This window comes from Poecilia reticulata, chromosome 5 (assembly GCF_904066995.2).
Source record: "Poecilia reticulata chromosome 5, P_reticulata-male-v2, whole genome shotgun sequence".
Lineage (NCBI taxonomy): Eukaryota > Metazoa > Chordata > Actinopteri > Cyprinodontiformes > Poeciliidae > Poecilia > Poecilia reticulata.
In genome coordinates this window covers 7,040,265-7,248,293 of record NC_088834.1, presented here as the reverse complement: position 1 = coordinate 7,248,293, position 208,029 = coordinate 7,040,265, and the positions used below count along the sequence as shown (strand labels likewise).

General features: G+C 37.0%; 2 protein-coding genes, 3 long non-coding RNA genes and 1 other non-coding gene across 13 annotated transcripts; 3 read left to right on the top strand and 3 right to left on the bottom strand.

Moving 5' to 3' along the window:
• Positions 1–2,318: 2,318 nt before the first annotated feature.
• Positions 2,319–19,924, bottom strand: lrrc38b (leucine rich repeat containing 38b). Its single transcript, XM_008409115.3, has 2 exons — positions 18,375–19,924; positions 2,319–6,515 (listed from the first exon to the last, which is right to left on the bottom strand). Exons 1-2 carry the CDS (start codon positions 19,000–19,002, stop codon positions 6,268–6,270), a joined length of 876 nt encoding a protein of 291 aa, XP_008407337.1. The 5' UTR covers positions 19,003–19,924; the 3' UTR covers positions 2,319–6,267.
• Positions 19,925–27,373: 7,449 nt separating this feature from the next.
• On the top strand, positions 27,374–27,447 carry trnai-aau (transfer RNA isoleucine (anticodon AAU)). Its single transcript has one exon. It is a non-coding gene; the product is annotated as a tRNA-Ile (tRNA).
• A 254-nt stretch (positions 27,448–27,701) lies between these two features.
• On the top strand, positions 27,702–37,039 carry LOC145551645 (uncharacterized). Its single transcript, XR_014087521.1, has 3 exons — positions 27,702–29,083; positions 29,623–29,750; positions 31,740–37,039. It is a non-coding gene; the product is annotated as an uncharacterized LOC145551645 (long non-coding RNA).
• Positions 37,040–45,970: 8,931 nt separating this feature from the next.
• On the bottom strand, positions 45,971–180,976 carry ephb2b (eph receptor B2b). Of its 7 annotated transcripts, none has more exons than XM_008409109.3 (16): positions 180,816–180,972; positions 136,228–136,307; positions 122,456–123,140; positions 90,890–91,045; positions 88,355–88,690; positions 67,632–67,756; positions 66,490–66,652; positions 64,484–64,592; positions 61,997–62,064; positions 60,277–60,390; positions 59,871–60,118; positions 54,913–55,128; positions 54,368–54,517; positions 52,759–52,952; positions 51,790–51,945; positions 45,971–50,428 (listed from the first exon to the last, which is right to left on the bottom strand). In XM_008409109.3, exons 1-16 carry the CDS (start codon positions 180,865–180,867, stop codon positions 50,320–50,322), a joined length of 2,961 nt encoding a protein of 986 aa, XP_008407331.2. In that variant the 5' UTR covers positions 180,868–180,972; the 3' UTR covers positions 45,971–50,319. The 7 variants fall into 7 exon arrangements, with proteins under 7 accessions (XP_008407331.2, XP_008407330.2, XP_017160383.2 ...); XM_008409108.3 differs by having other exon boundaries at positions 60,277–60,399; positions 180,816–180,971; XM_017304894.2 differs by having other exon boundaries at positions 60,277–60,399; positions 61,997–62,061; positions 180,816–180,971.
• Positions 173,480–195,762, top strand: LOC103464765 (uncharacterized). Of its 2 annotated transcripts, none has more exons than XR_533707.2 (3): positions 173,480–173,750; positions 187,549–187,880; positions 195,461–195,762. It is a non-coding gene; the product is annotated as an uncharacterized LOC103464765 (long non-coding RNA). The 2 variants fall into 2 exon arrangements; XR_014087519.1 differs by lacking the exon at positions 173,480–173,750 and adding an exon at positions 181,070–181,476.
• Positions 186,610–187,538, bottom strand: LOC145551644 (uncharacterized). The gene is made up of 2 exons (XR_014087520.1): positions 186,913–187,538; positions 186,610–186,790 (listed from the first exon to the last, which is right to left on the bottom strand). It is a non-coding gene; the product is annotated as an uncharacterized LOC145551644 (long non-coding RNA).
• Positions 195,763–208,029: the final 12,267 nt, after the last annotated feature.

Here is a 208,029-nt window from a genome sequence, read left to right as displayed (position 1 = left end):
ATTCCCACTTCTCTAAACATAATTAAATGTTCTTATTTTGGTTACTTACACACAGGAGGACGTTAGCTGTGGCCCCATTTGATCTTTGAAATCTTTGAAGTGGTACTCACTTCTTCTCAAACTCTAATTCCACAGTAAGATGCCAGATCATTTATCATTCAAAGCTTCCTGTCTAGGTGTTGATTTACTTTCCTTTCTGTCCTGCTTGCTTCCTGCCTTACCAAAAGTAAATAAAAGCACAAATGCTACAGCAGTGACAATATTCAAGGGATTAACTATTTCATTGTTTTATTAATTTATATGTTAGATGACTTGCAATTTTGATTAACATGTGAAACCAGATAGTTGAATATAAATACATTTTGATGTTAAATCAGACCAAACTTCTGTTGTTTCAGGTCAGTTAAAATAACTGCTAAATGGCACAATTCAGTAATTTATATACAGAATGATTACTGTCTCTTTTGGCAATGAGAATCATGATTTTGGAAACCTTTTATAGGTTAACAGATGCATTTGAGTTTCTTGGAGGTACACCCAAGGATATTTTTTAAGGCCACACCTGGGACATATTGCTTACTTGTTTGACACAATTGGGAAGTCAAATGAAATCAGCCAAGATATTGTGAAGCTGCACAACTCTGGTTCATCCGTGGGAACAATTTTTGTTGGAACAATTGTATGCAGGCATGGATGATGAGAATATATATATATATATATATATATATATATATATATATATATATATATATATATATATATATATATATATATATATATATATATATATATATATACATCAGACATCTCAGTCCAGAAATGTGCAGTTCTAGGCACAGCCAAGATACTGTGCAGAACCCTCAAGCTCCCAGGCCTCTGGTAGAGGACCCGAGCTCAGAGGATGAAACAGGCCACCCGCGGAGGGTGAGAAGGGAATTATATATATATATATATATATATATATATATATATATATATATATATATATATATATATATATATATATATATATTCTCATCATCCATGCCTGCATACATGGATGATGTATGCATCCATGTATGTATATATATATATACACACACACATTGTTCACATTGGGTGTGAACAACATTGTGACATGTATGTATTTCATTTAGTTGCCAGGTCTAGTTAGTTGATGACCAGAGTGAGGCACTCTACAGGGTTGTGCCTCCCTGAATCCCTCACTCTTTCTCTTCCTGCCTCAGCGTCCAAGAGCAAAAGCCTCTGGCTGTGTAGCCATGACAACCAAATGAGGTAAATGGTTGCAGGAGAATCCTCATCACGACCACCATCCTCACACATCTCTCTTCAGCGGTGCATGAGCACAGTACGATGATGTCTTTCGTGCATGATAATCCTTATCCACTGTTGTAATTCCTTAGTGGAATTCCAATAAGTGATTCTGTTCTGCCGAGTACTGTCATTTTGCTCAGTGTCAAGCCAACATTGCATCTCCTTAGGGAGAGAGTTATTTTTGTCCTTCAGTCTCTTGACTTTAGACTTCTTTAGAAAAGAAGACTATGATGATGTGTGGCTTTAATTTTTGATGTTGCATTCATCCCTCATCAATAAGATAGGGAACATGCTTGGATAGTATTTCCAAATGCATCCTCTCCGTGACAGAAGAAAAATACACAAACATCTGCCATCATATGTGTGCAGCTTTGCACATGGGTGAATCACGGGCTACTACTGAACAGAAAATAAACACAACCAATTGCAAAGCTCGAATGTAATGGCATTGGGTGACGACTGACATTCATTTGTTACTCTGTATTGCATCAAATCAGACTAAATCAAGAATATTTACATGGAAACTCCAGATACTTGCTGCAATTTCATATGACATTTTTCTTTATTAGTGTAATTTTTTAGCACCTTTTCCAAATATATTACTGCTATTTGCATATTTGCAGTGATAAGATTGCTCTGTGAAATGACACACTGTGCTGTGTTTACAGATGAGGGTTATTTATCTGCTGCCTTGAGAAGCCAAGTCTGTAAACCCAAGGAAACAAGAGGAAGAAATTCACATATATTACAGAGTTCTTTTTCAAATTTTCCAACTGCCACTTTATTAAAATGATCATTTCTACTGTTGTCCAAAACAGGTGAAATGAAACATACTGATGCCTTTTAACTTGCATTGATTCCTGCTGAGGAACATTGTAAACACAACATAAAAATTGTTATAACACAAAGTGCATTTCTCTCTTTCAGTGCTACATCTTGCCAAATGCTACCTAGATTTTTCATGTATCACCGTGTAAGTAAATTTTATTTGGAGCAAACACAGATGAAGACAGGAGAAAGGATTTTATTACTATCAGTTTTTAACCAAACATCAATATACAGCTACACATACAGTCTGTTTGACAGTGTCTGTTTGACATTTGGAAATTTGCATTCAGTAGCAACAGTGTCGTCACTCATTTTTCCGTCAAAATAATTTAGATTTGACCCATTCTGACATTTTGTCTGACAAATCACAACAAGAATTTTGGTATTTTATGCAAGATAAGCCACACAAAAGCAGCCACCACTGTTTCTGCTTCCCAGGGATGTGCAATGCCAGAAAGTTCCAGAGGGGACAAACAATGTAAGTAAATGCTTCATTTTGGAAGCTGTAATAGAAAAATAGACATGAATTTGAAAATTATCCAGTTGGTAACTTAACAGTGCATGCTCTAATGTACTGATATTGGTAGTAAAATAAGTAAGAGAAAGTAAAATGTCATGCTAACATTTTTCATTCTAACAACTAATCTAACATAGTATTTTCAATATACAATAACTACACAGTAGTTGCAAATAATAATGATATGTATAAAAAATCTCCCTGTTATCCCTTCACACCAGTTTGTGCATATGGATATAAAAAAGCAGGTTATAATTTGTAAATAAATTCAATTAACTCACTTAACTTTAACTTTTTTGAGGGTATAAAAGGAATATTTTTTTGCTTGTAATCTTGCTAGGTTTTCCAATTTTCTTCACCTAGGAATTTTTAGTGTTAGAGTGAGGTTATTCAGCTGGAACGACTTAGAGAAACATAGCTCTGGCTATTAGTAACAGTTTGGTTCTGATCAAAATATCACATGTGGTACAATAGACTTGGATTTGACTTTTGTACTATTTGCTTGCAGGGATATACTCATAAGTATTGATATTTGGGGCCACATCTCTTTTTTATTAATCTGGCTTAGCTTTGTGTTTTGGTAAGTAATGTACTCAAAGTTAAAACTGGAAGCACTTTTCTATTTATCTAACTGCCCAAACAATTTAACAGAATGTGACTGCAGAAATGTATGTTCAACCCTGGAAATAAAAAACAAACAAAAAAAAAACATTGGATGTCCTCTTGACAGACAGGAAGTAGAGGGTCAAGGTAAAAACCTTTAATGTAATAAAACAGAGAGGTAATTCAATCTAATTAGCCTTATCCTTCCCTACTTCCAGATGTTTTGAGTTTTAAGGAATATAGCATTATCTCCCAAACCCCTGTAATTCCTTTTCCTGTTTTCTATTATTTGGTTTCCAAAGGAACACTGCTTTTACATCTGATAAATTCCCAAAGCTGACAAGTCTGTTACACTGATGGACATTTCAGAAGCAGGAGTTAGCAGAAGGTCAGTGTCTATTATTTCTATTCAGAATGGGAAATCAGTGTGTACCATGTTTAGGCAATACATAATATCCATAAATTGAAATTTTACCATACAGTGCCATTGTTGTTAGAATGTGGGACATATATGGCGCATATATGAATACATACATCAACACTACAAGTAGATTACAACAATTGTTATATGATTTGAGACATCCTTTGAAAAATTGTACTATGACTCATATGATTTTTGTTAATCCCTATTGGAAAACAACAACAATGAATAAGGCCACATTTATATTTTGTCATTTCTGCAAAATGTGCTATTGACTGCTGCACATCTAGGGTTTGAATTCCTTCTAACGAGAAAAAAAAAGTGTCTCTTTTTCCTCTTGTATTCCCCGCACAGAAATGATCACAATATATGGATGGCTCTTTTTATATCCACTGGTTGACATTCTTTTTGCTACATCTCAGTTTGCTGAATTACAAATGATTACAAGAACATGATAAATAATTACAAATCAGCTTTTGTGCATTTCAAGTCCTTATAACTGAGGATTTGAAAACACTAAATGCAAATTCAAGAAAAAAAAAAAAAGTGTCCAGGACTCTGCTTTATTAGCTATGAGTGTGTCGCACCATCATGACTGCAGGACCAGTGGAGAAAGTGTTTACATGTGACTTTTTCTCTGTGTCAGTTGAGCTGTGTCGTATACTCTTGAGAAAGACAACTTATAAACAGATGTAAAAATAAATAACAAAATGGCAGCTATGTTGAAGATAGAAAGACAAACCATTTCCCAAATGACCAAACTTTTGGCTGTTGTAAAAGAAATAACCATATGTTGCAAATTAAGGAGCGAAGACTGCTGATTTGGTCAAAAGCTCCTTTCAGATCAGACTGTCAGGCTCAAATGTGTTCCACCGGTGTTCTTCATGATCAGCTTAAAGAGCCCAAGTGAAATAAGGTCAAAGGTGACCCACTGCTGTTTTGTCTATGATCCACCTGAGAAGGTATAGTCACAGAGCCAAGATGAGCATAAGATGAAATGGGGCAGCTATAGGACACTGTGATGATCCCCCAGTTTGGATTGAATCTGAGAAATATGTTTAGTATAATCTGGGACAGACACAAATGTGCTAAGCATGACTGCACTGCAATTTTGCTTGTATTTGAAGACCTGACTGTATTATGACAGCTTGTAACTCACAAAAAAGATCCAATTCAGAGATTACTGGGTATAAGAGAAATGTTCAACATACATATGTGCGTTGCTCAAGTAACTGGAGCTGAGTTACACACGTAACCCATGAGCTCACCAAATCAACTTGTAGGACCTGAATGCCAAAGGAAGATATAAGGGGATCTTTGTGTTTATGTGTTTATCACAGAACTCTGATCTGAAAGATGCTAAAGACTGACAGGAAGAAATTGTGAATCTTTGGAGATGTAATTATTTGAGTACAAAGGGTTTCTACAAAGTGCAAGTTGGTTTCTATTATGAAGCTACTTCTGCCTCTCTATGTAGCATGCCATCCACAACAAAGTCCTCCCATGTCTTCTTTCTTCTACTGAAACTTAATCTTTGGCAAAGACAGTATTAGTCTAAATGAGATACCTGCCAAAATTAGGTTTACTGTTTAAAGTGCATCAACAGAGTAACTAAATAGATTCAATTTAATACCATATTTTTGTCATAATTTCCAAGACTATACTGTATATATTTTAGAAATATCTTTCTCTACATAGTTTACAGTCATGAATCTAATGAACATAGTATGCTCTTTGTTTTTATTTTTTGATTACATGCCATTTACTTTTGTACATAAATTTGTAATTATATAATGAATACTGCTGGAAGTTTGAGAAGACCAACTGTCAACCAAACCCTTCTTGTTAAGCTTTCCGCCTATGATTAATTCAGAAGGAGCAACACTATTAACCTTCTTCATATCTTGAGAGCAACCTTTAAATATAAGCAAACGAGGCAATCCAGACAGGACACCTTTAAATGATACGATATGCCAGCATATCACATTACAAGCAGTTAAATATTGAGGTCACTTGTCATTATGACATCCTTTTATAAGATATTTTAGGTCAGTGAAGTGTCCTGCTTTACATAGATTAAGTTCCAGTGAATATGATTTTAAAATTCACAAAAGCCTTGAGCTTTCTTTACAGAATTTCAGATTCCAAAGCTGAATGATCAGCATTAGATTTAGTTTTTTGGTTTTTCTAAGACAAAAATGACAGCACTACAAGAAAAATATTTCCTATGTGTTAGTAGTCCAGTGAAATCTATTTCTCTTTCGATACAAGCCATAGTCTTGGCCTCATTATTTTTCATCAGAATATTTGACACTGAGCCAAAAACTTTGACTTTTCACAGACAAAAATATGATCCCCATAGAATTTTTGAACACATGGAGTGGTATACTTACAAACCTCATTCCGTTGAGATGTATTTTGTTAGATAATATGTATATTCATCTATTGACTGTAACTGTACCAATCCATGATCCAAGGGTTCTGGAGCTTTACCAAGTAGGAAACAGCACTGACCACACACTTTCTTGAGTGTCCTCAACTAGTTTGGAGAACCAGGAAAAACGTCCCTACAAGGAAACCGTTTTTACTCCTCACTCTCTTCTTCATCTCCCTTGGTGCCTTTACTCCAGCGCTGGAAGCAATGAACAGTTGAAGCCAAAAAGAAGCTGGTCATGATGGCCACCACAGACACAGAGATGCCAGAAAAAATGATGATGAGCAGGTCTGTCAGAGTTAGGGTGGCCTGGCACTCACGAAAGCTGTCCTTTGAGAGCTGTGTCAGAGAAACACGTCTGCCATCCATGGGAAGGGAGCACTCCATACCTTCCACCCCTGAAACAGAACAGGAAAAGGAATTGGATTAAATCACCAGATATAATGAATGGCGGTCAGTGTGATTAGGTTTCAGCTCAAGTAGCCAGCAGAAAATAAAAGATCCCTGGTTCAGCTTTCTTGCTTGTACAAAATACTTGGAATTCTAGTTTGACATTATGAGTTAAAGTTGCTTTGGGTTTACAGTATGCCCACCCACAGCAAGGCAGCAGGTACGCACTTACTCTCACTGGAAGAGTGTGATGTGTGGTTGCATACTGTGAAATAAACTGAAAACAGTAATTTATTTAATTTTTAGGTAGTTTTAGATCAGCTCATTTTGGGAGCCTGTAGTGTATTACTAACACACTACTATGTTATTAACAACTAAAATTGCTCAGAAAATATGTTATGTTGGTTAGTACATTCCACAGAAATCCACCTGTTTTGACAGTAGTTTTGGCTGCTTTCATATCCAGCATGAAATCTGAGGATGGATCAATGAATATTTAGTGTTCATTAGACTCAGAATCACAGTTCACCTACTTTGCATCCTTTTTATCCCACAGATTTATGAAAATAAATTGCACAATGATCAAGGTCAGTTTTACAGTGTATATCATTCAATTGGTTGCACCGACAATTCTGTTGGCCTTTGAGCCTAAATTGCTACAAGCGTTAATTAGACATATGTATTTAATGCAGGGCAACAGTCTTTAATTGATGCACTCTTAACATTGCAAACACAATGCTCTATGCAGCACAGAGAAGACTTTTGGCAATGCATTGTACTATAAGAAACACTGCTGTAGTTATGTGGGCAGATACTGTATAAAGGCTTGCAATGTGGGTGGCTACTTTTCACTGTTGCTGGGCATGCAAATAGATAAAATTTCTAAAACAACATATGTTAGCCTTAAAGCATTTCTTTTTTTATGATAATACGAGAAATTCTTTGCATAAGTTTTCATTACAATCCTTAATTTCAGTAACAGTTCCTGTTACTATTTAGCATCAATTGTATAAATGTATAAATGAAGTGAGAACCTTATAAGACAAAAAACATAACAAAAATCAGAGAATGAAATAAGCAGCTTGTGCAATCTGTAAAGCTTAGTAAATGCACATTCAACACCTAAATGTTGTGACAATGGAAAAAAGACATAATGGACATTTGTGATATCATGGAATTGGTTTTCGTGGTCCTCTGATTAACTTGCTGCACTATTAATAAGGTTTGTAACTGAACTCTGTAAGAGCTTGATAAAAGTTGGTGACACTAATCCCCTAATACAAAATAGATTCTTACATCTCATCTAACATTCACTTAGTAGGGAACAGGAACCGTCACGCACCCATGATTGCAGGAAGGGGACATGGTGACACTTTTTGTATATTTCATACACACAGTTAAAATCAGATGTTTACATATGCTGTATAAATACACAACCTTTTGTTTCTGTATCGGATATCAAAGGAGACAAAACTTTTCTGATGTAGCTTGGTTAGATTTAGAGTTATTATTATATATAGATGTTAAGAAAATAATAATGTGTAAGAAATTTTTCTAAACAATATATTTATTGGCTTCCTTCAGATCCACAAGCTTGTATGCATTTCTTTAGTATTTGGTATAATTGCCTTTTAGACTGTGTAACTAGGGATAACCAACTTGTGTATCCTGAGCTGGTGGTGGACTTCCACAAGCTCAGTCCCACCTCACCAACTGCAACAACAATCCAGGAGGTGAACAGAGAGACAGTGGACTCTAACCTGGATGTTCACTTGAACACTAAGCTAGACTGGATCCACAACACTGATACTACAGGAAAACTAACTGCTGAGGAGAGAGACTGTGGTCCTTTGGAGTGTGGGCCCAGTGAAAGTGGTAGAAGACAGAAAAATCTGGCAACATCACTGTTGGACAATATCCCACCCCTCATATATGAAGCTGCTGCTGAAATGGAGAGCTCAGTCAATTACAGACTTCTGCATCCTAAATGCACAAAGGAAAGTTATCATATAAACTTTTCTTCATAAAGTATATGGAATTGGTGGTGGTGTATTTAAATGTTTACATACACCACCGACACTTCAGAGTAAGAGGTAATCGTTTTAAGAAACATCGGCACGGTCTTCTATTTTACACAAAATTATTGCTGTGGAATGTAATGCTTCGATAGGTGTCACTGAATTAACTTGTCATACTATTTATAATTTATCTAAAGCAGGCCAATAATTAAAAAAATGTGAACAACTCTAGTTTAGTTGATAATTAACGAAAAGGCTGGTGGGAAAACACTTTAAAGGTGTACATAGTGGTGTTAAAATTCTTTTCAGTGATTCTGTGATGAAAGAAAAACAACACGGTGAACCATTTCAAATCTTTCCTCTTATATAAAATTGGATTTATTTGATATAGTTCACCTGAGAAAAAAAGGTGTAATAACTTGGTGGGACAAAAGTGCACACTAATTCTCTGTTGAAGCAAATCTTCAATTAGGATGCAAGTTTGGTCTCAATGCAATGTTGAAAAATAAAATGCATCCTCATCTCTAATTTCAAGCAGACATCAAAATTAACATTACACAATACTGAAACAGATTGGACTGACTAACAGATTAGAAAATTACCCAACAGCTGTGGTTCTTTGCAATTGTGACCTTCTGAAGCAAAGACTATAATGACAGTTTCTCATAATTACAAGCTGTCATGAGGATATTCAGATTAGCGCTGTTGTAAACGAATATTTTTGTAATCGCGTGGTCTATCGATTATTCTTATGATTAATCGAGTAATCGGATAACAAACAGATAAAATAAAACGTTAGTAAATCTAACTTAGCAGTATTACTATCGGATATCAACATCAGTCCAATTTTTCACATTTGAGCATCCCTAACAATAACTTCTCTGTAATTTAGAAAATAACAATAATAGCTCATTCTCGAAGTTAACCTGAAGAAAAGTAATACAAAAATCTGAAATTACATCCAATTTAATAATAAAGAAACGACTTTCATCAACAACTCAGGCGGAAGTCAGAGCGCTGCGTGACGCAAATAATGACCCGGCCGGAACACAGTGCATTAAATAATAAAACATAACTCAACAAAGTTTTGAGGCAGATGAATTTTCCTCGAGGAATTTTAATAATTGAGATACCCAAATCACTCGAGGTATTGCTCCAGCCCTAAATTGTAGTGAATTTAGTCTCATTTGAGACACACAGCAAACTGACTACTTTACAAATATTTCCTGACTTCGCAGCATAGATCTAAATCCAAATGTATGCCTGGAGATATTTGTTTTACATAATAAAGGTAGAGTAATTATTTTAACAGAAGCTAAGAAATAGCTACTAAGGTGTTAATTAGCTGGTTTAAAAAAACGTAAAAGTCAATGCAGAAATAAACGTTCGTAATAGTGTAAATAGTGGTGTAAAGGTGTAAATAGTGGTGTTAAAATTCCTTTCAGTGATTCTGTTTTGAAAGAAAAGAAACCAGGATAAACCATTTGGGTGAACTTCTTTTACAAAGGTTCACCCAAATATATGTTAATTAAAGGTTCCTTTACTACAGTCAATTGTAACAGATTCATAAAGATAACTAAAAAGAACACGCAAGCAAATGAATGGATTAGAAAATATTACACTAAGTAAATAAAACTATAATAAATATAAGTCAATAAGACTACAATTGACATTAATGAACAACATAAAAAAACTTTTCCCATTATTTGACATTTCCTTAGAGCAGAATTGACTGACCTGATTTTAACAAGACAAACAGATAAAAATTACTTTTGCTACATTTACGTACATTATTTATTATGAGGAAATTTAATCTTAACTAAATTTCTCTCTGGTTTTCCAGCCTGAGAATGGTTTAAAAACTACCTAGATGTAGTCTGATGTGCGAAATAAAATGAATAAATGGCCCTCAAAATTTCAAAGTAAAGTGAACACAACCATAAATTACCAAGAAGGTCACCTACTTCATTGCTCACTTTATTAGCAAAGGAAAGACATACGACTTATCTCAGAGGCCACCAACACCACATCAGAATTACCCAACACCCCATATTGGGTATTTCAGAATTTTAAGAGGATTTTAGTGTCAAAACAGCTGAAAGACCTTTAGTAGATTATTGCAAAATGTGAGTGCATCTAACAACATGGACTAACAAAAGAACAAAGAAAGAAAAATTAAATAAAAAAAATAATAACCATTCCTACAGTTTAAGGCACTTTCCCGTAGAGCTCATCTTATTTGTTCAACACCTTAGAACATTAGTGGCTGTCACACTAGAGCAGCAAAATCTCAGGGAAAAACAAACGGAGCCAAAGCAGAAAGCGAAACCCAACTTTGAACACCATTAAGCAGCTCATATATCTCTCTATCTCAGGGAAACCAAAACAAAGTTGACATACAACCAATAAAGCTATCGCCATAGGACAGAAGACATTGTGTGGGGGCCTACACACTGAAGGAGATAAATTTATCTGGTGAAAACTGTATTCATCACTGCCTTCAGTATGCAAACACTATAATTAGTTACACAATAAAAAGGGTAAGAATTTTGTGCATTTAGCTGTTTTGTGAGAAAAATGCGTTCATTGATTATAGAGAATGGCACAAATAAGTCTCATCATTGTATGTTTTACTAATATTTGAATTAAAAACTTTTTTTCTCCAACAGATGATGGGTTTGACGTTTTACATTATTTCTGTCTTCTCTCTCTTTATGGTCAGCTATAAACGTTTTCTCCAAAACAATTTAGATTCTATGTGTAGCTTGTTTTTGTCAAAATATGTTAACTTATTTACATTTTAGTCATAAATCATAAATATTTCTATAAAAATAAAAGGTGAATAAGTGAATCAGAGCCAACACTGTTGTTTGTATAGCTTGCCAAGTTATTGTATGTGTTTTCCTTAATTTGCCAAAGTTGAAGCTGAAACAATATGGCTAGAATCTATGCGCTCTGTCTATGTTTGATTTTCTTTTCATGGACCCTACATTACACAAACTTACTAGCTATCATGGTATAGCTATCATGGTCTCAACCACTTTTGATTAAAAGTTTTAATCAAGTCCCACCACTAACTTTGACACACATATATCCTTTTTATTCAGGGGAAATGCACAGGCTGAGTGAACACAAATGTACTTAAAATCTAAATTTACCAAGGATATGAATCATATTACGTTGAATTGAACATGTAAATGCTGTGTCAGCCGTCTTGCTTTTTCTTTCATGTTTATTTTGTGTATATATCCTAACTCTGGTCATGGAAGTCAAAAATAAGTATGATGGGTTTAAGGGCTTATCAAAGTTGAAAGGAAAAAGTTTTCAAATTGATGATATATACACTAAGTTTTTGAACTATGTCATACTCTAGCAGTTTATAAACTACTCCTGAAATATGTGTTATGACAAGTATTAAGACTACAGCAGGCAACTGTTCAGTGATGTAATACAAATCACGCCCTTACACTCTCAGGTTTGTCTGCCCACACAGATATGTTTCAGTCTTGGCACGAACAGTTGATAGATTACATTTAGGATTGCAGCCAGTCAACAGGATAGGCTATCTCCTGTCTCAGCCGTGATTGATCTACCTTGCTGCCTCGTTTCACATCCCTCCCTTTAACGCCACCCTATCTCTCCAGATTAATCTCTGAACAAGTCAATTAACAGTGGTCCTACATTCCTGTTAATGTAGTTGAGCTTACATTTATAACACTTGAAACATAAGTGTATAGCGACCTTTCTAATAATCCAACCATTCAGCTATGATACTTGATTTAACCTCTTGAACATATGGGTAAATGTCAATAGACTTAAATCATTCATACATGATTGGAGTCAAAAGGAAAAGTTCTTCAGTTCTAACAAAAAAAAACAGATCTAATACCTAATTTGAAAAAATGTGAGATTCATTCAAGTTAGAAAAAGAATGGATGGTAACAGAGTGAGTAATATTTGCAAAGTATGCACAAAGAGAGAAGCATTGCTGCGACTCGGGGAAATGAGTGAATTATTCATAAGGGAACTCCGTCTGTGGAGAGATTCAGCAACCTTACACCAAGCATACACACATTTAGTCACCATTAAACCACAAAGCATGCTGACTGCTACAAACAGAAGACATATTTAAAAGATCCAAAAATGACTTTTTTCTTTTATTTTCAAATAACATAATTCATTCTGATCATAAATACAGATGCTAAAAATGCCTTGAATTTTTAACACATGATAAAGAAAACTAAAATAATGTTCAAACAGGTTTCCACAGGCATCCATGGAAATAATGTGTTTTACTTCTGAAAGTGGCAGATTATCCTCCCCTGCTTTTCAACATGTACCACATGATGCTATCACTTTTTGTAAATCTGTCCACCTTTTTCCCACTCAGCTCTCCCTCGCCAGCACCATCTCTCACATCCAAACTTTAAATAAACATTAAATTAGGCCAAGATAAAACAAGCTGTCAGGTTGTGTTAATAGAACAGATATTTTCACATCATATACCCATGGGTGGTAAAGATAGCCAGAGATGTCGCATTGAGCTTTGCAGCTTCATGTTTGTGCTATGTAGAACTGGTCAGTGACACCATATTTTCAGAGCTGTTTGTGCTGTGTGAAAACGGGTCTCAAAGGAGCAACCCAATAGGCTGTGAAGGAAAATTCAGGCTTTGACCCCAGTAGTCATATGAACTGCTACTTTACAGAGAAACTGTTCGGGTCATGACTAGTGTTGATAGCAACACCATGATGGGCCTGAATCCCAATCTGCCATCTCCCAAGAGAGATTGGCCTGCCCTGCCCTGTAGGCAGCTGTAGCTCCAATTACCCTGGCCAATGTGCTGTAGAACTGTGTCAGTCTGAATTATACATGGCCTTTGTTCATCCTTAACCCAAGAGCACCGGAGACAGCAGTGGATCATGTTTACACTCAATCTTCCACTGAAACATTCATGAACCTGATTGGTGGCTAAAAGAAACTTTTACATGGTGACCTAGAAAGAAATACAAAAAAGATTAATTGACTTGTGAGTCAACTTTAAATAAAGAATTAGTTATATCCACTGCTACACAAGAGACTAACTGAAGTTATTTAAAAATGAACTGTGTTTTCAGCTTTTCTTTTTTTGCTCATAATTTGAAATTCAAAAATTTCAACTATCTTTCACCATCCATCATTCTGACCAGCGGTGACACAAACAGAAAAGGATGCTGTGCTGTGAAGTTAAAATCACGAGGGAAATCAAGAAGTGAAAAATGAATTGGGAATTGGATTTACTGCAGAGACTCTGCAGCTGCTATATTATGCAGGCACTTATGAAGAATGCTGCAACTATTTCTGTCCTATAGAGAGGAATGTCTATAGATTAATTTCTGTATACTATATGGGTTCTATAATTTAGAGATTTTCAGCTCAGAGGAAGCTGTTCAATAAGCTCATCAGGAAGGCCAGCGGTGTGCCCGGATGCTCCCTCCAGTGGGAGACCAGTTTATCACCTGAACTGGTCTCCCACCACCAGTTCAGGTGATCTACCACCACCAGTTCAGGTGGTGGGAGACAGAAGGACTCTGGCTAAAATAACATGACCGATGGACAATCTGGAGACCTTCTTCAGTGACATAGTGCTGCACTGTAGGTGCGCAAAGGCTTGTTAGAGAAAATTCTTCCTCCCAGCAGCTGATAGACTGTATATTCTTCACTGCTCCCAACAAAAGCAATATGTGTTTACATCCATTCTGGGATTTGCATAATCATTAGCAATATTTTACTCATTACTAATATTCATTAAAGATCATTAAAGATACTGTAAATGATCTGTTTTCTTTGTAATGCTTAATATGCATGCACGTTATGTACGTTTGAAAAACAAGTCATCCTACTCAGTTGCATATTCCTTGGATCCGAAGACGCCATTTCTGATCTTTATGCAATAATCCTGTACAACTTATTATTGCTCTCATTAATCTATCTGTAATTAATAAACACATAAATAAATAAATAAATAAATAAATAAATAAATAAATAAATAAATAAATAAATAAATAAATAATGGCACACGCGTATGTTCGCTTAGAAGTACTTTGATGCTGCTGTTACACCTGAATGTCCACAGTGTTGGACATTAAAGACTATTTCTATTATGTTCTATGTTTGGTAGTGTCATTTCAACTTTTTGCTTATATCCCAACTTACATACCCAGAAATCACTATGTTGTCCAGAGCTCCTTCCATTTTGTGTCCTTTAATATAACCCCTTCTGCTTATGTTTTGAATAATTTCAGATCAGATTTCTCTTGGTAAGTATGTATTTTTTAATAAATTCTAAAAATAAATATTGATTCAAAATTCTAAAATAAGGGAAAATGTCAGAAAGTGCTGGGGTTTCTTAAAGAGACAGAGACCCAATTTCAAGGTGGGTGGTATCATCAGCTACAGTAAATAACGGGGGTATAATATATTTTCCAGGTATATGGAGCCATTTTGTAGCACAATCAAGTAACTATGCTACCATCAGTTGTTATGAATATGTTGTATATCAAAAAACACTTTGACTTCACATCATAACCATATCTGATGCTTTGAAATTAGCCTGTCTCTTTAAGCACGTCATCACACCAATGCTTCTCCATATTGCCCATTGGCGTCGTGTACAACCATTCACAGGAGCTTTGTAATTTGTATGATAAGCTCAGCAAACTCAGCAGTTTCATCAGGTATTTGCTAATTGCTGCTGCTGTTAGTCCGATGGAGCTGTGTGGAGGAGACGCAGGGGAGGGACGATTTATGGGGTGGGTCCTCAGCTGGGGACAGACACAGGCGTTAAGCAACCCCCTTATAGCTGCCACGTGAGATTAAAGGATTCTTCAAACATGCATGAATGAGTCAAAGCAATGTTCCAGGTGTGTTTTTTATGAAGAAATAAAATTATAACATATTTAGCTCAAAAAGGTTGATGTAGCTCATATCCCCCCCCCCCTTCCTTTAAAAACACCTCTCCTGATTAAAACAGGTAGTACAGGAAAGACTTTGAAATGTTCTAAAAATGCCCTATAACATTAGCCATGACATACGTAGAGATTAAATAAATAGACACAAACTGTAGTGGTTAAAATATTCCCCTATGTCTCCCCTTGAATAAAAGCTGGTGAAACTGAAAGTTGCTGTTTACCCATTTTATTGACCCAAAGTGTTTAAGCATTAGATTGAACTCCTACATGATAACCAGTTATTTGTGTGCACTAGTCAAAGGAGATGAGAATCACCATTTAGTCAAATGCTGTCAAGGTACTGGGTTATTTTTTTCTATTCTTACATGAAGTAATGTTTTTTTTTTCATGAGAGTTGAGTGATAGATTTCAAGTCTGAGTCAAATGTAGACTCCTTAGAGCACAAGTAAGGACTAGATCTCTGTTTTCTGCACTGCAAAATTAAATCTAATCTACAATGTAAAGTGCAAATGGTAAAAAAAGAACCAAGAGTAATAGTCATAACTTTCAGAGCTTATCCTATCATGTTAAATCTTGCCCATATATTAGCTTTTAAGTTCCTGATATAAAGTGTCAGCCTTGAGAAGCTCACTAGTCACTCATACATGTGCACAGCTGTATCATGTTGTTTGGAGTCTTATCAGGTACACACCTGATAATTACACTTAAAAACGTTATTAATTTTGCAACTTCAGACACTTTAAGGAGTCATTTCAAAGACCCATTAATGCTGGAGATAAAATGTTTTAATGTTAGAAAAAATATTCAATGTTAAAATGAGAGTTAATTCTGTCTGCTGGTAAATAACATTTCAGCTGTTGACTTATATAGACCACTTTTTTTAATATGTCATGGTGCAAGAATAAAAAAAAACTCAACTCATACACAGATTTCCATGATTTTGTCCAACTAGATTATATGTTGCTAACTTCCATCAACTGATGAAGTTTGTTAGAGAGGCAACGCATACTGCAAAGCCTATCAAATCAAGCTCACTCACTAATGAGTATCCATCTGTAATTGTATAATCATGTCTCTTATGTTTGTTAGTTTTTTTCAGTGAATAGGTCATACTATTTTCCCAATATTAAGAGCTCAGTCATTATGTTTATTGGGTCTGGCAGCATGAGGACCGAATGTGTGAGCAAATCTTCCTACCCGAGGTGGCAAAGGAAAAAAGATTTGAGTGCAGAGTAAGGGCAGAATCAATAGCACAGAACACCATGGCCTATATGTCTGTAAGTAATTTAATTTAATTTTGTGGGTTGTCAGCAGTTTACAAGACCTGAGAAGTACCAAACCAATTTTCAGATTGAGCACAAAAATATTCAATTAGAATACCGTTAACCTTCAGCCAATTTGATCTTGCAGACAGAAAACAGGTCTTTATGACAGAGTAATATGCTTGATGAAATGATTATATAGTTTTGTGAACTTTTAAAATGCTAATCAATTTAGAAATTCTTCCCATCTTTTACTGTGTAACTTTAACTGATTCCTGCAATTATTTTTCCACATTTAAAACACACACACCTTTAGCACTCCTTAGATTATTTGGCTCATGAATAATCAGACTTCATATGAAAGCAGATCTTTTTCAAACAAAGCTGATAGTTTCCCCAAAATCATCATATATTTTCAAGGTATTTGATCAGAACGGCTTTGTTAAATCATCAAAACGTACATTTAGCTTAAATGGGTCTGGCAGCATGAGGACCCATGTACATTTAAGATAAATATGCATTTAGATTAAGCAAAAACAAAATCTATGTTATCACATTTTTGTAATCTGAAGTGAAAATTATCACCCTTAGTACAAGTCATGTGTTGCTCAGCCGTCAGATCTGTTTATTTTTGCTTCTTTGCTCCCACATCCTACCCTGCTCTCATGAGATAAGTCCTGTCTGTAACAATTGCAAAGAAATAATCTGTGTTCTACAACAGATTTAACTCCCAAATAACATTTGTAACAGAACACATACAATACAATAGTAAATAAATGGATCTACAATTGAAATAATATAAGATGATTTTGTATCATTTTCATCATGGAGAAGACTGGCAGCCCCTTTTTAATACAGGGTGATAACACTCTGGCTGTTAAAACCAGTCAACCTTGTTTAGAGATTTTACCTAAAGAGCTATTAATATTTCATGTTCCTCTGGAACAAGCATGCACACACTGAGGCTGCTTTGTAAAACCACCAAAATGTCCATCCGGTTATGTAACGTAGCTCTCACGGCTAAATTACATTGGTGGATGGAGTCTGCCAGCCTAAAAATCCACAAGGATAAAGCAATATGCACATGATGGGAAAAATTGTCTTTATTCTCTCTGGAGAAAAATAAAATCTTTGCGTTTGCCTACTCCTAAATTCCAGCATGCATGAAAATGAGAGATAATAAAGCATCTTGTTAAAAAAAACAAAAAACAAATTGTTTAATCTCATGAACGTGCAATATTGAGGTCACTGCTTGGTTCACACGAACACTCAAATCCTAAACCACATGAGTTTCTTTTAAGCCATAGAAAATATTAAACAATTTTAAACACTATTACATTTTATAAAGTAAAACATAACTGTCACGGTGAAAAACAAGTGCTTTTGTCTCATGTTAGGCACTGAGTCTCCCACATCAAGGGCTGTGGGGGTGGAGAAAAAAAAGAGACAAAATTAGAACAAGGGAGGGGGAGGGGGAGGGGGTTTCCTCTTCCACTGGGAAAATAAATAAGGAAACAAATAGGCCAGGGAAGTGTGATGGCATCGGATTTACCATGTACCAATGAATGTTTCACTCAGATTTACGTTATCTGACTAATGCACAGTAACGAAGGGCTGTTTCTAAAATGACATTACTTACCATTTGGAAGCTTGTGACGATTTTCCATCAACCATTCAAACAGGTTGGTGAAGTTGCAGTTGCAAACCCAAGGGTTGCCTTCGAGTCTCACCACCCGCAAGGAGGGCAACTGACTCAGGGCTCCCACCTTTAGGGTAGATAGTGCATTACGTTCCAGTTCAAGTTCTCGCAGAGAGGTGAGGCCCAGAAAGGCGTCCTCACTCACCATGCTCAAATATGGGTTGTTTCCCAGTCGCAGTTTGATCAAGCTCCGGGATTCCCCAAAAGTCCCCTTTGGGATTTCAGTCAGATTGTTGCTACCTAGGTCGAGGAAGACCAACCTGGAGGAAGTGCTTAGAGTCCCAGGTTCTATGTAAGAGAGGGAATTGTTCCGGAGGTCCAAGTAGACCAAGTCACTGTACAGAACCAGAAAATCCGAAGGGATGCGGGGTATCCAGTTGTCGGCTAGCAGAAGCCTCCGGACATCCAAAGGGATCTCTTCAGGAAGACGGGTTAACCCCCGGCCACTACAGTCCACAGTGTGAGGATCTGGGCACAGGCAGGTTGCTGGGCAGTTTTCGCCCCAGGTCCAAAAGACAGAGGACAGCAAAACGAGGATAGGTTGAAGCCAGTGGACCCATGGCAACATGGTCGAGAGGGTCAAATGAATTAGGGGAGAGGAGGTTTAGGTTAAGGACAAAAGAGAGAAAATGGATGGGGGTTGAGAACAAAAAGGCGGAGGTCAGAGGGCAAAAGATTGGGAGAAGGGAGGGGAAGGGATGAGTGAAGGGGGTGAGAGAGATCAATTCTCTTGAATGAGCATCTTGATGTTATGGAGAGAGATACCTCACAGAGCTTAGGAATTGTGTGACGGCAGAACAGCAGAGGAAAACTCTTTTCTAGGAGATCACGTAACAAGCTGCTAAGATAGAACAGCAGTCTATCTGTTTTATATGTGCAACGAGAGCCTGACAGTAACCAGTGAGAATAACGGAGGATAACACAAAGGGGAATGTAGCTCAGAAGCGGTAAATTAACACGAGCAAGCTGGGAGAGAAGAGAAGTAAGGGAAACAGACAAGGGAGAGGGGGGTTGAGGAGAAAGCTGTGTCCGCCACACTACCCCACAGTTCGTCTGGCAGCAGTGATAGACAAAGACAATGAGTACTGTGACAAAAAAGGATAAATGGAACAGTAATTCAAGCATGACAAGCAAAGAGTTGCATTCCTGCATTCGTCCATTAGTCCAAAGTCTTTGTGCAGAAAAGCCAAACGGTGTGAAAAAAACAGAGCTCACGGAGCATCGCTCAAATGTGTGGTGATGTTGCCCCCGCTCGCCCTTAATTCTCTCTCTCTATCTCCGAGTGCCCTGCAACATGCTGTAAAAACAAAGCCAGGCTCAGTGCTTTGCTGTCCAGCACCATTTCTAAGCTGTTTGAGAGACAATCCAAATGCCCAGGCAGGAGCCTTGTGGATGCAGAATGAAGTGCTGAGCTGCACACAGCCATGCCAATCCAATGTCTGCCTCCGAATCTACCACGGTTTATCTCATGCCCTCTCCTTTTTCCAGGGGGGCGTGTCTGATTCATCAAGTCACTGTCAACATGTGATGTCACTTCCTATAGTGAGAAGAAATTACAGGTAATAAAAGCTGTTTGTAAAATAGCGTTACATTATAAAATATATTATCAGCTGTTTGTTTAAAAAAATAATATTTACAAATATGTATTATTATTATTATTATTATTATTATTATTATTATTATTATTATTATTATTATTATTATTAAAAAATGAGATCACTCTATTTTCCTAACAAAAACATATCTGTAGGAATAAAGGACTATTATCTGTCATGATGCGTTTGGATTTTTATTATGCATGTGTTTGTTTTGATTTTTTCTGACATTCCATTTTTATCCTATCAGCCATTTCCTCAGTTCTTCCCTTCCCTCACAGCTGCACCCAGTTTTTAATGAACTACCTCTCCGAACTCAATTTGGATTAGATTGCTTTTTTCTTGCATGTAGAAATATGAGATTTCGTTTCTAGCTAAAGTAAGCTTAGTAAGACCCAGGAACATAACTAAATTTAATATTACCGTTCTTGAGTGTCTGTTCCTGTCCTCATTCCATCCATCCATCCATCCATCCATCCATCCATCCATCCATCCATCCATCCATCCATCCATCCATCCATCCATCCATCCATCCATCCATCCATCCATCCATCCATCCATCCATCCATTTTCTTTACACCCTTGTCCCTTAGTGGGATCCGGAGGGTTGCTGGTGCCTATCTGTATCTCCAGCTAATGTTCCGGGCCACAGGCGGGGTTCACCCTGGACTGATCGCCAGTCTGTCACAGTGTCCTCATTCCACTTTTGTTTATATGAAGAAATTGTCTTTATATTTCTCATGATCCTACTTTTACTATTGTACCTTTTACCCAGCAGTTGTCACTTCTTAGTTCAGAAATCAAAATGTGCCCCACATTTTAATTTAAGCGTCACTGGATTATCTGCCAAACTCGTGTAGTTTTAGTTGACTACTAAGGTTGTTCCTCTGAGTTTCAGGTTGTTGTTTTTTTTTTATTTTTTTCTTTACTATGCTCTAGCTTCCTCTCTATATTTGAGACCATACAAATAAACAAATATGATACTAATTATGCCAACTTGTATCAGCAATAATTTTTCATTTTTGGCTAACATATAATTTTGTTATAAAATAGCCCTCACAATGCTAAACTAACAGCTCAAAAAGAGACTTTTTACACAAACAAAAAACCCTGAAGACGTTCTTTACAAATTTCTGTGCTTGCCTTATACTTTTCCCTTCATTTCATGACATTTTGTTATGAAGTCCTTTTTGTACCTTTTATCCAGCAGTTGTAACTTCTTAATTCAGAATCAGATCTATTGGCCAAGTTTGTGTGCACAAACAAAAGTTTGACTTCGGTTTCACACACTCACAGCACACACACATTAGGCATAAGTATATAAACTTCAGAGTAAATAAAAGATAACAAGAAAGAAAATGTATCTATTTATACCTGATATGTGTTTAATACATGACCATGCCTGTTATAATAAAAACAAATGACACGTCTCAATTGTGAACTGAAATGGATAAATATATTTTTCATGATTGCGAACATTTATTAGTATCCGGTCTGTTAGTTATGCAATTGTAATGCATTTTTCACATCATTCAGTGAAAATTAGTTTTCTGAACTCTGCCTTGGAAATCTAAACTAATCCTCCCATGTGGTTTATCCTGCCACCACAGTGCTCTTTCATTTACAACCACTCACACAATCCGATTTTAATCTACATTAGGCATGGGATTAATTTGACTTCATGTACAGCTGCAGTTGGTAAGTCAGTTAATTTAAGCAGAACGCAGTGACTGCTTCAAAGGAAATGCTAACTGTGCAGCAGATCAAGATGTAGCTCTAGAAGGCATTTTTTTCAGGTGTAGATACTGTACAAATTCAAGCATGCTCCTGGTATCTCTATAAATAGAAGCTGAACTTTCACTGAAGCTTCCCTAAATAGATCAAACTAAAAAGCTAAAATATTAGACAAGTGCAGTGTGCATTGATGAAAATAGTTTTATGTGGACAATTTCTAAGTATATTATCATTAAATGTGCAAGAAAAACAACTTAAGTTTTTATTTTTAATCATCAACAGTTTTATGTATTCCCTGTAGTACTTTAAATCCAGTAAAGCTGAACTTTGAATCATTCATCATAATGGTAACCCCATAGAAAACCTGAGGGCACATAAGGAAAATCAAGAATGATGTTGTTTCATTGCTAACAAGGTCGTGGAACCTTGACGCACAGTCTCACTCCTCTTGTACTTCAAATGTTTTCTGCTCTGAACATCTATAGCTGAGAGTCTTTGCTACCGACTGTAAAATCAATGTATGTAAGCGTCTGTAAAAAAACTAAAATAAAAAACCCAAAGCGCACTGCCTATTCCTTATGTAGACACAAATGGTTCCTTTAGGTGTTCAAAGAAATAAGAATACAAAGTAGAAGAATATGGGAAGACTTTAGCACTTATGGAGGGTTTTCTTGTAAAATATGGATTAGAAACATTGATACAGCAAGTCAAATTTTGTCGGTGTAATCCATTATTGAATGTCTGCAACAGAGACATCCAATTCTGACTGGAAGATCTTTTGTATGTTTCACTGTCATCAAATACGACTTGAAAGTCACTTTCAAAATAAATAATAAAACAAATTTAAACAAATAAAACTACTTCTACTGAATAACATTGTAACAGTTTTCTTAGCAATAGCATTATTATTATCTAACATTAGTCACTGCCTGTCACAATTTTACTTCATTAATAGATTATAAAATGTATTAATGTAATAATGTTATCAGTACATTCTAAAACAACTATAATTGTTTCTTAAAGTACTAATGAAGCTACAGAAACATAGTCTATTTCAAATTTAGAATAAGCACAAAATCAGAGTAACAAAGATTAAATCTTACTGACTTTAAGAAATTTAAAGTTAGGTGCAGTAAATTTGAGATGATTTTTAGCTTAAATTCATGACAGCTAAAATTAGGTGTTCAATATCTACACAACATGAGAAATGGATAGAGAGGGTTGATTAATTAAATTGCCCATGCAGCTCTAGAGCACATCACATTAAAAATACTGTATATGTTTTTTAAATCTCAGTTTCTTTAAGCATTAAATCTGCAGTGTGTTTTTTAATAGATCACCAAATGTAATAGACATTGCTGGTGTGAATATTTGGACAGATTTTGCAACCAATAATCAGACCTGAAACTCTGCATTTTATATTCATATGCAGTAGAGATGGCAGTTGTAGGTGACTTGCCTATGTGTACCTTAAACCATCAAACTTTGTTCTACAGGGTGAATGTGGACATCTGCTGGACCGCATAATTCAGCAGCATAATAGTTAATGGATTCATCAGCATATTTGGAACAATTTTTTGCTAACACAAATCAGTTTCTAGTTTCATTAATTATCTCAAGTCCAATCTGGAATGACAAAGGAACAACTCATTAGTTGACAGCAACGGAATACTAACAATGTTTTACATGGCTTTATATGTTTATATGTGCCAACTGTTTATTTTTTTGCCCCCAAGGAAAGTCTACTCTGTAGTTGTGTTCTCGCAGTTGTAAAGTAATATTACAACAATGAATAAAAAAAGCCCTACTACAAGTGGATGACTAATACAGGTTCAAGCATTAGTCACTTAGTGCAATCTACAGTGGCAAAAATGACATGAACAAATGAATCTGAAAGCAGCACAAACTGAATGCCATAAATTGTGCATATTATGTCATTCAGAAGTGGATTCATGTGAAGACAATGCCCTACTTTGATGGCTAGCTCTTGTCAGGGGTGTCTGCATGCAGGTTATGTAGACAAACAGATTAGATACGAATAAGAACCATTATGATGGCAGGTGGATACACAATTTCTAATAAAAACAATTCAAGACTGGAACAAATGCAGTAAAAGTTTAGCAGTGCCCTGCTTTAAAAAAAAAAATAAATAAATAAATAATATATATATATATATATATATATATATATATATATATATATATATATATATATATATATATATATATATATATATGTTTTATATATACATATATATTTAGGTTTGGACCTTTATTTCCTCACTTACAAACTAAAATGATCTTTTACTCATCTGCCAACGTTACACAAATGTTCTCCACAAATAAACTCAAACTGTTTACAGGTCTGAGCCTGAATGGTATTTTTTTTCAGTTGGTATTTTTTTTCAGTGCCTGGTACAACCATTATAAGTCAACAGTACGGCTCTCAGTGTGAGTAAAATCAGTAGGAGGGCTTTCCCTACGGATCAGCCAGTGTGAGAGCAGAACAGCTAAGCTCTTTCCGACTGCAATTAAAGAACAGGCCATCAATAAATGATGAATGTCAAACACAGCGTGATGTTTGGCCTGGTAAGAAGCCTAGTATCCAACAGTATGTAGATTAATGGTCACAGCAGGGCAGGAAACAACTGGTGGCATGGTGGAAACAGAGATGGGAGACGAGAGGAAGTTGAGAAGACCCTGTTGCAAATGTCACTATGTCCCTTTCAACACCTCTCACTATGTGGCGGTGGACATTCAAGATGGAACAGCAGCTGTTATTTCCTAAGCCACTCACTGACATTTGGGATTCTTGGCACCTTGCCTTTTGCCCTGATAGGACGTGAGATAAAGAATTATGTTTCTATAGCCCAAGGACAGAGTAGAAGAGATGGCTCAGGGCAGCCAGTGATCATCTCTGCAGCAATCAGCGAGTAATTCAATACAGTGCAGCAAGGTACAAAGTCCATATCCTAAAAAAGTTACAGGAAAGAGCAGCTTAGCACCATGATCCCTGGTTTTTCATGTCGTTAAATGATACGAGTGCCCAGGATTCCCACACAGCTGGGTCTGTTTACAGTGATGTCCAAATGAGCAAATCTGGGATCACATGGCATATGGGCCTTCTTCATCTCTGTGAGAAGGACTCTTTCTTTTGAAATTTTTGTCACCAGGCTGAGATAGATGAGTCAGACTTATTTTTGTTTTAGAACCTCTCTGCATGTAGTAAAAGCCTGCAGTCATTGACACTCACTAGGAAGAGACATTTGCAGCCCAGATATGAAAACAGTGTGTGCTGTATCTCACAGTCACTGCAGTGCAAAACATTGCTGACGTGCAGCTTTTAAAATCTGTTGGAACATAAATGTTTTGTGGACACAGATTCTCATTTTGTTTTTAAGTATTATTATCCTAGTTAAGGTCTGAGGGCTGAAGTATTTCTTGGGTAAAAGACAAGGTCATGGTTTGGGTAGTAATTTAAAGCAAATCCTGAATTCTTCGCTTTACAACATATTTTTACCACTAAATTCGCAGTAAATGTTTTATTCCTTGTCTTTAGCAGTAAACAATTTTAAGGTGATGCAAACGCTGCAGAATTTAGAACAGTGTGAAAAAAAGCCACCATATAAAAACATGAGAAATGACCTTCAGTGCCAAGGAAGAAAGCAATAATTTACCATGGCCTCCTAACTGTGTCACATCTCAGCAGGAGGGGAAGCAGGTGAGAAGTAAAATGGCACACAGAAAGCTCCAAAGAGTAAATAAAATATTAAGTGTAAAAAATTAAGGATGCTTTTCATACACTAAAAATGAAACCCAATAATTTACAGATTTGCAGCATTTTTTCTCATTTATGTTGTTTTCTACTGGACTGAGATCCCACCTGTCAAATCACAACTCCTCCTCGACTCATTTGCCAACACACACCTCTGTGGCCATGCCAACTGCCAGGGTGAAAGAGGTAGTTAGTTGATCTCACAGAAGGTTTAAATTTCCTTCCAGCAACTAAAAAGCTTTCCTCTCAGCTGTGCTATTTAGGGAAGTGTTTATGTGTCGACTGGGGTTTAGCTGGGCTGTGTCTTGCCTACGTTTGTGTAGTGTAACCCTGCCACCTCTAGATATAGCACTAGTGTCATGTCATCCAAGCCTGTTGTCATGCCTTGAGCACTATCAAACGGAGTTTGTTTAAAACCCTTTGGATCTGTCAGATGTACCCAAAAGAGCCAACACACTGGCAATGGCTGCATTGAAAGATGAAAGCAAGTGCTTACCTACGACCAAGAAACACAACCCACGTTGAACTAATGTAGAGAAAATGACACAGCATCATTATAGCCGAAATGCATTAAAACTATTTTATTAGATTTAGGGTAAAGCTATGTCTGATTTGAAATATCTACCTGAAAACTTAGGATTCAGACACCAAAAGTGCATCCTCATTCTCATTAACCTTTTTTGAAAGAACTAAAAGAGGAGTGATTGGAAAAAATGTATATTCCTAATTTCAATATAAGAAGTTAAGGAAAGAACCAATTGAGGAAGCATATGTATTCATCAGGTTATTAAGTGTGAGACATTGATATTCATTGTTTTTTCTCATTGATTTTGTGTGTAGCAGCACCAATCCAATATTAAATTTTTTTATAAAGCTCTAAACACCTTACAATTGTGAACTTTTCTCTCATATGGGGATAATTGTGATTTGTAGGGTTTCTGAATGTAGGGTTGGGGCAGGAGCAATCAGTAAACTGGGTCTTATTGTGTGGAACAAGCTTCTAACTTTCCCCTATGAGGCAGTCACTCTATTGGTTTTTAAGACTAGGCTAAACATTTTGTTTTGATTGGTTTTTTAGGTTTTCCTGACATGTCTTTAGCTATGCTTTTTAAGAATTTAACTGTTCCAATCAATACCTTTGTGTATTTCTGTTTTTTTTCACAAAAGTACACCTTTCATTGGTCTATAACAGAAAATCAAAATGAAAAATACATTTCAGTACATAGATTTGTGACTACAATGGGAAGGAATGCACAGTGCCTTGCAAAAGCAAGGCACTGTGCAACTCAAAAGAAAATTAATAAGCATGAATTAAGTTTGGGAATAACCCTCCCGACCCCACTGAGGGGCAAGGGTGAAAGAAAATGGATGGATGGATAAGTTTGGGAATGTATTTGGTGTAAAGAGGCACCATGTAAATGAAATAAGAGAATTACATGCAGAATAACTTTCATTAGTTAATAAAAGAAGGCTGGAAAATAAACTATTATGCATGTTGATTTTGAAAAACATTAGAACATGAGCACTTTTCTCAAATATTCATTGCAGTAAGATCATGTACGTTTTTCTTAAATCCATAAAATCTCATCATTACGTATCACCAGTTATCTCAGCTTTTCAGTGTGTGGTGCTAATAACACTGAGGTCATGGGTTCAATTCCCATACTGGCCACTTTAAATCTGAAGTCTGTCAGAACTTCAAAATAGAAAAAGGCTGGAAACTCAAATATTATGCATGTTGATTTTGGAAAAACATTAGAATATGAGCACTTTTGTTAAAGCCTGTTAAGTTCATGCATGTTTTTCTTAAATCCATGGAAACCCAACAGTATGCATGACCGGTTAGCTCAGCTGGTTAGAGCGTGGTGCTAATAACGCCAAGGTCATGGGTTCAATCCCCATACTGCCCAATTCAAATCTAAGGTCCTCAGAAAATTGATGCTTCAAAATAGCAGAAGGCTTTAAATTGAACCATGATGCACATTGACTTTGAAAAAAATACTAGAAGGTGTGCATTTCCCATGAAAATGCAAGTGTCAATGCGGAAAGATTTTGGTGAAAATGGCAAAAGCATTTGAAGCCAACTGCTGAAGACTTGAAGAAAGGTAAGAAATAGTTCATGCAGTGTGAAAAACCCAGGTAGAAGCCAAAATTAGCTAACTAGCTAAAAAAACCAAATGATAGCAAATAGGCTACCACTAGCATGCTGGGTTACAGTAAATTCCATGACATGTAAAAAAAAAAAAAAGAATCCATGCCTTTTAAGGCTCCTGAGATATCAACATTTGTTTGGCGGCATCGTTTAACACGGTGACTATAAAAAACATGCTACATGCAGTATGAAAAAAGCAATGTCAAAAGTTCAAATTATTCCCAGGTGTTAAACAGCATAAAAGCTGTTAAACTGCCCAACATCAAAATCGCCACTGCCTTGTGTCCTCCATGACAGCTCTGAAACTGGATCATTGATTGCAATTAATAGGCAGAACCTGAAACATCCACTGTGAAACACAACGGACATTTTATATTGTAATTCTCAATTCTGCCACAGGATGGAGCGGTTTCCCCCATGGGGAGAAAAATTAATAAAAAGCTGAATATTATAAAAAAGTATGAAGGTTATGAATACCAAGAGATATAGCCGGCATTAGGAGACCAAGCTGAATAGAATAAAAGTTGAATGGTGAAAATAGCACAAAGTATGCAGAAAAAGAGGCGTGGCGAAATTTAAGGAGCAACCAGAGAAGTGGAACCCGCATTTAGTGTGAATGCTGTGGGCATTCACACTAAATATCATTAGACATGGCTGATGCTAAACAGTACCAGGTGGTGGTGTGGAGTTGGACTAACAGGTACTAAAGCTAAATACTAACAAATATTCTGACTGTAGTTTGACCCCACTCACAGGGAGCTTTACGGAAGGACATGGCAGGAATTATCATCATTATATTATTATAATTATATTTGGCACAATGTGATCAAAATGTGTGTTCGGTAACCTTCCGCCCACACACACACGCACACGCACACACACACACACACACACACACACACACACACACACACACACACACACACACAAGCTTTCCATAGACTCGCTTAATCTCTCATCTCTTACTGTATTTATTGCTGGTGCAATCCTTTTAATTTTTGAGTGAAAGTTCGAAGGTCGAGAGTGACATCACTATCAGTCATTCATCATCTCTGTCTCTGTGCTACATACTCACTTTCACTGAGACACATGCACAATGGATTTGGAGAAAGAGCAGAACCCAAGGACAGCCTGTAACACCCAGAAGCCCTCTGGCTGTGCAGGACAGTGTGAGTGAAAAGGGCAATGTGAAAAGCTTTCCAAGGGAAGTCTCTGTCTTTGCCCCCAGTCTGGCTTCTCTTAGTATGTTGTGTATTTAGGTACAGCTCATGACAGACAATACTTCAGGATACACAGATGGTCTGACCCATGACGTTAAGATTAACAAAACATCTGCTTCTCCAGCAAAGCTCAATCAAGAGACACACAAACTATTGGCAAGGCACATGCTTTACGTAAGTATTTGGTAGTAATATTGTGACTAAACAACTATTTTATATGTATTCTCTTTCTCAATTAATAGACCATAACAACATAAGGTCATTTGGTTTAATGTAGCAGACATGACTTTAAATCACAACTGTATTAACATTCTTTATTCTAGTTTGTCACATATTCACATACAAAGTTTTCCAAGAGCATGTGACATCACATCATACATGACAGAAATGTTTAAGTAAAAATGTTAGCTTACATGGCTGATTAGATAATGTACAATGATCTTTGTGGTGTTTCATAGCAACTCAGATGTGGTTTAACTGATGTACAATGATTTGTATTTCTATTAATTGAGTTTCTGCTGTTTTTCTTAGTAAACCAATGGCAAATTCTACAAAGTACATATAACATCATTGTGCCACATGGCCACTTGGTCTTCTCAGTCCTTAAACATTTACAAAGTATTGTTTAGATGAGAGGGAAAGAAACCTCTCAACATTATGGGAAATCTTCATGTTTAATCATTTCTCCTTTTTTTTTTATGTCTTGAGCCCAGAGGCAGTCCTGGCCAGTTTGTCGTCCTCCACAAGATGGTGCCATGCATGAGCGGTTGTCCATGTCGCCCATAAACTGCCACTATTTGAGCCTTATTGGCAGGAAGGAGAAACAAGAAGAGAAATGGAGGTAAGCTTTCAATGATTTACAAAGTGAGAAATAAACTCCTGTTTGTAATCTATGGTTTTGCTGGTTTGCTTTTATCTGTTCAGCAACGTACTTTCACTTGGTATGTGAAAGGCAGCAGGAAGATATTGTTAAATGTGTGCAGACTTAATCTATGTGCAATGACTGATTTGCATTTGCTACAGCATGAAAATAGCTTAGAGCTATATATTTCCAAAGCTGCAACACATTTTAAGAACGCTCCACTGGGTGAGAGCAATGTCTGTCTGTACAATGCGTGATACAATAACCTTTAACATGGATAAAGAGTGGCTAAGGACAAGGTTCAAATGCTCAATCCCACCTAAGGCTCTACTAAAAAGTGGGTCTAAAATTCTCCATATTCCACAAATCTCCAGAGAATCCACTATGAAGATGTCACAGATTTACTGAGCTCAGCTATGGCAGTTGTCCCCAAGGTTCAGGCACAAGCAAAAATAGAACTGTGGTGATTGACAGGCTCAGAACCAAAGACAGATTTTTACGAAGCATTTTTTTTTTCTTCAATTTTGAGTCAAAGGTCATTTTATGGTTTGAACCAGAAATATGCAAGAAACATCTATTATATGAAATAATATTTTCACAACTTTGGACGTCAAATAGAATGAATGTCAAAAAAAGCTACAGCAATAGAAATATTACAATGCTGATAGAGGGTGAAATGGATTCTGACTTTCATGTTGTTTATGCCACATTTTGGCTCTGCAATCTGAATGTAGAGGTCAGCTCCAGATTGGTTACATCTGAGTCCAGGGTGTTTCATTTGCTCTTCACAAACCACAAATCACATTTGGATCACTCTGTTTACAACTCCTTCCCTGATAATGAACCCATCCTTCAATCTTTTCACAAATGATTGCCTTTGGATTCAAACTGTACCTTCTTGCAGTTAAACTGTAGATCTCGTTTACAACTGAAATCATGGAGGCCAAATCTAGGCCCACCATATTTCTGTGGCACTCCAGAGGGGGGCACAGAAATAGAACTTCAAGATAACAGTTGTGTGTTTACATATTGTTTAATCAGTCAAGTCAAATCGGGTTTTATTTGGGCAGGGCCAAATTACATGTTATGAATAATGGTAAATACTATTTAACCTTCAGAAGTACAAATCAAATGCATAGAAAGCGCTATTGTAACAGTTTGTTAATAGGTAATTTTAGCAATAAATTCTGCCCCATCTGGCCCTTTGAGGACATTTATAATCTTGATGTGGACCAAAATGAAAATCACTTTGACACCAATGCTGTAGATCATGAAAACCTCTCAAATTACATTTCTCAGCACTAATGCTTTGTCAAGCTTCTTGACATGTTGCTCTTCTGTCATGTTGGCAGCTGACATCATCATTAATATGTCCCTGGCAGAAGCTCAGGGGTCAGGAAGTCCAGCTATGAGATGGTTTAAAATGATGACCAGGTGCTACTTGGCAGTGTAATTTCAGGCAGTGTATGTTCTATGTGGTGCTGCACGATAGGACAAAAATAACCACAGTGCAATTTCATTCTCTCCTCCCTAAACAGTGGACAAAACTGGCATTCTCCTTCTATCACGCCGAGTTTGGCAGCAGACACTGATCTCACCATATAAATACTGCTCTGTCCACGGGTGGTGTCAAAACCCAAGGTTAAGTCTGTTTGTGCTGGCAGCATCATAAAATATGTGCTTCTGTTTCAAATCAGTCCAGGAGAAGATGAAGTTGTACGGGGCACTCCACGTAGCGGGCACACACATGGAATGCATAATTTCATCCAAAGACACATTAACTTTGAGACAGCTAATGACAGCGATAGAAACACAGACAATTCTGATTGGTACAAGTTGAAGCGGGTGGAGATAGTTGCCAAGGAGAAGTCCTGAGTAAGAGGTGTGACACGTGTGCGTCACTGTTTTTTTTTTCTTTTTAAATATACAACTCTACCCTCCTCTCTTGTGCGTATGTCTGTCCTTCAGTCCTGCCACGTCAGACAGCATGTTCCGGCACCCGCTACCATCACGACCCCCATCACCAAGGATAAGTGGGTGGGGGCCTCCGCCTGTTTTCCTGTTTTGAAGATCACTGTCAAAGTCATGGCTCCACATGTAATGAGAGGAGGAAAATATTTCTGACCGCTACATCTCCCTCTTGTCCACAGCTAGTCAGCAAGTGCAAGGATGTTCTGTCAGCACATGCCAATCTGAATGTGGAGAGATACACACAAACACATGCAAACACATCAATGCAGAGAGGTGTCAAGTGCTTTGAGTGGTACTGTACCCGTCCTCTGAATCAGCTGTGAAAGTAAAATTGTTGTAGTAATAAATAGACTTAAAGTGACATTTAGAGGAGACAATCTCAATCAGTAGAGCGAGCAGAGCATGACTGCACATGCATATAAACTAAACAAACAAAAAACTAAAAAACTTGCTTGCAGAATCAAATTAATAATAAATGTATGGAGGCCTTGCATCCTGTGGTACTGTGTTACATAAAGAAGGAGGCAACTAACTGTTTAAAGACATCATGTCATAAAATTTACTATAAAGCACAATCAAATTTGATGTAATTTATCAAATTAAATCTAGAATATATCCCCTCTCTCACTCCATTTATTTTCGATTGTTGCTTAGTATATTTTTTATATCTTGTCAATCCCAGGTGAGTTTAGTTATGACAAGGCAGGGGGATCAAATATTTATATATTTCAAGTCACATGTAACCTTTCAGAATTTCTTTTAACCTTATTTACATAGATTAACCACTGAGAGACAGTGTTAAGAGACACCTGAACAAACAAGTAAAATGCATAAGTCAACACAAAATACCAAATAAAACATTAAAAATAGAAACAATCATTCATTGATACCATCTCTATTCATCCATTCATTCATCCATGATCTTCCAGGGTCAGCAGCTTAAGCAGAGAGACCCAGACTTCCCTCTCCCCAGCCTCTTGGGCCAGCTCCTCCAAGAGAACCCCAAACCGTTCCCAGGTCATGGGAGAAACAAACTCCCTCCAGTGTGTCTTGGACCTTCTTCGGGGTCTCCTCCTGATGGTACATGCCTGGAATACCTCACCAGAGTTTCCTCTTCATATGGAGAAAACTTGTCTCCGAGTCCCTCCTGGATGACTGATCTTTTCACCCCATCTATAAAGGAGATCCCAGACACCCTGCAGAGAAAACTCATTTTGGTCGTTTGTATCTATGATCTCATTCTTACAGTCACTGGCCAAAGCTTGTGACCATGGATGAGTCTAGGAACGCAAAGCTTCGCTTTGCAGCTCTCATTTCACCATGATAGATCGGTACAGCGCCCACATCACTGCAGATGCAACAACCCCCCTATTGATCTCCCACTCTATTTTTTCCTCATTCACTAACAAGACCCCGAGATACTTAAGCTCCTCCACTTGACGTATGGCCTTTTCCTGACCCTCAGTTGAAATCTTCTGAGATGATTTCACACCCTTAAAATGGACCTCATGAAAATTAAACCTACATGGTACTTCCTAACCTCACACTGCTTTCAGTAAACGCTATAATTAATTTTGCCATAAAATAGACTCAGTAATTGTTAACCCGGTAAGCTGCATATTAATTAATAATATTTACAGTAATTTATAATGGCCCCTCCAACACAGACATAAACTGATGTTTCCACAAGTCAAAGTTTACCAGGTTGAGTTTTATGTTTGTAAAGTTTTGTGCCAGGCATTTAATTTGGAATGTGCTTTTGCAACTTTTACATTGTGCTCACCCCAACCCACATCTGTGATCCCCAGCCCCACTACTTCCTTGGTCATCAGTTTAGATTATATACATGAGTTTTTTGTTATATGCTTTTTTTTTCTTGCTGTTGCTTGCACAATTTTTGTTTGCTTTATTAAAGTTAAGGGAGTTTTCATCATGGGCTCAGCTTCAGAGGGGTCTAGTTGTTTATTGCTGCTTACTTGTGCCACAGGGGCAAAGGGAACAACTGCCAGACTGTGATTAATTGTTTTCAAACTCTGTCCTGCAAGTAGGAAGACGTATTCATTTATTTGACTAAAACCAATAATCACTTGCATTTTTGACTTTCATTAAAACAGAGAATATTTAATTGGCAATTACAGTATTTAATTAAAGCTGTAATTGCCAAGTGTTAACTGAGATCTGCATTTCGCCGTCAGTTACTGTGACAACTGTTTAATTGTCTTTCTCTGCTCAGGGTCCTCAGTTTATTCAACGGCACTCACCGCCCCAAGGAAGCCAGACTAAAAGACAGGTTGTATCAATATGTTTATATTGTCCAAAAAAACCTAAAAGTTCACTTAAGATTTACAGCTTTTAAAATAAGAACTGCAAAATTAAATCACAGAATATCTGCTGTATTTATTGTTAGTGAAACCATATAGACTGTGCTGACCCATTCTTCCCTATCTTAATAGTGGCAGTAAATTATATCACATTATGTAGTGCTGCTGTTATTGAACTTCAACGGCTCTACGTTTTGCTCCAAAATACTTTACAGAAGACATTTGATCACAAATCTAACTGGGCTTTTCACACCACTGTGGCAAATTCTTATGACATAATTTTTATATGGCAAATCCTACTTTAAAATGAGCGAAGCAGTGAAAAGATTACAAGATAAATCTATCACATGAAATATGGTTGGTAGACCCTATTATCACTATTTCATTAATTTCAATAAACATGTTCACTCTGACAAAAATACGAAGTTCAGTCAGTGATGCTATCCACCTTTATTTGTGTATATATTCAGAATTACTCATCAAAAAGGCAACAAATCAGTCGATGTTCAGCTCCAAACTCACCGTTTAGAAAATTACATGGGCTGAAAATGTTAGAACTTGCCACACTGGGTGACTGGAAGAGAAATGGTTCACCAATTCATGAAATACTGACATTAAATTGGAGTTCAAGAGTTCTTCGGACTGTAATTTTTGAAGAATGGTGGCTCAAGCGTCATGATATTGGGATGTTTAGTGATGTATTGTATTGGGTTTTATTCAAGAAATCATGGATGAGTTTGAACACATAGAAACTCTTGGAGAGGTCTTGTTCTCCTGTGCTGACAAAATGGCCTTGGGTGTTTCAGCAAGACAACAATCCCAAACATACCAGAGAGCAAATACCATCTGGTTTAAACCAAGATAATTAAAGTTTTGGAGTGGCACACCACAAATCCCCAATCTTAATTCAACAACTTGTGGACTGACAGCACATATACTGTTTTTGAAGAATATAAGACATGCAAAGTAATTTTGGAATGTACTACAATCCTCCTGGGCTGGAATACATGGTTAATAAGTGCCAGAAGATTCTCTATTCCATACATACAGATGCAAAATTCTGAAGAATTTTTCTATTTAAATGGTAAACGTTTGAATTTGTAAAGAAAAAAATACAGACAGACATTTTCCTTTTTCCTCACTGTCTGTAGTGATAACAAATTGGATACATTTTCTTCATGCCTCAATTTAGAATAGAAGTCAGATTGCCCAGTGTAATAGAAACAAGCACGAGGATTTCTAGCATTTCTCACTTTTTTAAAGGGTCTGCCATTATTTTAAACAAAATGAGTGAATCATTGACAAACTGGTTTATGTGAAAAAACACCAGCAAGTTTTCCCATATTTATTCTTGAATAGTTAAGTGCCCAGAACAAATATTTGAAAGGTACATTTACAAGTTAGACATTTCAGTGTAATTGTTATTGCACTAATCAGCTATTTGACTGAATATTTTAGGTCACACTTCACAGCAGCCACAGTAAATAAAGTGAGATTAGATACAAGAGCATCACTACTAGACACGTTATAGAGGGGCTGAACTGCTGCACCGTAACCAGAAATAAAATGCCTAACCTCTCCTGCTCTCTCCTCTAAAAGTTCCAATTATTTGAACTTAAATGAAGAAAAAGGAGAAATGTCCCCATCAGTTTTACTCCAATCTAATGTATGCTATAGAGGGAGTCACAGCACGGAGTTTTGCCATCACTTACATCTACCTTCCTTATCATTTAACACCTTCCTATTTGGCAAATGCCAGCGTGTCATAGACAAGCCTAACTCCACAATACATGTATGCATTCTAAGGACTTTGTGCCAGCATTACTCAGTAAGGAGCATTAAGACATCTGAGCATGAGATAAATTGAATGGCTGGTGCAGAAGCACTAGGAAAGTGAGTTAAGAGCAAACAGATACCATGAAACATCTCCCATAGCCTGTGTTAGTAAAAGCAGCTCTATCTATCATCCTCCTCTTCTCTCTTCACCCCTTTAGCTCAACTGTCATTCTACCCCAAAAGGGAGCGATGGATTCTCAACCCAGCAAAAGTCACAGTTTTGAAAAAAAGCTATTTTGGAAAATACTAATGTACCATTTTGTCATGTAGTGTCTGATGTTTTGACTTCAGTAAGGATCAGTTTGCAAAATATCAGTTTCCTTGCATATTAAAATAAAGATATTTGAAATTCAGCAGGCTAAAAAAAAACTTTGATACTTGGATAGTTAACTCATTATTTCAAAATATTAAGCACATTATTAAACTTCACAAATGATAGAAAATGTTACACTCCTACAGGAAAATGAATCACAAAGGTATAACAAGAAAATAGAAATAGTTAAGTTGATGCCACCATTATATGAATTATTTGCACTTAACAAAAACTAATAATCATGCATTTTTTATTGCTTTTATAATGAAAACAAGACTTCTTTTTTTAATGTTCACTTTCTTTCACATTTATCCCTCTACTTCTCAAATTATGACTGTGCCAGTGCAAATTTAAATACACATAGTATCCGACGCCTCCGAGGCCCCAGTAAATAATACACTGCACATCATCACATGATGTTTGTTATTCATCTGTAGTCATGAAGAGATGGTGTGGTGTGAGTGCCATGTTAATAATGTCCTCCAATCAGTCATTTGTGGAACTGTAGTTAGAACTGCTCGTATAATGACACATGGGAGGAGATTAAAGGTGAGCTATGACCTTCCTGGGATTACACCCAGGCCTAGTAATCTGTTGAGACTGGAAGACACACTCTGCTGCATCTTAAAATATTCTGTCACTGTCTCCACCTGACCAGAGATCAGCGGAGAAAACATTCCCACACAGCAGCTGACGTTTACTACCGTGCCTTGACTGATGTCCTATTTGCCTCTTATTTCTCCTTGAGGCCCGATTTGAGTCCCATTTCTTCTGTTGACAAATTTCATCAGCTCGGGCAAAACAACAGTGGATAAACTAAATTTCTTTGTATTAAAAATCTCTCTCTCTCTCTCTCTCTCTCTCTTTCTCTCTCTACTCGCTCTCACAAAAGAGGAAAATTGCAAGATGTCTAGACAGGCTGAGACCTTGCGGGGATAAGGGGGGATGGTTGAGGGAGCTGTCCTCCAGAATCTTACGCATTGACAAATTGTCAAACACTGCCACCCTGTGGCAAACTGGATAAATGACAGGGCTTTCTTGTGACATGCAGCTCTCAGACTTGATAAACTGCTTTGAGGAAAAAGATAGGTTATCCAGTGATAAATACAATATGTTTTACAGCGAAACCTGTAATGTGTGTATCATGTGCAAGTGAATTATTCTGCCTTTTAAGGTTGAACAGTTTCCGTTACTCATGATGTTTTTTTAATGTGTAGACAAAATGGAAGACAATAATCTAAATTCAGCCTGATCTTCTTCGCCCTTTTCAACATTGTGAAAACGGTACGAATGTAAAAGCCTGGGGGTTGTGATGTGGCTCCTGAGCATAAATATTTAAGGAGTTGCAGGCAACTGGCTGGCCTAGATGTGAAATAAAAAACAGAATAAAGAATACTTTAATAACTGCCAGGTCAATACTGATAACAGAATCATGAGAGTTGTATTTTTTGATGTACATTTTCAGGATATCAACCAATGTATACTAATCCTCTGTGGCAATCCCAAAATTTAACCATGACAGACATGTTGTCTCTCTTCTGGTTTTGATACGGATTTTAAAAAAATTATAAAATGATTTTTTTTTAACTAGGCAGCAGAGCAGAAAAACCATGAATCATTTCTGGCAAAGAAAAAAAAAAGAACAGACCTAATAGCAAATTTAAAAAAATACTGCAGATATTATTTCCATTTTTTAATTAATTCACAAAATAGACTGCATTTAAAATCAGCAGGAAGACAAAGTTGATAGATCCCAAACACTGGAATTGTTAAATTTGATCATATTTTAGGTAGCATCTCTTGTAAATTCTACATTCATTGAAAAATGTCTATGTAAAAAATGATTACATGTTGTCTTCAAAATTTAACTCAAAGTTTAAAGTTTAATTTTATTACTTCATTCTCAGCTCGTCAAAGGTTTTGACAGATTTGTAACATGAATCAATATTTGAACTTTTTATCAAAGGCTCTCTAGTCTCTGGTCTTCTGCCCATTTCAGCTCGCCAGCTAAAATGTTTTATCTAAATGAAGTGAACCAAAAAAAAATCTCCTTTCTCAAACCATCAAGCTAGTGCCTGAAAAGTAATAAGTCTGACGTTTGGAGCCCTTGCTCTTTATTTAAACGCCATTCTCAGCTGCATTGGATCGTCTGTTATTTGACCAAACAAATGACAGTTAATGTTTTTTTCATGTTAAATTAAAATAATCTGTAATCATTGCAACTATTAATACTAGGCCTGTTGCAAATGATTATTTTAGTAATCAAGTGTTGATTATTTTTTAGATTAATGGAGTAATCAAATAAAAAAATAAGTATTTGTAAACACTGATAAAACAACAGTATTATCATCAGATGTGAATATCCCCAACAATTACTTTTCTGTAGATTGGAAATTAATGTTTTTCTTTTAGTTTTTTTTTCCGCAATGCAATCTTTTAATACATATTTGAGAGCATCCGGATTTAGAAAGTGTGACGTCACGTGGGAATTATCTACAGAGATGGAAAAAGGACTAAATAAATCAAAGAAAGACCAGCACCGACTTAAGAAAAGTCAATTGAAATGTAGATATGGGGGTGGGGAGGTGGATCTGTGATTTTTTTTAATTTTTTTATTTTATTTATTTTAGGGGAGAGGGGGCTGCATTTTATTGATACTGTGAGTTGACTTTTACTGAGGAGACATCACGAGCTTGGACGTAAAAATGTCCATGCTGACAGGCAAGCACACACACATCCGCACTTCAGGAAAAACTTACTTTTTGGCTTCAGCACCACCTGGCGCGGTTCTTTGTGGATGCACACACGGTGTTTCTGTCTCAGTTGTCATGTTCATGCTAGCTTGTAGCTTCCAGCGTCAAACATTTTCCCGGTCCAGATGTTCAAGCCAAGCTGTTTCCGGATTGAAGCGCAGCGGGAGGAAGTCACATGGTTACGTGATAATGGCGTCATGAGGACGTTGTTTTCTATAAACTGAGTAGCGTATTTTGGATACAGGTTTTTCATGGTTACGATTATTTGATTTATTTTGTATACTTTGATACGAGTTTGCTTGAGTTAAAAGTTATTGTATTGTATTTTTTTTAAATTTTTTTTTAATCTCTTTTTTTACCTGCCTGGATGTCCATAACTTTTTTTTTCACCTGAAGATGAGCACATTATTTTTGTCCAAGTCATAACAGAAACCCCCCCTCCCCTCCCCCCCCCCCCCCCCCCCACCACACACACACACACACACTCACCCCACAGTGACTTAAAGAAATCATGTCGTTTTAAAAGTAATATAACACGTTGAACGTTGACATAGTGTGATTCTTTGTTTTTGCCACTGGTGGGCAATGCAGCACTATTCTTAGAGTCACTTTGGACATTTCACAGGAGGACTACTTTCAGAATCTATAATCCATAAAGTCTCAAAAGACAGAAAATCTAAAAAAAGAAAAAAAAAGTAAAATAACAAAAAAATACGCATAAAAAGACAATTTATTTGAAATTGACATAAATCTCATCTCTAAATCATACATTGTATGCTGTCAGCTCTGCTACTGGCATACCTGCATCTGAACCTAAAGAAAAACTCCTCTGAGCAATTTTGCAAGAGGGAAAGACACTGTCTTTAGTTCTACCCCAAATGATGTGGCATCTGCAAGTTGGGTAACTGAGGTGGAAGAGCATTACAAGGAGACGGAGTTGAGAGTCTAAAACAGAGTCACAGAGAGTTCACATGTCTCTCTGCGTTGTAGGGAAAATGCTAAATCTGTGATTTGACAACTGCGCTCTGTAGCCCAGTAACATGGCATTACATAACTGCATGTTTATTTTTGCTCCTGATTTTGAAAAATCATATTTTTACTCATAAGCATTTGTTAATATTTTTCATCAGCCCCATGGAACTATTAATATTCCATCCATCCATCCATCCATTTTCTTGCACCCTTTTTCCCTCAGTGGGGTCGGGAGGGGTGCTGGTGCCCATCTCCAGCCAACGTTTCGGGCGAGAGGCGGGGTACACCGTGGACAGGTCACCAGTCTGTCGCAGGGCAACACAGAGACACACAGGACAAACAACCATGCACACACACACTCATACCTAGGGGCAATCTGGAGAGGCCAATTAACCTGACAGTCATGTTTTTGGACTGTGGGAGGAAACCGGAGTACCCGGAGAAAACCCACGCACGCACAGGGAGAACATGCAATTAATATTCATTAGATGCAATACAAATAAATGAGATGTAATTTACTAGGATGCACTAAAATTTTTAATACATTTTTTTTATTATAGCTGTCAATGACAGCATTAAGTCTAATTTTTGCTTCATTTTTATTGTCATGCCATGGGATCATGCCATAAATGAGGCCATTATTTAAAGTTCCTAGGACTGCATTAGCCTTTCAGTAATATTTACTGAACCTGCTGGGCCATGTCAAGAAACTGCAGGATAGAGGTTGAGCCGGGTGTAATTTTCTGCAGCCCAGGCACAGTTGTTGACATTTGCTTTAATTCATCGGTTCAGGCAAAGGGTATTTTAGCAGTATGCATTACATTAGCCACTATCTCCAAACTCTCATAGTTCAATTCATGGGGTCCTGCTTTTTTCCAATTAAGGTTAGTTGTGCGGTAAACAGATCCATGCTCCCTGCGCTCGGAGGAAGGACTATGTCTTATTTCATTCTGATTCCACTCTCCATCATGTGTTTGGAACGGGAGATGATGTAAATTACTTGTGACAGTTCTGACCCATTTGGAAATCTTTCCACACAACATGAGTTTGTGAACTCTTCCTTTCTTACCCGTGTTGGTCCTAAATGTTCTTGGTGGCCACAAAGAGTTTTCATCTCAGCACAATTATAGCACATTTTCATTGACCTGCTGCCTTTAAAATTGTTTAGCTCACAAGGACTTTTGATCAAATATTTTTATTTTGGCGTGGAGTTTCTTTCTTTTGTAGATATACTCATAGCTCTTAAATATATATGCACATCCTTATAATTTTTATATAATTATAAATCATATGGTACTTGTATAGATTATGTTTTGTTTTTATTTCCATGCTGTCTTAAAAAGTAAACAAAACATTATCCGGAAATATCATTGATTAGGCAAAAAATATTTTCCCCCCCAAAACAGCTTTTTATTTGTACAACTGTATAAATCATAAACATATTCAAGTGTTATTGCTGTTACAACATAAGTAATAAAACACAAAAATTAAATAAAGCCTAACAATGATTCTTGTATAAAACATTTATTTTATATTATTATTAGTAGTTGCTATAATTATTACAAGAAACTGCAGTGTAAATCAGATTTGAGTTCAGATGTGATTTTTTTGCACAAATAATTTGTGATTAAATGTTCATCATTTAATCTTCTTTCTGCAGTCCTCTTGGTTGCATTTAGAAGTTTTGTAATTTCAAGAAAACAAAAACCAAAAAAGCATCTGGAAATGTTTAAACAAAGTAAATGTTGTGTCTATGTATCGTTTTTTTAGAAACCTTATCATAGACACACACACATAAATTCAACTTACAAAAACCGATACGATCCTGGAACCATTTCTGCTTCACCAAATGTACATTCATGCATGACTTGTCTTCTACCAATATTTGTTTTTCTAGTAGAAAATCTAAACATATTTGTTTTCTCAAGTCAACAAAAATGTGCATTAAAATATAGAAAAAAACTACATTAAACATCAACACTGCCCTCCATAAAACTGCACATGAGAAACGAGAATTTACTCCTGGCTAAAATGAACTGATGGATTGGTCCGTTTATGAGTTACCACAAAGGCAACCAGTGAACTTTCTTTGATCTGCAAAATGATCACACATGTTTTCCAGTGTTTTGGTGATGACAGATGTGGTCAACAGAATTTTGTCCATGCTCTTGTCCAATTCCTATGATATCGCAAAGATACTGCGAACGCTTTTTTTTTTTCTTCATGCCATTATTCCTTTGCTCTTAATTTGGTTGTGGAGTAACAGAACGTGGCTTCTGGCAGTACTTAAAAGCACTGGCTTTGGCAGACATCCTTTAGCTTCAACCAATAACTATGTTTCTAGTAGGAAACGACACTGGCACTTTAAAAAGCAATGTAAAATATATTAATTAAAAAATGCATTTATTTTTATATAATACTTTAACGAAAAGTGCAATGTTTTCAATTATTTCTGCACTCAATAAATGAATAGAATTATGCATTATGATACATGTTGGATTAAACAATGAAGTGGTGATGTTTATATAAAAAATAATATAAAAAAGGTGTTTAGCAAAACTGTCTTTATGAACAGTATTCAACAACATACCTCTAGCAGGAAAAATATTGTGTTCAAATGTTCAACGTCTGCTGTGATAAATTTTGTTTTAAAATTTTGATTTTGAACTCGGATTTTTCTGTTTTTTGGAAACATTATTTATGAATGTTTTAACGGATATCACCTTAGAATGGGCCATATTTTATTCTTACACACTATGGTTATACAATGATAATTGTGCTTTACAAAGGAGAGATATTTTATTGAATTATTCTACATTTTACGGGACAGATTCTCCAGCTACTGACTGAAGTTGGAATCTATGCTAGTATTGAATGTAAATTGTATTTTGAGATAGGTAGAATAATTGTACTCCTAATTTGTGTTCCTTATTGGTCTTGTCTCCCTTGAAAAAGAGATGTTGATCTCAAGACATTTCTTAGCTAAGTGAAAGTTAACTACATAAATTATGCCCTTTGTCTCATTAAGTTATAAAGGCTAATGAGTTGCTCACACAGACATTACTAAATTTTCTGTAACTTTCCATCCTCTTTAAATTCTACTTATCATTTGATATAAATTTGACTGAAAGCATCTTTATAGCATCTTTATATTTGTGCCAACAACCCAAACTTACATTTCAATTATAGATTGATGCCTGATTTTATTATTTCTGTTACCTAAATAACAAATACAACATCAGCTGCAGATCACTGCCTAATCCCTGTTTTTCTTCCTGGTCTTACGTTTTTATCCCCTGAGCTCTGACTTTTTAGTCTCTATCGGTTTTCTCTGATTCTCTGATATACTGAGCTTTTAGGGATTCAGGTGTTGGGGTTGGCTGCTTATGGGTGGTCAAAAGGTAGCAGCTCTGAGGGCTCGGCATACCATTGGGGTCCCCATCCCCACTGAACTCTTGAACCTTCTCCTCTCCTGCCCATGGGGTAAACCTCTTAACGCACGCGCCGTTCTCCGCCAGGTCAGGCCAAGGTCTGTAGCCTTTCACGCGTTGGCTGCTAATGAGGTTTCAAAATCTCCAAGCAGGGTGAAGGCAGTCTGACCCACACTTGAGAAACTGAGGCTGTGAGAGACGGCAGTACCCTTGGTCTAAATTGCTTTTGACATACAACCATCAAGCAATCTGCAGTAGTCTGGCTCTGAGGGAAACACCAAGAGAAGTAATGGTAACTCAAATGTTTAATTTGACCTCAAAAATGATCTCTGGATTTGCAGCTGTCTTTGGGTAAGTCCTTTCTGATGAGTATCCAATGTGACATTTGTGGACATGAAAGCAGGCACAAACTTGTTAGCCATGTTCTTATGGTTGTGTATTAGAAGTTTAAACTCCAGGAATTTGGATTATTTCTCAAGGATTTTTCTTTTGCAAATCTTCGTGTGAGCTCAATGAAATGTGAAAAATATTGAATGAAATTGTTCTGTTATTCAGTGTAAGAAAACATATTGCTATGAAAGATAGTAAATTGTTTTAAATCAATGTTCTGTTTGGTCTTTAAGGTTACCCTGAAACAAATAATGATGAAATACCTTGAAATACCGAGATACTAAGCTCTGAACAACTGTCCAAAACTTGGTACAGTATCTTTTTTCTGTTTTAGGTCACTGCAAAATTTTATTTTGTGATTACCCAGCAATTTGTCCCTTAGTGAGATGGAAACTTTTTTTTTTTCTTATTTTTGACAAGGCCACTGGACTACCAGTTTTATAATTTACTGTTGCAGAATCACAAGCCCCTGCCCTCTACTGTTAAGACCGTTCCACATTAAAGACCCCACTGGCTCATCTCACCTTACTAGAGCTCATTTCCACAGCAAAATGGAAACCCGAGGTAATTTTTAAAAAATAAATAAATTTAAGCAGTTACTAAACATAGTAACATTCAGCAAACATATCACAGTGCTAAAGGGGTTTCAAAAATATTTTTTGAAGCATCCATAGACTATTGTTGAAATTTTTTTTTCTCTTTACATAATTCCAACTGTTGATGCATTTAATGTATTCTTTATATATCAGTTATGATCATGCAGTTTAATTCTATTGTCAGTTTAAAATAACCTTCAGTATAATATTCTTTTATGAATTAATTTAGATTATTTTATTTTTGTATTTTAGATTTTGTTTCTTTTTTTGCTGTAATTCCTAATTTGATATGCATTTTAAATTCTTCAAATGTACTCATGAACCAATTTATAGTCCTTTATTTTAATTCTTTTATATTGTGAATGTGACTTCATTCTTCCATTTGTAAAACACTTGATATTTGCTGTTAATTTCTTTTATACTTTTATCTTCTCTTATATGTAATATGCAACAATATTAAATAGACTTTTTGTTACACTGCTTGATTTCATTCCGTAGTATGAACTACTTTTATTGCTCATGTGTAACTCTGTGTTTACCACCAGGGGAGTTCCATACTGTTAGGCGATGTATTAGCTGCAGCTATGCATTAAGCATGATTAATTGCATATAATATTTAATATATTAAATTGTGCACAACAAGAAAAAAGTGAATAATTACCTGCCGATAATTGGTAAGATTAACATTTAAATGTTCATCTATTATAAGGTTTGTTAAGGTAGGTTCTTTATAGATGTTAAATGATATAAAGGATAAATTAACAGGCGTAGGATTTAGCAAATATTAGTTTTTTTCTCTTCCTTTCTGAACTTACAAATATCAGTTGTATTTAGGTCCAAGGTTTCATAATGCCCAATCTTAATTATGAAGCTTTACACACGTTTCTTTCTCACAAGGTTTCATTTATTTATCTGTGCATTCATATTAATAGAAACTATATTCTTATAAATAAATTACATTGTCCCTGGTCCCATTCATATTACATCCATTTCATAAAGAAATCATGAAATACACTTAAAGTGAGAAAGAAATTAGCAAGATTCCACGTTCTTTCACTGTATGTAAATAAATTAACAAATAGAAAAATGTAAAGCACAGTTCTGATTTAATTAGATTTAACATTGTGATAAAAATAATTTTACATTTGGTTAGGGTTTTTACATCACTGCAATATTTTAAATTATAATTTTGTAACACCAGTTACATGCTTCTCTGTCTGTTTTGTTTTGTTATCCTGAAATTACCAATATTGTAGTTGGTTTCAACTCAGATTATGGCAACTAATAGTTTTATACATAAAAATATCAAATTGTATCTGCAATAGTTAAATAAAACAGACAAACAAATGAAGCTTGCTCCAAATTTGTTTGGGGATTTTGATATAAAGATTTATTTACATTATAAAAAATGAAAATAATCCTAATATTTGAATTTGGTATGATTAAATTCAGATTATTGAATAGTTTTTCCACTGCTTAATTGTGTTTTTAATTTTTAATATTTTACAGCTGGTTTAAAATTAATGCCATAACCCACAACCCTGTGGGCTTTCAAAGGTTATTTGTCTAGAGCAGAAAAAAATAGTTGAAATGTGATAAATAAATCAACTACTGGCCACATTTTCCGTTTTTCGTAACAGATCTTATTTTTTTTATTGAGGAGAGTCAATTTGGGCTTTCCATTTTAGAAAATAAAACAATGACAATATTACAAATAATGAAATTGTTACATCATTCACAGGGTTACAGTCAATATACATTTATACAGAAATACAGGATCTCCCACATCAGTCACAGTGGTCTGAACCGGCACTGGTCTATTATGTGGGCATTAACAGATCAGTGGAACAGGGATATCCCCCTGACTGCCAGAGTGGTATTTGGTGGAGGGGGTAGATGTTGGGGGCAGATGGGAGCAACAGAGGGGAACACACAGTCACACAGGAGAACACATGTGCCAGGACGCCGTAATGGTACAAATGTTTGTTCAACAGGGGAAAATACACGGGCCTACTCTTAGCAGCAGCCAGTATTTGTCCATCAGCAGCTTGCTCAAGTCTCCAAAACACTGGAGATTTGCCTGCTGCAGAATTCACAAACTAAATGGGCTTGAAAATGTCAGTCTAAGAACATTTGAAACACATCAGTAGAGGGCGCCATGCTGCTTCCCGCTGCAGCTGTTAAAACTACACAACATGAGGCTGACTTCTTTATAACATGGATCGGCTCATGTTTATCATGTAACTGTAACACTCAGACTTTACCCTTTTCCTCCGTCCTTTAAAAAATGGCACACTGTCTAGGGAAGGCTGAGTAGTTCTGCTTTGCATCGCAGATATAAAAATTAAACAAATTGTTTTGCTACAAAAAATGTAGTTCAAAAATGTGGAAAGCAATCATTGACATCAGAGCCAAAAAGCATATTGAAAAAAAAAAGTAAAAAGCTTTTTTAATGAGTGCAGCAGGAGACTATGTTTGTAAATTAAGCAATGTGCACAATTATCTTATATATATATATATATATATTTACAAATCACCAACTGTCTGAGTAATCATCAAATAATAAAAATGTCCAACTACATCTCTTAATTTTGATATCCATTGCTGCTTGAGGGAATAATTTCACTTACATCAAATATTCTGTCTCATTTCAGAGGAAATAAAAAAATTATTAGTGAAAATTCCTTCAGAGATATTCTTGCTATAAATGTGTGACAGATGAATCAGAAACCTCATTTTTTATACATTTTAACACTCTGTATTCAGTTGCTTAAATTAAACATAAGGGGCCCACTGTTCAACGTGCTCCCTAAACTGCAACAATGTAGAGTTGCAAGAATTAATTACTTTTTTAAATTTTACAATGCAATTTTTTTTTTCTAATTTCATAATGCAAATCTGAAATTTCAATTGCAAAACCAGCAAAAGTACTTGCCTTGCAAAAAAAAAGAAAAAAGAAAAAAGAATAGACAGTAAGTTGAAGGGATTACCCACACCCTTTAAGGTAGTTCCTTAAAGTAAATGTCAAGAATAATTGCTTGATTAATAACTCAAAGTCTTGGCAGCATCCACAGACAAGCCTCTGAATGAGCTATAATGGGGCTGGAGTAAAGAAATACTGTACCTTGCCAGCCTTCCGCATACTGCAAATTAATTTCTTGCACATTAAGTGCTTTTCCTGATGAAGGAATATTTCCCGCACTGTGAGAATACATGCTACATTTTAAAACAAAACTGATGAGCTGGTACATGCTGCAAAATAAAAAAACAGAAGTGGGAAAAGGTCAGAAAAAACACTAAGTATTGGTGGCATCTAGGTCACAGTACTGCCTCTCACTTTGCTTCCCCGTTTTCTGTGGCTCACGATTCTCCCCCTCTACTTTTACAAAGCGTTTCATGAAAAAATTTCAGCGCAATATTTGCTATTATGTATCCCAGGAAAAGAAAAAAAAATTCAATCCCTCTCTGCTTTAAAGTCGGTGGACAGCTGGGGATAGAGTAAGATAGGATGACAGTGGTGGAGTAACTGAGGTTTCTCTCTTTTTTTTTTTTTTTTCAAAGAGAGTGTTTAGTGGCAAAGCTGCCTGTAGTGGGAACATGAAAACTCAGGTCAGCGTCTGAAGGTTTGGTTCAAGTAAACATGAGAAGCATTGTCCAGTCTGGAGGAATCTCAGTGGCACATACCATTAGGACAAGACAAGACACAACTGCTACGCTGTTCAATGTTTATATGCCTGCTGCTCCTGATGCGTTTTAAACACGCCGAGACGGAACCAGACAACTGGCCAAAGCCCACTAAGAGTAGATCAGAGGAAGCCGTTTGACAGGTGGTCGACAGGCATGTGTGTTATCAGGAGGACAGAGAGAAGAAATCGGTGCCTGGGCAGAGAAGCTGTGATCGGGGTGCAGCCGCCCCACTGTGACTAGACACATCTGACCGATGGCTCACAGCTGGACACCCATGTCTGTCTGTCAGCTCTCAGGGCAGAGCCTGGCAGGAGCTCGGCATTACTGCTTATCATTTATTGGTCGTGTGCATAAACCCATGTCTGATTTACCATCTCTGAAGAGTCACGGGGTTTTCTTGAACTCCATCTCCCCCTTTACAAAACTTACAACAGGTTAACAGCAACAACACAAACCAGGACTGGCAGTTCTGTACTCATGTAACAATTAGTCCTCATAAAATAATATACAACGAATGCATACATGTGAAGAACAGAAGCTTTTACAAGGTAAAGCTTTATCTACATGGTTTTGTGCATGATTTGTCCTTCAAAAATAAATGGAAAGCAATGGAGGAAGATCCCGAGAGTTGGTAACAAAAAATAAACTCAAAACTCATGGGAACAATAGAAATTCAAAAATAGTCATGCCAGAATTGCAACAATATAGCACACATTTTAGTTTTTATTCAACAAACGTATGACTGTGACATGACTGTGAATGTAAAACAACTGTGTGGTATCAAAACTTTAATCATTGAAGCATAAACATCCTTTTTTTTTTTAACAGGAAAACTGGAAGAATACTGAATATAGTACTAGACTAATCGCTGCAAATCAAAGCACTGTGAAATTAACCACTCACTCAGCATGCTATCAAACACAAGATTCGACACTGTTAGAGGCTACCTTTTTCTTTGTGTGTGACATGTGAGTGCAACATGTGCAAGTACGCACAGACGGCACTTGAGATAAACACCCTGAAGGAGGATGCTGTAACTGGATTATTTTGTCTTTCTGTAGAGTCTGATGTAAACAGTAGAACCTGTTTTTATTTATTTTTTAAAATCTTTTTCTAAGAATCTCTGCTGGAAGTCAGTTTTGCTATTTATTTATTTTTTTGCACAAGCTAAAATGATGCAGCTAGAGGCAACAACTACTTAAATCCTCCCTGTAGTACCTGTAGTCATTCCTTCAGCTCTTGAACTAATCGCCTAGAATAACCATCTCTGAGTCATCATGTTATGGCAGGTCAAGTGCATCTGATATGTACAGCACAGGATCATGACTAGAGTGTGAAGGGGAAGAGTTCTATTTGGCAGACTGTGAAAAAAATAAACTAGTCTTTAGTTAGAGGAAGCATGGTAAGAGGGATTCTTCAATACAAAATGTCAACATTAAAAATTTCTCTCAGTGAGAGAAAAGTTTTTCCCATTTTCTGTCGAGCTGATTTCACTGCAAGATTTGTCCATTTCACTGATTGTGGTTTTAACATCAGTCTATGCCACAAGTTGTCCATTTCATGGTTTGCATTTCTTTTTTTTTCCTTTTTTATTTACCTGTGGTACCAGTTGGGCGTGCATGTCAAGTTCCCCTTTGTCCTCCAAAAGGCCACAGAGAACTCTGCGTTTCCACATGCGGTCCAAAATGTTAAACAAAAGACAATTTCCACACTTTGTTGAAGATCCTCTCCTCTCCTCTCCTCAACTCTTCGTTTCTTTTGTTGCCCTTTTAAAGGGTAGCTTTCCTACTCAGTTCTCTAGTGTACAACCTCATATCATCTATAAATTTAGATAAATTCCTTTCCTTATCAGTTTTTTTTTCCTTTTCTTAAAAAAAAAATCTTTACAAAATTAGCAGAATAAACAAAAAAAGGGGGTAATAAATGTTGAAACAAATAAAATTGGTGGAAGATTGGACACTGATTTGCTGGTCACTTCTAACCTCCCGTGTTTCTGGCTCTAATGGTGGGTTTGGCTGTGGGCCGCCTGGATTCTTCATCACTTTGACTTGCAGCGTCACAGCTCTCCACAACTTATCCCAAGCATGGAGGGAGAGCCAGGGAGGAGGGAGAGGAGGAGGAGAGAGGGAACAGGAGAGGGGAACGTGGGGCTTGATAGCAGCCTGGTGGGAAGACCAGGAACAATGCTACATAGGAAAAAAGAAAATCCACTGCATTCTCCATGTCCAGAGCCCTGTCTCCCAACACCTTTTGCCCCCCTCTGCTCCTCTCAGGAGGGTCAAACCTCCACTGACTGAATCTGGTTCATCTGTGCACGCATCATCTGGACGCTGTTCAGGATCTTCTTTTGATGGCCTGCTAAAGTCACACCGACCCTCAAGATGTCACTGTGAAGCACAAAAAACAGATGTCGGCCTAATGTTACCAATGGCTATATACAATATTTTATAACCAACCTACATATTATTGATGCATGTATATAAAACAAAACTGTTGAGTGCTTCAAAAAGCAATGCATATTCAATACAACAGACATGTGCTGGGTAAAATCAGATGAGAGAGCAGCAGTAAAAGACCAAGTTTTAAAAGAGTTTCCTGCATCTATTATATAATATAGACATACATTTGTATATGTACGCATATGTGTGTACATATATGTACATATACATACACGTATATGTACGTCTGCATGTGTGTTATTTTGCACCTTTGGATTATGGATCTACAGAAAAAAAAGTTTTTACAATTACCGTAATCATGAACAATTTGTTAGAACTAATGAACATCTGAGAATGAAGGTATAAAATCTGAGGTTCCACAAGACTTTGTTATGAAACCACTATTGTTTGATTTATTAAAAATGTGCTTATCTGCTACTTTAGTTCTTTTCTCTCCTGTAATAATTTGATTTTTTTTTTCATAGAGATGTTTAATGAAAATATTTTCCATTGGTTCAGTCTAAACTTATCTCCAAAAGTACGTACTTATTGTAACCTTTCTTCCATCTTATCAGTACATTTTTCTTTTTGTTGTTCTCCATTGGGTTTGCTATAACTCTGTTGTGACATGCTGTAAAAATTGCTATATTCAATTGACAGAAGTTTTCGCTGATTTGTTGGTGTATCACTTTTTATGGAGCAAAAGTAATCCTTAGATTGACATGCATACATGTTTTTTTTTTTTACTACAGCTTGCTCTATTTAAAGATCTTTCACTGAATAAAGTGGCGGCAATGCAAACATTATTTAGTCACAACGGGGCAGCTATTTATCTACTCCTATGCTGCATCTCAGCAGTAACCACATTTGTTGGATTACACATTACAATCTGTTTGTCTGAAAAACTGAAGCTAAACATCTCTGTGGGCTGATCTCTGACTTGTATTGTTGTACCCTGACAGGAAATGACTTTTTGTTGTTTCTGTACAAGCGGGATGATACTTTTTCCAGCAACTTAACCCCATGTGCTCTTTTTCCCTCTTTAAAGTAGGGATCAATAGGGCCTTGTTTAACACATGAAAAAGGCTTTAAAAACTCCCAAGCTTTAAGTTATTGTGCCCACTGTTTAGCGTCCCAAGTCGAACGTTATTTGAAAATAACATCCAGAAATAGCATAAATTACAACAGGCCGCAGAGTCTTGTTTCTGCTAAGATTTAAACCCCAAACCTCTGAACAACCACTACTTTTCAAAGTTTTCTCTTGCACTTATCAGAACTTCAGTGCAGGCCAAGGTATCATTAACACTTACTCCATGGTCATCTGAGACACCACATCAAATGTAGAAAAGTCAGAATTGGCAAAGTTGTCTTTGTACTGGCCCATTTTGATGGCATCCAGCCACTCATCCACAGTGCTGAAGGTGGAGAAGTCTGGGATGCTGCGGTCCAGGAGAGGGAGATGGACCCTACAGGGGAGATAAGAGGGACGGATCAAGAATAATAATAGTTCAAAGAGGAAGATCCAACATCATGGTCAGTCCAGACCACCTGCAGACGATTCAAACATGAATTATTATGTTACATTTTCAAAATGTTTGACAGCACGTAGAGAATCCCACAAGCCTAATCCATGAAAAAATATTTTCCAAACTGTTTCCTCATAAAGGGTATTTTCCAAATGAGGTGATAGTCTTCAGGGAGCCAGCGTATTCACTGAATGTCTGTGGAAAATCTGGGTTGTGGTTCTGCACTATACCGCAAATGAAAGTACAGGCCGGGATAATGGAAATCAGCAAAGCCCTGGCCCTGACAGCAAACTAACACCCAAAGCAGAGATGCCTGAAAATGTTTTGTTTAAAAAAAAAAAAAACACTGCAGAGCTGCTCCAACCCCAGGGTTGCCTGGAGCATTCGTGGGAAGGTTTGGATCGATCAAACCAAAAGGCTTTAATTTACATAACCGCTAGGCGCCAGGAAAAACAAGAGAAACTGCATTTGGCAAATGTGAAGAGTGCCACAGATGACACTGTCGCAAAAGCACATATATTTTAGTCAAGAATTGAAAGCCTTGGTACTGACAGAAGCTGAGATGAATCATACACTTGAAAATGTTATCCATATCAGTGCGGAAGAAAGCAAAATAAAAAGGCCTGTTTTCTGTGATGCCAAAGGAGACATGAATAAACGCACAACCAAATACCTCACGGGGAGAAGAAGGAATCACAAAAAGGAGAAAAGCGTAGCCTGAAAATACAAAGACTCAGCTTGTGTTTTACTTACCCTGAAGACAAAGGAGTCATAGCTTTCAGTGTGTTCGGATTACGGATCATCTTGTCGAGGTTGTTAACAATCTGGCTAAACTTGGGACGGTTGTTACGGTCCTTCTGCCAGCAGTCCAACATGAGCTGGTGCAGCGCGTTGGGACAGTCCATCGGCGGGGGCAGCCGGTAGTCCTGCTCTATAGCATTAATGACCTGCGGGGGGAGATAAATCACTCTAAAGAACATATCACATATCAAAACATCCAGTTTCCCACAAAAACATAATTAAATCTATTCTAAATTTGGAGTTATTAGTGACAATTAGTTCAGTTATTGTTTTGTTTATTAATTAATTGTCTGACTTATGCACATGTTAATATAACGCATGTGAAATATTTGCAACTAATTTACAGCTTCTTTACTAAATAAAATTATTTAAAAACATATTTTATATTTAGGTTATCTTTGTCCCATATTAAAATTAGAATAAGTATGTTAAAAAATTAAGTTTGATCAAAATAAATTAATTAAACAGAAACTGAACAAATCTATAAGGAAGCAAAACGTTTTTTGACTGCACTGTATGATGTGACACAGATGCCTACTTAACTTACTCACTTTTCAAAATGCTTCAAACAAGAAAACATATTTTAGTAAAAGAAAAAAAAATAGAATGTCAAAATATCATTGATTTCTAAGTGTAATTTCCAAAATACCTCAGGTTTTGAGCAGTTTATTTAAAATTTGTATTGTTGTTTTCAAAAGAACCAATTAAAAAGTGCTGTAGAGTTAACTGTATGTTCCATTTTCCTGACGCACTACTTTGACAGTAGTCAAAGCGTTATATTAACATGTGCATAAGTCAGTGCATATCAAAACCTGTAAAAATACAGACTAGGTGGCTTTTTTTGTCAACAAAATCTGTGCTAAAAATTGAATAATCAAACACCCTTTTTAGTGCATTTAATGTTCAGTTCCCATAAAGCCACTTTACAGGTATGTCTGACACTTGTGTACAGAGGTAGTGCATAGTTAACAGAGAGGAACAACCCCAAGCACACTTGCAGGAAGGGCACACAATCCCCTGCTCATTATCAGGGTCATTAAAGAAACTCCATTCAGACGCAGATTAATCTTATTCACAAGACCTCCAAACGAGGACCCCGATGGAGCAGAAACACTATCTGGAGCTGCTAATATGATAACCGTTGAGGTTCTCGGTCCCTCTTAGCACATTAGTGTTCTCACTTTCAATTTGAAACTATTTTCATTATCTCTCTCCCCATAATTTGCTCTCTCCTTCACTACCCAGAGGGAAACAGAAAATGGAGACTCCAGTCAAGAGCAGAAATTGTCCACTGAACACTGCTGTGCATTTCAAATGATCTGATTATGTCTGTGTGTAAAGTGTGGGGGAATTTTCATATAAAACCCTTGTGTTTAGCCAAGAGAAAGGAGACACCATTGACAAATTTTATCTCAGAGGAATTTGAGGCTTTATTAGAACGCAGCGAACCAAAAATATATATGTGCGCTGAGAGTTGGGGAATAAATGTTTTAGGGTGGCCCCTAGCCTAAAAAAATTAACAGCACCAGCGAAAATGACAAAAACCTTGTTAAATACGTACATCTTGATTGGTCATGTCCCAGTAGGGTCTCTCTCCGTAAGACATAACTTCCCACATGACAATCCCGTAGCTCCACACATCGCTAGCTGAGGTGAACTTCCTGTATTGGATTGCTTCAGGAGCAGTCCATCGGATAGGGATCTTCCCTCCCTGTGAAAATGAGGGGAATGACCCAAGTGAGGCAAGTGACACCGAAACCTGACACTATTCACAGAAACAATACTAATTGTAATCCAAACTGGGAGGTGAATATAACAAAACTGTTAGGAGGGAAAGTGTGGTTCACGGAATTTTCTAGACAGAAGAAGGATGAGGAGAGATGACATTTGTCCTGATAGGGGGGAACAGAGTGGGAGGGCCCTGTGGCATGTACGTCAATCCCTGGTTTAGTCCTTAAAATAACATGAAAAAAAAAAAAACCTTCTGGCAGAACTATGCAAAGAGTTGACAAGAAAGGACTCGTTTGACTTAATTTAGAAGAATGATAATATCCACCAAAATCAGTTGAGTGTGTATACAAGGTAAGAGTTCAAATATTTTATTACCAGAGCGCTTGTGTACGTAGGATCTGATGTATCGTCCTCCAAGAAGCGTGAGAGACCAAAGTCTGACACTTTGCACACAAGGTTGCTGTTGACCAGGATGTTCCGAGCAGCAAGGTCACGATGCACATAATTCATGTCAGCAAGGTACTTCATGCCCGAAGCAATGCCACGCAGCATACCAACAAGCTGGATCACAGTGAACTGCCCATCGTTTTGCTGAGGAAAAGATATATTAGGTCATAAATTATTTATAGATCAAAAAGAAAACAAATCTCTTAATACATGAGGTGCACATGACAATACTGTACTGCAGTAAACTTCAAAAGGATAAATCTCAAGGTGAAATTTTCTCCAGTGACAGATAACTTCTGGGGTTGCTTGAAAAAGTATCTTATTGGGTTTTAATGGCATATCTGAGTATTTATGTTTAGATATTTTTTTTGACACAACGTGTTGTTTTATGTAGGGACAACTATACTATCTAGACCATATACAAAATGCACCTCTTTCATGGTTTCAGTTTAACTCTTCTTTTAAACACATCAAAATTCTAAGCATATGCTGCATTATAGAAAAAAATGATATTTTGTTACAGCATTTTATAAAGCAGCTTTGACAATGTTCCTCCAAGTTATTTGTTTTTTAGATTATGTGTAAAGTCTGCCTGTTTGAATCAGTTTGTTGAGGCTTCAGTATTTATACTGCACTAACAGGAAAGAATTACTAAGCGGTGCCGTTGAGCGCTTACTTCTCTCCTGTTATGCATTCTAGTATATAAAAACACCATATGGATGTGTTAACAAGGTCAAAAGCTTGATTCTCACCGGGGGTGGCCTTTAACCACCAAACTGCCAGCCATATGCCAGTTTTTTAGATTTTTACTTAGGTTGTCTTGTTTAATAATAACCTTGCAATGGGTCGACCTTTTGATCAAAGTTTTATGCAAAATGTCTTTGTTTGAATCACAATTAAGATATGAATTAAGACATACACCAGAAAAATATGCATGTACTGGAGAGAGCTGCAATGATTAGGGTGATGGTAAGTAGGCCTGCCAACATCAAAGATTTCATCACCAAAGACAGACAGGAAAAATACCAGTGGGCATAAAACAGCAACTGTTTTTTATGAAAATAATTAATAATGCACTTAGTGACAATGACATCTATACCAGTTCACCTCACAAGAAGACGTTGAGAAACTTGTTTAAAGTTTGATGCCCATTTAAACATTTCAATTAATAACAGGGGAATTAAATAGATTATTTATCTATTTATGATTAGATAAATGATAGGATTAGATCATTATTTATTTGGTAACACTTTATTTGAAGGGGTGTGCATAAGACTGACATGACATTGTCATAAACATGAAGACGTCTTTATGAATGTCAATGACAGTTGTCATGAAGTGTCATTGGGTAAATAATGAGACTTTTAATGCAAAGTTGCTCTAAAAACTGCATTAAAAGTCAATTAAAAGTGCCAACTTTGCATGATTTTGTAAATAATGACAATTTAATGCAAAGTTGGCATTTTTAATTGACTTTTAGAGCAACTTTGCATTAAAAGTCTCATTATTTACCGAATGAGACTTCATGACAATTGTCATAAACATTCATAAAGACTTCTTTATGGTAATGACAGATGTTATGTCATGTTTATGACAGTGTCATGTCAGTCTTATGCACACCCCTTCAAATAAAGAGTTACCATTTATTTTCCTGAATTTCAGTGCAGGAATGCCACTGAACTTTATCCCAAAATTACCTTCAGTGACAAGATTGAGGAATGAACATGTAGTTGGTACAGATCAAACATAATGAAGTTATTTTCAGCACATGTTTTAAGAGGGAATCCTGTCGGTGCTGCACACCAGCAGGTTTTGGTTGAGCTTAACTTGCCTCTGTGGGACTAGGCAGGACTAAGCTGGGACTGGCTGTCTGCATACAGCTGTCCCCCTTTCCGTTCTGGTGACGGCTTTATACCCCATGCTCGGGTAGTGTCTGGAGCAGTGGTGCAGCTGTGCCTCCAACTGGGCACACCTGCATTACTTCCACCACCCACTATGATGCAAGGAAACCAGAAGACCCCGGATAATGGGGCATGGGAGCATAAGGTTGAGTGTGGACTGACAAAAAAAAAGAAAAAAAAGCTAAAGGTGGAAATAGCACAGCAGGCGATAAAGGCCCAGACCGCAGCAAAAATTCATACAACCTATTTCTCTTTCTAACATTTTACTCCTCATTAGCTGAGTGGATAACTCTCATCATGCCAAGCTGCCCATCCTTGTGTAACACAGCAATTAAACAGGATGTATTATTCATGAAACCTTTCTCACACATACACACTAGCACCTAATCTAAAAGCCATCTTGGCATATACTTTAATTGGACCAAATCCCCATATGTGATTTGGGTCAAGTCAGGGGAAAGACATACCCCTAAATAATGTCAGTAAAGGTCTTGTTTGAGTTTCAAGAAATAACTCATGGAAGTCTGGAGTTCATTCTGTTTATTTTCTAAGCTTATAGGTGGCTCAAGATTCAGTCCCAGCTATGATCTCTCAATCCCCGCTCCATTTCCTTAGCTTGTTTTTTCTACAGCAGTTAAGCCAAACCTTCAGCAGGCAGCTCAGTAGTCTCTACTGCCGCTGTTGCAAACAAACAACCATCAATTGCTCTAAAAGATACAAATCATGTTCAGAGGCTTTGACACTGTCAGCAGCTGTTGGCAAACTGTCACTATTGGGTGCTACAAAGCTTTACTGTTGTTTTCAAAACAAGTGGGCTGTCAAATATGTTTAACATGCATCTACATATACAGAAAAACAGCTTTCACTGCAAGATCAGATTCCCCTTGCACACCAAAAAAAAAAAACAAACTGATCCTTTGCCTCTCTGAGGTCGGAGGCAGAATGCAAATAAAGGCTCTGAGTGTGAACCCAGGCTCAGCGGTGCGCTGACAGGGGTTTTTATGTTGAATTCGGGATGATGGCTTTGATGTAGTCTTGGAGGAGGAAGTTAATACTGACAACTTGGGATGGTTGTCAGTGGTAAAGACAGTGTTTAGGCATCTTAAGCCTACAGTGAAATTGAATTTTAAAGTAAAAAAAAAAAAAAAAAAACTTTTCTAAACGCCTGATTTCTAAATGTGTTGTTTATACACACACAGCTTACTGTTTTATGAAACACATTTAAAAGTATTACGGTATTTCATAGACATACACCTTACAAGCTGGCAACTTTTTCACAGTGGACCCTGATTTTTGCCCACCCAATTTTGGAGATGGGCACTCACTCACCTAATTGGTGAAACCTTTTAGGTATCACCAAATAATAGACTATTATCCACATCTGCTTTTGTCATCACAAATGTCTTCAGTCTACTAAAGTGTATTTATTCTTTTAAAATAATCTTTAACTGAGGATTGCTCTGGCTTTATTCATGAGCATGACTTTCACCTGTTGCTTGGTCATTTTAAACCAGTGTTTTCCAAACATTCCAGTTTCTAACCCAGTATATAACCCACTAATAACTGGCTTAAGATTATAAATTTAGATGATAACATAATTAAAGACGGTGATAATAAAAGCAAACCAGCCTCATAAACCACTACACTATGTTGAATAATTTGTTTCGGCTGTTTTTAACCTTCTGAAAGGATTTTGTCAAAAATATGCATTATTAGAAATATTCTTTGCATTTATTTTTATTGCAGGAAATTATCTAAAGAACCCCATCTTTTGAATATCATAAACCACAGATGAGTCAGAGCCCCAACATTTGGAAACACCTTCTCTTGACATGTTTGGATATAAAATGTAAAGAATCAGCACACAAAATGTGTACAATGTCTTTCTTCACAGTGAATGAACCCATTTATGAATCATGGAGTCCATTCAGGTATTTCTCTGTACATTGTCTTTGCACATTAAAAAAGCCCATTTAAAAGCTGTTGAATATCAGGTATCTCAAATTAACACTCTTTTAGAAAACACCATATATCATGAGCCCCCGTTATTTGTACACTGCTCTGTTCATTCACTTAAAAAGGCGACAGCATCAAATAGAGTAGAAGCAAGCATGCAAAACCATCAGAACAAAAGACTTGATTTGATTCTGCAACTATCCCAACACAGTTAGTGATGGGCTGTGTAATATGTCATCCTATAGTGGTTTCATGTTTAAACATATGACATTTATTTTAAGTCTTGAAAAGTATCAGAATTATTTAACGTGGGACGTAAATGGAGCGTTCCACATAACGTCCCTCGCCGGGGAGATTGTGAAAATTAAAAAATCCAATGAACTCATGAGCACTTTATATTTCATGTCAGGGAGCAGAAGACAAAAAATAATTAGAATTTCATAAGCATCCATGCGTGGTGCTGCATAATAAGCAGCGAGCCCAAGAGTGACAACAATTCTTCGCTCCACCTGACAAGACACTTTATGAAACAGAGCACAGTAAAGACTGACAGAAAATATTATTGAGAGATGGGTTAAAAATGAGCATTTGCAATTGAGTACAATAACTCTCCGCTGGTAATAAGGAGCTACTACGGTAAAATTACCTCCAGCATTTGAATATGATTAATCTTTATTATGCGAGTTGTTGAATTGTTTTCTAGATATTAGTATGCTGTATGCGGAGCAGGACTGATTGCCTCTTGTCAGCTTTTGACAGATAGTTTGAATTTATCTCAAGAGTTGTTTAGTGAAGTAGAATGTGCGAGACAGAGTTGTCATAAACTTATTATGCTGAGATCATTGAATCATCTCTTTTATTCTCGTCAAAGCACAGGCTTTGAACAGAGACCTCCAAGCTTCAAAGGAGGCAGTTTTTGAGGCCAACACTGTTGTTAGAGCTATCATTACTCTGTAGAGCTGTAAAATTGTTAGTAGTAAAAGTAAAAGCATAAAAACTGCTATAGGGGAACATTTTCTGGTTTCTTACTCTCAGGAAGGTATCAAGGGATCCATTCTCCATGAATTCAGTGATGATCATTACAGGACTGCTCTTGGTAACCACTCCTTCAAGATGAATGACGTTAGGATGGTCAAACTGACCCATGATGCTGGCCTCGCTCAGGAAGTCTCTCCGTTGCTTTTCCGTATAGCCAGACTTCAGGGTCTTTATGGCCACAAACATCTCTCTTTTTCCTGGGAGCTTTAAGTTGCCGCTGCACACTTCCCCAAACTCCCCTGTTAAAAAGCAACATGGAAAATAGATCAATTTATAATTCCCCCATAATTAAATGTGCAACTAGAAATATGCAACACCTATATCAACTGCACCCACTGTAAATAGCTTTGGAAAATGCTTCATTCCAATCATGTTTCACTGAGATTTTTTTCCTTACCTGCACCAATGACCTGTTCAATCTTCACGCAGGATATATCAATCTCCTTGGCAAACTCCCTCACTGCCTCATTTGGGTCCTCGTACGTGAATGGATCAATGTAAATCTTCATTCCTGGAGACACTTGGAAGACAGGAAAGAGCCACTATAATATTTAATTGATGTGGTCATGTTAGCAGACCTGTGGGCCAGACAGTCAAATGCAGTGAGATACAGCAATAATTCATTCATGTTCCATTTCCAATGTCCTGTGCAATTATGGGATTTTTTTTTCTAAGACATAAAGGTAATGAAGGCTGGAAGATGGAGGAGGTACTGTAATTACAAACGGTGGTTATGACAAGTACCTTATGGCCACTGTGTGTGGTTGTTCAGTCAGCAAGGACATGGCACCTTCAGTCATCTTATCTGTGATTTAGCGGGTTAATATATATATCATCTCCAGTGAGCCACAGTGCCATTAACACTCAGGAGAGGAACCAGGGTCCTGTATTGGCATCGCTCAACTCCACCTCTAGAAATAAATTGGCTGTCCTAAGCTGAAATGCCAGGTAAATTGGCTTAAGGTGGCCTTTAAGTGTGTGGAGACTTAAGTGTCCTGAGTTTTAAATCCGATTATACTGCACATACCTCCACATCAGACCTGAGGCCATCTGAATGGATGCACAACTCACACATGGTCGGCTGCAGTGCAAGAATAGCATGCACACTGCCTCAAAACCTGGCAGACTGCAGCGAGAAAACATGCTGCAGAAATGGAACAGATGGAAAAGATCTTACCCGGTGCAACCCCCCATTACTAAAGCCCACAATCTCTTCTCAAGCTGAAGCACGGTTCAAAAGACCACCTTCCTTTAATGGCAAAGACCACCATAAACAAGGGCAAAAGCCTGAACTGCGAGTGGTGTGAGAACAGGATGCACACAAGACACGTTGGCTTCTGATAATATCTGTGAAATAGCCAGCTATTTACTGGCACACTCTTGACTGTAGCTAAAACTGGAGTCCTTTGCACAGCCTGACTGAATTCTGCTGAGAAAGTTATTATCTTATGGGTGAAACTGACTTACTAAAGAGGAGAGTGCTGAGACAAAAGTGCTGAGACAAAATTACACAATTGTATAAATTCAACAGTTAAAAAAAAAAAAAGATCTATTAATGGGGCCAGACGGAAATATCTTTCTTACAAAATTATCCATACATTAACGTCGCCAAAACTCTACACGCTTTCTGAACTACAAGAGGTAAGAAAATCATTGAGTAACTCCACTTATTCACCAAATTCCTTTGAAATTTTTGACAATAGCAAATGACTCATGTACATTAGTATTCTAACGTCCTTTAACATAAGTGAAGACTGACCTATTTCTAACATAATGGAATTAGTTGACTATGAAATGTGATGCCTGGAACACACAGCTGAACACGGATCTTGTTGTTAAGTCTACACCCTAAGTGAGCAGAATCAAATAATGGGAAAGATTTCACAAAGGTGCAGGCCGGGGTAGTGAACGGCCGCTGTGCAGGGTCCGCAGACAAGGACAGCAGCAAGCAAGGTGGTAGCCATGGAGACAGGTGTGTGAGGCTGTTGCGCGCTGGACGGGTGCCACAGGGATAACTGCGTGACATGGGAGTCATAGATACAGGTGTGTCTAATCCTGGAGCGAAGCTGTTGGTGAGAGTGAGCGGAGATGAGCGGCGGTGGTGGTGGTTTACTCACTGTGGCCGCTGGTGTAGTGCTGCAGTTTGTCTGTGTATTCTGAATCACCCCTGTCAAAGCCACGCCTCCTGGGAAAAAGACAAAGAACTCTAGCTCTGGCTCGGAGAGAGGGAGTAAGGAGGGGGAGAACACATGAATCAAACACCCCCAGGTGTAGCTAAGCTGGAGATAAATCAGCTAAAACCAGAATAGAGGGTAGAAAAGGGGTTTTTTGTTTTGTTTCATTGCTGCACAGAAGAAGGCATTCACACCAGCATACCACACAAACATAACTAGATCTTTCTTTTTAGAACCTGCTTGGTTTTAGTCAATGTATCGCTGTGGTAATTATTGTATATTTAATACATAATTTCCTTTTTTTCCCCACAATATGTATGTATGTTTACATACATACATATTGTGGGGAAAAATATGTATGTATGTTTACATACATACATATTGTATGTATGTACAATACATACATACTCTGTCTACAGACAGAATATTAAAAACTATTTACTGGTGTATGTCAGCGAATTAGATTATTTAAAAATAATCTAATTCGCTGATTTATTTAAAAATAAATGTATTTATATTTTTTTATGACTTGAACTTTATTGATTTTCCAACAAAAAATATACCCTAATTTCACACTTAGCATATTATAATTTAGCATCAGCTAAACAATGTTTAGTCCTTGTGGATTCTTCAGGCCAATACAGTTAACTGAAATTACATGAGCAAAAAAAACCCAACATAATAATATATAAATAAAATAAATAAATAATAATAAAAGAAAATTACAGTGAAAATAGAGAAAAAAGACAACTGATAAAACATCAACTGAACATAGATATAAACAATATAACATAAAATAACACTGCCCTATAACCCCGATACATTCAGATAATTACAGCATTACCGTAAATTCCTCTAAAAAATAATATATAAATAAAATAAATAATAATTGTGCATAAGACTGACATGACACTGTCGTAAACATGACATAACATCTGTCATGAACATGAACGAGTCTTTATGAATGTTTATGACAGTTGTCATGAAGTGTCATTTGGTAAATCATGACACTTTTAATGCAAAGTTCCTCTAAAAGTTGAATTAAAAGTCAATTAAAAGTGCCAACTTTGCATGATTTTGTAAATAATGACAATTTAATGCAAAGTTGGCATTTTTAATAGCCTTTCAATGCAACTTTTAAAAGTGTCATTATTTACCGAATGACACTTCATGACAACAGTCATAAACATTCATAAAGACTTCTTTATGGTAATGATAAGTGTTATGTCATGTTTATGACAGTGTCATGTCAGTCTTATGCACACCCCTTAAAATAAAGTGTTACCAAAAATTACAGTGAAAATAGAGAAAAAAGACAAGACGCATAAACATCAACTGAACATAGACATACACAATATAACATAAAATAACCCTGACCTATAACCCCATATTTATATTTAATATTCAAAAAGTGAAAATCATATACTAACTTAATTTTGCACAGATTGATATTTTTAACATTTGTATTTGTGCACATTTTGATAATTATGGCTTGTAGCTAAAATAAATATCAAAAAATTCAAAAAATGACATTAAGAACTAATTTTTAAAGTATATGTTTAATGTTGAAACCTGCACAATTAAGAAGACTGTTGATTTACAGTTTCCCAGGATGCAGTTGTTAAGAGTATACACAACGTAATTGCTAAAGAAGCTGGCTGTTCACAAAATGGCGCATTTTAGCATTTGCATGAAAAGTTCAGTGGAAGAAAAACGTGATAGAAAAAAATCCACAAGCAACATGGATAACTGTAACCTTGTTAGGATCGTAACTGCGTCTTTTATTGTTTTTATGAAAGCTATTAAAAAATGTCTATTAAAGACTAAAACTGCAACCGAATCAGTTTATGCTAAATATAATGTTTGCTCATAGATAACATCCTTCTTTGTAGATTTTTAATATTTTTTTAAATAACTCTTAAATAACTCAATTTGAAAAGCAGACCTTTTCAAATTGTCTTTCCAACACAATCTTTATTATGTCACTTTGAAACCATAACCTAAGACACCGGGTTACTGCATATGTAAACGCCTCGGGGAAATCTGCAGCAGTAACACTGAAAGGTTGAGGAATTTATTTTGCACATACTTTTCAGACTTAGAAATGCTGCACAGGTGCAGACCTGCACTGTCAATATGACTGGCCCAAGTGGGAACTGAAATCCAAGCCAGAATACATGAACATTTAATACTTCTGCAACTGAAGTATCCGCAGAGCTTTAATTTTTAAACACCAAGACTTTTAAATGTACCGAATACTTTTGAACCAAGGTAGTTTTATTTGTCCAACAAAAATGCAGAGGGAAAAGAGAAGAGAAAAAAAAAAGAAGAGAAAACGACAAAAAGTGAAAAAGATCACACAAACCGAAAAGTAAAGTGGCATTTTTAGCCATGTTTTTTTAAGACTTTTACATGGCAGAATGGACTCACCGGTTACAAACGATGATGATGACCACCAGAGCAATGAGAAAAACCAACCCAGCAGCTGCTGAACCAATGATGAGTGGAAGTTTCTCCTGAATGCTTGTGTTGTATTCCTCTATAAAAGAAGGAACACAGAGATAAGCTTAATTCCATGCATGCACATACACACAGTCACACAGATCCACAAGCTGAAACATATGGGAAAGCATCTGAGCCTCTGCAGTGGGTGGCAGACAGGCATACGGCTGGGTGAACCATTGAGCATCTTGGCATCACTGCTGGCTGCACACAACATTTTACAAACCGCATCGAATGTGCTCCGATGCTGCAGATATGGACAAATCATCTGGCAGAAAGTGTGTGAAGTGAAGGGGGAAGAGAGCATATTTGGATGAAAAGCAGACTGGTCACACAGCCAGGAATGAGAAGCTTGTGACTAAATGGGCACACAGAGACAGAGAAAGCTTTTTTGTTTGAGAGCCATATAAATTTTTTTAATTATTTTTAAAATATTTTATATGGGATTTAAATGATCAATTCAATGCAACTAACTAAACTTAATAAAATGTTCATAATGATATTGCTTCCGGAAAAACTTCATCTGTCCTCTCTGTTCCTACTTTGCCAGAACTGTTGAGTTTTTTTTTATTTTTTATGTTTGTAGAACTGTTCTTCACTGTAAACTGTATCAGCAGCATTTTTCATGCAACTCAAAATCACTTTTAAGTGGAAGTTGAACACAGTTAGCATTGTACACCCTCTGTTTACAAAATATTTCCAGTTCTGAGTCAGTCTGATATTTTGTGTGTGCTGGGATCTGTGTGCGCGGCAGCATCACGAATGTTCCTGTGAGAGTTCAGGCTAATGATGGCTCTAGGCTCTGCAGGCTGATGGAAATGAGATGTTCAGAGGGGAATACCCAGACATAGCTCTAACATTAACCTACTTGACTGATGTTTACTAAATGTAAGCCATGTTTTAGATAACAAGACAAATTCAATCTGATCTCTAACCCAATGGTTGTTGTAAAAAAAAAAATTAAAAATATTATTAGTGCTTGATCTAATTATTCAAATCACATAATAACATAATATGATAAACAGCACTATAAAAAAATATTTATCCCTTACATATTCATTCTGCTTTTGCTTTTTTTGTCAGATTCACACATTTCAGACCAACAGGCAAATTTCAGACAACGATAAAGAGAGTAACAGAAACATATCAGACTTTCACTTCTTAAGCTAGGAAAGCTGTGCAATCCGGCCTGACCAAGTGTGAAAAAGTAATTACCCCCTTGATAAATTATGCATCACATTTGATTGACAACAATTTTGAAAAGCTGAGTTCCATTTTGCTAGCCACACCAAGGAACACATACTTCTAGACCAGATAAGCCAGAAATGAATTATACAGAACCTGTCTGACAACATGAAGCAGGCAAAAAGAAATAAAAAAGCCACATCCTATGCAAAACAAAAACAAAAAAACAAACTGAAGCAGCTCAGCAAGTCAATGTCTGAATGGTTTGTGTGCAGTGGGTCATATTTGCTGTGATATTAAACACTGTATGACCAAACCTGTTATACCTACAGTTTTATCGTCAGGTTTGGGTCTTACAGGATCATTTATTAGATTAAGGGGGCAAATTCTATTCACACACAACAAAATTTGCTTTTTCTTATTTTGATTTTATTACCTCAAATGACCTTATTACATATTTGAAAACAGTTTATTTTTTTTTCTTATTTATGTTATCTTTTTTTATTGGAATTTGATGTAAGTATAACAAAAAGAAAAATAAAACATACAAGAAATCTATCACTTCACAAATACTTATTTACAGCAGAGTAATTGTTTTAGAGTACTTGTGCTTTTTCCAACACATAATGCGTCCTTCTCAGTCCTGCAGCTGTCTGAAATCTTACTGCCCTACCCGGTGTGTTGAAAAGCCAAGCATGAAAGGTGATAAGAACTCTGCGTGCTGCGGTGAGCATTGGCTGAATTCTCACCCTCCGTCATGGTCTGGAAGTACAGTTTGCCACTGTAGCGTCCAAACCCAGCTACAGTGCGGGCCCGGACCTGGAACACATAGATGCTCCCAGACTTGAGGCCACGGATGACTGCCGTGTTGGTCTGGCTTCTGATGGTGGTAAAGTTATACTCTGATTGATCCTGGGGGCAAAAAAAAAAATCAGTAAGTTTCAGTGGACAATTAGGAAATAGTTCAATTGCATAAGATAATTAATTTCAAATGCTCAATAATACAATTGTACATTAGAGGCCCGAGCTAATGGTAGAACTCACATTTAAGGTATTTTTTTTAAACAACTAAAAGAATTAGTTTTTATTATGAAGGGAAACACTGAGAGGCTGCTGTTAGGAAAGTAGACTGGGTGGCAGTTTGAGGTCAGGTGGATCCTCTGAGCTACATGTGATGATCAGAGCTATATTCCACTGCCATACTTTCCCTCTCCAGAATGTTGACATGTTAAGAGAGCAGAGACTGGGACATTTTTAGCGGCTTCCTTCAATACGCTTCTCGGCATACACTTCTGAGTCACAACAGGAGCTGGGACAATTGTTTTGACAGCTCTCTCCAGCAGTGTCAGTAAGAGGAATGATAGTCAAAAGGCAAGCAACAGACAAAAGCTTGAGAAACTACATACGTGCTTCTCCTTGTGTGTTTTCTTATTAACTGACATGCTGGAGTACACACACATTTGCATCTGTGAGGGTTCTTTTGAGAAAGTATGCTGATTTGGAGGAGCTTGCCCCTCAAAAAACTATTTTTACATCAGTCAGCGAACCATTGTTTCAACCACAAGTCTCAGCACATCAATCCCCACCGGCCCTGCTGCGGGGCTGAGTGTGTTTTTTTCTTTCCCAGTGACTGACCGTGATTGTAATTGGAGGAGAACAAGCAGAGGTTCGAAGCGATATTCAGAAGCTACATGCCTCCAAGGATCTGCTGCTAAGCAATTGAGCGAAGAGAATTCACATTTAAAATACAGTAACGAAACGATTCAGCTCTTAACAAACTAACACTATATTTAGCTTGATAAGAATAAAAATAAAATACACAGTCTGTGTTTTATGTTCAACAATGACTGGATGAAGCATTTGTAATATGTACTTTAATGGCCAAGAGTACCTTTTCATAATACTGTAGTTCATAGTCCAGGATGACACCATTTGGCTGATCTGGCTGAGACCAGGAGAGGGTGATGCTGTCCACAGTACGGCTGACCTGGTGCATTATAGACACAGTAGATGGAGCTGTGAAGACACAAAAGCAGAGTGTTTCCTGAAAATTAAAAAGTACAATCAGCTTAAACTGCACAGTCACACTTAGATAATCTATCTCAAATTCAATCTCATAACCAAACAGAGTTCTGGAATGCTCTAAGCCCATAAAGTCTACAACATATAATAATGTGTAGGCTCCAGCTGGAGCATCAAGGGTAGAAATTAGGCTTACAAGTCACAACAGTGGCAGAACCACATAAACAGGCACATGGGACTTCCCGATGTGAAATGTGACTTTGATGAGATGAATATATGCTTATCATGGTGATAACAGAGTGCTTTCCTCTAATATTATTCAAAAAACACCAGACCACCATGTAAAGGAAAGTGGATCTTGTTATTTTACACACACACACACACGCACACGCACGCACACACACACACACACACGCACACACACACCTAACGCACCCCCACACACGCACACACACACACACACATGCAAAAACAAGCAAACAAAACAAAAACCACAAAACAGTACCATAAAAGCCAAAAACAAATACATTTTTGTGTTGATTAGGAGAACTCTCATTTAAACGTTATGCTGATTTGCTTTTTAGCCCAAAAGAACATCATCCAATAGGATTGGTAAACTAATAAAGTCAAAAGAGTTGCATATTTTAAAATATTTCTGGGACTAAAAAAGAATCCTAACCACTGTGTAAGAAGCAACCACAGCACTGTCAAACTCTATTAAAGTCATTTTTAAAATATTTATGAATTTACACATCTTAAGATATTTTTAATTGTACATTATTAATGAATAGATCATTACTGTAAAATACAAACACAAGCTAATTTTTATAGACTAAAAATAAAAAGTTTTTTTTTTAGGTTGAACATCATTAATTTATTGTACTCGTTTTATTTTGTCAAATATGAATGTGAACTAATTTTTACAAAAATGAAAACTTTTTTTTTTGTTTTTAGGTTATTTATGCAACTATTAATATTTATTAGAGTCTTATTTTGTCATAATCAAAAAACAATACTTGCTAGAAAACATCATCATGGGTGGTCTTCTATAGTCTTACATAGCCGAGTGACCTTAAATATTGTCAGGTCAGACAGAGGCGTGATCACCCCAAGTTGTCCAGCAGCCATTATGATTAGTTCAGGGTGCCACAGGTCAACTTAAAGCTAAGAGAAGCTGAGGATAAAAAGCTCCGTCTGGGAAGCTTGGCAAGGCCTGTAGACCTCAATGTCTGAGCCTCCCTCTGTGTGTGAATGAGTAGGGTGGGTTGAGGTGTCAGGGAAGGAGGGGTATTGGGCAAAATTTATGTACACCGAGCCCCACGCTCATCAGTTTCAGGCCCATGCAACTCACACACACTGCCCTCAGCCAGCAACACAGTGACTCCCCTGAGTCCAAGCAATAAAGTCAGAAGTCTCTCCCTCGGCACGCGTTCTCTGTTGAAAATCCATTGACTGGAAAACTACAACTACCACGCCTCTATAATATAGGGCTGTGAAGTTGCAAGAGTGTGGTTGTTATATAATTATCTATAAATTATGCACATGATTTTTAAAATACCACCATGTAAAGGAAAGTGGATCTTTCATAAACTGACTACATACAAGTATTGGAAGAAAATGTGTCCTTAAGTCGTGTAAAGAAGGAAAAGAAAAGGAAGTTATTTAAGTAACCACAGTGACTCAGATCTAATAATAAAACATCTGTCATCAAAACGTTGCGTGTCCTTCCACTAAAACAAAAGCCTCCGTCTAGCATAATAAATTGTGATCTCACATAAAAGAGGCTGGAAAGTCACTGAGTATGTTATGTGCAGCTGCCGGAAAATAATAAACTGAGACTCTGTTATTCATTTTAGCGAAACACTCTCACCAAGATACCCTGTAACTCTTTAGTGTTTGGCATGGTGCTCCAATCCAGGAGCCAGAGGTACAGCAATGTTTACAGTGTGCAGTCAGGACACCAGCCTGAGGAATCTCGTCCGTCTCAAACTACTCCCCAGTTTGTTTGCAGTCACAAACGACAACCTAATAAGGCAAACAGTTACTCAAAAGGGAACTCACGAGTATCCCATTACGGATGCACATATATTCAAGACGGCCACATGGCCTTTTCCTGCATAGCATTTCCATTAAACGCACGGAGCAGCCATGCCCAGAAACTTGATACAGGACTGGAGAAACAAAGGCAGCTCATGTATTCATGTACAGAAGGATGGACACATGCCAGCATTAAAAAAAAACCTGTTGGAGGAGAACATTGTGGTTTGTTTTTGTCAATGGACAACTTCCAGTTAGACCAAGTGGCAGTTGACATGTCTGGCCTCAAAGAAAGCATAGACAGCAAAGGGAGAGTCAATTAAATGAGGATATGGCTAATATGAGGCAAATACTGCACACAGAAGTAAAGTGTTGAGACATTAGGCAAGTAGAGAAAAAAACTAAGATGTTTGAAATATAAAACCAGCCGTGCTGCATATTTTAAGGTAATTCAGTACATGCACTTCAAGCTAAATTGATGTTTCACCAATTGAGTGTGGAATGCATTGGCATGCCGAGACGATGCTTCACCGAAGTGATTGCTTCAGGACTGATTCACATGTGAAAACTATTTTCTTACATCAAATTTATGAACCAATTCCACGCGTGTCTTTGGCACTTTAATTCTTCAAGCCTACCTAGATTCTTTTTTTCCGTATCTTAATCTGTAATTTTGAGGGTTAAGTAAATACTTGGTTTCCTGTGTGTAAACATAAGTCGTCAAATTATGCCACTAAACACATGTTGCAGTCATTTTAAGTCATTTTCTGTTGTTGCAGTAATCATTTCTAAATCATGAAGATTGTATTCACTTAAACGCAATTAGAAATTAAAACGGTGGTTGGAGAAACCTTGTTATTTACATACTGTAAGCCAATTCTATCAAGTCTGATCTTTTTCTCCTGAGTAACAGACAAATACTTTTCACTGACAGATTTATTCATAGGTTTTCTCAGTGAAGGCTCTAGTCATGCTTATAAAAGAAATGAAGCAGTTACAAAGACAAGGGCATGGATTGTAAGTTCACGTAATTAAATTAGATGGATGGATTGGAGAGAAAAATGGTGCGGTATTTTATGGTTTTTCACCAACACCACAAAACGTGAGCATGTGTATATTGTGCGTAGTTTTAACTGTGGACAGGCTGCGTCTACTTTTATTTTATTTTCAATAAATCACAACTTCTAAATAGCTCAACGCAAATAATGGTGGACAATCAAATCAAATAATGAATACGGGGTGGAATGACGCAGTATCAGGTTTCTTAATTGAACAAAGACGGGCAGCCCCAGCTGTTGTCAGAGAATTAGGTTTCAGACCCCACATTATTACCCCACACTGGATCTGATAGAAAAAACAGTCGCTCTGAGTCCACTCCAGAATGACACTCTGGCCTTGAACCAAGCTACTAGAACACAAAGGCTCTGTTTTGCTCCACATCTGCGATTGATGTTTTACTGCTATATCTGAGCACCTAATGGCATCCCTAATCAATTAAAGATGGAGTTTACGGGGATATTTCTGCTGATTAAAAACAGAGCCAATTTACAGAGACATTTTTCCGCTACCACACGTAGTACAAAAGTGGGGCTTTCATCCATCCAATTAATGTGTGTCTCTGTAATGTTATTTATATTGCTCTCGTTTAGTGGGCTTTTCCACTCTCTCTTTGAAGATCTCCTTGACTTGTAGTGTTTGGCCTCCAATAATAGGCACCGTTAAGAACATGATGGGCATCTTCATTAAGCAAAGCTGATAAAGAGGGACCACTGGGGGTGACTGGCAGCAAAGCATTTTGGACACACACTTACTGCACAAACTTCCAGGGGGAAAAAAAAGGAGTCCTAACTCGTGTCAATATCCACAAAATACACAACAGCTTTTATTAACAGAGAAGCGGGGGAGAACTATAGGTTTATTTCACACAGCTCACAGTCTGTACTATGTAATAAACTAAAATGTTGGAAACAAGAAGATATCTTGAAAACCTCAAACCTTTTTATGCCTGTGGATCAAATGCCACAGATAAATGTTTAAAGTCTTTTATCTGAATTTTTCTTACAACCCACTGTGTCTGCAACCATGTGGCTCTGATTTGATTAGACGTTCTGCTGCAAAGAGCAACGCTATGATTTGGGGAAGATGTGGGGAGGTTGCGAGAACAGGTCAGGCCTTGTAAATCCCTTTCCCTTTTCATTGTAAAAATCAGTTTTCCCGCAGAGCAAACTCTCACAAGAGGGCCTGAACCAGTTGGCCGTATACCATGCAGCCTCCCAAACTTGCAGCCACTGCTCCCCTCCTTCGAGCTTCTGACCATTTATGAGTTGCAGAGACATCTTACAGGGAGAGGCCCATATTTGCATGTACTTTTAGCATGCTGGCAGACATCCCCGTTTCCCCAGCTGCAAAGGATTGTGGGCTTCACATTTAAAAAGATTTTCCAATGCAGTAAAGTTACGAAAGTGAGATTTCAGTTGATCAAGCTTTAAACCAGCTGTATTGGAAGAGACTAGGGGCTCTAATACACTCATACAAACACCAAACTAATCCTAAATTGGGCTTGTTAGAGGTTTGAATTGTTTTCAGGGGCTACCAGTGGATGGGGTTTAAATGTAGGCCAACTAGTCAAATTTGTTGAAAAAGTAAATGCAATGCAGATTGGTGTAAAAGTAGAACATTTTGCAGAGGAAATTAAAAGCATTTATAGATTTTGAATAAATGTGGTTCTTTCTACAACTTTCCCAGAGTTTTAAAGGAGAAGCACCAGTCTTAAGAAAGGTGAAAAGACAGCAAATGGTAACTAGAAAATTCCTGCAGAAATTTTAAAGGGGCATGCCAAAGTGTGGCCGTCGGATTCTTAATAAAGCGTTCCGATGGTAAAAATTAGCAATCATGCTTAAGAAAGCTGCAGTGTACTCAATAACCTGCGGGGAGTCAGAAGCATGTTTTCTTAAGCTGTACTCGTACGGTAGTATGAGCATTTTTGCTCATTTTAGTATGTTGCATAAGCTAAAATGAGCCAAAATGCTAACAATAGCATGAATGAATAGCATGGCTATCTTAAGCAAGCTAATTTTTACCATCGGAACGCTTTATTAAAAATCCGACGGCCACACTTTGGCATGCCCCTTTAAAATTTCTGCAGGAATTTTCTAGTTGTTAAATATTACACAAAACGACCAGATAAAAGATGTTCAACATGCCAGTTTAAACTTTGAACTATTTGCAAAACGACTGAGCTCTGCAACATTAAAACATGGATAGAACTGTAACTACATTAATCATAGCTCTTCTTCTCTTCAGTGTTTCTGTCAGTTTCTGGTGGTGCAGCTCTGTGCTGCCTTCAGGAGAATGGGACATCAGAGTATCATCCATAAAATTTCACCCACATGGCATTTATTGTGCAAACTAGAGCTTTCAGAGGAAAAACAAAAGTTACTTTTAGTGCCATACAAATGTGAGACAGAAACATGGATTATATCTTTATATAGACATGTCTATTGATTTATAGATTAATAGTTTTACTGGACAGAAATTACAAAGAACAAATCTGGTTCTTAATCAAATCCTAATGAGTCAAATTGAAAGTGTCATGGAGTCGTCAGCCTCATGACATTAACACTGACAGTAAAAACATAAATAAGTGATCAGTTATTTATGTTATGGTCTGTAAGATATATTTATTCTCAGTACTACATGTGGTCTCAACAAACCCATGGCACTTCAACACTATTATTTTACCTTTTATCTGGAAATAGTGTCTGTTTATTCTTGCCATATAGTCTCTGTATTAATTATTGCTCAAAAGGTCTTGCCATACCAGTTTATTCCTCTGTATTTACTTTAGTTTCTTTGTTTATTCTTGCATTGTGTTCTTCATTCATTTCCATTTAGTTTCATTTGATTAGTTTTATCTTCTCTTGGTTTATTGCTTTGTCCACTTTAGTTTCTTTCCTATTGCTAGATTTATTTTATCATTTATTGACGCTCACCATCAGTAATCTTTACTCATCACCTGCTGCGCCTCCTAATCGTCATGTGTTTCACATCATGTGTTGATTTTTTCACCGTTCAGCGTCAGATTCTCTGTTTTTATGCCATAATTCACATCTAGTTCGTCGCTCCGTTTTATGTCCCGCTTCTCCTGTTTCAGAGTTTTGCGCAATGTGCGCGTCTTTTAATTTTTTTTTTACCGCGTATGGTGCAGGGCGGTCGGGAAGCGTATCGATGGGGAAAAGGCAGACTGACATAAACCTTTTAAAACAACGGAAACAATATCTGCATTCTGATTATTGAAATTTAAAAGTGCTGTGTTGTTCTATCACCCCCGTTTCATACCGGACCACTTACAGCACCGTGTTAACGCTATAAAATGAACGCTCTCTATCGTGGTATCACCCATGGAGGGATTTCTTTATTTAAATGGGTTCATTTTTCAGAGGGATACAGAACCGCTACTCTAAATCATTGTTTCTTCTGCTGTGCCATCACAAATAATAAATTTTCCAAAAAATGAATCACCAATGAACTGACTTGAAGGAAGATGGACGAATCTCCAGCAGTAGCAAGCCATAAACAGGAAACAGGCCCTCCTGCCAGTAGGGCATGTGCACAGCGCATTGCAGGGTGTCAAATTACGCAGTTAAAACTCTGACCCGGGAGTGAATTTACAAAAGCGATCACCTGATGTCTTGAAAGGTCAGTCTCTCCCGTCACATGGTACTGATCATGTCCGGTCAGCAACTAAATATGTTGTTTACAAAGTGTGTTTTATAAAACCACGACATGCCCTATAGACCTTTAAATTTCATCAACTGTTTTTAAATAGCTATAAAACCAGAACATTTAGTGCAAAACTTGCACATGGGATTGTTTTCGAAGAATTAAAGACTCCTCTTGCGGACAAGCAAAAAAAGGAAAGTCACGTGTACAGGTTGTTTACCTGAACATCCGCTAAACAGGTGATTAGTTATGCGATTAGTGATCCCATGGGTAGGCTCATCAGGTGCCTAGCAGTCATGCTTTTGGATTTTGGGAGGAAGCCGGAGTACCCGGAGAGAACCCACGCATGCATGGGGAGAACATGCAAACTCCATGCAGTTACTACGAAGCCCAGGAGGTTAGCCAAGAGACCAACAGGAATAGCTATGGAGCATTGGAGTTCGGGCAGGAGACTGACAGGACTCGTTATGAAGCCCTGGAGAAGTGTATTGCATATTGCATTTTCAAAAGTGTAGTGGAGAAGTCTCCAACCACACGTCTGACTACAGGCTGCTGCTTCTGTGGCTGGTCTGAAACAGCCGCAAAACACATGATTAGTGATGTGATTAGTGATCCCATGGGTAGGATTGTCAGGTGCCTAACAGTCATGCTTTTGGACTTTGGGAGAAAGCCGGAGTACCCGGAGAGAACCCACGCATGCATGGGGAGAACATGCAAACTCCATGCAGTTACTACGAAGCCCTGGAGGTTAGCCGAGAGACCAACGGCACTAGCTACGAAGCGTTGGAGGTTGGGCAGGAAACCGACAGGACTCGCTACCAAGCCCTGCAGGTCAGACCGGAGACCAACAAGTCTTACTACGAGGCTCTGGAGGTCAGGCAGGAGACCGACAGGACGAGTCCTGGAGAAGCCCTGGAGAAGTGTAGTGCATATTGCGTTTTCAAAAGTATAGTGGAGAAGTCTCCGACCACACATCTGAATACAGGTTGCTGCTTCTGTGGCTGGTCTGAAACAGACATGCTGTATTCATGATGGCTAGACAAGACTTACTACTGGCAGCTATTTATGCTGCTTCTCTGTGTCCCTCAGCCTTTTCTCCAACTGTTCCACTTGAAGCTGCAGGTTTTTGTATATATTCTCAAAAATAGTGCCCTCCTTCTCCAAGGTGGTGTATTCTTGCTCTAAGGCGGTGTTTATTTCCTCCAAGTAAGTGTTTATTTGCTCCAACATGGTGCTTTTCTGCTCCAGATCGGCCTTTTCCTTCTCTAGGGCAGTGTTTTCCTGCTCCAGGGCAGTGTTTATCTGTTCCAAGACCGCGCTTTTCTGCTCCAGAGTGGTCTTTTCCTTCTCCATGGCAGTGTTGTCCTGCTCCAGGGCAGTGCTTTTCTGCTCCAAATCGGTCTTCTCCATCTCTAGGGCAGTGTTTTCCTGCTCCAGGGCAGTGTTTATCTGCTCCAACATGGTTCTTTTCTGCTGCAGAGTGGTCTTTTCCTTCTCTAGGGCAGTGTTTATCTGCTCCAACACGGTGCTTCTCTGCTCCAGAGTGGTCTTTTCCTTCTCTAGGGCAGTGTTTTCCTGCTCCAGGGCAGTGCTTTTCTGCTCCAAATCGGTCTTCTCCATCTCTAGGGCAGTGTTTTCCTGCTCCAGGGCAGTGTTTATCTGCTCCAACATGGTGCTTTTCTGCTGCAGAGTGGTCTTTTCCTTCTCTAGGGCAGTGTTTATCTGCTCCAACACGGTGCTTCTCTGCTCCAGAGTGGTCTTTTCCTTCTCCATGGCAGTGTTGTCCTGCTCCAGGGCAGTGTTTATCTGCTCCAACACCGTGCTTTTCTTCTCCAGAGCGGTCTTCTCTTTCTCTAGGGCAGTGTGTTCCTGCTCCAAGGCAGTGTTTATCTGCTCCAACACGGTGCTTTTCTGCTCCAGAGTGGTCTTCTCTTTCTCTAGGGCAGTGTTTTCTTGCTCCAGGGCAGTGTTTATCTGCTCCAAAATAGTGCTTTTCTGCTCCAAATCGGTCTTCTCCTTCTCTAGGGCAGTGTTTTCCTGCTCCAGGGCAGTGTTTATCTGCTCCAACACCGTGCTTTTCTTCTCCAGAGCGGTCTTCTCTTTCTCTAGGGCAGTGTTTTCCTGCTCCAAGGCAGTGTTTATCTGCTCCAACACGGTGCTTTTCTGCTCCAGAGTGGTCTTCTCTTTCTCTAGGGCAGTGTTTTCTTGCTCCAGGGCAGTGTTTATCTGCTCCAACATGGTGCTTTTCTTCTCCAGAGTTGTCTTCTCCTTCTCTAGGGCAGTATTTTCTTGCTCCAGGGCAGTGTTTTCTTGCTCCAGGGCAGTGTTTATCTGCTCCAACACAGTGCTTTTCTGCTCCAGAGCGGTCTTCTCCTTTTCTAGGGCAGTGTTTTCTTGCTCCAGTTCAGTGATTATCTTCACCAAGATGGCACTTTTCTGCTCCAGAACGGTGTTCTCCTTCTCTAGGGCAGTGTTATCCTGCTTCAGGGCAATGTTTTCCAGCTCCAGGGCAGTGTTTATCTTCAGCAAGATGGCGCTTTTCTCCTTCTCCAGCTTTTTATTTCTAATTTTAATCATGTTCATGTTTTCCTCATTTTCTTCCGTCAGAGTCTGTCTGTTGACGAACAACATGCTGACTTTTTTCAATATGTCAAACAACCACATACTGAGCTGACTCTGTAGATAAATCCAAAAACACAATCACTTAAGAGACAATACTTATGCTTACTCTGCGACTTCTGCAGTGGTAATGACCATAGAATTCAAGACTGCAGCCTTGTGACATCAATGCATCACTCTCTGTGACATCAATTTGTGTGATGTCACAAATTGATGTCACTACCTCAACAGAACTAGAAAACTGCTGAAGTTTGAATAAAAACAAACTTTACAGCTAAATGCAACTTGGCTTAGCTGATGGCCATTTCAGACAGTTAAACTGGTAATATATTAATTACCAAGGCTGTAATCCGCACTTGGGAGTCAGCGGCTCTTGAGGATAATGGCCTGGCACAGCAGGGTGCGAGGACCAACCCTCTTAAAAAAGACATGTTAAAAAATAACACAAAAATGTATTACCTTTAATGCACATTTTGTGTTCGTTTTAACACACAATGTGTTAAAATGTACAGAACATTATAACACACTGTATGCGTTAAATATTTCAACACATTTTTGTCTTGGTCAGGCACAGATTTTCTAACAACAGATTATATAATTCTTAATGACAGTTTCAAGTATTTTTTTTTTCTAAAATGGTTTTCAAATTTTTTTTGTATTTATAAAATGTTTAACTTCTAAAAAATGCCAAGTAAACATTTTTGTAAACCTTTACTGCCTACAAAGGTCTTCTGTAAACTTTAATCAATTTTAGCAATTCATATATCAAAATTATCAACTTTCTGTGCTATTTGTGCTTTTTTGTTATGTTTCCTTTCAACAATTTCTGGTTTTGTACTAATTTATGCTTATGCTAATTTATGCTATTTTCCACTTTTCAACTATTTCATGTTTTATACTAATTTCTGCTTTTGCTAATCTATACTATATGTTTTGCTATGTGTTACTATTGTACTTTTTCAAATATTTTAGAAATGCAACAATTTCTTCAAGTTGCCATCTGTCCCCGCAATAGCTGTTGATTGCAGTAAACCAATATTGTCATATTTAAGCTTTCATTTTTTGACAGAATGGACATCAGAAGTAATGACACCCCCTACCTCTTTTCTTTTTTGTTTATTCGCTTTCATTTTTCTTGTGCTGCCTGCACTTCTCTTGCTGAGGCGCTGTAATGCAGTGACAACGGTTCGCCACCAGTGGGCATATAGAGCACGGTGAGCAGCACTCCTGACTCAGCGAGCCAACGGCAATTAAGCGCAGCAACGGCTGGTCAGCGAAGGCGCTCACTGTCGCTCTCCTGTTTCAACAGTGTTCATCGAAATAAAAGATGAACACTTTTATTTCGAAAGTGTTCGAAATAAACCACACTGATTATTTTTTAAGTGTGCAACAATTGGAATAGATGTATGCATATAGATGGATGGATGGCTCATTTGATTGATTGATTGATTGATTGATTGATTGATTCCTACAAAGGTTAGCTCCAGCACCAGGGTCTTTCTTCTGCAATTAACAATTTGTTTGCTTAATGTGATTTCTCCTGCTCAATTTCATGTCTGCTTGTGTTTCTGATTTCTTTATGCTCCTTCCACTTTCTAGGATTTTTGTGCTTTCTTTCCTACTTCCTATGCCTTGTTCAGATCTTTTTTTCTAATGTATTTTTCTTCTAATGTATAACTTTTACTTTTCTCCTCTTTCAATTATTTCAGGTTTTATATCATTATTTTATATTTTACTACTGCTCTCCTTATGCATTGCTATGGCATGCCCCTAATAAAATATATTTTCCTTTAATGGGCTATGCTTTAAATGGGGAAAAATTAAAAAAATATAAGTCTTTTTTATAAAAATTGTGCTGAACATTTGCACACTGTCAGAAATGTCATCTTACATTACAGAAAAAAAGTCCTTTAGTAAGGGTAAAACAGCCATTTCAATTGGTAAAAGCATTCCAGGCAGAATAAAGCCACAATTTTGAATCCACAGATTTGCTGTGGTCTTTCAGTCTCTCTGGGCCGATTAAGACTGAACAGACAATATTCAAGTTGTCTGCTGCAGCCGTGTAGATTGAAGCCTTTCACGTGTACAGCATAGGGTCAGCGCTGCAGTTTAATCAGCAGGCAGCGTATCTGCATTTCAACAACTTCCAAATGGGCAAGAAGAAAATCTCCACAAACCACAGGTTGCATGTCAATATTATTCACAGTTGGAAAAGAAGTGTGGGCTGTGGTTGTCTTTTTTCCATTAAGACAAGGCTTTAGTGGTAGTTTAGATTTCACAATACTCTGGAAAGTAAAATAAATAGAAGTATTTTTGACCACAAATACTTCCACAGTAATAATGTGACCACAGACATATCATGTACTGCTCAAAAAAATAAAGGGAACACTTTAACATTTAAGTGAACACTGAAGTGTTCCCTTTATTTTTTGAGCAGTGTAGGGATATATATATCTCTACACTCTCTACACCGGATCTCTACACAGATATATATATATATATATATATATATATATATATATATATATATATATATATAATCTACTTATATATAAGTAGATTAGAAATGAAATGGCTCACCTTGAACTTTTCAACATTTTGTCAAGTTGTAGCTCCAAACTTTTATGTACTTTATTGGTATATCATGCAATAGGCCAGCACAAAGTAGTTGACAGTTGTGAAGTTGAAGAAAAAATATTTACTGATAAAAATCTGAAAACAGTGTAGGCATTTTCATTCAGGTTAAATGAAAAAGTCATTGGCTCTACACGCCAATACATTCTTATATCTAAACCAGTCCATTGTGGCTCTGGTCCTGCTGGACTCAAGTCTGTTCCAGCCTCTAGCATGTTTTCTTCCATTATTGTCTTGTATTTAGTGTGGTCTATCTTCTTACTAGCTCTGAGAAGCTTTGCTGTCCCAGAGAAGAATGAAAGGTATTTATTCTGACAATAGATTCTTCCACCTGAGTAGTGGATTTGTGTAGTTCCTCCAATGGATATCGTGACTGCTTCTCTGATTTATGTTCTCCTTTTCCAAACAGTATAGAATCTTAATACTTTCCACAACATTATCCCTGACATGTGCGGGGTGTGTTTTGGTCTTTATTTTGTTTTGTGTTCTTTTTTTTATTTTTTATTTTTTATCTAGGTTGAGTTTTAAAGGTTTAGTGGCTGCGAGACCAAAGGTTTGCTTGAAGCAATTTCTATCCTGGGGAATTTTGTCAATCTGCCCAGAGGGAAAGAATAAATATTCAGTATAAAGCATATGGACTAGATGTGAGAGATTTTTTTTAATGATCTATAGTTATAAATCATCTGTATATTGTGCAGCATAATATCCTGAATATTTGCAATTGCTAGCTACCTATGTGATTTTCTTGGCTTTCTGAGTAGGTGAGATAATCTGAGCTTTTGAACATTAAATCAGCACATTATGCATATGTACAAAAACACAGAATGATCACTTTTGCTGCTTGATAGAAAATAAAAAAAAATTGCCACTTTCAATCACATCAAAGGTTTTAGGCCTTCGAGAAAAACAGGCTCTTCTGCAACTTGGATTAACATTACATTTTTGATGCCAGTGTTTTTATACAAATGCATGCTCAGATACTAGGGGGAATCCTCCTGCCTAAATAACTGGATGACTATTTTGAGTTGACAAGTAGTCTTATAAAAATGATATGCGACATTTTAATCCAGCCGTCATTCTTGTTTTAGAAAGAAAAGCTGGTTTATTTATGTCTGTTTTTTTTTAAACCAATGTGCTGCAATGTTATTTTGATTAACAACAGTGACTTTTTGGTCCGACATTAAGGTCATCCAGTTCTATGCAGTGTGGGGCTGCTGCAATGAGCGTTGAACAACAGACAGGATTATAAAAGATCATCTATGCTTATAAAGGTCCCAACCCCAAATTACAGATAAAACCCTCAAGAGGATGATGGAAGTCGAGTTTTTATGATCTGCATCGTCTACGTGAGAAAATCTAGGCTACGCATAAAAAAAAAAAAAAAAGAGTTGCATTAGTACAGAGTTAGTGGGGGTGGGAGCTTATGTTCAGATGAAAAGACAGTTCCAAGACCGTTTCTGAGACAATAACAACTGTGTTTTGCATCAATCTTCAAAGAAATGTCAATGGAAATTTTAATGCGCTTGGCAAACTTAAAGGGGCGAGAAAGACGAGCAGTCCATGAGGAGAACTAAGAGAGAGAGGGCTGTCATTGAGCTTATCACAGATTTATTTGCTTAATTGATGAAAGTAACTATAAATTTTATAGAAAAGTTAATAAATTAAAAGCAGTGCTCTTTGAACCACTCTTGGATATAGCAAGTAAACAAATGACTACATTAAAGTAAATTCAGTTGTTTAGAAGTTTCAGGATGCGGTAAAAGCACTTAATGATAATTAATTGTGCATTTGTATTTACTCTCTTTTACTGCACACTAAGCTGAAAGATCGTGGCCTTTCAACCTTAATTAATAACCAAACAATGTGCATTTTCTACTTCTCTCTGTTGCACATGTACAGACCAGCAAATCTCTGTGTAATGTACTCACTGAAAGGGGAACAAAGCTCGCTAAATGATTTATAAATAACAGTAATTAGATAACTAATTTTGACGTTTTGTGGTCTAATTATCTTCCAGAAAGTCCTAATTAAATTCAGATTCCTTATACAAACTATAAAAAGAAATCTAAAGAATCTCTCTGTCAACCCCGCACGCCGCTTACAACATATTTAGTTTCTAAACATATCTTAATGTTTGTCAGCTGTAATATTTCTTTGTATATACGCTGCTCGGTATCATCATAAATTCTCTGCATGTGTGTTTGGCTGGCTGGATACCAAAGCAGCTTTACTCTAAAGGTTCTGTCAGTGCTGAGCTCCAGGTGCCTGCTGAGGCCTCCTGTCTGTCTGCAGGGCTGACCTACGCTGGCACTCACCATATGTGCCCTTCTCATCACCTTCTGTCACAGTCGTACTGAACAATGTATGTTGGCGATCCTCACCTGCCTCTCAGTCAGTCTCTTTATCATTTAGTCAACAGCTTTGACACTTTCAGATATTTTCAGCTCAACCTTGCTAAACATTTTGTGGGATTACTTTACAACAAGACCAGTCTAACTTCGTACTCTTCACTACTCTAAAGACAAACAAGCAAAATTCATCTTGTGCCATTGCTATGTTTAATATACCTGGTGTTATGAGGGCACAAAAGATGTATTATGCCAGATGCAGATTTCTTGATTGTCAATACTATATCTAGGATTTGCAAAGTTATATTTTGCAGATTTTCATTAGATAATATTATACAAATATACTGTGACTTGATTTTAGAGCTGTGGAAAAGAAATACATTTTTTATTTTTCAGCTGGTGTCGTGAACTATAAGTCAAAAGGATAGTGGACACATTTGGCTTTCTAGTAGCTATTTTGGCAGCTCCACCTGGCTTTACACCAGTGCTCCACTGAAGCAGAAAAGTCCCTGGTAGCCTGGTTACAGTGAACCTGAGCAATTTGAAGCATAATTAACTCATAAATCTTCCCTAGACCATATGAAAAGGCTGAACCTGATTACACCCCCCGTCCTCAGCATAATGTGAGGATCCACAATCAGCCAGCTAGTCTGATAAGAAACCAATTCAGGTTCTGTGCTTAATAATTTTAAATAGCAGCTCACCTTGAGCGAATGAAATGTCTAAACAAATATGTCCTCTGAAATTTAATATACAAAATCACCACAAAGAGCAAGACTGCGTGTGCAAAGATTGAATTTATCTTTTGAGCAAGGCTGAATTCACTCAAAGCACATTATATATATGTTGCCCTCAGGTAGTGGATGATCTCTATTCAGGGTCCTGAAATTGATGATATAGCAACTCTACAGACAGAAAAAATAATGATTCGTTGCCTTGACCATCAACGTGTCTTCGCAATCTTAGGTGTAAGCCTTGCCATTTATAGCAAACTCACTTCTTTAGTAAAATTACACACTAAATCACATGTGCCCACGAAGACAATTTCCACCCATGTTGTGTGTAGGCAGAGCTATGAATGTTGACAACTGCTAACAGCACTTACATGCATGGAGGATCTGACCTAGAATCATGCAATTGCTTCCATGTGTCTGGAACATTTAGAATAATTCAAATATGCAACGTGCCTCTTGATTGCTTCCCTAAATTGTCTATGTGTTAAGCTGTGACATCAGAAAAGGAAGCAACAAAAAAGTAATTGGAATGCTCCCAAAAGAAAATTTAGAATGATAGAGGTCCAATATTATCATTACAGTAATAGTTAATGAAATATATTTACCTTTATTAGATAATTCTGTATTGTTTTGACACAGTGAAAATACAGCAGCATTGACATGGCTTGAGTACTTCATCCCACAATCCTGCACTGCATCACTATCACTGACAGATTCCTAAACAACTACCACATGGTCAACCTCCTCACCTCCCCCTCCTGAAACACATACCCAAACAGCAGCAAGATGGAAAAAATAAGCATCAGTTATTATTATTGACCCAGTTTTACTTGTGGGACCAATACTGGGATGTTTAAAAATCAACAGCATTGGCTGATCTATAAAACATCACCTTATCAAGCAATAAGATGATTTCTTTAAGAGGTTAAGGCTCCCTGGAATATCAATAAAATAGTGCAAGTCTGACCTCATAATAGGTCAACCAATTCCCCAAGTTGAAATATGTTTTCTAAAGAAAAGCAAAAAGAAGGATTACGAGTAAAACAATGAAACAATTTCCAGAATACAGAGTTGGAACCAGGTTTAGATTCACTATACAAAAAGACAGAGCCTCTCTTTCTTAATGTCTGTAATACATGTTGACTAAATCTTGGGTCAGTTTAGATGACAAGAAAAAAAATGTACTTGCTAAATGCCAGAATATTGAGAGAGGCAATATTTGCCTTTATTTCATTTGGGGAAGTTCATATAATCATGTCAGGACTTTGCAAACTTCTTATAGATTAAAAGTACATATAACAATTTCTAGATGACTGAGGGTGTCACATTCATTTATTGAAACAATTATACACAAGTAATATAAGAATGTTCAGCTATCATTCTGAACATTCTCAGGAGATGCAATTTTATTTAGAGTGAAATGTTTTAATCATACCCATAACAAAAGTTAAAGGTCTTCTGAAGATGTTAAGGTGAAATTGCAAAGAGACATTATCCAGTAGAATGCTGTACTGACATGGGTCAGGAAGAAGCCATAACTCCAGCAGTTACAAAAAAGGAAAGAAAACTGTTTGCAAATGCACTTAGGGAAAAAAATACATAAATTATCCAGGATTGTCTGATGAAATTAAAATTAAAGTGTTTGGCCTTTACTACCATTGTTAAATCTGAAGAAAAACAGGAAGCTTAAAAGCCATTCCAACTGTGAAGGAGAGGATGGCAGTATCATGTTGTGTTGGGGTTTTATTGGCTGAGGGTCTGATTAAGTTCACAAAATAAATGCCAGTGTATGTAGATATCAGGCTCCGATTGCACTTGCAATACAAATAAAAGTAGGCACAATGAGTCAGGAGAAATGCGATCTTATTCTTAAAGGAAAAGGCTACTATTTTCTCAGTTTCTCATATTACCATAGCTATAAAGTGAATCATCCTAACCCCGTCCAGATTTGTTATGTATTCCTTGTGTCATCTTTACAAGGAAGAAGAAAATAAACAGTCAGTGGTAATTGTGTGGATGAAAATGTATTTTTGGTGCCAGAGGCCAGCAGAAAAAGGGCAGACAGGTGAGATGATAGGACGGCAACAGCAGCTCAGATAATTCATGGGAGCCGCAGTATGAGCAATACTGCCTTTTGAAAGCACAACACATTGAACCTTAAATAAGACAGCAACAGAAGACCAAGTTAGTATGCTAAACTTCATACTCCTGTCAGCTATGGACAGGAAACTGAGCTCACAATTCTCACAAGCTTACCAAAATAAGAACAAAAGGGGATAAACACTGTTTGTTCCAATAAGTATTTACTTCAAATTGTGGAGTCAGAATTTGGTCTAAACAACATCAAAGAATCTGTCTGCCTACTACCAGATGAGCATTGTAAAGCAACGACCTTCCTCAGTTAAACTGAAATCCTGGGAGAACTTATAAAAAAAAATGATACTAGCTATAATTGGAATTAAATTGGCAGAGTATTAACTTAAAACAGAGCACTAATACATGATGCACAAAGATGATACCAAATACTCTTTATTTTAGTGGCGATTATGGCCAAGACTGTTCATTTTGTTTCATTAATTACATAGATTTTAAAGCATTAAACATTTTTTAAAAGAAACTTTTTTTTGCATAACCTAAACAACAGATTAAAGTAATAAATATAGTTCAGCCCATATATGTATTTATTCGATCATTTAGCAGCAAAAATGGGTTTTTGGATTTAAAATGTTGCTCATTTTGTCAAAGTACAGTTTTTAATTACAATGTGATTAGTTATGATTAAATACAGACCCTGAAATTGCCTAAAAAAAAATTTAAGTTCCACCACGAGTGGAAATATTGTGAAATTATAAACGTAAGTGTTCCAAAACTACCTAATGTATGTCAGTTCTAAGACTTTATGTAATAAATCCCTGGAATAAAAAATGTAGACCTTCTTCCTTGTGTGTAGTGTCATATAATGCATGCATACCACATACTGCTAGAAATGTTTTATGAGAGACAAGTGTTAAATCACTGCACTCACCTGTCAAGCACATTTAACTTCATACTGATACCTCAAATAGACAGACACCACAGTCCATGACAAAAAGCATGAAGCTTTGAACTTCGTAAGACACCATAAGCTAGTTTATCGTCAGAAACAGAGTAGCAGTTTATAGACATTGCAATGCCAACATGGATGAGCAAACTGTGAGTCATATTTTAAGAAACAGCTAGGGACACATTTCAAGAGTCTGCCAAGTACAAGATGCAAGTTTTACCAAATTACTCATATGCTTATAAAAGAAATTTAAACACCTTCAGGGCAAGAATTTGCTTTGTGTGACATACAGTGTGTAATTAAGCACTATATTTTCAGAGGAAATCATGTCCTTCATTACAGAGGCACTGTCACCAACCACCCACAGAGGTCGGTTGAGCCTGGAGGTAAAGGAGTGGAGTGTGTTTGATTGGATGCAAAGTAGTAAGTTTCCCTTTTCCTACACACCAAAAAGTTATTGCTTAGCAGACAATTACCCAATCCATAACTGAGACATTTTTAATTCGCTCACCCACTTTACAAGGTTTGTCTGCTGTTGTGACAGGTTCATGGTCATAAGTAACAAGCTCCTAACATATTTATAAGAATGTCTAGAATTTTGAGACTCTTTTGTTGTTGTTTGTCTTAGCTAGAGAAATAGGACAGAATTGCCTGAGGTAATTAAGGATGACATGATGTTTATGTAACCTCCAAACCTCACAACCCAGAAGCAATTATTGTCTCCTGGTCCCCATGACCCCAGTCCTGTAGCATTTTGCATCGCAAAACCGCAATCCTGTGTCCTAAGAGTTAGCAGGGTACAGGGTGATGGGGGAGGTGGGAACACTGAGTGGGGGCGAGCAAGAGTTGAGTTCTTTTCACAGCTCGCTCTGACGGGAACTATTGCTGTCTAATATGGAGTGACGGGCACTTCAGTGGAGAGGGCGTAGAGCCCCCCAATTTCCGCCAGGTCCCCTCAGCAGGAGCAGCAGAGAAGCCAAGGGTTGGGGTGGCAGACTTATTGTGGCCTAGTGAGTTGGAGTGGGGCATGGGGCCTCATTACAACGCTTAACTGCACTCACAGGCCCTCATTAACCCACCACACCAGTGACTCAAATCAAAACAGACAAAAAAAAAAGAGGGTCAGTGCGTGAATAAAAGGTTCTATTCGAGCTGTAGCATTGTAACTGAGTGCGTTAAGGCATTTTTAAACAACCAGCCCCCAGTAAACATTGAATTCTAGAACAATGTGTCAATTTAAGTGTAAAAATGTCCTATGTAAATGACTTTCTTCAAGTAATTGTTAATTTCTTGTTAGACTGATTCTGTGCTGGCTTTTGATGGGGTTAATCAAAACCTAATAAAACTAAATAAAACCAGTTCACAATAATTCAGATAATTAATCTTTACTGATGAACACCCTATCTTTTTATCCAGTCTTCTTCTATCTAGGCATTCCCCTCAGCTGCATACAAATAGCCCTGGACAAATTTGCAAATTCAGTAAAATCAGCCCACTCAAAATGCCTATGGACAGACAGTAGACCAGTTATATGCATATACACTTATCAGCCACTTTATTATGTACACCTGATTAAGTGCTTGCTCACACATAGCACTGCACTGGATTGCTGCCATTTCAGTCAATAAAATGACAGCAATTCAAAGCATTAAGGAATGTGAAGATGACCAGCTAAATTTATTTATCCTGGGACTATCAGCCACAAACATTTCTTTCTTTCTTACACAGATTGGCCCCAGAAACTGAAAACATCCAGATAACAATGCAGTTTAAACTTGAAAACATGGAACCAACCTGCTTTGTATCAACAGTGCAGTGTTGCAATGCTATGGGAAACATTTTTTTAGCACACTTTCCATCAGTCTTCATAGCCATTGTACAACAATATTTGTTAACAAGTGGCTAGTGGTATCAGTTAAGGACTTGTTGATGCAAAACAGTCAATGCTTTGGTAATGTATTTTGATATTGAAATGCATACTAAAGACAAAGCCCAAAGCTGAACTGCACTGGCCAGTTACTCCTGCAAGAGATCACATCACTGTACCAACAGAGACATGTTTAAGTCTAACTCTTTAGTCAAGTGTTGTAGTTATTTAACACTATCAAGAGAGTAGACAGCTACTGGATAGCACTTAGCTCCCAGGTCTAAAGTACGTAGTGATGAGGTCACACATTGAAGACCAGCAGGCCATCACATTCTGTCCGTCACATCATCAGCAGTGCTCTGTTTCCCATTTTATAGCCCTTAATCTGCATACATCACCATAGAAAAGAGAAAAGAAGCAGACTTCGAGGGGGCTTTTGCACAACACATTATGTACATGTGGAGAAATACGTGTGATGAAAATTGTGCAGGGCATAAGCAATGGAAGAGTTACAGGAGTGGGGAAGAAAAGAGGAGAAAACCACATGGCGAAGGCAAAGCGCTGAAGAAGACAGATGGACCTACTTACCAGCCTGGTTAGTGGTAATGTTGACTGAGGCGTACTGAGGAGAGTAGGGGCTCTGATCTGACACCCCGTTGACAGCCTGCACCTCAAATGTGTACTGTGTGTGGGCCAACAGGTCACTAATGTACACCCGACTTTTTGTCAGGCCAAGCTGACGGGGTAAAAACTGAACATTGTCCCCACACCGGGTGCACCCTCCGCGGCCTCCGCCACAGCTCTTGCAGATGATGTTGTAGACTACATCCTCACGACCTCCGGAATCTCGAGGTGGCATCCAATCCAGCATCACAGAGGTTTCATTCACACTTGAGATCACAGTCTGTGGAGCTGAGGGGACAGCTAGAAAACAAGAAAGATTTATAGTCTCAACATTTAGTTAGGTAAATGTGCAGATGAAATAGCAAAGTATTTTGATCAAAATGCTGTGCATTGAATGTTGTGCACCAGATATAATTTTCCTCCCACTTCACAATTATGCATGGCTGTGTTGATGTACCACATTAATTCCCAACAAGATACAAGTAAGTAAATGTAAAAGTGTGAGAAACAGTGTATGAATAATTTTCAAGACACGGTATAGCATGCACTTTTATTTCATTGTAATTGCCTTTGTTATATTATTTAAAGGCAAATGAGCAAAGTCATGATGCTTAATTGGACCCTCTTATCCAAATACAGTATGTTCTCAAACACTGGATGTTCATCGAAATATTTCATAGTGGCTCAGGTTGGCCAGTTATTGTTCCCATTTATCTAATAAAATACATTAAAAATGAAACTTTCTGAGCACATATGTTCAGTTCCTATTTGGCATTATCAAACCCGAATCATGATCAACAAAAACAATTTTATTCAGCTTTTCAAATTTACTCTTTAAGAGTATTTTCATGCAGTTCAAATGGAAGACAAAGCTGTCTTTCCTATGTCTTTCAACAAAACTTTGTTCAAAGGCAGGGGGGTCTGACAAAGACTGGCAAAAGTCATGAAAAACTTATATAGAAAAAGAATGATTGTAGCTCACGTCAGTGCAACATTTTGGAAATCTGGAGGATGTGTTGTGCCCTTGACAGTGTGAAGGGTATAATTGCTATCTCTTCTTAGACAAACCCGTAACAGGAGGAGAGAAATTCCACCAGCTTGTCTGTATGGCCTCTTAGAGTTGACTGCATTCCAGGCTTGCAGTGCCTTTTCCCTTGAGATGCCCATTTACACTCTCATTTTCAAAGTTGATCTCCACTTTGTCAAGTGCTTTCCTAACATCTTTTTTTAACATCTTTTTTTTTTTTAAATGGAGAACAGCATAGCAGCTAAGAGAGACCTACACTTTTCTATTGAGACATTCTTAGCAGGGCGGAAACTTTCCACATGTTGCTGCGTGTTGAGTGGCAGGGCAAACAAACAAACAGTGAAAACTGTTTATCTTTTAAGGCCATGTGCACCTAATTATAGTGGACGTGTCCTCCAGGACTAACAAGATAAACAGTTCCACTCCGCCCACAACATCCTAAATCTGAATCGATCACTTTTTATTTAACCTCTTTTTAATTGGCTGCAATTAACAGATCTCTTGCACTGGAAGAAAGCCCACTGGAGTGCTCTTCTTGGAGTCTCTCTGAAACACAACTCCTCTTTGGCATCTCCTTCTGAGGGAGGAGGACTAGTATCCCTCGCATTAGCTGGCGGGCCTCTCTGATGGGCCTGTTTTCTTGCTTTAATCAGACCAGGCCCTGCTGCGCTTAATACGGGTGACGTGACGCTGCTGCTTTCTCATTCACAACAGCTGCTCAACTCCCAGACCCAGGCTTATGCAAATCTCCTTTGTTGGAGACCATCAAATCTTTTCCCTTCTCTCCCTTTTCAACAGGCTAAGAGGGAGTTTAAGGGAAAAAACACAACTGAAACACTGAAAGGTGCTTATTTTTCCTAACTCTCCCCTAGAGCACTAATTCTCCTTCCCTCCACACTCCTTTTCTTTCCGGATAAAATTCCTGGTTTCTTCTTTTATAGCCGTCTGTCCTTCATCCTTAACTCCCCCCTACCTCAGTGTTGCTTCGCTCTATCCATCCATCTGCCTTTTTCTTCTCCCATATCAGCGCTAGTCTCAAATTCTAATTCTGATTCAAACGGCTTCATTGGCATCACAAGGGAACGCTTCACCCCGGCTCATTCTCTGAGACTGACCCTTCACAAAGCTACGTGCCCTGGCCCACTAACCTCCAGTCTGGTTTGGAGTAGGGACTGTGTGATGTTGAGGGAGGGCAGCCGAGCCTTGTCTGCCAGGTCAGATCTGTGGACAGCCACACTTTGAGCATGTCAGCATTATGTTTGTGCGAGGGGCAGCTCTGACAGGGTTTCTCTGTTCAAAGCTGTGCAGATGACTATCATCCTTTCATCTCAGAAACTTCTACTTGCGGGTGAGAAATGTGCGTGTCAAAGACTTCATATCTGAAACTAAAGAATAACTGCTCATGTCTGGATAGTTTGTGGACATGACTTGAACGTTGAAAAACTATAATGAAAATGGAAACTCATACGTACTTGTGCATGGCATCTGCAGAGGATCAGAGTCAGTACGATAGTATCCATTGCGACAAATGCAGTTGATGGCGCCCTCACTTGTGGTACGGCTGTTGATGGGACACTGCATACAGGACTCATCGCCTTGAGTAGGCTTGAAAAATCCTGATGGACAGGCTGAAGACAGAGGACAAAAAGAAAAATTGTGTCATTCTTAATAAATCCATTTTTTTTTCACAAAAATAGAATACTGATGAAAATGCCAGGATAAATACTGTACAGTGAAAAATGGATGTTTACATATACTCTATAACAAAATTAAAACTGACATTAAAACTAAATTTTATGTGTTTATGTTAGCTGAAATGACTAACAAAAACATAACATTTATAATTGCTAAAGGTTAGAACGATGTGGACAATTCTTTCTTCTTTTTTTACTTCTTTTTTTTGAATTTTCAAGAAATTAAGAGCATCTGGGGAATCCCAGATCATGATGACATGGCTTTGTAAGCCTTTGATTAAGACCAATTTACAACATTTTAGTTAATTGGTTGCAGACCCATGGATGCATTTTAAGACAGATCTCAAACATGATGCTCGTGTGACATCATGAGAAAATCTAAATAAATCAAGCAGAATAACAAAAGAAGAATTCTGGACCCCTGAATGCCTTGTTCATCATTGGATTCAATTACCAGTTGTCTGAATGTGTTACACTCAACTTTTCAAACAATTATAAACAAACACAACAAAGGAATGTCCAGCCGTTATGCTGCTCAGGAAAGTAGCATCTGTGGTTCTGCGTTCCACAGATGAACATGTTTTGGCTTGCAACGTTAACATCAAACCCCGAACAAAAGCCAAAGAGCTTGTGAAAAAGCTGACTTAAGCTGGTAAGACAGTGTCATTATCCACAATGAACCAAGTCGTGTACAGACAGCACTAAAAGGCCACTCAGAGGAAAAAGCCATTACTCCAAAAGCAACATAAGAGCCATATTGCAATTTACAAATGCCATTAATTTCTTTATTGTCCCACATAGGGACTTTTGGTGAACAGCAGCAGTCAAAGACAGTAATGGCATAATCCACACATGTTAACACAATTACCACACCACATGCATTCTGGGAAAAAGGCGTACATTTTTGAAGACATGTCGTGTCTGATGAAACTAAACTAAATCCAATCTGTGAAGTATGGCGGTGGCAGTATAATGTTGTTAGAGCTAGCTGCAGGAGCAACTGATGCGCTTCCATAAATCATGAAGTAAGAATGACATATGGAAATATTGACAAAATCTCTCATCACTGAGCCATGAAGTTTAAAGCTTCAGATCAAATGGGTCTTCTAAATGGTAAATGATCCAAAGCTTAGTATCAACGCCGCAAGTTGACTCTTTGTAGACACATAAACATAAAAACATGTAAGTTTGCTTTGAATTATTCACGGTTGTCTGAGAAATATCCGAAGCATTCTGTTCCCACACAGGCACAGGCAGGGTAATCAAAACATACACCGCATACAGCATTAAATACTGTAATTATGTGTGTGGATGAGTCATCTCTTCTACATAGGTGGTTTTGTTTGAGTGTTGCCATAAGATTCAGTTGCTGTTGTGATAATATTGGCAGTAAAAAAAAAAAACTGCACTTTTGGTGAAATCTGTTTATCCTTCACTGGTTTAAAAAAGTAATAAAAAACTGACATTTGCACCTGCACCATGTCAAGAGCTTTTCTTGTAACTCGAGCCAAAAAGAAATCTATGGATTTGCTTCAGGTAATCTGGCTTCCACCTGCTCCACTGATGGAAAATGAAACATAGAGGTACTACTAAGACTGAGGTGTTGGAAGTACAGCAACTTGAAAAAAATTGCACATGGGACATTGTGCTTATCTGAAGTTAAAACCCCTTCAGGTATTTTGAAATACAGTTTCTTTTTCTTTGGCAGCTTTATAAAAAGTGGAATATTTTATGCAGCCAGATAAAAGGAGGACACGAGAAGGTGTTCTTATATACTGTTTGTCAATTCTTACATTTTACAACAACATACTAATATATAATTTTAATCTAAAATTTTCAAGATAATATTTATCTACATCCTCTTATTGATACTTGTACAACTTAAACACTATAACAACCATAACAGAAAATGTTATGGAACAAAATTTCTATATTTTGCATATTAAAGAAAATTGCAAATTTTTTTCATTCTCTAACTGTAAATGCAATTACATTTCAGACATAACATCTGGAGCATAAAAACACCAGTGAATGATACTAAACTACATTACCCACATAACATAGCATCAAAATACGTAAATGCATCCACACATTGCTTCTGAAGAATATCCGTGAAGAACAAAGATTGACAGTAAGTAAGGCTTCAGGCGGGACTCTAAGGCACAGTTTGGCAAACCTGATATGCAACGGTTATAGTAAGGAAAACAGTAAACCTGTCGATGGAAGCGTTTGAACATGCAGGGTGTGGGTACTTAACATGGAGCTCAAAAGTTAAATATTACAACATTGACACAGTTGGGCCCGGCCATCTGGCGCTGTGGCCCCTCAGTTTTTCTGAGTAACCCTGGCTCTTAAAGATTCAAAGAAAAAATATTTAAGTCATGGCTAAGCTATTAAAATACTACTACAAAGCTCATAAAATAGAAACATGTCAAGTTCTGAAAGATATGGATATTTTTTTTACCCTGTTAAAGAAAATTACAGCCATAAGTTTAAAATAATTAGAACGTATAATTATACAGTTTTTACACCAGCCCAATTTCTTCAGTTGTTACTAAAATGTCAGAATTTATTTTAATACTCTAATCTCCTCCCAAACTCATTTGTCTCTCATCTGTCAGTTGTATTTGGAGGAAGCTGAAATCGAACCTACAGCCTTCACAAGACAACTACTCTACCCAGAGTCACAGTCTGCCGTAATCCAGAACAGAATGCAAATTTCATAGCCACTATTTAAAATTCTGGGAAATACCCTATGAGCAGTCGTATTATTTAACATAACACAAGTCTAAACTGTGACAGTAAAATATTTTATTTGGACTTTTGCCTTATTTAAAACTCTGATATTACTAACACAATTGTAATAATCACATGTATAAGCTAATTCAAACAATTTGTAAATGATCATCCAACAGTAAATAAACTGAGGCAGTGTGGATGTAGAGAAGCTAACCTAATTTTCTAACATATGATTTCATCTAGTTATCCAAACTTAAAAGTTTATCTAAAAAGGCACATGTAACAATCTTAGTTAAATAGCAGAAGTGTCAACAGCAAAAGGTTACTCAAAATAAAATTCAAATAAAGTTAAAGATCTTTTCACAAAGTATTAGTGTTGACATGTTTTTCTTCTTCTATGATTGATGGAGAAAAAGGTTTGGGGGACTGAGAGAAACATGAGGCCTGGACATTCACACTGCCAGTCAACAGGGTCCATTAATGAGGCCCAGGCAACAGCTATGTGGGGAACTGGGATCAGACCAGTGAGGTCCATGAGAGAGTGGGGCTCCAAGGATCAACACCATAGTACACCGCATAAAGAGGGAGTTGGGGCGGGAGTGTAAACGAAAACAAAGACATAAGATGGAAGAAGTTGGGAAATTTTTCATCTAAAGAATTAAGTGAATTACTGAGTCTGTATTAAATTAATGTGTGGTACCAGCATGCAGACTATGCAAAACAAGACGAGCAATAACATTCAAATCTGGCTGTAGAGGAGACTGAATGAAAATAACTGACTATGCAGAGCCGCATGATGCCAGGCCACGACAGTGGTTGCATTTCTGTGGTTCCTGATGGATGACACACTAGTCCATAATTTAAATTTTCCCACTGAGATCCTAAACCAACAGACATTATTGTTTGTTCACTAAAGGCTGTAAAACTTTGTGTTAAAAATTACATGATTGTTCTCTTAACAAGACATTAAATTTTCTGGGACTGTTGGGTTTATTTTTTCAGATAGAAACAATTCCTCTATAAGACAACAGTAATTTAATGATTTGTGTATTTTTGCATATTTCTTTTAAGGTATTCTCAATAAAACTTACTTAATATATTACACAGCTTACAATGTTATGCATTATCAATATTAGGGGTTGCTCCAAAGTCAGCGATACAACGCAAGCGTCAGTCTAGCTGACACACGTTTGCCCTGGAAGAGTAAAAGCTGCAAATCAGTGACTCCATGCAGTCTGTATGCTTAAATAAAAAATTTACTGAAATGAAATGAATGAAACTGACTTTGAATCTGTCAATATAATTGGTTGGAATTGCCTTTCTTTGTAAAGTGCCTTAAGATAACGTGCTATTAATTGGTGATATGTAAAATGCATTTAATGTAGTTGAATTAAATAAACCAATCAACATCACCGCTTTCACTCAAAAAGACATCTGGGGACATCTATTGTAAAATATGAGTGTTATAGCTTACAGTATGTTTACCTTGGAGAACCAGACAGGTTGGACTTTCAGTCCAACTAAAACAAATGACTCAGCAGAAGCACACATAGAATTAGATGTGTTTACTTTTACAAACATTACAGTTTGATAACTCTTATCCATGTGGCAAAAGAGACTTGAACCAATGTAAAAAACAAACCAAACTTTTTTGTGAAGACCAAATGATCCACTTCAAGAGGACAATATTATATGCCTTGGCATTCCTCTGCGCTTTACCATGGTCGTTATTTTAGGGAGAAATTTGGGGAATTTCCATTTTATACTCGGATGACAGATTTAAAGAGTTGCACAGTTGGTTGGTGTCAGATGCAGAGCAGCGGAGACAGGGAGAGCTGTGATTAAAAATCAGATCCGGAGCTTTAATTCCCTACCTACCCGCCTGCCCAGACTGCTGCTGTTGAGCTGTTTGATCATCACGCTGGCAGGATTGCTCAACACGTGAGAACTAAAGGCAAAAATTATCTGGATGTTTCCTCTGACTAAAAATATCTTTCTGCTTATCAAAGTTAATTAGTGTCGGAATATTTACTGACAGCAGCCCCACTGTTGTTCCTGCTCTTTTCTCCAGTCTGCTAATAATATCATCAATAGCATCAATCAAAAGGAGGCCATGGGGTTTCTTTCTCTCCTTATCAGACTGCTAAAACAACTTTTAGACATAAGAGTGACAATAAAAAGTGGACAAAAAACAAGAAGAAAATACAAATAGTAAATCTTTAAAACAATTTATAAACACCTAAAACCCAGTTTAATGGTAGCTCAGTGGAAAGGGATTCAGGTCTAAGTCCTGAATAGTAAAAATAATAAAAATATCTGCCATCTGGGTGACTTAGTTTTATTTTTAGTATGGTCTAATCATTTAGGCGCTAAGTATTATATTACTTTAATTTAACACTACTTCTTTAAACTTCTATCCCCAGCCCCCCAACACACACATGGCCCAGCTGCTTATGTCTGCCAATGTTTATGACTGATAGTAATATATAGTCACATAAAAGCTTTAATTAGAGGTTTTTGCAAGACTCACTGAATAAATATAGGACTGAAGGAGCTGTAAGGTAAGTCACAGCACTAGGGTGCTAGTCAAGTTTTATAGCAGGTAATTTGCTGGTTGTTTCAAAGGTTTCCTGAACATTACAGTTGAAAAGATTTACAGCACATTAAAGGTACCTGCAGCAAAAAAACATCTGAATCCTCCAAAGCAGACGGGCCTGTGTGGATATTTATGTGTGAGGGAAGAGAAAAACAAGCCAATGCCAACGTGAACAGCCATGTTGGCTTCTTCATCCTATTTATGTGGTCCATCAGCCATCAAACACACAGAGAAATAGACATTTACAGCAAATATACAGAGAAAGATGAGGATTTGACATTCTCATTTAATTTAACAGATTTTCCCCCAACAAAGGGGAATGCTACTGAACAATCGGGAAAGCAACATAAAGCAATCCCATCCAAGGCTACACCTATTGTAGCAAAAAAGAGGAAGAGGAGAAAAAAAAAGCACCTTCTACCCGGCTTCCTTCCCACATCTCTCATCTACAGCACCAAACTGGGAAGCGCTTTGTCCCGCAGTCTGAAGAATCACAGCAACTGTAGGACGCTCTTCCGGCCCCCTCTTCCCTGTTCTTTCTTCTAAGGACACATTTCATCCTAACCGAAAGCGCTTTATTTAATGAACACACTCTTAGAGAAGAGAAAAGGGAGACAAAGACAGACAAGGTCTTTGTGCGTCTGTGTGTGTCTCCATGTGTGTGTCTGTGTGCGTCTGTGTGGTGTTTAAGGTGTGAAAGACAAAAGGCTGCAGGGGTAGGGAAAAAAGGGGGGAAAAATCAGAGGTGCTAGGTTTTGTGAGCACAGCAGGAAAAAGTGCTGAAAGCGGTGGAAATGGACGGCATCAGTGGGATTTAGTGGAGGGTATTTCCCTGTTTTCCCTATTTCCCCGAGAGACACACCGGCTTTCGTTGGCCTCTGTTGAGTCTGGGGCTGCATGTACAAATGATATAAATAATACTGGTCACACTATAAACATAGTCATGTGAAAGTAATAATACAAATACCAATCATGTTTTTGCTACAAAGTTCAGTGTATTTGATAGGCATATTTGTGATAAACCACAATAAAATAGCAGATATTTGTGAAGTTAAAAGAAATGTAAAAAAATAAAAATAAATAGAACGAGTAGGGTGTATACATTCTCCTGACAGACTTCAGTCCACTATTGTCCTTTATTCTCAGTAGAAATTAATTTATTGCATATGTCACAGGAAAAATTTCTCCCAAGGGAGATGAAAAAAAGAGTCTCGACAAGTTGCATAACTGCAAACCTTCCATGATATGTCAATACAACTAAAAGGAGAACATTTATCAGAGTAGCATAAAGACCCTCAGTAACTGTAGAGCAGGATATCCAAAGTGTGGCGCAAGGGCCATTTGCGGTCCCTGGGCTGACTTTGTGCAGCCCTTGACTGCAATTCAACATTTATGTAAACACTGGCCCACCGGTTGATGTCGATGGAGACATTCGTCTTTTAATTAGAGCCAAATAATTTCAGACAAATGATTGACTAAATATCATAGATTATTTTAAACAACGCTTTATGCATTCTCTTTTATTATCATAGTAATAATAATAAACGTTTATTTATTGACTTTTATTCCAAAGCAGACTCTGGCGTAACCAAACAATTACCTAACCGAACAATAGAAGAATGTTCTATTGTTCGGTTCTTATTGCTGAAAAGCATCAAAACATTTTCTTTCACACTTTTTAATTGAGTCCCAAAGAATTTGTAAACTGAGTGTGTTTTGATAAAGTACTCATGCAATACTCTATCACGATTATCAAGTCTTTGGATTTTCTTTTGTGTTTTATTCACTGTGGTCTGTTTTATGATCTACATGGTTTTCTATGTTCAGTTATTTTCTCTGGGTTCAATAGTATTTATGTTAGGATGCCGAACTAAGTTTAGTCTCTTGGTATATTCTTGTGCTCTGTTTCTTGTACATTTTAGTTTATTTTCTTAGATTATTGTCAGGCATTTTCCCTTTTGGTTTCAAGATCCTTTGAATTCTAGATCGGCTCGTCTTGTGTTAAACAGTCTTCTCACTCAGTTGTCCTGCTTTCTCCCTGCCATAGCTGAACCATATTTTCCCTGATTAGTTGATCAAGTTCTTTGTCATTTTTAACCCTTACCTCACTATTTAAGCTCCTGATTTTTCATTGTTCATTGCTGAATTCTTCCATGGCCTATAATGCTGTTCATGCTTCTTGTCCTTTACCTATTTTTTCCTTCATTAATGTCTCAATTCATATTAATCTAGAAGTTTTCTGTTCCTTTACGCCCCTTTTAAGTGATTGAAAAACATATTTCTTACAAAGAAATCTATTTAAAATATTGCATGCTTAGTTTTTGTGAGCCGAAAAAAAAAATCTATATTTTCTCATTTTACTTATTCATTGTTAAATTAGTTTTGGCTCATAGCTACTTCTACGTTGACCATTATGGCCCATTTGGGGAAAAAAAAGTTTGAACACCCACTGCTCTAGTGGACTTGCAAAGACCTTTCGCTCAGCTGGGAGAATCTTGTGACAGTACATTAACCCAGCACTCCATAAATCTGGCATTTATGACAGAGGGGCAAAACTGTTGAATGGTTAAAAGAAAACCAAAAGAATTTCTCTATGCAGTTAGCCACAAGGCATGCAGGGAGAAAGGCAAACACATGAAAGAAAGCACTCTGGTCAGATGAGACAATATTTCAACTTCTGGCTCTTGGAGTTGACTTAAAAATGAATGCTGCAAAACATTGGTTAATCCTGGAAGAAAACCTGGTAGAGCCAGCAAAAGTTTTAACGCACGTCTGTGTGAAAGGGTATAATCAAAGTAAATCCATGAGTTGCGCAAAATACATTTCACATATGCACTCCATCCAATCTGATTGAGGATGAGCTATTTTAGAAAGAGCAATGGGCAAAAATATCAGTCATATGAGCAAAACCGGTAGAAACATGTCCCAGCAACATTTGCAACTGTAAATCCAACTTTTTCCATAAACAATGTCTCCTACACGCAAGGTTTTACAAACTATTAACTAAGGAGGCTGAATGCAAGTCACACTTGATTTGTATTTCCAAAAACCATATACCATTTTGTAAGTAGTGATTAGATGCCAAAGGTACACTGCTACTTTTGCAAGATAAAAAGCAAGGCATACTAATCTTATGTATAAAAAAGGACATAATGTCAACTTTTGCAACAGGTCTTTTATTAGTTTTACAACCTTGAAACTAATAATAAACAACAGACTATCAACCTTTTAAACTGGTCACTTCCAAATAGAGCGTAACCCTATGAAATAAGAGTCATGGCCACAGCTAAAGCACAGACAGCCACAAGTTGTCTGCTCCTGGGAGCCAAACCCTGACCCAGCCCCCCCTCTTTAGCACTTCCATAGGGAACACAAGCTAGCACTGTTTGCAACACAGGCTCTCATGATTCAATTAGGAACACAGTCCTCTTGGCTGTCTAATGCAATCAGGCTTGTGTGAAGGCTATTAGACAACTGGCATTCATTTCACCCCAAACGTACACAAATGATATATTCATTTCTCCCACCAGGTTTCCATGTCTTGTGCAATTAAAAAGTCTGGAACTCTGTGTTGCTTCTCACACTCTAAGCCAGGATAGAGACAGTGTGTCACCACTGTTGACCCGCAAGGTGTAAATCACTTAAAAACTCAGAACACTCACTTGTGTCCCCCAATTAAATCTTAAAAGAAACCCATCTTTAGAAAGCCAGGGCAGCATCCCAACATCACCAAGAACCACCTGCTAAAAGAAGAAACACCTTTTATCCCAGGCTTTATTTAACTGTAAGTGCAAGCATCTAGATGAGGAATAAATTATATTATCATATTAATGTTAATTATTAATATGTTAAAGACTTTCTTTCAGAAGACAAGAACATACAAGATCTTTATGTAGCATAAAGGCCATTGACTGATTTTTGAATCTTTAAATACAATTTTATGTAATATGAAGAATGAAAAATATTTTATTTAAATTAATTGTCATGTTTTTTCTGCTGCCTGCATGTGGTGCTTTTTAAAACAAGGTGCTTTCTATAATCAGTTTACCAGAAGGACAGGACGGTGCATACAAGCCGCTTCTAAAAGGTGAGGGTAATGTGTCCAGATGTGAACTGATTAATGATCATGTATTTGTTACAGATAAGCTTTTCCTGCAACTTGTGATATTTTTTCATATATGTACTATAAACTCTTCTCACAAAAAAGTTTAAAGAAATTGAGTGAAACAGCAACTTGTAGTGCTGGTCAGAGAAAGTGGAAAAAAAAACCCTGACTTTTCCCTCGTCTTCCACCCTAATGTAAATCTTTAATAGACATCTGTAGTGCATGGCAGAGTGGGTTTGTGTGCAGCGAGGGACATATATCATGGAATACGGCAGGACAGCAAATTTATTGAAAACTGACTTTTCTTCTCAGCATTTTGCTCTAAGCTGCAGCTCTTCAGCAGTTGTCATAGAGCTCAGATCCCAAATCCCCATATTTTCTGCAGCTTCCTCTGAGACAGATTTGGAGCTGAAGTTAGCAGCAGATTAGCTAGAGTTGTGGGAAACCTGGGAAATGAGGTCTGAGAGAGCAGGTATCTCGGCAAGCCCGAGGCTCAAAATAGACACAATATACACAATGTACATGCCCTCAGCAAATATAAACCCTAGGACACAGTCCAGCAGCACAGGCACACAACCAGAGATTACTTAAGTCCATCCTTCCCCAATTAATTAACGCCAAAATATAAATAAACAGGAGCCATCAAACGAGCTGTAAACAATCCATGTATGGCCACTGTCCAGAGGACAAATTCAATTCACTGCAAGGGCTTCACCTCATGTATGCCACATATAAAATGTTTACCATTACAAGGTTTAGTACATGCAAGGACAAAAAGAAGTGTGGAGAGCACCACACCACAAGTACTTGAAGCTAATCTGTAAGCTAAACACTGGTCATGAAACAACCACAGTAAATTCACTGGCTGCCAAGTGACCTTATTATCATTACCTCAATGAACTCCCAGACATAACATAGGCAGGCACAATGCAGAACTTTCTTCTATTGCTGACATCACATCTTAATATTAATCAAAATAAAAAATAGAATTACATTTTTTAAATTCAATTTTAAAAAATCCATTAATCAAAAGTCAAAACAAAATTTAGCCGAGCCAATTCAGTTGTAGTAAATTGAAAGAAAATGTAGGCAAAACCAGTGTAGATAAATGTTGGAGCAAGTAATTTTTTATTTTTCTAATAATTACTTAATTATTTTAAAACTGTAAAAACTAAGAATAAGATCTAACCAGCTCATTGCCCCGAAGACATTGAAGCAAATAAATTGCTTTTTAAAAAAATCTTTCTGATGGATGCCTTACAGAATTCATAAATTAAGGTTGTGTTGAGTGGGGGATCAATCATTTAGCAGAAATGTAGAGTAGTGGACAAAGTCAACCCCATCACCTCCTACACAAAATGCACAGAAATTAATACGATGATGTGCCAAGCATTACTTCTGTTGGTCCTCTGATTAAAAACTGGCCTGTTTGCATTGTGGTTATCAGTGAAAAATTCCAACGAGGGGGAAATAATTGAAAACTATCCTAACCACAGCTTTTCCATAACGTCTGATAACTACCATCTGTCAATAAAGGAGGAAACAGATGAAAGGAGAGTATCACTGGATTTATGCATGCAGAACAGTAATAAAGTCTGGAATTTTCACTGCCGTCTCAGTTTTTTTTTCTCCCCCCTCCCCCCTTTTCTAATGCAGAGGGGAAAAAAGAGGCAAAAAATGTGGAATGGTGAAATTACAAGCATCTGAGCCAATGCATAGACACAGAGTATGATATGAACAAGTTCAGAGGGTGGTGGGTGGTTATGGGGAACAATGTGGAAAGGGTCATTTCATGCAGGCAGAACACTTGACAGCTTGCTCTCCAGAGGATGTAGAATGTCCAATCACATTGCTAGTGAGTCCCTTAGTACACCAGTCTGCAGATGACTGGGGTGTGGCAGGAGGCAGGCCAGAGTGTCGGCATTAATCTCCGTTTGGGACGGAACGTAAACCTTGCACAATGCTCATCATATGGAAATCATCCCTCTATTCCATTATGTGTTATGACAGATAATTAGTAAAACTTGGAAAGAAATGTCAGTTAATGAAAATTGTAGTTTTTTTTAAGTTGAAATTATCAAATTTTCACTTGCAATTTACCTGTGCTCACATTACCCCATAGACAGAGCAACTAATTAATTACATACAATACTGAAAACGGGTAAGATTTTCAAATGAATGCACGTTGATTATTTATTAAGAAATAGCATAATTGAAATGATTAAGTAAAATATATAAATAAATAAAAATCTAAGATAAATGTAGGCCGGTGGCATTGAGATGTGATCCAGCCATCCATGGACCATCTCCTCTTATCCTTCTAGGGTCATGACGATGGGCTGGTATCCAATACATTTTAACAGGTCATTATTAAAATATATTGGCTGCAGCTAATTTTCACAATTAGCTGCATCCAGCAGTGCTGGGGAAGCAACAGAATTGGGAGGGGGTGACAAAGCAATGCATTGGTACAAAATGAGGTGCAACTAGGGAAAGAAAGTGTGCATGTAACAACATCAGCCCGGAGTCAACTACATCACAACCAGGAAAATACAGAAAAGATACTTAAACATCATTAAACGTCAAGTCACTTAGACTGGCAATAAAATGAGGGAATATTGTAGTGTTCACATATCAAAGTATTATGTTGTCTTTGATGAGGCAAACAAAAAGGCAGGGCCTTAACAAGAACAAATCAACTGATGGACCAAAATATGCAAGCCATCCCTGAAGCAACATCCACCAAAGCCTGATCACTGTACAGCTGGTTGAAAACGGGCCCTGTTGAAAAAAATATTTTATTTCCCCTCTTGCTCAACAAGAGAAAATTACTTGCATGTCAAACCCCTCAATTTTTAGCACAGCTACCTAAGCCCATGATTCATACATTCTAAGGCACTTCTGGGCGACTGTATTTACACTACATGCTCTCCTAGATGCACCGATCGATGTGTCTTAACTCTTTATGAGTTTTGACTGGGGGCTGCCAGCACCTCAGCCTCCAAAACCCCCAAACGTGCCCTTTTCTCAAGGACAGCCAGTTGCTAGGGCAACAGGCGCGATTGCTATGTAAGGCAGCTTCCCCGCTCCGTTCTGCAGGCTGCACCCGGACCTTAGAGCCCTGATCACAGCCACAGACTGCTGATGATACTGGGACTGGGTGGATGAGCATGGTGAGTGGAGGTGGAAGATAAGGGATGGATAAGAATGGGACTGGTGAGACAATTTAATTATAAATAACCTCAGCGACCCACTAAAGATGGGCAGTGTGTCAGAGTTGAATTTACACTTGCCTTGAAAGAGATAAACCATATTGGTTGAAATATACAGCCAAGTACAAGCAATAAACACCCTCCAAATGCCGTGTGACGGTTTCAACACCCCTTGGAATTTGTAAAATGTAATCATTAGTATCTGCTCCAACAGTCAGCATTTGTTTCTGCATAAAACAGAGCAAGCAGTTGGCGAGTATAGGTGAAACAAGCTGAGGGATGTGCTGTGGTGGTTGAGTCCTTTGTGCCTCGAGGCAGTTGTAGGAAATAGCTGACGGAGGCAATCACTTGTCTGTATGTGTCTTTTTGTTCGTCTGTTTGTAAAGAGCAGCACGTAGAGCAAGAGAGAACAGAAAACGAGAGGAAAGAGGGGTGAGGAAAAGGGGGTAACAGCTTTACCAGAGTCCAAACAAAGGCAGCAAGCGTCAGTTCTAAGCTCAGCAGCGGAGGCTCCCTAAGGTGCAGTCTAGCTGATAGACAGGTGGCATAAAGGGGTTGTGTGTTGTCCAGTCAGTAGAGACAAGGAGTGTCTCAGATGAGGGAAGGAGGAAGGATAGGAGGGAGGAAAGAAGCGGTGGGGGATGCATCGCAAGAAGCAGCTGGTGTTGAGGACTATCACTGTCCCAGTGTACAACTCCAGTGCACGTCTATAATCACACAAAGAGAACATTCCAAATAAAGAGCAAAAGATATGTTACTTTTCTTATTCAAAATTAGTTGTTTTTTATCTTCAGTCATCTTTCTTTGCAGTGTATTTATTCAAGATTATAACAATTCTTCTGCCTACAAGCATTTGATGAGGCAGGAGGGAATCTAAAGCAAATTTTGACATCCATCTTATCTAGAAAGTATAGCAGCTGTAATGGGAATAGTTTGCATGCAATCATGCATCCAGTAAGCACATGTGCTTATACTGCATACACAAACATACTTAAATACAGCCAAACTCCTCTGTTGCAATGAGAAGTATAAACATATGGTGATATAGTTTTTTTTTGTTTGTGGGCAGCCTTTTAAACATCTTATAAAAAAAATAGAGTTTGAATAGACATTTCCAACCTGACAGACTTCAAGGACTCAAGTTGTGGTTAAAATAAATATAAAGTAGACAGTTTGGGTGGTACTCACTGATCTGATAATGGCACTCGAATGGATAATAAGTTTATGCAAATTTAAGTCATGAAATGACATGGGTGATCTGAACACCCACAATTGGATTTTGGATAAAAACATGTATTGAGGGCTTAAAATCCAACATTTCCACAAATGCCATTCAACCATCTCTTGAACTCAACACCATCTCTGGTATTTCTGGGGGAGATACTCTTGAAGTCACTAATGGCTGATGTTTAAACATATAAAGTATTAAATAGTCCAATGATAGCTGTGGAGAGAAGTGGTGGCCTGGGCAAATTTTTACTGAGTGAATGGATTGACTAATTAGCCTTTATGTAATTGACTCATCGAAAACAAGGCATCCCTATGCTATTCATACGCCTACACAGTGTCTTTCACTCCCCCATTACTACATCCTTAACCCTGATAGAAGAGGGGACTCGGAAGGCTGATCTTTGTAGTAATCAATGGTGGTTGTTCATCGTCGACCCCTCAGGTCAGTGAAATTAAGCACCCAACTCGCACACAGAAATAGGGCCGATGCTTAGGCACTTGGTGAGATAGGGACATCCTTTGTTACCTTTGAAACCCTGGGCTTGGAGTTTCCCAGAAATACTCTCATTCCGGTTTCACCTGTGTAGGGATGGTCTAACCCCACAATGATACTATCTAAGAATAGTGAAGTAAGCACTGTGTCCCTTCCATGAGGCAAAGCAGGTGCTTTGAGGTTATATAAATTCAAGTTCAGGGTCAGACAACTGATGTAAATAAACATTACCCCACGCAGGGTTAGAATGTTAAAAGTCCTTACAAAGAAATATAAAGCACTGCCCCAGGAAGACAAATGACACCTAGCTTTTTTATTTCTCAATCTAAAATGTTACAGATCAAACCATTGTTAATGAGACCAAAATATTTTATTAATGGAAAAAGATATCCAAAGCAACTTTTCTGTGAAAAAATGACTCCCCCTATACCTAATAACTGGTGGTGATACCCTAAGCTGTAACTACTATCAAGCATAACTGGCAATGAGTCTTTTATATTTCAATGGAGGAGTTTAAGAGGCTTAGTAGTTTTCATTTTCATTGTTTAACATTGAAATACCTTTTGTATAATACTTCATGCAATGTTTGACAGCTAAATGTAGCAGCTGTATTCTGTTTCTTTTTGGACAAATATGTTGAAAGGCCCACTTTCTATTTGGGGAAGGCCTCAGGTGTACTTGCTTAGGGGATTCCTGTTTAAGCAAAGTTAATCATATGAATAAAATCTGGTAATACCACATGTATACATGTATAACCCTAAAGCAGTCTACCAGCCTGAAGGCGTAGCTTCCCTCTTGGCTTTCCTCTGCACATTCCATCAGTGCACATCTGACATATCTGCACAGGCCAGTCACATATCATCTTTGACACTGACAAGCAGTCCTGAAAGGGTCACTGTAAAAATATAATGGTTGAGTAGCTTCGTCTTCCTTTTGGCAGAAAGCTTCTGTTCTTAGGCATAAACTGACAGGTGTGTGAATCATCAAAACTGCATGTATTTTTTCCCTTAAATGGAAGAGATCTGCTGCAGCGGGACACAAAAACTGTTTAATATAAACATACTCACCTACTCTAAAACACACACAAAGCGTGTTTAAAATCCAATTTTTTAAAGCCTGATGAACATTAAAAAGAATTTTGGGCAGCCTCAACTAAGTGAGGGTCTGCAAAAAAATACTGGAAGATTAGTCTTTAGCTCCTGGAGGCAGTGGGATTATCCCAGAGAGTCTAGAGGGGGTCGTGTCAGCTGCACTCATTGACTAAAATCCCCATCTGCAGCACACATATGAAATGCCATGTGCAAATAATCTTTAGACGTCTTAGCCAATGCAGAAATACCAGGTAGATGTGGTTTTCCACAAAATGCCAGACAGGGCTTATGTACATTTGTCAAGCATGTGTGTCTTTGTAGATCAGGTTACCAAAATCCTTTATCCTATCCTCCTTTTAAAAAAGCCAACAAAACCAAAGGAATTTATAAAACAAACTACTTGGTACATATAAGGTTTTATCAACTAAAATAACTGTTAACGACAAATGTAAAGAAACGTAGGTACATTCTAATTTTTAAGTACAGAGATGTTTCCATCTTTTGTTGCCGATTTCCTGCAGAGAAAATAAATTAATAAAACCTTTTAAGACTATCATCCAATAAAAAGAGGTAAAGTATGTAAATCATCTTATCAGCGCACAAACAGGTTCTGGCTCGGCAAGCTCAATTAGCTTGTGATCACTGCAGTGTACGAGAGACCACGTTCTCAGCACGAGACCCGCATGAACAGAACCAGAGAGAGATGACAGACAAGTCGGACTCACAAAAGCCTGATTGTGGCGGACCCTGGAAGGTCTGGAAGGAGGAAGGACTTATGGTCTCTGAGGGTTTGATGTGGCTGATAGCGATCTCCCAGCTAAATGAAAATGCAACAAAGTCCTATGAAATAATTGCTTCCACTGAAGTCCAAATCCTAAAAAGAGTACGAGAGAAAATGTAGTATTGATAAATGAGCTTTGAATGATAGATTACTGTATTAAAATTGAAAGTATGCTATAGCTAATATGTTGTTTCCTTTTACATACTTCAGGATTATCAGACAAGACCAGACAGCTTGCAGCTTTCATTTGACTGGGCTGCTGTTTAGTTTGGAATAACAAAAAGATAAATACTGAAGTGTTTGGGCATGACATTTGTATGTTTTGATTAAACAGTGACAATATCTCTGAATAGTGCTGCAGTGATCCAGTTATTGCCCATCTTTTTGCAGCACTTTACTGACAGATAAAAACACATGTCTGAGATATGATTTCAATGATAGTCATCCAGTAATGGGATGTTTGCCTGCTGGCACGGCATTCTCACAGATGGAATTAGCACCATCTATTGCCAAGTTTATGTTGGACCTATTCCCCATTGCCACTCTTAAATCCCAATGAGGAATAACACTGTGAATGATCCATGTGTAATTGAGCTGCTTGGAGACTCAAGTGACTCTTGTCTTGCAATGTCACAGCCATGCACAGTACTGGGTAATGATGAAACACATGATCATGGACAAGCATTAACAGCATAAACCCATTTTTATACAAAGATTCTTTAAAATGAACTCCTACAGGGTTCCTGCATTGACAACATATGTGCTAGCCTACAGCCATTACGAATACATGATAGCTTCTGGCCATATGAACCAATAAAACTATTCTATGATTTGTTTGATCTCCACTCAATCTCTCAATTTGAGATAAAACAGATTGTTCATATATGTCTTCTCTCTACAGACTCAACACAGAAAGAAAAAAAATACATATCTACAAGCAATCTGTTGAAATAGGTCATTATCGCAAAGACGTGCTGTGACTGCACACCATCCCCAAATCAATACATGAATTGCTATATTTAGAAAGAAGGTCGCAAGGAGGAGTTAACAAAGCTCTACAAGGGATGAAAGACATCAATGTGTCAGTTGTGTGCTTAAGAGATGGCTGCTCATTTTGGATTCAAAAGGCTTCAAGTCGCCTTCTCTAGTGAGAGATGCTCTCTGTGGAGAGCAGAGACTTACCTTGCGGTGGCCAAGTATGCCAGTTAGCTGCAACGGTAATGTTCAAGGTGATAAGAAAGACAACATGAAGAACTAGCTTTTATAAATAGTATTGCAATTTTTATGCAAATAAACATGTTCAGTAGGTACAGTACTATTTATTTATTACTTTCACTTTTTTTTCCCAAGGATGGCACAAAGCACACAGGTCAGATTACTGACCAGACTTTCAGAGTCAAGTAATCCCTTAAAGAAGAATCTGACAGCATTAAGAAGGACATAAGATCTCAAAAAGCAACTCTAAACACCCTCATCTAACAATCTTCAAGAAAAGATGAGGAACAAAGTCACTGATATCGTTCAGTCTAGAAAAGGTCATAAAGCCATTTCTGTGGCTTTGGGACTTACGCGAACCCTATTGAGAGTCATTACCCACAAAGGTAGAAAGAAAACTCAACATTGAAGAGTGGCAATCTTACAAAAACTACACTGAGAACTCATCCAAAACTTGTCACAAAAGGACAACAGAGATCTCACTTTAGTTTCTGTTCATGAATGAACAATAAGAAAGAGACTGGGTAAAAGTGGCATCCATAGGAGAGTTTAAAGACAAAAACCACTGCATGTTCTTCCTGTGCATCCATGAGTTCTCTCTAGGTCAACACTGTATCATGTTCTTTTATGTTGTAAATCCCTCCTCTGTCAGTCTTGGCAATTCAGCTCTTTATTCCAGCGGTGTCTCCCTGTGAGGTGCCAAGGTTTGTGCTTTACATTCAGCCAAATACTCACCATTGTGATAACTTTGCACACTGAGGGTAAAAAAAAAACCCTAAGACAATGGAACAGCAAAATGAAAACGCTGCCATTAATGGCTGTGACTAATCTTTTCCAGGCAATTCTTTAAGCCTGTTACTTCAGAGAGAGGAACCAACACCCATACTGAGACAGGAGAAAACGGTGTCCATGGTGTGTGTGTCTAGAGGCTGTTCCATACAAACTATGTTGGTGGGGTGTAATGAAAACACCCTGCACATGAAAATGCACCGATACCCCCGCCCCACCAACGCCCACCTAAAAAGCCAGCATAACTCTGTCGAGACCACACAGCATCGAGATGACCACAATAAACCAGAACACTGGTCCCAGCACGAAGCAGGCATTTCCCAGGCATCAATACGCTGCGAGGCCAATCCGGGCTTTGTAGTAAACACAGGCGGGTGGTTAATGTCAAACCGGAGGACCGTGCTACGTGATTCTTCTGTTTAGCCCGTTTGCCGTGTCTCTACTTTAGTAGTTGTTATTTCTAATCTGTCTCTCTCTTTGAGTTTGAGCGTTGTTGATCTGAAGCAGATGGAAAGTAATGGAACAATATTTAAGGAAATAGTAAGTCAAAAATAACCATAAAAAATTGTTCATTTCTTATTTGAGGTATTACTCCACGCAGGAGACTCAGACTTGAATTTCTAGATTTTTTTTTAATCTTTGGTAATCAGCTCTATCCTGTAAGAATCTATAAACTCAGGATATAAATAAATTACTTAGATCTATCGATAATGAATTTTTCCATATCAATAATAGAAATATTGATCTATTCCTAATGTAAAAGTATCAGCTAAGTTGTCTATAATTCTGCTTTTCCAAAGAGGCATGCTAAATTTACTGTATATATTATATTAAATATGTACATTTATATATAATAGAACTTTTACACTATGAATTGCCCAGGGATTGTGGGATATTGAACAAAAATAGGTTTAAAATTTAGCTTGATGTAACATAAAAAACAATACATTTTTATCTAATTATAAACATAATGGGGACTGAAGACGATGATTCATACAATCTTAGAGCTTTCAAAAATAAATACTGTGAAAAAGACAAAGCAAACCAGATCAGTCTTTTTATAAGATTACTGATAACATTTTCACCACTTTCCTCTTTTTAAACCTTTGTATAAACAGATAATCCTTTAAACAAACTGTGGAAAAGAAAGTAAAAATAAAACTCTAAATACCTAAAGGTGTCAAGGAAGAATGAGGAAAGATGGGATATGGAGAGATTATTCTAACCCACATGCTACTGATGCGTATAATGAGCTGGTAAGAATATTCTCACTGACAAGATAAGGATAAGCCTGGCAGCTTGTACAATCCCTTTCATCTTCCACGGCATGAGTTGAAAAAAAAAATCTGTACCCTTTGGATGAACCCAGTTTCTTACAAGTCTTTAAAGATGCTAAAAAGCTGTGTCCAACAGCACCTTTTGTGCCCAGAGCTTAAAAGTACCACAGGAGAGCGAAACAGCTCATTATACGGAGTAATTTATTTGTTTAGTTGCTGCCCAAGGGGACGTAAAAAAGTTTTAACATCTAGAAATTTCTGTAAGTAGTCCATTTAAAAAACTGATCTGTCCCCTGCAGCAATGAAACACCAACCCCTCCCGGATGAGGCTTCAACTGTTAAACCAGGCCAAGATTGTTTTCTGTGCAGCATCAAGTATGCTCATCCTGCACAATTACAGACTTAATTGAGCACCGTGATTCAAAAAAAGCCAAACCAGTTATTACAATGAGAGTGTGATATCTGAAAACAGACAGACTCTTGAAAAAACAGGATGTGAACCATGAGGTGAAGAGGCAGCAACAGCCACATATTGAGAGCTCATTATTTTGTTTATGACTTCATGCCACCAAACACCAACAATATTCCATTATTCGCTTAGTTTACCATCAACTCCATCATTAGAGCTGGTATTGCAAAGGTGGCAAATTTAAATTATTTGACATTCAAATACAACATATTAATTCTCAAAACTGTTCCTAAAATAGACTAATAGACTACTTGGCTATAAGAGGTTAACTTTATGTTAATGCTAAAATGTTTACTTTTAGAATCTGTTTCTCGTTTAGTTTTCCTTAAACAAGAAAGAAGGAAACTAGTTTAAGTTTATGGGAATATGAATGGAGTAATAATGAAAGAGGCTACTTGAGATTAGTGCAGACATTCAGCTTTCAGGATGACAGCAAACCTAAACGTACAACCAGAATTGTACTCAAACGATTTACATGAAAGTAAAAGTCTAAGTTCAGAAATTCAATGCATGGGTCAGTAGACTTGCTGTTCTGACCAATCGGAAATAAGCTATTTTGCTTGGAAATGGTTTCAAATCTTTCGATATACAAAACTGGTAAAGAAAACAAGCTTGCAACTGTAAGAAGAATTGTTTCAAAAAATTGTTTTTGCTTCCAGAAAACATGTCTTTTCTCTCTTTCAAATAACAATTATGTGGTACTTTGCAGTGCTGCATAAAATTCCAGTAACACCATTATAGTTTGCGGTTGTGATGTGGCTACATGTGAAAATGTTCAATGGGAAGGCTTTTGCAAGGCACTGAGAATAATGACTGATTTAAGCAATAAAATATTCTTCACCTGAATTATCCCACAAGTCAGGAAAGCATGAATAGTGGCGAAGAGAAGAAAACAGAGCAAGGTCCCTGACACTGGTGCAAGGGGAGAACTTTGCTTATACGGATGTGGCCTTAAAGGCATGTGTTCAATTTCAAACTCAAACACTCCTCAGAAACCTCCCAGCAAGATTGATGACAGAAAACTCAGCTACATCAGCCCAGTGCTTGGCGTTGACATTAGCCCATGGATTTCTAAACAGCACAGAATTAAATCCCAAAATAAAATAAATACAAATATAAACTGCTTGAGTTGGTTGTTGACTTTGCTCAAACACAGCAGAGGCCCCACTGGCTGCAGCAACCTTGTGTGGACTCTGTCAGCTCACAGGGATTCACTGAGGTCAACAGAGATATTGCCCTTGAATCCAAGGGTGCTCTCAGTTTATTGGTTCTTCCTATTTGGCCTCCTGCAGCAAAGTCGGTTGTTAATTTAAATCAGTTTGTATTTGTCTTTGAGAACTGCAGGCCAAAAGAAAATAACTTCTATTGCCAAGAAAATTAAATGCACAAAACAATCCTTAATGTTAGATTGATAATGACAATAACCAAGATTCACAATACAAGCTTACATAGATCTTTAAGTAGTTGGTACCAAGTTGTTGCAGACATCTGATGTGAATTATACACACACACACATATATATATAAAAAAAAAAAAAATTCCCTTCTCACCCTCCGCGGGTGGTCTGTTTCATCCTCTGAGCTCGGGTCCTCTACCAGAGGCCTGGGAGCTTGAGGGTTCTGCGCAGTATCTTGGCTGTGCCTAGAACTGCACATTTCTGGACTGAGATGTCTGATGTTGTTCCTGGGATCTGTTTGAGCCACTGCTCCAGTTTGGGGGTGACTGCCCCGAGGGCCCCGATGACCACAGGCACCACTGTGGTCTTCACCTTCCAGGTCTTTTCCAGTTCCTCCCTGAGGCCCTGGTATTTCTCCAATTTCTCATGCTCCTTTTTCCTGATGTTGTAATCACTTGGTATTGCTACATCCACCACAACGGCTTTCCTCTGTTCTTTATCCACCACCACAATGTCCGGTTGGTTCGCCATTACCATCTTGTCTGTCTGGATCTGGAAGTCCCACAGGATCTTAGCTCGGTCATTCTCCACCACTTTTGGGGGTGTTCCCCACTTTGATCTTGGGGCTTCCAGTCCATATTCTGCACAGATGTTCCTGTACACTATGCCCGCCACTTGGTTATGTCGTTCCATGTACGCTTTCCCTGCCAGCATCTTGCACCCTGCTATTATGTGCTGGACTGTCTCAGGGGCCTCCTTGCACAACCTACACCTTGGGTCTTGTCTGGTGTGGTAGATATATATATATATATATATATATATATATATATATATATATATATATATATATATATATATATCTGCACCCCTTTGAAAACCTCATAATTATTCCAACCAATATTGATTCCTGAACTCTTCCTGAGTTACCTCTGTCTGACAACTATTACTTTTCCCAGCCCTCTCCAGTTATAATTTTGTCTGCCCTGCAACATTTTTGAAAGTTCACTTCAAATTTCCCTGTCAGTTACATGGAAAAATAACTATTGTTTGTATGTAGAGAAGAAGGTGGCTTGTCTCTCCAAATATGGTGAAAAAATGTTTTAGCCTCAAGAACTAAAGAAAGCCCCCTTATTTTTAGTCTAAAAGTGTTTTGAAAGGAGCTGTATCAGGAAATAGTGGAAATATTGCAGATGGCCAAATAATCTGTCTTATGCAGGAGCAAAACAGCAGGAGCTTAATAACCTGGTGTGAGAATGTTTAAAGTGTTGATATTCGTGATGCTTTGGCAAAGATGTGGATGATCTTCTCCGTTTATCTGCTGACATGCTGTCGGGCAGTTGGGTAGAAGGCAGTGGAGAGGAAGAGAAAGAGTCTGCTGCTCTTTCTGTGTCCATGGCTTAGAATCCCCACCCCCAACACTCTGCTCTTTCTTCCCCCATGCTGTTTGTACTCTAATATCTGTCTCCTTTTTCTTGGCTTCAGCAATGAAACTGTTTAATATTTAATCACCTGTAGCTCACCAGGAAGACATGTTTGTCTGTGGGTTGTATTACTTATTTTAGAACCTGTTGTAGCTCTGAACTGACTTCACGTGAACCTCCAACCACAATGGGTAGTGGTTATATAAAATGCTGTTATCACATTGCATCTCATGGGAAATGCAGAAAATATGTGAAGGTAACTAAACAGATACCAGATAAATAGCAGATGTTTTTGTCATGTTTATATCTAAAATCTGTTCTTGCTATTTCTCAGTGACATTAGGGATTTTAGCTGCAGGTAGGTAGATATATGTATGGTATTATGAAGAAGACTGAACATGTATGAATCAAAGTATTGCTTTTCATTTTGAGTTTGTGTTATGGAGTGATCAAGGAGCATATTTGAATTCATTGACGTGTAGTCAGGAGAGACAGGTGAGGCTGCCTTAACAGTAATCTTGACGACTGAAATAGGCTTATCAGAAGTAAAACATATGCTAAAAATGATGAGAGAAAATTAATTTAAATAATTTTCAAAAAATTAATTGATATTTTCTATGGTCAAAATCACTTACGCATTGCCTTTTGAGGCCGGTGCAGTGCAGTGCCTCACCACTGGTGGTGCTGTGTCACAAAATGTGAGCAAAGCAGGCAGCTGGCGCCTGACCATTACTGTCTCCCATTATAAGACTGTTATAATTATTATACTTGTTTAGTTACACATGTTTTACATATGAATATGATGATGTTCTACAGTCTAATACATTTAAAGAATGTGACTAACATATATTTAGTGTTTCTGATCAGCCATATATGAGAAGTGAAAATGCGTAGGGGGAGGCGGCAGGAAGTACCATGCCTCATTGATAGAGGGCAGTGCTGAGACCTATTAAACACAACAGCCAACAGGTACTCTTCTTCTATGCATTAAAAAGACAAAAACAGTGAAAAATACAAAAAATATATATATAGTTGGAATACAACTTCCTTGGCAATACTTCCCAGTAAAGCTGCAAGATTTTTAACAATGAAAGAAAAATTAGACAAACATTTATTTTATTTTTTTTACAAAAGAGTGGTAGAGATATTTGTCAAGGTCAATGGATTTAATATAAAGACAAATGTAAAACCATACACAATTTTCAATTCAAAAAGAGAGAGGTCAGTCAACGAAAAGAAAACAAATTTAACAAATTTTACTTCCTATTAAATGTGGTTTTATTCCCCATGCTATGTAGTATGGAACTTACCAAAGCACAATTAAAAGCTTACATTAGTTAAGGTCAAAATTGTATTGAATTGTACATTTGATTTTAGAGGAGTCAGCACACACAGTGTTGTGTGTCTCAGCACACAACACTCTGAACTCATTTCAGTCAAGAGTATCGTTTTCCTCTATTCTCAGTTTTATGACTCTAATCTAAGCCAAAAGCACACAACAAAAGACATCATAATTTTCCAAGTGCTGACTGACTTAAAAAAAAAAAAAAAAAAAAAAAAAACAAGGTCACTGATCCCCAGAAGGGATTCCTCTCCTTAACAGTCTGTCTGATTGTTTTCTATTTTTTATCTAGGCAGATGCTTGAGTCATCAGCCTTTCCTAGCTAAGAAAGATTCCTCTAGAATGAGCTATGGCATCGAAAAGAGTACACAGAGATATTGTGAAAAATCCCTGGCCTTGTCCCTGGTGAGAAATTGGAGGCCGGCGCAGAAGGATATGTATCCAGTATACTTCTATATTCCAGGACAATCTGCTCAAGGCAGATTTATCATTCTAAAAATCATAAGTTCTCAGAATTGTCAAACCGCTATGCTTTTGTGGATACACACCAGACATCTGACTGCTGTCTATTGGGTTACGACTGAGATGTGTATAGGTGTTACAACAAAGAACCAGACCCACAGGAAGATTCCTCACCAAATGCAATGACCAGTAATGTGGAGGAAGGCACAGGGATTATATGAGGTCAAACAGACTGAATCTGAGATGCAAAAGATGGTGTTGGATAATGAGGAATGTGACAGAGGGGCATGTGGAGCAGAGCCTAACATGTGCAGAAACATCTGGAAAACGTTTACAGGCTTAAAGGCCACGATCTCCGAGTTCGGCAAGATTCAAAGAAATCGCAGGACACATTATCACTTCGACGGATGATGGATGTGCTGTGAAAAATAGAATGGAAAGTATATGTATCAGTATGCTTTATGCAGTCAATTTACAGTAGGCCAATAAATCTTGTGAGGTCGTTCAACTTTAAATTAATATTCATGTGAGCAAAAAACATATACAGAACTAAAAACCTGCAGAAACTGGAATCCTGCAGAACCATGCGAAGACTTGTTCATCGGTGTGTCTTTAACTCAGGCAACATAAGTCTTAAAACAGATCAGAGAAGTGAACAGAGCACAATAGAAAAACGAAAAATATTTCACTGCATGATAAGTTGTGTTGTAAAATAGAATCTTGTGCATCTTAAAAAGTGGAGCATCTGCTTCAACATTTTTTAAAGAACGGGAGCAAAGTTATGCTTTTGTTTCCCGTTTTTGGACACGGGAAAACTTAACTATTATAATGATAGATTTCTTCATGGAACCTTTGATTAGCATGTAAGCTTTTTGTGGGTGACAGGTTAGAGGATAAACTAGCCAGCTACATTTTAGTTGCACCCTCCTGTGCATCCTTAGTAGGTGGTGAGATGGCTGGGTTTTGGAAGTTGGTGATGTAGGCGCTAGGATTGGTGTAGTAATGTAATTTTCCAAATATGCTCCCCCATTTTCAACTGAAATACTAAGATGAAACATATAAGTCAGTTTACAGATATAGGGGTTGAGTGGTTTTTCATTGTGAATAATAGTTTGCCATTGGTTACATTTGCTTATTTGGTGGAGGATGTTTTCAGATATTTTGCTCCAGAGAATGAAATAAAGAGTCTACACAAGTTAGCAATAGATCTTTACAAAATTTATTAATAACTCTCGATTTCTCCCTGGCAGCTTTATGAACAAACTGACACCTCTTTGAGCTTACATCCTACATTGCTTACAGGCCAAAGTCTGTATCGAATACACATCACATCACTAGAGCTAAATGAAAAGATTAGTAATGGAAATCAAAAGATGTTGCCTATGATGCGGCTAATAAGTCATGTTAGTTGTGCTGCCATTTAACAAGCAAATGTTGCTGTAATGAATATCTGCTCAGGCTCTAATTTGTATTCCTTATGCTTAACTGTGACTCTTCCAACAGCAGTTGAGCAAGCCATCTATCAACAAGAGTAAGTGTGGCTCCTACTTATAATGTTGTCTGGATGCTTACGGTGTTTAAAAAGTGTTTACATTATAGCCTTTTTCTCCTCTGTTGCTGCTTTGGTCTCGCTGTTACCAAACCTCAATGCAAATCTTTTTTTTATCTCCTTACACAATACACAATGCAATGAACAGCCTGGTAGGGGTGTGTTTGTTTGGGTTTTCTTTGTGTCTTATTCCAGCATGAAAGGCAGACATCAGTGGGGTTGTTCCCCACTTGCACTGTTAGTAAATTAGTGTTGCCATTAAAGACAGCAGTGGCAGGGGAAATAAAAGCAGTGGTGTGAATTTGTCTGTGCTACACTGATTTCCAGCCCTAAACTCTCTCCAGACCAGGAAGCTGCAATAATTGGGATTCTGACAGTATGTTATGGGGATTCATTTCCTGCTTTTGCCTGCTCCCTCCTCCCTCTTCTTTCTCATGTAATCATGTCTGCACTGCTCCTTCCTATGCACTAGATCCCCTAACTCATCTCGTCTACGGCCACGTTTGATTCGAGAATTTAAGACTTTTCTCTTTACCCAATTGCTTTGTTTGCAACAACAGAGACCTTACTTGACAATACTTGTTAGAACAGATGCCTTCCTCACCAGGAGACAATTTACTGTTTACAATTTATTTATTAAAAATAGGGTCAATGTACAATATACATTAAACTCAGGTTGTAGATCAGGTGATAATTTCCACATGTCCCAGAGACATTTAAGGTCTCGTCTTGTTCCAAATTCACCTTGAGATAGTTATCATCCATGTGACATAAAGATAGCCAAGTAACATTTCACACAATTATTTAATTTACTTGAAAATGTTCATTATGAAATATTTATAATTATGAAGATAGGAATTTGTCCAAACGAAAATAAAAGACAAAAGGGTATTGAGTCAAAATCTCACTAAAAGCATAAGTTGACATGAATATGTAAAGTCATGAAATCAATTTTAATTCCTTTTGACTGCAGTAAATGGCTCCAGATCAATTAATCAATTCACCAAACTGCATCACCCTTTTGTACCAACAAATTGTGTTGTTTCCTACTAGTTCTGTGAACAATCCATCTCCCCATACTTTGGGCTGAAATTAGTGAATCCTTTTATTTCTTTTTCTGGAGTCCTTTATTTTAATGGATTAAGACATTAAATGGTGATAAAATTATTCACATCATGTGAATAATGTAATTAAATTATTATCTAAAACATTACCTTAATTCTCATTTATAAAAACTGACTAACAATAACCATGCTGGTAGATATTTTTTGGAGCGGGTCAACCACCTTTCCTACAATTGACAATGAGCATAATGTATAAAATTAGTTGGAATAAGTTATCAAAACCAGTTAATAACAAGACTGCAGACACAAAATGACAGAAAGCTAAATGACCAACATTCTAATCCCTGGAGGTGTGATGTTGTACCAACCTCCCAAAATGTTAGCCGCAGATTCTTTAAGTCAGTTGCAGAGTTGAACGTACATGAATTTGACTTGTTTGTGCAGCACATTCTGCAGATGCTAGACTGAATTGAGTTCTGAGGAATTTAGAGGGCAAGTCAACAACTCAAAGTGGTTGTTGTGCTGCTCCAAATCTTTGTTAGCCAATTTTTCTTTATGTTAGAGAACACTGTCTTACTCAAAGAGGCCATAGTCACCATGAAATTATTTTCTGTGTGTATGTTCAAAGTAACATTCACATGAGAAATACTCACTTTTACCACCAGAACATTGCAATGGATGAATGGATAGACGCTGTGCCTTCAAAACCACAGAAGATGTCATTGGAGATACCATTGTCAGACTTATTGAAATCCTTAAATTTATTTCTGTTTCCTGCTTATTACACATCAGCTTTGGGGAAAAAAATATTAATGTGAATAAACCACACATATTACACCTACTGACAGGTACCACGAGGAAGAAAATCATCAGAGTTTTTACATTTCACCTGTCAGTGGTGATAATGTTATGTGTAATCAGTGTGGGTGTAAATATGTCACAACATCTGTCTCAATTTGACAAAAGTTAATCTGATAATCTCTACCTTTAAAGTCATGTTCACCTCTCTATGCCGCCCTCACAATATGAGCTATACAAATTTATCTTTAGCTCCCGTCAGCTAGATCTTAGAAAGCTAAGCAAACAACAGCGTATTTGTCACTACGCTTTCCCCACAGCCTCCCCAACACATGCAACCAAGAAATGAATCAAATTGTTATCTCTGTGGCAGTTTATCTACTTCCAAACTTTTATTGCTCAATAACATGAGACACACTCCCACAGTTGAGACCCTTGAACTCACAATAGCATGGGGTTAGATGATCAGATTACATTGAAAGACACACATGGGCATTGTTAAGGGAGTTTGCAATTCCACCCATGAACATGGCTCTCGTTGTGCCCCAATGAGGGGAATGCTTTTCAATCTGGAGAAACCGGCAAGAGCAAAGAAAACCTGATGTGACACTGTGGTGAACCATCTCCTCAAGACTCTGAGGGGAAATTAGATCTGTCTTTTTAGGACTGTCTCTGCTGAAAGGCCTTTGCATGGTTCCTTGCATTCACTGCAGTTCTTAGAGAGGAAACTTAATCTCACTTGTAAGACAATTGCAGTGAAAAAGACCTTTGCAATTTACTGTAAGCACCACCTTATGCTGTCAATATTTTGACAGATTTCTTGACAGCATAATTATTTGTCAGAATCCCTGCCAGCGGTTTAATTGTTACATGCGTAATTACATGTTTAGTTGGAAAGATGTTGGAAGAGAGGGTTTGTTGTACAAAACAGTGTCTGAGTCTTGATTCCTCTGTGAGTTGGTGGGGCAGCCTAATTCCATAATGAAAGAGGATATCTTACAAACCCTTTGATGGCACTTCTCGTAAATCAATTCATTACCCCATAATATTGGCAGGCAAGGCACATCTTTCACAGATCAATTTATTATCCAAGCTCTTGCAGCTGAAAGGCAGTGGTTGACCACAGCTTCAAAAGCTGATATCAGTTTTCTGTCTTTAGGAAGCTGACTGGAGAGCAGACAAGCTATGCCTTCCATCAAAAAGAGGTTTCTAACAATGGAGAAACCACCAGAATAATATCAGTGTTACTGTGTTGTATTTTCTTTCAATAAACTTCACAATCATTTATCCTGAGATTTAGAACTATTTGCATGGTGTAAAAAAATGTCCTGCATTACATTTTGCATTAGAGATTGTATGTTCCTGTTTAAAGCTTTCATATTCAGTTACTACATTAAATGTTCAAAATGGGCAATAATGATGAAATTCTATTTTCAAGTATTTATTTCTTGTAATTAGAAATTGTTCATTTCTTTTTTGTTTTATGTTTTTGTAGACCATAATACAGTCAAATTGTATGAGCATGAAGTGACCTCATCTCTTATGTATTCCGATTTAATTACAGTATATCCTCCAATCACAACTCACTTTTTGGCCAATCAATTACCCTTACATTTGGTGGCAAAGAGAAGTCAGTGGATCAGAAAGTAATCCAATTTCTAGTCATATTACAACACTTAAAACTGAATCAATAATAAAAAAAAAAACTTTTAAACATCAGCAATAAATCTAATACCACTGTGTCATTATTGGATCTTAGTGTTGAGTTTAACACAGATGATCGTAGCACGCTAATTGATGGACTGGAAAATAGATGGGATTATCCAGTAGTGTATTAGATTAGTTAAGATCTTATTTGGCAGGCCAGAATTACTTTGTACCATTTGCAATTTGCAAATCTGAGCAAACACATATGAATTTCTCACAGCTCCATTCTTGGGCGACTTTTATGCAATGTGTGTTTTGGTGTTATTTTCTTAATGTATTTCTTGTTTTTAATATAAATGTTTTTATTTCCCTTTATTTTTCTTTATAAGGCATTTTAAATACCCTTGTTTTAAAATGGTGCTTTACAAATAAACTTGTGTGGCCAAGTTTGAAAGATGAAAGGAAAGTAGAAACCTCCATCTTTAAATTCGCCACATTCGCAATGAATTTCATATACATAAATATATATATATATAAAAATAAAAACATTATGAATGCTTCATGCACTTCCTATCTATTTTTAAATGCTTCTTACTGGCCTATGTTCCTTAAGAAGATGCTTGTCTCGGCCCTTATTAGTAGTCATTGAGCTTGCCCAGCAGTGTTTGTAAGGCTGCACCCATCCCATTTCCCTCCCAGCATACAGACTCCGGGGAAGTGCTGTAATTACAGACTCACATATGAGAGGCAGGAATAAACCGATCAGAAGCACAGGTGGGTGGTTTGAGGTTCTTGGACGGATCAGCAGGACTCCAGTCTGCAAGCTATGCATGTCGTGCTGCGCCGAGTGATCAAGATTTCCAACAACAATGGCCAAATACCACCTGCCAGACTACGGATAGGGCAGGGTGCAGGTAAATGTTGGGTGCATCGATGTTTTGAAAAGCTTGATCAATTCTCCTTTGAGGGATTCCAATTTACAGAAATGTGGCCAGTTTTGAAAAAATAAAAAAAATCTCTTTGTCCTGTTATATAAGTAGAGGCACTTCACCAGCATTTTGACAAATTAAATGTCTTTTTTCTGTCTGTTTTGTTGATGAGAAAGGACATATTGGTGAAAAACAAAACAAAAAATGGGTAATTTTATTATTTTGAAAGAAATATTTGTCTTTGAGTTAAAAAAAATGCATATATGTAGTTTGAATAGTTGAATTGAAAATTATTCTTTAATTACACTTTAAAAAGTGGTAGTTTTAACTGCTCATTTCATACTATAAAATGAGCAGTGACTGGAACTCCCAGTCACAGCTATCTAATTTTGTCATGGTCAGGAAGCATTATTCCCACAAAACTTTTAAGAATAATCAAAATACGTCATATACCAGAATATTTATATTGGAAAATAAATAGGAGATCAATGTACCTTGTTATGGAAATGTGTTGATGGCTTCAGTTAAACTCTCCATAAAACGTATACCTTTCATCAATTTTTTTATGAATGACCTTATATTTTACTCAAAATAAATTTTCAATACTGTATATTGAACTGCCACACATAGTCATTGCATAAATAAAATCCTTGTGCTTCGGGATCACTCCGTTATAGTGGAAAATCACAGTGATTCGCTGGACTTAAAAGGATGCTAACATAAAAAAGCCACCACATACCTCTACAAACGGTTCCATTTTCCACAGCCTCATTCCCAGCTTTGCACATGCAGCGCCCAATGGGTACCATCCATTCTCCATCACCATTGCAGTAAAGCTTTATGGGAACATCCACCTCTTCTGCATTAGGGATACAAACTCCCCTTGCAGCCACCAGCGAGGTGCTCTCTGCTCCAGACAGAGTCTCCTGGAACAGTGCCCCATTAGTGATGATTCGAGGACACTTTCTGTAGAAGACTCGGACTGCGATGAGTGACATGCAGCCGCCGTAGTCCTGAAAGGCCAAGTAAAAGCCGTTTTTCGACACGGGGCCAAAGCTTCGCACCTCCGTATTAATCTTCATCACTCTTCCTCCAAGGTCCACCTGCGAGAAGCTCTCATCTGCCGCAATGGTGTCAACCTTGATCCAGGGGTTTTCCATCCATGCCGGGGACGTTCTGGTGGCTGTGTCAGAATCTGATTCATAGTAATATAGATTAAACGTTTCTTTACAGGAGCCTGGGACATTTGGGATGCTACTGCAGTCCCTAACAGAGAATTTCATCTCCACGTGGATCCGCTGTGCACCACGACGTCTGATGTATTTTGTCCGTACCCAGTTGTTCTGATTGCTGTCGAAGACATTACAGACCTGGTACGTCCTGATGGTATTCATGTGTTCATCGTAGCCGCTCACCTCCTCCCACTGTGGAAGGGGACAGAAAAACAGCAGATAAATATTTTTCTTGTGGTTAAGTTGGGCTGTAGCACTAAACTTGTGGAAGACAAATAGTGCTCTGTAATTGAGGGAAACAGTTATTCTGATTAATTTAATTAAGTCTAATTGAGTATTAAAGCACTGGCTGGGTTGCATGTTTCTTATTAATGTAAACTGTCTTAAAGTACCGGTAATGCAATTTCTCTAGTGATTAGCAAGTATTTTTTCATGGAGACTTTGTAATAAAGTTGATTACTGCCGCTAATCAGCTTACAGTAATATTATGATCAAATTGATTACATGGCGATGACAAATAAAAGTCTTCTGAAAACTCAATCTGCAAGGATGCATTTGATACTTTTAAGAGATTATGTGACAAGCAGCATTTTCTACAATTTCCAATCAGAACAGAGTGCATACAATATAGCGGTAAGTGGTTTAGTAAGCCACACACACACACACACACACACACACACACACACACAAAAAAAAAAAAAAATATATATATATATATATATATATTTATTTATTTTATTTTTTTCTTACAAATTCTTTATCGGTGTCATGTAATGTTGCAAATTCCTGCAAGCCATAATCAGCAAACCTTTATAAATTATTTAAATGCAACACAGATGATAAATCATAATTTATGTTGTATGAGTTATTCTTTTAGAACTGAATGTAGCTGTTCAATGCTATTCTAGAGAACTTTCCTATATTGACGCACTTGCAAAGAGTATTCCAGAGAATATTCTTTACTTATATTCTTTACTTGTAAAGAATATTCAAGAGAATATTCTTCATTCCAGAGAATAAAGAATATTATGGAGAGAATAAATACATGAATGAATACATATCCAAGAGAATATACGCCTCGTCATTTTGAGTTCACACTTTGACTGTCCTCTTCAGATGAAACCTCTGCCTTGGCCATGGATCAGAACAGCTTTAAACGCTGTGCTCTCCAACCACCACTGCAGGTCACGACCTCTACCTAAGCATTTCGGCCAAGTGAAAAGAAAAAAAAATTCTGTTCTCATCCACTGAACAACTTTGCATCTGCACTGCAGATTCTACTTTCTCTCCCCCCTTCACTCTTCACTTCACAGCTGATATAATTTCTCAAATTAGTGCCCACTTAGTGAGGACTTTGACAGATTTTGACGGGCTGGGAGAAGAAAGTCACCCCTCTTGTTACAAACGCGCATTCTATCAAACACTTTGACTAATTAGAACAGCTTTAGTTCTTAAATCCCATGTCCCTCTTAATTATGGCTACCGTGATGCTTGGTTTGACCTAGACCTTTATAACAGCCAGGCTAAACACAGATATCTAATGCAACAATAGAAACTAAAGTTGTGTTTTTTTTTTTGTTTTTTGTCAATTTTAAGTCTTTTTACCTGGCAAGTATAACTTAAAAAAAATGACAAAATATTAATTGTTTTTAAAGTTGCCTTTCTATAAGACTTACCTGATATACACAATATACACTATACATCCATTGAAAGAAGGGTAGCTAGAAAAACTGCTGAGCAAAACAATTTGAATTTTCACATTTGTTTAAAAACAGCTGTCTCCCTAAGGGTCATCACTGCGGCGTTCAGGACAAAGACATGGTTGCATGTTTATTTTGCCAGTTTAGAATGCTGGGGCTTAAGGGTAAGACAGTCTTTTGCCCACTACTGACAGACATCATCGTCACAGGTCATGAGCTGCCATTGACCTTCCTACTTGTTGAAGAGCAGTGGGGAAGCCGTGGGCCAATTAAATGGGAGCAGACAGGCTGTTCTGATGAGCACAGAGCGTTGAACAATTGCAGTTTAATAAAATGAATGTGAAGACAGGTGGGGGTGGCTACTAATGAGGGATGCAGGAGAGGGGAAACTCTAGAAAAAAAGTGTTGGCAGTAATGTGGGGGGAAGGGTTGAGTTGAACAAAAAAAAAAGGAGACCCCAAACAAAATGTGTTTTGATGAAGGGCCTCCTTTTGTCCTGTCATGGCCTTTTTGCCCTCCTTTCATCACAGCTAGTGGAGGGAAGCAAATGGGGCATAATAAGAACCTAACGATCAAGCACAGAGTGTGAAATTAGAAGAAACGTCTTCATTTTCACAGCTTTTTTACCCTGGCTCTAATCAAGAGGGCTCTAAAAGGGTGGTCATGTGTTTTAACTGCAGCAGGTGGAGGTAACAATGGTGTTGGATGTCAAGATAGATTAGCTAGATGGAAAGAGGTTGCCTCAGATAACGATGGACATGAAAACACAAGGTTATTATTGTGCGGAAATCCTGTTTTATTTGGCAAGATGATTTTATGTCCCTGAGCTTTCTTATGTGGATAAGATGTGAATGAATTTCTTTTTTAATTGATCAGGATCACTGGGAAATTTTTCCAGGGTCAATACGCAATGTCTTTTTTCCAAGCTATAACTACTTCATCAAGCCTATTAACAAGGAAATGAGTTTTCATGCTGCACATGCATTACTGAACAAAGGATCACACTTTTGTGATGAAAGCTAAATGGTGTGAAACAGAATGCCCGACTAACTCCAGACAAAAGCATTCTGTTTTGTGCGTTAATTGCTCATGTTTATGATCTGAGTCCAACATTTCTGGACTGCGTGGTTCACAAAAATTAAGTCCAATACTTGGACATAATCCCTCTGGGGTTTAATAAAGTATATTCATTCATTCATATACAAAATACTTCCTTGTGTATTATTACAAGCATACAAAATCAATTCTAATATATATTTTTAGATTTGGAAAAATACACCAATTTAACAAATGTCGGATGGACCATCAAGACGCTTGAAAAATACATACCAAAAATAGGACTGCCATTGTAATGTATGCATTATTAACAAAACTATTTACAGGTTCACTCACCGGCATGCTCAAGAACCAGCAATCAATTTTTCTTCACATCAGCAATATAGACATGATAGATCAGTAGAGTAAAGGACTCTCAGTGTAATATTGATTTAGATGGTTGGGTGGAAAATAGGAATTGCAGAGACTTGCAGGGACTACAGCACTGTATGTAGAGCTGCTTTCATTTAGAGTTACATAAAATGCTGCAGTTTAGTGATGCTCACTATGATTATGGTTCAGAATCAATATCACTTGATCAACTCCAGGAGAAAGTACAACTTAACTGCAAAGTATATGAGTGAATGACAACATCAGTCTTTCATTGGTAAAGCTAAGAGCATTATGTAGTCTGGAATTACATCTACAGCATAAGTTTCAAGAAATACATTGTTCGAAATGCATAATAGGTAAAATAACAACACTCTTATATAAAAGATTTAGTCTGGCATTTAGTAATTACAAAATCTTCAGGTTAAGAACGTTTCAAATTTGAATCACAGTTGCCTAAAAATGTTGCAAATTATAACCAGCTACCTCTGTTCAGAGCTTGAAGACAGGGATTGAATTAACAACATCTTAATATAGACATGTTTTTTATGTGGCAATATTAAGATTAAAGTTGGAAATGCAGCATGCATCAGTATTTTAAGTTTTCCTTAAGGGCCATGAGTCAAAGACTGTCTGATTGGAATGGTTTGTATTTTGTTTCTTGTAGAATATTCTGCACTGAATCTTGACTAGCACAACACTGACATACACAACCAACAATTCAAATAAACACATGATATGCAAGTCAGCAAACAAACATATGTAATCAAATATTTAAAAGTACTCTTCATCCTTCATGCAGAAGATTGTGGGCCTTACTGCTAATCTATATTTCATAGGAGTTGAACCATGAATTCAACTCATATGAGAAAACTGGCATGTTAAGTGGTATTTTACTGATTTTTGGAATCAGTACATTTGTAAAACAAGTATAAGTACTAGTTCAATTAAAATCAGTGCAATGAGAACATTTTCAGAAATCCAAAATGTTTTAAAGAATTTATAATAATTTTAAAATAACTCATCCCGGTTTGAACAGTCCATAAATAGGAGTTTCCATATCTGTCTCATTCAAGGGTGGCCTTAATGTGAAAAAAATCAAATAAAATACTTTTTTATGTTTTCACAAACAGAATTAAGGTAACTTGAATATTTTAGTTATTCATACATTGTGTGCACAGTAATTAATAAAGTGAAACTTTTCCCATGATCCCAATACAGTCACATGTGCTTTTGCAATGTCAATAGGACCACAGAAAGTGTTAAGAAAATGTGCTCAGAAAAACAAACATGAAGCTACCAGAAACCAATTCTTCTTCACTGTTTTCATATTTGAAAACTGCAACCTACCTCAAGTACACAGAAATACAATGTGTTCAGTTTTTCAGAAATACCACAGGTAAGGAAAGATGAAACTAGCCAACTTCTGATGAAGACACATAAATGGAAATGTCAAGACTGAATCAAAAACATTACTTCAAAACAGATTTTTTAATGGTTTTATGGAATTATGAGATTAGTAAACCACTGGGCATGTAGTTGAATCAGCAAGAGGCAGAGAGCAGCACTTTAACTCAGATGTCAGTAAGGTTGAGGTGGGGTACTGGCATGGGTTGGTATTCTACTGCATGGCTACCCATTACAGTTTATGAAGATAACAATAATGTCCTGGTCTCCCTCCTCACCTGACCTAAACCCTTTTTGAGAGTTTGCAGGTCCTTATCCCTATGTAGTCGCTACTCGCCACCCGGCGTACAAGCATGTGACGCATTAATAAGGCTTCGTAATAACAGACGACATACAGAGTTTTCATTTAGACTCTGTTGGACAGCATGGACTTCAAACTTTATAAAAGTGGTGTTTTTATATTGGTTTTGTTGTTATTTACTTCAAAATAAAGCCAGAAATAAGATTGATGATTTCCGCCTTATTTTGTGGGGTCTAAATGTACCACATTTCGAAACAACCAATGAAAATGTGTTGACGGTCTGTTGCTAGGTAGAACGGAGACACGCGGAAAGAGACGAGGGGGCCGGGGGGATTTGGATACGGCAAGAGACTAGGGTGCAGCGATGCTGGGGATTTTACTGAGTGTTTCGATGGGTTTTTTAGACTATAAGTGTGTTAGTTAGAGTTTGTGGTGTGTGTAGGGTTAGTAGTAGTTTAGCTAGCTATCGCTACATGGCTTCATAGCGAGCGCTGACGCACAGAGAAGAGAGACTGGGATGGCCAGTTAGACCTCGACTGCAAAGGGTTATTAAATGGGAGATCCACAATGAAGGAAATCAGAACACCTCTGAACAATGTGTAGGACGTGGTGGTTCCTGCTACAGATAACATGAATGTCATCACCTAAAGAAACTGAAACCATGAATGGAAGGCTTGTGATTGTTATTGAAAAAAGGATAGCCATATTGGACGGTGATATTTTTTCTGATGTCAGAAATGTGTTTTCTTTTATTATTTGAGATATTTATGTTTCATGTTAAATATTTACTTTAACATTGGCCATTTGAAATGCCTTGCTGCTGAAATGTGCTATACAAATAAAATTTGATTGATTGATTGAACATGAAAACCATAAAACATAATATTTTCCATTCAGCTGCGTCATGAGTCTGCACAGTATGTGTTGTCCAATAATTTTGAACACATAACTAATGCCCAAAGAAATCCAAAACTTCTCTCTTACTTTCATAAATATTCATGTCTATTCCTATTCTCCGAATTTGGACAGGCTCTACCTCGATTAATGCTAATCTTTAATAGCGCGACTGACATTTTTGATATACTATTACTGAATTTTTGAAAATATCTTTTTGGTTCAACTCGCCCTACAGGCTTTCCCTAACTACGTCAGACTGATACTGAATTTCCTGATGGTTAATCAGGTAAAATTGTATAAATCAAAACTGCTTAGCACTCCTCAAGACAGACAAAGAAATATCCCGATGTTTAAATATCACAAGATTTATTTGCACTATTTTTCTGTAAATCTTGTTTGCTTCTACAAAATTCTTCCAAATGAGAAAAGACATAAAGATTTAATGCTCAGTTCAAGGGCAAACTGTACGTATCAGGAATTTGTGTTAACCTTCACGGAATTAACACCGCCACAAAGGCAACTAAAAACTACATGAAAACAATACCAAACCCCACAAATTGTGTAACGCTGATATCGCCTTTCAAGGATGGACTGAACACAAAACAGAAGCAGAAAACTCTGTGTCTGGTGGCATTACAAATGCCCTTGAAAAGATTTCATGCAGAAAGCAATGCCATTAAGTTGTCGAGAATTTTCCTTTTCTTGCACATCTGGAAGACAGTAACAACCAACATGCAGACGGTCAGGAAGTTTGTTGGCTGCATCACGTAGGCCACAAATTCATTCTTCATGGACACTGTCTTCAACAGCCAGTCAGATTTGTGATAAATACTTGTATTTCTTCCCAGTGAACAAACTCTAAAGGGCTATTCTTTGCCATATCATGAATTCAATACTTTGCGAAGCACTTAAAAATCCTATTTTCTAGTTCTATAACAGTAAATTCAATAACCAAAAATATTTTTTAGGAAAAAAACACACATCAGTCAAGCAATGGAATGCATACACTGTCAGAACAATCAAACATTTAATGTTTTCATTGTTTTCACACAACATAAACCTTGTATTTATCACATCTTGTCACTACAGTGTTTGAATTAACCTGACCTAGCCTCACGATACAGAGCCACATTTCATATCGCCGCTCAATCACTGACAAAAGTAAATAAATTATTCACTCAAAAGCAGAGAGAGAAACCCAATGGAAAACTCTTGGGGCACATTCACCCTGTTTGCAGTTGTGGGAAATCTGTCAGAGCAAGAGTACCTTCCCTAGAGGGACAGCGGACAAATGACACCCACTGTCTGCATTCAATTACTACGAGCGAGGCCATGGGAGCCAAATCCTGAAGGAAAGTGGGCCTCACAGAGAGGAGAGACTTACCCACTCCAAGGCTTAAGTAGAACTGTCTGCTGTAGCCTGCCTCGGCTTACATTGTCCACTACTAATGTACAACACATGAAGCAAGAAGAAAAGCTCCATCTTTTTCTTCCCTTTCGGCATGCTTACATGTGGATCATATTTGCATGTGCTCTTGAATCATTCTAAAAAACTAATTTCACAGAGTTTAATTGTGAATCACGTCAAATTAGTGGTCTCCAGCTATCCAGTTTTCAATTACTCTCAAGACACAAGAAAGGCTATATTAGAAAGAAGTCCTGATGGCTTGCTTGAATTATCCACAATTATTTGTACACAACCACAATGCAATAGAGAATAGTTCTGATGAATCAAGACAGATGTCCTTAGCAAACATTTTTTAAGCATGCAGTCCACATCCCATTCCTGCAAAAGGCCTGCTGTGTCATGTGTCCCTAAGTGACACTAGATATATTGCATCCTCGTACCGCACCACATTAAAACACATCCATAACGATAATCTAACCCACACACACTGCCTTATTATGTTCTCAGTCTATGCAGTGGACCTCGGTTTTCCCTCCACAGTAGTTGTGTGTGCTCCCTGGGGCCATAAGTCTATTTCTAAATGGCTGCAGTTGTCAGCTGTAAGAAAAACATTGACCACTTAACCCTGCACTGCTAGCCGGCTATATATCAGTTCACATAGTTATATAGTAGATATTCAGTGAGTCTTGTTCAAGCTGCAGTCAGTGTACCAGCTACAGATGATCACTCAGTTCAATTAAGGTTTTTAAATAGCACCAAATCACCAGAAAAAGTCATTCCAGGACACTGCACAGAAAAGGTAAGCAGATGCAAATTCAAATTGAATTGTCGTCCAGTCCAATAGATTTTAGACTATGTTATTTCAGAATTATAAAGCACCAATTTGTGGGAGAAATTGTCCAGAAAAAGCAGCTAACAGATTGCATCAAGTCTCGACTTTAATTCAATTTCCACAAGAGAAAAATAACTCCTTTCAAACAAAAAGGACCAACCCGACAGCATTTGGCATCTGCCTTGGTCCGTTGGAGTGTGAAACAAAAAGGAAGGAAACAAACATAAAAAATGTGCAGGAAAAGATCACTACCATACAGCAACAAAAGTTATTAACATTTAGTCACCTCTTACAAACCTGGAATTTAGTGCAGTTGACCCTCTAACTATGAATGCATTTGAAAGATAATTCTTATGAATGCAGATGACACAAAAATGTCCAGAATGTAAATTTTCCTCTGTACACAAATGTGCAGGATTGCTGTGGTAAGCCATGAGCTAGACTGCTGATTTCTTTTGGAAACCTTGTTTTGTATGCTTCACATGTGGTGTGTCTCCCGTGCTGCATTTTCTTTCCTTTTCTGTCACCACTACGATGTCTGCAAAGAAGCCATGGCAGTGAAGAGATGTTCACTTCTGGAGACATTAAGTGCAATGTGTGCAAAGCTTCTGTTTCCAGCATTATGAAAAAAAAAGTTTTCTCTCACAGAATTTCCATAATAATGACTATAAAAAGTCATTGTTTTGGCACATTTTTGTGACAACTTGTGCTGGTAAAAACAAGTGTCGATGAACCGATTTCATCTTTGTTACAAGCCTTATGATGTGTCATTAATGCTTCCCTAGCATGATGACTTCACTCAGGAGGGTTCTCATGTAAGATCATTATTTTAATATATTGATTTATTATGCTTTATATTTTAAGAGAACATGCAGACTTTCATTATGCAAATTGCTTTGGTGAAAACAATTAAATGTGTAGTTAGAGGTTCCACTGCATTTAGTGATGCTACTTTGGATGCATGAATAATCATGACTATATTGAATGGCCCTAAACATTTAGGGTGATCTCTTAATCTTATAATCAACAGGTCATGCAAGCGAAATATGATCAGCACATCACAACCTCAACAAGTGAAGTCTGCTTAGCCAGTAGGAAGTTGACCTCAACCCCCCAATCAACCTCAAACTTTTTATAGAAAAAGAGTTCAGAATGTGCCGCAGTCATGGTTTGAAGTAGGGGTGTGAAATTATGTGGTTCAGGTGTGCCGACAGAGATACAGCTATAGGTTGTGGGACACCAAAACTCAAGGGCTGGAGTTTAACATGTGGGTTCAAATGTTTAGAGACAGGATAATGTTTAGGCCAAAGCATTGCAGATTTTGGCCCTTGGGGTGTCAGATGTTCATGTTATTTTATATGTTCACATTGAAGAACACCATGATTAAATACCAGAAGGGGCATGAAATTTGATTTAAAAAATCCTAACCCTTTGGAACAAATTTATAGATATTTAAATTGATTTGATACGGTGTATTCATATATCCTGTACAATAAACATTTCCTTAAAAGGCAGTTATATAAAATATCAAACCACTTGTTTAATTTTCTACTGGGATGGAACATATCTCTTGTAAAGTTAGAGAATATACTGAGTATATGCAGAGTAGTGAAAGCCACATGCCGGTTTCATTCATTGCTTGACGTTACTGATCTACCAGCTAAGCCCATGAAGCCAAGCACTGCAGTATAAGTGTAAGACAATAGGTTCTGTAAGGCACCTCTCGCTGTTAAATTGAGGAGGAGGGCTGGCTATGTTTCTACACCTGTTGCCTTGAGCCTAAAGCGATAAGCTATCTCCTACACTCTCGTTTTTCACCCTTCAGTAGAGGGGCCTCTTAACAAGCTTGGATAAATGAATATAAAAACTTCAGCATCTACACTGATAAGACCAATCTATATCTGAATAAATCCTGGGGATTAGGGACTTAGAATTTCATTGGGATCCAACAGCGGTATACGGAAGTCTTTCTAAGACACAAAATTATTTGGCATAAAAATCAGCAAATATTCAATTCAAATCAAAAAATACTTTACTAATCCCAAAGGGAAAATAAATAATATGACAGCAAATGTAAAAGCAGTCAGATACTGTAAAAGATTTTCAGTAAACTGAATGTGTGGCTAGAACATTCAATTTAGTCAAACATTTTGACAGAACACCAAACTAGAACAGTGACGATCATTAAGGACTTCAGTCCGTGCTTCTCAGACTGTTGCATAAGTACCACTGATGATACTTGGACTCTTTACTACTAGCGAGGAGACACTTTAACACAAATAATATTGTAGTAAACATTACAAAAATATCTTGTTATAGAACTGATAAATGCCAAGAGTATAAAAGATGAATTGTTTATGATGTTTGCTTTATCAAAAATGTCTCAAAATAAAAGTACAGTGGAGAAAATTCATAGTACAAGATGAATCTGATCAAAAGGTCCAGATTTTGGAGAGCCCGCAGTCCCGTGGGCTGGAGCCAGTTTTGTTAATATATCGACATACAGTATGATTTTTATTGCATGCAATAAATAAAATATTTACAACATTTCTAATTATCTTATCTAAAAAAGTTTTCTATGAATATAGCATCCTTTCTTTAAAGTTCTCCCTACATACACAGCAAGAAATTACCCTGGATGTGATACTAACTATGCCAGGTTTTTCCAGGAGAGAGAACCAAAATAAATACGGGACATTAAGAATGTGCCTAAAACTCATTACTCCGTCCAACAAGCTTGAGGCAAAGGCTTCAGTCAACAGTGGGGTAAAGAAGTAATTGTTTTTAAATACCTACACGCCGGTTGCTGAGATAAAAATCGGAAAAAAAGAAAAAAAAACACAGTTTAGTGGGCTGAGTCAAGTTTTCTTTGCAAATGCGTAACATATCATACTGTCTAAACACCCATTCACTGAAGAAAGAAAATAATAAAAAAGGGATCATAGGAGCAATAACCCAGTGAAAGTTAACTGGAGAGAAGTGCTTGCAGCCATTTGTGTTAAGTGTACCCCTGTAACTAAAACCTGAGTCTGGGAGTGAATTCAAACAAAGTTTTACTATCTTCCCATTACAGGTTTGAAAATCACTTTTATATTCTAATAAATATGCTGAGAATCCAGGGGAAGGATTTTTAATTACAAGCGAAGAATATTTGTACTTCCATACATATTAAGGTCTTTGTGTGTGAAAAACTTTAGACAAAATTCATAGAATATGTAAATAAGCTGATTTTATGCAAAACAGCAACTGGATTTTGAGGTCAAAATAGGTTGAAACTTCAAACAATTTAAATTCCAAATTCTGAATTTGAAACCAAATTGATTTCATAGTAAAGTGCCAATGAATAAAAATGTTACGTTTTGTTTGTTTTTCACTTAGCTGAACAGAAGTACAAAAGTCTTGTGTCGTCCCTCAGTATGTTGGTGTTATGAAAACTGACTTACTCAGTTATTTTTGGTGGTAAAAAGTTTTCAAATAAAACTTTAGAATCTCCACTTTGGTAAGCTGGCTATGTAAACATACTGAGTGCATGCTTTGCTTTATGTAACACTTTTCATATGTGAACGGAGGATGTGATGTAAATTGTGTCTGAGGTGTTGCTAATATCCCTGTGAGCACATTTGAGCAAGAATTAGCAAGACAAGAAGAAATCTGTACTTTGCTATTCACTGTAAAAATTAGGAAGGTGTCAGCTTCCTACATTGTGCCTTCAACAAGAAAAAGGAAAGATAAACAACTTTAAAAATGTATGATTAAACTGCTGATGGCTTTTTTTACGTTGCAGAAAAAGACCCATTGTAACTCATCAATAAACCACTGAGAACTAAGAATTTGAATAAAATCAGCAGAGGATTTTGAAATGCCCCAGGAAAAAAGTCTGCTGTGCTTTTTTTTGTCTTTTTTGGGCTTAGTCTAAGAGGTCTAAATCTTGTGGTAAGGTAAAAAGTGAAGGGTAGAGAGACGCTGGTTTTGGCTGCTTTAAGTAGGCCTGGCTTGCATGTGGCTAGGAGCAACCACTGCTCTGGCAAACCATTTGGAAATACCATGCATCAAACAGTAACAAGGCCCATATAACACATTACTTCCAGTCTGGAAGTTTATTAGTCTTCATGTTCCTTATTCACCTTGAACTATTTTTTATGACAAAAAAAACCACAGGGAGTTATGCATATTCAAATACATGGATCTAAATAAGGCGTTTTGACTTCCTTGTCAAAACTCTGCAAGTTTTTATTTCTTCTCTTCTCTTTTTTTCTTTTTTTTTTTAAAGAACAAAAGTCTTGCTCACACTGAAGCCATGCTGGGACACTGATTAATCTTTTGACCTCAAAGTGGGAAACCAAAACACAGCCTACCAACAGAGGATACGTTTTCATGGGGGACTGAGCCAATTTACACATTAACTACACATACACAATTAGTAAAGAGTGAATCACCTCACACTTTGTTAAAAAAAATGGCTTTACCCTCTGGCCCTTTAAATAGCCATTTGTGTTCACTTTACTTTCAGAGTTGTTCTTTTTTGACTATATTTGCTTTGTTGATGATGTAGAATAACATTTTCCGTGGGTCTAGATTTGTTTTAGATTTTGAACCAGTTGTCTCCATTGTGGCCATTTTGGCTAATTAAAACTCAATGAAACTGTTATTCTTGATCCTTTGTAATTAACAGTATTAAATCATTCCATTTAGGTGAAACAGCTTTATACTAAACTCAACATTGGAAGTATTTCGTAATCTTTTTTTTTTGCCAGCTGCTTTTGTCCACATAGGGAAAGGGTATAATTTCACGAGTTGTTCTTAGTTTCCAATCATGGAATATGATGGCGTACTGCACTTCAACGAAGCGAATAAATTGCACAATTTGGACATAGATGTAAATTCAGATAACTGCGGCTAGTGTATTGAGAAAATGGTGTCTGTGCATGCATCTCCAATTTCCAGTAAATTCCTGCTGATGTAGGCTGTTGAGCAATAAGTTTCCGAGATAAATTGCATACCTCAGCACCAGTTGTACAAGAAGCTCCTAGGATATATTCAACTTTGAATTTTGAGGTTGTTTTAAAATATGTACAATAGCCAAAAACAAACTGGCAGTTAAAGGGTTAAGATAGCAAAAGTTATGGATATTTAATGTGATTTTACTCAAAAGGTTTATGCAGTAAAAGTAGCAGAAAACAACAATTACAAACAACATGTGTATGTCGCTGTTTTAGCAAAGTGATTTTGAGCAAAGGCAGAGGGTAAAAACACATTGTAAATGGGATATTTGGAGTAAGAATGCAGGGAGAGTAGACTAAGTCACTTACGCTATTGTCACTTGACCCCGAGACAGGATAGACCGTCCAGCCAAGCTCCGCTGTGGCTGTGGTGGAATCCATGAGCATCTCTGCGGGGAAATAGGAGAAGAGATGAGGGTCAGATAATCGGCTCCTGTGAATGCACTGCTGAAAGGAAAACTATGACATTAACATAATCATTCTAAAAAAAAAAAAATTTTTTTTAAATCAGTTAATGTCTGTTCATATATCATTTTGAACAATCTGGACATAAACTAATCACGTTTTAGGATGTAAATTATACTTTTTCAGACTCTTGGTTTAAGAAACCTACAGTTAAGATGTCATCTTTAGTATCAGCATTTATTAAAGTAGCTTTTTTGGTAATTTCATAACAGGACAAACACATCCAGGTCAGCAGAACAATGCCATTATCCTAACATCTTTCAGGAAAATAACTGGCTTGAAAAGTAAGTCTCTGCGGTACACTGGAGGCGACACCATATATACCGCGGATTAGCTGATGGAAAGAAACACTTCTAGTAATTGGGGTCAAAGAGGATGTGACTCCTGACAGACAGGAGGAAATCTGTGGCACAAATTTCTCTAGCCTGGTCCAACTGTCCATCATATGCTCAGTAAGACATTTATATGGTCACCTTCTCTGCCTCTTTTTCATAATCTTTGTACCCATGCCCTCAAGTCTGGGTTCCCACCCAAGATGTGGTGTTAGCTCCACTGCTCCCTCTCTGCTACAGTCAGCAGGTCTAATGAATTTCACCAGCTTGTGTCACTCCTGTGCTCTAGGGTTTAGCTGCCACAGATGGAGACACCATTCATCAGTTCGGAGGCGTCAGCTGCAACTCCAAAATGCCACAGAGGGATTTAGAAACCCCCTTGACAAACATGGCTACTAATCTTAACATAAGTCAGACCCTGGGACCACGACACAGGTCTGCTAGATAAATGCACTCTATGGCACTTCACTCTTATCATAAAGTTGAAATAACTGAATTAAAGCTAAGTGTGTAGATCCTTGTCAAAGAAAACTGCATAAATCTGATGAAATGTCAAAGTTTTTTACAAAGGTAGTGACCAAGCAAAATCAAAGACAGAGGATCTAAAGTTTTGACTAAAAGGATTTGGTTTTATCCTTACATTTCCAGTGCTGTACAAGATTGGATAATGTTCCAGACACTAAAATTTTTTTCTCATAACCTTGGAGTTTCTCTGATTTATATTCCAGAGAAAGCCGCAGATTTTAATTAACAGCCTCCAAAAGCATTGCTTTACTTCAGAACCTTCTGCTGACTTTCAGAATCTCACCAATACAAGACATAATACTTGATTTCACATCCATTCAGTTATCACAAAGCCTAAATCTTATAATTAAGCAGATGAGACTGCAATTGAGCAGCTATTGATAACCTTCTGAGTGACTCAGAGTCTGCATGGGTGTTAGGCAGTGAAATGGTAATTATACCCCATAATGATAACGATAATTAGTGGGGGAGAAAAGTGAGAATAATAAACCCCCTTTGTGGTGGTTTAGAGAGTGTTGTGGGGGAACAGGGAGCACATTTCTGTAGGAATGTTAACATTGGCTGGATGACGCATCATTCTCTTACCCCAAACCGACTTCTTTCTCTCTGAAGCCGCACATTCCTTTTGTCTGTTTCTATTCTGACCTACCATTCTCACTCTGTCTTTTGCTATTTAATCATTTTTTTCTTAACAGAGTTTTGCTACTTCTCACCTCTTTATTCACGTTCTCTCGGGCAAACCTCCTCCCCCTTCTGCACTCTTGTTTTATGTCTATCTCACTCGTGCTATCAGTGACCCAAAAGCACTACCTCCCTATGAAAGACTGATCACTTTTCTTCCTGCTGCTGTCTACACTTGAGTCTCGGCAGCCACACAGATTCATTACCTCCCGTGAGGCAGAGCAGCACATAGCTCACCCCTGTCAGCCACAGTCTCGTTCTCGGTCCCAGCCGAGGCAGAGCGCGAGTGCTCAGCAAGACGTGCCGGGTATTAGTCAGGAGGACACAGAGGTACTCGCGGGAATGCGTAGGAATCATTTTTCGTTTTCGCTTGCGAGGACATGTTTACGTATGATCATTTGAATTTTATCACTCACAGGAATGGCGTGAACGCATGCTGAAAACTAGTAAATACTAGTCCTACTGGAATTCTCTCGTCTTACATGGACATGCAGTCAAAAATATTCTTCAGGCACTCTTACAGAGGGAATTGGAAAAAACATAGAAACTCTTTAATTAGAGCTGGGTATCATGTGGGTTTCATTGTGGGCCATTGCTTTGTAGACTTCATACAATGACTATCAGGGTTTTAATTAAAAGCAAAAAGATTAATGAAACACTGTACTACATTCTAATTAGATACAAATTCCGGGAAATCAGGAGTATTTGACTGTCAACCAAGTAAATTTGTGTTTTTTCAGGGGTTTTCATTTGAAACAGTGGGTGTAATAAACCTTTTACAGCCTCAAGACCACACAAAAGCAGACTAAGAAATTTATGCAAACTTCTACTTTTCTTACTTTAAACAACTATATTTTTTGCACTGTGATATTACATTTTAAGTTTAATTCCAAAAACTATGGTGCCCTCCTTTAATAGACAAAAACTAAAAATGCACAGAGAAATTGGAACCTTAAAATCTGATCTTTTCCATAAGAAGCAGTGAAAACAACACTTTCTAGTTTGGATAATTTTTGTGAGTGAAAAATACTCAAAGTAAACTGTCATCAGTACCAAAGGCTTAAAATGAATTCAAGGAAAAATTAGAAATGTTTTCTCCAACCTGCAAAAAGATGTCTGCAGTTCATTTAGGTTATGAAAAAAATTAGTGTAAAAGATTTTCAAACCGTGACTAGACTTAACTTAAACATGGGTCACTGATATGTATATTAGTAGTCCTAACTTAGAGCCATATATTTTGACTAGACTCAGATCAGGCAAAACTGCCTAGACCAAAAGCTGTAACACAAGCAGCACAACAATGCCACTGCTTTTGATAAATAATTATTGACTGTTCACAGCAGAAAGGTGCAAAATAATTTGAATTTTCTCTTGTATTCTCTTATAGATCCTACAAAAGAATTTAAAAAATGGCATGATTTGGTATGAAACATGTTGCCATTACAAGAAAATAAAAGAAGAGCATTGCAAAAGGTGTCTATTTAAATAATCTTTAAATAGACACCATTAAACTAAAAAGTAGTGGAAGTCTTTCACTCCAATTAAAAATAAAACAGTTTTTGTATTAATTTTATTGCATATTAAGAGTCGGTTTGCATTAGATATATTTTAGCCAGCACAATGTTTAGGCTAAAAGGATTCACCAGAGTGGTCCAACATCTGATGATGAATTGCAGTCTCTCAATTTCCCATCCAAGCAGTGACTGTATTTGCAGTATTTGTGTTGCAGTGTTAAGTGATGCATAAAAGTGTTTTAACAGGTTGAGCTCGTGGGAAAATGATCTCCATGTTGGCAGGCAGATACGGGATGGATACTTAACTGAGAACAAAAGAAGCATATTGACAATATGACAGTGAATAATTAAAACCTTTTTTTGTATTTTTATGCTCTTAACTCTAGAGGCAGGTATGAATATGCAATGAGCCCTAGGAGTCTAAGAAAAGCCCACTATGAGGAGAGTGCTTCCTCTAACACTTCCTGAGAATAAGAAGAGAGTTTAGTGCTGATCTTAGAGAGCTCTCAACTGAGAGGCTGTCTAAAGTGACAGGCGAGTGGAATGGAAAAAGGGGTGCGCGGTACTACAACAACACTCTTCTTCTTTAAGAGGGGTCAACGTTTCATCTCTGCTTTCAAAAAAAAAAAAAGCAACAGAATTTCCAATGAGGAATACAGAGAGGATGTGTTCACTGCAGAAAATTGTGTTTTATGCACAAACAGCTGCTACGACTCAGAAAATAAACAACAAATGCCTATAGACAAGATTTCCTAAATTGTTAGTCATTGTGTAAAGGTCCAAGTATGGATTGTTTGAACCTGCTGTTTACATTGCAGCCCAGATAATTATTCTGTGGAATTTGTTCTGCTTCTGCTGTTTTTTCTGTATTGGCTTTCTTTCTTTCTTTTATTTTTTTTCCTGCCAGCCCGTTTCTCAATGTTTTGCCCTTGGTTTACCATGGTGACTGACAATTCATGATTTGGCCAAAGGGCAAAAATCCCAGTTTGACAGCTGGATGACCAATTAGGAGGGGGAGATAGACAGGTTCATCCAGTGTGGGTGATGGATGTCTCTTCTGCCAGGAGGAATATCTGAACAAAAATATGTGCACCTTTTCTTAGGGCATGCAACACAACAAGGCTAGGTTCTTAAACAAATTTTACAGTTGCACACACCATCATGTGCAGCTACGAAGTGAGATGCTTCTCTGCCTTTTTTTCCCCTGAGCATGAGGAACCGATTTTGACAAATTGCTTTGCATGTTATTGCATCATCAGGTAAAAGAAAAAAAAAACTGCATATAAATGATACGGTAGCTCAACCAGAAATCAAAGAGAATGAACCAATTTTCTAACAAACCAGCAAATATTTAGGTCCTATGGCTTAACAGGGGTATTTCAAGAAAACAATTGACCTCCAAAGCAGCATGAAGCAGCTTGAAGGCGTTATTTCTTTTTTATATTTCTTGCCAGCAGAACTGTAGCCTCCTTCCTCCATGGAGCAAATCCCTCAGCATTTAATTAAAAAAAAAAAAAAGACATAAACCCACATATGGTGCTGCGATAATGTCAACGAGCGGAGCTGAAAAACAGCTTCAACATTCTGCCCCAAAAATCCATGTTTTGTTAAGTTCTGGTAAACCACAACTGCAAGACAAATGTGTGTGACTGAACACCTGAAACCATGTTATTTGAAAGCAAATGTGGAAAGACCGTTGTATGCGCCGCAGTTGGAGGGTAGCAGCTGGTCATTGAGCTAAAAACAGAATTCTATATAGTCAACCAAGCACGCAAATCTTGCAGATTAAGGGGAAAGGGAACGGCATACCCCTGAGAAAGCCAAAGACATGATTTATAGCTTCAGTGATAGACAGAGCTACTGTATGACCAGTTGGAAATAATAACACCTTTTATTTACATTCAAGGAGTGAGAGGAGCTCCCAGCCTCGAGAAACTTGGCTTAACTAATCTGTCAACACAAGTTGAGCTCATTAAGGTGCACAAGAACTTTCACCAGAGTTCTAACATTTTTTTCTTAAGTGTTAGATTAATTTTTAATGACCATTTAACAATTAGGCAAGCTTTCTTGTCACTGGGGCATCAGTGGTGGAGAGTCAATTAAGTAGATTTACATGGTATAAAGGTTAGTATTGAATGGTAGCAGTTCACAGTTAAGATGTTGATAAAGGGGTTTCAGTTAAGTTGCAATATAGCTCAAAAGTTCACCCTTTACTCATTAAGACTGCACTGAGCAGAGTTTTTCCAAGGAATAGAAAGATGAGCAGGGAAGCTGGACAGTTGATTTTGGCAGAGTCTACTGGAGTGTGAAATATTGTACTGCACACACAAACACTCATAAAGTAGAGCACTCGCAGAGCACTGGCTGTTGACAGAATGATACAGTATGGTGTTCCCAAGGGCCCCAAGCAGGATGTAAGACGGTAATCTCTACACAGCCAAGCTGCGTTTGTAGAGGAATATAATTATGTTAATAGTTAAAAGTTGTGTTAATTCACATTAAGATATGTTTTACTGAAAAGGAATGTATTATGTTGTGCTGGTTCAACACAAAATAAGGTGTAGTACGAGAAATTTCTGGCAGGCAAGGGACTCGGCCAGAGTCTCTGTTTGGACAGATAAGAACTAACAATTTGACTAATGGTCCTCTGAAGGAGCAGTTTTAACTTCCACGAGGTCGGCCCAGAATTCTCGGAACTTCCAACACAGACTCAATGTAAAACAGAGCCAGAAGCAAGATTCAGAACGCCATTGGTCAGACGGTTTCCAATGCACAGTAGCAGACTGAAAACGGTATAAATGCTCGAAGCCAGAAGCAGAAGACAAGACATTTTGGATTCTGAGACGATGAAAATGAGATGATGAAAATGTAATATGTGATTCCGCAGATGTGCATTAAATGTCTTCCTGGTTATCGTTGAGCCGGAAAGAATGGAGTTTTGTGTATCGTCTCTAATTCATGAGTTTAGCACCTTTGAATTCCTCCATACGTTATCAGTCAGTGTGACTGAACTTGTCAACAAAGCAAGCAGACTAGAGCAAAAACCAAAAGCAAGAGATGCAAACGGGTAAGTTATATGGGCCTGAAACAATTTCAGGTCCCACACTGGGGAAGCAACTGTCTTTGTCTGACATCATATCACAGAGCTGCTTCTTACTTTTCATTATGATGAAATACTCTGTAATCTCTCTTCAGCTGGAGATGGGTTATCTTCCATCACACAACGTACATTCCCTGGCACAACCGTTGTTTGTTTATAAGCACATACAGTGAAGTTGGAAATATCCCAACATTAGAATGCAGATTGTGTCATTAGAATGACAGAAGACTCATTATATTTTAAAACAGAAATTTACATACTTAATAGAGAAATGTTTTCTATTGTCATATGTTAAGAAATAGTGATTGTGCTATTATTGAGCAGAAAATGTTGTAATTTTCATTCAGATTTCTATTAAAGTCAAGACCTTTATAGATGGTTGCTCTGATTAAATAATCACATCTAAACTATCAATTTGAACAAACAAAATAGTCATAGCTGTTCATATTAGTCATATCATATTAGCTTTCAGTATCTGCAGCTGTCTTATTTTACTGAACACCAGTAAAATAGTGAATACTGAACAGCCATCTGAAATGATTATTATATTTTTATTATTATTATTAGCATGCATCAAGATGTTTTATGTTGTATGCAGTATTTGTAGTTGTAATATCAGTGTACATTAGTCATTAAAATATTTCAGGTCTAATTGACACCATATTTCATGGCGGAAAGACGTCAACTTAAGCAATAAATTGCAAGTTGGAACACTCACAGACCCTGTCTAGTGCAGTGTGAAAGAAACCTGGCCACTGACAAAAGCTTATGGATTTATTAGCACGCCTTCCATATTTCCCAAACCCTGAAACCTAAATAGAACTGTTTAACAGATCAGTAGATTTAAAATTTTGCAGAGGAACGTTCTGTAAAGCAGAGGCCAATATTTTTATAGGCCGCAGCCTACGAGAACATGAGTGTGACTCGAGAATAGCGAGGCCATACAAATGACATCCATCCATCACTCCAATCATTTAAGTGTTTTAGGAGTTCTGTGATATGACTCACTCAGTGCAGTCGAAATACCTGCAGCAAAATTTGACAGGGATCGCTTTTTATCAAAGTGACAGCTTTTCAGATACCACTCCTAATTGATTTGATGGAATTCGCAAGCCTCCCACGCCTTGCCTACAAGTCATCAGTTGAAAATGAATGATGAAAAATGCATGTACATCATGTACTTTACAGATGTCTGCAGATGTGTGTTTTACATGGACTTTCTCCTCTCTCTCTCTCTCTCTCTCTCTCTTTCTCTCTCTCCATGGCCTTCCTTTTTTCTTGAGCTCTTACGGGAGCCTTCAGACTGTGTTATGCATGTATTAGACCACAGGATAAGATTTTGCTTAGGCCTTAAATGCACAAAGCTGAATTAGAGACTGCTGCTTGACTGACTTTTCCCTCTGATTTTGTTTTACATGAGATGATATCTGCATTAGTCAAGGGAACAGCAATCTCCATGCCAACCAATTTGATTGACACCTAAGGCAAATTACAGTAAAATACATAAAGTGGGTGATTCCAGATAAAAGATTCAATGGGGAAGGCAAAAGAATAAACCACAAGGACTTTGGATATACTCTAAGAAATATGGCTGTTAAAAATGAGAGCATGCAGTCCATGCTACATTTACTGGCACTCCTGGTAAGGATGTGTAAAAAACCTTAGTGCAGAAGTATAACTGCATACTTATAATTTAGGAAAAAACTCCAACCTTTGATTTGAGTACATGCGGAAAACATATTAAGAAATAATTGTTTTTGACAAAATCACTGCTGGGGAAAATACTGGCACCTCTAAGAATCCCTTTAAAATAAATAAAGTTCTTTAAGTTAATCAGAGAATTCTAGGGAACTTTTAATTAGTAATTCAGGCCTTTTCCTCAATGGTATAAATCTGAGATGACATGAGACAAATTTCTTTGAGCCATTGGCTCCTAAGCTGGATGATGACCCTGCATTTACTTCAACAACACATACAATGAATATGACGGTGGGAGATGAAATGCATTCCATTGTTAAAAACTGCAGGTAAGAAGGGTTAACAAGTCTCTACAACAACCGTACAGTTAGACTTCACCAGCTGTGGAGGTTTGATGCTTTGAAAAGTAGCTTTTCTATACTACCACCACATACATAAACATATAACATTTGACAAGCTGTACAAGGACTTGAGGTTATTCGGACCGCTCCGATCTCAAATCAGGGATATTCCACATGTTGGATTTTCTTGGCCTGATATCACAGTGTGTGGTGTTCATCAGGAAAAACAAGAATGCCGTCTGTTGAATGTGACATGCAGCTAATCAGAAAGTGAGATAATGGAAACACACATGGAAATCCAAAAACACTGGAATCAGAACAACTGCTATGGTGCACCAGAAAGTCCAGTAGATATTAGAAACGTCTTTGCGTTGTTTTTTTCTCTGTTAAATACAGATCACAAACTTTCACCATTACTCTCTGAATCGGCCTAGTTTGTTTATTCCAGCTTGGTGAAATAATACAGAAGACGGTTCTGTCCTATTGTGAAAAGGGGGTTGTTCAAAGTATTCACAGCATTGACACCAATATATGCTTCACCAGAAATTTTAGTAAAAACTATAGCGCAATATATTTCCCCCATAAAAAAAAAATACTCAAATTATATGTTTGATGTATGAAGTTTATAAGTGTAAAACTGTGCTGCTGCAGAAAAAGACAAATTTAGTCTTATGCTTTTTACACAGATTTACTTGGGGTGGCAATAAATGAGACTGATACTGTATATACTTGGACACATTTATAAGTGAATTTGTGTAAACGATAGGTACTTTTTTTTATTGTAACAGCTTGTTTTTATTTGGGTGATAAAAGGATTCCTCCACATATTAGAGTCATCACAGAACAGCAAACTTATCTAGTTTATGACCTATTCTATGAGCCTTTACAGCCCTTTCATCCTCTAAAAGATGCTTTAAAAGCTGTTGTAAATTCCTGTTCGGGAGTTCTGGCTCCTTATCATTTAAAGTGTGGTGATAAGGTGATCTTCTAAGGTTAAGAGCTGCTTATTTCACAAAGACTAATAAAGATTTTCCAGCAACACATCAATCACCGTTTAAGCCCCACAGTTTACATTCAAACACATTTGTGTATTGCTTCTTGTTTGTATAGTTTAATTCACATCTATATACACTTAAAATAAGAGACTTCTCAGAAAGAAAACATTTTTCAAAGAAATTGAATATTACCAAGTTGAAAAGGTAAGTAATATTACTTTGAACCTGCAGTGGAGGAAAAAATATTAGTCATCCCACCTTGCTTATACTTGACAAAAAGAACTGATGCTCATAAAGCAGGAGTTTGATAATCAAAGAACTGAATGAAATGGAGTGAGTCTTAAAATATTAAGAAATTCACACAGCACAGAACAAGCCTGGAAGACACTAGGTAGTGAAATATGTCAATGGCAGTGGAAAGAAAACTGATCATAGATCCCAGAACAACTTCAAAATATAGCAATTCATGACTTAGCCAAGTCATGAATTGCTGAATTAAAGAAAACAATCTCCAGAGCAGTGCACATGGCTGCCATGCTGGAAGACAACGTGATGACCAAGACAGTTTGACAGCTGACTTCTCTAGGATTTATTTCTAAATCTTCACATATCTCTCTTTCTTAATGAGTCCTTCCACCTTGTTTTTCATAGCTCTAGCTACAGTGAAACCAAAACCATGCTTCACTGATGGTGTTCTTTGAGTTATAGGCCTCTGAACTTCTGTCTCAAAAAATAAAGCAAAGAGCTCCAGTTATGTCTCATCTCACCAAAGAACATGCTTCTAGTAAGCCTTAGCACACTTCAATCAGGACTTGATTGCGTCTTATCTGTGGAAGACTAGCGTTTTTCTTGCAATGACCTAAAAGGTCACTGGATTAAGCGCCATCTCCAAAATACGGCAATGAAACTGACTTGCCTACACAAACCCCTGACTTGAATACGAGCAAATATTTGAGGGCTGAACCAAATAAGATGATCTATGCTAGAAGGCGATCAAATCTGAAACAGCTTGATGGATTCTAAAGAATTAATTAGAATTTCTCTGGAGATGTTTGGAAAACTGCAGAAAACTACTGCAGACTGTACTACAATATGCAGTAGTACAGCAGACTGTAGTATCTACTCCAATCTATTACAGTAGATTGGAAGGCTAATTATTCTGACTGGCAGCTTTTATTTTCGTGGACTAATTTGATTCTGAGGAAATTGTAGCATCCAAAATAAAACTAGGATGTTTGAAAAAGACATAAGTTTAACAGCACTTGGGAAATACTAGGAGTTTTAATAATTTAGCCCTCAACAGTAGCTTTTCAATTACTCAATTTAGCCAGGTTTACACAATTAGTTATAATAGATTCCCTGTTTGCAACATTGGAGGTTTACCAATACTCCACTACCACACATGACAACTTAAGACCACAGCAAGGGCTTGACAAATTAGTTTTGCATGTCATCATATATCAAAGAAATGTCTCTCAAAACCACATTGCATGGCATATATTCCTTTACTTGGTGTGCATTTGGTTTCTGGGTCAAGTACTAGGGGAAAGAGTAACAAGATCCTAAGACTACCCCATGTTTAATGATAAATCTTACTCATCTGGGGCTGTAAATGATTCATGAAGTCTAAATAAACGAATAGCTTGTTACCGCTGCAAATCTGTCTGTATTTCCTGAAGGCTAACTAGCTCTAACAAGCTAAGGTGCAAATAAACTAAACACCGTGTATTTATAATTAATTTAAGAAGAAAAAAAATAATAATTTAAATACATTTTAAAATATGCAGCCCAGTACGAAAAAAACCAAAGCTTAAGATTCTCTTAAATTTCTTCTTTTTCTTTTTTTTTTATCTTGAAACGCTTATGTAAACACTGTAGAAGTTAACATTCTGTATGAGTTCTGTATGAACTTTGTCTGCCCAAATTGCCTCAAGAATACACTTCGTACATTACTTAAGCATAAAAACACAGCTTGTACATATAAGTAATACCTCAGGTTACTGTCTTTTACTGGCTTATACAATAGCAGACAAACTGAAAATTCTGGTCTTATGGTGTATAGCAGCATGTTAAGTCTTGCCTCATTTCAGTAAGGGGCATTCTGCTTTCCTTTCCATCTCGCTGTGTGCATATTTGTGGAAAAACACATTTGTGTGCATTTGCAAGTGCAATAATGGGATGGCACCCTGCCCTATGATTTTAATTTAAATGAACAGTAAAAAGTAAAAAAAAATGGCTAAACTGACACACATAATGATCCAAAATTTCTTGCTAATCGTACTTGATGTATCATAAGGGCACAATTTTTTGTGTAATTAGATTCTATTAAAACAAGAGCATTCACTGAACACTCTTTGCCAAACATCTATTAGATACAACATACTGGCAATGTTCAACATGTGAAACTAACAATGTCTGATGCATAACAAAGTTAAGTTTAACACAGTCTTAGTTTGAAACGGTCTAACAGTGTGTGCTGATTTCATTCAGTTAAGTTTATGCGCAATTTCCAGTAAACATATGAACAAATTTTACTAGACAAACAGGTCAAATCCATATTTGAAAAGCTGTAATCCGATCAATACAGTAATATCACTGCTTAGCTGGATTCACATTCAATGACATGAAACTTAATTTTACCTTTGTTAAAATACAGTGCAGTTAATTCAGTTTCTGTTTTCAAGTGTTTAAAAGTAAGACAGACAGTTAAATTAAGACATTATAAAAAATATTGATTTCAAAAGTAGTATAAGTTGGGTTTATTTTATATAATAAAGTTACTATCACACAGGCATATCATTTTGATCATATCATTTCAGTCTCTTTTAAACATTCCTAAGATAAACTCAGAACGAGTGGAGTAGACGCAAGTCTGCTCATCTGTCAATATTATTTTTGTAGGTTGTGCAAAACATACTTGACATCCACAATGATAAATTAGCCTAGAAATATGTTTGATTGGCAGGACTTCCATAAAAAAAACACCCTGTTGTCACGAAATAAATCAAATCAGATAAGAAAGTAACACCCTTAATGGCACAGTCTTTCATCCATGATGTATTATGAGCCGTTTTCTGTTTTCCCAATGACGGGTTTTCACTCCTGCTTCAAGGTACAACATTTCATGGCTATGTGTCACAAAGAGGAATTTGAACAGTGTTATTGATGTGTACGAGGTCAAGCTAAGAGAGTTGATCTGTTGCCAGTCAATACAACCCGTCTGCCAACAAAGTCATCAGATCAGAGCTGTTTCTCTGTCTGTGCAGGATCCTGCAGTCTCCACCCCTCCTTTACGCACACAGAGACACACACTACACTGACCAGCTCATCCACCTTCCAGACATTGGGGTAATTAGTCAGTGGGATGGTAAACAAAATGTGTTCTAATGTGTTTGATGTTTCGGGGTGAATAACATTTTAGAACAGGTTTTAGACAAATTAAAACTAGCCCAGCAACCTCAGCATGTTACCTGTCAGAAATTATTTTATATACCAGCCAGCCAAAGAGGGAGGATAGAGGTAAGGGTGTAATTATGTGTATTAATGGGTGTTTTACTTGTGCTTTACATACCTGCAGCCATGTGGGAACTGTAAAAGAGAAGTAATGATTTATTCTCATCTAGCAGCACACCAAAGACACCCTGTCTGGACTGTTGTTCTCCTTGCCTGTCCTACTTCTCTCCTTTCTTCCTGTTTCTTACAAACCATCCCTCCTCACCTTCTTCCTTCCCTTTCTAACTAACCCTAATTTATAGGTATGATTTTTTCTTTCTCTTGCACCATGCGGTCCTTCATTTCACCCACAACACACAGCTCATGTTCAGTTATAATGCTGTTATACACCATGTTCCATAAGAGCTGCCAGTGTACCCCAAAACAGCAATGACTGTTTAACCATCACCACCCCATCTGCTTTTACTGATGTGGACCACACATTTCATGGAAAAAGAGAAGCCAAAGGGATCACACAGGAGGTAAGGCATCTTGGTGGATTCCAGGCCTGTGAGCTAGTTCCTACCCCATTCTCACTTTAGAAGAGTTATGGTGGGGTCACGACCCTCTGGAGGTCCATAAAGCAGAGCAAAGGGAGGTAGTGGAAGACAGTTTTGGAGCCACATGCTTCACCAACTGCCTGCTTTTACTTCTGGCACCATTACTGCATTTAATTACTCATACGCCGAGAAACAAAACGCCACAGAATAGCCCAAATATCACTTTCAGTACAGGCACCCCTAAAGCCCTTGCAATCAACATCCTCTTAATCAACGACAACAAGACACAATGGAAATTGGATTGGTCTGCCATTAAGGCACCATAAGGACTTGTGTTACTCATACTAACATAGCCTTGTAGATATTGGATACCAGCACTGCACAAACACAGCGTTAATGGTTTCATGGTGGTCAGCTGTGAAAGAAGACATAAAGCAGTAATGGTAAGGGAGTGAGAATGAGAAAGACTTAATAGAAGCAGAACAACACTACCACGGAGAGAGTTTAAATTATGTTAGGGCAAAAACACAAAGCTGATTAAAAACAATGAATTGCTTCTGTCCATCTGTTTACATGACATGAATAGGCAGAAGTCAGCAACTTGTTAAAAATCTATTGTAGAAGGAAAGTAGTGTCTCATCTGACATAATTGGACCATTTCCCTTTTTGTAGAAAGGTTGTTCACTCAGTGAATATAAAGATAAGTAGAAATGAATAAATCCTTATCAAGTTCGACTAGTCATATAGAAGAAAATAAAATACTTTGAAGAAAAGTGCTTCTGCTTTGCACATTGTGAAAATATTCATCTTTATGCACCATCTAACTGTCATTTTGCAGATGATCTTTGGCAGTTCAAATAAATTTCAACTGCTACAGAACACAGACATGGAAAATCAAGACACAAAAACATCAGGAAAATATTTTTTTAAATAGTCAAAACACAAATGTTACATATCGAACAGTGAATAGAAAAAAACTGGTTTTGACAAAATCTATGTTCAAACATTGCACATATATTACACAAAAACCTTTATGAAAAAAGTGAAAGGAAGTCTCAGACCTTAGGCTTACATCTCTGATTGTGATTTAGCGTTTTCCCAACAATACCTCCAATGAATATCAAGCAGTGTCGTAAATTGTCTGGGAACATTGGGCAATAGGACTTCTAGTGTGACAGACATCTTGTTATCGACTTCTTTTTCCCACAAATAAGGGCTTCCACAGCAGTTTGCTTTTCGTAATCCTCTTCACTTTCTTCTCAGAGTCCGACTCTAATGATAAATGTAATAACTTGTAACTCAGTGACTTGCTGAACTAATCTCCGTTGTAACTTTCTTCCACTCTTCTGCTGCAGAAAACTAAGATCAAGATTTCATCATATTGAGCGCTTACATTGTGGAATGTTCAAGAGCATTTTTTTTTTAATTGCACAATCTGTGCCAGGCTGAAAACACAACTCTCAGGTTTTAGAATATTATTTGGCAAATCAGTTTTGCAAAAAATAGTAACTTTAATAAATGAGTTTATCTACCTGCCAAGTTCCATTGTCTTGAACTGTAGCATATACTAGATTTGTTCTCTAGTCTTACAAACTTCAACAACCTTTTGCATTGCCACTTGAAAAAAAATAGTACCTCCCTGTACTCACAAACTCACTATCCTTAGTGGTTCTCCATGGTATGTGCAGTCTTTCGCATGCTAAAAAAGCAAGTTCCACTTATGTTTGTTTTGTAGCCATTACTGCCATTTAGCCCAGTCAGATTATTTAGTTTCTCTTATCTCCCAAATAGCTCACATTTAAGTGTTCTCAGTGTCTGTTCAGCCTTGGGTTTAACTCCAACCATCATGTTTACCAGTGACACAGATGAAAGACAAATTGCTCTTGAGGTACCAGCCATAAAAAGGACCACAAACCTCTGTCTGTAAAGGACTTTATGGTTTAACTGCAATAGGAAAAAAGACAAAAGGGATATGTCAGCTCCAAGAGCAGCCTGTGACAGTTGAGCACAGGGTAATGACATCTAAACAAAGCTCGGTGAGAAACCGAGACAGAAATATGTTGCCCAGAAGGAGGAAAGGCATATATCCTGAGGCTTGAAGTCAAGAGGCAAAAGTCATGTCAACACACCCAAGCAACTGCTGTTGCTACAGCAACAGGCTAGTGGTGATGAACAGGATGTCATTTCCTTAGCCAAGATAATACTGATCTATATCTAGGAGTAATAAAAAAAAAATCAAGGAAGCTAGATTTGGTAAAAACCAGTTGAGTGAGGTCGAAGGTTTTCTCATCTTGCTGGTATTTAACAGTCTGAAGCAATACACAAAGGCCTACGTTTATTTCTAAAAAACATTCCCAAAAGGCAGCCAAAGCTGTAAATGGATACCGCTAATCAAGAAGTTGGTTTGGTTCTGGTGTCGCTTTGAATATAAAACATTGGAAAGCATTTTTTTTTTTTTTACTTAAAACACATAATAAAAACTTTAAATGATGAGTAAGCTCTTTTTATAAAGAACATAAAGCCTGTTAAACCGCTTCTTAATACCTTGTTTTGCTCTTGGAGCCACTTTCCCTAAATCAAAGGATTAACCACTAAAATTACCACTCTGCCTCTCATTCTCAGAAAATACCCACACATTACTCAGGAGACTTCTGTGCGTCTTCATTTTTCCATAATGAAAAAAAAAATATGTGCAAACCAAGAAAAACATGTTTTAAGATAAAATACATAGAGGGGTGTTTCTAAATGTATGAAAAGTAGGTGTATTAACAAGCTGTCAAAGACTGAGAGAAGCAAAACATGTTTCAATGTGCATATGACATTCAGTCATGTTTCTGTCATCAATTGAAATAAAAAAAGAAATAAATAAGTAAATGAACACATCTAGATATGTTTGTAGCTTCTTTCTTAAGCGATCTTAATGCATTTTTACATAAAATTCAAATGAAGTATACAAAATGAAGTCTGTGCACACAATTTAAACTGTTTTCTCAAAATACATCAACAGGTCGCAAAAAGGAAAGTTAGAGTTAAAACAACCGTGCTGCCAGAAAAAGTTTGACAAACATTAGGCACAGACATGGGAATCAAGAGAAACAAAACCATATAGATAAACCATAAAGTGAAGGACTAAGCCAGCTGAAGCACAGAGTGACTGATTCACAAGCCCAGTGAGCGGCTGGCATGCAAATCAACCCTGTATGGGGTTAAAGGCAGGATGAGAAGCGGGTGCGTGAAGAGGCTTCACAGGCAGTCATTTGCCAGCATTCAGCTCCCATCAATATCAGGACCGATTAATGAGGGGTTGTGGGGGAGTGCAAGGAGAGGGCAGGGAGGACAGCAGGGGGGCAACGACCAGGTGTCGGAGGAGACACAGAATGGAAATAAAGAGAGCGCACGCAGTGATCCGCGAGGAATTTCAGCAGGACAGCAACAAGAGCATTGGGTGAAATGAGGGGGGTAACTCGTAGATGTGTGCTGAAAAAAATGTATTCTTAAAAAGTTGCTTTTTGTATTAAGGGCTTGTATCTATCACAGTATTAATAAAGGGGCATGGTGACACATATCAAAATGAAAAGGATAAAAGAAAAATCAAGTTGAACTTGGTAATGAAGATCTAATTTCAAACTTTGTCAGAAAAAAAAATAAGGATCCAGATTTGAACCATGGAACATACTACAGCTTTCTCCATTATGTAGGGAAAGAACGATTAAATTAAGCTTGATTTCTGTTTATGAGCAGATGCTCATAAACAGCAACTGCTCATTTCTCCTTTTAAGAAAAGGTTTTAAAGATTAACATCATGTCCTAAACTTGGGCAGTGCTCCTCCCCAAAAGAAAAACGTTCCAGGATAGATGACAAAGGGCCGTGCTTCTTTAGGCATCTCTGGGCCTAAAGTTTTGTTTCATTTTCTATTGTGCCTGTTGTCCATGTGGGTGGCCATGCATGTGTGTGTGCTTGTGTTTATGAGTGAAGTGTGTGTGTGTATGCATCCGGGTCATGCTTGAGTGATCCTGTATGTCGTTTCAGTGCTTAAGTCTGTGTGTTGAGCTGAGTTTATGTGTGTGTGTGCCTCTATAAACTTGTGCTGGCACAACACAAAGGCAACAGCGGAGAGCGGTTAAGCATGTGTTTTTATGCTATGGGCCTGGGGGAATGTGGATTTCGGAGATTGCAGGGTGATGAGGTGGCAGGCTCTGGTCGTAGTCCTGGAGTCCTGCTCCTCTCATCTGCGATGGCCTGGCTCATGTGACCAGGGGTTCTCACAGAAAAACGAAGCAGCCAGAAACAAGGGGCAACGTGTTAGGGCCACATGCCTGTTTCATTGTTGGAATGGGATGCCTCACTGCTGAATGCGACAAATCAATTCTGAAACATCAGCATCACTTGCTAAACTGGACCAGACGAGACTGGACAGAGGAAGCACTGTGCTGACTCATCTATGGGAACTGACTCAGTTTGCTTCTGCCGTTTCTTAACTCATTATTTTTCTGGATCTGTTGTCTGTTCCTTGTGGCAAAAAAACAATGACAAACATGTCTTCTATCTCATATTTGAGTATCGGCTTTACAGTGAAAACATGAATAAGGCATTCTACACTTTTAAGATCAAAACTGATCTCTTTGTTGCTTTTGCAAAGCCAGACATCATAGAATGTGCAAGAGTGTAATTTCCTGATGCTCCTTATCCTCTATCACAGCCACCACATTCTGTCTGTTAGTGTGTTCATATGGTGAAGGTGTGGTAGCTCACAACACTTTTACAACTACTTTCTGGTTGCGCAGCTGTGAGAATTCAAATGTGAAAAACAAACAGTCACGCACAACTATAAAGTGCTGACTTGATGCCTTCAAGTTAGAAGTGCTGGTTTGGCAAAGAACAGTTTATGGAGTTTTTCTTTTTTGGAAAAAGTGAAAGACAGCTGTAATGCAATATAAAAAGACCACATTATTACTAGGAGGGGCAGAAATAAGGAATTTATGTTGACCTTATCTTTTTGAAAAGTGTATGCTAAACAAATAAAGTTAGTGCAAAAACACTGGCTTGGAAGCCTAATGAAAAAGAAGAGGCCAGGAGTAGATGCAATGGCCTCAAAGTTTGCTAGTCTTCTGAAAATAGAGTTCCAGTGGTTTTTATTGACTTGACAATTCTTTGATTGTCAAGTCAATCAAAGAATACTGAATAAAATACTGGTATACAAATAAGACAGGGAGTGGTGTCATGTGAGTCAAGAAATAGATTGACTCATATCTTTTTATCAATGTGCATACTGACGGTAAGTCAGAGATGGAGAAGGGAACCGTAGAGAAAGATTGTTAGTTTGTGACAACCCTTTAATGGCACCAGTTGATTTTCCTCCCCAATGACTTAAGAGTGTTGAGCCCTTCTGTGAATAATCATACAAGTCAGATTCAGACAAGGGTTAAAAGGTTAATGGATCCTCTGTGCTTTTCCTTCCTCTGTTCAATTTACTGTAATTAATGCTTAGAGGTTATTGTCATACAATATCCTAATTCTCCAAAGAAGTATGTAATTAACCACATCTGTATAAAGGTGTCTGCAACTGTACAAGTCCGGGCGGCAAATCTTAGGAAGGTATCCAGACAACAATGTGCCACTTACTTAGGACAGAGCAATTCTAAAACAACTTTCTCTTTTCTCTCTTTGAAAAAGGTTAAAGAAGTTCAGCAATAACCAGAAGTCAGGGAGATTTTGAAATTCTGTCACATGTTGAGTTTCTGCATAATATCCAAGACAAAGTAGTGTCTGCTTTCTTTTTCAATCGTTTCTAAATATACATTTTTTTTACCACATAGCTATTTTATGCAAATGTAGAAATCTCTAAATGACAAGTAAGAACTGCCATGTTCTTATCCTAAGACGTGCTTGTCTAATCCATTAGCATCAGAAATTCATGTGCTCAAAAAGTCCTGGTAATTGCCATTGAAAGTGACATATGACTATTAGAAATTCTAAATATCATGTCATCTACTATAAACCTAAGCACTTGTGCTTTTCCCCTCTAATGGAGCCTTTTTTGATGATACGGATGGTAAAACTCCCCTGACAACATGCTGCCACGGCTTATCTTTGGCAAAGAGTGTGTGTGCGTGCATTAATTTTCCTGTGTATTCTATTTGCTGGGGTGTGTGCCCGCATACACTGAGCAAATTCTACTAGCAGAATGCTGAGACCTGATGCTTGCGTGAGCATGTGTGTGTAAAAGAAGAATGGTGTGTGTTTGGTTCTCTGAGTGTCTCTTCTATTGTCTAGCTCTTTCTAGATAATGGGTGTATATTCACTTTTGTCTTTGGATTATTTGGCTGACTCACTTAAAGGATTTTCATCAGACAATTCTTACAATATCCTCAAGCTGAGTTAAAAGGCATAAATGAATGCTTTATTCCATTATTCAGTACTGCTTCTATGTTAAGCCACCAACAACTACAAAGGTACCAATCTACATATTAAAAACATTCCTGCCCAAAAGGATGGATATGTCTCACATGCATGAGTTGGCTCTCACAGCTTGATTCAGATATTTTATAAAATCACACTGTCTATATTCAAAACCATTTGTTTCAACAGTTTAGCCCTTAAAATTTAATATCCAAGATCTTGCAAAAACTAAAACTCTGTACTGTTTCTTTTAGAAACAGTACAGAGACTTTGGTGAATCTTTTAGAGATTCACCAAAGTCAAAGTTACCTGCCATTAATTGTTATTTATGAGGCAGAATTAATTCCTAGAAAGTTGTGGGACACTTTGAAAATACAATGACCTTGGCAACTGGGCACAAAACAATAATGCATTCACACCGTTGGCAGACTTTATGCAAACGAATTGAAAACAGAATATTTGATAAGCTTTTTGCTTACAAAGGTTACATGGCTGGAGGTTTTCCAAGCAGATTATTTGATGGTGAATCCTTTGTAGAGTTCCCTGTATTATGGCTGTTAATATTTGGGCTGTGATAGTAAAAAGGTAGTAAATTTTCAGCACTGTAGTAAGCTACAGAAGGCACTGAGTGATTGTGGGTTGTAATTAATTTACTGCTAGATTACACTGGATAATACCCGTATCATTATAAAATTAGGTTGACAGTTGTCTTGGCATAGATGGTATGATGCAAATTTGAATACACAAAAAAGGAGGTAATTTACATATTCATGAAAGATACAGTGACCCAGGAGACATGTCTAAAATGAAAAGTATATGTATTAGCACAATTACAGGGGAAACCCACCTGTATAACTCCTTGAAACATAAAAAACCTGAAAAGGATGTTTCATTCCTAAGACGCGTGTTCACAATGAGAAGCAGTTCTGCTTAACTACTTCTTTAAGTAAAAATAGTATGTACTGTATTCGAGTATTGTACAAGAATTTCAACAAATGAATCTAAATGCTACAAAAAAAAATCTGAGTTTTCATTCCTTAAATGCAAGTTTTGTGTCTTCTACACAACACAGGACTATGGCACTGCAACTCTACCATTCCAAAAAAAAAAATCAAGACAAACCTCTAGGAAACTTGAACGATTCTTTCTTTTGTCTTAATCTTTCACTATCCTTTCATTTGAGAATGCACAAAAGCAGTCAAAATGGAAAAATGTTTGACCATTCCACAGGCGTTTTCTATCCACATAAACTTCTCCTTTGCCCCTTTGTGTGATTAATACCTTCATGTCTTTCAGAGTCTCTCTCCCACTATCCCAGCCCCACATAGCCATCCCAGACAAACTTTGGTCCTCATTATACACAGCTTCCACTCTAGTTCCCAAGATTAGGCAAATGAGCTCACAAGCGTAGTCTATAGAAAGAAACCCAGACTGTGCTCTCTTTTCAAAATCAATCTGCACTTTCACTAAAAGCTAAATGCAGCTAATAACTGTTTTACTTACACAATGTAAAATTTTATTTTTGCTTGATACCATAAACCCTCAAAGGTTCGCAAAAATAATGCGGATCTAGTTAATCTTTGTTTGCAATCTAATGATTCTTTTTGAATGAGCATTTCTATCACTGACAATGCAACATTCTTCAACTGAGGAGCAAATCCCCACACAGAAGGAACTTACACAAAACATCACATGCAATGCTAGTATAATTCAAATTCAGCTGGATCACTTCCTGTCATTTCAAAAGAAGCATACAGAAGTGCAGTACTGCTCACTTAATCTTCAATGAATTGCAGCACGTTCTGTGTGAAAATAATCAGTTTATAAAATTACAGGTAGTAAAGGGTTTTCTCTAAAATCATTGCATTAAATGCATTAAAATGTCTGAAACATCAGACCAACTAAACATTGTGGTCAAGATAAATGGGAAACTTTGATGTAGTTTAATACATTTAATTATTTTACAGATTTAATTTCCTTTTCCTGACACAATCTATTGTTTTGTTTAGCTTCATGGAAGCCCAGTTTCATATTCTAACCAGACAAGTCCAGGCAAGATGGTTTTGGTTTCTCAGCAATAGTTCAAAACAGTCTCAAAGAACACAAATTAAAATAACTTCCCAAATTGAAAATAGTACGTTCATTTAAGAAGGTTTAGGTAGCTGTATTCAATTTCTTCTTCTTTTTTTATATTTGTCCTGAGCACAATAAATACCTTAACAGAATGAGTGAAAGCTTTCTTTATCAGAAAATGAAATCTCATATTCGGGAGTCCCTTATGCAAGCTTGGACTGTATCCAGTCTATGTGCATTTCAGTCTGCCAGCAACACAAGGCAGCTATACAAGGACACAGTATTGCATTAAGCGCATGATGCTTTTGCATTTTTATGCACATCTTCCATAGCATGGACAAAGACTTTACTGAAAAGTAGACAAAAAGGTGACAGAAAAATACAACAGAAAATTTACTCAAGTTTTTTTTTTCAGTTTTATTCTTGAAAAATTGCACAGCTCCAGATCAATAAAGCAATATACGCAATATATGCTAGTCATATACATATTTTTCCAAGTGAGAAACAATGTTCATAAATAAGAAAAGTTTATAGCCCTTTTGAAAATTAACACATGATCCTGTATCCTCCTTTTTACTTGAGAAGATCAAATCCAGAAATCTGTGAAAGCACAAACAATTCACATGCTTATAGTTTATGCTGCTTGATTGTGTGCTAATTTGTAGGTAAACAATTAAATGGGAAGCACTCAGTGTTTAATGGCTAAAGCAGTGGTCCCCAAACTACGGCCCGCCTCCACATTTGGTCCGGCCCCCTGAACAATACCAGAGAGCATTCAGATTTTTTTTCATATACCATATTTTCCGGACTATAAGCCGCTTATATGTGGATTTTTCTTCAACCACCAGGGGGCTCTTTAGCAGGAAGTGAATCATTGGAAGTCAAAATTGGAAATAAAGGAATAAAGCACCCATTAAAATGGAATTAGGTTTTAATAGGGCATTGAAATTTTAAAATGTTGTTGATCAGCTAAATAGCATTGAGGGGAAAAATAATATTTTTTGTTTTTTTTTTAAGCAATACTGGGATCATTATGAGAATTTGAGGTATAGATATTAGGATCCAGTAGATGGCAGTAGTGCATTGGATGCAAGCTGCTGTTGAAATCTAAAGAAGAAGAAGCAGCAGCAGCAGCAGCAGCAGCAGCAGCAATCAGTTCAGTTAAATCTAAACTTGGCAACTTTTTCTTCTTTAACCGTAATGAATGTGATATTCAATTGACCTGTTATTACTCAAATTTTGGGTGTCCGCCCCCCCAACTGCTGCATCGTTGTGGAAAAGCTGGAGCGGCACAGATATCTGTGGCTTATATGCTTATTGATTTGTTGTTTTTTTTTTTTTAAACTTTGGGGTTGTGGCTTATAGTCCAGTACGGCTCATAGTTAGGAAAATACGGACTATAATCCTTCCTGGATTTATTCTGTGAAGAACCCAGAGAGGGTTATTTGGTTATTATTTATTTCATTAATAGTGTTATTATTTATTTTCTGACTTGTTCTGTGAAGAACCCAGAGAGAGTTATTTGATTGTGCTTTCTGGAAAACAATACATTTTTACATTAAGGCACTCCTGCAATCGTCACACTTTTTCTGTTACAAACTGACTCCGGCCCCCCACCAGAGAAGGGAAAAGTTATGTGGCCTTCACAGGAAAAAGTTTGGGGACCCCTGGGCTAAAGGAACCATTTTTGTTGTCATTAGAATTTAACAGGCATGTATAAAAAGGTGTACAAAGGAGGCTTGAGAGATTAAAGATAAGCAGTGCCCAAGCTGCTAAATTACAGTATTTCAAAGGTAAGAGTTGTTTGGTTTACACTTGTACAGTTTTATTTAATTGGCGTAAGATATCATAGCTGAGATGTGAAATCGGTCTCACTGTTGACTGATGCAAGAAGATGCTGCAGCCTGTTCAAACTTACAGAAAAGTGTGAATCTTAGAGTAAGGAGTCAGGATAAAAGCAATCCATCATACTATTGGTTCCATCTCAGCTGGAAGAAAGCCAAAACAGCACTTTCAAGTGAGCAGAGACACCTTTGCCTCTTACAGAGTGATAAATCTCATTGATTGGAGTTAAATGCTTTCATTCTGTGGATACTGACTATTACACTAAGCAGCATGTAAAAAGGGGGAAGAGATCATTCACAAACAGCGAGATACTCAACTAACATTCACTTTAGATTAAGTCAATATTAGACTAGATGAGTAAAATACTGCTGCAGATCTGGGGTTTTAGAAACCTCTTGTGATATGACTGCATATAATCAAATATCTTGAGGAGAGTAGGAATGCCAAGTACAAAACATCACCTATTTTTATTGGAAATCATTGTATTTTTCTCCACTGACCAAACTATTTCCTGCTATGCAGGGGAAGTGTACCTTTGCATGATGTACTTTACATTATATTTATTTCTATATTAACAATTATTCATAAAAGATGTTTAATGCAACAACATCAGGTAACTTCATGATCCAACAACTGCTTTTGTGTTTTAATGATGAAAGGGGAAAAAAAAGACAAGTCTGTTTCACTGCAGTGTTTCTTGGATGGACTGCTGAGGTTATTTTTAGCATTGTTGTACTGCAGCACTCAAGAACAGATTTAACCCCCCAAAATATGGTTTTAACATGTTAACACCAACATGTTACAAAACAGCATAATGATTTTTATTATAAGCAAATGAAGCTATTTATTAGAGCTATTTACAAGCTGGAAATGTCTCCAGAGTGTAAAACTCAACTGATAATATGTATTTTCATTCTCTCAATAATCAAAATAATAAATGTGTACCATTAAAGAAATGCCAGTCAAACGTATTTTTTTATTAAAACACATAAATTACAGAGGTTGTCTTGTGGTTCTATTACATATTATTATGGGGAAAATTTCATTAGATCCATAAAACCTATGGACTTTGAAAGTCTGAAACAGTAATTATGTTCACCCTTTGCATTGTTTGTCAAAGCAATAAATTATTTGAAAAGAACTAAAGACTGTAGCTATGTTTCTTAAAAACAAGTGAGAAACATACAGTTTATACCAGATACTTCCATACAACAAATAAAACAACATATATTTTTTTCTCACTGAACACAAGTCAGACCAAACATCTATAGTTTTAGGTTAGTTTGAATTACCAAAATTATTTCTATTTGCTATATGCCGCAATAATCAGAGAGAGAATAGAGTTTATTTATTAATATCTTCAAAAGTCTTGTGAAGAGCCTGATTTATCCACAGTGAAACGAGTCCGGTACAAACGTGTAGACCATAAGCATACAGCCAAAGCGGCTACACAGTGGCAACACAAAAAGAGGATGCAGTGAGCACTTTTGAAACACATTTGCAGAAGATGTTGGTGAGTTTTAAGGTAAAAAGAAAATAGATTTAGATAATGTATCACCCATACAAACGGTCTCTATGTTATAACTGTTAAACTACAGGATTAGGAAAAAATTATAAGTTTACGCTGATGGGAAAGAAAAATCCAAACGTAAGAGAGTAAGATGCACCACAGTTCATACCATGACTACAACAGATAGATAAAGAAGTAAATAATAAACAACTTGAATTAAAATTTCTGAAATTCCCCCATGGAGGAATAAATAATTTTTATAAATGACAATTATTCACCGCCTGATTATTCTATTCAGGTGCTGATAGAGAGCTTAATAACGAAAGCAAAGTACAAAGTACAAAAGATAGCTATACATTCCACATTTAGATATGTTAATCTACATGAGAACTGACTCTCAGAGTTTCCATACAGCCTCTTCATCCAAATACCCTATGCTTAAGAGTAACTGGTGATGTAATTATTGCAGGATTTGCATTTAAAATGATCACTCAAGGAGAAATTTGGAAATGACAGCATGTCTTTTCTATTTACACTCTCACTAAGTGAACAGCGCTCATCTGAGTATCAAACCAGTATAACAACACTGTGCATGTGCAAACAGCTTATTCACTGGTGCAGCTGCTCACTTCTCTGCCACTCAGCTGCTGAAGCAGAAAGAAGTGTACCTGCAGTAGGAGGAAAACAACTTGGCTTTAAAGCAAACAATGGTCTGTGCAAAACTCATAGCCTGTTTTAATGCTTGATTACTTTTCCAGGTTTTAATGTTGGAGACCGTTGGAAGAATTAATGAATGACATCATGGTTAAAATATATTTTCTTAGAACTATCCAGGACGTTCATATTTCCAAACTTGAGAAAATGTTCAGATGGATATTTCTGCATATTTATGCAGATTGCATTTATTGGTTTATGTAAATTAGCAGACTCAATGGCTCAGTAATAATACGAATTCAATTTATGGGACAATGAAAATCAAAATGCATTTTCCACATTGGCGTTTTAGCTTACAAAGCAGTAAACAGGTCAAAATATCTGCCTGAAAGTTTCACCCGAAAAACCTGAATAAATCAGAAAACATCCATGAAAATCTACTTGTAGCTGACATGAGAGTTTCTGCTCCTGGAAACAAGGCCAGACCTCCTCCTGTTAATGTGAGCAGACATGTTGCTTAATGTACTAGGAAAAAAAGCTTTCCATACGCAGCTATTTATCAACATGTAGTCACTATCTATCTATACAAAATACTGGCAGATGTAGTTCATAATTTTACGGACCACGTACTCCTCAAGGGCTCAAAACTACACCCCTCCCCCCACTTTAGTGCTCACCATTGCACATCTGATGCTTGGCCCTCATATATATTCTTCACTGAAACCAACTGAATACTTAATCTTGGTCAGCTGTGTCATGCATGTAAATGTGCTTTGTGCGTCTTTAAAATAATTGTAGATAGAAGCAGATGATATGTTGATGATGATAATGTGTGGGCACCCACATCTGCTTCCAGCCTCTCAAAGAGACAAAATTCCTAACCCAACTAACCTATGTCCTGATACTGGCTTCTGTTAATAAGCACACACATAACGGCAGAAATTACGTGCCGACTTCTGAAATCTTAATAAGGAGATTAGGTATGATTTTCCTTCCTTCAGTGCTCAAACAAAACTTCATCACATCTGTGTAATATATTGCTCTGAATACGCCTCGCCAAGCCTTGCTTCAGTAATCTGCACATTAAATAAGTCTCCGTCGAGGAAAAAGTAATTTGTTGCAGTCAATTCGGGACCCAGTACTCCAAGAAAAATATGTGAATATTGTTTATAGTAAGTCCCTCAGCTATCCAGACCTGTGTCAAGTATGTGCAATCAGCTTGAGTCCACTGACCAGGGAGCTAAAAAGGAACCATTGACTCATGCCTTACTGATGGATCTCTTCGTTGTGAGAATATTTAAGGAGGGGCTTTAACCACATTGCTCAGCAGTCCTGAACAGGGAATGTATGAACAGTAAGCAGGTAATTCAGTCAATGGTTAAACATATTTACCAGCACTGGTGACTTTACTGAGTCAGAGAGTGGTTTCCTGCAGTAAAATTTTCCAGAAACAGTGCAGCTTTCTGAGGCCATTCCTCTACCTCTACCAATTCCACAACAGAAGCCAGAGCCAAATCAGACAAACAAGTGTAGAAATGTTCCTCAGAAAAGAAAAAAAAAACACTGGTAGAGAGGCAGTCTTTTTTTGATAGTATCTGAAGTATAAAACAAGAAGCTAAACTATCCTGGCTGTAGACTTCTTGCGCAATTCTGAACTACCTTCAGTGTTCCTTCTGGGCTGTCTCCAATTGAACTGAACTTCTCTGGTACATTTTCAGCTGGACCAATCAGCGAATAAAAGGAGAAGTTGTGAACGATGATGTTGACACTGTGCCTGAAGCTGCAGCAATAGCAGAAATGGCAGCAGAGGAAATGAACAATGTCATTCAGTCCATGTTGACCATGCTTCCAATTATTCAGTTAATATTAACAGCCTTCTCGTTCGGCTCGGTACTTTGCTCTTTGCAGTGCAGGATAGTTTCAGAATTCCATTGCTGTGAAATAATTGCAAGTTATAGCTGCAGCCCTCCAATCCTTTCTTCACACACCAATTGCAAGAAAACAAGGACTGTGTCGGCAAAATTATTTTAAGTTTGCTAGAGTTACACTGTTCCTTGAATGCTGGGGAGTCTGTACATTAGTTTATAAACTGTAATTATGTAATCATCGATTATCATTTCATTGAAAAAAAAAACTAGACTTTTTAAATTCATAATTAGAAGTCCTTTTCTTTTTCTCTTGCACACTGTTGGAAGTCAGGATTGGCAAAGTTCATTTTAAATCTGTTAAAGTCACTTACAGTTACCAGTGATTTTACTTTTTACACCAAAGCTGTTAATAATCTCTGCTTTCAGATATTCATGCTTTATTGGTCTCATTTCCTTGTTTTCTGAACTTTGCTGCTGCAGTCAACAGTAAGCTGTGCTCCACAATCACTGACCACAATTTATGTTAACAGACAAATTTGATCCCATGGCAGAATCGCCCACAACTGACAACCAAGGATAAAATAAAAAGTTTGGAGAAATTAAAGTTGCCAAACACTTTTCAGCTCATGCAGTCGAAATGTGCCTATATACCACTTGAAGCATGGGTGTCCATCTCCAGTCCACAAGGTTCTGTGTCTTGCTAGTTTTAAATATGTCTCTCTGCTCCAACACAGCTGATTCAAATGTCCCGCCTACCTTCTCAATATGTCAAACTTCTGCAGAGGCCTGCTAGTGAGCCATTATTTAATTTATGGGTGTTGAACCATAGAGAGAACTAAAACATGCCAAATAGAATCCCTTGAGGGTTGAAGTTGGACACTACTGACTTAAGCTACAACAGAGAGTTGTCTTTACAATTTATATGTTAAAAACTCAATACATCTCAGATATATAAGCTGGTGTTGCTTGATGGCCTTCGAACCATGCATAGTTAGAGGAAGGACATGGGTCCATCAAACTCTACAGTCGCTCACAGCGGACACAAATAGTATTATATATCGCAAATGACATAATCACGCAAAATCATCTCAAGGTTTTCTAATATCATACAGCCCTACTTCTAATATTCAACGATGTAGCAAAGTCGGCAAAACACCATGTCAAAGGTGCTTTCAAGTGCAGAAGCAGAGACTACAACTATACCATGTTTCCCTTTCTCACTGAAGTAAAATAAGGTTTTCTCTGCCCCAAATGCCTGCTCCAAGCAAGACACGGGCACAAAAACAGGCTGTCTGAAATCTGCTACTTTAAAGAATGTACTGACACCAAGGATAAAACTAAAAGAATACCTATCTTTAAAGGTACCATTTCAACACCTCATTCAGTTAAGGAGCCAGGTTGACCTAGATGTTGATTTGAAAGTTCTTAACACTTTCTTTTTAACCAAAATTCCTCATGAATCCTCTCCATCTTTTCTGCACTTTTTAGGAGAAAAGGCTCCTGTTAAGCTATGAACAAGTTATATGAAAGTCATGGCAACTATCTTTATACTGCTGAAACAGTGTAAGGGTGTGAATATGCAATCGAACTCTGATGCGGACCAAAAGGGCTAACTCTGATCCACCTACATACCTCGGTCTCAGTTGGATTGATGTGAGCTCTGCTGCGGTTTGAATGGATATAAAAATGCCAAGTGGGCCAGAGACCTCTCCAAAAGCAGGAAACAGACCAGGGCATTCTGGGTAAATACAACCAGAACAAACGTGCAAGTCTGGCGCTAGTGTAAAAAATGAGTCATGGGCTTTTGCAAAAGATAAAAGCAAAATTTTACAACCACTAACCACTCTATTTTTGTTTACATTTGGTGAAGACGGAAGTTGTGTTCAATGTCTTCTTGAGATGTTTTCCTTTTGTTTCCTTTAGTGATTCTTGGTCCAGCACAACCACAGGCAAGGAGGTAAGCAGGTTTTTCTTGTTTGACACAGTGCAAGCGAAAGTCATGCTACAGAATCAGTTGTGAAGTAAGGCAATACTGGCCGCTATTCCAACACCATTGAAATACAAGATAGCTACATAATAGCATGTAGAACACAATTTATAACAGGTTTATATGCTCTAAATGCTCTAAAAATAACAGCATCATATCAGACAAAACAAAGTTTTTGATGTTTAACCAGTGTATCATTTTGGAAGTAGACCAGCTATAGTGTGTGTAAGATAATGTTGTAATTCTACCATCAAACAAAAAGGCAAACTATGATTTTACATTTTGAATCTAAGCTCCTCTGTTTATTTACCTAGCCATCTTTTAAGCACGGCTCATTTGCAGAGCTCCACCACAAGACAAACCATGGCTTTTGGAAAATATGCAATCCAGCTGTAAGGCCTTTATATAATGACCGTCTGTTCACTAAACTCACTTTACCTTGGACACAACCTTCCACCTTTCTCAAAGTAAATCCTAGAGGAACACTTTACTGTGTCAGTTATGTTTAATATAACAAAATCGCCGACCCACCTGTTTTACATCTCAGTCATTTCTACACTTGTATTCCTAAGCTGAAACAAGTCATTGATAGTCATGTGGCAAGAAAAACTATTTTAGCTAAATGTAGAAAGTTTGTTTTCAATCGTGTGTCTGCTGAAATGCCCTCCCTTGAACAAGAAAGGTATTCTTAACTCCTCAGAAGCTGCAAAATGCTTCCAGTATACGTCACTGCTGTACCAGCTTTGATTGAAATGTTTTGGTGTTTGAGCAGTGCATAAAACATTCTCCTCATCGAGCATGCTTTTCGTTGGAACTGAGAGTCGAGCTGGGATCTGGCCTGTGGCTGCAGGGGGACGGACAGAGATAGAGCCTGGAAGAAAGCTATTGCTGGGATCAGAGCCAGGCAAAGCTGCCTGGGACTAGAGGGATGTGGTTAGGATAGGCTTGAAGCAAAGTAAGACTGGGAAAACAACCAAAAGTATCTTTATTTATTGACATATTTAGTATGGGTTTAGAGAAGAAATAAAAGTGTTTTCCAAGGTAAGAATAATTCCATATTTATATTTTTGGGGGAAAATTCACTATTCAAAATAAATATGTTAAGAAGGAATGTTTTTTTTTATTCTAAAGTATGTAAATCAGCCTTGTGTGTGTGTGTGGTTGACATGTGTTTTACCTTGTGGGTGTGTCTTTGTGGCAGCCATGGGACCCTGCTGAAGAGGAGGCCCGCCTCAAACCCAGGTCTTTTATAGAATGTGCAGTGATAAGAGATGGTGTTTGATTGGTTGAAGCTTAAAGTAGTTAAAAGAATAAAATGTTTTATAAATTGTGCATTTGCGTACATAAAATTTCTGCCTAATATTTTATTATTGATACATAAGTGTTAGTGTTTAAATTGTGTATGTGAAAGTTGACTTTGTTTCTTTTTTCCCCACTCTGGAAGGCTGAGGTGATTGACCAATGTAAATTGAGGCAGGGTTTAACCAGTACATAACTGGATCGCTCGATGTAGATGGACTGACAAAAGAGCAGCCATTTATGAAATCTGCTGTGCTGCACCAGCTTCATTTGCTGTACAGCCAAGATTGACGGACTTGTCTTTCCACACCACACATCTCAGCATAACATATGAGAAGAGATTTTATCTGTTTATATTACAAAAGTAATTTCTCTGATGAACAGGAACAATAATCATGTCAGCCGGTATTTTATTATGAGAATCAATTGATTTTACATATGAGGACCAGTTAAACTGGATGGTTTGTTAATTTATAAAATGCTGGGACAGACAAAAGGATACTTTGGTCAGGTCAAAATATAATGTCCACTCTCTCCGTAAACATTGTGAATTTGCTTTGAGACTCAAGTATGTCAATATTCATAAAGAGATGTTTACATATTTAAAAATCATCTCTCAGCCAACAGCCTGTCTTTGTGTTTGCTGCTAAATCAGATGCAATTCAATGATGATGAGCTTCTCCATGTGCAGTGTCGGGTAGGATGATGGTTTCAGACAGCCCATTAAGCGCTTCAATTAGACCTGCTGGTTCTCACCTCCTCGTCACTCCACGTGAAAGGGACTTAACTCTTCCTTCACGCAGCTGTACACAATGACAGACGCACGCTCATGTGAGAAAAAAAATAACACCATTCACAGCACACATCTGGTGCCAATTGCTTGAAGCCTTAAAAAAAAAACTCACACATATGTTTCTTTATGGCCACAGGCACAATCATGTCTCTTCTGACAACCTAGCAAAGGGCCCTTAAATCTTTTGGCAGCCGAGAAGTCCAAATCCAGAGACAAGGTGACAGGTAATGTATTTCTACAAAGTGGTGGGTTTTTATCCAGCCTCCTGTTAACATTTCACATTAGCATTGGGATGACAGGTGGTGCCTGGTCAGAGAAAAGAGGATTTTTTTCATCGAAAGGCCCAAAACAGGACAAAGGAGATGAAGATGGCTGCAAATGAGATGTTTTGAAATGAGGCTTTGCGATTTAACTGTTGAGAAGTGCCCTCTGCCTACCTAACATGAACGTAAGTGTGTAAAGAGTGTGTAAGGACTTTAGCACACTTCTTTTGTCAGCTGAAGGATTAGGCATTGTGGGTTTTTTTAGCGCAGATGCCTTGCTACAATTGAAACGCAAAGCTTTGGAAAACAGTACTTCCTTTTGTTGAAGCAGACACTTCCTAAAATCTATAATCTGGTTTACACACACACATATAAATGACTATTTGTTAAAGAGTAGCCATTGATCAAGATCCTTAATGGCTGGATGGCTAAAGGGACAGACAGCGTCAGGGTTAAAGACATTTGATCCTTCAGGGAAATTAATTTTCCAAAATTAAATAGAATTTCACCCATGATCAGGGTTTTTAAACCTAAATACATGAACATTTCACCTTCTACATGCATTATGTGATAATCATTACACAAACTCTAAATTTCCTTTTTCTTTCTCTTCACTGATAGGAGCTTCTTTTGTATATAAAGCAGCATAAGTCTTTTTTCCCCTAAGTCTGTGTGTTTGCTTTTTGTATTTGCACAGTGTTTCACGGAGCAGCTTAATCTTTTGCGCTGTCAAACCAGTATTTGCTTACTGCCATAATTTGTTACCTGTGTGCAGCAAAGGAATGTTAGGATTTGGGCAGAAACAGATTTTTGCCTTTTCATGATCTTTAAGAGGAGCAAAAAGTGCCTGAAGTGCAAACGCATTGTGATTTATCCTTAAGATGGCTGAAGTGAAGGGAAAGATGAAAGATATATCAATTAATATTGTGTTATTAGTGCAGTTTGCTACATTTTATCACTTTGGTGTAAGTTGTCCTTAAATCCCATGTCAATTAAATTATTTATAAACATGTTTGTATGATTTAAAAATTACAAAGATAAATGTCTCTGTGTTGGAGTGAGCTACAATGTGTTGGAAAAGTTTTCATTCCACTTTCCCTTTACACTTTATTTATTTTTGTCAAGACACAACCATGGCTTTGCAGATAAATAACAGTGTGGCATACACATGTTCTTACCCCTCCTTTTTCTAATTCCCATACATAAAATGGCAGATGGCAGGGAAGCAGAGGTTCACCTTTTAGCAAAAATCCATAAACATTCACCATTCATTTCAGTCACAAATGAATGGCTGAGATCAAAGTAATTTATGTGTTAGAATTCAGGACAGTATGAAGCTAAATTCCATAGAGTAGCCTTTGGGACATTTTCTTATGGATTCTTATTAAGATTATGCTTTCTTATTCAACTTTATGTCTTTGTGCTACTTTCTGTAGCACATAGAAAATGATTTACTTCATTTTGTAACAGCATCATCAAGGATCCTGGAAGGACATCCCGGAGTCAAAGTGTGACTACATAATATTAGCTGAAATGCCATCTTTGCTCCAAGCCTGTGTTCACACCTCCAAGTGACTAATCCAGCTTCAAGCTTCTGGTTTCCAAGTTAATACTATAATTCCAAAAAAGCCAGACTGCCCAACACTGCAGGTGCTGAATTTGAAACGGTGTACACAGAAGTGTTCAAACGATTGTGTGTCTGTGAGGTACACAAAAAGGCCAGGATGCAGAAAATAACCATGCCGGTATCTGTGAAATAGAGATTAGGACATGCCCATGCCTAAAATTTGTCTGTGAGGAGAAAAGCCACAAAACAGGAATGGTCTCAGTTTCATGTTTCTCAGAAATGGGACATATTACGGTAGGCGCAGAGATCAAAGGAAATTACTTTCTGCATACTGTTCTGTTTTACTGGCTCTTACGAAACGAAGAAAAGTTCGGTCACATGGTAATATGACAAAGCCTTTTTACTTTGTTCATTGAGGCAAACTGAAGCTATAAATCAAAACAATGGCCCTTTGTGTTAAAATTACTGAATTTAGCTTGACCGGGGAACATTTGGAAGAAAGATTTGTATAATTTATTCTCTGATTTTCTCTTAACTGGCAGGAAATATTCATAAAGCAACTTTTTCTAAAACGACATATAATATACCAATAGCTGAATTTGTTTGGGGGATTTATCAGTTTAAAGACTTTAAGGCCACAGTTTGCAAAGGCCGGTCTTAGAAAGGCGGTACAACTGAATTTGAGACAGTCCATGAGTCCCAGGCATATCTTTTCAATCATTCAAGTATTTAAGGGGGACTGCCCCCCCTTAAATACAGTCCCAATGACGAGACTATTTTAGCTTATTTGTTTTAACTCCTACAGGCAATACATGCATGCACTATGTTTTAAAGATCACTACAAAGTGCAACCAGGTTCCAAAGGAGAACTGGTCCAACATGCTTAGATTAGGTGTAATGAAGTCTGGGCGTTGCTGCAGTACAATAGAACTTAAGTGTCAACGCACCCCTTTGAGTTTTCTGCACAGCAGAGCCCATCACTGTTGACCTTCATTTTACTGTAGGGCCCTTTGTCTTGAAGTGTCCACCTAAAAAAAGATGTACTTTTTGGATGTAAATGTGTTTTTGTTTGGGGTTTTGAGATTAGTAGGTCTGCTGTTTGTCACTCTACAATCAGGGTAATTCAGTCACATATCGCCAAACATTTAAGTAATTTTCAATTTGTTTCCTATCATGTTATGAACTACACTTAAGAATGGATTAAAGCAAACTTAAACTTCACTTAATTGTCTTAGGTAGTAAAAACAAACTTGTGTATATAATGTATTGCAAAGTACTTGATGCATAGAAGGTAATCTAACTTTATTGATGTTCAGACGTGCGTGCATGGTTTCCAGATCAAAAGCCTATTTTGGCCCTATGATAATAATATTCTGCATGTTTAACTTTATCATAGAGCAGTCATTTCATTTAATGGTCCCAGCTGGATCACTGTATTGATTTCACAGACACAGCAGGTCTCCTGAGATTCTCTATAGATTTCCCAGCTGCCCTCCCAAATGATCCATTGTGATTCCTTTCCAAAGGCCCCTGCCAGGGGAAGGCATGGAAAACGGTCATCATTTCACCGTCTTCTTATATACCTGAGTCCTGTTATGTCAGCTACATTACCTCAACGCTGCTTTGTGATTCCGGACATTGTTTTATTGACCCCAAAGGACATTTATTGGTCTTTCACTGGCCGCTTAACAGAATGCGTTTCAGAGATAGTATTTCCTGCTCAGTCTGTTTTAAGAGGTTTAAAATTGTAATAAAATAACAATGAATAGTTCACTGAAATAAGAGGGGAACAAGATGTTATTACAATAAGGGGTGCTCTTAAGTGTGAGTGTGGTAGGATATCCCTGATTGCTTTCTCCAGTAGATCCATTTCTAGTCAAGTGGTTATGTAAATTTAGATCGCTTTCTCTGCCCAAACAGAGCATTTATCATCAGCTTTGCTGAATATTAAACAATTTCAATGAAGTGTCAATTGATAGAGCTCCATAAACACAATCATGAGATCTAATCTGCGCTGAGTCTGTCCTATTGATTTTGTTGTCTTTATCAAAAGTTGACTGATGAGAGAGATATTTAGTCAAAGCAGATATAAATGAAATGCATCAATCATGCTATGCTGTTAATAAAAGTGATAACATTATTTTAAACTTTCAAGGCCTACAGACATTATTTAATAACCAAACATATGCTTTAGATTTTCTTTCCCAATAAAGAAATATATTTCCTTTGATCACTACAATATTCCTCTAAGAATGAATAAAACTGTTGAAATTAATATTTCTGGATTGTGCCAGGTTTGCATTTTTTTTAAAAATTCATGACAACTAAATTGTTGTCCATATGTTGTGTCTTTATGTTTCACATTTATTTGTCTTGGTGGTGTTCACAATGCAGTTTGAGTTTAAAATATTAATGCCATAATGCATGAATGCAGTACTAGGTACTGAGTGATTATTTGTGTCAAATTTGAATAAAGCATAGCATAAAAATAACAAATTCAAAGTTAATTAAAAAAAAAAAAACATGAGATCCAATCTTCTTCAAGTCAACACAAAGTCCTGTTCTGGAACTCTATCAGTTTTGTGTTACAATTTCATTTTAATTAACCATAAATTTAATCAGAAATTTTCAATGCAGTGACAGTATAATGTATTCACCATTTAGCTGAATTGCAGCAAGTTTCAGTGCCTGGCATTTTAGGGTTGACAAGGTTTTGCTAATAGGATTACAATTTCCAAATTAATTTGGGAAAACGGAAGATGAACTCCACCTCTCTAAAACCAGACAAGTCACAGCCAAAGGCCAAATAATTAATTGCCTTGTGTTCATTTTCTATTCTCTGAGCTAATGCAATTACTAAAGTGAATAAAAACGATCACACTTGAGGACACAAAAAGTCATCTCTTGCTATGCCTCCATCTGAAATTTAAATGTCATACCATTTTGAGTTTATTCAATATTCCTTTTAAAGGCCTGAATTTCTGAAAAACAACGTAATCTTTACCACCCTACAGCAGTAATCACATTCAGGAAAGCCTATTAGGATACGACAAACGTATATGTTTACAAGCATAAGAAGATAATCCAAAGACAGAGGCCTTATCTGTGCCTGTTATGGCTGCTGGAACCGGTCAGGTCACGAACACAGGACCACAGTCATCACTTTTAGAAAAGCAGGGCCTGCCTGCCAAGTACACTAATCAGATAAAAGACATCTAGCCGCTGGCAGCACCTCAGCTGCGGTGTCTCTATCCGAGTGAGGCTTATAGACCTGTTAGGGTCAGACAGTGAAAGACTGAGTTTTTGTTTTTATCATACTGTCTGGCAGACCTGAGATACAGCCAGCAAGCCAGACCCAGAGGGGAAAAGGAGAAGATACAAAAAAAATGTTTTACTGGCTTTGTGTTGTGAGGCAGGATGATGCACACGGTGTTAAATACATAACCACCAGCAAAATCAGAAAGGAGGCTGGTGCACACTAATTTACAGGGGTGGGGGAGGGGGGCTTGCTGGTGGACAGAAGGTTTGGGCCGTGGAGAAATAATAGAAGAGAGGGGACAAAGATGGACAAAAAACAAAAGACAGATGTCACGTGGGTCCAGAGTCGCTGATAGATGCGTTCTGCAGCTCGGCACACAGGCAGTGGTTCAGGTAGAAAAGGCTTCCCTTTGTGATGCAGATGACAACGCAATCAGCCTCGCTTTGTCTCTGACGATGGGCTCTGCTCCCAGGCACATTGAGAGACAGACACTAATCCAGTGGGTTTGTGTTCACCAGGCGCGCTCATAAAGGCTGTGTCACAGTACCTGGGGTGTATGTGGATGAGGATCTCTGAAACAAGGTCTGACCTCTCTCAGGCTATGCTCTCCCTCCTCCTCTTCCTCCTGTCTCTCTTTCTCCCCACATCCTAGCCACAAGGAGCCTGCTTTGGTGAGTTGAAAATTAGAAGCGCTACATTGTTAAATGTGTATGGCTCGCTCAGACATAGGGAAGTGACATGAATAATTATTTTGAAACTTATTAAAACGCACTTTAGTACCTCACAAAATACAACGCAAAAATGGAAAGCATCAAGGGCAAAACTTTTCCTAATAATAGGTAAAACTTCAATCCAAGCAAGCACATTGTGTAATAAATTTAATTTTCCAATTAGGCCTAGATCTTGCAAGGCCATTTTGACAATGAAGCTTTATTTTGTGTGGCTGAAAATATATTTCACTGTCCCCTAATAACTCTGACTCCCAACGGGTTAGGATGAATCAAGCCCTCCCTAATAAATATGACTTACCCAGAGACTGTGCAATGCCAATTAACATGTGCTAATTAAGATAACAGGATATAGGCACATCCTTGATCTAGATTTCTGTGTGAGATATTGGAAAGGTTACAGAGAGGTAAAAGGAAGTTTCTTGCTAAACTATGCAAAAGTCATCACTTTTAGTTAGCAAGAAGATGGCACAAGCTTCATTTTATTTATGAGTTATATTACTCACATTAAATATATTTTATTTAATTTTATTTAATAAGTATTTCAGTACAGTCATTTTAGTGACTTGAACCTATAGAAACACAAAAGAAAATCATAGTTTAAAAATATATAGCAAAGCTAAGAGAGACTTGCTAATGGCTGAATGAACAATGTGTTGAAGAATCTTACCCACCGATCTTATCTACTTCTGCAAAGGTTTGAAATACGCACCAGGTCATGTCTGCACATGAGCAGTTAACTTTTCAGACAAAAAAATCTGTACATGCCAAAATCTGAATCAGCTGGTCAGACCTCTTAAAGATTGGTCATCCGCCAGAAAACTGCAGTAACTGCACTCCTATTTTTTATGTGATCTTTATTACTTATCTTGTACAGTGTTTTGTGAATTTTATCCAAAAACGTATAATTTATTCATATTTCAGTAACAATAAGCATGCTCCTGGCTAGATTACAATAGTTATTACTTAATTGCTATTTTTGAAATAACTATAAAAATGAATGATTACTTTTTGTGATAACTTTTTAGTGATTTCAACAATTGCTTGGCAAATGCTTTGCTTGATTGCAAATTTCTCTGCAATTTTACATATTTATAGTTCTTCAGTTTACATTTTACAAACAGTTCATTTTTTTCATGTGTAGTAACTTCTCTGGCAAATTTAGCAACTAGATTTTTCTTAATTACTAAATTTATGTTTGTTTTTTGCTAGTTAATTTTCAGAAACACCAAGTGTCACACATTTTTTGTGCTGAGTCTTGAGAGATAAAAAAACAAAAACATAGGTAAGGAATAATAAATTTGCACATAAAAATATAAAATAACATGCACTGATTAGAAAGGCAGAGTTTTATGGATGTGTTTAAAGAGCATAAAGTGGAAATATTCCGCCTTAATGCATTTAGTAAGAGGAAATAATGCACAATTAGGCAGCATTTGACTCACTGATGACCAGTTAGAGCCAATCAAGAGACAAATGATTGCTGCATCAGTATGACAAACCCAATCAACCCCCATCTATCTGCAGTAAACTCCTAAGTATCAAGTCATAAAGTGACAGCTGGGAAAACTTTCATTACACAGATATAAATGTGTTCAAAGGGTCTTTTTCATTTAGAATTGTCAACAGATGTTGTGATGTCAAAATAAAACCCACCTGCTTAGGAAAATGTATATCACTGCTGCAAAATTGATTTCGATTATTGTTTTAGAAACGCAAATGGACATAAATATCTATACCATAACTATATTTAAATAAATCAATTTAACTTTCTAGCAAGGCTCTGGCAGCATGCTGCAGCATATTGAAGAATTTCAAACACCTGTTGATAATATTTCTATTCAAGATAGCATCATGAAGGAGCCATATTTGGCCATCTGCTCTTTGGAAACTAGTCAAGCCTGAGACTAAAGTGACACCTGTTCTTCTTTTAAAACAACAAGAAAATAATTACAGACCAAAAGTTCTCCGAGTCAAACTAAACCATAAAAATGAAACAACTTTTGAAGTAAAATGAAGGTTTTTTACAGTGCCTACTTTATGTAAAAAAGAAAAAACTATGATGTACTGAGCTTGATTGAAAGATAACATGGAATGAAAACTCACCGATCATGTGAGACTAATGCAAGCACAACAATGCTGTGCTGTTTACAGTGCTTTAGGACATTGTGGCAACTTCGTATATTACCTATGGCTCGGGAAATTCCCTTCAGTCATTTCACTATTTTTTTTTCTGTTTAAAACAATATTACTGGCAAAGATAAATAGCAGATAAAATTAAGAGGACCTACGAGATCCTTGATTTTTGAAGTGTTTCTAGGTCTAAAAATGTGGTAAGTTGAAGCCTTTTCAACACTTCAACACTATTCATCACATACATTTCACAAACTTAAATGCCATTTTAGCTTAGAATCCACCCTGCAAAAGTCTGTTAGCTATGGGACTAAAAGGAGAGTTGGCTCACAAAAGTCAACCCAAAGCAATCTGATCCAAACAGCTGAAGGCATGGAAACAGTGTCAAGCTATCCATCACAAGTTGGAAAGAAACTTTAGTTAAAATGTTTGAAAAGGCTGATGCCAGAAGCAATGTGCTCAAGCTAGCAGGGACCAGAAACCGATCAAACAGAAATTCTCTTTGTGAAAGTTTTAACACTTCTGACCGACACAACCCGTTGGCTTTCAGTTGTTCTCCATTTAATTTTTACATAACATCTAAATATGTATCAGTTATTTTTCACAAGTACTGCAAATCAAAATCTATATATAATATTATATATACAGTGGCCACAATAAAGCTAAGCTGTTCAGTCACAGCGTGTATAACCTTATGCAATACAGGGACGGAAAAATGTTCTTAAGTAAATCAATGATACTGCTTTAATCTCACCCTAGAGGTAGCCATAGATGTCTCAGAAATGCGACACCCCCGTCAAGTGAAACAACTGGTACCAGTACTAATTGAAATTTTGCATGCAAAGTGACAATGCCTGGGCCCTCGGCAGCATGGATTAGGGCTTGAATAGAGACAGATTCTTTGTGAAAGCCTACTGTGGCGGTTGGCGTGCAGGCCAGCTCCATGCATCTGCTCACTGGGTGGACTGAGAAAACACAGGACTGTATACGATCACTCATTTTACCTTCCACAAACTACCTCTTGTTTGCTTTTTCAAAATTAAACCTGTATTCATTATACTCTTTAATATTCTCTTTATTGATAGTTATTCTCAGAAGCATTTACTGGACTTACATTAACAACATATTCACCAAACTTAGGGAATTTAAAAACCCATAACAATGACAGTTTGCTTAGTTGTCAAATGAGGACATAGAGCTAAAAGTAAAAATAATCAAGAAATTAACATCGTATGTGATATTAAAGCTATGAGAAGTGTAAAACGCCAAATTAGCACGTTTGCCAATGTTGAGCTGTGTGGTGTCCAGTCCTGAATGCAGAGCTAAAGGAATGCAGTGCATACTGAAATGCAATCAAATCTGTGAGACATTTTTTAAAGACTCCATGCTGTGATCTCATTCTGCCCCACTTCACCATCCTCTGCTGTGGTTTCGCTCCCATTATGTTTCCTTCAAAGAACGACAGGAAAAAACGCTGTATCAAAGTGATCTATCATTCCACTCACACCAACAATGACATGCATACAAGGCTAGTTAAGGATGGTGTTGCATCATAGCAACACCAAACCTCCCAGAAAAACATTTGGACAGTACAAACTCAAACATCACAATAAATAAGAGGGGAGAAGGGGAGAGGCAACAGCAGAAAAGCCAAATAATCCATCTAGTAAAACTCATCTCCTCCTAACAATACAGGCTACAACAATTTTATGGCTGAGAATGAATCTGAAAATTTCCACTCAACAGAATTAGATTGGTGTCACCGTTGTTAGTGGGGCTGTCAACTTAACACTGATGACAATGAATGGGTGAGCTAATAAAGGGAATAAATCCACGGTGTGTTTTCATAGACATGTTTGACAGAGTCAGACTAATTTCCCAGGCAGTACTGCGTCAATTAATTTCCGAAAAGAGCCCATCCCTTGCTGTTAACTAAACCAATAGGACATGGCATCAGCTTACATTAACACTAATCAGCGATTTAAGGTTGTTTTGCGTTCCGCATTGTGTGTAAATGCTTTTGAATAATGGCTGAATGCAACGGATAAATTTACTTAACGTACAGGTTTGAATGGGGTGACGTACTATTCAGCAGTAGTTTGAGTAGAAATGAGATGTTGAAGAAAACAGAAATAGTCTAAACGCAAACAGTGATGCCTCAGCGCCACCTTGCAATATTGTCGTTATAGTTTTCAGATTTAACGTACTATTTGTAAAATGTACACTTGGGGCACAGCTGGGATTTTGTTAAGTTCAGACATAGTTTTAATCCTCTTAGCCCCCCTAACATGGTCCCTGCTTGATTCATTGATTTGTACAACAATGTACCTCTTTTATATTTGCTTGTCTGGAAATAAGAAGCATTATAAGCACGTGTATTGAGATTTTCTGCATACGCAATTTAATTTTTGCTGTGAATGATTTTGATCCGCACTTTTCTGACCGATAAATTTTTTCCTGACAATTAAAAATGAAATTTGATGCTGGAATAAAATTATTTTTCTATCAACGCTTAATAAAAGGACTATGTAAAGACGTTTTCAACTGCTAAGATTAGTAGAGGACGAAATGTCTTCTCTTCATGAAACGTGTCGAAAAAGTCCACTGGAGGGCTTCGTCAGTGTTGCATGCTGGGATAGACATTTTTTTTTAGATAAGAGCTGCAGTGACCTCTTTTTCAACTCTTAATTTTTCCTACGTAAGCCCAACTTGCGATTTCATTGGATAGTCAAGTAGGGTGAGTCACAGGGTAGAACTGAGATGTGGGACGGCATTCAGTCGGCAACGGGCTTAGTTGGGTTTCGAATCATAAAGTGGTGCTACACCGTGTGATCAAAAAGTCCTCGAAATTAGCATGCTGCATTTGATTCGTGAAGCATTGCCGTGAAACCATAATGATTTGTATTACAATACAGAAAAATCTGTTTAAGGATTTCGAGGTGATGTTTGATTGCAGCCTTAACTGAAAAGCAAGAAAAGAAACTACAACAGTGGCTCTGATTGTGTCTGAAAAAGAGAGAGAGAGAGAGAAAAAAAAACAAGTGGAAGTAGAACACTGAATAGTGTGAAATTGTTGTTATTTTTGGAAGCTTTCATATCCTGTGCTTCCCTTGAACTTGAAGCGACCAGCAAAAACAAATCCAGGTCAGAAAAATAAACTGTTACTTCAACAAAAATCAAGCAAAAATAATATCACAAATTAAATACAAACACACTGTTGTGGTAGACCGCGTACATAAAGGATAATGTTACATAGTATCCGTTTCTAAATTTTTTCTTAACTTATTGCAGTTTTCACTTAATATACGTTTATATTCAGCCTAAACAATATTTATCTCTATATGGAAAATAATTAATTTACAAATTTAATCTAATAATTTACAGCAGTTGTATTTGGACAGTGGAAAATGACCCAAAAATATAATAATGGTATAATTATTTTATTAAAAACTTATACGTTGTAGCATATTTTCCCTTTTTTGTTGTTCAGCTAAAAATTTTGTGAGTCTTGGACCAGGCTGACACATTTTTTTGTAAATTCAACATTTACAAATATTAAAGGTATCATGCAAACCTGTCTGTGTGCACACTGCAATGAGTGCCACTGAGCATGATGTTTAAATGAACCAAAAACATGAACTAGAGCAGTAAGTTGTGGCCTATGCAAATATGCATGATGGTTGTCAGTCTGTCAGTCGTAACAGTACATGAAGCCTGCCAGGTTTTTAACCTGAAGAACAAATCTGTATACACATACGGTACATAGTTAAAGATGAACAAAAAGTTTCCTATTGTTTTTTATTCTTTTTTTGGTACATTATCCTGCAGTTACATTGGGTTTGGTCTGGAATAGTTTCTTTGCTCCACCTGTAATTATGAGGTTTTGTTAAATTGACCAGAGGAAGGAGGACACATTTGTTTTCTGAACACATCCTCAAAATAGACTGAAAAAAATTACTGGGCTGACACTTTCCACTGTTCGTGGCCGTCCTGAACTGTCAGTGGGCTAACTCATTCCAGCTACTCAAAACCTGCATGCTAATTTAATTAGGCCTTTTTACATTCTAAAGAGATACCTGCAATACAAATAATAAAACAGACACTGCATGATTTGTTTGTTTGTTTGTTTGTTTAAACATTTTAAAGTATTTTTAAGAAACAACCTCTGAATATGTGCGTAATAGAAAAGACCCACATGTAGAAAGCCCTACTGAGTTACTTTCAAGCACAATGAATAGATTCCTGTAAACACCTGAAAGCTTATGAAAGCTCTGTTTTTACCATTCAACCTGTTTCATTGTGCGCTGAGCCACGCTGACTGATGCCCTTTCCTGCTTTGCTAAGCTCCCTGTACAACTGACTGCACAATGATCTGAAAAGAAAAACAAGCTTTTACAGGTCAAATTGGGCGATGTTCATTTTGTATAAATGTATAATAGAACACATAAAAAAACGACATAAAAATTATAAAACAGGTCTTTGGTTGTTTATTCCCAACTGACAAGTGGGAGCGACACACCTCCACGGAAATTGACGCGCTTGCCAAATTTAACGTTTTTTATTTCCTAATTTAGGTAAATGCATCACACAACAGCCAGTAGTTTTATAAGACTATTAAGGTTATTAAAGGTTATTGGCTACAGGGTGCTGCGAGAGCATGTGTAATTGTGACCCATTATCACCCAACCGTACCTAAGCGGAGTCTTTATGCAACATTTCGGTACTATGAGAAGCACCGACGGGATTTCTTAAAACGACGAGAATGGCAAGTATCCATTAAAAATAATAAACGTGCATTTATGCACGCGCTTTGTCTCAAACTCAAGCCGGTAGAAGGATGCGCGTGCAGCCGTCGGGATGCGAGCAGGAGCTTACCTTCAACAGCTATCACGGCCGGTATGCTCCATAATATCCATAGAATATCCATTATTGGTGTTGAAAAAGCCCAGACATTCAAATAAAATAAGTCCAGAAAGCCATTGACAGCAAACACAGAGAGGGGACTGACGGTCCTTCTCCTGCAATTGAGCGCTCCCAGATAGCAGAGCAAAAACGAACTCAAATCTGGACCAAGTTTGGGCGAAACCATGAAAGAGCAGACAGAGGGGAGCACCGAGCAACACAGGCGGACAGCATACATGTTCACCTCTACATTACTCAATTCCCTTTCACATCAAAGATAAAGAGTAACTACACATGCATCAGTGGTTTTAACTTACTTTAATTATTCATACTGTTAGTTTGGACAATGTTAAGAGAAAATGTTTATCCCCTTCACTTCCACTTCAGTTCACCCTGCTGTCAATCATCTACAGACGGACAATCCTCAGAGCCTCACCTTGCCATAATGAAGTGTTGAGGGACGTTGTGTAAAAGATGGAGCAACTTATTCTCAGTCCCACGATGCTCGGATTGAAATTATAGGTTATCCTTTCTTTAAACAAAGTTCTGGTCTCAGTGACATTCACTAAACTCCTACAGCTCATTTCAACAACCAGCGCTGATTGTAACGTGACAAGCCGGGAAAAAAACTGAAGTAAGTTCACAAATTACCTTTCCGTTTTCCCTTCACATCTTCATTGTTTTATTTGTGAACATTGTTTTACCACTTGTTTTTTGTGGCTACTCCAGAATATTTTATTATTTTCGCCAGCAAAACTTAGATAGATAGATAGATAGATAGATAGATAGATAGATAGATAGATAGATAGATAGATAGATAGATAGATAGATAGATAGATAGATAGATAGATAGATAGATAGATAGATAGATAGATAGATAGATAGATTGATTTTCTCTCTGCTGGATATCTGCAATAAATAAAGCAGGATGAAACACGGCAAAGTTTAAAAAGGCGAATGCATTATAATTCAATTAATGACTCATCCAGTTCATTTTGTGACCTACATCTAAAGTAGAATTAAAGTCGAGACAAATAATAATAATTTCAGAATGTTAGTAATAACTTCATCAAAGTCATATCTGAATTGCTAATGCTGATGTTATGTTGCAGAGATGCTAAATTAATATATATAGTTACTTATTTAACAGTTATTATTTTAAATTAAATTATATTTAATTAATTGAATATCTCCGAGCAGGTAACTTTGTCAGTATGTTCCACCCAAGAGTAATTACTTCAAATAGAGGCAAAAATGACCTGTTGTAAAAAAAAATATGGCTGAGCTAATAAAGCACTGCTTTTCTTCTTGCACAAGAAAGAGCATAAAACGTGACTTGATTATCTTATCACTATGCATAAATTGTAAGAGTAGAAACAGAGCTGTTAGAACAGCATAAACACAAAACTGATTTCAGAGGTCTTAAAGTAGTATTCTGGATTCACTGCCATTGATAATAATGACCTCAAGTTATTTAATAAACCACATTAAATAGTCATATATATACATTTACCTATTTTGAGTTACACCTTGTTTTAGTGAAACTACTGTTGACCATTCAGTGATTCTGTGATAATTATGCAAGCAAAAGTCATATTTTTTTTTTTACAATTTTGTAAAATATTTCATACTCAAAAATTAATTGTAAATTTTCATAATCTTAAATTTTTTTATAATATAAATATAAAAACAATAAAATTAAAAAAGATTAGACATTACACTAGATTTACATATAAAATGTATTAATTAAAAATTAGTACTTCTTCCTGTCTAATGTAAACCAGCCGCATGCATATAAATTAAATGCACTACAACACCTTGAGAGAATACGTGTTTTAAAAAATTCAGAGATGTAATTTTGTTCAGAGAAACAAAACTACTAAACTCATGAATGTATAAAATATTTAATTGTCTGTGATTTTTAATAGTGAACTACAAATGGCATATGAGATGTTTTAATGTATTCCAGCAAAGATGTCAGATGTAATGGTTTTCCAACAACAGATGAAAAAACACATTTTTATAAATAGTCGTAACGCATTTTACTATCATAACTTTAACACAATTTTAATTAGATGTTTGTTTGCCAAAGGTATTCTTGGAGGAGTTTGCGATTTTTTTGTGTTTTTTCACAATTCTGTAAAATATATTTCTTGCGCCAAAATATTTGGTGAAATTCCAGCATTATTAAAAAAGAAAACAAATACAAAAAAAAAATTCTGATTGAGACTTCATTTAGCGAAGGACGAACACAGTTGCAGAAATGTTCAGCTTAAAAAGTATTATTACTTCCTTTCTAATTCAAAGCAGACACATACATACATGACACTCAGAACGAACGCATGATAAATATACCAATTTATGCAAAGATTTCAGACTAGTTCTTGTTCAAAGAGAGCTACAGACGTGACTCCATAACACATGTGCTCATGACAGTCCACCATGTACAAGAGTATATATAGCGGTTTGCCTCCTGGATACAAGTCTGAAGTTACTGAAGCTGAATGAGAAACAAGAATTTGGAATAATCAGTTTGTCATCAAACATGCTTTTCTTATTACAAGCCGTGGTGCTGTAGCTATGCGGCAGAACTCTCATGGGTTAAATGAAGCAGGCTGATTTATTTGCCTCCACTGGGCTGGACTGTATTGATTCCAGGTCACTTGACTGGCTGGCTTCAGATCATGTTCAGGTGACTTCTAAACAGATGGAACAAAATGGCAAGGCACTGAGAAAGCAAGCCCCCCCTTCCCTTACTATAATGAGTTCCATACAAGCCCAGCATTGACTTGAGCCAGAAGTAAAGTGAAAGACGTTGAAGAAATGATATTAATACTCCTTGAATTTAGCCGACAGAGATTTCTCTTCCACGCAATGTTATAATAGATACAGTGTCTGCTACGGCTGTAATGAAGCATTTGAAATGCAAAGCAGACAGCCTAAAATGTGACATAAATCCTCTCATGTTTCTCTGCACGTCTGTAATCCAGTAAAAGCAAACCATACAACACCACCGTTCCGTAACAGCGCAGTTTTAAAACTGTTTATTGTGTATGGTCTACAGCAGTAAACATAAAGCATAGCTCTGGTAACATGCAACAAACTTACAATGTATCATCCAATAAAATGCCAGGTGCACTAACTTGCCCAAGTTTACAAGTGTAATCCATATAAAATGGTATGACCACATGCAATGTGTTGTGTAAAGCAATATCACAACATTAACACCGAACTGCAAGCTAATGGAAATACAAAATAATGTTATGAATCATGTAATTCTGTCTTGTTTTTAAAAATTATATTTTATTTAATTTGAATAACATCACATTTGTACAAAGGTCAGCACACAAATTAGAATAAAAAAACAAAATAAGTAAATTCATAATTTTAATAATAAATTTTCGCATAGTTCAAACCACTTTTCAGATTTTTTTCATCAGCATTTAAAATGATCTTGTATTGGGTTATTAAAACAAATCACACTCACCTGATTTCCTAATAAAGATTTAATCCACTTAGTATAAATTATGTACTATTAAGTATATTAAAGTTAACATATTTGGATAGATGGTACTTCTCATAAAGCTGCCCAAATCCATTACAAGAAACAACAAATATAATCACAATTTATATGATATAGCACAAAACTAATGTTTTCCATTGGCCAAGATTATAAAATGAAGAACTGAGTTGTTTCAGAAAACATGACTTTATGATGAAATTTATTAGTAAGCAGTCGCAACACAAACTTGATGTGTACAGTGTATTTGCTTGTTATTTTAGGTCTTGTATCAACACTGCCACCTAGAGATTAAAAGATGAACATTCCCAGAGCCCATCATTTAAGAGAGGAAATATACAAATAAGAGATTCGGAGCAATATTTTTATTTGTTTATTTAATTAACATTTTACTAAAATTGGTGACTTTGCTGCAGACTTGTTTTTAAAACAAAAATTAAAAGTTCAAGCACAAAGTTAATTAATAGTATTTAAGAAGAGTTAGATTCTTCATGAAATTAAACAAATAAAATGAAATGAACAACAAACCCCCCCCCCAAAAAACCCAATGAAATACACTTATGTTACTTATTGTATAAGTAACAAAATAAAAAACATTGGTCTTCAGCTTCAGCTTCAACTTGTATTGGCCCAAAGCCAATCAAGTACTATTCAAATTGAACCAAGAGAGTTTAACACTCTGACTGGACCTTTAATTGACAAAAACTGGACCCCAGCTTCAATTTGAAATGAACTGACTTCAGGCCATCAGTGTATCAGTTTCATGAAAAGTCTTAAAGGGCTTCTGGAAAAGTCTAGTGCTCAATCATCTTTAGAAATAGATGACAGTAACAGAAATATAAGAGAATGGCCTGCTCTTTATAAATGATGTCATTGCTGATTCCTGTCTCTTGATGGGGACAAAAAGCTCAAGACTCGTGCAATGAGACTTCTGTATGTGGATTAACGTCTTCACGAGCAGACAGCAGAATCAGCTGGATTTACTTAGTTAAACTGGTAATATAATTTATCTTTGATAATCCAGGTTTGAAATATATCAAATGTATTCTTATATTTTTGCTGACATGATTAAACCATCTGGCACAAATGTAACCTACAAAAACCATACAAGTGAAAGAAAGAAAAAAAAAAGTGGACTCTCACCCCACTGCACTCCACTTAACCTCCACCACCTTCCCAGCATATTGGTTTATCCCTGCCAAAAATTTAATTCAATCCCACTAAGTTGCTTGAGCTTTAATTAAATAGACCAAGAGTCTTGGCAGGCATTCATTTATTGTCTTGTTAAGGTAACTTTACAGACACGGTAGACGCTTTACTAGTAACTGCCAGGACCTGCAAGGAGTTGCTCCCACTGAAGTAAATTCACATCCCTGTTCAAATTCAGATATAGTTCTCTCCAACAAAATAAGATGATAAAGAGGAAGACTGTAGTCAGTGTTGTCTTTGGTTTACATGGGGCCATTGGCACAGTTAAACGGAAATTCTTTCAGAGGACAGACAACATATTTTATCATTGCAATAAATCCAGGCAAGCTTGCTGTAAAAATGAAGTCTTGTAAAACATAATTCATCTGACAGTCATGACAAAATAAATGCTTTGATTAAATGGCTGATATTAATCATGGCTTTGGTTTCAGATGCAGACATGTCTTTAAGCTCTCTCCTAAATTATATAAACAGTTATGAACATACAAGCATAAATCTGTTGCTGTGTGATGATGCAGCATGCTGTTGACATTGTGGCTTTCGTCTCCAAACCAAAGCTAATTTTTTCAAACTGTGCCGAAGCCAACATGTGTTGCAGTCTTCATACTCTAATGTGTAAGCTATCACAGGCTTTCTAATGTTAATGGGAACGACTTAAATTTATAAAAGCCTTAACTTTTAAGGTAATGCCACTACTGTTTTAGCTGACTGTAAGGCTTTTTGAGGATCTGCAGAGTCAGACGGGAGTCATCCATTACTGGTATCGTTTATTAAAAGGAACCCTGAAATTGGTGTTAGAAAAAGTCCTTGAATTTGCCTTGAACTTATGGAATTTCTTCTTATTCTTCTATGTTCTAAATCTCATACACAGACCAGAAAAAGTTTCTGTTGAATGAAGTACAATCTGAAAAAAAAAATTATTATAAAACAACGTTTTATGCTAAACTGTTCAATTAAAATGTTTAATTAGTGAATTGCTATTGTGTAAAAATATGAATTAGTATTAAATTATTAAAGCAGTATTAAAATAAACACACACACAGTTGAAACAACTTTTATCCACACTGTGTAAACAAACACATCACAGATCCAGAATTGAACATGTTTTGGTGTAAAGATCTTGTGAATGTTCTGGTATAAAGTGTCATTAGCCACAATGAAATCACTCCTGTATCAATATGGGCTGCAACACCACTCAGAGAAGAAGAAGCCATCATTCCTAAAGCAACATGAAAAACAGAATACAGTTAGTAAATTCACAAAATTTTGGTTTGACTAAATCAAAACGAAAGTGTTCAGCTAAATTATTACATTTAGGAAAAAAGGGAGAAGTTATTAAACCTGAAAACGCAATCCTTAAGGCGAAGTACAGGGTTTTCAGCATCATGTCGTGTGGAGGTTCAGCTGTGGGAGGTAAATATAGCTGTCAGCTTGTGAAAAGAACCTTGTAGAAACATTTAGGCAACATCTCAAGACATTAACAAGGTAGTCAAGGTTTATAGATCAATGACCATTGTAAATGGACAGTTACATAAAGTATCCCACCACTTTAGTTACAAAGTGGCTCAAGGACAACAAAGCCAGTGTTTTGGAGTGGACATCACTAAGCCCACATCTCGGTGTGTGTGAAATAATTTTGCTAATCCTACGTGATTGAGAACAGGAAAAGCTTAGTCTGATTAAAAGTGAGACAAGAAGGAAAAAAGTTATTTTTATACATGTATTTAAATATCTAGTATTAACTGCATATATGCAAAATACAAAATTAGATAAGAAAATAAGACATAGGCATTCTAATTAAATGCATAAAAATTAAAATGGGTATTCCAATGAATCATTTAAACATGCCAAGATGCCGCGGTCTTATAACTGTTGCAAACAAAGCTGAACTCAAGCATGATTAAAGTCTGACAGAACAGCACCAGACTACTAAACACAACCTGCCTCCTTATCTTTCTTTCTCGTCTCTCCATTCAGAATGCCGGCTGTAACAGAACAACAGATGGAGGAGCACAACAGGATATTCCCACTAAGAGGATTCCTGTTTCTTTGCCTGTCGCTGTGGACTTTTTTTTTGCAGGCATAAAGTCTTTCATCGTAACCCAGCTCAACTGGCTCACTGGACCTGATGTAGAGTTGCTGGATAAGCCCTGCGAAACCCGCTAGTGTGCATGTTGACCTGCTTGGCAAATGGAGAACCCTGACGGAGCGCGCCGTGAATAACATTGAATTAATGACTCAGGTGGGATTAGAAAGTCCCGGTTGTGTCTTGAATCTCTTAACTGCAATCTTTTGCTCACAACTCAAAGGTACGTGCCAGGAGTCTGCGTTTGAGTGGCCAGGTGTCAGATTTCATTCTATTTATAGAATGAAGTTATTACTGTTACAGAGGCACTTTTTGTTCAATTAACACAGACAGTAACTAATTTTAAATTGAGAACAGTTTTAAAGATAGATAAAAATGTCATTTTTTAAAATATAACCATATAAAATAAATATAATTCTGAAGAGTCTCTTTTAATTTAAAGATTTGTGGCACAAAAAGCATTTTTTTAAAGGGACTCATTTGCAAGTTTCCATTTCTCTCATAGTTATCAGTCAGTTAAATATTAATTTCTAGTTATTAGCAAAGATTGCTTTACATAGTACCTAAAAAATGGAAATCCGTTTTTAGTTACAAAGTTTATTAAAAAAGCAATAGACTGTATTTAAAAAACAAAACAAAAAAAAAACATGATGTCTTTGTTCAAAATCTGACCTCTGTTGGAGAAACCAGAGTCTTCGATGAAAGCAAATACAGTTCAGTTTGGACACTTTGATTCAGTCTATAAAATTTTCACATCATTCATGAAATATTTACAGAATTTTTCTTCCCATCGCTGATAATGTTTGTTATAAAAGTGCAACAGTTTTTTTCTCTGTTTCACAAACTGGTACACTTGCAGACAAACTGCAAAAAAAAGAGGAGTGTGTTTTCTGTGCAAGGAGGCAGTGTGACATGTTTTTGCTTCTTACAATTCAACTCAAGGACTTTTTTTAATAGTTTTTTTGTTGTAAATTATTTGTATAATGTATTAGTCAGAAGCTTGTCGTTTGGAAGATAAAGTTTTTTTTATCTTTGTTCAAGGATGAAATGCCTTTCATTGAAATAGATTTTCAGAATCACTGCTCGGTTTCAGGTTTCCATGCTTTCCTATTCATTGCTTGGTCTCGTGTATCAATTCAAATAGAAGTTTATTATTTTGGTATGATTTACGTTTACTGAATTTATTTGACTAATATTTCACTCATTGTTTGTTAAAAAATATTGTAGCATTTTTATGCTTTTCCACACAAAAAAGCATTTAAACATAAATGATAGAGCCTGTCAGACTTGCAGATTCCAGTAAAGAGCTAATAAAAACCCTACATCTATTTAATGACTTTACAGAGTGTGGAAAGAAAAAAAATGGTTAATTTAATTTGGTTTCTGCAGAATTTCACCACTTTATTGTGGTTTCTTTGTGCTTAACCTCAACCTTGGGAGGAAGCGGGGTGAGAAACTGTGAATCTCCAGGGGGAGCCTTCATATTTGATCTTGTATTTTTTTGCAATGAAATTACATTGCAATCTGATCTTTGTCAGACCTCTGTGTGTTTTTTTATTTCTTTCTGTAGGCTCAAGAAAGAGTGTATTTTTCATAAAGACACTCTTACTGGCCTCTGTATTTCTTATCACTTGAATATCTGACATAGAATGAATAATATACAATAGCAGAAAGTACTTTCCTGTATATGTTGTAGCATGTAAACCAGATGGTTTTACAAGATATTATACACTTTATGCCATAATCACAGGATATGTGTGTTTTGAGGTTTGCTTGGTGTAATTTTAAATCATTAAGTAAACATGTTTTCTGCAGATCATTTTTGTAGAATTCCTCTGTAAAGCGTTATGCAGTGAATCATAAAGTTTTCACATGAACAGACGCGGCGAGGTTCTGAGCTCAGCAGCGTGTGGAAAGGATTCCAACTTGCAACTGCGCTCATATTTATTTTCACAGACCATCATTTTATTGAAGGCTTCTGGATCCTTCGATATTTAACTTTCCAGAAAAATGAAGCATGAAATTTTATGTATATATGTAAAAGGGTTGCTCCAAGATGCATGAAGAATATTTGTAAGACTAAAATTTGATTTAACAATAACAATAAACCAGAAAAGCATAGTTTCATCAGAGTAACCAAGTACAAAAAGTGACAAATGTTTGTGTGTTGGTGGTGAGGTTGCATTGTTTGGTATCTGCGTATGTACAACGTTTGCACACATCCAAATGCCACTGCCTATAACTGTCTGTGTGAGGAAAGGAAAGCTGGGGGAGCTGAAACTGTAGAGCAGAGTGGGGAAATAGAGCAGAAGAATACAAGCCCAACATAAAGAAATCTTGAATAATTCTGCCCTGAGACGTGTGAACGCTGCGAAGAGCAGAAGGGAGCATCCAGAGGTCGTTTCCATGGCAACCTTTGCCCTGGGAGATCACTGACCCTCCTGCCATGTTGTACAAGCGGGGCACAGATAGTAGGTCACATATGGCACCAGCGATCCAATCAAACCTAATCTGGCTTGACTTGTGGGTTATAAATTATATTGGAAAGCTGGTTTACACTCAGGCTTAGCTCATCTGTACGCTCATGTGTATGATAATGTCTCTGTTAATGGCAAACTGATGCAGTGACCCAATAAAAACTTATGTCAGCACATGTATTTTTGTGCCTGTTGATAAGGGGGGAAAAATCAGCTCAAGGATTCAGCTGCTAAGCATAAACCGGAAAACAAAAAGATGAATTAGTTCAGATGAATTCCTTTTATAAGTAGGTCTGCACAGAGATGTCATAAAATGTTTGTTGTTAGTTCCACACGTGTTGCAGGGAATTTTTACATCCCGTTGTGGTTGTCAATCACGTTCATCTCTCTGCTAACCAGACAGTCACGTGAGAGTCTGTAAAGACTCCAGACTGCGTATCTGAGCTTTCATGCACTCTTCCCTGCTGTTATATGTGTATTCCTGCCTATTTTATCCTCAACCTGAAATTCAACTGTAGAGTGATAACCAGTGTTATTCAACTCCATGGTCTTCGGGTTTATTATTAACATTGTTCTAGACTACAAAGTGCATCAGATTTAACATTTAATATGTTAAACGGTTTATATTGGTGTTATTCTGAAGAAGTATGTAAAGCATGCATGTGTTATAGACCCAATTGTTCCACATTTGTGTTGACTGTCAGAAAATAACTTGCATTTTTCAAAGAATTTGTCTGGGCTGCACGAAAACCTCTTTTTTCTAAAATTATATATAACTGTGGCAGAAGCGAAACATGCCTTAAATCTGGGAAGATGTGTTTATAACCAGTTTGGTCTGAGAAGTTGACTTTTGCCATTTTCATTTTGTCACTGAATATACCAGTTGGAAATATTGTTCCAATGTCAGTCAAAGGTTACAAATGTTTATTCGTACATCATTGTGATAAATATGTTTATTTTGACTTTTTTTTTAAATACTTATGATTTCTTGTTCAATTTTTTTGAAGAAATCCTAAGATAACCTTATGATTTCTTTCAAAAACATGAACAACATTATTTATGGCCATCACGATTATTTGGATTTTTTAATGTGTCCAATTTTGCAATGTCTTTGTTGACCTTGTTTATACACTATTATTGATCGTATTGACAATCTTGTTATTTCCATCAAAATGTACAGGACAATTACTATCTTCAATTGTATCTATACATGCCATTTCATACACATCATATGTTTAAATGTTATTTTCCTTTTCCAGGTAGTGAGTAAAAGGTAGTTTACTCACATTCTGAGAAAACTATCTTTGCAATGTGTTTTAAAACTTCTCATATTTTCTGACTTAGGTTTTTTCAGTTCTTAACATCCCCACACCTTACCCACTCAGCTCCACCAGACTAGCGGCAGCAGCAATCAGCAACCTACGAGGTTATTATACGAAGCACTTCTCAGTCCAATACTCCTAAGAACGGTTGTGGCTGATTTTAAGGGAATAAATTGCAAAGTCAGATTACTTTAAAGTTATTTTAATATGGTAACACTATTTGATGTCAACTGAAGGTGACATAGTTACTTGATTACACTAAAAATGCCACACTTAGTCAGGAAGAATACATAATATCCCTATTTAAATGCTGTAGTAAATTAATTTGGAGAATTAGGATATGTTAATTGCATTATTTTCTTTTTTCTTTTATTACATGGTTGTAAAAAGCACAGCGTTTCAAAGATCTAAAAGACTGAAGGTAGGTTTTTACCTAATGTCAAAAAAACGTGTTTAACTTGAGGCTTTTAAAATAAATTTTTGTTGAAATCTCTTAATCCTTAATTTTATCATTCCAAAAAATGGCAAAAGTTCCACTTCAAACTAATGCAAACTTATTGATGTGAGAAATTCTCTGAAAGTGAAGTTGTGACATAGAAGACTGCCTGCACTGCAGAAACGCATATGAATGATTCATACAGCTTGAGCTTTGGGATTATGTATGACGTTAAAGAAAATGCACAATATTGTATTTCAAGAAAAACAGATGCAGAAGTGGAGGAAGGGGGACATGACTCCGACCACGTTCTGCAAATTCTGATCAGATCCAGTTACGGTCAACTTTTTAATTTCTTCACACACATTTATATGCCTTTCTCAATGCATAAAATGTTCAATGGTTTAACTGTGAAAAAGTAAATAATATTTGCTACTTATCTTAAGTGCTCCAACAATCATTTAGCTTTAAACTGCAGTGCGGTCAGTTTAAAAACAACTCAGGTCTTGATGTGTGTGTGAGTGCGTGTGTGTGAGTGCGTGTGTGTGTGTGTGTGTGTGTGTGTCTGTGTGCGCGTGTCATAAAAAGGAAACTGCAGGACATGAAGATCTCTGGAAAAAGCTTTTTTATTGGAATATAAATATTTCAGCTGTTTGAATTTTTAAATGAAGCAAATTACTTTTGGGAAATCAGGAAGGTCATAAGGGTTTCTTTTATGCATTTTCAGAAACGCACTTTCACATTTTTGATGAATATATATATACATTTATCAGACATTTATCATAGCTGGAAGTAGCTTTTCGAAAATGAAGGGCTGTCTCAGTCTGATGGAAAGTAGATCCTGATCTCTAACTGTGTCTCCTCGCTCTATCGCTGCCCCGTGGTTCCCGATTTCATGAGTGAGCTGGTAATAATCACGGGTGACTGAATTTTCACCTTATTGCTGAGATCTATAAGTGAGGGCACATATGGGAATGCTTGGGGTTTAAAGTCAGGGGAGTCTTTGCATCTGCTCCTCATTCCTTTATCTGCTTTTTATATGCTTCCAAGATAAAACAATAATAATAATGAAATTATAGTCAAAATTACATTTCCTTTAGTAAAAACATACAAGTTAGTTAGTTTTTAATGTTTGGAATCACAACTGAGTATTATAATTTGCTTTATTAAAACACTATGTGATGTCTCAGAGGGAAATAGATTTTTTACACTCCAAAATGCTTCAGAATAATTTTAACTGTAAAACATTTCAGTCAATTAGGACATGATGTTGTCTGAAAGTAATTTAAATAGCAGCAGCTTGTCATGTCTGACAGTTCAAAAGTAACTCGCTTTAGTTATTTTCTTTCTTAAGTTCTCCCTGTTCTAATTCTTCAGTAATTTTCATTTGTCTGAGTTGAACCCAATAAAAAAAATCAAAAACATTGTTTTTTTTTTAGGATCTGAATTTAATTTAATTTAAAATTTACATAATTTGTTATTTTTGTGTTCTTTAACATGCAATTTCTTCAATTTCACTTGGGAGCAAGGTTTCAAGAAACATTTCTTTGGAAAGTCAGATGAATAAAATAAATTAATATGCAAATTCTGAACAGTCAAACAAATGAAAAGAAATCGATCACATCTAACAGGAAATAGATACAACAAAAACGCAACTATACACTGAAAATAATTTGTGATTAGTTGAAAATTGCTTTTGTTTATACAGTAGAAAATTGTTTTGTGAAACAAACAGTTTTATGTTTTTATTTCTGCTTAACTCTTTGATGTTTTTTTTCCATTGTGACATTGTCGTCTTAATCATGTCTGTGTCGTCATTATCCAGATGATCCGACTTTTAATAAACAGAGAATAATAATTCTTTGCAGCTACAGCAGGATAGATTAATGTGCAGACAGTGTTAACTTTGTGACCAGGAGCTGTCAGGTTTAGTTACACTTCAATATCCCAGACATCTTCCAGTTCTCATGCTGTCCTTCTGAACTCTGCAGCTGTATCTTTAAAATGTCCTCAAGGTTCACTGAGTTTTGATGGAATGCTCTGGTGTAGTCAAGCGCACCCAGGCTGAGTGATCAGACCCTTTATTACTGAATCATGCAATATTCTATATTTCAGATGGCTTGTTTTGGGAAAACTGTCTAGTCGTCTGAATGAAAGGAGAAGTACAACTGGTGAGAGGAAAAGGTGCAAGAAGCACCACCTTGACACTAATGCAATTTGAAATCGTCTGTAATGCCCTGGTTCTAAATTGGAAAAATTGACCTTGCTGGTAGAGGTGACACAAGTCTGCACTTGGAGATGTTTCACGGGCTAAGAGGATGTTGGAGAGAAAGCTGAGCCTGAAGGCAGAGCAAATATTTCATGAGTAATTTATTATCTAGAACATGAAAGCGTGCGCTACTCAAGATCCTGGCCCGGATATAGACGGTGATCTGGTCACGTAGAGAGGGAAAAAAGGAGTCAAAAGGGCAGACCAAGGAATAGTGAACATTGTACATCAACTTTCCTCCAAGGCTGTCAAAAAGATCAAGAACTTCCACTAACCCAAAACACGTGTCTGCAGGACACATTTATTGAAGTGGCTTTAATGATGCGAGTCATGCTTTGTTACTTAATGATGTTTAGGGGGTTTGTTGTTTAATTAGTTGCAGATTATTAGCAACAGTTCATTTAATATCTATGTACATTTATCATATTAAATTAAGTGTATTAATAATACACGTAAAAGTTGTAAAACAGACTATTAAAAACATCTTAACTTAAAGCAATAAAATAAAATAAAGACATTTCATGTTTAATGTTGTAAGTTCAATTGAAATAGAAATGATTTCAACCATCTAAATGGTACATGGAGAAATGAGATGCTTCTCTGCAGTCCAACGACACAATGTAACACAACGACTAAGTTGAGGATAGTGTATATGTACAGTACAGACTTAGATTAGAAGGCATTCAGGAGTCTTACGTGAAGAAAAATTGTTTCCCATCTTGGTATTTAAAGCCTTCATGTTGCGATACTTTTTTCCAGAGGACTGCAGGGAGAGGAAGCAATGAAATGGGTGGGTGGGCCACCGTCACACTTCTAAATCACTACAAGTGCAGCAGGTCATGCAAACGTTGATTAGCTAGTCAGGGCAGAGAAACACCAATAGTCTTTTTACCTGTCCTCACTCTGCATTGTAGGCTCTTGTAGTGCTATTCCCAAACCAGACTGTAATGCAGCTGCAAATAATTACCTCTCTAGTCCTTATGTAGAACATGGTGCATATTAGTCACCATGTGAACGCTCCTCATTTTCTTCTCAGACTACTTCTAAGTGAGGCTGCACAACTGTGTGTTGAAGGTTCTCTGTAGTGGGTACACCACAGAACCTGCTACACCCAGGCCAAAGTATTATGACTAGCAAAGTTGGATGTGGGTGGAGCTGACCACTGCTGTCAGCAGTGTGAGAAGCAAATTGATCACAAAGTTGGTACCGTTTTCTTAATCGATGCTCAGTATTGAGAGTTTTGAATGCTGAACAACACCTATGAGCAGTATTGTGATGCAAGTGTTCTTTTCTTCCCAGGTGGATGAAGTGGAGCTTGTTGGAGATGGCGTCTGTTGAGAGATTGAAACAATTCGTTATTTCCATTCACTGATGTAATTTTATAAGTGCATTGTAACATTTTTAAAGAAGCATACTAATAGAAATACATGCATAGCATCATTTATCTGTTGGACCATAATGGAAGTTTCATTAAAATTATATTAATTAGTTCTGCCTTTGAAATAAAATATAACGCAAGCAAACCTGAATGTGTTGAGTAAAATGTATGGTCTGTCTATGTGTGTAGCATGAGAGAGAACTGTAATTAGTTTGCTTAGTTATGTACAACATTTAAATTGCAGACCCAAGGTTTTAATCAATCAGGTCTTGTTAAATACTTGGTAGATGAAGAAAAAATCTTTTTTTAAAAACCTGGCTTTCAGTTAACATCAATTAACTGCAAAAGAAACAAAGTAAATATGTGCATGTACTCACATATGCATGTTTTAGTCTTTTTTAATACTAAGTGATTTAAAGGCACCACCTGTTCATTTTAATACCCATAAACATATTTATGGTTAAAAAAAAAAACCCTTAAAGCCAACATGCATGTTAAGACAAAGAGGAATATGGGATCATGATGGTTGAGAATTTTTTTGTTGTTGCCCATCCATCTAGGAAGAATTATGTCATTTTACAGTGCAAACTGTAGATACATAAAACATTTTTAAGTCAAACAACTGATACATTCCTAATACTTCCAAACTACAGTCTTTTAACTTATGTATTGCTACTGTTTGGCCATGATGAACAACACAGTGTTAGGTGAAAATAACTCTTAGTACATCAGTGTCACGCTTGGTGACGAGTTGATGATGTCGGGATGTTTTGCAGTCACATGACCAAGGCACTTTGCATTCATTGAGTCGACCATGTTAACCAAACTATTCTAGAGCCAAACATGACCAACCTGTCCAAAATCGGAAGCTTGTGTATAACATCGACAGGACAATGATCCCCAACACAACAGCAAATGTAACAGAGAATGACTGAAAATGAAAGACATATTTCAATGGCCCAGTCAAAGTCCAGACTGCAACCTGACTGAATTGTTGTGGAAGGGTATTTAGAGAACTTTTAGGCTTTCCTAGTCATGTTGACAGCCACAGCAATTGTTGTTTTACAAGAACTGTATTAATTGAAAGCTACAGTATCCTTGGTATGCTGACAGCTCCAAATATATATTACCCAGAATGCATTTTAAAGCATTTTGTGTAGTAGTCATATCTAAAGTGCTTATAGGCTTGCTACATCAACACTTTTAGATAAAAAAAATATATTAATTAGATTAACATTTGCAAATCCTTACTGCCTATATTTTATATCTAAAAGGTTGAACAACTCCTGGAAAGTAATTCCCTGAATTTTGAGTTTTTTGAAAATTTATTTTAGCAAAGTTTTCAAAGGAGGTACAGTATATTTCTCCAGAACTACTTGATGTAATTCTTTAAAAGAAATCTAAGTATAACTTTAAGCACCTTAAGCAACCTGTTTCTGGAAAACAGCTTTATTATTAGACCACCTTCCCAAATGAGTCAAAGGGGAGATCAGGTGAATGCGAAGAGAACAAAATGGAAAATAAGGAGAATGTTGAAATCGGTTCAATTATCATGGAGAGCATTGGAATAATGGAAGTGAAGGAAATGAGTTTGAAAGAGTGAAAAATGAGAAGGAGCAGAATTTCTGCACTGCCATGGTGTGTTGGAGAAATAAAAATGTATCCTAGATTAACATGCGACTTTGTCTGGCTTTATGATTTAGTCCGCTGACAGAGGCTGCACAAAAAGGTGCAAGAGCAGAGCCGGAGGAATGGCAGTGATTTGGTTACAAAGACTTATGTTATTCTGAATGTTTCTAAGAAGAATTTTTTTTTCTCTATCTACATATTAACAGGTGTGAACTGTAATCCTTAAAAAGGTTTGCTGTGTTATTTTAGTCACTACAGGTGCAATTCTGTAAATTAATATAATATTTAAAGGTTAATCCTGCCATTGTTGTATGAAGCCACTGAAAAACAGACATCAGAAGCTACTTATTTAGAAAAGGGACTGAAGAATTGCTCTCTGGTCCAAAGAATGTTTTGCAGATTAGAGTAAATTTTGCATTTTGTTTGGAAATCAAGGTCCAAGAGTCTTTCTTGGATCATCAGTGATCCAAAAAAATCCCCTTGCCAAGAAAAACAAGCCTTCTTTTATAGTACAAAGAAAGTCATAGTAAAATTGTGCCAGGAATTCTTAGATTTAAAAAAATGGTCTGCATGAAAATAATAAATGGCAGACTCTTGTAAAATATCATGCAAGACGTTTATTAAAAAGATTATAGGAACATGCCATTAAAAGCCAAGAGACAACCAAAAAATGCTAATTTTTTTTTAAATAACCTCAGCTATGCGGTTGCCCCTTTTACACCCTCAATTTCCCTCTTTATCTGCTATAGTCTTACCTCACAAATCAGTTGCAGATCTTTGCACACCTTCATACATCTAGAAACATTTTGTCCAAAGTAGTCAGGTGAGAAGACGGCCAACAAAAAAAGTTAAAAGCTCCTGCAGGTTTCAGCACATACCTTAGCGTTGGCCAAGAGAATATGACAATTCAGTGAAAGACATCCTGCTCTGTTCCAGCACTTGAAAAATATTATTCCTCTGCCTTTAAGAAGTATATTACGGTTGTCCTAACATATCACAGCTCTATATTGCTTTTGACTTCATCATTGGCTCCTCCAGTCAAACGAGAAAGGACCTCTCAGCACTGGCTGCAGTTTGCTTATTTCCCCTGGGCTTGGGGTTAAAGAAGTCATTCCCTATCTGCTTTATTGAAAACCTTCTTGTACAGAAAAATCAGGTCACACTGGAATTACCATGTCTTATTTTTTTACTTTTTCCTGTGCTCTAAAGAAGTGGGGAAAAGAAAAGAACCCTGCTGTGTTTTTGTACAATGGATCAGAAAACTGTGGCGAATGTCTTCACAATTCACTGGATTATTTAGTACTTTCAGTGTTTTTGTGCCCAGGGGTTGTGTGCCGAAATGAGAGCGCTGCAGGGATCTGTACTCTCACAGTTTCTTTTTATCTACATCAGCAGCAATAAGTGCAACACAAGTCTTCAAAAATAAATAAATCTCAGCTATGTGTAATGAAATATCTATAAACACATTTTGACCTACTAAAGTTGTTGCAGTGTTGAGCTCTTCTATTCTATTCTATTTTTTTTTTTTTTTTTTTTACCAAATACAGTGTTTCATGCATTATTTGCTTCAACAAATTCTCTCCAAGGCTATTATTACAAAGTAGTAATGTAATGTGACATTTTACTTCAGTGATTTTGTTTTGAAAATTTAATGTACTTTATAAAACAAACAAAAGCCTGTTTCTCAAATCCCTTCTAGTACCAAGAATAATTTGTGATTCTTTCTATTGTGGCAAGTTCTCCAGTTCCTGAAGCAGCAAAGCATTTCCTGATCATTACACTCCCACCACAAATGTTTGTCTGTCAGTATGATGTTTTTATTGCATCATGTTGTGCATCGTGTCACAAAATGTGACATGGCTACTTTGTGTTATTTTCGGTCAGCAGTGGTATTTGCCTTACAGCTCTTCAATTGATGCCATGTTTACTTTGTTTCTTTCTTATGTGGAGTCATAAAAACTGACCTTAACTCAGGGAAGTAAATAGAAGTAAAATCTATAATTCAAACATAACTAAATGAACTAAAACATTATATCTACAATGAGTTAAAGAGAGTTAAAAGTAGGAACTTTATCGGAGAAGGACTTGAAAAGACTGACCCGTGTATGTATTCCAGACAAAGTTTTGAGAGCTTAGCAGTGGTTATTGTTTCTATTCTCAGTTGATTTAAAAGTACGCTGCCAAATCATTCCGTTGTGCAAAATGTGGCCTAGCAAAATCTGTATTACATTAACATTGTCTTGTCTGAAAAAGACAGTCTCTAATGTTAGCATCTGCTCAAAATACATTATACATTGTTCAGCATTAAAGATGCCTTCACAGATGTGCAACTTATCCATTCCATATGCACTAATTCAACTCTATTCCATCACAGATGCTGGCTTTTGAACTGTGCTGTGATAACAAGACAGATGGTCATTCTTCTCCTTAGCCTGGAGGAGGGAGCATACATGATTGCCAAAAAGAATTTCAAACTTTGATTAGTGAGACCACAAGACACTTTTTCTATTTGTCTCAGCCTATCATAAATTTGCTCACAACCAGAGAAGACGGCAACGTTTCTGGAACTTGTTTATATGCCTGAGTGTTTATGATAGTTCTAATTTGCAATTTCTTGGAGCAGGTATGGACAGTCTAAGACTTGTTTACTGAATGTTTACAGAGGTTAAACAACAGATTTTTCAGCGTCTTTAATTTTGTCATTTTGTAATGTCCTTCCCAGATTTGTGCTGCAGTAGTTCCTTTCTTTTACATTTTATAATAACTGAATATAGCAGCTTTATCTAAAATGTTTGTAAAAGTAAAACAAAACAATCCCATGAAAATATGTATCTGCAGACTTTACCATGACACTGAAAATTGAGCTCATCTGCATCCAATTTCTACTGATTAAGCTTGAAACATTTCTACAACCCAACTGTGGTCCGCCTGTGCTAAATTCAGTTGAGAAAATATGATTTGGAACTGAAAACACTTGTCCATACAAGATCTCATAGATGACAGAGGTGTCTGTGTGGAAGCCAAGCAATACAGTCGAAGTAACTGTCTGTAGACCTCTGAGACCATATGGCGTCAAAGCACAAATCTGGGAAGGATATTAAAAAAAGAAATCTGTAGTACTAAATGTATTATCCCTGTAATCCTTGTGGAGATAGTAAAACCACCTGGAATTTCAACCATTGCTAATGCATTCCACCAACCAGGTCTGACTCATCAGCATTGAGGGCAAGAGGACATCAGCTAAATAAGTGCCCTTATCATCTGACCAAGGCAAAGATAAATCTTCAAATTAATCAATCAAGTTTATTTGTATAATACATTTTGGCAACACGGCAGTTCAAAGTGCTTCACATTGTGAAAACATTAAAAAATATGTCATATTGTGAACAGCTGTGAAAACCAATAACATTGAGTCAAGTGTTGTTGCTAAAGTTATCAATACACATCAAATATGTTCCATGTATTAAGGATCAAAGGCAACTATAAAGTGGTAGAGTTTTAGTCTTGATTTAAAGGAACTTAGTGTTTCAGCGTTTTTGCAAGCTTGTTCCAGATCTGGGGTGCACAGAAGCTGAATATTGCATGTAGTAGTATTTCAGGCTGTGGCATGTTGTCTTTGTAACTGTGTTTGTTCATATTATCTAGTCGAGCAACTGAAAGCTCTTTGTTTCTATAAGATGAAACATGATGTATTACTGTTCAACTACACTGACACCTCAGAAGTTAAACATCTGTTGCTCTAAAGGTTAATTTAATGTTTCTAACAGAAAATGTAAATGATGCATAAGTGAAACAGTCTCTCCATCCATTATATTTGAGGATGCATGTTCTGAGTTTCAGGCTGAGACTGTGCTAAGACACATCCTGGAAGGTGACATTATTGTCATCCATATGGGCTGTGTATCACCTGCTAAAACAAATTAAGAAGTCTGCCACAGAAAAGCCCTAAGGATACAACAATCTCTGTGTCACTTTATGTGACTTCCAAGATGAGAGCTTTTCTCTCTTCTCCCAAGTGGCTGATAGTGGTGGTGTGAAACTGCTGACATCAGAATCAATCTCTGTCAACACACTGTCATTTCTGATACCGCGGGGGGCGCTGATGACTACCGCTGCTGCAGAGATCTGCAGACAAAGTCACAGATCTGTCATTAAGATGGTCTAGGTGAGAAGGCGGGATGAGAATTTGTACGTTTCCCATTGTGTAAACCTAACCGCCATTCGTTAGGCTCAACCGTGTCTTGATAAGACTCCACTGACCCAGGTGGTTTGTAGAACAGTGGAGGTAAAATTAATTTTAAAGAGCAGCTGCTTCCCATGTATGTGCCATAAAGACTGTTTATGGCACATAACGTTTTTAATTTGTAAAACATTTTTACAATTTAATGTTTTACAAATTAAAACATTACATTATTTTAATATGCAATTTAATGTAATTGCAGCTCATATTTTAAAAAATTATGTCCTTAATAAATTTATAATCTAAAAATGTGAGATTATATAATCTTAATTATATTTAATAAAAGTTAATTACAGATAACTTAAATCATACATATATCTTTAGTGTGATAAATTTGTAGGAACAAAATCACTTAAAGTTGAGAAACCTTGTTTTTTCTCACTGCAAAAAGTTCTTAAGATTACAATATGCTTCATGTATATGTATCTTTTGGGTATAAGATGTGTTGACAGAAACCACTGGACAGCAGATTGCCAGTATTTCTATGGCTTCCAGCGCCGCCATGGCTGGATGGACCCAGAGTGTCACCCACGGGTCATAAATAGTTTGGCCCTTTGAACTCTCTGTTGTCAACTGAAGCATGAAGGCATCGATCCTCGCACCCCTCGAGGCACTGCTGCCCGCAAAATCGGTGTCAGACTACAGTGTATCTCTGCGGTGCAAAATCGTGAGCGACATCAGTTGTTTCCCTGAAGCTGATCAACAGGCCCCCCACGGTCATTAAGCTGGGTAAATGACAATCGACAGACTCCAAAACTGTGAGTGTAAAACTGCAGGGCTAAACTGGGACAGGCGAAAAAAAATTCTCAGAGGACGACCTCTTTTTAATGTTCGATCAAACCTTTAAACTTTAGTTGGCCTTGGATTAAATTAGCATTGCACTGACATAAGATAACATGCTACCAGGGGAAATAAAGCATGCATTTTTTTGTCTTCTTGTCGTCTAAAATTGGTATTTTCTCCTTCCTTTATTTATACCTTAATTTTGTTGTCATTTTTCGGGAGGTGTTTGGTGTAACTTAATTTAATTTAATTTTATTTTATTTAGGTTTACTCTATTTAACTTTTAGCAAAAAATAAGGGACAGCATGTGTTTCTTATCTTTAAAGTAGGTGTATTAAACAATTGCTTTAAAAAAAGGATGCAAAACACATTATAAAATGTGTCATTTATTTTGTTCTCTCTGAAACGTCTGAATATTTACAAAGTTCCAGTGCACAATCAATTTAATTTCTACATGTACGCATGCAGTGATTACCAGGGAGTAAAATCGCTGTGGCCTAGATTTTCTGCATCGATTGATGACACTTTGATGGCTTCCTATTATTTGCTGCTCATGCAGGCAACAATGAAGTGAAATCTTTCTACATATCAACCAAACAGCTGGCACTAATCTAGGCCATGGTTCCTTTTGTTTTTTTGGTGATTATCTAGAAAACTACAACAAAGATTAATGATCCCTTTGTTTTAGATTTCCCAATATGAAGTGTTTGAGGACCATTTCTGGAGTAGGTTCCTGTGCTACAAAACATTATGTAAGATTGTGGCAACTGTGAAGGAAAAAGATCAGCTTTTGAACTTACTGAAGCGTAAACCTTCAGTGAGTTCCCATTGCAACAATGTAAAAATTAAAACGATTTCTAAAAGGCTGTTTCAATAAAGAAGGTAATGTACTGTAACTTCCTTACAGATTGTTGTGTTAAATCTTGTTTGTTTCATTCCCTAGAGATAAAAAACATAAGCAAATTAAATATATAATTTCTTAATGTTAGAAAGACGTACTTAATGTGTATAGTATTACCCATTATCCTATCCAGTATTATAAATAGGAAGGGTTTGAGGGGGATCCAATAATTTGTATTAACATCTTGTAATGAATGTCAGAAACAAATTTAAACCATATGCATGGCTAAAAAAAAACATGCAAAATGAAGAGACATTGGCAACAGATGGAATTTTCCCCCACTGCACGGACATCACTAACGCTCATCAACCCCACAATTAAGTGTGTCTCTGCCACGCATGCAAACACACACAGGCACACGCAGACACGCAAGCGTGCACACACTGACTATCATACAGCCACAATCTGTTTATCCTTTGCAAGTGATACCAAGGGCCATATCCTGACCTATATATGAGCCAGCTTTAGTGGAGCTCTGAGTGAGAAAGCTGCATCCAGACGCTTTTCTTTTTGCTCTACAGTGAAAAACCAAGTAGGTCAAAGGTCAAGAGAAGGCCAACGAATGACAAGGATTGACACAATCTACAATGACATAGACGAACAATAGCCTGTCTGCTTGTATAGGCCATGTGTGCAACAAACTGGCTTGTGGCAACACTTTCGACACCAAGTGTGAACATCCTAACCTACCTGAAAAAAGAAACAAGGCTCATGAAAGTGAGATAGATCTAACCAAGAGTTTTAGGACCAGGTTTGTTCAGATATGCTAATATGAAAGTAATTTAAAGGTGTGATAAACAGTGGTCATTACATAATATTATTAAAGTCATTGTGATACATTTTGCTGTTTAAGCTATGTAAAAATACTTTTAAGGACAAAGTGTCAAAGGTTTAGATTTTTGTTATCTTTCAGCTTTTGTTTTACCAAGTGTGTTACTTTTTCCATTGCATTGTCTTATTTCTTTTATTTTCATACTTAGCAATCAACTGACTATCTGGGAATGCAATTTCCATGCTGTATAAGTAGCTAGACAATTATTAGCCAAATTAATCAGTCAGTTTCTTTCAATATCAAGTATGAGTGAAGTGTCTCTAAAGTCAAGTCTGACATGAGACTGCGTGGCGGTATTATTGGGTCCTTGCTTTAATTCTATAACAGGACTGAGTTTTCTTAATGTCCAAAAGATTTGCACAGTTTATCGTCTGGTCAAACTGTGAATGCTAAAATATTAATTGTAGAAGCAAACTTCCTATGGCACGATGTCTTCCTTTACCACAAAAATGTCAGGCAAATATGGCGTTATTGTCATCTGAGGGGCATACGTTATTTATTAAATTAAAATATTACTAAAAATATTTATTTTAGTAACAGAGTTCCAAAGTGAAAGGAACTTGTCATATCATTTATTTATTGTATAAATAAATTACACACAGGTTAATATTTCCATGCCTTTCTTTGTGTTAATTATGATGATTCTATGGTTAAAGCTAATAAAAACCCAACATTTAAGATAATAAAATTATGGACCGGAAAAAAATATAGAAATGTAGGCTTAATGAAACCTATTTTTAATATCCACTTAAAGGTTGTTTTCAAGGAGTACTTTTAATCTGACAAATGAGAGTCATTAGAAGGCAAATTCTAATTTATTAAATAATTTAAAATGCAAAAAAACATGTTCAGCTCATCATGAACAGCTCAAACTGTAGTGCATCACTAGGTAGCCACATTCTTTCTTTTATGATAAATAGGAATCTGAAATATAAATTCAAATCTCATTAAAGAGTCACCCACTTGTTTGTATAATAATAAACAAGTTAATATGTAAAGAATCTATCTTTTTTTAATAAGGGCTTGTTTATGCACAAAAAATAATTTTGGCAGTAAAGCAGGAAGAGAAACTATAAAATTCACGTCCTTCAGAGGTTTTAATGACACTATATTTGTGAGAATAACTGCAAGCTGAATATGAAAACAGCAAAAAATGAAAATAATAATTTTAAAAAATTCTAAAGGTGTTTGTCATTACGTGCATCGTTTTTTGTCATTTTGATTTTTTGGTACATTTTTTACATGAGTAATGTTTCTCAGATTATGAGAAGTACATAAAATTGTCTCAGTGTTTGTAGAATAAAATTCATGAAAAGTGAAATTCATTAAATATTAATTTTGTCAGAAAAATAAAAAAGTTAAATTAAGAGTCTTGCTGATATATTCTTGCCACTTGCAGATGACAGATGTAGTCATCCAGGAGTCTATCTTTACCAGCTGTTAAAACTTTTAACAATTTGATTAATATTTTTTTCATCAGTTAGATGAAATAATATGATTTTAAAACCTCTATGTGCTATTCGCATGTTTCTGTCAGTGCATGACAAACATTAATGAAAGTAAATGTTCTGTGCATGAAAATGGATTGACTGGCAAATCCACCGAAGTATGTTTTTCTGAAGCTGCTCTTCAGAATTTATTCTCATCTGCTTCGTCAAGGTGGATTACTCTCTGGCTGATTTTAAATTATTTGGAAAAGAAAAAATGTCTACAATTTGTAACTGAGGTTTTTTTGTAATGAGTTTCCTAATTACTGAAGGTCTAACATTCTCCTATTTTAATGACTGCCTTACCTATATCTGGTATTTATTCTTTTATCCTATCTTCCTATTGAGGAGATTCTGTGCATGCTTTGTGGTGTCCCAAAAATGAATGAGGGAAACACACAGAAGATTTGTGTGATAATGTAATTGGCATTCACGTGTAAGTGAATTTGCTGGAACGTGTTCCTCACGTAAAGCTGCTCAGTACTTGATAAATGCTCCCATGTGTTTTAGCTTTTGAGAACTCAGACAATTGGCAGCAGTTATTTTCCACTTTTGCCACTCTAATTATTCTTAGCTTGACATTCTGCCAGCCAGTACATTTTTTTTTTCTGTATCTTCTTTTCTCTCTTTTCGCACACACTCCGAAACCAAATAAATGCTTCCTGACTTTTCCCCCAGGGAACAAACTTGATTGCACTTCTGTATCAAAGATGGAAAATCTTGTGGTCTTTTTGTTTTCAGTGACTAACAGCAGAAACTTGGCACATGAATACTAAAAATAAACAGAAAATAGAAACTGATGATGCAGATGCTAAACAAGCCACAGGTATTTTCTGTGTTAAAAATCTAACTACAAACAGCTGTACAAAGACATGTTTTTATTATACTTATCAATATTCAGTTTTCTTCCTTTTAACTTTATTACACTCATTATAATACTGTTTCTTAACAGCACATTGATGTCATGCAGTTTAGGGCGAAGGCGCTCAAAAATTATAGATATGAAAACAGAATCCTTTGTGGGTGGTTGCAAACTGCTGGCTTCGAGGTGGAGAACTTCTGCCATCTAGTGGGAAGGACTTGTCATCACAAATTGGGATTTAAATTAGGTCATGCCCTAAATAGCTGTTTCGTAACACATACATCTCAGCTAAGCAGGAATCCTTATAAAAATAACTTTTTTTTGAGAGGCTGGTTTCTTTTTTTTTTTTTTTTTTACAGTCACTGCAATGAACTAAATGAAATAAACTAAATAACTGATGAAGAAGGTTGGCAATTTTCTTAAATTTGATTTAAAAATAGGGGCAGTTTGATAGTAACATCACTCTTTCAGGCCTGCTTTTAGAGTTCTCTGAAATTTTGGTAGCAGAAATGATAGCTCACTTTACATGCAGTGATTTAAGAAACTATTCACACCCCTCTGAATAGGGGTGTGAATAGTTGACATTTAACAGGGGTTTAAAACGTCGCGCCCACAGCCCCCCCAAAAAATCACAAAGTAAGAAATCCTCAAAATGATGAAACGGGACAAAAATCAACCTCAGTCCCATACAGACCATGTAGAAAGTCTCCCTATTCTCCGCAGCATGCAGGGGGTGCCAACACTCCATGCATAAAAGCAACAGAAATATTGTTCAAAGTGCTGAAAGCAGTTGTTACATTTTTATCTCGTTCTTATGAGTCCCTTTTCTACAGTAAGTGTATATTGTCCATGTAAAATAAAAAGCCACTGTCTTTAGATGTGCTAAGCGCCAAACGACTTGCAACTGCAATTGCACTAAAAGGTGGTTCTAAGAATTGACTCAGTAGGACCTAAATACAAATGCACACTACAAAAAGCATTTTTTTTTCAGCCTTACCATTGTCATATTTGTTCAAAAATAATGAACCAATCGGGAATAAAGTAAAATAAGTAATTTTGCATTCATTAAAAAAAACATTTATTTTCTGTTATTGTTACTTCAGAATTACTTTTTTACCTCTGAAACGGCGGCAATTACCAACAAGTCTTTTATAGACCACTTCCTCTTTTTCCCATTAGCAACTAAAATCAGAGACTAAAAGGTATTTAATCCCTTTTGTATTTTGAAAAGGGACTAAATTGCATACCCGTAGGTTGTTGCAAAACAGTGTAAAATTATTATTTTATTACATTTTAATCTTTGGGTACTCTATATAAATACTGGTCTTTTAGTTCCCTAAAACTTAATGATGACTTGAAATGTCAGGCATGAAGAAGTCTAAAGATGCACATGCAAAACACTTGTGATGCTAAGCCAAACATTAATTAGTCTTTTGTTCAAAGTGCAAACACAGGGCAAAGTCATTTAACAATATTGCATGAAATGGAGTTTGTTTAGTCAAAAATAAACATCAATACCTTATTCAAATAGTTTCCTATCCTCAAGTTTACTTTCTTCATACTGAATGATTGGCAAAATGTCTTTATGGAAATAAAAAGTTCACATCAACACACAGCAAAAGCCAAGATCAATCAGCTGTGCAAAGCTTAAGAATTTTCAATAAGATCATTTTTCACTTGGCTTGACATTTACTTTGAATTTAATCAAGGTTACCACCAGCAACTGGATTTATCAAGCACTCTCACCCCATATATT

Excerpts from the sequence above, each read along its gene's own strand:
- lrrc38b (XM_008409115.3), bottom strand. The coding sequence starts at position 19,002 with ATGTTGCCATGGGTCCACTGGCTTCAACCTATCCTCGTTTTGCTGTCC. Across the intron at positions 6,516-18,374 it reads TCGTCACAAGCTTCCAAATG|GGGTGGAAGGTATGGAGTGC; the intron begins GTAAGTAATGTC and ends GTTCTGTTTCAG.
- ephb2b (XM_008409108.3), bottom strand. The coding sequence starts at position 180,867 with ATGGATATTCTATGGATATTATGGAGCATACCGGCCGTGATAGCTGTT. Across the intron at positions 123,141-136,227 it reads CGGGGTCAAGTGACAATAGC|TGGGAGGAGGTGAGCGGCTA; the intron begins GTAAGTGACTTA and ends CCCCTTCCACAG. Across the intron at positions 67,757-88,354 it reads CATTACCACTAACCAGGCTG|CTCCATCTACTGTGTCTATA; the intron begins GTAAGTAGGTCC and ends GTGTCTTCACAG.